The following is a 281,388-nucleotide window of genomic DNA, read 5'->3' on the forward strand; positions in this document are numbered from 1 at the left end:
GTCTTTGGGGGGAGGGGCGTTGAGTTGTAGGAGTTCTAAACAGTCATGCTTTTGATTCAAAAATTTACCCCATAGACGTGGAAGATGGGGACCAACATCAATCTTTGTCTGTGTGTTAGACAATAACAAGACCAGGCAAAAACAATCAAAACACAAGACACCTTACTGTTTGTTTCAGGACATCCTTGGCCCTAGACGAGGAGGCTTAGCAACTGACATCGTGACAGTTTGCTCACCAAGGTTTACCCCAAGTCCTCACCTCGCTGTGTGTCTGCCTGGCAAGACCCCCCCCCCTTAAAATCATCCAGCCCAGCCTTTCAAACCCTATGAATATTCCGCCCCACTTCTGAGACCCCACCGATAGTGTCCGGGGTGGGGAGAGGGGCTCTCCCTTACTGCCGTGAGTCTAGTAACTCAATTTTCTTGACTTACAACTTTCTCGGGGGGTCTTTCTGGAAAGCCAACAGATGGAGCCTAGGAAGATGATACCACACATGCACAGAGATGAGCACACACAAAGATGTGAGTGTGTAGAATGACCAGCAATGGGGAAAGTTGGCACCCACGTGCCCATCAAGGAAGGAGCAGCTAAGGGACTACTCAGCGATCGTTTACAGGATGCAGTGCTAACTCAGCCATAGGTATGGAAACTGAAAACGTTCCACTCATAGAGGCACATTATGTTAAAATCACTATCTTTCAAAATGTTACATTAAAAAATATGTAAGGGGGGCACCTGGGTGGCTCAGTAGGTTAAGCGTCCCACTTCGGCTCAGGTCATGATCTCACGGTTCGTGAGTTTGAACTCTACGTCGGGCTCTGTGCTGACAGCTCGGAGCCTGGAGCCGGCTTTGGATTCTGCGTCTCCCTTTCTCTCTGCCTCTTCCCCGCTTGTTTCTCTCTCTCTCTCTCAAAAATAAATAAACATCGAAAAAAATTAAATGCATTGCAAAACAGACTGGAGAGTTACTCCAACTCATTGCAGTGGTGACCTCGGGGGAGGATCAGGAGAGACTTTTGCTTTATCAATTTGAGTGACTTTCTCTTTAATTATACAGTCATAAAATGTTCTTGCTGGATTGTGCGTGTGTGTGTTTTACAGATTGTCTCTTTTTCCCTCCTGGTCTGACATCTGGTGTGTCCCTAGCTTGTCCTCCCATCCCAGGTGATCCCAAGCGGGAGTTATGACATGGCTGGACACCTACTTTGTGCGTGACCACAAATGAGCATGGCCGTCCACTTAATCCTCATGATAGTCGTAATGAAAGAAGTAGCTGTTCCCACTTCAAGGGGGGGGGGGGAGACTGAAATTCGCAGCTTGAGCTTTTTGAAGGTCACACTATCATTTTTTTTTCTTCCAAAACAAGCACCGTGGAGACAAGTGTGAACCCCCAGCTCCGGCTACGGCTGAGCTCCAGCCTGAGGAGTCCCCCAAGGTCATTCCAAGGTTGCCTCCATCACCTCCCCCACCCAGATGCGTCTGCAAAGAACGCTGTCTCACCAATTGTGGCTCCAGCATCTTGCAGGCTTCTTAGAAATGCAATATAAGGGGCGCCTGGGTGGCTCAGTCAGCTAAGCGTCCGATTTCGGCTCAGGTCATGATCTCGCGGCTTTGTGAGTTCGAGTCCCGCGTCGGGCTCTGTGCTGACAGCTCGGAGCCTGCTTCACATTCTGTGTCTCCCTCTCTCTCTGCCCCTCCCTGCCCTCTCTCGAAAATAAACATTAAAACATATTTTTAAAGAAATGCCATATAATGTCCCCATAGCCCAGCTGAGGGTTTAGCTCAGCCTCTGACCTGATAATGGCTCAGGGCCAGGCAAGGAGGCTGCCAAGTTCTGGTGCCCTGCTGGACAGAGTTCCCAGCCAGGGCTGTAGGGACAGCACCACCTGTCAGGACCATTTCCTGGAACAGCAGTACCTGGAGGGCAGCCTAGGAGGGCTGGGTGGTGAGCCAGCAGAGAGGACCTCAGGTGAATCTCTAGCTGATTTCCTTAAAAAAAAAAAAATTCATTTGGGAGAGAGTACATCCAAGTGGGAGAGAAGGAGGGAAGGGGCGGGGAGAGAATCTCTAGCAGGCTGCACACTCAGGGCAGAGCCCGACGTGGGGCTCAAACCCAGGACTCTGGGGTCATGACCTGAGCTGAAATCAAGAGTCAGACACTCCATCAACTGAGCCACCCAGGCGCCCCTCTAGTTGATTCTTGAGTGGCCAGGCTGGGGGGAGAAAGGCTGAGTCTAGTGACCGCCCCACAAGGGCACACCACAGCTGTCTCCTGCTTCAGCTGAGCAGTGCACAAATCGAGCAACCTGGCCAGGAGTGTTCCCGGCCCTGAGCCACAAATCCCTTGTATGTTTAATTCAGGGACTTTTCCTGGCACAGACTTGGAGCTGCCGGGCTAGAGCCAAAGATACCTTCCGACGGGCTGGGCTAGGTCATCGCTTCCTGGAGATTCAGATCACATGGTTCGCCAACCTCAGAATGGAAGACGTGGTCCCAAGCTCTGGAATTTTCAGCCCAGGTGTCTTCAGTTTGTTATGGGACGAGTGGGGCTTCGTGAATTGGAGGACCAGTAACTTCTAGGGTATATGCCCCCAAAATGAGTGGTTTTGTTTTTTAATTTTTTTTTCAATGTTTATTTTTGAGAGAGAAGAGACAGGCTGTGAGCAGGGGAGGGGCAGAGAGGGAGGGAGATGCAGAATCCGAAGCAGGCTCCGAGCGGTCAACACAGAGCCCGACGCGGGGCTCGAACCCACGGTGAGATGGTGACCTGAGCAGAAGTCGGATGCTTAACGGACTGAGCCACCCCCCAAAATGAGTGTTTTTAAACCATCAGCATCACTAGTGGTTAAGAGCATGGAATCTAGAGCCAGGTGGTCAGGCTTCAAGTCCCAGACCCGCCACTTGTACGTTGTACGACCTCGAGCAAGTTACTGAAGTTCTCGGTGCCTCCGCCCCGACTTTGAAATGGGGGTGGTGACAGTGGCTGTCTCATGCGGTGGTTGCAAAGACGAAGTGAGCAAATACGTCTGAAGTCCTCAGAACACTTCGCATGGGGCCAGACCCGTCTCATCACCTGGGTCACCCCTGTTGACCCTCTGGGTTTACACCCTCTGAGGCTCTTTTTAAGAATATCGGTACGACGGGGAAGGAAATTCAAAGTAAATTTCTCCCTGTTTCCCCACAATGACCAATGTTAGGAGTCCCTTATATTTTTCCGGGGGCGGGGGGGGGGGGGTGGGGATCGAGTCAATAATATGCCATTGTAGAACCGTGGACAATTTACTAGTCCCCGCGGTTTGGAAATGTCAGCGCTTGCAAGGCTGTATGTGGGATAAGCCACGGGTTTATTTCGCATTTCCACTTTACTGGGGCTCTGGGGTTTAAGCACCGGAATGCATCATCTGAGGTCACACAACTATATGGTCCGGTGTCGTGATTGTTCCATTTCACCGATGAGGAAACTGAGGGCTACAGAGGATGAGCGGATTGTACAAGCCTACCCAGCGAGGAGTGAGTGTAACAAGCTCTTTTTTTCAGGCCGCTTTCTGAGCTTTAGGAGGATAAAAGCGAGATGCGTACAGACTCCTAGTTTCCGGATTCGCACCGTCAGATGCCCCTCTGGGGCCGACACCAGCCTCTCTGCGGCAGCCCGTGGGAGTTGGAGATGCCCTTGACCCTCCCGCTGGATGATTGTGAGAGGAACCCGTCCCCCTCAGCAGAACACTCCGGGGGCATTGCCACCCTCACGGGGCCTCACGTCTGCAGACCTTGAGAGGAGACTTGTGTGCCAGGGGTTGATGGAAGGGATGGTCCCCAGGAGAAGCCTAGGAGGAAAGGGGGAAGCAGGAGAGGAAAAGAGATCCGGTAGGGATGCGATTTCAGGCAGGGTCTCATCCAGGTCCTGTGGGTGCTCAGCGCCGAGAATTCTGCCCCTGAATGTGTCTGACTCCAGGCAAAGGGTCTGGGGTCCTCTGCCCCCCTCCCCGCCAATCAGTCACTGCCTAAGGGCTGCCCCAGGAGAACATGAAGTTCCAGATACTTCTACCTCTCTGCCAATGAAGGCAGAACAACTCCAGGGCCCTCCATGCACTGCCCCCCCCACCCGGGGGAGGTGTAGACGCTTGTCATTAGGAGTGGGCCGATGGGGCCACAGGCAGGATAAAGGGATCCAACGGGACCTGGGTGATGAGCCAGTGGGGTCAGCTCCACGTGGCGATTCTCCTTGCTCCCGACCTGGACACCCCAACCTTCTGTTTGGTCGGAAGTTGACTAGAGCCTCCCAGGCTGCTGGCCACAACTGTCCTGGTCCCAGGGACAGGCACTCCCTTCCAGACCTTCAGTCTCCTCTTTTGTGAAATGAGGAGTAGTCCCACTAGAATACCGTGATTTGCATTTATTTATGTTTAATTATTTTTTTAGTATTTATTTTTGGGAGAGTGCAAGCGGGGCAGGAGGCGGCGAGACGGGGACAGAGGGTCCGGCGCAGGCTCTGCACCGAGAGCAGCGAGCCCGAGGTGGGGCTTGAACTCACGAAGAGCAAAGATTGTGACCCGAGCCAAAGTCGGATGTTCAACCGACTGAGCCCCCCAGATGCCCCTCGGATACCACGATTTTTATTTATTTCTCCCTTGCAACAAAGGCAGAGGAAGATTTCCTCCAAGTGCCTGTGACGGAGACGCCTTAACCATAAGCGGGAGAGAAGCTGGTGGTCTTCAGGTACAGATTCCTCCATCCTCGATAGAACACGCAGGCTGCACGGATATGGGCCCCCAACGGACTGTCGGGGGGTAGTATGAATGGCCAGCGATCCAATAAAAATCTACGAAAATCCTAAACTTACATGGCCTCTGTGCCCCCCTTCGGAAACCCTACCCTCGCGAAACCCATAGGCGCCCGAAGTGCTCAAAGAACACGCCAAGGGGTTTGGATCGTGGCGCGTTTTATAACATCCCAGGAGAAAAGGCCCACCCTGGCGTGACCCGCGCGTCCCCCCACGGCGCGGAGTGTTACGCGACTCTCAGAGCGAGGTCGGGCCACGAAGTGTAACTTGAAAAACGCCCAGGACGTGTGTGTGAAAAGCGAGCCGGGCCCACAGTGTGGTGCCATCCAGTTTCTGCACCAGGGGACAGTCCTAGGTGCGTGTGTATGGGTATCCGGAGCGCGGAGAGAGCGGGGAAGCCACGCACCGGCGACTTCCGAGCGCTCGCCCAGGGGGACGGGACGGTCCACCCACCCCTCTGCGTTTCTCCGCTGTCCTTGAAGGCCTAGCGTCACCGCCCGTCCAAATGACAAACTCGAGTAGTAAAACTAAAACCCGGAAGAGCTGCTGGCTAGGGGAGAGGGCGGAGAGGCAGGCTGGGCCTCCCGTTTGCCTCTGCGCTCAGCCTCTTCTCCCGGGGGAGAGGGTGCATGGCAGAGCATCGCCCGCCCCACCCCTCCCTGCCACCCCACCCCACCCCACCGCGTCCCGCCTCGGCAATCCTCCTGGGATGTCTCACGTTGACAGGGTCCATGCTGCCCCGCCAGCTCTCGGCAGGCCTGCTGCCCCGGCCCTGACCCCAGATCTCCGAGAGGTTGAAAGGCCACAGTGAGATAACCCAGCTCTGCGCCCCCACCCTGCGGAAGGTCAGTTAAAAAGCATCGATGTGGAGGAGTCCCCCTGGCTGCCTGTCCATCCCGTGCAAACAGCCCCCAGGTGCTGGGCCCTTCCTGTGTGCCAGGCATGGTGCCAGGCACTTTAGAGCTCAAATTAAGAGCGTGGACTCTGAAACAAGGCACGTGGTATCTCTGGGACTTAGTTTACTCATCTGTGAAATGGGGATAATGATAACAGTACCTGCCTCAAATGGGAAGATTGAAACACTGTGTGTGTGTGTGTGTATTCATATATCGTCTACCTACATAGACACACACATCCTTATCTACATATATTCTCTTTCCTTTAAACATCCCCTTGTCTATCTCTATGTACGTATGTGCTAATTTTATACACATTAGATGGCTAGGTCGATACAAGCATGCGTCGATACGTAGATTAGAGCAGGTATTTACTAAGCACATACTCTTCCTACTAAGTCGTCTTCACATCAGGTGAGAGTTCTGACGCGGGGCTCAGTCCTGCACCTGGTTCCAAATCCAGGCTCCGTAGAGAATCGTGTCCCAAAATGATTGCCAGGGGAGGAGGCTGCGGACGTGTCCCCCATTGCCACCCCTCGGAGAGTTAGTGCCAGAGGGGATGTGTCCCTGCAAAATTCGAGGCCATTTGCACGGATTTCTCGGAGAGAAGATACACGGGCAGGGCTGTTGAGGGGTTTCTGTGCCGGCGGGGGGGAGGGGTCGTCCTTGGTCTGCTGAGGGGATGGGCAAGGATCCAGGTCATTCCGCTGCACAACTGCCCGGGGCGCGTTTGCACTGCACTCGGAGTACCCCACGCGGTGGCCCCACCAGGACGTCCTGGGCAGAGGACAGCAGGAAGTGTGCTGGCCAGGAGGTGGGGGTGGGGCCCCGGGAAGCTCCCTGTCCCCTCTAACCTCCTGTCAAAGGCTTAGCCTAATTTATCTCCTCCCGCCTTCTGTCAAATGGAGACGTTAGCTGACCAGGACCATAGAGTACTAAAAACAACAAAATTATCCATTAATGGTTGCGAAGTTAAAATTCAAGCCCCAAACTCTCGGCTAGGTGAGTGAGGCATGCAGTCAAGCCGGCCCCTGAGCCTCGGGAGCTGGGGACCATTTTAATCTGCATTTTATTTTATTTTAATTTAATGTTTACTTATTTTTGAGAGACAGAGACAGAGCGTCAGTGGGTTAGAGGCAGAGAGAGAGGGAGACACAGAATCCGAAGCAGGCTCCGGGCCCCCGAGCTGTCAGCCCAGAGCCCGACGCGGGGCTCGAACCCACGAACCGCGAGATCATAACCAGAGCCGAAGTCGGAAGCTTAACCTGCGGAGCCCCCCAGGCGCCCCTAATCCCCATTTTTCAGGAAGGAGGCAGGCAGCAGGCTCGAGAACATCCTGAAGACCGGCCACTTACCTAGAGCACCCGCAGGCACCAGGCACACGCTCTGATAACTTGCTAATGGAGTCAAAGGACCACCATCCCCAGTGCTCAGATGGAAATACTGAGGTGCACAGAGGTCGAATCCCCTGTCCAGCACTGGGGAGGGGGGGGGGCGGGGAGGGGGGCGCGGAGAGCCGGTGGCAGAGCTGAGATAACAAACCCAGAGTTTCTCAGGCTCCAAACCCCTTTCTCCTCGGGCAGAGTGTGGGGGACCCCTTGTGGCTAACTTTCGCCTCACTGGAGGACAGTTCCATCCATCACCAGGGGACCTGTTGGTGGGAGGGATTGCGGAAGGGGGGGGGTGGGGAGGGAGGCTCCCGTGAAAGCCACTGAATTATTCCAGCTCGGCCTCATCGGGAAGATCAGCCCAAGTGCTTTCTTTCTCTTCTGGAGGAAAACACGGTCCTATGGAAACGTTGAACCGTTCTTTGTATCGTACTATTCTGGAAGAAAGCCGCGGCTCGGTGGGGGGGCCTCAGTTTACCCGCCTAGAGAATGGGATGACCAGAAGTATTTTCACCGACTCAGTTGTGTCCCATCACGAGACACCACCGCTCATGTTTTGGAATGTCCCGGAAGTCGGGGTACGCCCTACGAGGTCTGCCGGCGGGAGGGATGGAGGGTCGCGGCACCCACGGCTCATTTCAACCCCTTCCCTCCCGAGGATGGAGGGGTGTCCGCTTCTGCCCCCATTTGTCAGCGGGAAGAGTCCCTGGCCGTGTGTGCTTCTGGCTCCCCCCGAGGCCATCGGTGAGCTGCGGCTAAAAAGCCCCCCAAAATGGGGGTTTTGCAGCCCCCCACCGGACACAGGAAGGACATGGGTAGGATAGAATTTCCGGATGAAATCTGGGGAAGGATGGGAAGTTTGAAGACACCTTGTATGCATTTTAGAATGTCCCACCCCACTGCCTGACACTTGACAGGACAAGGGTCCTGCAGGGGCTGCCAGAGGTCACCTCCGTCCCCAGCCCCGTCCCCCGGCTAGCAGCCAGCCCGCCGCTCGGGCCAGCAAGGCCCTCTGGTTCTGGCATCTTCCTCCCTCCTGAAGGACCCGCCTTCCCACATCCCTAGCGGGGCTTCTGGCTACCCCAGCCTGCCAGCTCTTGCCGCAGGAGCATCTGGGCTCAACCCACCCATCAGCATCAGGACTCTCGGGTGCTGTGGCAAAGGTCGCGCGTGGGTGCCGGAAGCCTGGTCCCGAGCCTGTCTCTGCCGCTTGTTCTTTGTGACACGTCGGGCCCTGCCTCTCCCCCGTCTTCCCTGGGAAGCCACGGAGGCTCAGGAGGGGCAGGAATTCACCCGGGGTCACACAGCCGCCACGCCTTTCCTCCCGCCCTGCTGCTTCTGCTCTGTCGTAACGCAGGACCGCACCCTAAATGCAAAAGGCAGGCATCGCAGGTGTCTATCTGCCATCCGGGTGGCAGGGCCCTGGCATCATTTGAGGTTCAGGGCAGTCCAGTCCTACCCCCTCCCCAGTCTCTCTGCTAACGGGTAGCTAGTCCCAGGTTTGGGATGTTGAGTGAGCCCTGGATGCACAAAGGGTGGGGTGTGGACCACGGGGCAAAGCCCCAGACCCCACCTAGCCCTCCTGCGTCCAAATATATATAATCGTCTCTCCCCTCTCCCTCCCTCCCTCCCTCCCCCCCATCATCCCTCCGTCTCTCCCCCCCCACCTCCTCCCTCCCTCCCTCCCTCCCTCCCTCCCTCCCTCCCTCAGCCACCCATCTCTCTCTCCTCTCCCCACCCCAAATGCACCTGTACAAGGCACTGAGCCTCCTCGAGGGTGTGTCTGAGGATTAAAGGACTTAACACTATGTAAAGCACTTAGAACGTGTTCATCCATCATCACAGGCCCTTAGCGGTCCCCGTCACCATCACTACTGTCCCTAAGCACTCAACACTGATGCTGGCAGCCTAGGCCAGAGTCGGACCTCAGACCCCAGTCTTCTGACCCCAAGTAGAACTCTCTGCCCCGGGCTCCACGATTCTTTGTGACATCCTTTCTAGAGGACGGGCATCGGCACAGAGGCGGGCTGCATGCTGGAAAGATTTGGGAGGGGGGATGAAAGGGCTTCCCAGAGGTCTGTGAAGCCCACCCAGCCCGGCCCCCAGCACCCTCCACCTGCCAGGCCCGTCCCCACAGGCCTTTCTCGGCTACTGAAAGCTTCTGCTGCTCGGGTCCAGCCTGAGCAACCCAGATCTTAAACGTGCATCTCTGGCTGTGTGAGCAATGAGCAGGTCGTCTTGGAGGGGGGTGGCTTTTGCCTCGGAGATAACCCCGGAGTGACAGCCAGAGCAGGTGGGAGAGGGGAGGCTCCCCCTTGCAGAGACCATGCCCAGCCCCTGCTCTGTGCATTCGAGGCTCACAGAGGAAGGAGAGGCCGGACTGCTCTCTGCAGAGCCGGCCTCAGGCTCGGCCTTAACCTCCACCCACTGAGGGCCTACCGGCCACACTGCTTCCCAGAAGCGGCTGCCAGCCTCCCTGGCTGGACCCCGAACCCCTGGATCCACCCCAGGAGACCCTGATGGGCCCGCCAGCTACAACCCATCATATCAAGCCCCGGCAGCTGGCTCCCCAAAGAGGGAGAGAGGAGCGAGGGGTGGTCACACGAACAGACTCTCGAAAGTCCACAGGGGCTCAAATCTCTAACTCCGTGGGGAGCCTGGGCCAGCTTGGTTTACCTCTGTGTGCCACCCAAAGGAGAGGAGGGTCTTGGGTTACGAAGGAGGAACAGCAATGTGCTTCCTCTCTGGCTCTGACCTCAGAGAGAGCCTGCGGTCGAAGACGGTGCTTCTTGAAAGAGGGGAGTCTCACCCTTTAGGACCCCAGAGCACAGACGCACTGAATCGGTGTTTCTCATGGGGCGGCCTGGAAATCTGCATTTTCCCAAAGTGTCCCCTTCCCCGGGTGTTTTGAGCTACCACAACGACAGGGGTTCCCAAACTGGGATCCAAATGCCAGCAGCAGCCAGCACCTGAGAACCTGCTAGAAATGCAAATTCTGAAGCCCTGTCCCAGACCCGTTGAGTTAGAGACTCTGGGGGTAGTGGGGTCGGGACTCCCTGCGGCTTCCAAAACACCCCCCCTCCCGGGACGCCTCAGTGGGCTCCCGGTGCTCCCTCTGTTCTGGCACCTGGGAAGAGGTGGGTCCTGTGTCTCTTCCGGGACAGGAGCTCTTTTTTTTTTTTTTTTTTTAACGTTTATTTATTTTTGAGAGAGAGAGACCGAGAACGGGAGGGGAAGAGAGAGAGGGAGACACAGAATCTGAAGCGGGCTCCAGGCACAGAGCCTGACGCGGGGCTCGAACCCACAGACGGCGAGATCATGACCGGAGCCGAAGTGGGACGCTTAACCGACTGAGCCACCCAGGCGCCCCTCTAGGACAGGAGTTGTGAACCTGTGCCTGTGGACCCCGAGGGGGTTCCCTGGCCCCCCTGAAACCGCATGGGAGTGTTTGTGTACATATGCCCACGAGACGCTCATCTGCCGAGAGGCCCCTTACTTTTATTCGACGCCCACAGGGACCCGTGACTCCCTTCACTGCCAACAGATGTTTGAAATCCCTAAAGGACCTCAGCCCTGGAGCCGTGGGCATTGGGAGCTGAGCACCTCTTTGCGGTTGGACGGTCCTGTGGGCAGCGTCCCGGCCTCCACACTCCACAGATGCTCGTGCTACGTGTTTCCTACAGTCCGACACGGGCCTCCCTGGGCCGAGATGGGATGTCAGCAGGGCTGTGCTCCTTTCCGGAGGCTCGAGGACCGTCCGCTGCCTCTCCTTCCCCGGCTTTCAGAGGCCACACACGGTCCTCGGCTCGTGGCCCCTTCCTCCGTCTTCAAAGCCAGCCACACGGCGTCTCTCTAAATTTTGGCCCAAAGTCCCATTTCTGACTGTCTTCCTCCTGCCTCTCTCCTCCCCAACTTAGAAGCTTCCACTTGCCCACCCAGATAATCCAGGATAATTCCCCCATTTTAATGTAAACTCATTAGCAACCTTCATTCCATATGCAACCTCGATCCCCCTCTGCCATGTCACCTAACATAGTCACCAATTTACAGGGATTAGGACACGGAAATCTTTGGGGGGGACCGTTATTCTGCCTACCACACTCGTAGATACCCCCAGCATCGGGACAACCAAACATGGCTCCAGACATTGGCAAATGTCCCCGAGGTTGGGGAGGGGTGATCCCCTCGTTTGAGAACCACTGATTTAAATTTTTTTTAGTGTTTATTTATTTTTGAGAGAGACAGAGCATGAGCAAGGGAGGGGCAGAGAGAGGGAGACACGGAATCCGAAGCAGGCTCCAGGCTCCGAACTGTCAGCACAGAGCCCGACGTGGGGCTCGAACCCGTGAACCTCGAGATCATGACCTGGGCTGAAGGTCGGACGCTTAACCGATCGAGCCCCCCAGGCGCCCCAGGAGAACCACTGATTTAGAGGATTCTCAATCATTGGAAAGCCCTGCCTCGGACAGTCGTGCTCGCTTAGTGAGTCAATTAGAATGCCACAGAGCCGGGGGGTGTGGAGAGATATTGGATGCTGAGGAAGGTTGTCTCAGATAGACAAACAGTACTCACTGTGCTACCTGGGTTCCCCCAAGTCAGAGCCCAAGACCAAGGTGATTTGGGGAGGTGGTCAGGGAGCTGGAGCAGAGACCGATGGGTGAAATGAGGACCAGAGGAAACCGACTCAAAGGTGCGGTATTGATCTGGGTGCTACTAGGGACCCGGGCTCAGTCCCACGTGGGCACCGGTGAGGAACCACGTAGGACGTGCCTCAGATGTTTCCACCCAAGACAGAGGACAAAGGCACGGAGAGCATTCAATCCAGCAGCTTCTGACCCCGTGAGTCGAGGTCGTTGGGCGAATGTTAACTCCTTAATCCCTCCCGGTGTGTGTAGACGTCCAGAGGGCCGGAGGATCTCTTGCGGCGGGCGAAGAAACGCAAGGACGAGAAACGCAGGTAAGGTGAGGGTCCGCGTGTCTGTGTGCCGCTGGTTCCCATGGCCACGGGATGCTGGGGCAGAAAGGAAACTGGAAAGGAAAAGAAGACGGGGCCAGCTAGGAAGTCGTGTCCTTGCCCCGCGCAGGTCAGGGGTTGACCAGGCCTGGCTCCAAATCCCAGCTTCGCCGCTGGCTCGCCTCGTAACTCTGAGTAAGACACGTCGCCTCTTTCCGCCTCAGCTTCCTCATCTGTGAAATGGGGATGTGCCAGTTTCACAGGGCTTTGTCCCGGATGCGACAAAACCACGTGTGTGCCGTGCCTGGCGGTGAGAGTTGCACAAGCGGAAGTCCCTGATACGGAAGCACCTCACGCAGACGCATGGAACCCCACTGCTTGACAAAGCACCCCTGCCCCGCCCGCTTGCGGAAACGTCTGCAAAACAGACCAGGGTGTCCTCGCCTGTAAGATGGAACCAGTCATAAAGCCGAGCTCCTGGAGTCTGGTGAGGAGGAAGTGAGGGAAAGCATGGACACGTGCAAACGGGTCCCCGGCACGTGACAAGTGCCAGTCTCGGCACCAGTAGAAGGAAGACCGTGTCAATGAGTTAGCGCTGGGGGAAGCTGGGGACCCAAGGGGCGCCTACCACAGGGGTCCGCTGTGTATGACAAAGGACATGTGGGGGCCACACAAGGAGGGCTCACTCCCTGATAGACCCCACTCCCCGGCACTGCTCTGCCCTCCCCTTGCTGCGTGACCTTGGGTGAGTCCCCTTCCCTCTCTGATCCAGTGTGCCCATCGGGATAGCGAGACTGTAGACTGCAAACCAGCCATGGGAATCTCCCAGCCAGACCCTCCAGGATCAGTTTTCCTCTGTCTCACCCCTGTCCATCTCTCCCTCTTCCCTGGATTCTCCTCCCATCCCGGGGGTTCCCGTACCCCAGGAGCCTAGGGAGCGTCAGGATTAGCCCTCCAGGGGTTGCCATCCATTCAATGGCACATGGTGCTCTTTGGACCTCTTCTGTCTCCTCCCACTTGACTTCTCTCCTTACCTTATTCCCAGCCCCTGGCTGGTTCTGATCTCTGGGTGATAAGAGCCACCTGGGGGGCCCTGCAGGGACACGCGCAACCTCATGGCCGCTTTTTTTTTTTTTAATTTTTTTTTCAACGTTTTTTATTGATTTTTGGGACAGAGAGAGACAGAGCATGAACGGGGGAGGGGCAGAGAGAGAGAGAGGGAGACACAGAATCGGAAACAGGCTCCAGGCTCCGAGCCATCAGCCCAGAGCCCGACGCGGGGCTCGAACTCACGGACCGCGAGATCGTGACCTGGCTGAAGTCGGACGCTTAACCGCCTGCACCACCCAGGCGCCCCCATGGCTGCTTTTAAGATAGGCAGATGGGGTGGCTCAGTCCTTTAAGCGGTTAAGTGTCCGACTCTCGATTTCGGCTCAGGTCATGATTTCACGGTTTGGGGTTCAGGCCCCACGTTGGGCTCTGTGCCGACAGCATGGAGCCTGCTTGGGATTCTCTCTCTCCCTCTTTCTGTGCCCTTGCCCTGCTCACACACCTTCTCTCTCTCTCTCTCTCTCTCTCTCTCTCTCTCTCTCTCTATCTCTCTCTCTCAAAAGAAATAGATAAACTTAAAAAAAAAAAGATAGGCAGCATTTAAGCAAACCTCTGCCTGGCCTGGGCAGGGAGTCACCTGCCTTCCCTTCCTCTGGAAGTTGCCAAAGGTTGTCTTTTCATTTTCTGTATTTTCTTGATGTTTTGACACCCGGGGTCTTACTGGTCCTGGAGACACTGCTCCTCCAGGGCCGGCTGACTCCTAGACAAAGTCAAAGTCTTGCCTGTAAGTGTCATATGCAAACCAGCCAACCCGGAGCTCCCCACCGACCCCCTCCTTGGGCCCTCCCACTCTGGGCCACTGTGCCCCTGCGCTAATCGGAGGCCAGGTACCAGACCCCCAGGGACAGCCACGATGCTCCAGAATCCTCCCAAATTATGCAAACCAACTCATCTTCAGCCTGCTCCCCCTGCCTTGCCCTTCCTGGAGAAACCACAACAAAGGCTCTCGCCACTCGCCCACCCTGGTGCAACAGCTCCCACTGGCGATCCAGGACAGGACATAGTGCCTGGACGCAGCATTAAATAGCACTGGAAAAGTCGACTCCGCACTCATTCGTCGTTAATTCCCATTCAAGCTTGTGGATTACCCCCAGGTCATTGTACTTTGAACCACAAAGTAGTATTTGGAGAACATGTTACCCTAAAAAACTGTTTTCTCCCCTTTTGGCTGCACGTTGGAATCACCTTGGGGAGCTTTGAGAAGTCCTGATGCTCCGGGGAATCTGCTGTCATCAGGCAGGATTTTTTTTTTTTTAATGTTTCTTTATTTTTGAGAGAGAGAGAGAGAGAGAGAGAGAGAGAGAGAGAGAGAATGTGAGCAGGGGAGGGGCAGAGAGAGAGGGAGACATAGAATCTGAAGCAGGCTCCAGGCTCTGAGCTGTCAGCCCAGAGCCCGGCACGGGGCTCGAACTCACGGACTGTGAGACCATGACTCCAGCTGAGGTCGGATGCTTCACCGACTGAGCCACCCAGGCGCCCCTGAAAAATTTTTTCTTTTAATGTTCAGGGTTTTTTAGAGCTGTCCCGTGAGTCTAAAGTGCATCCAAGTTCAAGGACCACAGGCTGACAACCGCCTCAGTCCCCGTGCACGATGCTCATGGAAGCCAACTGACCCCGGAACCGGTTTATTTACGTGAAGCCCTAAGTCCACCGGGGATTTGGTAACTATTCCCAGGGGGATGGCTTCACCGGCAGGTGCTGGATGCCACAGTCCAGAAGCTGCTTCAACATCACTTAATGAAATGTAAGAAGTATCCCCGGGAGGGGTGTATTCACTCTCTGCGATGCGATCAAACCAAAAACTCAACCCTCCCCATATTATGACAAAAAAGTCTTCTGTGGTTTGCGATACAATCTCCAGGGTCAGTACCTGTTGTGATATTGTGTCTCTCCCCGCCCCCGCCTCAGAATGTGACCGTGTGGGGAGACGGAGTCTTTCAAGAGGTAATAACGTTAAAATGAGGCCATTCAGATGGGCCCTGATCCTGACGGGTGGCCCATGGAAGGTGGGGTCTGGACACCGACGCGCACAGAAGGGAGACGGCGCGAGGACACGCAGAAGGAGACCGCCTACAAGCCAAGGAGAGAGACCTCAGAAGAAACCAGGCCTGCCGACGCCTTCACGTGGGGCTTCCAGGCTCCAAGACAGCGCGAAAATAACATTTCCGTGGAAGCCACGCGCCCGAGCGCACGAATGCAACATTGTGCACCTGTTCAAAGTACGCTGCACTTCAGCTCGGCCTGTTTCTTTAAATTTTTCTAATGTTTACTCATTTTCGAGACAGAGAGAGACAGAGCGCGAGCAGGGGAGGGGCAGAGAGAGAGGGAGACGCAGAATCTTAAACGGGCTCCAGGCTCTGAGCTGTCAGCACAGAGCCCGACGCGGGGCTCGAACTCACGAACCGAGATCATGACCTGAGCCAAAGTCGGACAATTAACCGACTGACCCAGGCACCCCCTCCCCCCCAGACAACTCGGCCTTCTTAAACACAGGGCTGCCCAATCATCAAATCAAGGCTTTTAACCCTGGGAAAGGAGATTAAAAGGCAGGGGTTCGGGGTGCCAGGGTGGCTCCGTCGGTTAAGCGTCCGATTTCAGCTCAGGTCATGATCTCACAGTCATGTGAGATTCGATTCCTTGCCTCAAGGTCCTCTTCTGGGGGAGTCCAACCCAAGACACCTCCCCACCTAGGGACCTGAGTCTTTGATCTGTCCTGAGCTGGAGCTGAGGTCGTTTTCATGTGTGTGAGGTGCTTGGCTGGGCCTGCCTCGGCCACGGCTAATATTAGGAGAGGACGCTTGCCCAGGTTGCATACTCAGCTGCCCGGTACCCGGTGTGGCAACTTTCCTCTTCAGCAGAAAGCAGCCAGCCTTGCTCTTGTCCCCCTGCAAACCGACCACACGCCTGTAGTCCTTGACATCACGGGATTCGTGCCTGGAAAAGAGGTCAGCAGGGGCTCGCGGCCTTAACACCCATTCTCAACATGCTACATATTGTGTGAGAGATTCCTGTTCAAATTCCATTCAAAAAAGAGTGATCATTAGCCCGTAGAGTCTTGACAGAGTCTTATGTAAACCGGGATATCGCCAATATCTCGACACCTGGAGACGACTAAGGTGACACGTTTGGAAAAAAAAAAAAAAATCTTCCCTAGAAGTTGAGAACAGAAAACCACGCTGCCATCGACTTTCTCAAAGCATTAGGCAGAAGGGGGGAAAAGAAAAATCTCTCTTCGTCGGCTTGCCCGTGCATGGGCGGCCCCCAACCAAGATACGTTTCCTTTGGCCGTATGGGCTGTTTTCGGAAAAGAAGTAAAAGGAGGTTTTTGAAAATCGTCATCAGATGCTTCCAAGAAAACTCAGGCCCCTGACCAGAGTGGGAGGTGGTGTGGCCTTGCCTGGGCCTGAGCTGCCAGGGAGCCGGGGCTGGCGGGGGTGGTGGGGGGGAGAGTCTGGCCAGCTCTGGCTGGGGCCGGCGGAGCCCAGGGCAGAGGAGGTCGTGCTCACGGAGATGCCAGTGGACCACCCCGCGCAGGACTGCCCTGTAGGGCTCACAAGGGGCTCATTCTCTCCCAGACAGCTGGGCACCGGGCTTGGGTGGAAAGGTGGAGACTGTGTATCTTGGCAAAGCAGGGGAAGGGTCTGGGAGATAGTCCTTACAGAAGAAGGTCGTCTGCACGTCCCATCCCAGTAGAAGGGGCTGATTCAGGGCAAACTTCGAGAAGGAGCAAAAACTCGAAACACCTTCGGGATCTAAGATGGTCTGCGTCACTTTTTGGAGAGGGAGAGGTTATGGGGTAAAAAGACGTTCGACGCGGCTCAGCTGGGCGCCAGGGTCTCTCTGCCTTCCAGACAGCAGTTAGAAAGCAGATCTGGGACGAAGGGGCCTTCCCCACGTGGCCCATGTGGCCTGGGCACAGGAGAACTAGGCACTAGGTAAGCGTCGCCCCGTCCTCAAAGCTGGGGCTTGGATCAGCCCCCACCAAACTCCCATCTTCTGATATATTAGGAGAGGGATGAGGTTTAGGTAATGTCTGGAAAATGCTTCCTGCTGGTCAGTTTATCACCACATAAATAGTAGAAAAGGACCCTGGGAAGGCACGTCACCTGCAGTCTGTAGGGAAAGCTTCTTTTATTAGGATCCTTGCGCGTTAGGTGGCTTGAACTACCTTCCGCTCACAGGGTGACCGACGGCCCCAGGCAGGTTAGGACAGTCCTGGTTTTAGCACTGAACGTCACACGTCCTGGGAAATCCCTCAGTCCTGGGAAAAGCGACTGGGTGGCTAGTGATCCCAACCACACGTACGTGCGCGTACACACACACACACACACACACACACACACACACACACACTTGCCCATCGCTGACCTCTTCAAGGATATTGGTGATTCAGCTGCAAAAATTCGTCCCACACTCCTTTTGACCAGCTTGGCACTAGGCTGAGCCCTCCGTGGCATAAATGTGCCAGGCGCGTCGACGTGGCTGATGCCCCGCCCACACCGCCTTTAGGCCTGATTCGCGCACAGGTGCAACCGTCCTGGAGAATTGACTTTGACTGAGCCGTGCCACTTCACCCAGACGTGGAGACAACTGACCAAAAAGGGTGGGGGGGGGGCACCTCTATGGTGCAGATTGTGCTCCAGATGCCCCTGAGGGTCAGGCCGAGGCGGCCAGGCTTCACCTGAGACCACACCCTGGCTCGGCCCCCTCTGCGGCCCAATCCTGCTTCCTCGCCCCGCCCCCCCTCTGCCTACCTCCCACCCCCCAACCCTAGGGCCTCCCGCAGTAAATCAACCCCCCCGGGGGCCTCCCTGCCTCCACCCCGCCCCCTGCAGGCCGCTCTCTGAACTGCCAGAGCCAGCTTCGCAAGGTAGGAAAAGTCTGCTCAAGGTACTTACTTCTCCGCCAGTGCTTCCGGGAACTGAACACCCTTTCCTGAAACAAGAACGCTCCAGAACTCGGGGACAGAAGAGCACTCCCTCGACCTGGTAAGAAGAAACCCACAGCAAGCGTCAGACTTGATGACGAAACACCCAAAGCGTTCCCCTGGAGATCAGGACCGGGACCCCGATGGCCATTCTCGCCACGTCTGTTCTCACTGCACCGGAGGCTGCAGCCAGGGAGTCAGGAGGAAGAAGGGGAAGAGGAAGGAAGAGAAGGAAGGAGGGAGGGAGGGAAGGAAGGGAAAGGCGGGCAACCAGATGAGAAAGGCAGAAGCCCAAATTGCCTCTGCTGGGGGATAACATCTCCTGGGCCGCCGGAGGGAGACGTCCTGATCTGTAGTGCTTACTGATTTCCGTAGCCCGCTCAAAGCATCAGTATGATGTCCCTGAATGTGGAGCTGGAAAGCAATGCACAGAAGCGGCCCTAGGAATTAGGAGCGCGTACACAGAAGAGATTCACCACTGATTAAGATTCTTCCTCTGAAGGCCCTTCTCTGATCTTCACTCAGGCCATGTCTGGTACAGAGTAGACATTTACTAGGTATTGAAAGTGGGGGTGTGTGGGGGGGGAGCCAACCCGCTTCTGTGACTCTCCATTCGTGTTAAGTCAAAATTGAAAATCTCTGCGGTGGCCCACGAGGCCCTGCGTGATCTGGCTTCTCCCCATCTCCCCATCTCCCCTCTTGCTTACTGTACTCGGCCACGTCATCCTTCCTTTTCCTCCAGTGACCCACGTTCTTCCTACCTCAGGGCCTTTGCATATGCTCTTTCCGCTCTCAGCATGCTGCCTTCCGCTTGGCTCTTACTGCTCGGGCCTTGGTTTAATGCAATGGTTCTCAACTGGGGGGCATTTGCCAGTGTCTGGAGACCTGTTGAGTGGTCAAGGATTCTACCCAGTGTCCTCCAATGCCCAGGACAGCCCCCACAACAAAGAATCGTCCAGCCCCAAATGTCAATAATGCCAAGATGGAGGGGCGCCTGGGTGGCTCAGTCGGTCAAGCGTCCGACTTCGGCTCAGGTCATGATGTCGTGGTTTGTGAGTTCGAGCCCCGCGTTGGGCTCTGTGCTGACAGCTCGGAGCCTGGAGCCTGCTTCGGATTCTGTGTCTCCCTCTCTTGTCTGCCCCTCCCCCGCTCATGCTCCGTCTCTCTCTCTCTCTCTCTCTCTCTCGCTCAAAAAAAAAAATAAATTTATTGATCACCTTATTAACTGATGCTTTTCCTTTTATTCTCTCTCATGCTACCCCTGGGCTCATCTCTTTTCTTGGACGACTTGACCACATTTGGACCAGACCCACAGCAGACATCCCAGGATATTTCTGGAGATATCCGGGATGCTTCAGAACAGACTGAACAGCCCTGCTTATGTCAGATTCGCAGAAGCAGGAACAGACACCAGAGTCTTACGCGTGATTTATTCAGGAAGCGCTCGGGAGAAATCAAGAGGCCATGCGGGGGAAGCCGAAGGGGGACGGAGAAGCAGCCAAGCCACGGCGAGGTTTCAGCAAAGCCTCGGCTTAGCCTGATCCTGTGGGGAGCTCAGGAGTGTAAATTACGTCTCCGAGCTTGTCCCGACTCCCTTGAGACCCAGAAGGTGAGCTTTCACACCCCTGTAGCGGCCGGTAGTCGGCTGAGGGTCACTCCTGAGTGGTGCCCGGGCTGCGGCCCGTCTCCTGGCACCTCAGCCCTGCTTGCAGGCTGAGCAGTGGTCACCGGAGACAGGTGCAGCCACCGGAAGCAAACGCCCACAGAAGCCAGAGGATGTTCGCAGATCCCCAGGAGAGGGAATCTGGAGGGAGCGCCGATGGCCCAAATCTGCTGGAAGTCTGGACGCCTGGGTTCGGAGGAGTAGCCCCGTGGAATTGTTTCTGGTCTGCAAGCCCCATATCCTGTTTCTAGGTCCACTTTTCCCAGGGACAAGCGTTGGTGAGCGCCCCCCTGCGAGCCGGAAGCTGTGACGTTGGCTCAGCGGGCGTCATTCAGACCCCATCCTCGGCCTTCTGCTACTCATCCCTTTGCATCGTGAACAGTGACAGGTGTCTCTCCCTTCTCGTGATTTATGTTTCCACAAAGGTTGCTCATGAAAAAGACCGTCGGCGCACGAAGCGTTCTTCACTCCCGCGGGAAACTGCGCTGTGTCTCTGAGAGGTTAAACCATCTCCAGAATGGCTCTTGAGCCAGGGACGCTGGGTCTGGGGCCGTGCAAAAACTCCCGGAAGTTGCTTCTCAAATTCTACGTGGATATGAGCTCTTTGTGGACAGGGTCTGTGGTTTCAGTTGATAATTTGGGTGTCCCCCGACCCGAAACAAGTCCGGAGATAGACCTTTCTCTCCCTGGCAGCACTGAATTCTCTCTTTCAGGAGGCTCATCCGTTGGCTGAGGCTGCCGTAATCAAGCGTGGGTGGCTTACACAGCAGAAGTTTATTCTCACGGTTCTGGAGGCTGGAAGTCTGAGGTCAAGGTGTTGGTAGGGATGCTCCCTTCGGGGGCCAATGCTGGCTTCTGGTGGTTTACTGGCAATCTCTGGCGTTCCTTGGTGTATAGATGTTTCCTCCCCCTCCCCGATCTCCGCCATCGTCTTCCTGTGGTGTTCGCCCTGCGTGCATGTCTGTGCCCAAATTTCTCCCTTCTATAAGGACACCAGTCATACTGGATTGGGGGCCCACCCTACTCCAGTATGACCTCATCTTAGCTGACTGTATGCTAGGACTTGAACATGAGAATAGTTGAGAAACACAATTTCAGGATGGCTTCGAGTAAGGCAGGCACCATCTGGTGCTGTCGGTGATGGTGTCAGAGCAAAAGGTAGAAGGACAGTGGTCACCTGAGTAGGGGGTGGGAGGGGGAAGGACCAATGAGGGGGGAGGGTGACCAGTTAGCTGTGGAGAGAAGGAGCCAGCCCCAGCCCAGGGAGCACCCGGTGTCTCAGACTTTTCCATGAACCTCGTCTATCTACTCAAGCCCACCTTTTACCCCTGCCACTGATGTGGAGACCAGGTCACCAACCCACAGCCTAGAAGTGAGTGGGAGTTGACAGTCACAGGGTCACCTTTAGCCAAGGAGGGTGGGGGCCAGTAAAGGATGCTTCCCTCCTTTATGCCCTGAGCAGACACTTCCGAGATGCACCTTGCGAGGCTTTCTAGGTCCTGCGGGATATACACCGGCCGCCCGCAGCCACGGCCAAGTCAGTAACACACCCCCACATTGGCTCTTCCTCCTTCCCTGTCCCTCATTCCCACCCTCTGGGATCACCTCCCAGGTCAAGTGCCTGCACATGAACCCTCGCCTCAAGCTCTGCTTTCAGATGCAGGCTAAGATATTCTAAGGCTAAGACTGTAGGGAAAGGGGGGTGGCCTTCCCCCTGGTGCCATCAGCACCTCCCCTGTAGGGCCTGATGGAGCTCTTGGGATAGAGAATTGGGAGGTAAGAGGAGAGAGGTGTGGGGTCTGTGCTACCCAGTTCCCGAGGGCAAGCCCCGGGCTGCTGCTTATGAAGAGTTCACGGGCATCAGAAGCCCCCCTGGGCCACTGAACAGCTCTGTTTTCCTAAAAGCCCTGCAGTGTTACCGTCTCCCCTCCAAAAACTAAAACTGCTCTCCGCACCAATCCACTCCCAAGAGCATCATCCCTCTCACGGCAAGAGCACACAGTCCTGTGGCCAGGCCTTCGAGGCCTCGAAGCCTTGCCTACCAGTGTGTGGCCCTGGGCAAGTGACTGGGATTCTTCCGTGCCTCGGTTTTCTCATCTGTAAAATGGGGATCACGACAGCGCTGGCCTCGTAGGGTGGCTGCAACGTGTATGTGAGGCCACGCCCGCAGGGTAGTTTCCTGCCTCGCCTGGCTCCTAGCGGGCGGGCGCTAAATAAAAACAAAGCTAAGCAGTCTTGGTGGAGGGGCTAGTGACTGGAAGGGAGCAAGAGGGACTCTCCGAGGGGCTGGGAAGGTCCGTTTCTCCCCCTGGCGGCTGGTTCTATGGGTGCGTTGGGTTTGTGACAACTCAGCGCGTTGACACGTTCACTCTCCTGTGTGCACGTGCCACCTCGATGAGGAGCGGGAAGCCAAGAAAGGTTAAATCAATCACCTGCTGCCGGTGGTGTTTTGGAACCCCACCTGCAGGAGAAGGCGGGAGAATTCTTGGCTTGAGTGAAAAACCCAGTGATTTTGCATTGGGCCCGCTGAGCGGGGAGCTTCTAGGTGGGTAAAAGCAGGTTCCCGGCTACATGAACTTCCCACTTTCAGACCTCCGTTTCTCCAAAGTTCCGGGGAAAGAATTCTTGCCTAATTTCCAAGTCTGGCTGTGGTTCTCCATTTTCCTGAGGGGGGACACAGGCCGCATATGGTTCATTGCGAATTAGGGGAGGCTTTTGGAAAGGTGCAGAGTCTTGGGAGAGAGGCAGGTCTCCCGCAGACCAGCCGCAGAACAGCGGGCTCTCGCCGGGCCCCAAGGCGGTCTAAGCGCTTTTTGTTTCATATCGCATGACCCCATTTTGCAGAGGAGGAAACTGAGGCGCCGAGAGCGAAAGTCACAGAAGCTCAGTCGCAGAGCTCCGTGCGCCTCTGCGCCAGGCCCCTGTGGTTGGGTGGGTGGCTCCCCGCTCCCCACCCACCCCACCCCCGCCCTTCCCCTCCCCCACCCGTGCATTTAGTCGGGCTGGGTCCTCGCCAAGTCTGGGCTGTCACAGCGTTCCCACCTTTGATCACCAGTCAGCGTTCTTGAAGTGCCGAGTCTCCCAGATGTTGGCCTGATCAAAGGCAGCTGTTGCCCGGACCCTCCCCGGAGCACATGATTGTAGACGCACGTAGGAGCAGCGAGAGGGTGGGAGGGACAGACACGTGACAGATGGAGCCGCTCCGCCGGGGCGGGGGCGGGGCCGGGCGCCGGGGACCCCCGGGCTGGGCCCTCGCCCTGTGGCTGTGGGTCTGAAGCCGACGCCCGGACCCCGAGGCAACGGCTTACCTTTGAAAACGCCGGGCGCTAGCTTGCGGGGGCCTCAGCCTCAAAAGGAGATCAGCAAAGTGGGGTCCCGGAGACTCGCGCAGCGCCTGCCTGTAGCTTTGATAACGACAGTAATTCCTTCTGTTACATGACGCGCCCCATTGACTCCGTGTTTTCTTGCAAGTCGTCAGGAGCTGAATGTGATGTTTACAATTCGTTAAATAAAGGAGCAGCCTGCGTAGGAGACTCCTATGGTTTGGGGGCTTTAAAAAAAAAATACCGTAGTAGGAACGGAGGGAAAAATCTGGAAGAGCATATTGCAGAAAATCGACAGTGGCCAGAAGTGGTCTGGGGGAAAACGGCCGTTTTCCTTACAATGTGAGATGGTGCGTGTGTTTGGATATTAATTTTCGGAAAGGTATGATGTGACTCTATAAACGGTAGATGAGAGAAATGGACAAGATATAAGGCTGGAAAAACAAAGGAGCCTGGAATACGCAAGGGGCGCCCCCGGAACCTGCGCCTTGACCGGCAGGTGGCAGACCGCGTCTCCCTCTCTTGTCCCAGTTTCCGTTTCCGGAGGAGAAAGCGAAGTGGAGGGTGTCCCAGAAGACCCTGTGTTCCCGGCTCAGAAACCGCTCAGAAGTCACAGACTCTAATGGGACAGGGATAAGGCGGCTCCCTTCCTTTTGAGTGCGTGATCTGGGGAAAGCCCTTTCTTTGCAGGTATCCTCTCTGACTCTCAAGGCTTACAGCAAGTGGAACCATCTGGTTTTACCAGGACACAGGTGTGAGCTGATGATTCCATTTTCAGGAATTCTGTGAATCTGTTGATGATCATGGCCATTACTAAAAAGTTAATTATGTACACATACAATGAAATAAAGTATATTAAAAACAAGGGAAATGTTCAAAACGCATCCCTTCTTTTTTCAGGTTTATTTCATTTGAGAGAGAGTGAGTGAGAGCAGGGGAGGGGCAGAAAGAGAGAGAGGGAGGGAGGGAGTCCCGTGCTCTGTGTGCTCTCAGCACAGAGCCGGACATGGGGTTTGAACCCATGAACCATGAGATCATGACCTGAGCCGAAATCAAGAGTCAGAGGCTTAACCGACTGAGCCATCCAGGTGCCCCCAAGCTCACGGCTTTCTTTCTTTTTTTTCTTTAATTTTTTTTAATGTTTTTTTATTCTTGAGAGAGAGACAGAATGTGAGTGGGCCAGGGTAGAGAGAGAGAGGAAGACCCAGAATCGGAAGCAGGCTCCAGGCTCTGAGCTGTCCGCCCAGGGCCCGCCGCGGGGCTCGAACCCACGAACTGCGAGATCACGACCTGAGCCCAAGTCGGACGCTCAACCGACTGAACCACCCAGGCGCCCCCCCACACTCACTGCTTCTTAACTGTCTTAAGACATTCTACTGTTGTCTGTGCTCTCGGGGTTACTTCCGGCTGGTGGAAATATTGTTAGGGATATCACGTTTACAGGAATCGGCCACGGTAGGGGCGTGCATGCCAGGGAGACTGGCCAACGTCACATCTCAGCAATGTTTTTCCCAGAGAGCAGTGGTAAACATTCCCCAGCACACATCGTCCTTAGTGGTAAAGTCAGGGTTGGAAACGCACGAGACGGGCACCTGTGCTCTTACCGCCTGCACTGAGGACGCCAAGCTGTCATTGAAGCCGGGCCCCGGAGCCACTGGCTACTGTCTTCCAGCTACGTGAGGAGGTAAAGTAAAAACCCGTCCATGTTCTTCTCTTTCCTGCAGTCAGGGCCCAAGCATCACGCGAGTCATTCGCCTTGGGAGCAGAAGGGCCTAACTGATCCCGCTTCACTAGATGCAGTGTCTGGCCTCGGTCCCCAAATGTGTTGCTTTTGAAGGACATAAGAGCAGCAGCAGCGGAAAGTCACTGGCAGGAGTTTGGAACCGCATCTTCTTCTGTGCGAGCCGCCGACTTCCCACGGTCCTGGGAACTGAGCTCGCTCGAGCGGTTTCGTTAGACCGGCCACATCACCTCCCTGCCCCACATCTTGGCGTGGTGACCCAAAGCTCTTCGGTCAATGGCCAAACTCCTTCTCAAGGTCAAGGTCTGCTGTGGCTGGAATCACGTCCGTGGCTCCGGCCGAGTCTCCCATGGTTCCCTCCGTTGTCCCTTGTGGCCCTAGCAGACCAAGTACCTCAGGTCCCCGGGTGCCAAGCCCACCACACCTCTGCCCTGCACACCCAGGCTGGGCTCCCTCCCTGGACTGGTCTCGTCACTCGTTCCTAGCTACCTGCTTCTCCTCCTTCCAGCCTCGGCCCTGCTGTCCCCCGTTCACTTCCCCTCGGTTTACCTCCGCTGACCACCCCTCCTGTGTGGGCTCCGGGTTCTCATAGAGCATCCTCTCCACTCAGCCCTGCCTTGCCCCTCATCCCGCCAGACCACACGAGTTCCTTTCCCTGTCTTCCCCCCGAAAATGTGCACAAGCGCAAGGTAGGAACGGTGTCCCGCCATCTCGACCCGCCAGTATTTGCTTCGTGCCAGAGGGAATCCGGCTTCCCCGGTTACCAGCTCTGTAGCCTTGTCTGTAAAATGGGTCAATAAAGACACACGTGTTGTGGTTCAGCCTGAAAGAGACAATGCATGGAAAGTGCTTAGCATGATGAGTGTGGTCATTCAATAAATGTAGCTGTGTGTGTGTGTGTGTGTGTGTGTGTGTGTGTGTGTGTGTTGATTTTACACCCTCGTCAGCTGGACGGGGCTTTCCCTCCAGGACGAAGGGAAGACAGATGGGCAGCATGGAGGCCCGAATAGCCCACCGCACTGCCTCAGTGTTCCCAGCGCTGCGTCTCCCCACCCCTCCGTCCTGGCCCCTGAAGAGCATGAGACCAGAGGCGCTGATCAATCACCGGGACTTTAAAGGCCGCCGGCTTCCATCCCCCGTGTCCTCCGATGTTTCTCTTAGCTACATGCTAACACCCGTTTGTTTAGAACTCGCAGCCCATACATCTCAGAGAGGACTTTGATCCCTGGCAGCTGAGTACGTGTGAGTGAGGCAGCGTCCCAGGGGCAGAGAGAGCCGGGAAAGAGGGAAGGCTGGGCTTGCCTCTCTCATGCCCTCTGAGCTTGGCATTTCACCACCAGCCACCCCGCCCCCAGACCCCATCCCCGCACGCTGCCCTTAGAGCCAGAATCAGGAGCAAAAGCTGAAGCTCCAAAGTCAGAACGTCCTGGGTTCAAACGAAAGTATACACTTTCCAGCCATATGACCTTGGGCAAGTCCCTTGACCTCTCTGGGTATCACTTTGCTTATCTGTTCCATGGGCACAGTAATCGCTCTTGAAGCCAGTACGACGTGTAGGAATAAATAAGTTCACGCACTGGGGCGCCTGGGTGGCTCAGTTGGTTGAGCATCTGACTTCGGCTCAGGTCATGATCTCGTGGTCCGTGAGTTCGAGCCCCGCGTCGGGCTCTGTGCTGACAGCTCAGGGCCAGGAGCCAGCTTCAGATTCTGTGTCTCCTTCTCTCTCTGCCCCTTCTCCGCTCATGCTCTGTCTCACTCTGTCTCTCAAAACTAAATAAATGAAAAAAAATTAAGATCACACACAAAAAAGCGCTTGGGATGAGACAGGAGCTTACATGTTTGAATGAGCAGGTATTTGAGCCCTGTTCAAGGAAAAGCACAACACACAACAATTAAAAGCACAGGGTGGCGGGGAGGGCACCTGGGTGGCTCAGTGAGTTAAGCATCTGATTCCTGATTTCGGCTCAGGTCACGATCTCAGGGTTCACGGGCTCGAGCCCCGCGTCGGGCTCTCTGCTGACAGTGCGGAGCCTGCTTGGGATTCTCTCTCTCCCTTTCCGTCTCCCCCCCCTCCCCACTTGAGCTCTCTCACTCTCTCAAAATAAATAATCTTTAAAAAATAGTGAAAGCCCAGGGAAGTCACTTCCCCCCTTTAGAGCCTCATCTCCTCATCTATAAAATGGAAATCAAGTAGTCCCACCTTGCGGGGGGTTAATGTGAGAACTAACTAAGGCAGTAGCTCCAAGCGCTTGGCACCGTTCTCGACACATTGCGATCACTCAACAAACATGACCTCCACCGTCAAAATGATCCGTTGGCTGTCGGCACCGCCGTCGTGGGATGCCGTGTATCCGCCGACACTGCCCCCAACTCTGAGCAGATTCCCGTCGGGAAAGGATAACAGTAACACTGAAGAAAAGCTCACAGAGCTGGGGAGGGCAGTGAGGCGGACCGTGTGGGGAAGAGCCCCGTGCTATGGTGATCCCATGAGCACAGATGATGAGATGGCCATGGGGTCATTTGGCTTAACTTTTACTCCGTTTCCCCGACCTGGAACCTAGGACCCCCCCCCCCCCCACAACCCCACACGCCCAGTGATGCAGACATGGCTTCAGGTGTGGACTTCTACGAGGTGGGTGGAGAAAGCCACATCCTTTCCCAGCCTCACTGAGACGTCCCCGTTTCATGGAGGGAACTTCGTCATGACGGTGTGAGACGGCGGGAGCAGGGAGGTTTTGATTTTATTCCTGTCCCTCTCTTTCCAGCAACCACGCTGGGGGAGGTCTTCTCAGGTGGCTGTGCCCCTCTCCATCCCCAGCATCCCAATCCGAGGTGCCATCACCTCTCACCGAACAGCTGTGGCAGCCTCGTCCGTGGGCTCCTTGTACAGAAAAGACCCCCCCCCCCTTCTTCACTAATAGGACTCTGGGTTCACCTGAAAAGACTATTTCCCAACATCCCTTGCAGCTGGAGAGAGCCATGTGGCTGAGTTCTGACTGATGGTTGGTGGGTGGAAGCTGTTGGCGAGGGGGACTTCTAGGAAGACTTCGGAAGGTACCCGATCCTGTTGGCAAGGATTTTTGCCCTTCCCTCTTTCCTCCTCCTTCCTTCCTGACGTGTTAGCTGGAGCTGCGTGGCCACTTCTTTATCACTGCCCTTCCATTTTCAATAAACGTAGCCTCTACCTCATGGTCCGAAATGGCTTCCCCAGCTCCTGCCTTCATGCCTGCATTCCAACCAGATGGAAGAGGGTTGGGGTGGGGGGAAGGGGAGTCATGGACCACAGACAGGCGACCTACAATCCCAAACCGACCCACGGACTCGATGGATCAATTCATTGATTGATTGGGTTCACAGAATTTGTTTCTTACTTTATCAGTTCCAACATTCAAAGGCCAGGAGAGGTCATGTGAAAAATCTAAAATTTCTGACATTTTTTTGGGGAAATCCGAAGATCTTTCAATAGCGGGGCTGCCTGTCCATGTGTCAACACCTGCAGCAGCCGGGAAGAGCCACCCCCGTTGGGTGACCCACTTAGGCCGGCGAAACTCACCACCTTCACCCTCACACAATTCAGCGCGCAAATGAGCGTGGGGGGCGAAAACGAAAACAAGGATGTCTCCCCCCACCACAGCTCCCTTCCCAGGGAGAGAATTGTGGCTTCACCTCCCGGACACAGACTCCCAAGACAAAGATTTGAACGAAAGTCTTTTATTTGGTAGTGGCTGCCCAGGAGCACTGGCTGGGGAGTGGGGAAGTAAGAGAGAAGAGAGAAAGAGAACAATGCCCGGATGGAAATGAACTGATCCCTGCTGGAAAGGACTTCGCCATTTGGAATGGCAGGTACAGTGCCGGGGGCCCATGACAAGTTCAAGGGCTCACAAAAAGGTTTTAGTGTTAATTTTTTTTTTAATCGGGAGGGGGAAAAAAATGAACGTCATAATAATGAACAGAAAGGAGTGACTGCAGCCTGGATTGTATTTATCTTTTTTTTTTTTTTTTTTTTTTTTTAAATTTTTTTTTTTTCAACGTTTTTAATTTATTTTTGGGACAGAGAGAGACAGAGCATGAACGGGGGAGGGGCAGAGAGAGAGGGAGGCACAGAAGCGGAAACAGGCTCCAGGCTCTGAGCCATCAGCCCAGAGCCTGACGCGGGGCTCGAACTCACGGACCGCGAGATCGTGACCTGGCTGAAGTCGGACGCTTAACCGACTGCGCCACCCAGGCGCCCCTGGATTGTATTTATCTTTATAGCAACACAGTCATAAGACAGGTGTATGATTATTATAAGAGTTACATGACTATGTATCATGTTACACATAGTATAGCATATATAACTATATGGCATGTACTATGTATATATATATATATATATATATATATATATATATATGTTATGTTCTCTGTTATATTATGTATACATAAATATTGCATAAAGCCTATGCAGTTACATTTATATATACACACGTATTATATGTGTAATGTGTGGTTATACATAAAATATATGCATCCTTTACGCACAGGACATATACGTGTGTGTGCACGCACGTGTGTTTTAATGGGGAAAGATGCCTCAAAGACAAATGTGTCCCGATCCTACAGGACTCATGAGGCCTGATGTGGCCCCGTTACTGATGCGGACAGCTGGGGTTCAGTCTAGCTGGAAGTCTGGGGAGACTGTAGAAAACACCTGAGCTGTCCTCTTTCACCGAGGGATGAGGAATGTGGGCTGCTTATCCATTCACATCATCGTGATCCTGAGAGCTTGCCTGGTGCCAGGGTGTTGGTAGGAAGCCCTTGGGGAGGGGGGATCCCAGCTCCACAAGAAGCGGGCAGGGTGTAAGAGCCCAGAGAAGCCTCTCTTGTAGACATCATCGCTGCCAGCTTCCGGAAGTCATCTCTGCATACATAGGCACGTGTGGGTGGACACATCTTTATACAAGTGGTGCTGAATAAATGTATACATGCATGTAGCCATCACCATGAGACTGGTTAGAGCAAAAAATAAAAGAGTGCAGAATGGGTTTTAAACCAAAATAGAATCATGCTCCACATAACGTTTTGAAGACTGCAATGAGTATATATTGGACATCTTCTCATGGCATTATTTTTACGAGTTCAGTGAACTCCATTGTGTAGATACACCATGGTTTAAGAAAATCTTTTTAAGGTTTGAAACAATTCTGGACTGTTGGGCATTTCTATAGCTTTGACTCTTCACTATTATAAACCATACATAATTGAAATTTTCAAATATGTGTTAAAAAGTATTTCCTTGGGGCTCCTGGGTGGCTCAGAGGGTTAAGTGTCTGACTTCGGCTCAGATCATGATCTCACTGTTCTTGAGTTCAAGCCCTGCATTGGGCTCTGTGCTGACGGCTCAAAGCCTGGAGCCTGCCTCGGATTCCGTGTCTCCCCCTCTCTGCCCCTTCCCCACTCATGCTCGATCTCTCACTCAAAAATAAACAAACATTAAAAAAAAATTTAAGTACTTCCTTAAAATAAGCCCCAAGAAACGCAACTGCTGTGAAAAAGTCTCTTGATGTGGTTTCCAAATAACCTTTGCAGAAAATTTTGCACGACCTTTCCCAGACTCTTACAAAATTGTCCATTTCCCAACACCTTCACCAATAAGGATTATTATATTCTTTTGTTTTTGTTTTTGTTTTTGCTGAGTAGGAAACCATAAGCTCATCAGTGAAGGTATCTTCGGGAAAGTTCCTAAAGCACCACAGTGGGGGGCGCCTACGTTGTCTTTGTAGAAGACGGGGAAAACCCACCCAAATAGGGGGCCGTCTTGGAAAAATGGGAGCTCTTGGCCAGTTACAGGCCCGTGCGGGGCATCGAGAGGGGCGCTGGTTATGACCCGCTGTCCTTCAACCCCGACCGAGGCCGACCTGCACGGACCCCATCACGCAGGCCTCCCGCGTCTACCCTTCACCTGTCAGCCGGTTCAGCCAATGGGAGGCACCATCAAGCGCTGGGAGGCAGGCAGGGGACTGGGCACTTAGACCTCCCCCGTGCCCAGCGTGACAGTGCCACCAGACAGTGGCTGTGCCCTCAGCTCCCCTCTGGGCAGCCCTGGGCAGTGACCCTCCCTCCCTCCCTCTACCCCTTTGGGCCTGCAGAAGCAATGGCTCCCTATTAATTTCCTGTGCCTGCTGTAACAAATTGCCACAAATGTGATGATTTATTGTCTCATGACGGTTCCGGAGGCCAGAAATCGGAAATCGGGATCGCTGGGTGGAAACTGAACGTCCATCGGGCCACCCGGCCCCCGTAGGCTCTGGGGGAGGATCCGTGCCTTTTCTCTTCCGGCTTCGCGCCTCTGGCTTCTCTCTTCCGGCTTCCGGTGGCCGCGAGCGGTCCTTGGCTCGTGGCTGCTCGGTGCCGTCTTCGCCACGGTCGCCTTGAAATCGCCCTCTGCTCCGCTTCACATCACCTTCTCCCTTCTGTAAGAGCACGTGTGACTGCATTTCGGGTCCACCTGGAAAGTCCTGGATAATCTCCTCTTAATCTTAATCACGCCTACAAAGGCTTTCTTTCTTTTTTTTTTTTTTGGCCATGCAAGGTAACCTCAAGTTTCTGGGATTATGGTGTGCATCTCTAATGGGGTGCCGCTTCCCAACCTGCCATGGATCCCACTGTCACGGGTCCTGGTCCAGGGTCCTGGTATCCTTGGCATCTCCTGACCCCGCCCAGGACTGTGGAGAAGGCCTCTACATCGAAGTGTCTTCAAGACCACGGTGACATTTTTCCCTGCTTGCTAACCTGACCAACACAGTGTTCTTGCCTTCCTTCCTAGACAGGTAACTCTCTTGTTTGTCTTCATGTAGACACTGTGGGTCTTCTTTAATTTCCCCTGGGGTCAAAGCCATTTACTTACCCAGAAATATTTACAAACCTATAGCCAGAGGCTAAGTTTAGCAGGGTTCTGGGGCAAGGAGGCAGGGTTCTGTCTTCCTAATGGAGTGAAATGAGAACTGATCTCCATCCATTGCGACCAGGCCAGATTAGACCCATATCTCTGCTGCTCTTGCAGGCCTGTGGGCAGCGTCCTACTCCTGGAAACTTCCAGCTTGAAACGTCCCCCTTTTTGCCCTGCTCTGCACGGGTTTATACGTGATCCTCTCGCGCCCCCTGCTGGTCGGTCAGTGGAATTGCAGGCAGCCCTTCTGGCTTGGCCGCACAAAGACCCGCCAAGTGAGGCTAGATACCTCCCCCGCGCTAAGGAAAAGGAAGAAAGCCGGGAAGGGTTGTGGAACACCACCGGCATTTAGCACTGAGAGACAAAAACCTAAAACCAGTAAAGAGGAGGCATCGAGCTTGACCCTGACCCGAGTTCTGGGAGCGGCTTCTACGCCGTGTGCCGCAGTGAATAGGACACAGGCTCGGATTTCTCACCTCCTACTTCCTGAGTGAGCTTGGTTGAGTCACTTCCCCTGTCTATGCCTTAGTTTCCTCATCTGTAAAATGGAATTAATAAATGTACCCACATCACTGGGTTATTGTGAAGTTTAAATGAGCCAGTTTAGGGGCACCTAGGTGGCTCAGTCGGTTAAAGCGTCTGACTTGGGCTCAGGTCATGATGTCACAGTTCTTGAGTTCGAGCCCCGCATCGGGCTCTGTGCTGACAGCTCAGAGCCTGGAGCCTGCTTCGGATTCTGTGTCTGTATGTCTCTGCCCCTCCCCCGCTGCATCTCTCCTTCAAAAATAAATAAAAACATTAAAAAAAAAAAAAAAAGCCTTGAAAATGTCCATACGTGCACTTGCATAAAATATTTGTCTGGAGCAAGTGTTGGCAAACTGTGGCCCATGGGCCACGTATTGCCCACGGCATGCTTTTGTATGACCTGCAAGCTAAGTATGCTTTTTCTGTTTTCGGAGGGTTGACACCTAAGCAGAGGGAACAGAGTGACGGTGCCTTAGAGCCACGAAAGTAAATCGGGGCCAGCAGTTAGCAATCTGGCCCCTTGCCTCGTCATTAACATTTTATTGGAATAAACAGCCACACTCATTCATTTATGTATTGTCTGTGGCTGCTCACGATGGTAAAACTGAGTGGTTGTGACAGAGACTTTCATGGCTCATGAAGCCCAACTAGTTCGGCCTTTACAGAAAAAGTGTGCCACCTGTTGGCTTAGGAGATCGTTACTAGAAAAGGAAGGAAGGAAGGGAGGGTGGATGGATGGAAGGAAGGAAGGAAAGAAAGGGAGGCAGACAAGGGTGACTGGCCTGGGATGCTAAGGGCAGGCACCTGGAGGGGGCGGGAGGACCACAGCAGTTCAAGTTCATTCATTTACCACAAACAACTGGTTTTCCCACGTGCGCCCAGCGTCGGGACATCCTTGTGCATGGGGTTCTCAGGACACCAAGTCTGAGATGGAGTTTAGTACAAGCGGGCTCAGGAGGGGGTGCTCTTGGGATCCGGGGGGAACCCGGGCAAGGACAGGGAAGGAGCAGGAAGGGCTGGAAGGATGAGCCCGGCTGGACTGCAGTGTCAGAAGAGACCTCGCAGACCTCGCAAAGAATTTTGAAGAGCAGCCAAAACTCCGGGGTTGCCCCTAATTAGGGCAAGGAGGCCGAGACTCTACAACCCCCCACACCAAGCAGTCGGTGGATCGAGGCCAAAACGGTAGGGTAGGACCTGGGGCAAGGTCCAGTCCTGGCTCTGCAAATAGTCCTTCAGGGGAGGGGGCTGCCATCATCCACCGCGGTCAGCAAAAGCAGACACAGCCCCGGCCCACTGAGGAGTACCTTCTAGGCGGGGCAAGTGTTAAACCTGTAGGCAAGCAAACGCCTAGGCAGTTACAAGCCGCTGGGGAAGGTGGCGGGTGCCCTCAGAGTCAGTGTCGGCGGGGACCGAATGTAGATGGACGTGTCCTCTCAGGCTGAGGCATTTAAGCTGAGGCCCAAGGGATGAACTGGCCTCGATCAGGTGAAGAGTTGAAAGAAGAATTCGGGGGGCACCTCGGTGGCTCTGTCGGTTAAGCCTCTGGCTCTTGGTTTGGGCTCAGGTCATGATCTCGTGGTTTCATGAGTTTGAACCTCACATCAGGCTCTGTACTGACAGCGTGGAGCCTGCCTGGGATTTTCTCTCTCCCTCTCTTTCTGCCCCACTCATGCTGTCTCTGTCTCTCTCAAAAATGAATAAACATAAAGGAAAAAAAAAAAGAAGAGCTCAGGACATGCAAAGGCCCTGAGATGACATGTTAGTGTCCTTGGGCTCCTGTAATAAATTACCATATATGGGGGGGTGGTTAGAACAACTGAAATGTATCTTCTCACACTTCTGGAGACTAGAGATCCAAAATGAAGGTGTCAGCAGGGCCATGTTCTCTCTGAAGTCTTTAGGGGAGGATCCTTCCTCACCTTTTTCACCTTCTGGTGGTTGCTGGTAATTCTCGGCTGGTGGCTGCCTCCCCCAACCCGTCTCCCCCATCACAGAGTTCTCCCTGTGTGCGCGTGTCTTCACATGGCCTTCTTGTAAGGACACCAAGTCATTGGGGTTACGGCCCACCCTAAATCCAGGATGACCTCATCTCCAGATCCTTAAATTCCATTTGTAAAGACCTAATTTTCAAATAAGATCCCACTCACAGGTCCCAAGGGCTTCTAGATATTTTGGGGAGAGATGCAGTTCAACCCATGAGAGGTGAGGACAAGGTATGCACATTTGAGAAGCAGAAAGTGGCCAGTGTGGCTGCAGCTGAGTGGGGAGCAGTGGTCAGTGGTTGGACCTCACAGGACCTGGAGGCCGGTCAGGAAATGAACTCCCTTCTCAAGCCAGCCTTTTGATCCTCTGTATGTGAGACAGGGCATCTGCCCACAGTACAGCTGAAAAAATAAGAAAAGAAAGGACGATTCTGGTCTTACCCCCAGATCATCCTGTCTCAGGCCTCCAGGCCAGGTTCAACAGGCACTGGAATTTGGAGGCACCAGAGCCTGGGATAAGACCCCCGTGGGCATATCTTCTTAGAATGGGTTCAGTTTCCCCCCAGCCACAGTCTGTGTGACGAATGATTTGTGATTTCCATGTGCCTCCAGGTGAATCTTTACGGTTCACTGCCAAGGGCAAGAAGGGCCCCCCACATCTCCAATGTTGGGCTCCCAGCAGGGCCAAGAGGCAGGGGGATGGGGGGGTCCTCAGCTGCCACCGGTCACAGGTGAGCTACCCGATGTCCACACAGGTGTGGCTCACACCTGGTCTCCTGTCTCAAGTTACCATGGCCTCCGGCATCCATCAAGGTTCCTCTGCAGGTTCCTGGGAATAGGGGGCTGCTTTTCTGGGGAAGGGGATTCTGGGGTGATGGGCAGTGAATGGCCAGGGCCACACTGAAACTGTCAGGTGGTGACATACAGGGTAACGGTCTCCAGCACCTCCCTTGCCGCCCTTACGGGGAATGGCCACCGGTGAGAAGGGGCCAGAGGAGCCCAGCTTGAACCTGACCTTGGTTTCTACCCTGTGATCTTGAGCTAGTGTTTCCTCCTTTGGGGTCCTCAGTTTCCCTGTGTGTCAATGGATAGAAAGGCAGTCGTCCGGGACTCGTGTAACCCTGTACAAACTAAAATCGACTGCCACTAAGCCTTTGTAAATACCGTCAAATTTTCTAGGAACCCCATGGGTGATTTAGAGATGACAAAGGGAAAACCTTTACAGAAGAGGAGCCTGGCAGACGGCCCTTACCCTGCTGACGAGCGTTCCCATTACCCGCTTTGCGACAGATTGACAGCATAACCCCAATTCAGTCGTGGGGAAATGCCAGCTGGACCTCCCCTGAGGGACAGTGTATAACATGACTGGCCTGCAGCCTTCGGAACCATCAGGGGAATGACAGGGGAAGAAACACTGATGAAATCTTGGCAGATTAAAGGAGGCTAAAGAGACGTGACAAGGGATTGCCACGTGTAATCCTGGGCTGAATCACGGACCAGGGGACAAAATGGTGGTTGAGACGCTGGCTAAAATTTGAATACGCGGTGTTAGAAAAAAAAGTATTATATCAATGCTAAACATTTCTGAATTTGATGATTGCACTGCGGTTATGGACTGGATCTGCGGGGAAGAGTCTCAGCGTGAAGGGCCATGATGATTACAACTAGTTTTGTAATAACGATAATATACGGAGAGAGGTAAGTCAAGTGGGCTGAATGTTAATCCTCAGGGAGCCCGGTGAGCACACGTGGCTGTTGACAGCCATTACACAATTTTATAGAAAAGACAACAGGCTCAGGGATCAGCACTTTGCTGGGGGCCACCTAGCCAGTATGTGGCCAGCCGGGATTCTTAGAAGCCCCAGCCTCAATCAAGTCCCCTGGGGAACCACGGGAATTAGGGGAACCCTAATTCTCAGAATGCTCACTGCACTTGGAATTCGTTGTCTGATGTGGGATCCCCCATGAGCACAGGGACGGCGCTTGTCTTGTTAACTACTGTAGCCCCAGTGCCTGTAGGGGAGTCACTCAGATATTTGCTGGGTTGCATTAGACTACGAGGTGTCAGGATCCCCAGAAAAGCTGCTGTTGGAAGAAACAGAGGAACGCTTGGAATGGAAAGAAGAACCTCCGCGGGGGGGGGGGGGGGGGGGGGGAACTGAGGGCATTCAAATAAAGCACGGACTTGAGTTAATAATAATGTATCAATATCCGTTCCATAGTGACAAATGCACCACGCCTACGCGAACGCCCACGCGAACCGCAGGGGAACCCGGGTGCAGGGTGCGTGGGAACTCTTAATATTCTCACAACTTTTCTGTCAATCTAAAATGACCCTAAAATTAAGAGTTTATTAAATTTTTTTAAGGATATTTTGAAAAGTAAAAGGATTTGACAGGTCGGTATTTATAGATGTGGAATAATCGCTAAGGTGTATTAGAAAGGGCTAAAAGCAAGGTGCTCAAAGGAAAAGGCTCTCTACCCATGTTGCCTTCACGTACAGGTCAGCAAACTATGTTCCGGGCCAAATTGGGTCAGCCACCCATTTCTCTATGACCTCACAGGCAAGAATGATTTTCCCATTTTTAAGTGTTTGAAAAAAAAAAAAAATCAAAAGATGAGTACCATTTGGGGACCCATGAAACCGATAGGAAATTCAAATGGCAGCGTCCATCAATAAAGTTTTATTGGAACAGAGCCACACACACATCCACTGATGTGGCTCCTTTCCTGTTGCGACAACCACAAGCTTGGCTGTCCCTGGAGAGACAGATGGATGAGAACTTTGGACAGTGGTTTGCTGTAGGAAGGAGAACAGATTGGATGGGGAAACAGGAGTGATGGTTGCTGGATCTATCCTTAAAAATCTAAGTCATTTACCAAAAGACATTTTGAGAAGGAAGGTGGGTTTTGCAGGGCCCCTGGGAAGGGGGTTGAGACATCTTAAGTAGAAAAGATCATGCCTGAAGGCATTTGAGGCATCCGTTGTTATTTTACTGTATAGAAGCCCTTTCCAAAGGTCGGTCTTCTCATGGTGGGGCAGGTTAGTATCAGGCAAGCAGGCGCAGAGAGACTTCTCTCTTCTGCACCTTGCTTTTTGCCCTTTCTAACACACCTTAGCGATTATTCCACATCTATAAATACCGACCTCTCAAATCCCTTTAATTTTCAAAATATCCTTAAAAAAGATTTAATAAACTCTTTTAGAATCATTTTATTTTATTTATTTATTTATTTATTTTTAAACGTTTTTATTTATTTTTGAGACAGAGAGAGAGACAGAGCATGAACGGGGGAGGGTCACAGAGAGAGGGAGACACAGAATCTGAAACAGGCTCCAGGCTCTGAGCTGTCAGCACAGAGCCCGACGCGGGGCTCGAACTCACGGACTGTGAGATCATGACCTGAGCCGAAGTCGGACACTCAACCGACCAAGCCACCCAGGCGCCCCTAGAATCATTTTAGATTTACAGAAAAGTTGTGAGACTATTAGAGTTCCTACACACTCTGCACCCAGGTTCCCCTGCGGGATAGCATCCCGAAGGTCCATTTGTCACAATGGAACCAAAATCGATACAATATTATTACCTAAAGGGCATGCTTTGTTTGGATGTCCTCAGCCTTTCTCTTTCTCTGTCCCAGGATCCCATGTTACATTTAGTTGTCCTGTCTCCTCAGGCTCCTCCTGGCCGGGACAGTTTCTCAGACTTCTTGACAATTTTGAGGAGTCCTGACCAGGGATTTTGTTTTTGGATGGCCCCCACTTGGGGTTTATCTGATGTCTTCTCATAATTAGACTCTTCATGTGGAGGAAATCAAGACTCCAGTCTCCTGTCCTCTCTCTATCCTGCCTCTACCAAACCCTTCCAAGTCCTTCCTGCAGCCTTTTCCCCCTGGGAAGGTAACTCCCTCACGATCCAGACACAACTTCCCACAGTCCCCAGCGCACTCATGATGGCAGCTTCCGGTAGAGCCGGCTTAGACCTACCTGATTGTTAATCCTTGAGTGTGATCAGAGAGGCCGGTCTGGTGGGGCCCAGGTGCCCCCAGATTATATTTGCTGGGAGAGAAAAGGAGGCAAGAGACAACCTGGCAAGGAAGGAGAACAGGAAGATTAATAATAACGTTACAACGTGGCTGTTTATTAAATGCACGGGGATATGCAATACAACCCAGGAGCAGTCCCTCCGACCCGGACATGTGGCGACCATATTTTCCTGGTCCAGCATTGGGACACACAGATTGGCAAAGAGCATTCGATTTCTTTTAATACCTTTGAAAGACCTTCTGATTTGTGAATTTCTTTAGGGAAGGCTACGTTTAGTTGCACATTTTAATAAAGGCAGTTCATGAAAATAATAAAATAAAAGTACACGAAGCCAGGACTGGTGGGGCAACCCACACTTGCCCTCTCATAAAAGGCTAATATCCTGGAGCTGCCTTATAAAGCCTGCTTCAGCCCCTCCTGACCAGGGTCTCTGTGTGCAGAAAACAACCCCCTAATTGTCATTTAATTAAAGAGCATTTTCACGAATATCAATAAATATCTGCTGAATAAAGTGACCCCTTAAATCATCCACTCTAGGCGTGTGAGGGTACATTTTTACATGTGTATGTGTGCTTTCCTCGGAAGGGACTACAAGAGGCGGAGAGGGCGAAATTCGACCTTCCAAGTAACCCTCTACACAAAGCAAATAAAGCCTCATGAAGGGGGTTGAATAGTGTCCCCCAAAGAGATACACTCCCATGCCCTACACTCTGGAACCTACCAATGTGACCTTAGTTGGAAGAGGGTCCTTGCAGAAAGTTAAGGATCTTGACGTGAGATCATCCTGGATTTGAGATGGGCTCTAAGCCCAGTAAGAGAAAGGAGAGGGGAGTGGATTTGACACAGATGCACAGGGGAGAAGGCACTGTCAACAGGAGGCAGAGACTGGAGGGATGCCGTCACAAGTCACGGGCCACCTGGGGCCACTGGGAGCTGGACCAGGCAAGGAAGGATATTCCCCTAGAGACTACCAGGAGGGTGCAGCCCTGCCCACACCTTGATTTGGGGTCTCCTGCCTCCAGAACTGTGAAGGGATACATTTCTGTTAATTCACCACGTTTCTGGTAATGTTACAGCACCTGTAGGAAACCAACGAACCTCAAAATCCTAGCTCTTAAGACTACTTAATACTACTTAATATGTCACAGCTCTGTGACTTTGAGCAAGCTGCCTTAATCTGGTTCCCAGCGGACTCGCCCGCAAAACAGAGATGTTTATTTCCAATGGACACGTTCTAATACTTACAAGTGACGCTCTCATAGATTCATGGTGTCTGGCAGCCTTTCTGAACCTCAGTTTCCTTATCTCTGAATGGGAGGCAAGCATCCCTAATCCTTACCGCCCCCCCTCCTTCTTCGGGCTGTTTTAGGATTCAATAATAAAAGAAAATACAGAAGGGGGCTAAAACGACTTCCGAGTGTTCCCCAGCACTCAAGCGCCCAACCCGCCACACGCAGACCCCCAGCCAACCAGCGCCCCCGGGCGCCTGCGGGGCCGCGGGGTTTCTACCGGCGAAAACAGCCTGCGCATGCGCAGAATCCAAGCGCTCAGGCCCGCCCCTTGAGGGGTGTGACTTCCTTGGGTCGCTCCGGTTCGGCCACGCCTGCTTCCGGAGAGGGCGGGCTTACGTCTGAAACACGTGATCTTGTTCCGGCTCGCCAAAGATGGCGGCCCCCAGAGCGGGAGCGTGAAAGTTGTTGGTGAAAGACGCTGTCCACCTGCGCTGGCATCGCAACCCAGTGGGGATCGTGCGCCATGTCGCGACTGATCGTGAAGAACCTCCCGAATGGGGTGAGTGCGGGGCCTGGACTTGAGAATCTGAAATTGGGAGCAGCCAGTTGGGGGCTAGGAAGGAGGTGGCTGGGGAGAATTGAGGGGCTTCGGCCCTGGGGCAGGACCCAGGACGTATTCGAAACCCAAAAGGGCAGGATCGGTGGCAAATCCCCCATTTGACAGTTGGGAGAGGGGGACAGCGAGCGCTCAAGGTTCCACAGCCGTTCCGAGGGTACCTGACTTCCATCCCGACAACTTTTCCGGCGGAGATGCCAACACCCCACGTCGGCTGAATGCTCTCTTCCACAACCCCTCTGGTCCGATCACGTTTTTTTGTTCACTTGTGACTGGGTCGGACCCTGCACTGGTATTCATCTCCCACTCGGGAAACTGTTGGAGAGGCAAATGGGGAGTATTAGGTTGAGGACCTGCGTTACAATCCTGACTCCCAACTTTAGGGCCAGTGGGCATCATTGAAGGAGACTGAGTGCGTGTGAAGGGCTTTCAACCGTTTATCCAGTAAGTAGAGAGGGGTGAGCCAGTCACACTTGTCACTGTTTCAAGAGCCCAGCACAGAACCTGGCACGTGGTAGACATTCAGTAAAAACATGTGGAACGAATAAGTGAAGAAATAGCCGGGAAGTAGGTGGTGTCAGATGCCTGGAGGCAGCGTGCCCCAGGGGTTCATCCTTACCTATTTTGCTATAACTTTTGTGGGGATGAAGAGCCCCCACACCACTGGTGTGGCTAGTAAGCTCGTTCCCAAGATACAAAATGTGCCCTTTGGATGGGATGAGACGTCTTCTGGACTCTTAACTCTAATTCCTCAGGAGGTTCTCTCCTTAGGAGTGACAACACAAAGCCATTTCGGCTTTATTGTGTGTGTGTGTGTGTGTGTGTGTGTGTGTGTGTGTAACTCCTCCCCCCCCAGCGGTTGTGGGGGACCTATGACAGGATTTTAAGAATTCAAACACTACAAAAAAAAAATTCAAACAGCGCAATGGTGTATGAAATGAGAAGCAAAATCTTTTGCTCCATCCTGCCTCCGTCTTTCTGTCCAGGAGGAATCATCTTCAGTGGTTTGTTTTTAGGACTCCTCATTGGTGTTTCTTCATGTCTAAATAGCGTGCTCTGTCCTCCATTTCGTGGTCTGTTTACCTCAGTGACTATCTGCTGACCCTCCCCTAAGCAAGATGAGGAATTTTGATCATGTGTTTTTCCCTGTCTGTTATATTATTTTTAATTCTTCCATTGTTTACCCTAAGGAGTAAACCTTCAGAATACACGTTGATGCATCCATCTGCTTTAGGCAGTGTCTCTTGGTGCCTCACGGTGATGGATGAGGACTTTAACATAGCTACCCTCCCAACTTCCGTCTCATTGGGCTTCTTCTCTCGTTGGACTGACTCTCTTACCCTTGCTTGTCTTGTCTGATGAATGAAAGAATTCGCGAAAACCAATGGTAGCAGTAGGTGACATTTTGAGAGCTCGCTGCGTCCCAGGCACTGCACCAGTGGCTTTCGGTAAAGTAACTCATTTATTCCTTAGCAGAGCCCTACAAGGTAACTTTCGTTATTACGCCCATTTTAAAGGTGAAGCGACCGAACTACAGCAAAGGAGAGGGATTTCCCTGAGGTCGCACACAGCTGGTAATTCAAAGAGCAGGGATTGAATTGAGCAGTCTGCTTCTAGAAATGTGCATTCCTGACCCCTTCACCGTACTGTCTCTCTTTGCACGATAGCATACACTTTTCTTAACTCTTTCCCAACACGTATTTAGTAGTGAGTACTTGTTATGTTGCTGACATTGTAGATAGTGGGAGATAAAATTCAGTCCTTCCTCCTCCCCTCCCTTAGAGCACGAGCAGTCTAGCAGAGGAGATCAGGAGCCAGATCACTGTGACATAAGGTCAGGGATCGAAGTAGGACCCCGTGCTGTGTGAGCACAGGCGGCTTGGTTACCTGACCCACCTGAGGAGTCCGGGAGAGGCCTCCTGGGGGAGATGACTGAATTGAGAATGAGGGGTTAGCCGGGGCCTTTTGGGAAGATTGCACCTACAGGAGACGACCAGTAAAACCTCAGGGGTGGGATTCGGGGAGGGCTTCGAGAAGTTTGGCAAGAGGTGGTACTGCAGGGGTGGGTCAGGCCGGGTCGTGGAGAATCGCGTGTTTTACCTTAGCGGCTTCTCCATGAGCCTTTGGCGTCCGAAAGTCGCCAAGAGGTTTTGGACAGAGGAATGGTGGGGTCAGACTTGCGCGTGGCTCTTCCCAGGTAGTGGGGGTGATGAATTTCACTGCCTTTTATGTATCTGAGCTGAGTCACAGACCTCGATCCTGTAGACCTTGGGTAGACCATTGGTCCTCCACGAGCTTCGTTTTCTCCTCTCTAAAAACGTGGATAATAATCCCTAACTCATAGGGTGATACGAGATTTTAATGATTACAGAGTTGTTAAGAACCTGCCTCAGAAAATGTGTTTTTCCTTCGTACTGGGCTGCCAAGGTCTCCAGTCTTTTTAATTTTAGACCTTGTATTGGCTATTTAGGGGGTTTTTGGTGTCCCCAGTACTGCATACACACAGTTCTCCCAGTCACTGCTTAAAAAACACACTGCGGGGCACCTGGGTGGCTCAGTCGGTTAAGCGTCCGACTTCAGCTCAGGTCATGATCTCGCAGTCTGCGGGTTCGAGCCCTGCGTCGGGCTCTGTGCTGACAGCTCGGAGCCTGGAGCCTGCTTCAGATTCTGCCTCCCTCTCTCTCTGCCCCTTCCCTGCTCATGCGTTGTCTCTCTCTCTGTCAAAAATAAATAAACATTAAAATAAATAAATAAATAAATAAATAAATAAATAAATAAATAAAATTTAAAAACTCACTGAATTGGATGGGTAGCCTGGCTGGAGTGAGGATGGGGGCCAGGAGCCAGTTTCCATAGTGTGGGTCCCGTGACCCAATCCTAAGAACATTAATGAATTAGTTTTCTATTGCTATTACAAGAAATTGCCACAGACAAAGTGGCTTAGACAATACACATTGGTAATCTTACAGTTTTGGAGGGCAGAGCACCTTGTTGTTTCTTTTAAATCTTATTAGTTAGTTTTGAGAGAGTGGGTGCATGTGGGGGAGAGGCAGAGAAAGAGGAAGAGAGAGGGAGAGAATCCCAAGCAGGCTCCACGACACCAGTGCAGAGCCTGTCGTGAGGCTCGAACCCGTGAACCGTGAGATCATGGCCTGAGCCAAAGTCGGACACCTAACTGGCTGAGCCACCCCGGTGCTGAAATCCTAAAATCAAGGTGTTGGTAGGGCCGCGTTCCTTTTGGAGACTCCCGGGGAGAATCTGTTTCCTTGCCTTTTTTAAGCTTCTCCAGGCTGCCTGCTCTCCTGGGCTTCTGGCCACCTCCTGAATGGTCAAAGCCAACAGCATGGCATCGTGCAGTCTCTTTCTGTCTCCAACATCCCATCACCTTTTCCGGCCTTGACCCTCCTGTCTCTCTCGTATGGTGGAACATGGACCTCAGATACACCCGGATAATCCAGGAGAACTTCCCCATCTCAGGATCCTTAATGTAATCACATCTGTGAAATGCCTTTGCCATCAACAGTCATATACTCATGGGGCCCAGGGATTAGGATGTGGACATCGACCGTCCACCACAATGAGCAAACACATGTAACCTATACCACGTTCATTTGTTCACGCATTTACCCTGACAGGTCTTTATCAGGTGTTGGCTGTGGAGTGGCCACAGGGCTGACCTCCCGATGTGTTCGCTCTCCTTATCCTAACAGGGAATCCCAGGGCCTCGGGGTTTCCAGCCCGGTTTTGCCCCCTTGGCTCTGAGGACTCCCCTGCTCCTCCCTCACTGCGCCCCTTCCGTCCCAGATGAAGGAGGAGCGTTTCAGGCAGCTGTTTGCCTCCTTTGGCGCCCTGACCGACTGCAGCCTGAAGTTCACCAAAGACGGCAAGTTCCGTAAGTTTGGCTTCATCGGCTTCAAGTCGGAGGAAGAGGCCCGATCGGCACTGAACCATTTCAACAGGAGTTTTATCGACACGTCCCGGGTCGTGGTGAGTCCACTTCTGCCTGCCCGTCGAACCTGACCCCACTTGACCTTCCCCTCTCCGCTCCTGTCCGGAGCCTGGCTGCTTCCAGACCATGCTGCCCCGGTCCACCTCACCGGTGCTCAAACTTCCTGCCTACGAATCCCCTGGAGAGCTTTCTCCGCAGTTTCCGACTCAGCGTGGGGGCGGGGTGGGACTCAGCGTGGGGGCGGGGAGCGCCCACCTGATGCTGGGGGTTTAGAGAAACATCGTGCCCCTGGCCCCGTCCTCATGGGTGAATAGGCCGCTTTCAGTCCGTGTTGTCAGCGCTGTGACGGGGAAGCGCCAGGGGGCCCGGGTCCTGGCCTGGGAAGGGGTCAGGAGAGCTTCCTGGAGGAGGAGGTCCTGCCCGTGTCACTCACGTACATCTAATGAGTTGGTAAAACACCCTTAACGCTCTGGTGAGAAGAGAAAACCAGATGTTGGACAAGTGTGTATCGTGCGATCCCATTCAGACAATTCGTATTTTTCAGTCTACAAGTGTGTGATGTGAAGAGAGCCACGTGGAAGGATTTTTACCAAAACGTTAATTTCTCCCTCCGGGTGATAAGGGTCAGGGTAAAAACGGGTTTTTGTTTGTTTGGTTCTTTTTTTTTTCCACTTGTACTTTCCTCTGTTGATTTAAGTTTCATACGCTGAACACGTGTCATTGCTACAGAAACAGCGGAACTATTTTGAAAATCCCTACAAAGGGGTATGTCAGGATGGTAGTCTGTCCCCAGGGGGCAGAGGTGGCCGCCCGGCACTCCTGAGTGTGGCAGAAAGCGTGGCTCTCGGCTCAGGCTGGACACCAAGCACTTCCGGGCTTCCGAGCGGTCGCCCCCCTGTCTCGTCACCCCAGAGCTGTCCTCTGGGGCCAGCTGAGCTTGCCCCACGGTCATTACAGTGATCCGGGAGGCCGCTAGCTTAGCCTCGACCCCCTGCGTCAGCCCCCCTGGGGGCTGGATGGCTAAGAACTCGGGCTCCAGAGCCGACCCCCTGCACAATTAAAAATCCGTGCAGAACTTTCAACTCCCCCCAAATCTAACTACTAATAGCCTACTGTTGACCAGGAGCCCTACTGATAACAGTCAGCGTGTGTTTTGCATGTTATATGTGTTCTGTGCTGTAATCTTACGATAAAATAAGCTAAAAAAAAAAAAAACACGTTAAGGAAATCATGAGAGAAAAGACATTCACGATGCTGTGCTGTATTTAGCAAAAAAAAAAAAAAAAAAAAAATCTGCATACAAGCGGACCCGCACGGTTCCAACTCGTATCGTCCCAGGGGCATCTGTAGTCCCTGCCGGCCTTTGCCCGTCCTCGCTAAAGTCATCAGAATCGTTGCACTCACCCACAAGTTCCACGCGCCAGGCAGTCTGAGCCCTCTGCAGGTGGGAGCGACCCCCACCCTCCCCACTTTGAACATTGGAAAGGTTAAGTGGCTGCGACCTTCGACCTGGGTGATTGGGACAGGAGTGGAGACAGGAACTCGGGGGTTGTGGTTCAAGGGTCGGTTGTGATTTGCTTCAGCCGACTCAGCCAGCAAGTGACAGCCACCTTTGTAAAAAGGCCCGGCTCCCAGGTGCCGAAGGGGAGCGCCCGTGCTGGGCGGGTGGCAGTGTTCCCATCACCCTCTGTCTCCCACGCAGGTGGAGTTCTGCAAGTCGTTTGGGGACCCGACAAAGCCCCGGGCCTGGAGCAAGCATGCCCAGAAAACAAGCCAGTCTAAGACTCCCTCAAAAGGCCAAGACTCCGTCTCGACGGAACCTAAGAAAGTGCGTAGAAGGTCACTCCCACCCGCATCCCCGATGTCAGCAAGGTGGTGGCCCCTGCATGGGCTGGGCGGTGCGAGCGGGAATGGCCAGACACCCCCCCTCGGGTGGTTCCTGAAGGCGGGTGCTCCACGGGCAATGCGTTCTGTCCCCCCTTCCCCCTCATCTGTGACCCTCACCGTCTGCGACTTCTGTTTGCAGGATGACAAGACGAAAAAGGTAGCGAGTGAGCTGGAGAAGGTGAGTGTGTCCCGTTGGCCGAGAGCGTGGGTGCCCTGGGTGGTGCTGGGAGGGCTGCGGCAGGCTCAGAGGGGGTGAGGCAGCCTGGCAGGCAGAGGTGGGCCTCGTCTTCCTTGACATGTGTCTGTGGCTCCGTAGTCCTCTAGTCTGGTGAAGGGTACCACCAACTGCCCCCAGGGTCCTCAGGAGGCCAGGGACGTGAGCTCGGCGGATGCCCTCATCCTCCGGGGAGGCAGGCGGGCGTGCCCTAGCTGAGCCTTCTCTGCCTGTCCCCCTTTGTCCCCGGCCCTGGTACCACCAGCTGAAGAAAGACGCCGAGTTCCGGGAGTTCCTGTCGGTTCATCAGAAGCGGACGCAGACAGCCACTTGGGCGAACGATGCCCTGGACGCCGAGCCCTCTAAAGGGAAGGGCAGGCCTGCCAGTGACTACCTGAACTTCGACTCCGACTCGGGGCAGGAGAGTGACGAGGAGGGGCCTGGGGAGGACCCGGAAGGTAAGGGCATCCGCGTGCACCCTCCCTGCCGGAGCGTGTGCCCCTGCGTGTGTCCAGACCAGCAGGGGTGTGACCTTGGGCCCCTCAGTGCCAGACACAGGAGACGACTGTGAGAGACGCTGTCCTCAAGTGGGGGTGGTTATCCCACCCAAGATGCCCTGACCGGGCCTGGTCACAGTCAGTCAAATATTTATGGGGCCCCCGCTGAATGCCGGGCATTCAGGACATAGCAGTGAGCAAAAGACAGAAGAATCCTGCTCGCATGGAGCCGCCATTCCAGTGGTGGGGAGAGAAACCACAGGAGATGAAGTTCAGTGTTGACGACGTGCCTAAAGACGGGCGCCACAGAGAGAAAGCAGGAAAGGGGGGAGGAGAGCTCCCGGGGAAGGCCTCTTGAGGAGGGGACCGTAGAGCAGAGGCCTGAAGGCGGTGAGGCAGGGCACCTCTGCCCTCGGCAGGGGCCCACGTCCATGTCGCGGGGCCGGGTGGGGGGAGGGAGGATGCGAGCGGGAGCAGTCGCCATCCAGAGTGGCAGTTGCTGTGGTCATGGGTTGGGCGTCGATTTTGCTTTGAGGCGGGAGAATGACTTCCATGTGAATTTCAGGCCTGGTAAAGCTTCTGGCAACACTGAGTCCAGACGACTCGCTGGGAGCTGGTGGGATACAGCAGGGGAGGCGCGGGAAGCGGGTCGCTGGCAGAGGGAGGAGCGTGGCCAGGGCACAGGGCAGAGGGAAGTGCAGGAGCTCGAGGGGACCCCGCGTGGTTTGGGGTGGCTGCCGGGGAGAAGCCGGGCAGCTCACGTGGGCCCGAGGAAGAGGGTGGGTGTCCCGGGAGCATCTGGAGACCACTGCAGGAGTGACAGTCCTGTCCGTGCTCTCAGAAGAGTCCCGCAGGCCGTAGTCGAAAGAGCAGGTTGACGAGGGCAGGGCCGGCCCGGGGAGTCGCGTGGCTCTCGACCAGCCGTGGCCCGTGAGATACCGGGACTCCCCGCAGTTCGCCCCGGTTAACGTCACGTGTCAGAGGACCCGCCGGGGCTGCCCCCGGTGGCCCTCCGCCGCCCCGGCCCCTGCTCCGCTCACTGCCCCCCCTGCTTTTCGCAGAGGAGGGTGGCCGCGAACCCAGGGCGGCCGTGCAGCAGGAACTGTCCGACATGGACTACCTGAAATCCAAGATGGTCACGTCCGAGTCGCTGTCATCTTCGGAGGAGGAGGGGAGCGGAGACGAAGCTGTCAGCTGTGCGGACGGGAGCGAGGCCGTCCGGCAAGACGGAGGGGGGCGCGCGGCTGGCCCGGAGCAGGACGCGCCGTCCAGGGACAAGAGGCCGGGGGCGGCCGGAGCTGAGGTGTGTGCGTGAGGACGTGCGCGGGTGCTCGGGAGGCAGAGGGAGGACGGGGAGGGGACGTGTGCCCTCGTCCTCGCCCATGCTCGCTGCGGCCCCTTGGCTGGCGGCGGGTATCATAAAGGAAAGACCGCTCTGCGGCTCAGCCCTGCCACTTGCTCGCCGTGGGACCTGGAGCAAGCACTTCTCCCCTCCGAGTTTATTTTCCGTGGCAACGTGGAGAGGCCACCTGCCTTCCGGAGCTGAGGGGTGTTAATGAGCCGGTTGAGAGGCAGGAGCAGGTGATAATTTTATGTTTTGTAGCAGGGTAGGCGGGTGTGAGCCCACGGTCGGCAATACCGATGGGATTAATTGAGTGCTTACTACATGCTGGGTACAATACGCGCTTTGTCGTTTGTCGTGGACTCTTAGGACAGCCTTCTGGGGAGCGGGGGCGTGCAGGGATTCCTGTCCCATTCTGTAGGTGAGGAAACCGAGGCCCAGAGGAGGGAAGTGACTTGGCCAAGGTCATGGCTGGGAAGCCGTAGGGTCACGACTGCTGGGCTCTGAAGTCTACATTATAAACGTGGGTGCGACCTTCAGGGACGGCTGCCTTGTCCCCCACCAGGGCGTTCTCTCTGCTTAGGGACCCGGTGGGTCGTGTTTGGGCTCCATGCCCTCACCTCCCTATACCCCAGCCAGCTCCCTTCAAGGTGCCACATGTCCTCTCTCTTTTTCTTTCTTCATCCTTCTCCGTCCTTCATTTTCAGCCCCTTCCGATTGCACACTCCGTCCTTTTCTCCTAAAAATGTATATTCCGGACTAATGTCGAGTTCCTAGAGTTGTGGGTTCAGATCTCAGCCCCGACACAGAGTAGCCGTGGGACCCGGGGTGAGGGTGCTTCTCCTCGTCTGAGATGACACTCAGCATAGCAGTGGCCTCTGTGTCCGGTTTCCCAAACCCCTGTGCTGGTGCACCTGCTGGCCCTGGAAGTTTCAGAGATCAGGAAGATCCCCCTGGCGGTGTGGCACCCGCAGTGGGGTCCGGTCCGTCATCGCATACTTCTGTTTCTGCAGTGAAACCACAAAGGACCACTCCTGCCCTCAGGGTAAGGGTCGACTGTAGGTTGCCTCGCATCAGCTGAGGGCAGGTTGTCCTGGCAGGTGACTTCAAGTCAGGGCAAGTTTTGTTGCCAAAGAGATTATAGAAAACCTACCTTTTTTCCGGGCGGTTTGGGTTCCGGCATTATAAAGAAGATCCCGAACCCACAATCGTCTAAGGTTGTTTTGAAGATTCAGCAGGCCAGCCGCGTTTGCAAAGTGCCTCGGACAGTGTCGGGCACAGAGCAAGCCCTCAGTCAATGGTAGCAACTGTCGCGGTACCTCAAGGCTCCATCCCGGGCCCTCTGCCCCTCCTTGTGGCCTGGAGCCCCTGTTAGCACGCCCTCACCTCCACGCCAGCCACACGGCACCTCCACGGCCGGCGTGATGCTTGTCAGCGTCCCGCGGCTCGCCCTGGCAGCACGTGCCTCTGAGTCCTTGCCGAGGCGTCTGGAAGGGCCACCTCCTGCAGCTGTGGCAAGGAACTCACTGTGGCCCTTTCTGTTCTTGCCATCGTTCAGGCAGACAAACCAGCAACCCAGAAGGAACCCACCACCCCCCACACCGTGAGGCTGCGGGGAGCCCCGTTCAATGTCACGGAGGTAGGTGCCGACAACGTGACGAGGGGAAGGAGCCCCTGGGAGAGCAGGGGACGGGGGTGAGGATTCCAGGATGCTGTGCTGCATGGGGACTTCAGGACCAGTTGAGGACTTGAACTGGAAGGCATTGGGGTCAAATTGGGAGCTTCCCATCTCGGGTGTTGACAGGGTCAGGAAACAGAGACCGAGAAAGACCGGTTTCATCCCCTGGTTACATGGGAGACTTTCTCTGGTAAAAACGTCTGAAAAGGATGAGCTGGTAAATACTCAGGGCATTGTGATCCATACGGTGCCTGTTGTGACTGCCCAACCCGCTGTGGCAACACAGAGACCGCCCTCGACGATAGGTACGCAAATACGCATGGCTGTGCGCCCGAAAAACTTGACTGACAAAAACGGGCTGCCAGCCGCTTTTGGCCTGCAGGCTGTAATGTTAGATTCTGGGTTTACACAGCAGAGAACTCTTCAGATTCCCTCCTTTATGGAAGTCACAAAAGTTTACAGTAGAAGATTTTTTTTAAGTAGCTAAATAAGGTAAAATTACTTAGAACTAGGATGAACCTATAAAATGTTCTTTTGGGGCGCCTGGGTGGCTCCATCGGTTGAGCGTCCGACTTCGGCTCAGGTCACGATCTCGCGGTCCGTGAGTTCGAGCCCCGCGTCGGGCTCTGGGCTGATGGCTCAGAGCCTGGAGCCTGCTTCAGATTCTGTGTCTCCCTCTCTCTCTGCCCCTCCCCCGTTCATGCTCTGTCTGTCTCTCTCTCTCTCAAAAGCAAAATGAACATTAAAAAAGTTCAAGGGGCGCCTGAGTGGCTCAGTTGGTTAAGCATCTGACTTCAGCTCAGGTCATAATCTTGTGGTTTGTGAGTTCGAGCCCCGCGTCGGGCTCTAGGCTGACAGCTGGGAGCCTGGAGCCTGCTTCGGATTCTGTGTCTCCCTCTCTCTCTGCCCCTCCCCTGCTTATGCTGTGTCTCTGTCTCTCTCTCGCAAAAATAAACATTAAAAAAAAAAAAGGTAAATAAAATGTTCTTTAATCAAGTTGAGGGTGAGAGGAATGCTCACCAGATAGGGAGCCAGGACGCAGGGGTACTTCCTGCGGGTGTACTTCCTGACTGTCCCAGGCAAAGCAGGACAACTTCCTACACACCCACATGCCCCCCCTCCCCCCCACATATCCCTGTATCTCAGTGAGAACCACTAATAAATTCTGAGTTGATCTTAGACAGTTTTTTCTTAGCATATAAACAATGATCACCGTCTTCTAGCTTAAAAAGCATTCCTACAGTAGAAACTATTTTCAAACTTCACGATATGTCAACAATATTTTTGAATGCTGAATATCCTGCAGCGTTTTGTTTTTGGTCCTAGAGAGGAAAAAAAGTGACTGTTTTTTATGTCACTAGATTTGCAAAAAGGCATCTAATGTTTACTTAGTTACTATTTTCAAGTTCTTTTATGTTTATTTACTTTTTGAGTGAAAGAGAGAGCAAGCCAGGGAGGGATTGAAAAGAACACTTACATAAATGGAAAGCCACACGTTTTTAGAAAGTAAAGATACTAATTCTTGTAAAAGAGTAAGTTCATCGGGAGGGGGCGTGGTGTAGAATATTCTGCATCCTACACCACCAGCGTTGTCGTTCACGTTGCACATGACTTACTCTGGACGCATTGTGATATGTACTCCCCCAATCCCCAAAGGTGGGACCTGGGAGTTGTTTCCAGACTTCGCCGTTAATAATAATGCGGTCAGCATTCCTTGAGACCAGAGGTCAGATTTTTTTCCATAGAGGTCACAGAGTTTAGGCTTTGGGGGCCCTAGGGTATCTGGACCACATTTCTTTATTTTAAATGACCCTTCAGAAATGGAAAACCACTCTTAGCTTTCAGGTCACGCAAAAGCAGGCCATGGGCAATATTTGGCCTGCGGGCCACAGTTTGCCAACCCTTGCTTCAGACAGATATCACGCAGGCGCACGCACGGGCACTTTCAAGGCTTTGATACGGAATGTCAGTTGCCCTCGGAAGCATATTGCTGGTTTACACTGTCTTCAGCAACGTATGGAAATGCCCGCTTCTGTGAACCCCGGGTGTTCACCTGTGTCAACGTGACAGGAGAAAATGGCACCTCATCCTAATTTATATTTTAAATCATTGGTGGGGCCAATCACATTTGTAATTCATCTTCTTTTACAAAGTGCCCAACCATATATATCTTTGCCCTTTTTTTTTCTCTCGAAGGGTTCCTCTGTTTTGATAGTCTGTATTTACCGATTCTTTTTTTAAATTTTTTTTTTCAACGTTTTTTATTTATTTTTGGGACAGAGAGAGACAGAGCATGAACGGGGGAGGGGCAGAGAGAGAGGGAGACACAGAATCGGAAGCAGGCTCCAGGCTCCGAGCCATCAGCCCAGAGCCTGACGCGGGGCTCGAACCCGCAGACCGCGAGATCGTGACCTGGCCGAAGTCGGACGCTTAACCGACTGCGCCACCCAGGCGCCCCTGTATTTACCAATTCTTAAAAATTAAGCTCATCCAAGTTCATCTCTGCAGTCAGTATTTGGGTCGCACTAGACTCTCTGAATTATCGGGTAATTTAGAGTCAGAATCCTTTCAATATCAAACATGCAGAGAATCATGCTTTACTTAATAAGTAAACGTGATGGGGCACCTGGGTGGCTCGGTTGGTTAAGAATCCAACTCTCAATTTCGGCTCCCGTCGTGATCTCACAGTTCGTGAGGTTGGGCTCTGTGCTGACAGTGCAGAGCCTACACTTGGGATTCTCTCTCTCCTTCTCTCTGCCCCTCCCCGGCTTGCTCTTTCTCTCTTTCTCTCAAAAAATAAGTAAACCTAAAAAAATTAAAAAATGTAAATAAGTAAACGTTAGATGTCTTTTTGCAAAACTAATGCCATAAAAAATAGTCACTTTTTCCCTCTCTATGAACAAAAACAAAATACAGTGGAAGAAAAGATTTGTGTTTAAGCCAGAAAGAAAACCTGCCTCTAGATATTCTGATGAACATTATGTGTGTGTGTGTGTGTGTGTGTGTGTGTGTGTGTGTGTGTGTGTGAAGGGAGGCTTTATAGATACTCTAATGAAAGTTTTATAGGTTCTGTATAAAGGAAACGTTAAATTCCAGTGAGGGATTCTTAAAAGAATACTTAGCATAAATGGAAAGCCATACATTTTTGGAAAGTAAAGATACCAATTCTTATAGAAGAATAAGTTCATCACGAGAGGGGATGGTGTAACAATGGGGAATATCCTGCAAGAATAGACCTCTGTCTACAAGATACTGAAACCTGATTGAAGCTATAGCATTTAAAACAGTTTGGTTCAAGCAAAGTTGTGGACAGATTGATGGAATACGATAGAATCCAGAAATAAACTCAAATTTATATCAGCATTTACTTTAGTGTCATGGGGGTGGTCCACATCAATGAGAAGAGAGATTTTTCTATACATAATAATGGGACAATCGGTGAGCTTTTCTGCAGAATGAAAGATGGATTCCTGCCTTACTCCTTACAGCAAAATAAATTTCAGATGTACCGAAAGCTTTAAAAAACGAGACTATGAAAGTTACAGGAGGAAGCATGGGGTGAATTTACTTATCATATTAGTATGAAACACTGCCCTCCAAGCTGTTGCAGAACTTGGTGGCCGTAAGGAAGAACATGGATTAATTGACTGCACAGCAGTTAAAACCTTCTGTAGGACGACAGATGTCATAAAGTCAAGAGATGACAGACATTCATCACTAAAGAACAGGCAGGTCTCTTTAACTTACAAATAAATAGGTTGGTATTGGGACCTGTGACCTGAAAGGAAAATGGACAAAAGGTTAGGAGGTCTTTTAAGGAAAAGAACTCATATGAGCCGGTAAAGATACTTGAGTTCACTCAGAGTTGAAGAACTACAGGTCCAATCTGGAAGATTACGTTTTGCAAACATTTTAAAAGTTCGATAATACTTTGGCAGGCTGTCGGAAGAAGTGTGCAATGCAGCCTTTTGGAGGGCAGTTTGGAAGCGTCCGTCAAAATTAAGAAGCCACATGCATTTGGCCCAGCAATTTTTTTTTTTCTTAAATTTACGTCCACATTAGTGTACAGTGCAACAGTGATTTCAGGAGTAGGTTCCTTCGTGCCCCTCCCCCATTGAGCCCATCCCCCCTCCCACAGCCCCTCCAGGAACCCTCTGTTGTTCTCTGTATTTAAGAGGCTCTTCTGTTTTGTACCCCCTCCCTGGTTTTATGTTATTGTTGCTTCCCTTCCCTTGTGTTCATCTGTTTTGTCTCTTTAAGTCCTCATATGAGCGAAGTCTTAGGATTTTTGTCTTTCTCTGACTGACTAATTTCACTTAGCATAATACCCTCCAGTTCCATCCACGTAGTTGCCAATGGCAAGATTTCATTCTTTTTGATTGCCGAGTAATACTCCATTGTGTATATATACCACATCTTTATCCATTCATCCATCGATGGACATTTCGGCTCTTTCCGTCCTTTGGCTATTGTCGATAGTGCTGCTATAAACATGGGGGTGCACGTGTCCCTTCGAAACAGCACACCTGTATCCCTTGGATAAATGCCTAGCAGTGCAATTGCTGGGTCGTAGGGTAGTTCTACTTTTAGTTTTTTGAGGAACCTCCATACTGTTTTCCAGAGTGGCTGCACCAGCTTGCATTGCCACCAACAACGCAGAAGAGATCCTCTCCGCATCCTTGCCAACATCTGTTGTTGCCTGAGTCGTTAATGTTAGCCATTCTGACAGGTGTGAGGTGGTATCTCATTGTGGTTTTGATTTGTATTTCCCTGATGATGAGTGATGTGGAGCATTTTTTCATGTGTCGGTTGGCCATCTGGATGTCTTTGGAGAAGTGTCTATTCATGTCTTTTGCCCATTTCTTCACTGGATTGTTTTTTGGGTGTTGAGTTTGATAAGTTCTTTATAGATTTTGGATACTAACCCTTTATCTGATAGGTCATTTGCAAATATCTTCTCCCAATCTGTCAGTTGCCTTTTAGCTTTGCTGATTGTTTCCTTCGCTGTGCAGAAGCTTTTTATTTTGATGAGGTCCCTATAGTTCATTTTTGCTTTTGTTTCCCTTGCCTCTGGAGACGTGTTGAGTAAGAAGTTGCTGCAGCTGAGGTTAAAGAGATTTTTGCCTGCTTTCTCCTTGAGGATTTTGATGGCTTCCTGTCTTTGAGGTCTTTCATCCATTTTGAGTTTATTTTTGTGTATGGTGTAAGAAAGTTGTCCAGGTTCATTTTTCTGCATGTCGCTGTCCAGTTTTCCCAGCACCACTTGCTGAAGAGACTGTCTTTATTCCATTGGATATTCTTTCCTGCTTTGTCAAAGATTAGTTGGCCATTCGTTTATGGGTCCATTTCTGGGTTCTCTATTCTGTTCCATTGATCTGAGTGTCTGTTTTTGTGCCAGTAACATAGTGTCTTGATGATTACAGCTTGTAATACAGCTTGAAGTCCGTTGGCCAAGCAGTTTTACTGCTAGGAGTTTGCTGTAGGCGAACGGCTCACATACACCAAGATTTCAGTGCAAGAATGTTCACTGCAGCCTTTTCGTGTTACTATTTAATTGCTAACTTAATGCATCAATTTATGTTGTGTTATTTAGAAACGCAAAAAAAAAAAAAAACACCCAAAAACAAAAACCAGTAAACAACCTTTACACTTTGTCCTTAAAGAAGTAGTTAAGTTAGAGGTGCCTGGGTGGCTCAGTCCGAGTTCAGCTCAGGTCATGATCTCACGGTTCGTGGGTTCGAGCCCCATGTCAGGCTCTGTGCGGACAGCTCAGAGCCCGGAGCCTGCTTCGGATTCTGTGTCTCCCTCTCTCTCTGCCCCTCTCCTGCTTGCTCTCTCTCTCTCAAAAATAAACATTAAAAAATAAATTAAAAAAAAGAAGTGGCTAAGTTAGGGGGTCTCAGCTGGGGATGGTGTGCCCCCTCTAGGGGTCACTTAACAATATCTGGAGATGGCTTCAATTGTTGCAGCCGAGGAGGGAGCATCTGGGGGCAGAGGGCAGAGATGCTGCCAGGCATCCTGTAGTGCACAGGACAGATCACCAGGCCTCAAATTTCCGTAGTGCCCGTACTGAAAAACACAAGGTCTCGTTGACTCGCGCGAACTGGAGTTTAGTTAGCTGGAGTTAACTAAGGTGGGGCACATTGAAACAGTAGGATATGATATGTCACTTAAAAGAATGTCCTGGTATGGAAGGTCCCCAGGATGTACCATCAAGTAAAACATGCAACATACAGAAGAGTGTAGATTGATGAATTTTTTTTTTTCCAAGAGATAACACCTTTTTTTTTTTTTTAATTTTAAATGTTTATTTTGTGGGAGGGAGAGTGCAAGCCCGGGAGAGGCAGAGAGAGAGAATCCCAAGGAGGCTGTGCACTGTCAGCACAGAGCCCAGTGCAGGGCTCAAGTCTCTGGAACTGTGAGATCGGGAGCTGAGCTGAAGTCAAAAGAGTCCGACGCTTAACCGACTGAGCCACCCCGGTGCCCCATAAAGAAGACACACCTTCCGTCATATGCTAGATTTCTCAGTAGGCATATGAAAATGAGGAAAAAGGTTTTTGGGGGGGGAGAATTTGGTAATTTGACATTTTTAAAAATGGGGGCAGTAACAGCACACATTCCCAACTTTATTGGACTTCTTCCATTCGTCTTCTGTGCCTTGATTTTTACGGTGGCTTGCACCTTTGAAGCTTCTCTAACAGGCTTAAAAGCCAGTACACAAATGAGAATGGTTCCCCTACTTTCATTTTTAATAAAAAGCCAACAAAAGTGAGCTGGGCATTGGAAACCGGGGCCATTTTTGACTTCTTGTTTTGTACTTTTCGGCATTTGCTAACATTGTGTACATTTGTGTGCATCTTAAGAAAATGTGTTTGGGGTGCCTGGGTGGCTCAGCTGGTTAAGTGTCCGATTTCGACTCAGGTCATGATCTTGTGGTTCATGAGTTCGAACCCCACATCAGGTTCTGTGCTGACAGCTTGGAGCCGGGAGCCTCTTCTGGATTCTCTGTCACCCTCTCTCTCGTTCTCTCTCTCTCTCTCTCAAAGATAAATAAAACATTAAAAAAAAGAAAAAAGAGAAAAAAGAAAGTGTGTTTAAATCACCTTTAGTCCAAAACAGAAAGAGTTCAGAAAATCGGGGACTGTCTACAACAGCCCTTTAAGTTTCTATGTGTCACCTTGAAGAAGTAACATGGACAGATATTCGTGCATTAATGAGAAGTGACAAAAGAGTTAATCCCAAATATGTAAAAAGAAAAAAGATCGGAAACCACGCCTGAAAATGCTGATTGGGACGTTCCTACTCTACAGATATATTTATACTTTTCACTCCCAATTTTTTTTTTTTACGAACCTTTTCTAAGGTAGTTTTACGAAGGGGAAAAGATACGTATTGTTTAGAGGTGCGAGAGATGCTGGAGGGTGAGCCACTGTGGGGACCTCTCTGAATTCAGAAATTTGGCCCCCGTTTCTTGATGGGGTTGCACGTCTGTTACTGGGTCGATAAAGGAGGAAAACCTTTTCTTCTTGTAGAAGAATGTCATGGAATTCCTGGCCCCGCTGAGACCAGTGGCCATTCGAATAGTGAGAAATGCTCACGGGAACAAGACAGGTAAGGCCGGTGCCAGCTTGAGGGGGAGGCAGGCGGTATCGATGGAGGCTCGGGGCAGCTGCTGGGTTTGCGGTTTGCGGGGCCCCGTTCAGTGGACGGGCTGAAGCGCTCAGGACCAGGGCCAGCCTCCCTGGCAGCCTGGCGGGTCGTCTTAACCTGTTCCTCTTCTCTCCCCTCCCCACCTCAGCCCACACTTGCGCTCGTCGGCTCACCTGTTCTGTTTAGACAGATACCCCTGGGCGCTTGGGTGGTTAAGCGTCCGACTTCGGCTCAGGTCATGATCTCACGGTTCGTGGGTTCGAGCCCTGCGTCGGGCTCTGTGCTGACAGCTCAGAGCCTGGAGCCTGCTTTGGGTTCTGTGTCTCCCTCTGTCTCTGCCCCTCCCCTGCTTGCACTCTGTTTCTCTCTCTTTGAAAAAAAAAATAAGTAGACATTAAAAAAAAAGCAGATGTCCTTGGTCCTGGGGTTTTCTGGGCCGGGTCCACGGGCAGCACTGTTGAGTTGCTGAGAATGTGTGGTATTGCCCCTGTGCTGCCCTCTTCTGCGCCCCTTCCCACTCCTGGTGGCCGGCCCCCTCTCTAGGCTTCGGAGGGGTGGGGAGCATGCTGGAAAGAAGGGCCTGAGCTTGGAGAGCCTACCCGCTGGCCAGGCTGGGAGGCTGCAGGATACGGAGGAATGCACTGAGGGCCTCCGGCCATGGGGAGGCCAGCACTGGGCATGCAGGGCATCCTGGGCGAGAAGACTCTGGCATGGGCGGAGGGTTCAGGAACTGTGGCTGATGTCTAGGGACGCAAGGGCTCCTACTTTGGGAGGGTCTTGTCATCTTTCCTCCCCGGTCTCTGAGCATGCAACCTTGCCTCCCAGGCGGGTCCGCTCCACCTGCCAGCCCTCCCTCCTTGCCCAGCTCTCCGAGCGCGGTGGAGGATGGGGTGACGAGCGCCTGCCTGGGCTCAGATCCCAGCTCGGCCGCTCGCGAGCCCTGTGCCCAGGGATGAGGGACTTTGTCTCAGTTTGCTCAACTGTGTAGTAGGGCGTCCTGCCTCATTAAATTGTATTAACTCGTTTAGTGAGTTAGTACACACACAGCATCTAAACAGGGTTGAACGCCTATGCACACTCCCCAAGAGCTGCTATTAAACCCTATTGGAGGCTTGGGAACTGGAGGGAGCAGGCATGTGACCATGACGCTTTTGAGGAGGGGCAGAATGTCCCCTTAGAATAGCCGGTGAGGACCCAGGACCTGGCCCCCAGGCCTGGGGCTTGCTAATGACCGTGGACTTCAGCCTGGGTGCAGGACCCTGCCCCAGGCTTAAAGCATAGGGAGGCCACAGTTGGATATAGAACGGACCCCTGGCTGGTGACAGGAGGGTCCTGGGGCCGTGGGCCGGGTGGGGCTTTGCAGCCCTCCTGGGAAGGATCAGAGCGGTAGGCTGGGCTGCGGTGTGGCAGAGGGGGAGGGAAGGGGGGGAGGATGTTTATGGGGACGGATGAGGAACCTGCCTTTGGGAACACACAGGAAGGATAATCTTAGGAGGGAATAAATAGCCTTGTGATAGAGGCCTCGGACCGTGGGCTTTGGACGAGGTCACAGCCCTGACATCTGTTAGCCCTGACGCTCTGCTTCCTGACAGCACTGAGGCCTTGTGTGAGGTGGAGGTGTGAAGCCTCAGTCCGTCCGGGCTCCAGGAAGGACTCCTGGGTCCTCCTTTGTATGCACGTTGGGGCCTCAGGGGCTCACAGACAGTCGTGGAGATGGCCGTACAGGCGCCAAGCTGGTCGTAACACGGCAGCTTCGGGCACGTCTCCAGGGAAGGCCATGGGGCAGGCCCTGGTTCGGGTGGGGTGAGGCTGGAAGGGAGGTGAGGGCCTCCCGTGTTCCTGACTCCTGTAGGCCCTCCACATGTACAGCCGGGCCACGGTGTCTCCCCGCTGGCTCCCTGCAAAGAGAAGTTTGGCCTGGGGCGGGGAGGGGGAGGGGGCAGGAGAGTCGGCTTGTGTTTTGGAGACTTGGCAGAAATGGGAGTCCCCCCCCCCTCCCCCACTTTCTGCTCGGGCTCCCGCCGGACACCTAGCACAGCACAGGCACTCCTGGGTGACTCCCACCCGTGTCTACAGATTCTGTCTTTGTCATCGTCCCTCAGGGTACATCTTTGTGGATTTCAGCAGCGAGGAGGAAGTGAAAGAAGCTCTCAAATGCAACAGGGAGTACATGGGTAAGGAAGCCCGCCTCTGCCTGCTCGCAGGGCTTCCTTGCCTCCTTCATTTGCCCCGTGAAGTTTTGTGGAGGGCCTGCTGGGGGCCAGACACTGCTCCCGACACGGGGGATACAGCGGTGAGCAGAACGGACCTGTCTCTGCCCTCCTGGAGGTTAAGAGAAAGCTGACACACGGCGGGCAGAGACAGGCAGCCGTCAGATGGGCTGGGATTGGAGGAGCCGCGTTTTGAAACAGGACTTCATCCACTTGGGCCTCACCCAGGTGACATTGGAGCAAAGCCCGGAGGAGTAGGGGAGCCGGCTCTGGCTTCACGGGCAGGCCGTTCAGTGGAGGGGGCAGCAAGCACATGTTCCCACCGTTGGGCGGGGTGGGGGGGGGGTCACCCGAACAATGTCCACGGATGCAGTCTGTGACGCATCCCAGTGCAGACAGGTGATTCAGGGCCAGCCAGTGACCCCCCCTAGTGAGGACACGAGTGCTGTTAGGAAAGGTGGGAAGCCTGAGGAGTCTTGTTAGTAAGTCAGGCGGTAGGTTTTCATTGAGCACCTACTACGTGCACGTGGAGGGGATGATCAGGGTCTAATCAGGCGCACAAGGTGCTGCACAGAGACAGTTCTCCAGCATTGGCTGTCATGTGACACCCTTGCCCGGGCAGAGCTACGAGCCCTGCGGGGGGGCCTGCCCCCAGAGGGGATGTGGCAGAGGGGCCCAGAGTGGCAGGGCAGGCTCCCCCAGGGTTGAAGTCGGATGGGTGAGATTCGGGGAGGGGGCCCTCCGGGTTCAGGCCCGTCACCGGCCCAGACTGCCACCCAGCAGTAGAGCCAGAGCCCGCGCTGTCAGCTTGGCCGTGACACCTGGAAGGCGGCAAGGGAGTGTGGATCGTGACCCAGCAGTCCCGGCAGGTTCCGGGCCTGCTCTGGAGCCCTGACTCCCTCCTCCTGCAGGCGGGCGCTACATCGAGGTGTTCAGGGAAAAGAACGCCCCCACGGCCAAGGGGCCCTTGAAGAACAGCGCCAAACCCTGGCCAGGCCGGACCCTCGGGGAGAACGAAGAGGAGGAGGACCTGGCCGACTCTGGGAGGCTCTTCGTACGGAACCTGCCCTACAGCAGCACCGAGGAAGACCTGGGACAGCTCTTCTCCAGATTCGGTAGGGGCCCCGTCTCCTGCTCACCGCGCACGCCCACGGCACGTAGTGCAAGCACACGGCCTGAGTTCCGGTCCAGTCCGCCTCCCGGGGGGCTCCTGACCACAGGCAAATGGTGTCACCCCTCTAGTCTCCATCTGCTCATCCATAGGTGGGGCTAATGATCCCTGAGCTGGGGTAAGCGTCGACATGTCACCTACACCGGGGGTTAGCAGGGCCCCCAGTGAAAGGTGGCATCACAGGCCTCGCGTGCTGTCGGAACCTGCCCTCTCCTGCCCTCACTGTCTGACCCCAGGACAGACGAGATTCGGAAACGTTTTGCGGAGCTTGCCCATGCCGTCCGGACTGCCTCGCTGCTCAGTGGTTGAAGTCCGCTCACTGGTGGTGTGGATGTGACCGTGCTCTTCGGTCTGAGCTCCACCGTCTGAGGCCTTGCTCTCCAGACCTAGCGTCCCAAGGGCATTTGACGGCAAGGGTCATGTCCACCGTCACGGTCGCTGCTGCTGTTCTCTCTCAGGCGCGAATTGGAAGGCCTGGGATTCCGCTTGGCACGCAGGGCTGTGTGTGTCTGTAAGGCCGTTGGAGGGAAGGAAGTGAGGGTTCGAGGTGGAAGGTGAGGCCTGGAAGCTTTGGGATCCCTCACTTCCGTTTGGAGGACGGCCGTGAGGACCTGAGCTCAGCTGAGTGCCTGTTGTGGGGGTAGGGCGGCCCCGGGCAGGACTCTGTGAGCAGGCACGTTGGTATAACCTCCCAGCCCATGGCCACTGCCCTGGTTTGCACAGCAGGGCTGGGCCGCACGGGCGAGGGGACGGGCAGGTGTCCGTTCAGGAAGATGAAGACAGAGAGGGCAGCCTGATGTTTAGGGTGGAAGCCGGTTCAGACAGGCTTTATTTAGAGCATAATGATCGCGTCACAGCTGGAGCAGTGCCGTTCAGCACACTGCACACATTGACGCCTCTGTGGATGTACTGACTGCCGTCCTGTGAGCTCGGTGCTCTTGGGGTGCCGTGTTATAGACGAGAGACTGAGGCATGTGGAGGCTTGGGGTTTGCCCAAGGCCACACACATCCGTGTGGAGGCAGGATCCAGCCCAGGCACCTGTACTTTGAGGGTAGCCGCATAAAGGACTGTGAATCAAGGACACTCTTGACCCTTGAGGTGGTCTGGTGCCAACCACTTGCCACATTGTTCCTTGGGCCAAGTGGCCGTGACCAACCCAGAACAGCAGCTGTTATGTGTTAAAACCCATCTGCGTGTTGGGCCCAGCCCCGGCCCCCGAGATGCTGACGCCTCTCCTGTCCACAGGTCCCCTGTCTGAGCTTCATTACCCCATTGACAGCCTGACCAAGAAACCCAAGGGCTTTGCCTTCGTCACCTTCATGTTCCCCGAGCACGCCGTGAAGGCCTACGCGGAAGTGGATGGGCAGGTGTTCCAGGTGACTGCTCGAGGCTGGCGGGTGGCGGCTGGGCCCAGGAGGTCGAGAAGGGGTGTGTGTGCCCACGTGCACAGGCACCCACGTTTACAAGAAAACACGCGTGATGGTGTGCAAAGCCACTCCTTTTTACCGGAGCCAGTGGAAGGTGGCTCCATGAGGGCAGGGCCCTTCAGCACCTAGGACAGCGCCCGGCACACAGTACACACTCCCAACTGTTTGTCACACGAACCGATATGCTGTCCGTCCCCAGAAATACCGCTGGGAAGAGAAATAAGGAAAGAGAGTTTGGACCTGGTCATATTAAATGGTCACAATAGGGTGTAAGAAACTCTTCCTTTTTTCCAGTGTTACCATGTAGTGTGCTTAGAAGGCCTGTTCAAGCCCAGGCCACCTCGAGCTCCCTTTCTCCTTTTTGCCCCAGTCATTCGTTCATTCATGATTTATTGATCTCTCCAGCTAGACCTGGCTCCTGCCCATGTGGTGCCCCCACCTCCGTGCGAGAGGACAGGAGGGGGGCTGCTACAGGCATTTTGTTTTTATTTTTTTATTTATTTTTTCTTTTATTTTAATGTTTGGTTTTGAGAGGGAGAGAGAGACAGAGCTCGAAAGGGAAAGGGCCAGAGAAAGAGGGAGACAGAATCCGAAGCAGGCTCCAGGCTCTGAGCTGTCAGCACAGAGCCCGATGCAGGGCTCGAACTCACGAGCCGTGAGATCGTGACCTGAGCCGAAGTCGGACGCTTAACCGACTGAGCCACCCAGGCACCCCTGCAGGCATTTTATAAACTCAGTTTCCCTTGTGAGGCTGTGTCAAAAGGTCCCCACCAGTGTCCCGTCCCTGAGTCACATGGCCAGGCCCCACATTGTGCGTGGGTGGCCACATGGTTCTTCCCGAGACTCTGTCCAGCCTTTCCAGCTGCCGGTGGAGGGACTGGTGTCCTGAGGCAGGATGTGGACGTACCCTTTCCCTTCCTCTCTCTACCCCCTTCTCACCCCCGCCCCCCACAGGGCAGGATGCTACACGTGTTACCGTCCACCATCAAGAAGGAAGCCAGTGAGGACACCGATACCTCAGGATCATCGTCTTATAAGAAGAAGAAAGAATCTAAAGACAAAGCCAACAGCTCCAGGTCCTTACCTGCTACCAGCCTCTGGGCCCCGCCCCTCCAGCTGCCCGGGTGCTCTGGCCCCTTGGGATGGGTTCAGCCTCTCGCCATGACCTTGCCGAGCCCCGCTTTCCTCATCTGCTTAGTGGGGGGGGGATCACAGTGGTGCCTTGCTTTTTTGGTGTTATTAGAATTAGGTGCGTTAATATAAGCAAAGTGCTTAATCTGTGGCACAAAGCAAATGCTGGTCAGATACTAGGGATTGTATTGTCCTTGCTCACGTCTCTGGGCCCTGGGTGAAGGGCGGGCAGTGAGCTTACTTCTCTGAGGCTTTGCACCTGAGAAGACACTCCGCTCGTTCAGCCTTGGTCTGACCTCCCCGTTCTGCCTCTGCCTCTCAGCTCTCACAACTGGAACACGCTGTTCATAGGCCCAAACGCTGTGGCCGATGCCATTGCACAGAAATACAGTGCCACCAAGAGTCAAGTGTTTGACCACGTGAGTGGGCGTCCCATCCGACATGGTGGGCTCCGGGCCCAATGCGGGGGGGAGGGGAGAAGGAGCAGGGGAGGGGCCGTTGTTCGGGGGTCATCTCCAAGCCCCAGGCCTCAGGCTGAAGTTGTGGGCACCCTCGGGGCCTCGTCGAGAAGTGTCCCATCCATGATCCAGGCCTGTGTCTCCCGGGCCCGTGTGGAGCCGAGCCAGAGGCCACAGCTGATGACAAACACCCAGCTGTGTGGTCTCCTGGCCACAGGCCAGTGACTTAGCACTCCTCCTGTCCCACGTTCCAGATGAGGAAACAGGCCTAGGGCCACAAAGCAGCTTGCCCAGGGTCATGTACCTAGAAAAGCCTGAGATGAGATGACACCAGGTCTGCCTGAGTCTGGTGCCCATGCACCGAGCCCGGTCACACGCCTCTTTAGAGGTTGCTGTGCCCGGTCCCTCGGCCCGGGGCAACCCCAGTCTTTGAGACGGGAAAAGAGGAGTCCTCAGTCTCTGCCCCGCTTCCTGTCGAAGTCGAACCTAATTCCAGCTGACTCGTTCCACCCATCTCTCTAGCACCCTCAGATCACAGGCCTTCTTTAAAATGCACGTGTGTGGGTGCGCCTGGGTGGCTCAGTCGGTTGAGCGTCCGACTTCGGCTCAGGTCCTGATCTCACGGTCCGTGAGTTCGAGCCCCGCGTCGGGCTCTGTGCTGACAGCTCAGAGCCTGGAGCCTGCTTCACATTCTGTGTCTCCCTCTCTCTCTGACCCTCCCCCGTTCGTGCTCTGTCTCTCTCTGTCTCAAAAATAAATAAACATTTAAAAAAAACTTAAAAAAATAAATAAATAAAACGCACGTGTGTGTAGTTACACCACGGCAGAGTCCAACTTAGGCAGGACCTCTGCGTGTGTTTTCCAGCCAGTCAGCAAAGGATTACAGGGGTTTCGGCCCATAAGCCCGTTGACCAGCTGTCATTTACTCCTGCCCAATACTCGAGGTCAGCACTGTCCATTAGAATGAGAACGTGTGCCCCACGTGCCCTGGGAAACATCCTGGTGGCCGTGTTTCTTAAAAAGCAAAAAAGAACAGGCAAGGTTCGTGCTCGTAATCTGTTTCATTTAGTTCAGTGGAGCCGAAGCGTAGCCACGATGTCATTTCAGCCTCATACACAGTATAAAAGACAACAAGATAGTTTGCGTTCGAAACCCAGCACGTGTTTTTTTTGCTCAGAGTGCTTCTTGATTCGCACGTGCCACACTGCAAGTGTTCAGTGGCCGGATGGGGCTCGGGGCCACCGTGTGGGACGTAGGACGCGCACGGCCTGTTCAGATTCCACAGGCACCCCACGCAGAGAGTCCTGTTCTTCCAGAGCCTTCCGGAGGAGGAAGACTCTGACAAACAGGCGCAGCCTGTCCGTGATGGCTATGAAGAAGTTAAGCCGAGTAGGGGAGAGGGTGTGCGAGTGAGGGTAGGCTGGTCACCAAAGTGACATCTCAGCAGAAGTTTGATGGAAGGAGGGATTGTGGGGTAAGCGCCGTGCAGGCAGAGGTCAGCAAGTGCGGGAACCCCGAGGTGGGGGTAAGGTCGGCCTGCACAGCCACGGTGGAGGGTGAGGCATGAAGCCAGAGAGGTGGGCGCAGGGTCCTTGATTTACTGTGAAAGGCACAGAAGCCAGAGGCACAAATCGCTGTGGGTATGTGAGGGGCGTCGGCGGGGGGGGGGGGGGGGGGGGGGGGGCCCAGTCCCATCCGGCCGCCTCTTCAGGCTGTTGAGAGATGGGACGGCTGACTTGTCCCTCGCCCACCGGCTGACGGCCTCTTCCTTTCCCCTCTCCCGCAGGAGACCAAGGGCAGCGTGGCCGTGCGTGTGGCCCTAGGGGAGACCCAGCTCGTTCAAGAAGTACGGCGCTTTCTCCTGGACAACGGGGTCAGCCTGGACTCCTTCAGCCAGGTGGGTACCAGCTCGGTGAGTCACCAGCCACCCGGGAGCCGAGGGTGGAGTTTCAGATCCGGGTGAGCTGGCAGGTTTGAGGGTCAGGCCTTTCAAGGATGATCAGTGTTAACCCTTAAATTGTCTCTAAAGAAAAAAGTTTCACGTGGGCTCAGACGAGGGACCCGTTTGACCCGGATGGTGTCTCTTGGGGGCGGTGTGCAGGAGGACTGCCCTGTGACTCAAGGCTTCTCCACCCAGATCGGAGGGGCCCCGAACAGCCCGTCCCCCACCCCCCACCCAGCACCTTACTAAAAGCACCTGTTATCTGGGGGTTTAAACCTTCCTTGGACCAGGTAGGTTATACAGACCAGCACTTAAACATGGCTTATTCTCCACCACATAGGAGATTAGAGTAACGGATGGTCGAGTCTTAGCGGGCCCGCCGAGGCCCCCTCACACCCACCCCTCCGTCACAAGACACTGAGGCCCAGAGAGGGGGGCGGGGGCCTCAGAGGTCACACAGTGAGCCTGTGACAGGAGCTCAAGCTAAATCTCAGCTTCTGACTCCCAAACAGCAGTCTCCTCAGCCGTCCAGGCCCTCAGGTTTACCGTAAGAGGGCAGCTGGGAAGGAAGGCTGCGTGGGTATGTCAAGTAAATACACTAATAGCTGACACGTGGTGGGACTGACCGCGGCGGTCATCTGCGTTTGTGTGTTATTGTTGGGGTCACTCACCTGACAAGCCAGGAAAGCAGCGCTGGTTGCTCCCATCGTGACCCTTAGATGGGGGGGTGGGGGGAGCCACAGGCACAGAGAGGCCAAGCCACGTGTTCCGGGTCACAAAGCAAGTCAGGGTGGAGCCCCAGAGCCCACACCCCTAGCCATCATCCCCTGCGGCCGGAGTTGCACCTGAAGCCCACTGGGGTGCAGCCCTTCCCACCCACAGACGGCTTCCACCTCCCCCGTCTTAGTCCTTCCAGCAGCCTAGAAGATGGGCGTGACCATTAGCTAGTCCATTTTGCAGATGAGAAAACAGAGGCTGGAGGGAAAGCAACTGACCCAAGGTTTCCACTTAGATTTGTGGCCAAGCTGAGACTCATGCTCGGAGATACTCCAAGTGTTTTTCCATTACATCTTGGCTCTTTCCCGCCCTTCCCGTGTCGCTTTTCAGTACAGTAACTGCTGACATTTACAGAGTGCACGTGCTCTATGCACTTGGCTCGTATTAAGGCGCGTAATTAAGTCCGTCCCCGCAAGGGTCCCGCGGAACAGGAGCCGCGTCCTCAACGTTAGGTGAGGGGCTGAAGCGGGGTGCAGTACGTCTCTCGGGCTGGATGGCTTGTGTCTTCGTTTGGCTTCTCCCAAGAGCAGATGCTGACACAGGGTCAAGTTCATGTAGGTTACTGGGCAGTGCAGAAAATACTGGTGAGAAAGGTCAAGGGGAAGGAGGTCAGCGTGGGGGGTGCTTATTACAGTAACTGCTGGTGCAGCGAGGGGGCTGAGCTTTATGGGGAAAGCTGCAGAGCTCATACCTCACACTTGTCCTGCGCAGAGGACGGGGGACGCGTGAACTCCTGAGAGCTGTAGGCTGCTCCCAGGGTGTTAACCCCTCGGCCCTTCCTGCCTGCCCCACGTGTGGTGTCTGGAGTTCCAGGAAAAAAGGCTCTCGGCCCTGAGATGCACATCCTGGCCATTGGCAGTCCGGGCAGGAACGTTCTGGAAGGTCCAGAGAGAGCTGTGGTCAGGCATTGTCAGAATCTGCCACAGCTCAGGAGGGGAAGGGCTGAGATTTGACCCGGGCTCCAGAGCTGGAGCCCTCCTCCCATTCTCTCCAAAAAGCTGCCCCCTGGAGCGGCGTGCCCAAGAGAGTGGGGCCTCGGGGGCCCGCTCCCCAAGCACCTGGTACCTGAGACCACAGAGGGGTACCTGGTGCAGAGCCAGCCACAGATCGGGGCTGGTGTTGGGCTGGGGGATTCTCCCGCCTGTTGCCCGACGTGTGTTCATTCCCTGCCCCACAGGCCGCAGCCGAGCGAAGCAAGACTGTAATTCTGGTGAAGAACCTCCCGGCGGGCACCCTGGCGGCCGAGCTGCAGGAGACCTTTGGCCGATTCGGCAGCCTGGGCCGAGTGCTGCTGCCCGAGGGCGGTGTCACTGCCATCGTGGAGTTCCTGGAGCCCCTGGAGGCCCGCAGGGCCTTCAGGCATCTGGCCTACTCCAAGGTAGGGCTGCCGGGGCCTGCTCAGGAGAGGGCGAGGGGGCCGATGGACCCGCAGGCAGGCTGGTGAGGCGCTGTCTGCAGACCAGCCCTCTCTGACATGATCTGCCAGCTGCCCCAGCCCTGAGAACACCTCAGGGCGGGAGAATGTGAGAGGGGCGCCCTAAACATCCCCCAGAAACCTGGCCATGGCTCCTTGCCTGACTCTGGCTTTCCTTGGTTTTCCATCCCCGGATGAATCGGGGCCATCGTTCCCAGAGCTTCGGGTATCTTGTACTCGCGATAAGGTAGAAGTCACTCCTGTAAGCGGCCTGTCCCCTGTTTTCTGGGTAAAGAGGAAGGAGCATTACATGTGCACACGCTTCTGTCATAGCGTGTTAGTTTCTTGCGGCTTCCGTTACAAATGGCTGCAAACGCAGTGGCTTAAAACAGCAGCACTGTATTGTCTCGCAGTCGTGGAGGCCAGAAGTCTGAATTCCAGTCGTCCTCGGGCCCTGCTCGCTCTGAGAGCACCCTCCGCTGCCTCTGCCAGAGGCTGGTGGCACCACATGTCCCTTCACTCGTGGCCGTGTCCCCCCAGCGTCTGCCTCCCTCTTCACGTGGCCTTCTTTCCCTCTGTCCCGGGTCTCCCTCTGCCTTTCTCTTACGAGGACACTTGTCATTGGGTTGAGGGCCCACCCCGGTAACCCGGATGCTCTCATCTCAAGATCTTCTACTTAAGTGATATCTGCAAAGATCTTTTTTCCAAATAAGGTCTCATTCACAGATTCTGGGGCTTCGGATGCGGACTTACCTTTGTGGGGGTGTCACCCTTCAACCCGCTACGAGTAGCTTCTGTTTATCGGGCACTTTAGCGCCGCACAGACTATCTATCGGTGTCCGGTTCATCCTTTCTTTAAAGGGAAAAACTCTGCGTGCACACACATTGCCCTGTGGTATTGGCAGCTGGAGGCGGGGGGGTGGGGAGAACGTGGGTTTCTGTCGGTCCCGATCCATTGTGCTGTGCTTTATCACCGGTCCCCTTCCCTGGCCCACTCCCCTCCATTGCCCGGCCAGAGAAAACACGAGGAGACACAAACACGTCCGGTGACAGCAGACACTGGGGCCTCTCCCCTGAGCCCCAGGCTGCAGCCAGGGGGCCCCAAGCTGCTCTCAGGGATCAGGCAGCACAGAGGGCTCCAGGCCGTGCCTCTCCCTTTGCTCCGTTCCCCGGGGTGAGTCGTCCTTCCAGTCTGAGCCTCGGGCTCTTCCTCTGCAGAGGGAACTGAGCCCCTCCCCTGCCCCGTCTCTGCAGTGTCGCCACGTGCCCCTGTATCTGGAATGGGCTCCGGTGGGCGTCTTCTCCAGCTCCGCCCCGCAGAAGAAGGAACCCCGAGACCCCCCAGCAGGACCCGCGGAAGAGGGCGCGGCGGACCCAGAAACCTGTAAGAGCTGAGGCCGGGGTGCCCTGGGGTGGCAGGCAAGGGGAGGGGGGGGGTGGGCGCTGCACTAGAGCGTGACAGGTGTCTGGTAAAGTTCTTTGTTCGTCCTGGAAACCGGTGCGTCTCGGAAAACGTTCTTCGACAGGTAGAAGGTAGAATTACAGGCGACGAGAGTAGCCAGCTTTTCCGCTCGTCAGTTAAGGGTTGAAAGAAACTCCCAGAATCTACCAGCAGGGATTTGGAACAGAGCAGGTGAAAACGACCTTGTTGTATGCATCCACCAGGATGCCTGGCCAAGGAGGGCGACTCCAGGGGACATAGATACGTCCTTAGAGTGGCATAGCGCCCCCTGGTCACGGACGGCTGCAAGGGCAGGGACGGCACCACTGGCACAGAGGCAGCACAGTTCTTTGTCGGACCGCTGTGCACCTTGCAAGGCATTTTGTGTCCCCAGACGCCACCCACTAAGTGTCAGGAGTGTCCCCAGTGCTCGTGACTTCCTGAAACACCACCTGCATCCCCTGGGTGTTCCCCAGATGCCCCCTAGGAGGGGAGAAGCACCCATGGGGCCGTGACCGCACCCTAGAATCAAAGACCTTGAGAAAAGTTTTGAAAAGGACCGGGGGTCCTGTTATCCACGTGTTGGGACTTTGCTTACCAGCAGCGTCCGCTTTCATACCTACCCCCTGTAGGGTTACCTGTTTATTAAAATAAGAATTGAAAAAATAAGTCTCCAATCGGCCCTCTCCATCATCCCCAGAAAGGCTGTTTCACAGCAGAAACGGGGCGAGCGGAGTTCTCATTGAAGAACGCTCCTTTATGGGCATCCGGGTGGCTCAGTCGGTTAAGCGTCCGACTTTGGCTCAGGTCACGGTCTCATAGTTCACGCGTTCGAGCCCCGCGTCGGGCTCTGTGCTGACGGCTCAGAGCCTGGAGCCTGCTTCGCATTCTGTGTCTTCCTCTCTCTCTGCCCCTCCCCTGCTCCCACGCTGTCTCTCTCTCCCCCTCAAAATAAACAAACGTTAGAAAAATTTTTTTAAAAATTGCATTTAAAGAGCGGTCCTTTAATTGATTAGAGCTCACAGTCCATACCTGCCACCCCCCAGCCCCCGACGCCAGGCTGGCTGCATTTGTCACGTCCTCGTGAGTCAGCAGAGCCTTCTTCAGGACTAGCCCAGTCAGCACACGGCACTCGGAGCCACTGGGGTGGTGTCTCTGTTCCGATCAGGAAGGGCCATTCTTCAGTCTCTGTGTTTCGAGGCTCCGGGAGCCTGCCTCCCTGGTCAGCAGGGTTACTGATTGTTGGTGTGAACCTTCCAAAGCCCTTCCCTACCCCCTGTTGGTGAGTTCGTTTTGTCCACACATTGGATTAGGGTTCCCTTCAAAACCTGCTTCCGTCTCCATCAGAAACGATTCTTGTAATGTAGTCATGTTTTTTTTTGTTTTATTTATTTTTTTATGTTTATTTTTGAGAGAGAGAGAGAGAGACCCAGAATCTGAAGCAGGTTCCAGACTCTCAGCTATCAGCACAGCTGACGCGGGGCTCGAACCCACGAACCGTGAGATCGTGACCTGAGCCAAAGTCAGATGCTCAACCAACGGAACCACCCAGGCGCCCCAGTGACGTAGTCATGTTTCATACCCAATGAGCCACCACCCTAAAATCATCAGCGGCCTTAGAGTTCACTTGCTAAACCCGAACCTGACTGATATTTTTTGGCCACAGCGAGCCCTCCTTTCAAGCTCACTGATTTGCCGGAAGCAAAGGACCCTTTCCTACCTGCTTGGCAGGACCACCGAGGCTGGTGCCTCCCTCGGTGACCACTGCCACGTGGCCACACTTGTTTGCGTGTTTCCTGGCGTGGCCCTCCGTCCACTCAGCTCTTCTAACGCTCATTTCATTCGTCGGTTTTTCTTGTTGAATGTCCATCTCTGGCACACGGCGAGCCACGAGGGCAAGGCACAGCTGTCTTGCGCCCTGCTGGGGACCCTGCGCCCTGTGAGGCCCCAGGCCTAGACTGGCACCGTTGACCGTGTGTGGATGGAGTGAATGGTGTCCGAAGAAGGGTTTCTGCACCTCTGTCTAGGCCCGTGAAAGGTGGGGGCTGCTCCCCCTGGCCTTTGTGTCCCAAGCCTCTGGCACCCAGTGGGAGCTTGGGGACGGACGGTTTGTCGTCCGGTGACAGCCCCGCGTCAGAGCGGAAAGGGACGGTCACGGCCCCCGCCGTGCGGACCGACTGAAGCCCACCCCGTGAGCTACCCTCTACTGTGTTCTAACCCTCTCCCGCTTCCTGGGGTTGCGCCGTGGACGGGCTCATTTCCTTGCCGTCCATCTGTTTGCCTTCCCCGTTAGCAAGTCCATTCCGCAAGGCAGCTGCCTTGTCCGCTGGCTGCCCGGTGGCACAGCGGTGCGGGTGAGTCCACGGGCGACTGCTCCGTGCCGGGCCCTGCGCTGAGCACTTTGGTGCTTCCGTGCACAGCGCAGAGCTCCTGGGGAATCTCCGTCTTCCTTGTCGGCCCCTCTCAGCCCTGCGGCCGAGCGAGCCGCCGTCCTCTGATGCTCAGTTTCTGCATCTGTAAAATGGGCATGATGACCGTCCCGACCTCGCGGGGCTCTGGGGAGATTATGGTAGATCACCGTCCCTCCGCCTCTGTTGTTCATTCAGCAGCCGAAGCCGGAGCGGATGGCCTGTCATTTCAGCTGCGGGCACCGGCTTCTGCTGAGCGGGGCTGACCCCAGTGGGTGCGACACAGACCCTCTTGCCCAGAAGAGGCCCGAGGGGCACAGACAGGGCTGTTGGGGGGCGGCTGAGGTGTCACACTAGCAGTACTAGCGGGCCCCGTGTGCAGAAGCATTCTGGAGCTCACCGCGCGGGGGCTCCGCCGAGGCGTCGAACCCCAGTCTGCCCCGCTGCACCCCGCTTCCCGGGGCCTGTGTGGCCGTGTGGAGAGCATCCCAGGCAGACTCCGGCCCGGCAGGCCCTGCCTCTCGGGGCTGACGAGACTCACACAAAGGAGGCCACGGAGCCCGGCGGCAGGCCCGATTTCAGATGCGAAGCTGTGCGTGTCTGGACCGATTTCGGGCCCTGCCGCGTCCCCCGTTACTAGGTGAATTCCCACAGAGCTCACCTCCTGTGCCTCCGTTTGCCCTTTCTGTTCCTTTCCTTACACGAATCGCATCCATGACCCTCTTCCCAGCCTCCTGTGCTCTTTTTTCACATGCTCCTCCCCCACACTCGCCCGGGCCTCCACCTTGTTCCTGAAGCTTCCCCGACCCCCGTCCCCGTTGCGTGGGGACTCAGCCAGCCCCCAAGCCCTAGATTTTCTCAGGCTCCAAAGGAAGGGAGCGGGGAGGGGAGTGGACGGAGCTTTTTTTTTTTTTTTTTTTTCCAACCCCTCCTTCCTTTCTGCAAAACCCTCCGTTCTCTGTACCGGTCTCCAGGGAGGGGGACAGTGTGTTTTATCTCCCCACAACCAAGACCCTCACCTCCAGATAAAGGGCTCAGAGTCGGGGGAGGTCCTGAAAAGCTGCTTGCAACTGATAACAGTCTCTGCTGTCAGCCTTCAGCGCCCAGAGCTGGGAAGGGAGGGGGGGAGCCACAGTAAATTCTGCGGCCTGATTATAATAAAGCCCCATGTGGCGATGCGTGACTGCGTTTTATTGTGCTAACTACAGATGGAAGCACATTCTCCCCTGCCTGTCCCAGCCCCCTCCAGCCCACCTTGCTTTTAAATCCTTACCCCCTCCCCCTCCACGCGCACCCCCACCCTCTGGCCCAGCCCTGCTTCCTTTCTTGCTTTCCTCTTTCTCTGGTTCCTGGTGATTTTGTTGGCAAACATCTGTTTGAGTTTCGCAGTATCTCGTTTTTCCTTCTCGTCTTTGTCTCCCCAGTCTGGCCCGGAGCAGAAGTGCTTTTTTCAGAAACGACCTTTGGCTTCTCGGCCATGGCACCCGGCGTCTAGCTGCAGGCACGGGCCCCGGCAGGGCCTGGCCTGGCCACTCGGGGAGCGGGAGCCCTTCTCAGGGACGTGGCCAGCGGGGATGTAGTTCCCCAGACTCCGAACTGTGGCGCAGGCAGCCCGCCCTGCAGGGAGAGAGCTGTGGGGTCCCTGCAGCCACTGTCTTTCTCTCTTGGCTGCAGGCCTCAGGGTTAGGGGCCTAGGACATTTCCCCCCAGCTTTCTCATCAAGGCCTTGCCGGGCAGTGTGTGCAGTGTGGGCGTTTGGGGTGATGTTAAGACCGATGAGACTGTTCTAGATCACCATAGGCCCAAGCACTGTTCCTACAGGCCTCGTGATCATCTTCTGAGTGGGCCTTCTTGTAGTCATTCCCTGCTTTAGATCGCAAGAAGGAAGCACAGAGATGTTTAGTGACTCGCGTGAGGTCGCAGCACCGGAGAGAGCCGGATGCTCCCAGAGCTGCGGCCCCGAGGTCTGTGCCCTGAGCTACCACCCTGCGGTTCCTTTCAGTCATACTAAGTGTCATTTGCAGGGCACCACCTGCGTTCCAGGCACATGCCAAGTGCTGGACATACTCATCATCCGCAGATATTTTTGGAGCATCTGCTCCGGGCCCAGCGTCGGGGACGTAGTGGTGACTGAGTCAGACGTGGTCGCATCCTCAAGGAGCTCCCCTGATAGCCGGGGACATAGAGAAGTACTCAGATAAGGTGATTTCATGATGGAGTAAGGGCTTTGAGTCGAGGAGCCCAGGGGAACATGTTGGCACGTGGCCAGGCCTGGGCTGGAGACCCCTGGAGCTGGAGTGGACAGGAAGTGCTCTGAGGGGAGGACACTGAGCTGAGACCTGACGAGAAGCCAGGCCTGGAGAGACAAGACAGGAGCACGACAGGCCGAGGGGACTGCAAGTGCAAAGGCCCTGTGGCAGGGCTGGGTTTGGCAGGCTTCGCGTCAGAACAGAGGCCAGTGCAGCTGGAGCGGGTGAGAGGGGACAGACAAGGTGGGACATGCTGGGGAGACCATCGAGGAGGCTGCTCAGTCATCCAGACGAGAGGCAACGATGCCTGGGACCAGAGACCCTGTGTGTGGATGGAGTAGTGGCCACTGGTATTTCCAGACGACTCAGCAGAGTGCAGGTGTGTGTGTGTGTGTGTGTGTGTGTGTGTGTGTGTGTGTGTGCACGCGTGTGCACGTTTAACTCCGTGTTCCCGATTGAGGATGCTGAGGGGGTGGTCACGCCAGTCACACAGGGCCACACCCGTAGCGCCTGGCATCACCAGGACTCTGACCTAGGTCACTCATTCCTAAGGCCTGTGTGCTTTTCACAGCTCGGTGCTTCCTGGCTCGCCTGTGGGCCCCCTTCTTGATTTTTCCAGGCCCCCCCATTTTCAGCAGATCTCAAGACTGGTGCCCTTGTCTCGTTAGTTGTCCCAGCATCCCCGGGGCAGTGAGCGGTGCAGGCAGGTGGCTGCCGGAGACACAAAGGTTTAGAGAAGGAACAGACACTTCTGTGCTGTTGGAGAACGGACGGGCCATGTTTAATCACGCCTTTCATCTGAGGCCGGGCGTTCTTCCCGGACGTCGGGGGTCAGGGCTGTTGGTCGGCCCGTGAGCAGCTGGAGGAGCCGGTGAGGCAGGCCGCTGCACGCCCAGGGAGGAAGTAGGTCCTGGCCGCCCCCACGGTCCCCTCGGTCTTCCACTCCCCGTGGCCGGGCTCCGCCTGCTGTTCCTGGGGTGCCCGCCCTAACCGTAAGTGCAGCTCCGCCCTCCCTCAACCCGAGCATCACAGCTCCTGCCCCTGCCCCTTGTCGCCGCTCTTTGACGCCACTGCCACCCCCACCGCTGTTTCCTCTGTAAAGAGAGTGTCCGTAGCCTTCCGTGAGCCTCTCTCCCAGCCTGAGGGTCCCTAAGATTTCGGGTTCAGGTGCAGCAGCCGCCAGCATTTTCACGGGCCGCCCACGGGGCATCGAGCCCAGCGCCTGGTGCGTGGCGGCGGGGGGGGGGGGGGGGGGCGTCTCATCGGCCTGCCTTCGCCCCTGCTTTTATCTCCAAGATGGGGAGTGCAAGGAGAGCCAGCGGGGTGGAGATGTCATTCCCAGCGGAAGGTCGTGGTTTCCGTTCCCATCGAAGCTCTCATGCAGAACCTGAGGGCTCAGCCTCTTTGCATAGCTTTGCCGCCCCATCATTAGCAACACTTTGTCCACCCTGTTCTGCTTTGAACGCGCGGCCACACCACGGAGTCCCCTGCTGGGTAAACTGTGTTCGTTTCCCAGGTAGCGGAGGAGGCTTTGGGTTGACGTCTTCTTTTTTGTCCTGGAGCGAGGGTCTGGGTTCTGGGTTCACCTCTGAGGGAGTGGGAGGGGCAGAGGCTGCCTGTTCAATTGATGTTAAACAGACAACATCATCACCGCCTCCCGTCACCATCGGGGCTTGAAAGGGTTGTTTTATGACGAAGCGGTTGAAGCTTAATTAGGACCCGCGGGCCTTAAGCTCGGCCCAGAAGGGGCAGGGGAGACAGATGGGAGATGGTGTGGGTACTTGGCGTGAGAGAGAGGGGATGGGTTTGAACCCCAAGGAGCTTGGACTGTTTGAGTGCAGGTGTGCAGGAGGAGAGGGCTGTGTCGGTCAGCCTGGAGGCAGCACGCACAGTGGCCTCCCTGGGGCCTGTGCCGGGATTGGCTCTGTGCACAGGGACGGGCCACCTGCTCAGAGCCTCCCGGGAGCGAGGGCGCAGTCTCATGACTGCTCTGAGGGACCTGCGGGATGGGGTTCAGTCTCCCCAGGAAATTGCCCCAAGGAGGAGGTCCAGAAGCTTGTAGGCGGAGGTGGGATGTGGCCCTGTACCCTGATCGCGTGACTCGGGGAGGTTGGACCGACCCGGACACATTTCCTCATAGCAGGACTTCTCAGAGGTCACAGTGCTGTTCTCGGTCTTCTGAGGCTTCTGTCACCCCTGGGTGACCCTGAGCTGCGGCCACACATACCCACCTGCTCATGCACAACCTCGTGTCTGCTCTTCCCTCTTCCTGAAATGCTGTTCCTTCTGAGTAGGCGTGGCAAGAGGGCTGAGGGGATGGAAACGACAGCCCTCTGTGATCCCGGCCTCCAGAAACATCCCGGAGCACATCCTGTGTCCCCTTCCAGCGTCGCCTCCCTGTGCGTGCGCCCCGGAAACTGCGTGGACAGAACGTGATTGGGCTTAGACTGTTTACTGTTTCATATCTTAATCTCTCTCATAATTTTTATATCATAAGCATCGTTCTGTGTCATTACACATTCTTTGCAAACATCATTTTTTTATTATTTTTCTTTAATTTTTTTTTTTAATGTTTATTTATTTTTGAAGGAGAGAGAGACAGAGCGTGAGCAGGGGAGGGGCAGAGAGCGAGGGAGACACAGAGCTGGAAGCAGGCTCCAGGCCCCGAGCTGTCAGCACAGAGCCCGACGCGGGGCTCGAACCCACAAGCTGTGAGATCATGACCTGAGCTGAAGTCGGAGGCTTAACTGACTGAGCCACCCAGGCGCCCCTGCAAACATTATTTTTAATGAGCACGTATCATCCCAGCCTTTGGTAGCACTGTTCCTAGGGTCCTATTTATCAGTACTTAGTAGTTTGTGTCTTTTTTTTTTTTTTTAATTTTTCGATGTTGGGTATAATTCTGAACTTGTTGCACTAGATGAGGCATGGCTCCCCGCAGTTCTGTCTATTGGGAATTTTAATTGAACGTAACATCTCTTAGGTTCATGGGGTATTTAGAGGGTTCTAACTTTTGCTCCCATTCTGTATTCTGTCATTTTTCCGGAAGTTTTGAGTCGTGTTTCAGTTTGAGAACTCGGCCGCGTGTTGTTTTGAGGTTTGTGGTTCAGGGAAACAGCTCACGCAGCAGTTTATTTGGAAGTTTAAATTGACACGGCTTAGTCCAAGGCTCAGGGTTCTGGTCTGTGTCTCGTATTCCTTTTTTCTTTAAATTTGTATTTAAGCGTATCTATTTTGAAAGAGAGAGAGAGAGAGCGCAAACGGGGAAAGGGTAGAGGGAGGGAGAGCGAGCATCCCAAGCAGGCTCCACGCTGCCAGCGCAGAGCAGAGCCCGACGCAGGGCTCGAACTCATGAACTATGTGATCGTGACCTGAGCTGAAGTCAAGAGTCAGACGCACAACTGGCCGAGCATCCGGCCGGGCATCCCAGTGCCCCGCCAGAGGCAGGATGCAGGACAGCCTCACCCCTTCCCTGTCTTCCCCCAGCCCCCTAAGAGTTGCTGGAACCCAGCGCAAGCTAGGAATCGGGGCCCCTTCCTGATACCGCCCAGAGGCAGAACCCCTCTGATCTAGCACGTTCCGTGCTTTCGGCCCCGGGGCTTAGACATTTAAGGGAGTTCACATTTAACGAATTTGTGTTTTTTGCGGGGGGCGGGGGGACCCAGTGCCAGACAACGAGACCCCAGAAGGTGAAAAGCCAACAGAGAGAGGAGCTGAGGAGGCTCCAGCGAAAGAGGAAGAAGAGGAGGAAGAGGAGGAGGAGGAGGAGAGCCCCCCCGGGTGTACCCTGTTTATTAAAAATCTCAACTTCGCCACGACCGAGGAGACCCTGAAGGAAGTGAGTGATGGCTACAAACGGGGCGGGGGTCGTGGGCCCGGGAGGCCGTCCGCCGACGAGCCGCCCAGGTTGATTCCGCCTGTGCGCGTGGCTCGTGCTGGTACGGAGTTGGACAACCAGCAGCCGGCCACTTGACGTGCCTGTGGGGCTGTCCCGTGGACCCCTCACCAGGGGACCTGAGCAGTGGCCAGACCAGCCGAGGGGCCGGGAGGGACACCCCCCTACACGGAAGGGGGTGTCGTCGGTGCTAGCATTGTGCGTGCAGCAAACAGAGCCCCCCGCCCTGGTTTTCTCTGGGGGGCTAACTACCCAGAGGCAAACGTTAGCACCACCTCCTTGCCTGACGGGAGCATGCGGGAGACACAGGAATGAATGAGGGACAGTCCTGCCCGGAACCCCTGGTTGGGGTGTGGGTTCTGCATTCTTGGGAGGGAGGCAGAGGGTGAAAAGATGGGCATCTCCAAGCAGGTGTTTGGGAAACACCAAGCGGGGCCTGCCCTGAATGGGGTTGGGGGGCCTTCGGAAGGAATCGGCCAGAGACAAGCAAGTGGGGCCTCCAGTTCCAAAAGGTTAGGGTCTGCAAGCTCCCCCCCACGGGTCTGAGAACCGCTTACGGGAACACTCTCCGGTTCTGTGACCTGGGTTTGGCTCATTTTTTTTTTTAACTGCATAAATCAGTGATGATCAGCAGTGATTATGATTGATTCTGAAAAAAAAAAAAAAAAAAAAAAAAGATGACCATAAGGATCGAACTAACTGACTTCTAAAAGTTCTTTTGAGTTCCGAGATTCCACAGATACATTCAGGAGGGGGGACGACGGTGTCCACTGAGTCCCAGAGGCAGGAAGGTGGCTGCTGGGTGGAAAGGAGGCCAGCCTGCATCTGGAGGGAGAAACTGGGAGACCAGGAAACTCGTCTCCTCTCTGGGGGAGACGAGGTCAGAGCCTCCACTCCGAGGCCATCTGGCCAAGGCTCTGTGATGTGGCCGTCCTCTTGCCAGTTAGAAGGGTGGCCACGGCAGAGGGCCCCGGGCTAACACAGCAGCGTCTCCAGGGCAAAGATTGACCAGACTGAGCAACTGGGCTCAGTCTGGGCTTTGCACTGGCCGCTCCTGAACCTGTTGTGGTTCGGTGTGAGTTTGCTTTTGTGAAGAGGCACGCACCAGTCGTGACGCTCGCTGCGAATAGGGCAGTGCGGCTTGCCGTCTGTGTTTCGTGCCCGGTCTGCCGGCTCTCCCGGGTCCGGGACGGGAGTGTCATCGGGAATCGATTTTCCCCAGAAGATGCACCCAAGTTTCAGACTTAGGCGCGTCCTCAAGAAGTGAGGACTTCTGGAACGGAAAGTCCCGGCCAAGGCGATGCAGTCCAGGTTCCTCCCGGATAGATGCGAGGACTAGGCTCCAGCCGGTTCACAGTCCCAGGGCCACCAGCCCATTGGAGGCGCTGTCAGAAACAGTATGCAGCCCGCAGGGCTCCCCTCGTGTTGCCCCGAGTTACGGGTCAGAACGCCTGGACGAGGATCCCGGTGTTAACGGTGCAACCCGGGCGAGCCCTTTGGGCTATCTGTGCCTCAGTTTCCCTATCTGTAAAATGGGGATGTCGGGAGAATCTTCCCGCGGAGTTGTTTTAGAGATCTGCTTGGGACAAGCGAGATCATCCGAATGCCTGACGCTTGGATTAAGAGAGTCTGTAAATGTCTCCCCCTTAAGCACAAGCCGGCAGGAATCACAGCCCTCTTGGGGCCCGTGGTCACATACGTGGCCTCCGTCTTTCAAGACGTGCCTGCGCTGGTTGCAGGATTAGCCTGGACATGCTGCTGATAACACGTTGACGTTCCTTTCCAGGTGTTTTCCAGAGTGGGAATGGTGAAGAGCTGCTCTGTTTCCAAGAAGAAGAACAAAACAGGTATTCTTTACGAAACCGCACCCGGAAAGGATGATTCCAGAAGAACCCGACGCTTTGGGTGGAGGGGCAGGGATACCGCCCGCTCTTCTGGTCCGAAGTGTTGCCCCCCTCAGACTCCCAGCGTCCCGCCTAAAATGGGCCCTCCTTCTCTGTCCCGGGAGACTCCAGCGTCCCATGGGGGCAGCCGTGCCCGTCAGGCTCTTTGCCTCCTTGGACTGGCCCGTGGTCTCAAGGCATTTGATTGGCCACCAGGGTTGCCACTGTCCAGTAGCGGAAGCCTCTCCCTCCTCCCAGGACCTCTGGGCTCTGGAAGTTTCATAGAGAATAGCAGGAAGGAGACCAGGCTTGGGCTTTCCCTCTTTGCTTCCAGAAGAAACAACCGAGACGTAGAACCTGTGGACCGTTGACCATGCTCCCCCTCTGGCCTGTGGGTGTCTGTGCCTTGCAGACAACCCTCATCTCCCCGTTAGGCCTCAGCTGTTGGCTCGGGCCCTTGCTCCCCGCTTGTCCCTTCTCCAGCACCGGCTTCCTGCGCGTGATGGACAGGCCACACGTCCTTCCTTTTGCCCAGCCATTCAGTCCCCTCCCTTCCGTCGGGCAAGATTTACAGGGATGCCACCTGAGTCAGTCAGAGCCATGACCTGAGACACAGATGAGCCGGTGGGGCACAGCGTAGGGTGACGAGGGGCCGGGTCCCAGCACTGGCGTCCCAGCACTGGGACGGCGGTGGCCAGCCAGAGCAGGCGCACAGAGGAAGGAGGCCGGAGGGGCTGCTGCCACAGGGCACCGTCCCTGCGTGTCTTAAGGGAGACACAGGAGATGCCCTTAGAAAGGCAGGCCAGCCCCGGGTCGCAGGATGGCTCTTGGGCCCTGCAGAGGCGTCTGGGCTTTTCCCCGGAAGCGGGGGCAAGCCACGGCAGGAAGGTTTGAAGCAGACACGTGGCACAGACGTTCAGGAGGTGCTTGTGTTCGCCTGCCATCACGGAGCGCCACAAACGAGGGGGCTGCAGTGACACGAGTTTGCCGTCCCGCGGTTCTGGAGGCCAGAAGTCCAAGGTCGAGGTTTCGGCGGAGTGGTTCCTCGTGAGGGAAGAGCCTGCTGCGGCCTTCCCCCACGGCTTGTAGGCGGTGGTCTTCATGCTCACGGGGGGCTCCCTTTGCCCGAGCCTGTCCTGTGTCCAGATGCCTCCCCTTTTGAAAGGGTACCAGTCATGCTGGGTGCCCTCACGCCCCCATTTTTCACTTGATCGTCTCCGTAAAAGAGCCTTTCTCCAAATAAGGTCGCATTCTGAGATGCCGGGGCTTAGGCTTTCGACACAGGAATTGAGGGGGGGACCCAGTTCAGACCGTAACAACCCCTTCCCCAGGGACCGCGGGGCTAGTCTGGGATGTAAGAAAGGCAGCTAAGCACCAAGTAAGTGATTCGAAGGCTTGGTTTGCCCCGGCTTTGGGAAAGGAGGCGATCCCTGACTTCCAGGCCGGGAGCGGGGCCAGGAGAGCTGCCCCCCGCTGTGCCTGTGGGTCATGGTGTCGCCGTGCCACTCTCCGCGTCAGCCACGGTGGACCCCGCCTCCACGTTCGCCCCTCAGGAGCACTGTGGAGCGTATGTTGGAAATAGTTACCTGATCCGTCCGTGTTGTGGGCACCTCTCACGACCCGCACTTAAGAGCCCGTGTTGGAGACCCTGCTCAATGGGACTCATCCATCCATCACCGTGTGCGGGAACTCGACCACCTGTGTGCCAGGGAGGGGGCCGCAGGAGGCCGTGGAAAGCACCCTCAGCAGGTTGTCAAGGAGACATTTGTAAGGACGGGGCCAGATGCGATGGTGAGGGCTGAGCAGAAGGGACCCACGGGGGATGTTGAGGCAGAGGGGAGCGTCAAGCGGAAGAACCCCGTGAGCCCCAAGGGCCGCAGGGAGGGAGTGGCGTCACCCGTCACGGAAGCCGCCAGCACGGCCAGAACCACGCCGAGGCGGGGAGGTTGGGGGGCGCGTGGGAGGAAGCCGGACCCCCAACTTTTTCTTCTCCACCTGCCAGTCTCAGATCGGGGCTTCCCGTTGGCTACACCCCACAGGAAACCAGAAGGTCAGGGAGCCCAGGTGGTGCAGCCTGTGGAGGCCAGGCTCCCAGGGTAGGAGCCAGGCAGAGAGTGGGTCCGCTCAGCGTCAGGGATCGGGTGACGGACTTGACTGTTAGTAGTTGCCTTTCACACGCTCCTCCACGCCCTCCAAAATATCCCATGTGCACAGACCCCACAGACCACCCTCGGCCTGGAGTCTCCCAGGGAGAGCTTTCCGGTGTCTGAGGTTGTCACAGGGTGGCCCTGGCTGGCAGCCAACAGCCCGCTGGGGCAGAGACTCCCTTCTGTGGCCCACAGAGCCGTGTTTGGACAACGCACGGGGTTTCCTGCTGCACGGGGGCCCCATTTGATAGCACGTGGCTGTGAATGGAAACACGGGCAAGCAGTGCCCCAGGAGGGGCTCGGGTCTCACAAACCGCACGGTAGATGCGAAGAAGGGACTGTTGTGTGGGTCGAAGGGGACGAATCTCGATCCTCATTTGGACCCGTCAAATTCGAGCCAGTCCTCTGAGCTCCACTGTGAAAAAATGAATATACCTGCATGACATGCAGGGGAGGAGGCACGTGTCCCATTCTGTGACATAGGGCAGGATGTAATTAGACACACGCCCTGTAAAATCTCTCCCCCCCCCCCGCCGTCCACATGATACATAGGTATGTAACGTGCATGCATCTAAAGTCAGGAAGCAAACGTCCCTGATGCTTTTGAGCTCTCCCTCGCTCTCTGAATGCTTGCGCCCCACTACCTAGAAGTGGGGGGCCAGATAGGTTCAAAGAATTCAGCCGCTCTCCCTGTCCGAACTTGGTATCTGAAGCCCAGGACCAGCTGTCGTTGGATGGTCAGAAACACCCGTAAAGACTAAGCCTCTGGTGCCTTTGACTTCCATGCGTATATCCGTCGCGTGCATTGTCTGTGGAAGCAGGGGACTGCCTAGGTAGGGACTGTGCAGCTTGTCACAGCGATGGTCATCCCTGTTCGTTCCTGCTCCCTCCCAAAGGCGGAATTCTATTAGGAAGTTAATTATCATGCCAATCATCTCTTAATTAATAGTCAGCTGGGCCTCAGGTGACGGCTATATAACTTCGTTGGCTGGTTCTTCAAGATGACTGGTAATAAACGGGACACCAGGAGCTAAAATCTTTTGGGGAACGAAATGGGGTATGAGGAAGGGAGCAAAGAGGGGACGTCTAAGGGTCCGCCGGAGCCCCTGCCCTTGGGTTCGCGCTCATTCTTCGCCTTCCTGCTCCCCCTACCTCACCTCTCTTTCTGACTCTCCTTTAGGAGAGCTGCTCTCCATGGGATTTGGGTTCGTGGAATACAGGAAGCCTGAGCAGGCCCAGAAGGCTCTCAAGCAGCTCCAGGTAAGGGTGGGGATTTCAGCTGAGATCCGTGGAGGTGCTTGGTAGGGGGGGGGGGGGAAGGGGGGGTGCGGGGGGTGGGCCGGGGCAGGGAGGGTGGAGGGCGGGGGTCCGGCCTGTCAACACTCCTGAAGTTAGCGGGAATGTGGGTAAGTCCACATTTTCTTGGGTCCCTCGCTTCCTCCAGTTCTCCAGGGCACTGTGGCCCAAGAAAAATTAAGAATCTTCTTCAGCGCTCTGTAGTCATGATAGTGCATTCACGAATCCACAGCTCTGTGCCAGATCTGGAGGCGGCTGGCGGAGTGGATCTCTGAATAAATACGCAAGACCAGGTCACGAGAAGTGCTTGGATGGAAATAAAGCAGGCATCGTGATGGGCAGAGAGGGTTACTTTACATTGTGTGAGAGAGGCCTCTCTGAGGAGGTGACCATTGAGCTGGTCGCTATTGACAAGAAGGAGTCAGCTACACAAAGATCTAGAGGGGAAGCAGTCTAGGAGGAATACACAGCATGTGCAAAGGGTCTGAGGCAGGGACTCTGAGGTAGGAATGAGCTTAGTATGTTTGAGAGGCAGAAAGAGGCCATTGTGGCTGGAGGAGGTGTGGAGTGGACAGTGTGTGGGCCCAGATCTTGTCAGCCTTTTAAGGACCGTGGAGTCCGGTGTAAAGGCAGTGAGATTCTGTCGGAAGGCTTGGAGCACTTTGGGGAAGGGACTGGTTTATGCTTCTGGACGGTCTCCCCCGCTGCTGTGCAGAGAGTGGATGACAGTGGGGCAGGTGAGAAACCACGGAGTCGTCCGGGCAGGAAAGGGTGTTGGCCTGGGTTGGGGCGGAGGCAGGGAAGGTGAGGACAAGGAGACTAGACTCTGAGGTGTTAGGACAGGGACTCCACACAGAACGGGACCTCCTGCTGGGCCCGAAGTGCAGGATCAGATCAGGGCGCCTGGAGCAGGAAGGGAGGTGAGCTGGGACTGCAGGGAGCGGCACGGCCTGGGATGGGCTCCTCCCCTGTGAGGCGGGCCTCTGCCCGAGACTGCGTCCTCCACACTCTTCCCCGATGCCACACATCCCAGACCCTTTGGTGGCTTTGCGGGCAGGGAGCAGTGCCCTCCCTTCTTTCTGCGGACCCACTCGCTCCCTGCCGTCTTTGCTGACCCCTCGTTCTGCAGGCCGAGCGCTCCTGACCCTGCCTGTAAGTCAGGCTTCTAGACCCAAGTCCCTGGAAGAGCTTCAGGGGGCCCAGGGACCCTTTTAAGCCATATTCCGAAAGTCCTATGTCTGTGCGCACCGGACAAAGAGGGCCTGGCCTGAGGCCAGGTGGCGTGAAGGTAAAGGAGAGCTGATTTGGGCCACGTGCATGGGAGCCTGCTCACCTTACCCGGCTCTCGTTCTCTCTCTGGCAGGTGCCCCTGGGCCAGGCATGGCTGGGCTGTTCTCAGGGTGGGAAGGTCGCCCATACGGGGCCCCCGCCCTGTCCCAGCAGAGCTTCTTACACAGGAGAGAGGCCCTGGGGGGTGTAGGAAATGTAACCGGGCGCTTAGTACATCTGATGGTTTTTGTAGGATTTTGATGACCTTGCCCTTGGCTCAGGGCGGCTTCACGAAGGGCCGAGTTGGATTTGGGTAGGATGATGGGGAGGTAACGCCTCCGGGGCCTCCGCTCTCTTGGAAAGCTCTGCTGTCTACCAGGGCTGCATATCCAGACACCCTTGGGGGCCAGTGGGCAGCGTGAGGGGGTGAGGGGGCAGCATCACCCAGAGCAAAAGCTGGACGCCCGTGCCCTGTCGAGAGGGCGGCCACTTCTTAGCTTCAGCCAGTTACGCCTCGTGGGGCACCTCTCTAGCATTTGATTTGTGTGTTGTTTTTCAAAGAGACACTGGCAGTCCAACTTTGTCATCGGGTGCCGCGTAGGCATTTACCTGGCATTGGCTCTGCACGTCCAGTGGTCCATTCTCTGCCACGTAATGCAAGATTCTGTCAAACTCCCACCTTGCACGTGTTGCGTTCTGTACCTCCCCATGTGCGTACATGTGTGCACGTTGCCACAAAGAATCGTTTACACAGAACTACCCGTGCTATATCTTATGGGAGACTTAAGGGATTTTCGAGGGTAATTTTGCTAATATGCCAGTTTTGCCTTAAGGGACCCATGTGAGAGCCTAGCTTTCACTACACCTCCTCTGCGGTTTAGAATTTTTTTTTTTTTAAGCACACAGTCTAGCCTGGACTCTTGCTGCAAGCCGGACCAAAGGGGCTTGCTTTGCCTAAAAATGCTTACAAACGATGGAAAATTCGGTGCGTAAAGGCCAAGGCCCACGCATGGCTCAAGAGGGCATTGGAAGGCTGGGTCTTTGTGACCACCAGCTGCTGTCTGGGCTCGGCCTGAGCCACTTCCAGGAGAAACTCTTCTCTGTCCTTGATTCCAGCTGGCCCCGCTGCCTGGGGATAGTCCCCCCTCTGAAGTTTCCTTTCCTCTCCGCTGACGCCCGCCCTGTTGGAGAGCAGCGTTGTGGGCGAGTGTTGCTGGGGAGACAGGGTGACAAGCTGTGTGGTCTTATCTCTTAGGGTCACATCGTGGACGGCCACAAGCTGGAAGTGAGGATCTCGGAACGAGCCACGAAGTGAGTCTTCATTGCCCCCTCTCTGCTCTCCTCCAGGGGGGTCCTTTCTGCTCTGGGGCTGGGGTATCATCTTCCTGATTAAGGTGACGTCCCATTTGCCAGCTCCGAGGCCCATTTCTGTGATGAACTGGGACCACTCCAGTCCTTTGAATAAATATTTAATGCACATTTGTCGTAATACGAAGAGCAGGAGCGGGAGGAACCAGCACATTCTGCTCATCTTGGTGTTATAAATAAACCAACAAAGAATTGCCAGTTGCTGGTGCTCTGGATGAGCCAGAGAAGCGATAAAACCTTGATGTCCAGCTTTATGGGGCTTTCTTTCCTGGAGCTGGACACCGGAGCCCAGAGACAGCCTCCAGTTAATTTGAAAGAGATTCAGTCAGTGTTAAGAGTTGGAGACTGACCAATCTGCCCGGTGACCAGTTTCCTGAAGTAGTGTTTTAGTTTTTGGGTTTTTTTTAAATATTTTTGGGGGGCAGAGCACAAGCGGGAGAAGGGCAGAGAAAAGGGGGGACGGAGGCTCTGAAGCAGGCTCTGCGCCGACAGGCTGACAGCACAGAGCCCAAGGTGGGGCTCGAACCCACGCACCGTGAGATCATAACCTGAGCCGAAGTCGGACACTTAACCAACTGAGCCACCCAGGCGCCCCGTAAGATTTAGTTTTGTGCCTACGCTTCTACCCGCTTGCGTGTGTAAGTGAGCCGATACGCCTGAGGTGCCCCGAACAGTGCCCAGCACGTGACGTGCCCAGCGCGAGTGTTGTTTTTATTGTCATTGTCATGATCGTCTACCAGCCCCGGGCGATGAAGTAACCGCCTCTAACAGTCCTAGGGCTGGTTTAAGATCTCCCTTTGGTAGTTTTCAGCAAGTTGGGCATTTGTTGTGGTCGTTGAGCAGATTGGCTGTTGCTGCCTGGCCTCCAGCTGCTGCTTTTTCTTCCTTCTCTCTGTTTTCAATGCTACTTGGGAATCCAGCCCTCGGCCACCTCTGGTATTGTTCGCCCACCCGGTCTGTGCCGTGGGAGCATCCTCGGGGAGAAGGCCCGGTACGGGAAGGGCTCCTGAGCTGGGATGGAACAGTGAGCACCAGGCATTGAGCCCCACAGCCTCGGGTTCTAGTCCAAGAGCTGCGTGACCTTGGGTGGCTGACTTTGCCTATGAACTAGTATGTGCTAACTAGAGGTCGTGCATGAAGCCTCTAGAACATGCTTTGCACATGAGTACTTAGCCAACAGTGGCGATCTGTCTTTTCCGTTCCCCGTCTCCAAGGAGTCAAGCTAAAGTCACCTCACGAGCTTTCAGTCACTCGCCAGTGTTGATTTAGTCATCCTTTTATTCAACAAACAAATTACGGAAAGCCCGCTGCGTACCAGATACTCTGCCCAGGTGCCAGGAATGGGGTTTCCTGGTGGTGTTCACGGTCTAGGGCAGCATAATTGATAGAACCTTCTACAATAGTGGGATTCTTCGATCATGTTCCACATCTGTGCTGTCCAATATGGCAGCCACTTGCTCACGTGGCATTTGAACACGTAAAGGTGGGGAGTACAGTTGTGTTAGTCATCTGTTGCGGTGTAACAGAGTATCCCAAACAGCTTAAAACAGCAAACACTTACTATTTCACCGTTTCCGAAGTCAGGAACTTGGGAACAGTTTAGCTGGGTACTTCTGTCTCCAGGTCTCTCAGGAGGTTTTGTTGGTCAGGGCTGCAGTCTCATCTGAAGGCTCCTCTGGGGCTAAAGGATCCGCTTCCAAAATGGCGCCCGCACATGGCTGTTGGCAGGAGACCTCAGTTCCTCACCACGCTGGCCTCTCCCTGGGATTGCATGAGGGTCTTTACAGCACCACAGCCCATTTTCCACGGAGCGAGCGACCCAAAGGACAGCAGGAAGGAAGCGGCAGTGTCTTTTATGACCTGGTCTCAGAAGTCACCATTGCTTCGGTCTTCTACTGGTCATGCAGACCTGCCTGATGGAGCACGGGAGGGGACTCCCCGAGGGCGTGAATACCAAGAGGCAGGGATCTCTGGGGACCATCTTGGAGGCTGGCTATCCCAGCAACTGGGGAGTTGAGTTTTGAATTTTGTTGCTTTAACGTAGACTTAACCGGCCGTATGTGGTTTGAGGCTACCATATTGGACAGCACAGTAAAGGGAAACATGAACAATATGTAATACGCGGTCAGGTGGTGGTGAGTGCCAGAAAGGAAAGCAAAACTGGGGTGGGGGAGGGGGGTGTTGCTGCTTTAATGGGGATACTTAGGGAGGGCCTTCGAGGAGGTGATGTGAAGCAGATCTGAGACAAGTGAGGCAACACGGTCGTCTTTATGACAACAGCTGCCATTTATTGAATGTTTGGCACACGGGGGGCACCACGCAGTGTCTGACAGGCCCTCAGATGGTATGACGAGGCCGGCACTCTTTTTAGGCCCATTCTGCACTTGAGGAGGCTGAGGCCCGGAGAAGCCAAATTACCTGCCCAAGATCACTCAGATCCTATGCAACCCACTTGGCCTCCACACCCTGATCGTTCACTCCCCACTCACGACCCCGCGTCGCTTTGACACAGTGGCAGGTTGCCCAGGGCGAGCAGGGGCCCAGGTGAGGTGGGAGGGCGTTAGAGACGGCCTTGCGCCCCGGGATGAGCTTCCGCTCCCACCCCTGGCCCGTCTTCAGGGCTAGCAACTGCTCCAGGCCTGTGGGCGAGGCTCTTGGGGCGTGTACTGGAGAGTCTCCCATAAGACCTTTGGGCCATCCGGGGTCTTTCCACACCTGGAAGGGGACAGTAGAGACCGGATGGGGTGAGGAGCTGGCCTCACCCTTCTCAGGGTTCCTCTCGCCAGTCCCTGATAGCCCCCGCATCTCTCAGACGACGGGCAGGAGAGACCCAAGGGCGGGTGTGCTGACCGGGTGTCCACAGCCATCTTGGGAGGAAGATGCTATGTTCCGAATCACCCAGGGGAGACCGCCTTCCCCCTTTGCATCTCTGCCTCATCCACCCCAACTCCTTGAATCTCTCACCTGCCAAGAACATCAGCTCTTGGAGGGAGGGTGAGGGGGTTAGCGTAGGCCAGCGGCTGCCCACATCCCAGATAACTCGAACCTTCTCCCCTAATCGTCTAGGCCAGCTCTGACGTCCGCTCGGAAGAAACAAGTGCCCAGAAAGCAGACGACCTCAAAGATCCTGGTGCGCAACATCCCCTTCCAGGCCGACAGCCGGGAGATCCGAGAGCTCTTCAGGTGAGCAGCGCTCCTTCTGTCCACCGGTTGGCATGTGGTGGGGGGAGCCTGCTGGAGCCTTGGCAGGTGGCCTTCGGGTCCTTGATGGCTCCACCGTAGGCCGGCCCAGTGGTCTTTCAAAGGTCATCTCTTGGCCGCCTTTGATTTATCTCTCTTGAACTCATGCGCCGTGAGCACTATGCAGAGAAAACTCGAAACAGCCAGGCCTCCTCCCCCAGAGGGGAGACAGAAAAAGAGGGTGGCTGGTGTTCTCTGTCCCCACCCGCAGCAGGATGGGGCGGGGGCCCTGGTGGCCGAGGCTCAGCATCTGTCTGAAACTCTTCCGGCCAAGTCATTCCTCTGGGTTTAGCCAGCGGCTCTCCACCCCCGGTGGTGTTTTCAAGTCACCCGGTGACTTTCATAAACATACCTTTGCTCAGGCCCCGCCCCCGTGGAGTTGGATTCTGTTGGTCGGGGGTGGGGCCCAGACATTGGTGTTTTGATCAAAGCTCCACTGGGGATTCTACTGTCCAGCCAGAGTTGGCTGTCCAGACAGCTACTGTCCAGACAGAGTAGCACCACTGTCTACATTGCTGTCTACGGAGAGAGACTGTTTTGAAATACGGATGAATCCCGTGAATAAATAGTGCGGTCCGGCAACAGATGCCAGCATAGGGTCAGAAACGCTAGGCACTGGGACCCGGAAGGACAGGCGGCGGGTGAGGTACTGACAGCAGGAAGGCCAGTGGTGATGCTGTGCAGGAAGGCAGATTGAATCAGACCAGTTTCCCTATGTTTTGAAAGAAAAACCGGCATTCCAGATTTTTAGGGGGAGTAAGCTGGCAACTAATTTACTTTCTAAAATACAAACAGTGCAGGACAAAGTCTGGCTGTGGCCAGATGGAGCCCAAGGGCCACCACTTTGCAACAACCGCTGTGCTAACGCGTTACACCGTTCGGCCTTGCAGATTAGTTAGGTACCACCTAGAAGCAAGCCCTGGATCCAACATCTTTACGAACGGGCGTAACAGGAAGACGTTTAAAGCCAAGACCCTCCCCGGGTGTGGGGTGCTGGGTGGCCCAGGGAGAGACAGTCTCGCCCGCGGAGTGTGACGGCAGGTGGACCAGACCGCCGGGGGCTCCCGGGCCTGCAGGACCCGGAGAGCTGTGTCCCTGTTTCAATTATCAGTCGGCATCTTACTGGTTAGATCACCTTACTGAAGTCAACTGTGGATGCAAAATATAAATCCCATATTTGGGGGACTAGACAGAAGTACCTTTGTGTGATGCTACCTCTTCGCCCTCTCACCCGATTTAAAGAGCAGGGAACCATTTACGGGATTTGCTTCAAAACTCCTTCTCACCTCCGCCCTCCTTCTCACCTCCGTTCTAAATTGTACGCTGAACGTGCTGTTCGTTAACAGACGTGGTTTGGCTGGCTCTGGTGCAGACGCCGTTTTCGGAGGAGTGGGGTCTTAGCTGTGATCCCAGGTCCCCTGCGTGGCAGTAACAGCCTGGTGAGGTGGGGTCACGACCTGGGAGGACGTTTTCCATTTCCCTGCACCCAGGGAGAGGAGTACGCATCCTCAGCCTCGCACACCGGCTCGTTTTAACGGGCTCCTGCTTGTGAAAGAGAGTCCAATTTAAGACCTGCCAGATCAAAACAGCATTGCCGCAGACGGCACGTGTTGATCAGGAAATAGCATCCCGCCGAAATGACAGTTCCACTTGGTGCCGCAGCCTGTTTGGGGTGACACTTACCCAGGGAAACAAAAGATCCGCTCGGAGAGGGAAGAGCGCTTTGTTTGATCTCTCGTTTTATATTTATTTTGCGGAGACAGGGAATTAGCGTCCACGGAACGTAATTATGCGCGGTGTCTCTTCCCCCTGCCATTGTTCCGATGGTAGCTTTCTCCAGCCCTTGGAAACGGAAAGCCACCATGGAGGGCTCACCTTGCTTTGTTGTGCTCTGGGGCTGGGGGGGTTGAGGCCGTTCCCGGTGGCGGGCGGCAGGGGGCGCTGTGAGCCTTCTCAGGGGGGACTCTGCTCGTCCTGGAAACCACAGACCTGATTTCAGACAAAGCCAGCGGCCGGCAAAGGTCAGAGCCAGGGGAGGCTTTCGGGCTTTAGGGGAACCAGTCTGGTCCATTTTGCAGGCCGGTTTTGCAGGCTTGTCCTGCCAGGTGCGATCAAGAATCCCAGCTCGCTCCGATGGGGCCCTCGCCGTGTGTTGGGCCCCAGCTGCGTGTCTGCCCCGTGCAGTGTCTCCTTTAAGCTGCGTAGCCGCCGTGTGGAGGAGGGAGGCTGTTACCTGTTTTGCACCCGGAAGGATGCTGGAGACCTGGGCAGATGAAGCGTCCTGCTCAGAACCTGCAGCTGAGCCAGGACTGGGATTTCAGCAGTCTGACCCAAAGCCGTGGCTCGGAACCGCTGCTCTCTGCAGCCTGTCGTCCTCCTCCCGGGTCCAGAAGGACACTGCCCCCTAGATCACATCGGTGGCACCATTGTCCCGCAAATGTGTCGTTCGCACCAGCCATGGGCCTAGGTGTCGGGCCGGTAGCTGTTTCAGGGAGATGGGCCCCTCCCCCCGAGGAGTTCACTGGGGAGGACCAGGGAGCAAAGCGACGGTGGCAGTTGGACAGTGATGCTCCTGTGGCACGCGGGAGTGAGCGTAGGGCCGCGGGAAAGCACGGTCATGTTCTCAAGCGCACCTGCTGGGGGACGGCAGCTCTCCCACTCTCCCCGGCCTCCCGGGGCCCTGCATGTGGCCCCGGGGCAGCACCTGCCCGCGCCCTTCCTGGGGGCCCCCAGCCGTGCAGGGGGGGTCCCCCACACACACCACCCCACAGCCCCTTGAATCCAGTACCCTGAGGCACTGCGGATCCGTATCCCTATGGGATCATCATCTGGGACGGTTCGCGGCTGGCCCTTCAGAAAAGTCAGAGTGGACACAGCAGTGTCCTCCATGCCACCTTTTTGGGCCTCCGCTTCCCCTGGCACCAGGTGACAGCAGCCCTGCTGGTAGCATTTGGGGTAATTTATGACGACGCTACAGCAAGAACGTGTTTGTTACCGTGAAGTATAGTTTCCGAGCCCGACCTCTGTGCCAGGCTCTGCGTTATTACAGGTCCGTTTCCCACAACGGCCCCGCGGAGTGGTGTTGCCTCCATTTCCCAGGGAGGAAATGGGCTCCCCGGCTCCAGATCCCGCCACTGGGCCATCTGCCGGCCCCACCGGCACCCAGCAGCTCCCGCACCACGTGACCGCCTCGTGGGCTGTTGGAAGGGTTAGATGAGCATCTGCTTATGGAGAGCGTAATACAGGGCCTGGGTCGGAGTAGGTGGTTAATAAACATTAGCGCTGGTTGTCAAATAGCACAAAACTGGGGGCGTCAGTCTTTGAACCCAGGGCCGGTCTGACTCTCGACAGAGCTGGTGTCTTCGATGGCCCCGCACACCCTTGACGGACCCCTGTGGCGTTTTCTTCCTGGGTTGCCTCCTTTCCCTGAGTCTGCCTTCCTACCTGGTGATCCTCTCCCCCTCCAGCTGGCCCTGGGCCAGAGAGAGTCAGTACTGGGGGACGGACACTGGCCTCTCCACTCCGTAAGGGACACACGGAAGACAAATGGGGATCCTCCGGACCGTGCAAGCATGTGCTGGCACGCAGGGACCAGACTCCTCACCCCACAGCCAGAGCGGGGGTGAACGCAGCCCCCGGCTCACCCTGTGGTGTGCACAGCCTTAAACTAGCATCCGTTCCGGAAGAGGAAGGGGGTAGACTGGCTTCCCTTCCCGTCTGGGTTTGCTCTGGCGGAGGTAGGTGTGTGTGCACGTGTATGTGTGTGGGCAAAGCCTGGATTTGAAGGTCCCTGGGACAGAGGGTGGTTCCGAGAACAGCCCCACAGATAGGGCCTAAGTCTGAACCCCAATTGAAGCAGGTGCTCAGGGCCCCCCAACCTTACGCATAAGCGCATGTGCGGAGCCATGGGATTTGTCGGACGGGTCGTGTTCCCACCCGAGTTTCAAGCGATGGCCCCGAGTTAGCACCACCCTGGAGAACGAGGTGGTGATGCTCTCAGCACCCAGGAGGCGTGGGGCACCGGGCCGGCCACATCTCAGGCGCCCGTGTCATCGGTGCATCTTCACTGTGGCCCGGTGTGCTGCAGCTCTCGGACCCATTTCCTGGGGCCCAGAGAGGAGCAGGGGCTGTTTCTAGCAGGATCCTGGCTCGCCCGTTTCTTCTGTACCCAATGGGCGGCCTTGGTTTGAGCGTGGGTTCTGGAAGGCAGTGATCCTCTGGGAAGGAGGTCCTACAAACACGGCTGGCTTTGGGAGCACGTGAGCCGTGTGGCCCCGTGTGGGTGTTCAGTGTCCCTTTCCCCCACCCCAGACTGTAATCTTGGACACTGCTGTGGCTACGGGTCCCTGGTACATAGACGGTGCTCAATAAATGTTTGCTAAGCACATAGGTGAGCGTTTGCTAAGCGCACAGGTCCAACTGCGCCAAGCCTTTCTCGTTGGAATGCTGAGGGAAAGGGTATGTGAGGCACAGAGAGGTTAGGGAGTTTGCCCAGGGCCACACAGCTCTGCAGTGGCACCGCCTGGTCTCCCTCACTTTGGAGCCCCTCCTACCCCCTTGAAACTGTCCCCAAGGGCCAGGGATGTTGGGTGGGAGCTGCTGGCAGAAGTGCTGCCTCAGGTGAGCTGGGGCAGCGGCTACGGGCTACAGGTGAAGAGAGCTTTTCGTCTGAGCCTCTTCCCCTCCCACCCCCCGCTTTTCGCTTTTCGGTGATTTTGTACTCAGAGGTGTGAACCACTAGGGGTGTGAATGGGTGAGCTCCCAACAGGTGTCTGGAGGCCTTAATTACACAGCTTGCGTCTCCTGTCCGCGCTGCACCTGTTGCGCCCGCTTTGTGGACGGGGTCCGTCGTCCCTGGCCTCTCTCCTCCTCCTCATTTCCTCTAGCAGTGACCGTGACCGTGGAGGGAGGGCTGCGGAACAGTGCGCCTGCCAAGTTCCCCTGACCTCCTCCCTCACCCGGGCGAGGGATCACTGCCTGATGGGCTCCTGGTTGTCAGCAGTACTTTTCCGAAAGTGGGGAGCCAGGATCCCTGTAGTCTGCTCTTCTCGGAGGTTCTGGACGGCTGGGGCCTCTTCCTGTTCACCAGGCTCCACGGGGGAGGAGCTCTGTTAAGGCAGCCTTGGGGTCGGAGAAAGGGCATGGGGGAGAGAGAAAACCTCCCTTCGGAAAGGGAGGGGGTAAGTAGGCTGTCTCTCCCCACGTAGGTCATCCCCCCCCCCCCCCCCCACACACACACACAGCCCTCCAGGGAGCCCCTAGATGGAGGCCTCCACGTCCCTCATCCAGATCCGGCCACACTCCTTCCTTCTCACACTGTCTGGCTGCTTTCACACCCCGCAGCAGCAGAACTGAGTAGCTGTGTCTCAGACCAAACGACCCGCGAGCCTGTAAAATACTGACCATCCGGCCCTTTATGGGGTAAGTTTGCTGATCCCTAGACTAAGCTAACCACAGGGCTTGCGCAGAGATGGGGCACGCCCTAGAGGTTTGGGGCATTCTCTTCTAGTTTTAATTACCCAGACGTGGTATTTTCTTCTTCCGCTTTTGATAAAACACGGAGACCTTACACGTAGAGCTGTAGCCCCGTTGGCCCCCGTTGAGCTTGAGACGTGAGGCCCCAGAGAGCTGCTGTGTTCACCTCTGCAGCCCATCTCCTCGCTCTGACCTGTTTTCTCATTGGGGCACCCCTGCTCCTCCTGGTCTGCCAAGGTCTTTGTGGTTTAAGAGTACTTTTTAGAGCAGTTTCAGGGTTAGAACCCCACTGAGAGGAAGGGAGAGAGTTTGCATAGGCCTCCTGCCCCCACCCACGTAGCCTCCCCCATCATCAACACCCCCCCACCAGAGTGGCAAATTTCTTATATTCTCTGAACCTCTGTTGACACGTCATTATCACCCCAAGTCTGTGGTTTGCATTAGGGTTCATTCTTGATGGTATATGTTCAGGGCATTTGAACAAATGTGTAATAACGTATATTTGTCATTATAGTGCCATAGACACTGTTTTCACTGCCCTAAAAGTCCTCTGTGGTCTGCCTGTTCATCCCTCCCTTCCCCTTTGCTGAGATTTCGAAGGGTGGTGTGAACGCATTCATTCATTCATTGATTCATGCGTTCTTAACTGAGCTGGGAGCACCAGCCATTAAACTCAGGGCCCACCCAGATCTAGTATGACCTCCCCTTACCTTGATCACATCTGCAAAGACCCTATTTCCAATAAGATCCTATCCACAAGCTCTGGCAGACATGAATTTGGGGGGCACGTTTCTCCCAGTACAGGGTGTCTTAGGGTGGTCAGGAGAGCCTTCTCTGAGGAGGGGACCTTCTCGTGGGGACCTGTGGCTATGAAGGGGTGAGCTGCATGTAGACGTAGGGGCGGCAGGGGCCGTGCCCCCGGTGGGAATGAGCTTGGCCCTGGAGGGGAACGGGCAGGGTGAGCAGAGGGACGATGCTGAGATGAGAAGAGTGGACGGGGCACGATCTTGTGGGCCATGATGAGGGCTGTGGATGGTCGTTCAACTTGTTACTCAAGTGTGACCAGCGGCCAGCTCAAGAAACAGGACAAGAGCGTGCCCGGTGCCCCCTTCCAGTCACCGCCCCACCCACTCGCTGCCCACCACTGTCCTGACTTCTAAAAACATATATTTGTGCTGCCTGTTTTTGGTTTTTTGTGTAAATGGCATCATCACATATCCACTTTTGGTGTCGGTCCTGTCTGCTCAACATCTTTCATTGTGAGATCCTTCTGTGTTTTAATGTTACCATGATTTGTCCATCCTCAGTGTTCTATGGTATTCCATTGTGTGAATACGTTGAAATACGCTTATCCATTTTCCTGATGAGCACTTGGGTAGTGTTCAGGTTTTTGGCTGTTTCCAGTAAAGAACGCTTCCGCGAGCATCCTCGCATATGGCTCTGGTGACCCCGTGCACACGTTCCTGTAGGGCGTCCGTGTGGGAGTAGAATTGCTGGGTCACGGGATGTGCACGTTTCAGCTCTAGTAAATCTCTCTATCGGGTTTCCAAAGAAACTGTCAGTTTGCATAAACTGTCAGTTTGAACGATCCAGTTGCCCCGGGTCCTTGCCAACACTTGGTAGTGTCTTTCTCTCTCGGCCATTCTGGTGGGTGTATAATGGCATCATTGTATCGTGGTTTTAATTTGTACTTCCTTGGTAGCTAAGGAAGTCGGATGTTTTGTCACGTGCTTGTGAGCATGTGGTCTACTCTTGTGGAATGCCTGTTCAAGTCTTCTGCCCATTTTTCTAAAAATCGGGTTGTCTCATTTTTTTTTTTTTTATGTTTCTAATTACTTCTTACATAACTTTTTGAATTTTGGTTTCAAGTCCTGGGGTGGGTATATGGTTGCCAGCCCCTCACTCTCCCGTTCTGTGGGTTTCTTAATGGTGTCCTTTGATGAGCAGAGGGCTCTTAATTTTAACGTTGTCCGCCATTTTCTACCTTCGTGGTTAGAACCTTTCACGTCCTACTAGCAAACCCTCCCTCCTCCAGGCTCGTGAAGATAGTCTCCTGTTTTCTTCCAAAAGCTTTGACCTTTCCCATTTAGGTACGGAGTCCAGCAGGAATCGGTTTTTGCATATGGCGTGAGGTAGAGATCGAGGTACATTCCCTAAGTCGGTTGGCCCAACATCATTTATGGTGAAAACCATTCTTTCCCCTCTGCTGTGCAGTATTGACTTTGCCATAAATCAGATGACCGTGCACGTGAGGGTCTGCTTCTGGACTCTCTCATCCGCTCCTCCGGTCTATTTGTCTATCCCGTGTGCCAATACGCCCCCTCTTAATTACTGTGGCTTTGTGAGTAAGAGCTTGATATCTGGTGTCTTTGTTCTTCCCCGATTGCCTTGACTGTTCCCGGCCCTTTGCACTTCAGGCCTTTGTGTCTGAATAATAAATAAAGAATATTCCACCGCCCCGAGAGCCGGGGGGGAATGGTCGGTGACTTACACTTGTAAAAAGAGCTTGAGAAAAGAGGGTCAGAGCCGGTGTGAGGGGCCAGAGGTGATCGTGGTTTGGACCTGACGTCGGCAGTGGAAGCAGGCGGGGGTGCGTGTGCAAACTCCCGCTGTGGCTTAGTGCGGACGGTGATGGAGACAGGAGTGGAGGACAGCTCCTCGAGGCATCGAGGGTCCTAAGCGACTGGCGGATCACGGGCCGCGTCTGGGGGAGGGGCAGGGCAGCATGAAGGAGGCGTCAGCCCCACTCCCCGCGCCTCCCTTTGCTCGCCCGTGATGGGCCGCACGTAACACTGGCCACGGTGGTGGTGCCAGGGCCACGCTTCTCAGTTGACCCGTGCAAGCACACGTGCGGGCTTGGGGGCTTCCGGTGAGCACTCCCTTCGGGAACAGCTCTGATTCCCCCGCGGATGTCAGCCGCAGCACCGACGTTGCTGCATCGACATTTCCTTACTGGCACTTTCTGTGCCGTGGGAGGGAGGCACTGGTGACGATCCCCCCCCCCGCCCCCAGCCGTTTGCACAGCTCCTTACAGAGGGCGCTGCCAGGGCCTGAAGTGCTCCAGTGCTCACGATTTCGCTCGTTCCTCCCCCGACGAGCCCCGGGAGCCAAAGCTGAGGCGCACGAGGCAGATGGCTGCCCGGCCATAAAACCCCAAGCAAGTCGCAGAGTCGGATTCACACTCCCCGTTCCTCCCTTTCTGTGCAGCCTCTCCCACTACAAGTTCCAGGGACAGAGATGCGCCTTCTTAACCCTTTCCTGTACCCATTTGGCACGTGTGTTAAGTTCTTTCGGTACGCCGGTCTTCGGCCGTCATCGCCGTGAGATTCCCCGCGTCTGCGATGCTCATTAGGGCCAGTGCGCAAATACTTGGCCTGGGCTTTCCGGGAGCCGGGCCGGCTCCTGCCCTCAGGATCGCTGCATTCAGAAAGATGATGCCAGCTACTAGGCGGGGACTAAAAAATGCCAAGGAGTCCATCCTTCCCCCAAGAGAGTGTCCCAAAGACAGATGTAGGAGTCCTTGCCGAACATCTTTTTTTTTTTAATTTTTTTTTTAATGTTTATTTATTTTTGAGACAGAGAGACAGAGCATGAGCGGGGGAGGGGCAGAGAGAGAGGGAGACACAGAATCCGAAGCAGGCTCCAGGCTCTGAGCTGTCAGCACAGAGCCGGACGTGGGGCTCAAACTCACGAACCATGAGATCGTGACCTGAGCTGAAGTCGGACGCTCAACCGACTGAGCCACCCAGGCGCCCCGAACATCTTTTTATTTAGAAAGAAGTTCCGGGGTTCCCAGTGGACCCCAGGGTTCATGTTAGCCAGCTGTGGGGAACAGAGCTCGACAGAGTCACCTGGCCCAAGTCCCGGGTGTCCCAGGTGTCCCACACTCCGTGGCCTGGCCACCTCTTGAACCCAGCTTCCGACGTGGGCCAGCTTGCTTTCGGAGGGGGCATGGGCGAGGCTCTATCCTGTTAGATAGGCCGGCCAGCCTACACAGGTGTGCCCGGGAGGGGACTGCTGATAACCCCCAGCAGATGTTCCCAGGGATCGGACTTGTGCTCAGAGTAGTAACGAGTAAATATATATACACACCCATCAGAACATCTAGACGAGGTTGTGGAGAAACCGGACCATTCCCGCAGTGCTGGCGGGAACATGAAATTGTACAGCCACGCGGGGAGAGTATGGGCACTTTTTTCCCAACTAAACACGCACTTCCCATGCGACCCAGCAGTGACACCTCTGTGCACGTGCACCAGAGAAATGGGAACTGAGGCGCACGTAAAACCCTGCACACGTGCCCATCCACTGATGAGTGGACAACCCATATGCGGCCTGGGCGGTGTTACCCTCCGCCCACACCATGGCTGGACCTTGAAAACCTTGTGCTCGAGAGAAGAAGCCGGTCCCCAGAGACCACGCATGGCATAATTTCGTCTAAGTGAAATGTGCAGAGGAGATAAATAGAGAGAGAAAGAAAGTAGATGAGTGGGTCACTTAGGGTTAGGGAGAGGGGTTGGAGAGTGATGGCTCAAGGATCGGGGGCTTCTTTCTAAGCCAGTGAAAATTTTCTCCGTTATGGTGGTGATTTCACAACTCTGAGAATATGCTAGAAACCATTGAATAGTTGGATTGCCTGGTATGTGAATCGTATCTCAGTAAAGCTACTACAGAAGGAGGGGAGGAAAGAGGAGGGAGGGAGGAAGAAACCCGCATACAGATGCACACAGCACTTCATTCATTATATCCAAAACCCAGAAACCACCCGACCGCCCTTCAGCAGGCAAATGGTTAAATGAACCGTGGTTCATCTGAACCACAGAATACTACGGAGCGAGAGAAAGGGGTAAATTATCAGTGTCCCCAGCAGCCTGGGTGAAAGACATCTCTGGAGCATTATGCCGAGAGGGAAAAGCACATCTCCAAAGGGTATATATGCTGCGGGATTCCATTTATACGACATTCTTAAAACAACAAGATTAGGGAGATGGGACCATTAATTGGAGATTAGGTAGACGGAGAGAGAGAGAGAGAGAGAGGGCGGCTGTGTCTGTAAAAAGGAAGCACAGGGGGTCCCCTTGCGATGAACATTCTGTATCTTGACCGGTCACGAGCCTGCAAGTGGTCAGATTGCATAGAACTAAATACACACACTGAAATGAGTGTGTGTGAAACTGCAGGGATCTGAATAACGTCCGTGACTGTATTACTGTTGATTTTCTGCTTGTGCTGTTGTACTGTTAGGAGATGTTACCACTGGGGGAGACTGGGTGAAGGGTAGTATATAGGATCTCCCTGATTATTTCTTAGAACTGCCTACAAGTCTATAATGATCTCAAAATAAAAAGTTTTCTCAAGGGCACCTGGGTGGCTTGGCCAATTAAGGGTCCGACTTCAGCTCAGGTCATGATCTCACCGTTTGTGAGTTTGTGCACCATGTCGGGCTCTCTGCTATCAGCACACAGCCAGCTTCAGATCCTCTGTCCTCCTCTCTCTTCCCGCCTCCACACGTGCACACATGCTGTCTCTCTCTCAAAAATAAACATTAAAAAAAAGGTTTTTTCATTTCTTTTTTCTTAACATTTTTTTTTGAGACCGAGAGAGACAGAGCATGAACGGGGGAGGGTCAGAGAAAGAGGGAGACACAGATCTGAAACAGGCTCCAGGCTCCAAGCTGTCAGCACAGAGCCCGACGCGGGGCTTGAACGCATGGACCGTGAGGTCATGACCTGAGCTGAAGTCGGACGCTTAACCGACTGAGCCACCCAGGCGCCCCCCCAAAAAAGTTTTTTTAAAACAACAAATACCCTTATCCATAAAGGATTATAGCAAGGCCACACCCTGCCGTAGTGAGTTGCCCATCCCCGGGGGCAAGCAAGTGAAGACTAAGGCAACTCTCTGTTACGGATGCTATAAAAGGGATTTCTGATGAAGCGGCCAGGCCCACTCCCTTCAAGACACTTCGACCCCGAATGTTGTCAGCATGAGCGTCCCTGGGGGTCAGAGAAAGGAGAATCCTCTGGCCTTTGGGTCAGCTGCAGGTAGTCTGATCCTTTGGTCAGAAGGGAATCAACCCTCAACAGACACACAGCAGCCAGGTGAGGGGGCGAGGGAATGAGGAAGAGAAATTGCCCCATTTTTATAAGCTGTGTGAACGGTGTATATACTTTATCACTGAAATGTAGGCTAATTGAACCCAAGAAAATGAAGAGATTGGCCTCGTAGGTGTATTTGACCTCCAGGGATCTACTTCTGTTTAGCAGATTCGTGCATGAACCTCGTGCTATAGAGACTGCAAAAAAAATATTAAGCGTCCATTGTTTGCAGTGTGAGAGAACCGCGGTTCTGGGTTTCTACCCCATTATCACAGAGCTGAGATACCAGCACATAACTTCCTTAGGCTCTTGTCGATTCTCCATCCCTCCAGACACTGGGTCTGGCAGGCTGGGCACAAAGCCACGTTTCTCAGAGCATGCCCTTCCCCATTTAAGATCCCCAGGAGCACAGCCCCAAGGCACTTGACGGGGACGTGCGCTGGGTGATACTGTCTTCATTCGAGACGCCCGCTCTGCAGAAAATCTGTTTCAGACCCTCTGCATCCCCTTTTTTTAATTACCCTGCTCTCTGCCTACCAGTCTGTCCACCAGGGGATGGTCAGAGGCTGTGAAAGTTACTGCTGCTCAGACCAGGATGAAGCAGCCCTCGCTCGGCTGAGATAGTCTGGTTACCCGAGTTCTCCTTTCTTGTGTTGTCCTTGTGCCGTGGCCATCAGAAGTCAGCTGTCAGCTTGGAAAGGAGCCAGTGTGATTTTCCAAGTGAGCAGAACACTGGCCAGCGAGTCAGGAGACCTGATTTCTGGCCCTGCTCTGCCTTGCACCCTTGAGATCACCTTGGGGCGGTGGAGCGACTTCCCAGAGTCTCCTTTGTTGAGTGAATCAGCGAAGGGGTCGGGCGAGGCAGCCCGGGGAAGGCAGCTTCCTCCTTGCAAGCTGACACAGCCCCATGGGCCATGGCTGCCTGGAGTCCTGTACTAGAAGACTGGGAAGCTGGCTGGGCTCCACGGGAAATGGCGTTGTAATTGATTAGTGATGTCTGCCCCGGCCCGTGGGCACAGCAACTGCGATAGGTCCGCAGCCCCAGGTATCTCACCTAAGAACGTGGCATTGATCGCCTGTCACTGGAGCTTTTACGTTTCCATCTGCTAGACTGGCCGGAGGAGCGGTCCCAGACCAGGGGCCGTGGGGAAGCTCACTTACTTTTCCTCTTTCACAAAAATAGTAATAGACTGGGAGTCGAGAAGGGCTTCTCTTTTCATTGTTGTCGTTTTCTTCCTTCGCAATTCCGGGGATCTGGTCTTCCGTGGCCGCTGACGTATTTGTTCCCTCCGCGCCCAGCCCGATTCCGATCCCGGAATAGGTGACAAAGGCCCAGACGGTGGAACGGGGCACCCTGGGGAGAAGGCGCCGGCCCCTGGGGTGGGGAGGGTGGCATTGTGCGCCCTGAGTCCTGCTTTCACACCTCCTCTCTCCCCATTCAGTGCCTTTTCAGTTACAAGGTCCCTGCGCTTTGTCTAGGCTTGTCGGAGAGCCGGCGGGCCGTGGGCTCATTGTTGCAACTGATAATTGTGCTCTGTGTCTCCAGCATCCTGGGTGCTGAAAGGCGGGAGCCCCGGGATATCTCGGGGAGCTCCTGAGCAGGAGCAGCCCCCGCCTGCTCACGTGACTCTTCCCGAGAGAAAGGGAAAAGGGAGGTCTCGACGCACTGCTTTTTAGTTAAGAGATACCTCGGCGGCTTAGCAAATATTTACTGAGCGCCTCTAATGAGGCAGGGGCTGTGCCAGGTGCATAACAGACGTGAACTCCAGGACAGAGAGGGACTGTCTCAGTTTAGGGGGAAGGGGATACACGCTCACATCACTAAAAGCCTCACGGCAGGGGCACCTGGGTGGCTCAGTCGGTTAAGCGTCCGACTTCAGCTCAGGTCACGATCTCGCGGTCCGTGAGTTAGAACCCTGCGTCGGGCTCTGTGCTGACGGCTCGGAGCCTGGAGCCTGTTTCAGATTCTGTGTCTCCCTGTCTCTCTGACCCTCCCCCGTTCATGCCCTGTCTCTCTCTGTCTCAAAAATAAATAAACGTTAAAAAAAATTAAAAAAAAAAAAAAGCCTCACGGCAGAGGCCAGGTCTCACACGCTGTTGGTCTGGTGACCAAGTCTCTAGGACTCAGTGCCTGTCTCTGGAGGGTGGCGAGGTCACCGACGGTGTGTGGTTGGCCGTGAGGACGAGGTCAGCGGTATCGGTAAAGCACTTGGCTTCTCTGCGGCCCAGGCGCGGCTCTGCCGTGTGGCGTCCAGAGATTCGGGAACACCCGGTCCCTCACTTGAGAGCCAGGGGGCTGGGCTCTCACCTCCGGCCCTGCAGGGAAGTTCCTTCATCTCCCCAAGGCCACCCTGGAGCGAGGGGGGCTCAGCTACGAGATGGTCTCCAAAAGGGTTTTCCGCCTAAAGGAACAGTCCGTGAAATGACAGGCCGTGACGGTGTTTCTCGACACTGTCCCACTTCCCGAGTAACGGATGAAGAGCCCTCTTGAAGAAAAATACAGTTCCTGCGGCCCTTCCCCCACAGGGGTGTGGGTGATGCGAAGGTTTCTGTCCTTCGTTAAGTTAGCCACGTGCAAACGCAAAACTCAGAATAAACCGACAACTTAGGCCCGTGGTGCTCTTAGGACTATAAGGCCAACACCCGTTTTCAAATTAAATACAAGCAAAATTTAAAATCAATAGCATTCAAATCAACAACATTATTGTAGCGTGATGGATGATGTTGTTTCGCGGCAACTGAATTCAGAACGTGGGTTTTAATATCCGAAGGATGTAGCCTCGGGTCCAGATCTATAACGCGTCTCGGTACTTTTACGTCAGCAGTGCTAATGCCGAGGGCGCCCGTTTGCCTCGGGAAGTGCGCGCCGAACGGGAGGACCGACCCACAGGCTTTGTTTGCCGGTTCAGCATAATCCGACCTCCGGCTTGTCTAAACTCAGCCAGTCACCAAATGCTGCCTTTAGCGCGGTGTCGCTCAGTGGTTCGGCAAAGCCGTCGTGATCACTTAAAAAATAAAAGTTGGCACTGCGGCGTCCTTGAAATCATCAGTGAGCGGGCAACCAATTGCTTTGGGAACGGGGAACAGCAAAGCGTTTCATTGTTCACCCGGGGGCCAGTCGAGCACCTGTTGCAAGCTGGAATGCGGTAAGACAGGTTCCACATGGTACAGGGGTCCACGGGGGTCCACCGGCACCCTGGGACCATACAGGCTGCTCCAGCCCGGGTCCCTTGAGATCAGTGCGCCCGTACCCCCGGGGGCCGAGTCTCTCCAAGCCCTGTTCTAACACACGACGTACGCATGTGTGTATCTTGAAAATTAGGTTGTCTAAATACACCCCCCAATTTTTTTAATTACCCCCCAAAGTAGTTAAGCCTCCCCACACCCCTGCCTCTGCCCTCGGTACACACATACACATCTGCACGTATTTATTTCGAGACACCTGTTCTATCAAGTAGGCTCTTACGCGGGCACAAATTTTCAGTCCACAGTACCTGCTGGGTCCACATAAGACCTCTAGACATTTTTCCCTGCCAAGCCTACCTGCGGTTGAAATACCCACTGCCCGTTTTTATACACCGCTGGAGCTGATCGTTTTACTGCTTGGTTACCAGGGTTCGGTGAAGCTTCTGGAGTTCTTTAGTATATCCTGCCTGTCTCAATTTGCCAGGGAAAGGATGTGGGCAGAGGCCCTTTAAGGCGATCATAGAAGTGAAATCAAGAGGCTATTCAGTGGAGGGGCTGTTACACCTGGAGGCTTTGTGTCCAATCTAACACCAGCAGCAGGCTTCATGATTTCGAGCGTCAGCATTGTAGTCTGCGGGAGTGGCACTCTGCAGAATTGTGTGGTACGCAACCTGTGCAACAGAACGTGGCAGCCCTGGTTGTCCCAACAGATCTAGATCAGTGTGTAAACGTTGGTTCCTCCATTGCCAGCTAAGAGACTTGGCTAAATCATTTCAATACCCTGAATCTCAGTATCTGCATCTGTAAAATGGGGACCGTAGTACGTATGTGTCAGGGTTATTGGGAAGATTGAATGAGATAATGAAAGTGAAGCAGTTAGCTGGGTATCCTGGTTCCCAGAGTGTGCGCCGAGGCACCTTGGGGTGCCGCAGCGAGCTCACGCGTGCACTGTGGACTGAGCTTTGGGAAAACTACGGCGACCGCTGTCCGAGATGCTGCCACCTGCTACAGTTCGGCCGTCTTTGTCAGGTTGGGCTGTGGACTTGTTAGAGCCAGACTGTTGGGCACCTATTTCTTTATGGCCTACAGATGCCACGGAAACCTAACCGGAGGCACCAAGGGGCACTGTGCACGAACCAAGGAAGTTTGGGAACCGGTGGCCTAGCATTGGGTGCCAGTGTCCACACTCCACAAGCTCTGGGGGTGGTTTTGTTACAATATAGCCAGCAGGGCCGCCGCGGGCCTCAGGATTCCACGCGGCTTCGACTCCCACGTTTCACCGCGGGGCCTGGCGTTGGTGTCCAGGCTTATCAGGCTGTTCTCCTGCCTCCCCTCTCTTCGTCTCTGCTCACTTATAAAATACATTTCAGAACATCGATTTCCCAGCTCAGATTTTGGAAGAACCCCAGGCTGCCTGCAGTCATCTCGAAGGGGTGTCGTGAAGCGTCCCAAACGTAAAAGTCTTAGAAGGAAATTAATTCGCTTGCACGTCACGTCCGTGCCTCACAGCGTTCCTGGCAAGGTCCAACGCCGTTGATCTGGACCCAGGAGTCGGGGGTGGGGGCAGGGAGGGCTCCTCCCAGTCAGGGGGCAGACCCTGGCTGTGGGGCCTGATTTGCACAGAACGAGGCCTTGGCCTTGACTGCCCTGAGCCTTTGAAGCGTACGCGGCCTCCAGCCGAGCGATCCCCCACCACTCCCAAGCCCTCTCAGGAGGCTCCGCACCCTGTGTCCTGGGGCCGCTGCATCTGGAGAAGCCCGCTGTCCCTGCACCTCCCTACGCCTCCCTGCACCTCCCTACGCCTCCCTGCACCAGGGCAAAGCACACAGCCCACGTGCGAACCAGGGCCCAGGGTTTCTCGGTGTGGTTACAGTGCGTTTGTTTTCATTCCCCGCCTCCTCCCAGCCCCCTCTGGCCATCAGGTGAATTGGGGTGCTCTTCAGCCTGCAAATATTAGACTTTGCAAGAATGCCGACCTGGGGCCAACTGTGACCCGCAGACACCGTGCTTTTACTTAGTTTGGCCTCATAGTGACTATTCACCCGTTATTGGTCCCCTGCCAGGTACCTAGTGTGTGCACGCACACACACACACACACACGCACACTCTCTCTCTCTCTCTCTCTCTTTCTCTGTCTCTATGTGTGTGTGTGTGTGTGTGTTATACACACACGTATATGTATTTCGTTTACGTGTGGTTTATACGTACGTATGGTTTTCCGCTTTTAAAAAAATAAAATTTACTGACGCGATTGGCATAGCAACATGTTTTCCTTGTTGAGAGAAAATTCCCTTTCATCGACTGCCACCCCTGGTCAGTGCCCCCTGTCCTCCCCGAAGATGACACATTATCATTATCCTTTGGGTGACTCTCCTTCCAGAGCCTCTCCCTGCACGTCATACAGGCGAACCCGTAGACCACATAGGCAGTTGTGTTGCATCCATTTAGACCAAAACGGTGCCACGTTTTATGTATCGTTGGTTTGTTGTTTTTTTTTTTTTTTTTTTTCCCTAGTCTGAAAGGTGTCTTGGCCATCTTTCTGGTTTAGTCCATGTAGCTCTACGTGGTCCTTCTTAACGCCCGCCGTTATCTCTTCCCTCCACGGGAAACTTGCAGCCCATTGTACAGGTGAGGAAAACGGAACGCAGGAAGCAGGGAAAAAGCCATGCAAGCAGGCACGCGCAAAGCCGCTTCTGACCCCCAGCCCGGGCTGGATTTTCTCCCACCGGCGGCCCTGCCGCTGTCTCCAGAGCTCCAGCAGCCTGCCCTGCCCTCCTTTACAGACTCACGTGTAGCTCAGCCTAACCGAACTGAGGGATGGGGCTTTCTGGCAGACCCACCATTCGGGTTAATGGAGAGTTACCATCGATACCATGGATGGCCAATTTCCAAGGAATTAGAATAGAATAAAATATACTTAACATTGGAACTCGGTGGAGTGTAATTGAATCTTTGACGATCCAGAAGGCGATTCAGGGCCTGCAGGGCCTCAGGCCATCATTACGAGTATCAGTCATCACTGCGCGCACTGGGCAGAAGCCTCGGTTAATGGGGCTTCCTGGCTGCTGGCCTAGGTGGCTCTCATTGTGCGCGGCGTCCCCTGTGACGGGCCTTGTCCTCTGGCCAGAAGAACGGAAGATACTTGTCCAGTATCAGGAAGCTCAGGGCCTTCTGTGGGCACCTGGCTGTCTGAGCTGTGGCTGTGACATCGGCCCAGCAGGGGTGTCCCCCCCCCAGAGCCTGTGTGAGGCACTTTCGGCCGGAGCTCCGGCTCGGCTCGGCGGTCAGGCCGCACCAGCTTTGAGTCCCAGCCCGGGCCCCCTCTCGGTAGAGGGAGCAGGCGACAGCGTCTTCCCTTTCCAGGAAAGCTGGAAGAAAGTGTCTTCCCTTTCCAGGAAGCTCTGATTTTGCCAAAGGAACTTCCAGGCCTCAGCAACTTGTCTAGGAATCTGTAAAGTTTCCTCGTATTTTGTCCTTTGTTTGCAACTCAGTTCCTCACCGACTTCAGCACGGTCAAGACCTCAGTTCAATCAGTGCAGAAATTTAAGAAAAAATATCAGCGGGAAGGAAATTACATTACGACTCCCAGACCGAGGAGTACTTCAGTAAAGGGGCGCCGAACTTAAGTCTGAGCTCCCTAGCAGCCAGAGCAAGAAGGGGGAAAAGCAGGAGTGCCTGCTCATTCTGAATCTGCTACCCAGCGCCCTAAAGAGACAGCACTCTGCGGGAGGGTTCTTGGCAGGCTGAATGAAGCCTCCAGTTCTCACGCTAGAGAGAGCGTACTCGGTCAGCATTCCACTACCTAAAACTACAAGATTAACAGGGATCATTCTCCTGCGATGTGTTTTAGTCACACAGGGAAAAAATCATATCCCTTTGTTTTTGCATAGATATGGCCCTGTTGTACGGTAGAATGCAGAATTTACACGAAGTGTTACAGTAACCACAAGACAACCGTGAGGTACACTCACTGAGTCTTTAGAAGTGGGTATTTATTCTCGTCTGCTATTCGGGATAAGGTGCGTTGCTGGGAAATTTCTCGAAGCCGGGGCTTAGGTCCTAAGTTGGAGAGGATAGGAAAGTTGGGGTGGGGGGAGATGACGCCAGGTCGAGCAAAGAGGGAAGTGCCAGCTGCCAGTGCCACACTCCCCTCGGTGCGCTAGCCCGTGCTGCAAGTGTGTGGTATGTCCTTCTAGAACTTTCTGCAACAATGGTAATATGCCCAGGAGGATAGCCGCTGAGCTCTTGAAACGTGAGTTGCGCAACCGAGGAACCAAATTTCAGTTTTGTGTAATTTAACCTTAAATAGCAAAATAAGCAGTTTTTCCTTTTGGATTTTATGTATCTTTTAAAATTTTTTTAATGTTTTTTTCTCTTGAGAGAGAGAGAGAGACAGAGATAGAGCATGAGTGGGGAAGGGGCAGAGAGAGAGAGAGAGAGACAGAATCCAAAGCAGGCTCCAGGCTCTGAGCTGTCAGCACAGAGCCCAATGCGGGGTTTGAACCCACGAACCGTGAGTCATGACCTGAGCCAAAGTCGGGATCCCAGCTGACCGAGCCACCCAGGGGCGCCCCTCCTTTCAGTTTTACATAATCGTCGCACACAGCAGTGGCTACCTCGTTGGACAGCGCAGTGTGAAAACGGTCATACCCTTTGATCGAGGCTTTCCGTTTATAGAATTTAATCCTAAAGAAATAATTGTAAATTTCAGCCAATTTTCCACATGCAGGGGATCGCCCATGCAGGGTTGCTTATGACAGCAAAAAATTGGAAACTGTGTTAATAATCAATGGGTTTGATAAATCGCGGGTGGGTTCAATAAATCATGGGTGGAATACCAGAAAGACATCAAGAGTGTTCATCGAGAATGTCGCCGAGAGGGGGATTGTTTCTGACCCAGCAGTTAAGCGAAAGGAGCGAGCACAGACTAGCATAGCCTATGATTTCAGAGTAAACACACGTAGGAAAAAAAAAGACTGGAAGGAAAGGCACTAAAGTAACAGCCGTGTCCGTGAGCTCACTGGCACGCCCCGTTTCCTCCTCTGTGTCACCGTGCGCCTCACACGTCGTCTACACCGAGTGTGGAGATTGCTGAGGATTCAGAGGGACAGGTTATGTGTCCAGAAAGCTGCAGGGGAGGAGGGCGTGGGGGGTGGGGTTCCATGGAATATTCTGGGCCAGTCTCGGCCCAGCCCGCCCATAATACGCCTTCTGAATGGCTCAGCATTCTCTTCCCCTCTCTCTGTTCAGTATCGACTCCAAAACCGGCCCCTTGAAACAATCAAACTGCATTCAGTGAAACCTGGACAGTATGGCTTTGCTGGCCGTTTAGCCCAGCACTTTCTGGGATTTCCGAACTCTTCCGTATACAGAAGTCCTTTGAATCTTTGTGTTTTTAGCAAGTCAAAGTTTTACCCTTTTACCAATTCATTCTCAGGGGCATCTGGGTGGCTCAGTCGGTTAAGCAGCTGACTTCAGGTCAGGTCGTGATGTCACGGTTTATGAGTTTGAGCCCCGTGCCAGGCTCTATTCTGACGGCTCGGAGCCCGGAGCCTGCTTCGGATTCTGTGTCTCCCCCTCTCTCTGCCCCTCCCCTGCTCACGCTCTGTCTCCCTCTGTCTCTGTGCCTCTCCCCCACTTGTGCGTGCATGCGTGCACTCTCTCTCTCTCTCTCTCTCAGAAATAAATAAACTTAAAAAAATACTCTTTCCCATTAGAAACGGTAACTTTGCTCTAGAGACGTTGGGAAATGGAGCAGAGGCAGGAGCGCACCGCCCACATCCCCGCCACGCGGCACAGCAGCCCCTTTGACGTGCGCCTCTGCGTCCTTTCATACGGCTGCGCAGGCAGGGCGGGTATGAATATCACCATTTCACAGATGAGGAGACAGCGGGTCAGGGAGGTTAAGTGCCTCGCCTGAGGTCTCGTAGCTGGTTAAGTGGCAGAACTGAGACCCGAGCCTGAGTTCCAGTCTGCCTCCTCTCCCTGGCTCCGTAGGTGAGGTTGGACGTAACCCCCAAATAGGCTTCTCACCTATTCATGGGATGCTGAGAGCCTCTTGTCCTTCCGAGTGTAGCACTTAAAAGCCTTCTACAATGGCTCGGCTCACAGAGTAAGTTACACCGGGGCTGATCCTTTCTTTATGGGAGTTTACAATTTAAAGTAGGCACGGGCGCCACAGACGGGGTTATTCAGGATGGGCATTGTCACACGCAAACGGAATAAGCTAAATGTTTACCCGACACACGGACAGAGGAATAAAGGCTTTCTGCAGGGAAATGAGGGGGAAGAAAGAGAGAGGCATGTGGAAGAGGCGTTAATCCCGGCAGCATGATTGCACTTCCCCGGGACAATTATACTCTGCCTACCTTGAATTCAAATAAAGTCCCTTTAACGGGTTGTTCGCAAAAGCGCTTTTTTTTTTTTTTTTTTTCCCTCCACCCTGCCTGAGTCATCACCTCAGCTTTTCTTACTCTTCTGGGCGTCTCAACCCAGAACAGTGTAGCAAAGAAAAGTCAGTGGGTTTTGAAGGGCCTCTAAACCTCCTGGAGAATGGTATGTGCTCTGGAATTTCCAGAGGCGTCCTCAGGTGGATGGGTGTCGCGGCCCCACCTGGACAGCCCCAGCCCCGCCCAGTGTTCTCAGACCAGAGATCCCAGGCAAGGTCCGACCCCGGCGACGGGGACAGAAGTCTCAGATCTGCCTGCCTCCGCTCCTCCGAGCCCCTCCAATCCCGGGGAACGTGGAGAAGTGCTGACCACACACACTTTGTACTCCCCGGGGCTTGTTTGTGCTTTTCTAAACAAGTTGCGCTAATGTTGACTTCCCCGCGGGAGAAAACAGCCCAAGTTTTCGGGGAAGAGTGGGCTCGATGAATGCAAACCGAAAAGGAGCCCGGCAGCCGGGCTCTGGAGGACAAGAGGGGGCAGGGGATTGGTGCCACGTCTCTCGGGATGAGGCCATGGTTGCCTCTCTGTCTGGGGCTCCTGAGGCCGCCTCCCCAGACTGGTGGACAGATGCCCCCCACCCGACCCCACTCCGAGATGCCATCACCTCCAGCTGTACCTTGGAATGTGCAGCATCCCTTTCGGGGGAGGACTCGGGGCCCCTTCTGGAGCCCTGTGGGCCCCCCCCCCCCCGTAAGAAGGGCACGGGCACGGTGGTCCACACCCAGCAGGTTGTGGTTTGCTGTTTTAACCCGTCCCTGTGCCGTGGCCAGAGCGTTGCTGCAGCCTCCCCGAGCGTTCCCCGCCACGCTGGGGTGGGAGAGAGTGGGGCGATTCACGTCCCCGTCCCCACGCAGGAAGAGTCGCTCATTTGTATCTCATTTTCGAGTCATTATCGAGCCGCCGGTGGTGAGGGTGTTTTGACAGCAGCTGTCAGTAAGGTGCAGGGGGTTGCCATCACCTCCGATCGGCTGAAGGCACCTATGACAGTGCTGGAATAATATTCAGCTCCCCCCCCCCCCCGCCCCACCCCCAGAGCGGGAGCCAAGGGAAGGCAAAGCAGACCGAGGAGGAACAGAGGACGGGAAAACGCCCCGGCCACTCCAGGCCCAGAGCCAGGCCCGGCTCAGCCCAGCGGCCCCGGAATCATTAGCATTTTTCTGACTCCCGCTAGGGAGGGAGGGCGGCCGTAAAAGACTCAGCGTGTGTCTCTTGTTTTATTTAATTTATTTTATTTGCGGTTTGGGGCAGCGAAGGAGTGGGGGGGGGGGGGGTGCTGGTGAAAGCGGATCCATCCAAACAACCATTTAGGCTTGTCAGAGTTCATTCATTCGATCAGTGAGGTTACCACTCCCGGGCTCCCGGCTGCCGGCCCCGCAAGGCCAGGGCGGGGAGCTGGGGAGAGCGGCGCCCATCAGAGAACGGGGTGCTCTGATCAATTACGGTTTCTTCTCCCCGCACCTCCCCGCCCCCCACCTTCTCTGCTTGACTGAAGTGCAGAGGGACGCCTGTGTTTTCCCTCCTTCCTTGAAGGGCCTTCTCGCTCCATAATATAAATTGTTCCACGTGTGTTCCTTTCCAAGCTCTGTGCACCCAGGCGGGGGGAAATAAATGCTTTGTATTCACTGCCTTTTACCCAAGCAGTTTTAAAATTCATTCTTTGCTTCTTTTCTTTAAATAAATAATAAAAAAAAATGTCAGCAACACCAGAAAGCAGGTGTTTTGTGATCAGGAAGCAAGGCTACTTCTGCCTTAAATCGAGGACCCGTGGGGACCGTCCCAGAGGCCTAGCGACTGCAGGAGAGTGGGATCTTCGTGTCCCAGACAAAGGAGACCGTGCATCATTCTTCTTTCCTGCCCAGAGGATTCCCAAGGCAACTCAGACCTCACGGGGGGCTCTCTCACTTCGGGGTTCAGCTGCTGCCATCAGGTGTGGGGGCTTTAATGACTTTCGTGCCACAGATATACACCCACCACGTTCCTACTGATTTCCCTCGCCTTTTGGTGCCAGGGAGACAAAAAGAGCCACGTTCTCTAGGGTCTGTTTATCTATAGCTTTGGGGTTCAGTCAGGGGCACTTGTGCCCATCCGGGGACATTTGGGAATGTCTGGACTCATTGTTGGCTGTCACAACACGGAGGGTGCTCCTGGCATCCAGTGGTCTAGTGGGTGGGGGCAGGGATGCTGGTCGATATCCTAGACGGCACCGAACAGCCCCGACCACAGGGAATCACGCAGCACCCGCGCCCCCCACCACCAGATGTCCATAGCGCTGAGGTCGAGGAACCCTGGACTGTAGGGAGGGGGACCTTGTTTGCAGAGGAAACGGCCGAGGAGCTGGGAGTACCCACCCCAGTGCGTCTGAACAGGGGTGCTCTGGCATCGGGGGGGGCACTGTCCTGTGCCCATGGGGTACTTCGCATGTGTGGCTCCCACCCAATAGAGGCCAGTCGCGGTCCCCGTCATCGTGAAACCCCAAACCGGCTCCCACAGACTCCCAAAGGCCCCCTGGACACCAGTGCCCCCGGGGAACCACTGCCTCTGCCTGGAACGTAAAGGCACGTGAACGGTGAATGGCGGCATTCTTCACGAACCGGCTCCATCCGCTGAGTCCGTGGCCGCTGGAATTCGCACCTAGAACATCAGGTTTAAGGCCAGACGAGGTTTGGGCTGAAATGTACATAGTAGTCGCGAAGCAACGTCAAATACCCTTTGAGTGACGGGACGCTGGCTTCTTCGGGATCGTAATGGGTGTTAGTTATGTCGTTAAATGGAGAGCTTATATAATGGTATTCCAAAGGGCGTGTTTTTACATATTTTTTTAGTGTTTATTTATTTTTGAGTGAGGAGGGAGGGAGAGAGAGAGAACAAGGGACGGAGGGGCAGAGGGGGGCGCGGGGGAGCCACAGAATCCAAAGCAGGTTCCAGGCTCGGAACTGTCAGCACAGAGCCTGATGTGGGGCTCAAACCCACGAACCGCGAGATCGTGACCTGAGCGGAATTCGGACGCTTAACCTACCACGTCACCCAGGCGACCCCCAAAGGGCATGTTTTTAAAGCATTGGGTTTTACAAAAAGCGGCTCGGGCATAGTGGCAAAGGCCCCTGACTCAGAATCCCAGTAGGGCAAATGTTCTGTGCCCACCTCTCGCCAGCTTGGTTTTGGATGACGGTGGGGGGGGGGGGGGGGGTGGGCGAGTCAAAGGAACCAACCACAGGCCATATCCATATCACCTTGGGGGGCTTTCAGAAAGACGGACGGAACCCCAGCCAATCAAATCAGGACCTCTGGGTGTGTTTAAACCCCCTCCCACCCCGCGGTGATCTGGATCACAGCCAGGGGCGAGAATGGCTTGCCTAGATTAGAGGTTGACAACCTTTTTCCGTAAAGGGCCAGACGGGAAGTATTTTCGCCTTTGTGGTCAGCTTGTCTCTGTCTCTGTGACTCCATCCACCTTGTCCCTGTAGTTGGACAGCAGCTGTGGGCAGTAAGTAAACAAGGGGGCAGGGCTGGTGCAATAAATCTTTATTATGGACCCTGAAGTTGAAATTTCACAGCATTTTCTTATGCTATGAAATATTATTCTTTTGATTTTTTTTTTTTTTCTTTCCAACCATTTAAAAACTGGGGCGGGGAGGGAGGGGAGGAGAAAAACGTTCTTAGTACACAGGCTGTACAAAATCTGGCGATGGGCCAGGCTTGGCTAGAGTTTGCCATTGCCGGGTGTAGAGGAACAGTGAACTCTTCCGATGCAGACTTTCTAGAGGTCGCTAAGGAAACAGGCTTGCTTCTCCACATCGAATGTGTTCTCCTGGCCTCCTTTGTCCTTGGGCATGATGGCAGGCTTCCCTGCCCTCACCATCAGTGCTGTCTTCAGCCGCACCGCACTCCTGGCCCACTCAGCACCTTGACTTTGCTCTTCCTGTGCCCGGAACCCTGCTCCTTCACGGTGTTCACGATCTGCCTAGATGTCCCCTCCCCCTAACCCTAACCCTAACCCTCCATCCTGGAGTTTCCTGGGGCACAACCGGGCAGGAAGTGTGGTTTTCCTTCTTTCGGCCCCAGGCCTTGCCCCTCTCTGTCTCGGGCTGGCTTTGTGGGCTGGTCAGTCACTCTGGCCTGTTAGCTGGTGATGTTCCCTCGGAACTTTCTGCAGCAGAGCAGATGGGCCGTGTGGGCGGGACTGGTTGTTTCCCAGTGCGCGATAAGCTGCTTTCTTCTCTCCCGTCACTTCTGCCGACGGCTCGGCTGGTTAGTCTCAGCAGACACCTCGACCCGCGTCTGGCTCACCATCAAAGGGGGCCCTGTCTGCAGTGGACAGTGACCCCTCTCCTGCTGTCCTGCCAGGCCCAGCCTTCTGCAGCTTAGGTCAGTACTGCCCAGAGCGCCCCCTGCAGTCTGTCACCACCCTGCCACTCTCACGGTCGCTTTGGCAGCCACGGGCCCCTTCATGAAAACTCTGGGGGCAGAATGTTCTTAGGGAAGATGGCTTGCCTTTTGCCTTTCCCATTGCCCAAAATCACATGTCTCTGTCTCTCTGTCCTTCTGGCTTTTCCAAAAAGGTGTTCAGGCTCACCGTTTCTTGCAAGGCGACCCAAGAACTTCACGTTACCGCCTGACTCCCTGTCCCGGGAGGAAGAGGGCGGCTTTAATATCGCTGCATAGCTACCCAGGGGGCACACGCTTGGGGTAAGGGCGGAGTCCTGAACCCACAACTCTGGAGAATCTCTCCGGCGGGGGAGCTGGTTCTGCAGGGGCTTTGTCCAAGGCCACCCGTGCACAGTAACAAGCACATGCCTACACTTAGACTATGGGTGGCGTGGGGACTGATGGCAGTCCCTTGGGGTAAGGTGCCCCCGGGCCACAACCCGTCCTCCGCGGGAGCCAGCCCTGGTCACGAGGCAGCCCCCCCTCGGCATTATAGCTGTCCCAGCCCCCGCCCAGCACTGTCATTTGAAACTCACCTGGCTCTGGTGCCTCCGGTCTTCTTGCTGGGGCCCGGCGGGTTTTGCCTAGTGACTCTTTTTGGTGTGACCTTAAATAAAGCGTGCCAGTCCCTGACATCTGAGGAAGAGTGTGGCCAGAACGCAGAATCGGGGCGAATGGGGATGACGCTTTCCAGTCTGTGGACCCCTTCCGGGAGTCCCCTGTGGAGGTGACCAGGCCACTCGGGCCGGTCCACATGCGGGATCGGCGAGTGGCTTAACGTCCTAGACAAGGGCCAGGCGTGCGCTGTCTCCGGACGGCCGGTTAAAATGAACTTCCCTGCCGCAGGCCGCCGTTAGTCTGTCCGTTCCTGGAGGAATGCGGTTTTCTGTCTCGTCAGCCTGAGCAGGAGACCCCGGCACGCAGGCAGGTCCCTGCCACACTGCCTCAGCAGCAGGTGCTCGGGGCGCGGGCCAGGTGCACGGTCAGTGACACGCAGGGGGGCTCACTTCCTGGGGGTGGAGGCCGTGCACGCACCCCCACCTACAGGCTTTGCACAACAGAGGAACCGGCTTTCTAAAGAGCTGCTCCCGGCCCCCGGGTGTCTCAAGGTATTTTCAAGGCCCAAGGAAGTGACAAGTGGCTTGTGGCACCAAGGGGATTCTCTAGCCTGTAGAAGCAGCCTGGTCTCTGGTCAGGGAGACAGGGGTCATGGGCCCAGAGCGGTGGCTCCGTTTCTCATCCACGCCCTCTCCCGTCCCCAGCTCCCTCGTCCTCCGTCCTCTGGGGCAGGAGGCCTGGAGGAGGGAGGAAGCCAGTCAGAGGCTTTGAGGAGCGGTTGCTTTAAAGAAAGACGCTCCAGGCTCTGGGTACAAAAGGAACATAACTGGCGGCCAGGGAAAGACACGGTTCGGAATAGACGTCCCCACGGTTTTTCTAATTCACTTGCTGTTTCCCGCACTCCCCACAAAGGCAGATAGGTAAGGCGTCCCCACCGGGGTCCTGGCAGGAAATGTTGTCACCCTTCCGTCTCCGACCGGGGGCCTTCTCTGGCTACGGGAACTTAGATTATTTTTTGGAGGTGGAGACATCAAGCCACACGACATTGTCCTCCTTCCTCCCCTTTGCATGACCGATCGTGAAATTATTCCAGGGGAGCCGGAGCTCTGAGGCTAAATTACCACGACGGCCGTATCATGGCAACTGTACCTGTCCCCGGTTCTATCACTTGGTCGAGGAAAGTCATTATCGGGGCCAGGCGGAGAATCCTATACAATGAGCCCGCGCGTCTCCACAGAGCCGTAGGGCAGCGCCCCCCCGTTGGGGCAAGCCTTGCCACGTGTCCCGAAGCAGCTTGGGGACGTGGGGGGCACTTAGGTACGTGTGACGTAGGTACCGATGTTGACCGGCAGAGAGGGCTTCCCCTCAAGACCACGGAGAGCCCTGCCCTGGAGCTCCTGTGCACGCGGGGAGATGGCCAGTAAACAGGTGACGTCAGGGACTGACACGCAGTGCTGTCTTGCTGTGGGGTGATGGGTCCGTGGTGCCTGGGAGTTCGGGGCAGGTGGTCAGGGAAGGCTTCCTGGAAGGGGTGGCTCTGATCTGAGATGTCGGGACTGAGGCAGGCGGAGCCCACAGGCCCTGGGGCGGTGTGGAGTCGAAACAACTCACCCCAAGGATTGGAAGCCACTTGACAGAAGACCGTCATCAGGACAAGGCCAACAGAATAAGAGCCTTCATATCTGTCAGGGTGCCCGCCGGAAGCAGAATTCCTGCCTCTGCTTTGAATGCTGCTTCGCAGACGTGGGCAGAGCTGTGGAGCCCACGGGGAACCGGTGGAGGAGGGGGCAGGGGGGGCGCCCAGAGACCCCACAGCAAAAATAGGTCACTACACGGGTGTCACACGTGGCAAATAAAAATACCAAATGCCCAGTTCAGTTTGAATTTCAGATTTTAAAAAGGTTTTAAATACAGCGAGGGGAGGTGATTCGTTTTGTTTCTGTTTTGTTGGTTTTTGGTGTGTGTCACACGCAATATTTGGGACACGCTGACCCTAAACACAGTTCCTTGTTCTTTATCTGAAATTCTCATGTCGCCGCATGCCCTGTGTTTTCTCTGGCAGCCCCCATCACTGCCCCGGGGGGCCAGGGTGACAAGGTGGGGCACCAGACAGCAGTCGGGGACGAAGGAGGGACTTCCTAGGGGAGCTGTTGTTGTAGCGGGCAGGACAGAACTGCTGGCGGGGGCGGGGGCAGGGGCGGGGGTGGTGCCCGAAGGAGAAGGACGCTGGGAAGAAATACCCCACCCCTCTCCGCCCACCTCCTCCCCCCCCCCCCCCCCCCCACCACACACACCCATAAGGGAGGCAGGGCGATGCCCTCCATAGGGCGTCTGGGGAAATAGACCGGAGAGGGGGCAGTTGGAGCTGTGTGCAGGTGAGGGCCATATTTGGGCCAGAAGACTTGGCCTAGGAGGGTTTCTGCAGTGAGATACTGGATGTAGCCTGAGCTCCCTGGCAGCCTAGGGAATAAGGGAAGCAAGTGGTTCTCCTGGGCACCTTGGATACACAGATCAAGAGAGAACATTATTTGCTTAGCACTACACTTTGTAGGAGGGAGGAATGGGCTGCAATCCCCCTGTGGTTGGAAGGACCAGTAATTGAGGTGTCCGTGGGCCTCATTTCTCCCTTTAACGTTTTAAAACGTTTTTAACATAAAAAAATACTTCTCTGGTACACCTGTATATATGTTACGTATACACGTATTGACTGCATTTATACGTCTGATGTTGTTTTGTTTTATAGATTGTTTGATAGAAACAGTTGTTTTATATGTTTTCTAGAAAACACCAGGCAGCGTAAAAGCTGCGAAAAGGCATAGTATAATGTATTAATTTGGTTCTTCCCGAACTGGAAGCCGAGAGACAGTCGGTGCAGACAGTGTGGGGGAGGTGACCCCGGGAGCAGGGAGAGCAGGATGCGGAAGGAGCTGATCCCACAGAGACCCGCAAGCGGTGTACAGAATGCCTTCCAGAACAGTCCTGAGCTCCCGCGGCAGGGTCCTGGCTGAGGCCGGCCCCCGAGGCCAGCGCCGCCCTGCCCCCGGATCGAGCGAGCTGGGGCAGAACCGGTGGCCCCCGGAGGTGGGGCGCTGGCTGGGAGCGGGTAGCTAACTGTCAGGGAGATGGGCCACCCCAGCCTCGGCCCAGCTCCACCCCTGGTAGGACACAAGGGCTGGCCCTTTGTGCCCCCCACAGGCAGCCACCACGGCCAAGGTCCCGTGTTTCACCCCCAAAACAACACAGCGTGTACATGTCCTCCCCCCTCCGCCCTTTTTCCCCCACCCCGGCTCTGGCACCTGGCTCTCTTTTCTTTCTTTCTACTTAATCACGCTTCTTGGTGAGGATTTAGTTTAGGGAGCACTTTCCTAACGTGGAACCCTGGACAGGCGGGCGGACAGGCAACCTCGGGCCGCCTGCCTCCCGTCTCTGAGGTCTCTGTGCTGTGGTGAGTTTGTGGGGGTGAGGATGTGTGTGCGGTGGGGACCGGGGAGGGGGCGGCACCATGTCTTGTCACAAGCCTGGCAGGGTGGTCGCACAGGTGTCCCCCTCTCCCGGGCCTGCGGAGAGGAGTGGAGGTGGGGGAGGGCAGGTTCAAACGTGGCAGGTGGCTCCCCGGCCGCAGCTCCTCACTCGGGCCCTCAGGTAGACGATGCCTGGGGAGGGCGAGGCAGGGAGGCCTGACGGAGCTTGGTGCCTGCCTCCGGAGAGACCAGCTGACCTGGGTTTTCTCACGGCCTCTATTAAGTGCCTCCTGATCTCAGAAGCACCTGATTAAGGGAGACCAGGAACGCAGGAGTGAGGAGGTAAAGACCGTGGCTTTCAGGGTGACAGGATTAGGGCCCAGCAGTACAGGGTGGAGGTCCGGAGCTGGGGGGCCGTGACCGTGACCGCGGACTGGGCTCGGGGCCCCGGGGATGAGATTGCTCTAGAACTGGGGTTGCCAACCTTCCTGGGCAGAGCCCGCAGGAGTTAACTTCTCATGTTCAACTCGACGGGGCCACCCGGTGCCCAGAGAGCTGGTAAAACACTTTTTCCGGTGTGGCCTCTGCGAGGGTGTCGGGGAGGATGTCCGCTGGGGGCTGGTGACGTGTGTAAAGCACGCGGCCCTCCCCGGCGGGGGCGGGCACCGTCCAGGCCGAGGGAGAAGGGCGAATCTGCTCTCCGCTTCCGCTGGGACGTTCCCCTGGACATCGCTGCACCTGGCTCTTGGGCCCCCAGACCAGGGCCAGTACGTCAGGCCCTCCGGGTCTCGGGCCCTTGGATTTGGACCACACCACCAGCCTCCCTGAGCCTCCAGCCTGCGGACGGACGGCAGAGGGCGGAGTTGCTTGGCCCTCCGTGATCGCGCGAGCGTGAGCCAGTCCCGGGTGGTCGAGCTCTTTCTACATCCCGTTCGTATCCCGCTGCCTCTGTTTCCCCGGAGAACGCGAACGCGGAGCCAGAGAGGCCATGTTTTCAGCCTTCTGGGCCGCGTGGTCTGTGCCACAGAGTGGGCATAGCTGTGTTCCAGGTCGGCCTTACGTACCCAGGCAGGTAGAAAGCCAGATTTGGCCCCTGGTCGCTTTCTCCTCATTATCATTTGGAAACGGGGAGAGCCACCCCAGTGCTGAAGGACTTGCGAGACTGGGCAGGCGCGGGGCCTCGCTGTCCCCGCGCCTTCGGCACACCTGGCAAAGTGCCGGGCACGTCGGAGGTGCCACCAGTTTCACGGAGGAACAAACCAGACTTGGATTCTGGAGACGCGTCTCCTGGAGCTCCCGTCCCAGGGGCTGCCGTTCTTGGGTTTCCCTGCTTTGCGTTCGGCTCCTGCTCGGAGGCAGCTCGGTCCCCGCCCCCAAGCGCTTCTGTCCTCGTTCCCGCGTTAGTCAGGATGGGCTCTGCGCTGTGGGAACAACCCCGCGGCTCAGCGTGTGGTTTTCGGGCTTCTCCTTGGCGGGGGAAGAGACAGCCGCACGGCCACGCTCAGGCTTCCTTGTGCTCACGCTTCACGGGCCAGTCTGGACCTCATGGCTCCACCTGCCCGCGGGGGCTGGCAGGCGTGGGAGCCGTGGGTATTTGGAGAGCAGGTGACGGCTCTGCCATAGTAATTGTCCCCACCTCCCACCCCCCCAACCCCCCCCCCCGTCACGCACCTTCAGTAAACGTCCCTGGATCCCAGCCGTGGTCATTGGCGTAGCAGGGAGGGGGGTTCTCCCCCCCAAGGGGAACCTTGTTTCAAGGGAAATCATCCCCCAGAATCCCAGTGTGCAAACCACGCCCAAGGGGCACTTCCCTGGGTCCAGGTGGGGAGGGTGAAACAAGACTGAGCGTCCCTGTGGCCACAGGGACAGCCCCCTGGGAGAGGGACACCGATCCGTGGGCTTCCAGGGCCACCTCTGTGGCTTGGCTCCTTGAAGGTAGGCGGGGCAGGCGCCTCATCTGGAAGACGGAGGAGAGCACACGCACAGTTGTCCGTACTTGCCTGACGTGATGCCCGCATTCGTCACCTCTTTGTGAGCGCTCGCCGTGGGCCCAGCTGCCCGTGAAGTGCCCCAGACGTAGTATCGATAAGTTAATCCTTAGCGCAGCTCCGTGGAGCGCCAGGCCGTTGTCCCCATTTTGCAGGTGAGCGAGCCGAGGCGCCAGCTTGACCCCCCAGCCTGTGCTCGGCACCCCTACGCACCACCTACGCCTCCGGACTCCCGACGTCTCCCAGCTGGGGTCGGGACCACCCCACACACGGGGCGCCGACTCCCCACCGGGAGCGGGAAACCCCGCACGTGATGCAGACGGAATTTCTCTTCTGCTGGGGGCTTGAGTGCAGCCGGAGAAATTTTTTTTTTTTTTAATTTTTTTTTTTTTTTAACGTTTATTTATTTTTGAGACAGAGAGAGACACAGCATGAACGGGGGAGGGGCAGAGAGAGAGGGAGACACAGAATCGGAAGCAGGCTCCAGGCTCTGAGCCATCAGCCAGAGCCTGACGCGGGGCTCGAACTCACAGACCGAGAGATCGTGACCTGAGCTGAAGTCGGACGCTTAACCGACTGAGCCACCCAGGCGCCCCCGGGTCTGCTTTTAATTACCTCCCACTCGGCCCCAAGAGGGCCCAGAAACCTTTGACTGTTTTTGCCCAGCCCAGCGCGTGGCCATCCCCGGGGCCCAGGTCACCGCGGGCCTGCTGCCTCGGGGAAAAGCTGTGGCCGCGCCCCCTCGTCTTGCACATGGGACAAGGAGGGAAGCGAGGAAGGAGAGGCACAGCCCGGATTGGCACACGCAGCCCCTCTCCTGGCTGCTGCGAGGGAGCTGACAAAGCGTGTGGGGGGCTTTGTGCGTCTCCAGAGACACGAGAATTTACGTCTTCCCTCCTCGCGAACTCTGCAAAGGGTGGCTCCTCGACTCACCGTGGGGACCGTGGTCGTTGCAGACGGGGCCTCCTTCCCTCCGGGGAAGGGGTTTTCTCTTTGCCCTGCACCCTCTGCCTGCAGCTCCTCGGTCGTCCCAGCCCCCAGGTCCTGTCTGGCCCTAACGGGCTGTCTCATCAGGGAGGTGCCTCCCCACCCCACACACCCGGATGCTCCACGGCAGGACCCACACTCACGGTCCTCGCGGTCCCTGCCTCTCCTTCGCCCGCAGCCCCCTCCCGGAACCCGCCCTCCGGAGCCCATGGCTCCGTGCCAGACCCCACACCGCGCGTGGCCCGGGTTCGACACCCGTGGCTCTGAGCCTCTGGTGACCACCTGATTCTCCACCTCCCCTCCCCGTTCTCCGACCGAGCGGAGTTCTGCGTGGGTTCGTTCGGCCCCAAACAAATGGTCCCTCTCGCAAATCTCTTTCCTCCTCTCCCTGCATCCGAAAACTCGCCAGCCATCCCGAGCCTGAGTTGTTTTATTGTTGTTTTCTTTCATAGACTTTTAAAAATAATATTTGTCCCAGCCAAGGCGAGCTCCTGTCCTCCCCCTCGGTGCTGGCAGGCTCAGTGGCATGAATCACTGCCCTCGCTCCCTGTCCCCTGTCCCCTGCTGTGCCCCCAGGACGGCCTCCAGCGCCTGCCATCGATTGGCCCGCGCTGTGGATTTGCCGCTCTCGCCTTCCTGCAGACATGTCTCGGCTGTCATCCCCTGTGGCCGCAGCCCTGGCTTTTTCCTGGAAGATCAGATGCTGAGGCTCCTCCGCTCTCGGAGGCACACCCCAGCCTCTGGAATGCCGAGCTCTTTAGAAGCTGCTGTCTGTATCTGTCGTCATCTCCTTGGCCTCTTCTGTGCTTCCTCCGTCGTTTGCCTGATGGCTTCCGGTGGCCAGCGGGCACGGCTAGAACTGAGGAGTTCGCTCAAGGGCAGAAGTGGGCTGCTGTGCCCCCAGGGACAGGGTGGCAGAGCCGGAAGTCAGGGAGCTCCACGGGCCTGGGCGCAAGCCCTCGGACAGACCTCCCCTCACCCCGGGAGGACTGCCGCCCCGTGGGGTTGCTCTGAGCCGTGAAGGTGGCACATCCGGCCTGGCACCAGCCAGCACCGGCCCCCACCCCGCCCTCTGGCTCTTGTGCCCAGTGGTGTCTACGATCTGGGTCACAAGAGCGGCCAGAAGCAGGGGCGCCCGGGCGGCTCAGCCGGTTAAGCACCTGACTCTTGACTTCAGCTCAGGTCGTGATCTCATGGTTCGTGGGATCGAGCCCCACGTCGGGTTCCCAAAAGTGACCAGAAACGGAAAAGCAGAGAATAAGCAAACGTCCGTTCACAACCCGGTCAGCCAGCAGCCATCAGTCTCTCCGACACTTGCAGGCATTGTCGGCCCCGCCCTGGGGGGCTGGGCGCGCTGTAGTCCAGCAGGGGAGACGGACGTCGGTCCTCACCAACAGTCAGAGGTCACATGGCATTGAGGGAGGGGAATGGGGCGGGTGGCCGGCGTCGTCCACGCTGGCGTTCTCTCCCTCGCGCCGTCTAGCAGGGCTTTGTAGGTCTATGCACTTGCTTCTGCGTTGAGTAGGTCTGTCGCAGGTGGCGAGATGCGGGCCTCTGAGCTCCGTGGGGCCGGACCCTCACCGCTGGGCACGCACCACAGGGATGAAGGTCCCCCAGCACGTGGCTTTGCCGCCTTCTGCCTTTGAGCATCAGGCCTCTCTGAAAATGTCGGGGCGCCTGGGTGGCTCAGTCGGTGAAGCGTCCGACTTTGGCTCAGGTCAGGATCTCGCGGTCCGTGGGTTCGAGCCCCGCGTCGGGCTCTGTGCTGATGCCTCAGAGCCCGGAGCCTGCTTCGGATTCTGCATCTCCCTCTCTCCCTGCCCCTCCCCTGCTCACGCTCTGTCTCTCTCTCGTCTCTAAAAAATAAATAAATCTTAAAAAAAAAAAAAAAAATCCTCTCTGAAAATGTTGACCGCTCAGCGGAAGTCTTTCTACAACACAGAGCGTCTTTTCCTTCCTTGTACGCGGGGTGCCCAGCCCAGGCTGCCATTCAGGTGCCGGTCAGAGCCATCCAGGCGTGTTCGCTGTTTGCCCACACGTGACAGGCCCGGACTGCTGCATCTTGGCCAGTAAAGAATCGTGTTTTGGTGGGGTTTCTTCGGCTCATTCAGGGGTTGGCAAAATAAGGCTCGTGTGGCACCAGGGCCCCCCGCCCCTTTACCTGGTTTGGGAAATCGAGTTTTATCGGCACACGGCTGCACCCGTTCATGTACACACTGCCTGTGACCCCTCGCTTTCTGCAGTGTCAGAGCTGAGGAGCTGCAAAGCCAAAAATATTTACTCAGTGGCTCTGGACAGAGAAAGCGTGCGGGGCCCCTGGTCTGATCCGTGCCTGTCGCTTGTCACTTCTTGAGGCCTTTTAGGCGCCCGCCTCTATTAACCGCTTTGCCGTTCTCAGCTGCTCCGGGATGAGAAGTTAGGTGAGCAAGTTTGTAAAGGAAAAAGTAAACAGGCTTTCAGCGGGCAAGGGGCAGGGGCAACGGCTTGCCCGCGAATGGCGGGCAGAAGCTTAGCACGTGGGTGTCGTGGCGTCGTCAGTTCTGGGGGCCCCCTGTCTTCCTTCTGGGTCCTCGGGCTTCCAGGCAAGTGGGCAGACGCTGCGTGGCCTAGACGGCACGCGGCCTGCTTTGCTCCGAGCCCCTGGCTCCCCGAGTCTCTGTTCTCGGCCCCTGAGTCGTGGCATTGGCTCCCATCCCATCTGTGTTCCCAGGAGGGCTCACTGGACCCGGCCAGGGCCCCTGCCCCCGTCCCAGCCCTTTCTAGAGCTGCTGCCGGGACATCACGTGGACTTGCCTGGATGTAGACGTGTGCCACTTTGTGGTCCTCCAGGGAGGTCAGGAGAGGCGGGGCCCAGAGGCCGTGAGTGGGGCATGTGTGTTGGTGCACCCCAAGTCCTGCAGGCTGCGAGGCTGCCCGTCTTCAGTCTCCCCAGAGGCCTTCCTGTCGCTCGCTACGTAGAGGGCGGCATTGGTTACTGAGGACTGCCGTTCGGCGCAAAGAACCGGGGGGTTGGGCGGGGGACCGTCCCCGGGAGCCTTCTAACCCCCAGTGACCGTAACTCCCTTCTGCCCCGCGTGGCCACCTAAGATCTCTACACAACCCCGCGAGCGCAGTGGAAGTTCTCACATCTGTGGGATCCCTTCCCTTCACCTCCTCCTCCTTCTTCTCCACCTGCCATGCGTGTTCCCCAGTTAGGACCCGGGTCACTGGAGACTGGTGCCCTTAGTCTGAGGGGTTAAAACAGTCTAGGACTCTTGGAAGAGAGCGTCAAGCTGATGGGAACCGACTAGAGATGACGGGGATTCGGGGTAGGTGCCGTCCTCCTTAAGGTCCCGAGCCCTGAAATGGATCCAAAGGAAACGCAACTGTCAGGGCCCTTCCGGAGTGTGTGGTGACACGGCAGGGGCAGGAGCCGGCCCCCGGTCAGAGCCATCTGACCCGAGCGTGGGTAGCGGGTGCTCCGAGGTTGAGTGGCTATTTCTCGATTCAGCCTTCCCAGCAGGCCTGGACGTGACCTGGCAGCAGGTGGCATGAGGGGCTGTGGGCCAGTGGGGACGGCGGCCCCGTGCTCGGCCCCCCAGGCCCACCTGAGACAGGGTCCTGCCGGCTGCTCTGTTTTGCCTGGGAGGTCACCCCAGCTTCTCCTGCCCCACTCAGCATCAGAGGCTTCAGAGTTTGGTGGTATCTTGGGGCCGAGGGGGTCACCCCTTCGTGGTCCTTGCCGGAGCAGCAACAGATTTGGGCAGAACGAAAGGTGTGGAGGGGTCCGCGGGTTTACCCACGGCGGGTGACTTCCGGGTTCGTCCCACCCACTTTGATATTCCCTGGGGTTACCGTGGAGATACGGGACTTGGCAGAGATACTAACAACGAGCAAGAGTTAAGCCAACAAGAAGGAGGCTGGGCTTGTCTTTTTCTCCCTTTTTCATTTTTTTCCTTCCTCTTCTCCAGCATTTCCTGCACTGAGGATAATGACACCAAAGGGTGTTAAATTGGTTCTGAATGTCCACCTCTGGCTGGCCACATTCTTGTAACGATTTCATTAGCCTGAATTATCCACTTTATTTCCTTGTAATGGGATTAGCTGTACTTGAGGCAGCTGAAGACTAGAGAGGGAGAAAGTGGGGGAGAGCAGCCGCTGTGGATTCCATTAACTCACCCTGGCAGAGGCGTGGAACTGACCAGAACGTGCGCCCCAGGCCAGGGGTTGCGTCTTGCTCCTCTCCCTCCGAGCACGGGCTGATCGGGGGGACTCGCTCCGCCCGAGGGGACACGGGGGTGCCTGGGTCTGGCTGAGGGATGCCTCCCTGGGGACAGTTTCTTCCAATTATCTTGTAAAACTGGTAGGTCACGTGGGGAAGATGGAGAATTGCTGCCTTTTTCGGGGCACCAAGAATCGCAAGGTCCCATCTGGCTGTCTCACGGCAGCTCTCCGCTAGAAACCCCTGGGGTCCGCCAGGAGGGGCCTGACCGGCCCAGCGGGCTCCTTCTAGCTCCGACCTGAAACGCCGTAGGGCTTGGAAGCCGTCCCTTGCTTGGCACGCCTGCGGATCCTTTTTACGGTCAAGGGCGTTGGCAACACCAGCTTCCGTTTCTTCATTCCCGTTCTACTCCAGGAACCCTGGGTCCAGCAGCCTCGTAGGGCGGGATGATCATTTTTCAGGTGCCGGAGCTGAGCCTCAGAAAGGGGACGTCAGGTGTAGGGCTGGGATCTGAACCCACATCTGACTCCGTGCTTCTGTTCTTTCACTGATGCGGGAACTTGGCCCCTCGCCGTTGAAACCAGACCCCCTGCAGCAGCTCCCCACCGCTCAGAGCCCCTGGCGAGTTAGCGGCTTCACCCCGGTGTGAGTGCTCGGGCCTTCCATGGTTACTACCTGCCTTTCCATCTCCCAAGTTACATTTCCCAGCTGCATTCTGAGACATGCTAATAGGTTTTCCTGTTGGCGGCAGGAGGGGTTCAGTTGCCGGATGAGTTTGAAAAATACCAGGTCTTCCCTCTCACTTCCAGATCCATCTTGCCTGTACCTAGGACCTCCAAGGCACTGACAAGGTCTGCAGCAGAGAAGCTTGCGAAAGTCTCTTGAACCAGACAGCTCTCACATTTATTTAATTCCAGGAGCCTTGTTTACATAAAATACCTATGACTGTCTTTCAGGACTGGTTTGAAAAATCGTTCTTACAAAGTTGCCTCTTACCTTAAAACTATTTTTATGACATTTTCTAAGGACTCTACTCAGGTTTACCAGACAGTATTCAGCCTTCATTTGCTTCTTAAATCCTTCAGCCATGCACAGATGGACCCCCTCTCTTGCAAGGCCACGGTTAAGAGCACAGGCTTTAGAATTTCATTAGGCCTAGGGTTGAGTCCTGGCTCTGCCATTGAATATATAGCCTTGTGAGTTTTCCCTCAAATCCCTTAAGCAGACTGAGCCTTAATTTCTCCATATGTAACATAGGTGCGTAACTCCTGCTTCACGGGTTGCTGAGGACGGCCTCCAGTTACCCGTGGAATAAACTCAACACCGCTGGGCCCATTGTGTGCCTTCAAAAGGTGTGACCCCCCCCCCCCCAAAAAACGTGGCCTATGACAGCAGGTTGGAGGAACAGGAGAAAAACATTAGAATTTCCATTTCTACTTACTTTTTATCTCATCCTTTCAAGTCTTCTAATACTTAAGTATTTAAAGACGTACATATGCAGTGGAACAGTGGTACGTACACGTTTCCGAATCAAAAGTGTATGAGTATCAGTGATGAATGCTCAACGCGTGCTCGTTCAGGGCAGGTGTGGCCACAGACTGTCGGTGCCTGGGGTCGATGGCCGTACAGCAAACCACCCTGGCAACACCTTCTCTGCAGCTCAAGGAGCTTAGAATCTCACACGGGTCACGTTACGTGAACACAAGCCGGCAAGAGGGCCGCTGGGCCGCAGGGCGCCGGGAGGGACCCGGTCCTGGGTAACACGGAGGTGAGGCAATTCTGTCACTTTGGAAGTAGACCGCCCCTTCCCACCTCTTGGAACCAAATCGGGACCGGGACCCAGATGTGGCGGTGATGATCGGGCAAGCCCACAGGTGCGTCTGCTCATTTGATTTGGGGACACAGTGTCTCAAATGTCTTGGCCTTGTTGCCAGTATTTAAAAATCTCATGGGGCGCCTGGGTGGCGCAGTCGGTTAAGCGTCCGACTTCAGCCAGGTCACGATCTCGCGGTCCGTGAGTTCGAGCCCCGCGTCAGGCTCTGGGCTGATGGCTCGGAGCCTGGAGCCTGTTTCCGATTCTGTGTCTCCCTCTCTCTCTGCCCCTCCCCCGTTCATGCTCTGTCTCTCTCTGTCCCAAAAATAAATAAAAAAAAAAAAAAAAAAAAAAACGTTGGAGAAAAAAATCTCATTCCTCAGGGGTGCCTGGGGGGCTCAGTCGGTTGAGCTTCCGACTTTGGCTCAGGTCGTGATCTCGCGGTTCGTGGGTTCGAGCCCCGCGTCAGGCTCTGTGCCGAGAGCTCGGAGCCTGGATCCTGCTTCGGATTCTGTGTCTCCCTCTCTCTCTGCCCCTTTCTGCTCATGCTCTGTGTCTCTCTCTCTCAAAAATAAATAGAACATTAAAAAAAAAAAAAACCCTTTTTTAAAAATCTCATTTCTCAGAAGAATCTCGACTGTAGGCCTGTTTAGAGGAAAGAACAGATCTGCTGTTCCTGGGCCCACGTGTCCAGCTGGCCATCCAGACTGGGGCCAAGTGGCCCCTGCCCCCTCTAGTGGAGCAGCGGCCCTGAACCTAGGGCAGATCAGACTCCGCTCCCCTGTGCCCGTGTGTCCTCTCTCTCTCTCTCCATCTTCCCTTCCTCTCCCCTCCCCTCCTCCCCATTCATCAGTCCGGCCTGGAAACAGCTCAGCCAGGATCACCCAGCTGGTGAAGGCAGAGCCAGGCCAGACCTTCCATTTCCCAGAGCCACGTCCCCTCCTGGCAGGAGCCTCTCGAGAGAGTCCTCGGGCCCCGGCTCTGATTCAGAGATACCATTTAACTGCTCCTCCCCAGGATTCCTCATCTAGAAAACGAGAGGGTCACGCTTGCCTGGAAAGGACCCCGTGAAAGGCTATTGAGAAAAGCTAAATGCTGTTCCCCGTGCTGCTTTTCTCACTTTCTCGGAAACCGGGCCATTTTTCAGCCTCCAAGAGGCAAAAATGAAAGGAAGGCTGGCTCCCGATGGTGAGCAGGTAACCTTTCCGCATCCGGCTCTCACCGTGATGAGTGGTGAGTAATTGGAAAAGTTCAGTCTAACAGCCACCCTTTAACAAGAGAGCGAGCGAGAACAAAAGAGGGAGAAGCTGCACGCCTCAGTCTGCGTCCGCTAAATGTCCCCGAGAGCCCGTGCCCCACGAGGCTCCAGGCCACAGCGTGTCTCCGCTCACCAGGCAGCCTTCGGGGGGGGGAGCGGCGGCCGCGAGCCTGCCTGCCCGTGCCCGCCCCTTGGCCGAGGCCGTCTGCACAGACCCGCGTCCGCCCTTACCCAGCACGGCTCGCTTCTGAACCTCCCAGTCTAGGGACCCGTCCCCTTGGAACTTCTTGAGTCGGCCCCCAACAGACCAACTCAAGCCAGACCAAGCTGGCTGTTGGTCCACCAGATCCTGCTGTTTCTTCGCCGCAGTCGAAGGGGTGGATGTGGGTACCTGGGGAGGGGCGCCGGCCCGGGGGCCAAACGCTCCTTGTCATAAGCTGTGGCTGTGGCCCGTGAAGACACGTCCTGAGGACAGAAGGACTGAGTGTCCTGCCCCACACGTGACTGTGTGGCCACAACAGCACAGGCGCGGGGAGGACAGGGACCTGCAAGTCAGGGAGGGCCCACGGGTGCCGGGTGGGTGCCCGGATGGTGGGCGTGTGTGCGAGGCACGACCTCTGCCGTCTCAGAGTGTTCTTTCTGTTTCTAGAAGAGGGAGGGCAAGGACAAGGAAACGAGCCATTTCCTCGGTGTGCAGGTGGGACAGTGGCCGGCGAGGGGGGCGAGGGGGGGTGGGGAACATTCAGCAGAATGGCCTCTTTGGAAAGGTGGCATCTGAGCAGAAATCGAATGACGGGCAGGAGTTGATTGTGGGAACGTCTGGGGAAGGAGAGGTCCAGGTAACAAGAAGGGTAAGGTCAAAGGTCCTGAGGTAGGCTTGAGTTTGGTGGCTTCAGGAGCAGGAGGAAAGCCAGTGTTGTTGGATCAGCCTTCCTTTCCCCGTTTGTGAGGCTGGAGGTTCGGACAAGGCTGCCTGGATCGGAGGCTTTGGTTTGGACGCCCCGGCTGGGGGGTTGGGGTGATGGGTCCTGTCCCGCAGCCTCACGGTACTGCAGACACCACCTAACGTGGACGGAGGGAGGCGTTTGCCTCGAGGTGGCCCGTCGGCCTGTCTCTCCTTGCCTCGGCAGGGCAGAGAGGGGCCCGCCGCCCGCCTGCCGGCTCTTCCCCGTCAGGCGAGCGTCCCCTGAGACCAAGGCTGGTGTCTGGCCCACTGTTGCCTCCCTCCGAGCACCCGGCACACAGGGAGCGTTTAGCTGGCTGTTGGTCCACCAGACAGCACCCGTAAGCCCTGCGTGATCCAAGGCACGAGGGGACAGGCCGCCCACCTTGAGCCCGGCGCGGCTCATTACCGCCCACGGGACCTGGGGCCAGACCCTTCGCCCCCTGTGGTACGCAACGACTGGCTGAGCGGCCTTGGAGAAATCACATGACTTCTCTGAGCCCCATCTGCTCCGTTTGTCAAACGGGAGCAGCCGTGCCTCGCTCACGCGGCTGCCGTGAGATCCTGTACAGCAGGTGTTTAACATGCCGAGGGGCTCGTAGCCTGGAGTGCTGGGGGAACGGATGGATGTGCTGTGCGTGTTGGAAAAGGGGCTCTATTTGAAAGGCTTTTTTTCTTTTTTCTTTTTTTTTTTTGCCAAGAGATTGAGCCCTTTCTTCTTCCCTCCAGAAGGAAGAGAAGGAAGCTTGGGGCGGATTCTTATCGCAAACCGCCCCTTCGTCCTGTTGCGACCACACTGTTGTCTGACTCTGCGTCCCTCGGGTGATGGCTGATTCTTTTTTTTCCGTCAGCAGTGCGCTGAGCGCAGGTGGAAGAGAAGTCATGCCAACAAAGTTCCCCACGTGACTCAGCACTTGTGCTGGGATTGCCGGTTCCTCCGGCAGAGCTAAATAGGGAGGCGGAAAGGACGCACATCCTGGGGACAGAGGGGCCTGGGCTCTTTGTCAAGGTGTGCCCGACCCCCACTTGGTGTCAGCGTACAGGCCAGAGGGTCGGGCTGCCTCCCAGCCCCCTCATTAAGCCCCGGAACCCAGGCACCAGAGCAGCTGTACGGCTGTCAAGTTGTGCATCTCTGGAGGGTTCTGTCTGCCTCCCCCTCACCTTCCTTTTCTCACTCCTTCCTCCTGATCCCATCACTTCAAACAAGGAGGGAGCGGACGATTCATCCGTTTTCAGTAACACAGCCAGAGGGCCCCAGCAGTCGCCGGCCAGGGCTGTGGTCCGGCCACGGGGTGTGCACCGTGTGCAGAGGGAGGACGTCCTCGCATGCACACACGCACGCGCACACACACACACACACACACACGCACACATATTGTGCCTGCGTTCAGGCCTGTGTGCAGACATGATTTGCATGCCCAGACCTGTTTACGAGGACCGGGCGTAATTGGCTCGCCTCGCTCAACACCTCGCGCCCCCCCCCACCCCTTCCTCCCCTCTCCCCCCTCCCACCCCTACCCGCCTGGGAAGAAATTAGAAACGTGACAACAAACTCCGGTTGTGGCAAACCCACCGACCGATCTGCCGGCAGTCGTGCGCTCTGGGTGCGGCGGGGGGGGGGGGGGGGGGGGGCCGCGTAGGGGAGTAATTGGTGAACCCAAGGTGAATGAAATAATTGGAAAAGTGAGGTGCGAGTTTGTTATGAAGTGTGAGCGGGTGGGGGAGGGAAGGAGGGCCGTGTTTAAAAGCCCGGTATGTCCTCTGTATTCACAGCTTCTGATACAGTAATTGCTATTTTGTGGTTTCTATTATCTACACAGTGGGGAGCGTGCGCGTCTCCTTCCCCGAGCGGCAGGGTCTGGGCTGGGGGGGAGTTCCTGGGTGCCCTGTGATTCTCCTCCCTCTCTGGTCCCTGGCGGCCCTGCCCGGCCTCCCCCAGGCAGCGGCCTCTGCTCCCAGGAGATGGGGGTGGGGGGGAGTGTGCAGAACTCCCTTCAAAAGCCACTCTTAAAAATGGCTCCGTGGACCTTCCTGTCAGATAAGAACCTTAATAATGGCTGGTATTTATATATCGCTTATCTCCAAGGAGCTAAAGGTACTTCATCGATTTCCCCCCCCAACCTTTTTTTTTTTTTTTTCTTTTTAATTCTCTTTCGATATAGCTGTGAGATCATTAGCATCAGCCTTATATTATCCCGCGCGGTGATAGAAGCATCCAGGACCGTCCACCTTCCCCAGCATTGTCCTCCGGCCGGAGGAGCGGCAGCCGTGAGAAAGCGCCCGCCCGGCCGTGGGACGTGGACAGGTCGCTGGGCCTCCCGGCCGCTGGTTTTCTCACCTGGGGAAGCAGAGGCAGCGGACATTACTGCCCTCCAGTCATGACGCCTAGAAACTGTGTTCGAAATTTTTCTTTTAATGTCTATTTATTTTTGAGAGACAGAGAGAGACAGAGCATGAGCCAGGGAGGGGCAGAGAGGGAGGGAGACACGGGATCCGAAGCGGGCTCCGGGCTCCGAGCTGTCGGCACAGAGCCCGACGCGGGGCTCGAACCCACGAACTGCGAGATCACGACCCGAGCCGCAGTCGGACGCTCAACTGAGCCGCCCAGGCGCCCCTGGAGTCTGTCCGTAAAAGGCCGAGCACCTCACAGGCATTCGGGGATCAGCGCCTGGGGCCTCGGCAGCAACCACCGTGTCTTGAAGCCTTGCCTGTTCATCTCAGGGCTTCCCGGACCCCATGGAACCAGCTCTCTCTGGTGCCATTCTCAGAAGGGAGGGAGAAACACGTTCACATAACCGTTTCCCTGAGCCCTGGAAAGGACTAGGGATTTCCGAAAGGACCAGGGCCTTTGGACACAGTATTTCACGTGTGCAGACAGGGGCCGTGACCTCCCCAAGGCCCCCCTTGGATCTCTGCACGTGGTCCCTCGTGGATCCAAGGGCCCCCCTCTGCCGTGCACCCCGCCCCCCACCCCGCACCAAGCTCTCAGTGCCACGTCCTCCCGGCCCCGGAAGCACACCGCCTTCCGCCTCTCCTCATCAGCTTTTCTCTCCACCTTTTAATTATTTTCCTTGCCTTTCTCCAGACCCTCAGCTGCTTGCCATGCACAGAACGTCCCCAGCTTGCAGTGTGCGGCAGAGGGAAGAATTAACCTCAGCCGTTTTCCTCTCCCCCTCCCTCTCTCACACACACGCTCACATGGGCCAACTCGCCAGAAATCAGGGCTACGGGGAGACCTGGGCAGAGGCCACCGGGACCATCGAGGGACAGGATGGTAATCCGTGGGGGCAGAGGCAGGAGGCTGGCACATGGCATGAGTGGGAGGAACCGGGACTCAGTCGCCCTCTCTAGCCCTGGGGTCTGGGGTGAGTCACCGGATCCACGGGAGTCCGAGCAAGCCCTTCCTAGCCACCCCCTTCCAGCTCTACGCCAGACGGGGGGGCCAGACCTCCGAAAGAGGACCCCCCCAACCCCGCGCCCCCGCCACTCCTGAAAGTGGACGGCCCCCGTCCAGACAGTTGAAGGAAAACCGAATGCCGTGCAAAGAGAGCTCCGGCTTAACATCAGACCCGCCCGGATTCACATCCTAACCCTGCCACTTGCTAACAGGAGCTGCTGCCTCCCTGAGCTCAGTCTCCCCATCTGTGAAATGGAGGTGGGGAGACTAATTCACCTCGGTGCTGTTCGTACGTACCCCGTGGCCTGTTTTCACGCAGCCCTCGGCACATCCCCGTGCGTGTCGGCGGCTAGGTACGGGTGGTCGTGTCTGCGGTCCGGGGCTCCTGTGTTCTTGCTTGTTCACCCCACTGAGCCGGGCCCTGGGCTCCTCGCTGCGGAGCCCCTGATAAGCAAGATAGGTGTGGCTTCTGCTGTTGCAGAGCTGAGCTCCATCCAGCCTCAGGGGGAGGCAGAGGGCACCCTGGTGTCCACACCAGTGCCCTGGTTGAGAGGCACGGCGAGCCCGCCAAGGCCAGCAGGAGCCTGGAGCCTGGGGCAGGGAGGAGGGAGGACCCCCACACCCATCGGGGGTCCGCACCCTTGTCGGTACGGCACCCCGCACGGCCTGGGCACATGGGTGCTCACCGAGGCCTTCTCTTACCAGTCTGACTGCTGTCGCAGTCTGGTCCTCGTGCCCTTCAGGCACACCCTCCCTGCAGCCCCCCGTGTCCCTCTGAAGCACCCAGAGCCAAAGGACCGTTTACCCAGCAAGCCTGCGAGCGGGCCGAGGCCCCGGGGCTCCCGCGGAGGAGGAGAGGCCGCGTCTGTCTGTCATGGGCTGTGTCGGCCTTTAGGTGGCACAATAAAGCAGGGTTTGCAGGCTGGAGTCCTCCCTCAGCCCTCCCACCTCACCTTCCTGCTTGTCCCCACCTGCCCAGCCCCTGGGCCCTAGCCCTGCCGCCTGAAGGAGCCAGAGAGCCTCAGCCGGGGCGGACAGACCGACAGGGCCCCACCGCCTGCCCCCTCCAGCCCCTCCCCTCCCCGGGAGGCTGGCCCTCTCCCCAGCCTGGGGGGAGCCGCGGGGGGAGCTCCGGGCAGACGTGCAGATTCATTTTGAGGATTCATAATGCCGCATTTACCCACCATCCTGCCTTCGGAAATTGGGCCGGCCGATGCCTGGTCATGCTGGCAGGGCCGCGGGTTAACGCCTCGGATTTAGCTTATATCGTTTCACGAGGGCTTACGGCCTTTACTGTGTTTTTCACCCAATCGGTCTTTGGCCCTGAAGCATCCTGGGCCGTTGAGCCCGCGTGTGCATGTGTGCCCGGGCGCCCGCAAGTGTGTGGAGATTTTCAAATACAGTAAGAGCTCTTCAGACGCCGCGCACATTAAATATTTATTGGCAGCGATTTGTGCATATATATTTGATAAACGGACGTGAGGGTGGGGTTGGGGCTGGGAAGTGAGACAGGAGGGCCAGGCAGGCCTGATCCTTTTGTCCGGGAATCTCTCACACGCTTATCTGGGAGGAGAGGCCGGTTCCGGGGCTGGGGTGAGGGAGGGCAGGGGATGGTCCGAGCTGTGTTTACCTGTTTGATCCCTGACGGCGGGGGGGTGGGGGTGGGGGGGGCACGACATTTTCTTCCCTAGAGCTTTGCCTGATTTTGGCTTAGCAGATCTCAAAACTAAAGCGCGGAGGTAGGGGAGGTGGGGTTTCGAGGGAGTCGCGGCGCCTGGTTCCCGCGGGGAGCACTGAGGAGACACCCCGCGTCCCGGGGCCGGGAGAAGAGGCTCATCCTGCTTGCTCAATGCAAGCTTGCTGTGTGCTCGGCTCAGCCGTGCAGGCGGATTCAGGTCAGGAGACCCTCCTCCCGCGTCCGGATCCCGGGCCCTGGCCCTGCCTGTGTGGGGCTGCGTTCCCCCAGCCCACACACGCCTCCTGCCAGATCCTCAGCCCCACAGGCGAAGGGAGGCCGAGGGTGCCAGCCTGTCAGAGGAACCGGAAATTCTCCATCCGTGTCTCCAACCCCATCATCCCTCCCTGCCCAGCGGGAAGGCCGGGATCGGAAAGGAGAAGGCCAGGCACGCCCCAAGCGCGAGCCGGCCGGTGGGGGAGGCGACACCAGTTTACGGTGCGTGTGCGTGCACGCACGGGTGCACCTGCGAGCACTTGTCTTTTCTAACCAGAGGGGATGAGTGTGTAAGCTGGTCCTGCCCTCACGCACACACCCCAGCCCCTTTGTGGGCCCCAGTCCTTAGCTCTCCTGTGCTTTGCCCTCTGTCTCTAGCACCTTCGGGGAGCTGAAGACCGTCCGCTTGCCGAAGAAGATGAGCGGGACAGGCTCGCACCGAGGGTTCGGCTTCGTGGACTTCCTCACGAAGCAGGATGCAAAGGTGAGACAGTGCTCCCCCCCCCCCCCCCCACTCTCCCACCTGCCTTCCGGGCCCCTTGTAGAAGCAGCGAAACGCCTTAACGGATGTGGGCATGTCCCTGCCCCGTGGGGTTTTCCTGGTCTTTCCCTGACCCCGCCAATCTGTGCAACTCCCTGGGAAGGCAAGACCCTGGGTTTTGTTTGGAGGAGGGGGCAGACCTGTGTCCCCCTCCCTCCCTCCCTCCCTCGCCCGCTCACGTGACAGAAGCAGGAACCTGGGATACAAAGTGGGGGAGCGAGTGGGTTTCCCAGGCCTCCCCAGGTCAGCCAGAGTTCCCGGCTGCGAGCGCCCCCCCGAAGGCAGGGTCCACGGGGGCGGCCCTGGGAGAGGAGGCTCCCACGGGGACACGTGTCTTGTCCTCATCTTCCCGCTTGTGGCCGGGGCCTGCCGGAAGGTCTGCCCAGGCAGGGGCTGCTGTGCAGAGGCAAAGGTACAGAATTCTCCTAGGAGGCAGAACGCCTCTCGTTTCTGAAGCAAGGCGGCCCGTCACGATGTGGGCCGGGCGCAGCGCGGCCGGGGTGGGTGCCGGGCCCAGCCCGGCAGCAGATGTGGGAGCGCAGGCTGTGTGGTCGGGGGGTCTGGCTGTGTTCGCGGCCACTGAATCCCCAGGGCTCCCTCACGAGCCTGCGCGTTTCCCCCTCTGTCGGCCTCCCCTCTCGTCAAGGGTCCGGGGGAAGCGACGGGCGGGCCTCACCCACACTGGGACCCCCTCTGCTTCTCACGAGACCTCCCTGGGAAAAGCAGAGTTATTTGTTAGAATCACACCCGTCGGCCTTTAGCGAGCTGCCATTGCCAGAGGCCCAGTGGGCGGAGCCGGAGGTGACATCTCGGGGACACAGCTGCGGCCTTTGTGGGCCCTGGGAACACGCACAGGCACGGAGGGCCCTCCCGGGACCTCAGGGAGCCTCGCCAGCCACCTTTGTCTCAGCGTCTTGAACTCAAGTGCCTGTTTTGTCCACACGTGGCCGCGTTTGTCCGGACATCTGCTCTCCTTTCTTCTCGGCTGGCAGCCTTTCCCTTGCCTCCTGTCCACGGCGTCACCCCCTGCGTGCGGCACGCGGGCACCTCTGGGGGGCGGGGGGGGGGACCCGCATGCGCTCAGAGGGGAGCCACGAGGGGAGCCATCCAGAGCACCTTCCTGCCGGCAGCTGGGCTCCCCTAGCCCTGCCCCGTGCCTCAGTTTCCTCATCTGACGGTGCGCATGAAACCCTGGCCCATAGTGCTGGAGACAAGTGAGTTATTTCTTCCCCCTTCCCACCGGCCCTGCTCCGTCGAGAGCCGGGGTGTCTTCACCCCAGACAGAGGGAAGGGAAGTGCAGGGCAGTGTTTCCTCCCCAGCCTGCCTAACCCTAACCCTGTTGGGGGGGGCCTCTGGGGGGTTGGGCGGTGAGGGTACAGAGCTCTGGTCGCCTGTTTGCTCTCAGGGTTCCCGCATGAGATTGTGACCAGGGAAGAAAGAGCAGGGGGTTCACCCCTCACCCCCAAGAGAGGCCTCTGATGAGGGGGCTCGTTGGTGGAGGACAGACTCTGAAGCCAGACGGCCTGAGTCGGGACCCTGGTACTGCCCCTGTCTGCCGAGGGACCTCGGGCAAGCCACTGACACGTTCTGCGTATTTCAGCTTCCGCGACGTTTACAAGACGGCGAGAGGATTTTCCTCCCCAAGCTGTCGTGAGGTTTGGGTGGGGGCGATGTCCTCGGAGTGGCGCTGGCCCCAGGAGGAGGAGGGTGGCGGTGGTGACAAGGGAGATGCTCTCAGAAGGAGGAGGGGTAGGATGGAACCGAGAGAAAAGGCGTCGGAGCCCCCCAGCTGGAGGGCGTGTCCCTTGCACACGGCGGCCTCTCTCCAGGGCTGGGGCTGATGTCACAACCGATGTGGCTCCTGGGGCTGGAGGCTCAGACCCGGCGTGGGCTCCCAGCCTCCAGCGTCAATGGCCGCGTTGCCGGGACGCGGTCGGTGGCAGGGATCTCCGGGGCAGGAGGGGCGCCTCAGAGCCGGGCCGCAGACGTGACTTCCGAAGGCCGGCACGGCGCCCGGGGAGTCACAGAGGTGGCTCCTCTCCCTCCGTCCCTTCCCCGCCTTCCGCTCTGGCCTCCAGGCGGAGAAAGGGCGGCCGAGGACAGCAGGGACCCAGCCCGCGGCCCCTCGGGGGTTGGCCCCTCTGCCCCTCGCCTCCCACAGGCGGCGGCCGGGCTCCTGCGTCCCCGCCGCAGCCCTTCCTCTGGGCGCACGAGGACCGGGACCCCGCGCGCCCGCCAGCGTGCGAGCCGGCCCTCCACACGGCGTGGACCCAGCAGGAGCGCGCCTTCCCCGCATGCCTCCCGTTGCTCTCTTTGCCTCTCGGGGAAGCTGTGCCTCCCTCTCCTTCTCCGTGTCTGTCTGGAGAACTTCATTGTCTTCCGAGTGGCACGGTCAGCACCCGCCACTGACCCAGGGGGCCGCGCGCACTGCAGGCCCACGAACGCGGTTCTGACTGCCGCACGTGTCGAGCCGGCTCGGGGCGGGGGGGGGCGTGAGTCTGAAGACGGGGTGCAAGGCCGCGAGGAGACGCCGAGGAGAGCACCCCGAGACCTTTACTCCCACAGAAGGAATTGGTGGGAGTGCCGGGGGGACGCGCCTCACCCCCATCCGTCTGGCGGGCTCCCCCTAAGTGGCCGTCCTCTTTCGGAAGCACTTGGGGAAGGAGGAGTCCTCCTCCTTCAGAAGCCTTTCCGGAGCTTGACTGATCCCTGCCTGACCCACCTGCAGCCCTCGCGAGGGGGTTCACTCCCACTGCCCGGCAGGACACCCTCCGTGGGGATGGAAGGCGTCACTCTTGGCATCGGCCACCCGGGAAGCTGGCATCAGAGCCTCTCCTGGGGGCCCCGGGCCGTGCTCAGATGGGAGGAAAGGAGGAGGGGAGGGGAGGGTGAAATGGGGGGGTTGGTACCAGGGGAGAAGGGAGAGGGTAACGGACAGTTGGGCGTTCCGTGTTGAGTCTGGGAAGCAGTGGAGAAACTGATAGTCTCTGGCCGGGGGCCGGGACCCAGATACGTTGGCTCCCAGGACAGCGCTCCTTCCCCGGCATCAGCCAGCCCCCTCCACCAGCTGGCCGAGGTGAGAATTAGCCCCGGTCCGCCCCTCGAGGCAGCCCCTCGGCAGCCCGCCCATCTGCGCCGTCCCTGCACCCTGCACCCCTGCACCCTGAGTCCTCTGACCTTCCTCCATGACACTGCCTTCCCCCCCGCCCGTGCATCATCAGGGACTTTGTCATCCGTCAGGCCCCTCTGGGGCAAGCGCACACCCCCAAACCGTGAAGAGAATCCTAGCACGAGGCTCCGCAGAGGCTGTCGTGGCAGAGCTCAGAGTAACCAGGCAACTGATGACAATAGTCAGAGGCCCCTGCGACCGACCGCACCGGCTTTTGTACGTGATATATACACCACACGCGCACTGTCTCATCCCAACCTGCAGCGGCCCCGGGAATCGGGCAGGAGATTTGCAAGAGTCCCTCCCCGTCTCCGCACGGCCGCCGAGCTCTGTCCGTGCAGCCGCTGCAGAGCCCTGTGCACCGATCCCCGCGAAGCCTGGCGCTGGCCCCCGGGGCCAAGGCGCTAAGCTGGAGGAGACCTGTCTACCCTCATCACGGCCTCGGTGAGCTGGCACGTTCCCCCTTCCTAGGTCGTTTGTCAGCCCTCGGAGTCCTAAGCCCTCTGAAAGTGCCCGTGTTCCCTAAAACTCCGGGGGTGGTGAGGCGATGTCTTCCAAAGAACCTACTCCCTCGAGATAGAGGGGGGCAGGACAGAGGCTGACGAGGAAGTCAAGGACGCAAGCCATCCCAAATGCAGTGGTCTTCCCCAGGTGGCCTGGGTCTGCACTTATGTGCACGGCTATCTCCCTGTCTCAGGTGCCCCCGTGGCTCTCTGGGCCCTGATGTTTCCGGAAGGGCAGCATCTTGGCGGTGATCAAAACCGTCAACTTCTAGAAGCCTGTCTTTGGCTGCTGGGCGTTTGCGTTTGTCACGTCTTGTCCTCCCGGGACTCTAGGAGGTGAGTGGTAGGTGGCATTGGAAACTGAGGCTCAGAGCGGTGACGTCGGTCAGCCAGGGTCATGCAGCCAGAACCGGGCAGAGCTGGGCAACTCTGCGTGCTGACCAGCTGCCACAGCCCGTGCGTCCAGGGCGCTCCCCGCCTCGTCTGCTCGTTCGCTTGAGCTGAGTGCCGGCCCCTCCTGTCCCCAGCATGCCTGCCACTGCCCACCCCAGCACCCAGGGGAGAGGACGACTCACCGATTAGAGCCATTTTAGGGGGAGGGGCCGGAGCATCTCTTGGGAGCACGCCCAGAAGAGTGAGCGCCCCGGCATCGGGCCCATGAGCGCACGAGTCCAGCCCTCCCGAGCCCGAAGCAGCCTGGCCCCAGAGAGGCCACCGGTAGCCACCGGGCTTCTGTTTAGCAGCTGCCCCCACCTCCCGCTTTGCGCAGAGCAGGCTGGTCCTGCAGGAGGAAAGGAAGGCCAGCCTGGAAGAGAAGGGATGGGAAGGATAGACTCTCAGCCCGGAAACCGGAATATTAATTTTTTTCCCCATGCAGGCGCCTTTAATTTCCCCTCCCTGAGCCCGCCGCGCCTTTGTACTTTTGCAGTTGTGGCTGTTTTTATTTGCCGCCGCTGCTGTTGTTTTAAAAGGTCTATTTTCACGTGGAATGTTATCCAATTAGCAGAGCAATGTGTTGGCTTAAATAAACACTTGGGGGGAGCCGGCAGTAGGGAGACGTGATGGCGGCTGGCGTTGGCAGGCAGAGCTGTTCTCACCGTGGTAAACAGCCGCAGCTTTAATTGTGGGGTCGCACCGGTTAACGCGTCCCTTCCCGGTTCCCGCTTCTGCACGGTGCTGGGGCGGGGGTGGGGGGGTGCGACATGGACACGGGGCCCGGGCCCGGCCCCGCCCGTGCTGTCTCCTCGAGAGCTCTGCCGAAATCAGACCCGTGGCGGAGAGAGGGGGACCGTGAGGGGGCCAGACGGAGCCTCTCAAGGCAGGGACGCCTCCTTGGCCAGCACCCGGCGGGGCCAGCACAGGGCCGGGCCATCTTGCCCACCCCGTAAACGGTGACCGCCGTCAGATCACCACTGGTGTGAGCTCAACACGCGCTTGCTTCATCGAGGGTAAGAAGGGAGTCGGGCAGTTTCCGTGGGGCCCGTGGGAGCACAGCAGGGTCCGCAGGGGCCAGCGCCCCCTGGGAGCGAGGAGTCCGCGAACACTGAGAAGGGGCGTCACGTCCCCGAAGCCCAGGTTACTCGTCTGTCCCCGTGTCAGAAATGATACTGGCCCTGGAGGCAAGTGTGGAGATCAGGGCTAGGCCCAGGCTGTGGCACACAGCGCCAAAGAAGGGGCGGCCGCCGGGTGTGCCCGGGCCCCGTGGGGTGGGGCTGCTGCGGTCTGAAGCCTGGTAGAGGTTGCTCGTCTCCAGAAACGTTAGGGAGCCGGGCTTTGGTCCCCACCTTTCTGTTCGGGCACGCGTGCTACACGCACATACTCACGCGCACGCGGGTTCTTTCCTGCGTTTCGTTAGCAAGGTTTTCCTAGTTCCCATCGTTGGGGCCCAGGAGTGGGGGGGGGGGGGGGGGGAGTATATTTGAATCCTGAGCCTTGCATTTCAAGGCCGGGATTCAGGCTCAGCCGACACATTTGTGGGCTGAGAAGCCGGGGGGTGGGGGCAAGCCACACTCTCCTCAGACTAGCAGGCGTGCATCCTTCGTCGTCACCAGGGCATAAGCAGTGCCATGCGGTGCCCCTCGGCTCAGCCTGTCCCTCCCTCCGGGCCTCTGCCCACGCGAGAAGACCTAGGGTGCTAGTGTCCTCACGTCAGATTCACCAGGCGCTCGGAACACATTGCCAGGGAAAGGTGACGAGCCCGGCTGAGTGGGACACCTTTCTCCCCTCCAGGAGCTCCTCTGGTGACTTCACTGCCGATGGCAACAGCAGGTGCGAGGACCCAGGCCCTTCCCGTGCCCCGGGCGCTGGCTGTCCTACTTACTCTTCTCGGCAGCCGCGGGAGGTCCAAGTGCCCCCATTTTGCAGCTGAGTAGAGACCCAAAGAAGTTCCTCGTCCGGTCACAAAGCCAGAAAGCAGCAGGGCCCCACCTGGAGCCCAGGGCCGTTACCAGCCCACGCCGCCCCCTCGCCTTATCGTTTCTGACCGTCGGCGACCTGGCAGCATTGGTTCTCTCCCGGTGGCTCTTTCGCCCCTCCAGAGGGCAGAGGTGGTGCCTCACCTCTGGGTCCCCTTGCGTAGCGTTTGTTCCTGGCGGGTCCCCCGGGGACTGTCGACTGGAATTGGGAGGAGCTGAGTGGATGAAGGCAGGAAAGGAAGGAGACACATCTACTTGTCTGAGAGATGGAGGCACAACCGCCCGGAACTGGGGCCCCGGGTGTTTCTCTTAGAAACTCATCCTCAGCTCCATGGTATCTTAAATGGAAATGGCCCGAGGTGCTGAGTGGGGCCCCACGGCCGATCACCCAGTGCTCCTCCCGGGCCCGGCTGCCACCCCACTCCTCCCCCGTGGAGGCCCGAAGCAGTTGGCACGACCTCCTGAGAGCTTGCTTCTGGGATCGTGGGAGCCGTAAGGCAGGGACGGGACGGTTCTGTGCCTCAGAGCACAGGACGCTGCACCGAAAGACAGCGAACATCCCGGCGCGGCAGGCCCTCCTCCCAGAAGCACAGCCCCCGGTTTTCAGCCGTCTCAGCAGACGGGAGGAGCCTGGCCCCCACCAGCCCCAGCCAGGGCCCCGGGCCTCCGTTCCCTCCACTCAGTCCCGTGCCCCTGGGCACACGTGGTCATTCTTGGCTGGCTCAGGTCACGCTTACTCCAGGCATTGGGGGCACAGATGGCCTGGCGCAGGCTGGCGTTGTCCGCGCTCAGGTGGATCTGACGCCTGCTGCAGCCCTCCCCCCTCTGCAAGACACGGGGCAGGAGGGGCTGACGAGTGCCTGGACTTATGAAGACAGAAGTCCCATCCTCAGCCCGGCCCGGGAGCCACCGCCCTTGGGACGGCGCCTCCACCAAGGGCATCGCGTGGACTTTTGTTGCCGCGAAGAGGAGTTGTGTCTCCAGGGAGAGCTGCAGAAAGGTCAGGCCAGCGCCGCGCTGGCAGCCTTCCAGCGTCTTCCCTGTTCTGGAAAGATGGCTGCCAGGCCTGGTCAGTCACTCCCCGCTCCGTCCTCGCAGATGTCCTCCTGGGGGGACGCAGAAGAGGCGGTGGAGGCTAGGGCTCTCGGTGCCCACAGTTGGTGGCTCGGGTCAGAGATCAAAGGGGGGTGATTCTGGGACAGCCGAGCCAGGGACCAGATGATGGCGGGAGCCAGCCCGCACCCCAGCCGGCCCTGCCCGAGCTCTCCTCAGTGGGCCTCAACTCTCCGAGCGGGGCCAGGCCCTGAGACCTGCTGTCTGGAGCGCGAGGCCCGTCTGCCCTGGGTCGAGGCAGAGGCACTTCGGGCAGCCCCCCGGGTTGGCAGACACCACCCCCGATGGTCTGGGGACCGGTGAGAGGGGAGGGGCCGCCGGCAGGAGCTGTAGTCCTGGCGGGAGGGGGCAGGGGAACGGCACCCCCACCCCCTTCCTCCCTCCCTCCAGGACTCCGGGCATCACCTGCGCGGAAGCCAGAGGGCGAGAGCCCGAGTTACACGGTCCGTGGGAGTGGCCTGCAAAAGCACGGAGAGTGGGGGCCGATAGAGGAGTAGGAGCGGCCAGCCCTGTTGCCACAGAGGATGACAGGAAGTGGCTCCGGAGGGCAGAGGTCCCCCCTTCTATGGCATTCTGCTCCCGGACAAGTGAACGCACCCTTAGAGTTGCACAGTGAGCCGAGCGGGTGATCTGCGGTCTCCCGGGTCCTGGTGGCTTGGGCACCTGCTCCTGTCCCCCAGGGCCCCAGAGTCATACACGTCGGGAGCAGGCCTTCCCCTCCCCGTTGCCAGACCCAAGAGCGTGTCCGCACCAGGTCTCGTCCTAACCGCAAGGCGGGCCGTCCCATGCATGTGGCAGCCGGAGACGACACACTCCTCACTCCTGTGTCTTCGTGGTCTATATCGTAGGGACGTGGAGGGACCACGGCGGGTTATTTAAGCCAGCCCGCCGTCTCTAACCAGGACCAACTTGAATACGGCTCTGTGAATACAGCAGCCCCACCCCCGCCCCCCATCCACGGTTTCCCTTCCCGTGGTTCGTTACCCACGATCAACCGTGGCCCGGAAGCAGATGGCCCTCCTCCTCGGGCCGCGTGGCCTCACGCCGCGTCACACGCCTGATTTAGAAGTTAAACTTTACCACAGGTGTGTGGGTGCAGGAAAAGTACAGCGTAGATGGGGTTCGGTACCGTCTGTGGGTTCGGGCACCCACTGGGGTCCTAGAACGTATCCCCTGCGGAGAAGGGGGAGCTACTCGATCTCCTGAGCACACTTTGCCCCGAGCACTGTACTAGAGGCAGCAGGGAGAGAGGCCTTGCCTCTAAGGTTCAAGGCTGAGCCGCGGAGGCCGGCACACGTTAACAGGGCAGGTGCCGCAATGGAAGCCGTGTGTGCAGGGCGTGGGGAGGGTGCCCGGTGGCAGTCTGTGTGAGGCGAGCGGGGCCTGTGCTGGGCCGCCACCGAGGCGGCTCTGATGAGGGAGCTCTTCCGAGGCCAGGGCGGGTGTTGTTACAAAGGCCCAGGGACGGAGTGCACGGAGTCTGAAAGGAAAAACAAGAAGGCGGTTGACGCACACGCAGACCTCGGCCTGTGCCTCTGTGTTCCTTTCGTTGCAACGGGAGAGTAATGTTCGTTCTGATGAGTAGGTTGTGGTCATGGGCTCCGAGTTCTAACCCAGGAGATCCATAATCCATGGGACGAAGGCGGCCCTTTCCTCCCAAGGGAAGGAAACAGGCAGCAGAAAGAAGCTGGATTTGGAGAGAAGCACACGGCCAGGAACATGTAACTCCCCGCTTCCTCCCGAGACACCCTCACCGCACTGACCCCTGGGCGCCCCAGGATGGACAAGGCCCTGAGGTTCAGAACCACAGCCGAGGTTCAGAACTCTCACGGGGAAGGCAGCGTGGGTCTCAGGAGGCACACAGGCCAGGGAGGAAGCTGCTGGCAGGCCCAGGCCAGAGAGGCCAGGGCCGCAGTTCCCTTCTGCTGTGCCTGGAACCTTCCGCGTTCCTCAGCGCCTTCCCCTGCGCTCACCTGAAAACCCCGTGAGGCCTGGACTGACTGTCCAAGGCCGATCTTAGCCTCGAGTCACTGTCACCACCAATGCAGCGGGCACTGAGGAAAGCGGCCTGGTCTCCTATTGACCAGAAGGGACTGGTGGTCCTGCTGTTTTGGGGGAACCACCCACTGCACTCCCGACGCCAAACGCACAAGAGCTTTTGTGTCCCACTGGATGTTATTCCTGCTCTTTGGTGGCCTCAGGGGAACCGAGGGCAGTAATAGGAACGACAGCCCACGGTGGTGTTGTAAGGGCTAGACTTCACAGTCCACGGACTCCTATCCGTTCTTTGCTGCCGCCTCTCGAGGAAATGCGTCCCAGAGACATTAAGCGGCCTGCCCCAGCTCACACAGCTCACTCTGATTTGAACCAAAGTCGCCCAGGCCCAGAGCCCCCCATCTCAGTGGCTGTGCCACCTCCCCTCCTGCCGTCAGAAGCCCTTCTAAAGAGGAGATGAGCATTTGGAAGGGTTGATGTCGGAGGGAGGCCAGGAGAGGGAGTTCTTAGCAACTCCTGTGGTGAGTGGAGACCTCTCCGGGCTCTGTGTGGCACAGGAACGGGGCTCCAGGGGCAGGAAGGAAATGCCAGGCTGATGGCCGCACGGAGAGAGGGAGGCCGGGGTCAGGGCCTCTCACCTGGGCCCGCCTCCCGGGCTCTGCTCCCCTGTCCTCGCCGCGGCTCCCGGCTTCCACCAGATGCTGTCTCGTGGCCGCTCCCTCCCGCCCGTGTCCCCGGGACCGCAGCTCCTCAGGGACCCCGGCGCCGGGCCGGAGTACCCGCCACACCAGACTCCCGACTGACTCCTCTCCCCCGTCTTCAAACCCCCGGCACCCCCAGTCAGGCTGTTTCTCTGCCGCGCCAGCTGAGCACGCGTGTGTTTTAAAGCTCTTGAATGGGCCATTTCGGCTCGGAGTCCAGATGCATTTTTATATCCACATGGAAAAAAACGCAGAGGCTCCGCTGGCAGTCAGAAAGAGTTTTTTTAAATTAAAGTGAAAAAAAAAAGTCGGGGGGGGAGGAAAAGTTGCCTGCACCTGGCCTTTCTCGGAAAGGCGGATCTGAGAACAGTGTTTTTTGCTCAATCCCGCCACGCGTCTCGTTTTAAAAAGATGCGTGTCCCATCCGCCTCCTGCTCACGCTTCTCAAGGTGGGTCGTGCGGGGGTGGTCAGCTGTGTGCCACCCACGGGCTTGCTGCGTGGTAATCCCACACATTCACCCCCCCCCCCCCCCCGTTGTCCAGATGAGGAGACCGAGGCTATCGTGGGGCACTCGGCTCACCCGAGGTCCCCGCGGCTGCCGTCGCAAAGTACCGCGGAAACACAACCGACCGAAATTTCTCGGCTCCCAATTCTCAAGGCCAGGAGTCCCCAGACTCGAGGGGCCAAGAGTGTTTGGTCCCTCTTGAGGGAGGTCTGTTCCCCACCGCTCTCCCCTGGCTTCCGGCGACAGCGGCATTCGGCGGCCTCTGTCCCCGCGGGGCGCTTACCGTGCGTCTCCGTGTCTCCACGCGGCCGTCTCTTCCGAGGACACAGTCAGGGTAGGTTAAAGGGCCCGTCCTCTCCAGCGTGTGCTCGTCTTAACTTGACTACATCTGCAAAGACCCGATCTCCAAACAAGGTCACGACCTGAGGCCCCAGGGGTTTGGATGCTGACCGCTCTCGTCTGGGAGAACGTGGTCCAGCCTGTAAGAGTCGCGCTGCAGCTGAGGGCCCGAGTCCGGACCGGTTCCGGAGCAGAGCCCTCCCGGTCACACGCTGCCTCCCCGCAGCACAGAGGAAGCAAGAGGGACAGGCCCCACGGCCCCTCCTGGTGCCTCGTGGTGCTGCCACAGCCCAGAAGCAGAGACGAAGGTGCCCACCGCTAGCCACCGTGGCTTCCGGGGCTGACGCGCACCCACTGCTGACCCGAGGCCCCTCTGCTGAGAGAAGGCAATTGCAGGTGTGATAAGCCTGCAGTTAACGGCACCCCCACGAGGAGAGCTAGCATCTCTTGAGCACTGACTGTGTGCCCCCACGCCGTTCGAAGTGCCTTCCGTGTTAAAACTCCTCCTCGCCTCCTCTAGAACCCTTAGATTGGCACGCCGTTGACATTCCCGCTTCATGGATTTGAACACCGAGGCCTGTGAGATTCATCAACGCGCCCAGTCTCTGGAAGCGTGCCCACCTGCCCGGGCAAGGTGGCTCCAGAGGCCAAGCGCGTGGCCTCTCGTGTACCATGGGAGTGCTTCAGGAAGAGCACCACCCCCCCCCGGCCCCGCGAGGCTCCACTTAGCTTGGGCCCTGGCGCCATTTAGGACGGAACTCACCAGTACTGCGTGGTTCCATTTGTATGAAATGTCCAGAACAGGCGGATCCAAAGAGCCGGAAAGCAGACTGGTGCTTGCTGCGGGCCGGGGGCCGGGGCGAGGGGTGGTGTGGCCGCTCACGAGGGTGGGGTTTCCTTCGGAAGGCCGAGGGTGGGGAACCTTGTGAGGCTGGCGTGGTGACGGCCGCACAAGTCTGAATCTGCTGAGACCCAGCGCCGTATGCTTCAGATGGGTGACGTGTGGATCGAGTCTCAATAAAGCACGAACACCAGAAGTGGGGGGAAGGCTGGGAGGAGGACGGGGCTGCCGAGCCGGGAGAAGGAGCCGGCGCCCGAGAGGGCGGAGGCCGTCTGAGGGCCCGAGGGCCTGGCCAAGGGCAGCAGAGAGAGGTGGGGGACAGAATCCGCGGGGGTTAACGAAGGACAGAGCCACCAGGCGACGGTGAGGGGCCTGCCTGGCTGTCACCATAGCCAGGCAGGGCTCGGCTGTCTCGGGCGGTGCCCCTGACGGCCTGGTGGGAGGCGAGCCAGCTAATGGGGTGGCCCTCCCCAGGCAGGACACGGCACGGGAAAGAAAAAGGTGCCGGCCCAGGCACCAACTACAGGCCCGGACGGCAGATATATCGACGGCACGGTCACTTGCAGCTCTCTCCCTGGGAACATAACCCACTAATCGAATCAAGTGGCCAAGAGCTCCCGAGCTCCCACACCCTGGCCGGAGAGCAGGTGTCACAAGGGCTAGAACCTGGCCTTCGAGCTTGAGGCGGTGGCGGGCAAGAGGGGGGCAGGATGGGGCGTCTGCAGGTGGGTCTCAGCTAACTCACATTTCCGTTTCCTGCTCTTGTCCCCCCCCCAGAGAGCCTTCCATGCCCTGTGCCACAGCACCCACCTGTACGGCCGGAGGCTGGTGCTGGAGTGGGCCGATGCCGAAGTGAGCCTGCCAGCCCTGAGGCGGAAGACGGCCGAGCGTTTCCACGGTAAGTGTGCCGGGGCTCCCGAGGGGACTGCCCTCGCCCTGGCCGGGACGGGATGGGCTGCGCGCGTCAGGGTACCCCGTCTCCCTCCCAGTGCGTGCTGGGCGCCCCCCCAGCTGTCCCCCGAGCTGCTGCCCGGCCTCCTGTCCTCGTTCCGCACCAGGAGGCCGACCCATGTGGACAGCGTCACTAGTCTCCGTGCCCTTTGGTTTCCGGTTGGGCTGGGTCATCGAGAGGCCTGGCGGGAAATTTGGGAGAGGAAGAGACTGGGGTCAGGGCATTTATCACCTCCCGGTCCCATCATCCCCATCCGCTTTCTCTTTTGCCGGGTTTCTGCGGGCTGACCATCTGGCACTGCCCCCCATCTATAGCCCTCTCTGCCTGGCACTTTCTGTCCGTGTCCCGGCCGCCAGCCTGGGGGGGGTCCCTCCCCTGAAGCCCCTACCCCCTGCCGCCTTTTAGCCCGACTCTGCTCAGTTACTTGGTTTGAGGGCCGTGTACTCTCTGCCAGGGGCCTGATGGTCCCAGGTCGTGACGCCACCGCTCACACACCTTTGTGGCATCACGCGTCCTCGCCGATCGCTCAGTCCGTCCCCCAAAACTACTCACCGGTTGTGTCCTGGGGCTAGTGATGTGGCTGTGGCCTAGCCGGGCCGTGGGTCCGAGCAGAAGAGGCCGGCACCTTGCTTGAACGGGTGGTCTGGAAAGGCCTTCTGCAGAGGTGACATTCGTGCCCACAAAAGGGCTGCCTGAGCAGCGGGGACCTTGAGCTTGGCACATGGAGAAACGGGGAGGGCCAGTGTGTTCGGAACAGATGAAGTGAAGAGCGTGGGGGGCTGGCTCACAAGGGGCCTCACCTTCTCCAGCAGGTTGCTGGGGAGTCAGGAGGGGATGAGGGAAAGCCCCAAGAACCGGGCCATCCCCCGGTCCCCAACCATCCCCCCCACCAGTGCACACCCCCACACTTGGGCAGTCGAAGGACCTTTGAGCCCGCATCCCATCTCCTTCCTCTCCCACCATCTCAGAAGCACGTTCAAGGCCAGGCCGTAAAGGGGCAGCTGCAAGCCTCCTACCTTAGGATCCTGGTGGCTCAGTGACGGGTGTCCAGGAAGCAGCCTCAGCGAGCAGGGAACGTGTCCCTTCCTCCCGCCGGCCTGGGAGAGCTGGGCTTGGCGAAGGGGTTCCGTGGCCTCCCCCGTGGCCCCCGCCCTGGCTGCCGCCAGGTCTCAGGTGGCGGCCTGCCTTCCTCTGCCCAGAGGTCCCAGGGACAACCGGCAGGTTCATGGCTCTCGGGGACTTTCCTGGATGGACCAGTTCGCCCGAGCCCCTGCCACTGCCCCCCTTACCCATCCCCGCTGCCCGGTGGTGTCACCTGGGGGCAGTCTGGGGGGGTGTTGGCTACAAAGCCCACCCTTCCCCCGCTCATCCGTGTAGGGACGGAGCCTGGAGCCAGAACAAAGTCATGCTCAGCTTAGGAGAACCCAGGGAGGAGGTGGCCCATACAGGGCCATGAGTTTTCCGGTTGGGCCTCATCTGTCTTACTCTGCGTTAGCAAGCGGGGCTCCCGAGCAGCGTTTCGGGGATGCGAGACTACAGCCCGGTCAAGTGTGCTAAGAACTCCGAGCTGGGACTGAAGCCCAGGCTGCCAGACCCTTCAGAACATGCCCCTGCCTGCTCCGGTGGCCTTTTCCCAGCCCACCGACCCTCCCCACATGCCACATGGTGTTCTGTGACTTCCCGTGTGTTCTCCCCTCTGCTCACGATGCCTGGCCCTCCAGTGGTTTTGAATCAGGCGGTGCCTATTCAGCCATTAAGGCCCAGCTCAAATGACACCTCCCCCAGGAAGCCCTCCCTCCGCCTGCCTCCTTCTCAGGTATCAGTCATGGGCCCCACCCTCTGCTCTCCTCCCTCTGTTCCTCTCCTTCCCTGCCATGCGATAGTTTCTTTCTTTTGGTTTTTATCCTCACCGGACTGATACCTTCCCTGGCATGCAGACTGGGTCCTCGGGTTCGTGGCTGGGCCCCCCGTTGCCGGGCACGCTGTGTGCCGGGCCCTCAGTCTGAGGCTGGGGACTATACGAGCAGGGGCGAAGGAGCAGCTGGAGGGAATCAGGACTGAGCACACAGTCCCCAGCTTACGACTCAATAAGGCCCCAAATCCTGACGTGCAGAAAGGGAACCCGTCCTTATCGACAGCCATTGACAGGCCCAAATGCACCCGTCGGCAAATGTTTGTGTAAGGGACTCTCCCCGGTCCTCCCCACCGCCCGCCCCCAGGGCCGGCAGAGTGCAGGCTCAGCAGTTCTGCCCTGCGTGGGAGAGAAGCCCCCTTCAATAAATTGAGTTCCGAAGACAGCATTATCGCCTCACCCCAGCGGAAAGCCTCGGCCACAAGCGTTTCTGCAGGGTCTGATGTCTCCGAGTATCGGCTGCCCCCGCAGATTTAACAAATATTTTGTGCCGCACAGGGGCAGGCGCGGTCCTGGCAGCAGTTGGAGGCTGCAGCTGGTTCGTACGATTCTTGCCATCAGTTCCCCAACAACCCCACGAGATGGGCACGATTCGCCCCGTTTTACGGATGGGAGAACTGAGACCAAGCTAGCATCGGGGTGACGTGTGACCCCTGCTGTTTATTAAGGACTCGCTCTGCGCCAGGGGGCCCGCCCTCAGTCTGTGACCTGCGTGGCCTCGTGTTTCCTCCCGGAGCTGCAGCCGCTCGAGGCCTTGCTGGCTCCGTTTTGCAGACAGGGAAACTGAGGCATCGCCCGTGGTCATGCAGCTGGAGAGTGGCCGATTTGAACAGCAGGCCGGCTGTGGAGCCTCCCACCTCACCCGGCTGTCCCGTGCTGCCTGATACTAGCCAATGCCATTTTCCAGAAGCTTGGGGCCTTTATTAGATGTGGGGTGTGTGAGCATTTACTGCACGGCTGCCTTCATCCAGATTCGTCCAGACCCTGAACATAGAATCTCCAGGGTCCCTTCCAGAAATGGAGGGGGTGAGTAATAGATCGTGATGGAAAATGGCATAAGGCCCTTTGGTGTTGACACAGTGCGTCCTCATAGAAAGCCGTGTGGGGTGCGTGGCACGGTGTGCCCACTTACAGGTGAGGGGGCTCAAGCGCAAAGGTGATATGAGGCCCCTGAGGTCAGTTTTGAGGGTCAGCCAAGCTCTGTGTTTAGACCCCCTTTGTTCCTGGAGGAACACTGTCCTCGCAGGTTCCGGAAGGGGTCATCGACTCTGAGCTAACCAAGCATGTGGAAGTCAGTGCTACCAGCCCCCCGCCCAGCACTGAGGGTAGACGGGCAGGGTCCCACCAGGGAACAGAATTTACCCCAAGGACTGGCAGGAAGAGCCTGTAATGCAGAGGTGTGGGCAGGGGCCAGAGGTGAGCAACTCCCCCGACCCCACACACCTGCCACTCCCCCGTCGTCCCGTCCCCAGGGCCTGCAGGGGCAGAGGGAGGAAACGATGCAGACAGCCACCTAGTCCCCTAGTGTAGAGGGACACAGCCAGTGCCAGAGAACAAAGCAGGTGGGGAGCTGGGGTGGGAAATGCCTGCGGCCCCCCCTTCTTCCCACCTCTACTCTCCCCCGGGTCTCCCACTGGCCCATTCCCTTTGTAAAGCCAGAGGGCCAGGTCCCCCAGGGACACCTTCCGGGGGACAGCAGGACAGAGAATGGATCTGGCGACACCAGAGAATACGTGTGGTGCCCACAAACACCAGGGCGTGCGGCTGGGGTGAGGGGCGGGAGTATCCGGTCTGGAAGGGTCTCTCGCGGCCACGTGGCAACCCTCCACACTGGCCTCACCCGTCTGGGTCGTGAAGAGGCGGCAGGAAGGCAGGCTGCGAGTTTGGGGGACAGAGAGCCTGAGAGTAATTCCCAGTCGTGTTTCACAGCACTCTTTCCCAAAGAAACACATGATAATCCTCTTAAAACAAAAGAAAGCTCTCCAGAACACAGCAAGATAAGAGACAGGGATTTGTACCCTAGGATCCATGAAACCTTGTCTTCGTGGATCCTAGTCTGGGGCTGGCCTCAGAGGGGCTGTGAACACCCAGAAACGTCCCCCGGGGGCCGTGCACGTGCGCCCACACCCCTTTGGCAAGAGGATCTGTTGTCCGATTTTCTGTAAGGTCCTGGTCCCTAAAAGGTTGGCTTTAAGGAGAAGGAGCATTGACCTTGTCATCAACGGGACCCAGATCCTGCTGCTTCCCGGCTGGGTGTCCAGGGAGGAGTCCCTGTGCCCTGTGGGCTTCCGTTTCCCCTTTTACAAACAAACAAACCAGGCCGACAAAGACACAAAGACGTCGCTCCTAAAATTGTTGTGAAGATGATGCACAGAATAACAAAAGCAGCGGGAGCTGTCTCTTTGGGTTTCTTCAGCCACACTCCTGGGAGGCAGAGGTCGCTTGTCTGCCCACTTTACAGATTAAGGGACGAGATGAAGTAACTTGCCCGGGGTCACGCAGGCAGCAAACGGGGGAAGCCGGGCTCAAACTCACACAGGCCGAAGCGCCCCAAACCCGGGCTGACGGCTCCGTCAGTCCTTCCTGTGCTAGCTGGACCCTGGGGAAGGGGAGTACAGGTGCTCTGGAGTCGTGCGTCCCTCTCACCCGCCCACCCCATTGTCCGCCCGATCTCTTCAGGAACCCCCTGAGCGTTGAGAATAGGGCTGCTGGCCTCCTGCTCTCCTGGCTGGACCCTGTTCCCCACTCTGCCCCTTCCCTGTGGCGAAAAGTACCCAGCTCATTATGTCGAAATCTGCCTTGTTCGGCTCTTCTAGGGCCCTGGCAGACTCCAAGGGCTGGTGGCACCCATGCCCAGTTTCCTCCCTCCGCGCCGAGCTCTGCCAGGAAGGCACACAGACCTCAGATGGAGGCCCCGGCCCCGTTTGCCCAGCCCGAGCCCCGAGGCTGCGACAAAGGACTCCCTGCGGAATATGGGCCAGGGAACGACAGGCAGGCGTCTCAGCCATTCAGCCGGGCCAGGCACACAGCCTGCTGGCGAACCGAGAGCTTCCCAGCCCTTGCAGCCGGCCCCCTCTCCAGCCATGAGTCCCCGATGAGCCTAGGTCAAGGTGGACAGCTCCATGCGCGGTTCGGGTTAGATGGCACTCATGATTATTATTACCGCGGTAACAACTTTCATCTGTTAAGTCTTACTCCCTGCCAGGAGCTGCCTGCGGGATTATTCACAGGTATTAATCCTGCCGAATCCTGGGAGCTCAATACCGTCGTTACCTTTTGTTTTGCACATGAGGAAACTGAGGCACGGAGATAACTTGCCCGAGGGGCACCCCGTTGCTAGCGGCCGAGTCGGGCATCTTCCCGTCAGCAGGTGTGCACCCTTCCGTTTACTCCGGGCCGCGTCCCCATCCCTGCTCTGGGAGCTCAGGCGAGACCCTCGGGCCTCAGCTTTCTCATCTGTACAGTGGGACTAGGGTGCCCACCTCATTTGGGCCGAGGGAGTTGACGCCTGTAACGTGCCTGGAGGGGCCCCTGGCACAGGTGAGCGTGTGACAAATGTCTCCCCTCTCTGCGCCGCCAGGAGCACCTCGTTGACCTTACGCTGCAGTCAGGCCCGGCCACGGGAGGAGAGAATAGAGAAGAGCCCCGGTTTATATAAGCCTGGGCGATACCGAGCATGTGCGCGTGGGCACATGTGTGTGACAGAGAGAGAGAGTATGCCCAAGACGTGGGCAGCATTCAGGACAGGGCATTTGCACAGTAGCATCGAGGAGGAGGAGGGAGGGGAGGAGGAGAGAGGGGAGAAGGGGAAGGGAGGGGGGAGGAAGCAGAGGAGGAGGAGGGAGGAGGATGAGGGAGGCAAGGAGGGAGAGGAGGAAGAAGGAGGGGGAGGGAGGCGAGGAGGAGGAGGGAAGGGAGGAGGGAGAAGAGGAGAGAGGGAGGAGGGAGGAGGAGGAGGGAGGCAAGGAGGGAGAGGAGGAGGGGGGAAGGAGGAAGCAGAGGAGGAGGGGGGAGGAGGGAGAGGAGGAGAAGAGAGGGGAGAAGAAGGAGGAGGAGAGAGAGGAGGAGGAGAGAGGGGAGAAGGGGTGGAGGAGGAAGAGGAGGGAGGAGGATGAGGGAGAGGAGGAGGAGGGGGAGAAGGGAGAGGAGGGGGAGAAGGGAGAGGAGGAGGGGGAGGAGGGGAGAGGCAGAAGAGGAGGAGGGAGAGGAGGATGATGAGGGAGGCGAGGGAGAGGAGGAGGAGGGAGGGGAGAAGAGGAGGGGAGGAGGAAGAGGAGGGAGGAGGATGAGGGAGGCAAGGAGGGAGAGGAGGAGGAGCGAGAGGAGGAGGAGGGCTCCTCGCCGGGGGAAAGGGTGTTCGTAACGCCTTGCCTTCCACTGCAGCTGTGGGAACTGAACGTGCTCGGTGCCCGGTCTGGTGCTCGCCGCTTGCCTAGGCCCCTGTATGGGCAGCTGGTTTTAAACCCCCAGCTTCCCCACCACGTGGAAGCCTGCGTCCTCTCCGAGGTCCCTGTAAGACAGCCGGGTATCCTGTTTTCAGTGCCCAAGTGGCACCTACCAAATACCCATCGGATTGAGCAGCGAAGGGCAGGTCTTTGAAAGGCCTCGGAAAAGTTGCCCTGAGTCTTCAAAGGCCTTGACGCCAGACGGAGGTGCTTTGGGAGGGAATAGCGAGACGGCCCTTCTGCACAGAGCCGCCCTCCCCCTCGCCCCTGCCCTGCCTCCCCTCCCGGCCCAGAACCAGCTCTCCCCTCTCCACCTCGCAGCAGCCCCCACCACCCCCCAGCAGGTGAAGTGCCATTCTTCCGCGCCTTGCTTGTGGGAGGGTGAAAAGAGAGCGCGAGGAGGGAAGGAGGAGGAAAGTCGGCCACTGGCTGTGCCCTTTTCTTCCCGAGCGTGTTACAAACCAGCAGGGTCCAGGCATCGAGAAGCTTTCAGGGCCTCGGCAGGCCGCGGTACCCGCGAGCGGTACCGAGAGAATATAATGGTAGAGAAGCAATCCGCCCGCAGAACCCTCTGTTTCGGAGCCCGCGCAGCCAGGGAGGCCCGGGCAAACAGGCTTTTATTGGGCCGGGAGCGCGGCTCCTCTTCCCGCCGTTGCCTTATTCCAGCTGGGAGGACTGATGGGCTGTGGTTAGCGGCTGCACCTTTCACCTCCGGCTGGCAGCCGTGCCTCCCCCCGCCCGCCCGAGCCCGGCCCGGCCGGGGTGGGAGATCTGCTCTCTCCGGGTGCAGACGGGTGCCTGTCCGGGTGGGTCACTAGCCCTTAGCACATGCTGCCCCCACCCCCCCTGCAGCCGGGGGACCAGGCAGGGAAGGAGCCTGACTGCTGGTGCCCTCGTCCTGGCAGCCTGACCCCCACCCCGCGTCGCCCTCAGGTCTCCGCCAGAGCGTCTGAAATTCCCCCTGGACGCGATGCCCCTTATCTTCTCAATTCCCCCACCCTGCCCCTCACCTCGCCTTCCTGCCGCTTTGTGTTCACGTGTGCAATTGTCCGATGTGTTTTCTCCCCGAGAGGCTCCATCCCCAGGCTCAGGGCCCTCTCCGCATCCCCTGCCTTGGCCCTGCATCTGGCACGGAGGGGGCGCTCCGTAACTGTCCGTGGGGTGCATGAATGAGCAGCGGACAGCCCCTCCTAACCGAGCATCTAGTAGGCACTCGGCCCTGTGCAGGAGGCCACTCGGTTCCTCCTCACTGTCACCCCGTGGGAGGGAAGCCCGGGCACAGGAAGGCTGGACGGACGGTGGCCAGGTGTGCAGCCAGCACCCGAGCCCCACTTGGCCTGAAGCCAGCTCTTCCCCACCTTGAACCTCGACACCCCACTGCTCTGAAGGAGGCAGCCATGCGGCTTCTTAGTAACGACCAAGTCAGGTGCAAGAGAAGAGGAGGGGAGAGAGCCAGCGGAGGACTCACTCCGGGCGGGGAGCACTGCTAAGGGGTTTCAGGCGCGCAGTCCCCTTTGGGCCTCCCGCCTCCCTGGAGGGAAGTGCTGTTCTCATCTTTCGGAGGTGCAGACTGCGACTCAGAGAGGTCTAGTGAACTGCCGGAGGGCACACAGCTTTGCACACTGCAGAACAGATAAGCCTATTTCACCACGCCCTGTAGCCACAGAAGCCCCTAATAAATCCCAAGTTATCCCCGCTTTATCGGAGCTGGTCTCCCAGTCCGGGTAGGGCAGCGGCTGCAAACTACAGCCCCCTTCCAGCCTGCGGCCTTTGTCGCCAATAAAGCGTTTTTGCTACACGGCCGCGTCCATTTGTTCCCAGGGTACTTATGGCTGCATCGTCACACTGCAAAGGAGGAGCAGAGTGGCTGCAACAGAGACCAGAACTGTTTACGTGTCCCCGCTTGCAGAAGAAGTTCATAGGCCTTGGGGTTTGTGACATGGCTGCCCTTAATTTACCTAAAAGCCACGGATGGCTAATTCCACCACGACCCCTCTTTTCTCGGGAGGGCTCCTCGCCAGGGAAAGGGTGTTCGTGATGCCTTGCCTTCCAGAAGTTCCAGAAGCATCACAGCCACACCCTCATCCCCCACCCCCAGCTGGAGTGCTCTGCCTAAGAACTCCAGCTTCCCCTGGAAAGGAAGCCCCATTGCTCTGCTCCCCACTTACTCCATTCATTCATTCACTCACTCAATTCCGCGTTGACCATCTAATGCTCAAGCCCCTACTCAGCGCTGAGGACAAAGCAGTGAACAAAAGAGAAGGCCCCTGCCCTCATGGAGCTGATATTTGAGGGGGGAGAGACAGATGACAGAAAGGAGAAAGTAAATACCGACGACGTTGGGATGACAGCAAGCCCTACGGAGGAAATTAGAAAGGGTAACAATACACTCCTCAGGGGTGGGGAGGAGTGGAGCGATTTCAAGTACTGTGGTTGGAAAGAGTGTTTCCAAGGAGTCAGTGCTTTTGAGATGGGAAGAAGGAAGCCAGTCAGCCGAAAATGCGAAGGAAATGCGAGGAAAAAACATTCCAGGCACGGGGACCCACAGGTGCAAAGGCCCTGAGGTAGGAGCATGGTCATAGTAGGCCACTGTGGCTAGAGGACGGTTCCAGGTTGCAGAATGCTAGGAAACAAAGCTGGAGAGGGACCAGCAGGGCTCCTTGTGGGCCTGGCAGGGAACCTGGCTTTTCATTCAACGTAAAGCAGGAAGTCTCTCAGAGGTTTAAGAAGAGAGGAGTGCTGCGGCCCGATTTATGCCGTCAGACCTCTTCCGTGCTGTTACACGAGGCATGCATTATAGAAGGGCAAGAATGGAGGTAGGGGCAAGTGGGGCAGGGGCCTGGGTGGGGACAGAGACCGTAGGGATGGAGAGATGCAGGTGAATTGAGCCTATGTGATAAAGGTAGAGCCAGCCTAATTTGCTTCTGGAAGGCATGAGGGAAATTAAGGCCAGCGTGCACTCAGAGGGTGGTGTTGCCTCATGGTGATGAGGCCCAGGAAGCCGGGAAAAGCAGGTGGGGGCTTATGGGAGGGGGCACATGGGGTTTGAGACACCTATTAGGACTCCCCGTGGGATGTCAAGCAGATAGATCTATGAGTTCGGGGCTCAGGGGCAAAGTCTGGGCCGAGATATAAATTTGGAAGTCATCAGCATACAGATGATATTTAAAGCCTGCGACAGTTCACCACCACCCCCCTTCCATAACTTAATCATTCACAGGACGGCACATTTTCAAAAGACCGGGGACCAGGAGAGCCCGTTATCCCCACACCAGCCCTCGCAAATAGGCCTTCTTGATCTTGGCCGTGAAAACATAATCATCAGGCTTTAAAAACCACAGTCGGGAAAGTTCAAGCAAGTATGTGAAGTCACAGAATTTATTATTCAAAATATCCCTTTGCGGTGTGGCTCTTTCCAGCTCCCCAGAGACCGAGGGTTCCCGTAAGCTCCCCTGGCCTCCTTTCCATTCCTCCATTCGGGTGCCTCTCGTTCCCTCCCCAAGGCTTCGCTTCCACGGCCCTTCCTCCAGAGGCATCGAAGGCCCGTCCCGGTCGCCCCAGAGGGAAGGCCGCCGCTCCCAATTCCGCCTCTGGGAAGCACGTGGCGTGTCCTATTCTTGCTCTGGCTCCCAGCCATGGCAGGGTGGGTGGCACCAGGAGAGAAGGCGAAATCAGCCGGGCCCCCAGCTCTTCGGACACACGCCCCCAGCCATCCCAGCTGGCGCACACCGAGAATCTAGAGAAGCGGGAACTGATTGGTCAGGTGGCTCGAAGGGGCGGCTGCTCCCAAGGGTGCAAATGACAGTGGGGGGCGGGGAGGGGGATCAACGTTCAGCAAGCCGAAAGCTTCTCCCTGCGGAGGTGCTGGGGAGGCTGGAGGGGCCCCGGAGTGGGCGTCTGTAGGTCACCTCCTCCTCCTCCGCCCCTTCCCTCCTTCCTTGCCCCACGCCCCGAGCCTCTTTGCGCGGTGTTTTGGAAATATTTCCAAGTGCTTCAGCAATATCGTGCACACTCTCTTTCCCTTCCCCCGGGAGCGGCTGTCCGTGCGGGGAAGGTACTTGCTCCCAATCCAGCTAAATTGTTATTGACTTGTGTTCTCTGCGCTCCGCAAACATTTCACTCAGCCGTCGCCGGCGAGGCCAGGAATCCCTGCTAGGGCTAACGGGGAAACCAGCTGTGCCGGGCCATTTCTCCTGCTCTTCCTCATCGATCACAGAATTAAACTGACAGAAGGAGAATTTCAGAGCGACTTGGGAGGGGAAGGAGCCGGGCCCGGATTGGACAGGGGTTCAGGGACCTGGGGACCGGAGTGCTGGAAGTGGGGGCAGGACGAGGGTGGACAGCCCTCCGGGGTTGTAGCTGGCGGCAGGGGGTGGCCGATTTTGTTTCTGAATTGTAGGTTGGCCCAGGCCAGAGAAACCCAAGACGAACAGACAGACGGGGAGGTTTTTGCTACACACAAGTAAAGCTGACAGGGTTCTGGAGACCGAGAGGGGAGGGACAGTAAGTCAGAGGCCACACAGGTGAGCCAGCCCCGGACCTCCCCCACAGATCTGTCCATAAAATATGGACAGGTGGGGTTTGTGTCTTTGTTTTTGTTTTTTCAACGAATTGCCACTATTTTGCTATCAGAAATTGGACCTGAAGATCGAGATCCTGGCCTCTGGAAAGATCGGGTGTGACCACCCTGGGTCTGCGTGCCCATGGACGGCTGGGCCGAGTTGCCACAGTCCGCGGCCCTCCCTATAGTCCCCCCGCCGTTCCTTCCTGGCCACTTAAGGTGCCAGGTGCGGACTCCCTTCCGCCCTGGCCCCCCGAGGAGACGATAACACTTCCTCCCTTCCGGTCTCTACTCCCAGCCCAGGGCTGCGCCAAGAGGAAGGGACAGGAGGCTAATGCCCATCAAACTGCTGGAAATGGGAAGATCCCTCCAGGCCTGAGACGGGGGCAGACGATGACCTCCAACTAGTCCCCTTTCTCTTCCTTTGTTCCAGTGGCAGGAGTCACCCTCGCCTGGCCACTCCCGGGCCTCCCCAGCCTGCGCTGGCCTCCCCAGCCTCTGTAACTAATGCAAACACATGCAGGCCTGGGCCCGAAAGCACCCCCCCCCCCCCCGGGCTTGGCCTGGCCCCCCAGCCCTACCCCGGGCTAAATCCACAATAATCCAGGCCTTGTGCGTGGGGAGCCGCCAGGCCAGCTGCCTGGAACTGCACAGGGCGTGGGCCACCCACCAAGCTGCACGGAGCCCCGAGTACCGAGGTGATTCGTAGGGGCCGTGACCAGCAGTCTCGATAACCAGCACCCTTCCCAGGCCGTTCACATCACAACCTCTGGGGGTGGGGTCGCGTCTTGAGTAGATTCTAGATCATTCTCTCGGGCAGCTGGGTCGAGAACCACTGGCCTCGCGCAGGCTGCTGCCGCACGTGGGTGGGGACTGTGGGGGCCCCGTCTGTTTCTCGCCTTCCCTGTCGCGAGCTCTTCCCTAAGGAGGGCTGTGCCGGCCTCTCCACTGCAGGGCGGCCACTGAGCCACGGGCCCCTAGGCACCACTGGTGTGATGGGGCGAGGGGAGAGTATGGTCGGGTGACTTCCCTAGCTCGTGGGATTTCTCCCACCGCTCACTCACCCAGCCTGCCGCCCAGAGCCCGCAGGTGCTTGGGAGCCGTCCTGCCCTTCCCTGCAGACCCGTCCTGCCCTTCCCTGCAGAGCTCCGACGGTGTGAGGCCCAAGGAGTGCAGAGATCCTCGGTCTCGCAGCCCACCGCTCGCTCTCAGGTGCCTGGGCTCTGCCCACCCTGGAGCTCCGACACGGCCACCGTGGCTGATGGTTCAGAGTATCCTTGAGAGTTGTCTTCACGGCTGGATCCGCAGCGCCAGGCCTGGCACACGGTATTTTAGGTGGGGACACAGGTCAGCCAATTCCCAGAAAAACTGGAAATGGAGATTCTCGTGGAGCGCACCTACCCCCCGCCCCCCCGCTTTTTCGCACGTTAGTCACTAGCTGTTTAAGTCTTTGAATCACGTCCGCAACTTCAGATGCTCTGTGGGGGCCTGGGGCCTGAGGCTCCCTCCCATTTGGTCACCTGTGGACATGGTGTCCTGGCATGGGTTCCCCAGAGGCCGACCCGGAGACGTGGGTTTAGGTCCAGAGCAGATCACGGAGGAGGTGAGGGATGGGGTGGAAGGGAGGGAACCCGTCCAGGGGCCGCAGTGAGCCAGCAGTGGGCAGATCGGCGTGGAACACCTCAGAGCTGTCCCCCAGGAGTCGAGGGAGCTGGGACACGTGTCCCCCAAGTCCCCATTAACACACCTCGCCGGTGGAGGGTTTCTCTGGAGGCTTATGCCCCCCAACACTCCCAGCCTGTCCCGGGCCAGGGTTGCACATTCCCCCGTGGCCACGGAAAGCCACTAACGTGTACATCACGGAGCCGCCCGCTAATGCTGTGGGTGGCCACCAGGATGGGACACCCACGGTGGCCACTGCATTTGTCCGGGGCTGGTATTGCTGCCCCCATTTTCAAGTGGAGGGAAGTGGCCTGCCTGCCTTCGTTAATGCCCAGCGACTGCGTCCACCGATGAGCCATAAGATCAGCCAACCTCTCCTGGGCGCTCACGCCGTGCCTGGTGCTGCCGTAAAGACTTCAGCACATTGGCCCGTCTAAGACCCCTAGGCTCTGCCCGAGCAGGGTACTGTTCAGTCGGTGCAGGGACCCAGCACAGAGAGGTGAGGCTCCCTGCCCCAGGCGGCCCAGCCAGGGGCGGCGGGCTCGGATCCCGGCAGCCTGGCTCCAGCCTCCCCCCGCTGCCGTCACCTGCTCCTCTCCCATCCCTTTCAGAATTCCCTTCTGCCCCGCTCCGCTCGCCCTTCCTTAGCGCTCTGCCTCTGGAACAAAACCCCACGAAGCGCTTTCTCTTGTCCTCCCGGCAGTGCAACCCCCCCCCCGCCCCCACCCCGGCCACCCGCTCGCGCCTCTCTGTCTCTGCCTGCCTGTGCCTTCCACGCAGGGCGACAGCGCCAGCCAGGGACGGGAGAGAGACGCGGGCTGGCATTCTGTCAAGGAATTAATTGAAAAATAAAATCATTAGATGGGAACTCCAGAAATGCAAAATGGTGGTTGGAGGAGGGGGGGCGGGGAGGGGGGCAGGACTGGGGGGTTGTTGGGGGACGGCTGAGTTTTTTGTCAAGTTAATTTCTCGGGTATTGATGTTTGGTGACATTCTCTTGTTTATCTTCGGGTGCAGCTGTAATGCTGAAAGAAAATGCACAGCTTGTTTTGTTTATTTATTTTACACCTTTCTCCGGTTCTGCATTATGTTTGTTTGGTGAAAACCCACTGAGGCTTTTGATGTCGGGGAAGTGGGATTTCAGCAGCTGTTCCCGGCAAGCAGGGTGCTCCGCGTGCAGGCAGGGCCGGCGGGGGGTCGCTGGGTGTCGTTCGGTGGGAACGCGTGACCTCTCAGGGGGGGCGGGGGGGGCGCTCGGGGGCTGACCTGAGCCAGATGCACCAGGGCCCACGAGAGCAGTCGTGGCCCCCGAGCACCGTGCGGGGCTTCGCGCACAGACTCGCTAATGCGCACAGCCGCCCCGCGAGTCGGGTTCCGTTCTCATCCCGGGCAAGGAAGCCGAGACCCGGAGAGCTGAGGTGACTTACCCGAGGTCACCGGGACATTAGGCGGCAGAGCCGGGACCTCCGGTCACGTGACCTCCAAGGCCGTGGGGTTAACCAGTCTCCGACCCGCTTTGTACGCCCCTCCCTCGCCCCGCTGGGGTCGGCGGATCCCCTGGGCCGTTTTCCAACGTGGGGTGGGGAGTGGATACTGTACCTGCCACGTCATTCCGTGCGTTTGCCTAACAGCTCTCCGTGGATCGCCCACCGTGTGCTGGCCGCCCGATGACGGCCCCCGCCCCGTCGGCGCCCACTGGCCTAATGGCAAAGCGAGACGTTAAATCAGCACATGTGACGTGAGTTTCGGTAGCAGAGATGTCGGTCTCCACGCCATCGGCTGGGTTCTAGCCAGGTGCCGATCGCTGCTCTTTTCCCTCCGTCAGTCCTCCCCACGACCCCGTGAGGTCGATGTTGGTAGCACCCCCCCGTCACAGGTAGGGAGACTGTGGCACAGACAGGCTAGTCGTTGGTGGGAGAGAGGTGTCCACGCGTGCGTCCCTGAGCATGCAAGGAAGCGTTGAGGGCACGGAGGGGTGCCCTGAGAGGCTTGCGCAGGAAGGGGGAGCCTGCACCTGCTCCTTACCTCGGAGCCTTCAGGTCAGCAGAGGTGGCTCTAGAGAGACGGGGAGTGGTGGGGAACTGCCCTGCCCCCCCAATTCTGTACACGAGGGCGTGAACCTCAGGGTACGTGCCCTGCCCGAGGGCACACAACGGGGGACGTGCCAAAGCCAGTGCGTGTGATCCTAGAGCCGGACGTGGTAACCGCGGGCCCCGTGTCGGTGTCACGGGCTCCCGTGCGACCTTGGCGGGGCCCCCCCACCCCGAGGCAGGGCCCCCGAAACTCCACCGAGGCACGGCTTGTCCTGCACCCCGCCTGTGTGCGCTCCTCTGCCGGCCGCGTCCCCCGCCCTCTGGGCCTCGGTTTCCCCGGCCAGATGCCATCTCGCCCCCGCCCGCCCCCGTTATGTTGTAATGCTGTCCCGTCAACATCAGTGCGGTTTTTCAGAGACGACCCACCTCGGTGCCCTGGGACTCGATCGTTCATTTGCTCGTTCGTTCATTCGTTCTTACGTTCAGCACGTGATCGCAGAGCGCCTACTCTGTGCTGGGCACTGGGGACAAGGCAGACCGGCTCCCGGAGCTCGCAGCTGGGGCCAGGGCAGGCCTAAGGCCGGTCAGACGGCAGAGGCCCTCCGAACTGCCACTCTGTGCTGAGAGGTGCGGGAGTGGCAGTAGCCTATCATGTGGCCATTCGGGCACCTGTCCCGGGACGGGGAGCTGAGGCTCTGAGGGGTGAGAGCCCCGCTGCCGGGGAGGGGAAACATAGGATCAGAGGCCAGCGCGGGGTGCCGTGGGTTCTTTTCATTCTGTTACCGCTGCATCACGGATGCTTGGCTCTTAGACGCTCGTCAAGTGGCCGCAGGGGAGGAGAGGGTCTCTGGGGCCAGGTGACTCCGAGGAAGGCGTAGGGTGACCGAGGGCAGGGCCGGCATTCCAGGCAAAGGCGTGGAAGAACTGGTTTGCTCCCCAGCAGACTGAGCGTGGCTGGTGTCCGGGAGGCCGGGCTGAGCTTGGGAGGGGCCTGCTGGCTCAGGGGGTTGGAGAGGCCATGAAGCCGTGAGCACAGCCGCCAGCGGGGGGTGAGACTAGCACGGTGGCGGGAGAGGGCCAGAGCTGGGAGTCAGCACCGGCCATGCTTACATTGTCGCCTCCTCCAGGAAGCCGCCCTGATAGCCCACACTGGAGCAGGGCCTCCCCGTCCCGGCACTAATCCCGCCCTGGGTTGTAGCTGTCTGGCTCCGTCGCGATCTCCCCTCCGTGGGCCAGGAACACACTGGACGGGGCCTGTCCCGTTCACTCCCACGCCCGGCCCAGGGCAGCACTGCCCCGGTCTGTGTCGTCAGGGGACCAAAACGTGAATGAAGGTGGTTCAAGGCCACTTTCGGTTCCCGACCCTGCTTGGGTTTGTCCTTCAGCAGCCTGCCCTCTTCGCCCTCGTCTGTCCCTGCCACCCGTCCGTTTAGGCACTCAGCAAGTACTCTCCGAGCGTCCGCTGCGTGTCCCACACTGTTGGAGGCACTAAGGGGCACAGAGTGACGATGCAGACAAAACCCCAGCCTCCCGGAGACAGCATTCCTGTGAGAGAGGCAGAGAGCGAGCTGAACAGTAAAACACAGGGCTGAATGCCGTGGTGGCAAGCGAACAGGGAGGTAGGGCAGGGGCACCGGGGGGACTTGTGACTTCAGACAGCATCAGGGAGACCCCAGCCCCCAAGAGGTGAGGTTCCTCCTCCCCCCGGTGGCTCCCTGGGAGAAGAGGACTCCAGGCAGAGGGGACAGCAGGTGCAGAGTCCGGACATGGGAGAGGGGGGCGACGGGGGGGTGCCAGGAACCGGGAAGGGGTCCCCCGGTGGCTGTCTCCGTGCGAGTGAGGGGGAGAGTGTGACCGGAAGTTCACAGAGGCGACAGGGGCCACTCGGGTGGCTTAGAGGCTGTCCTGACAGCTTTGCCCCAGGTGGGGTGGCACCACGGAGGGTTAGACAAAGGAGCGACATGTTCTGACTCCCCTGGGAGCCTGGGCTGGGGAGGGAGGGCGGAAGAGGCTCCCGCCATCCTGCGGACTAGAGACGCGGCGACACGTTGGGGGGGGGGGGGGGCGGCGCGTGGGGCGCAGAACTGGTTGAGAGCTTGAGCCATAGGACGTGTAGGCAGAAGCCTGCTCCCTTGGCCCGTGTCGGGCTGCGGCGAAGGCCAGAACGATCCCCGAAGGGGAGGACCGTGGCTCCACCGCCACGGCCGCCCCTCGGGAGCCCGGGAGAGCGGGGACCGCCATCCCGGGAGCTCACACCCCCCGCTGTTAGTAGCGAGCAGGGGGCGTCAGTGACAGGCCCACAGGCCCTATTTTCCTGCCCTTCTATTTTCCGGCTCCCATTACCTGCCCACAAATTCAATTTCCAGAGGCCATTGTGCACCTCCGGAGCCTGGCGATTATAAGGAAACCGAGAGCGTCAAGCAGGCAGCGGGGAGAAGAAGCGTGTGTCTGAGCCCGGGGGCTGCCGCCCCTACCCCCAGCCCGTCCTGCCCCCTCTCCCTTTCCATGACTAACAATGACGGATACAGCTGCCAGGCCTGGGGGCTCCTGCGGCGGGGGGAGTGGGGGGCAGGCAGCCTCCCACCACTTCCTCAAGCCTCGCTCGGTCCCCCCTTCCCGCTCAACGTGCTCATCCCCTCACTGGGCAAACATCAATGAGCACACACTGGGTTCCAGGCTGTGTGCTGAGCCAGGGGACATAGCAACCCACAGGACAGCTCTGTTCCCAGACAAAGAAACGTGCGCCATGGTGTCGGTGGTGAGAAGGGTCACGCGGCAGGGCTGGGGGTCCTCTGAGAAGGGGGCATGGGAGGTGGGGCTTGAACACAGGCGACCTGGGTCGTGCGGGGGCAGGGGTCTCCCGGAGGGCCCAGCTCGAGTAACGCCACCCAGGGGACGCAAGAGTTCCCGCTCCCTGCCGGGCAAAGCCGTGGGAGCTCTGAGACCCCCGGGGCTAGCACCTGTTCTAGAAGGATCCCTCGGGCTGCTGTGGGCAGGGCAGACCCCACGGTGTGGGGCGGCGGGAACAGGGATTCGGGTGAAAGTGCTTGGATCAGGCAGGTAGCCGTGGAGAGGACCAGAAGGGGTCGGTGCCCCCGGTCACCTGGGGAGGAACACGGTGAAGAAATAGGCTCAGGGACGCCAAGTCACTGGCCCAGAACATTCTACAAGAGGCCCAGGACTCTTCACGTCTGGGCCAAGGGCCAGACCGGGCTCTGCAGACCCGGAGGCGAAGGGTTTGTCCCCGCAGAAGACTTCGCGGAGGAGGTGTTTGAGGGCCGGGGGATCGGGACGGCTCGTCCGCAGCCGCCTCTGCACGAGCCCGCATTCTCCTTCCTTGACTGAGGCTGACCGTTAGCGAGTGGTTAGACCAGAAGAGGGACTGCCAGCAGGCCTGGCCTGAGCCCAGCCTTCTCCCTCCCCACAACCCCGTCCCTCCCAAGAGGGCCAAGGGGACCAGCTCACCTTCCCCAAGCCGCCCTCTGTCTCCCTGGCATTCTCTGGCCAGCACCGGAGACTCCCGTGAAAAGTGGGAAGGCTGTGGCTGTGGTGTTGCTTGGGTTCGAGTCCTGCCTCCACCCCTTGTCTGAGGGACCTGAGACTTACCTGCCTGTGGTTCTGTCCCCTCACCTGCAAGAGGCAATAATAACACCTGCCTATGGGCTTGTTAAGAGGAGTGGAGCTGAGGCACCCAGTGGGCGCTCAGTAGCGTCTGAGGCCCAGGGGGAATAGGTATTGCTGAGCCCGCCGTCCCGTTGTTCATGCTGTGCACCTGCACCCCCTTCCCCTGTCGTCACAGAAACCTCCTCTGTGTCCTTCAAAGCCCAAGTCAGAACGCCCCTCCTCTCTAAAGCTGCCTCTCGCTGTTCTTCCCTCCACGCCTCCTCTGCCGTCTTTGAGCATGATTTCACCCGACATTAATTGAGCACCTGCTGGATGCCAGCCGCCTCCCATGCCATTAAGAGCCTGCAGTCTCCAAGAAAGCCTGCGCGGCTCCTGTTTGTTTCCCCAGCGATTGCCCTCACTTGACCCATCCTCTCCGAAGGTTTCCTGCTCCCTGAAAGCCGGACAGAGATCCGCTAACCTCGGAGCTGCTGGGAGGGGGCCTTCTCTTCTCCCTTCCCTTCTCTTCCCCTCCCTTCTCCTCTGCGGGTGGGAGACAGGGAGGGGGGTGGCGGGCAGAACAGGGGAGTGGCTGGGGTTGGGGGGAAGGCAGCCCCGTGGTGAAGCGGGAGACTAACCCTCACTGTTTCTCTCTCCCGTGCTTTCTGTTCCCCGTTGGCTTCCCGTCCTTCGTGCCCCCTCCCTCTCCGTGCCTTCTCTCCCCTCTCGCCTCCCCACCCTCCATTTTGCTCACCCCTTTCCCTCTCCCTTCCTGCCGGCTCTCTCTTCCCACCTCCCAACCCTCTCGGTTGTTCTTTCCTCCTCTCTTGCCATCTGGGCTCCCACAGAGCCCCCGAAGAAAAAGCGGTCTGTGATGTTGGACGAGATCCTGGAGCAGCTGGAAGACAGTGAAAATGACAGTGAGGAGCAAACCCTTCAGCTGCGAGCTGGCACCGAGAGGGTACGTGGCTCCAGGGCCCTGGGGACTGGGGACAGCCGCTCTGGCTTCTGTGCTCCTGCCACATGGGCTGGGGAGGGGGCGGGCAGCACCGCGCGGGTGGGCGGGGAAAGAGAGCCCCCACCCTGCCCCGGCCCAAGGTCAGAGGGGACAGTGGCCTCAGGCCGCTGCCAGGGCAGCCTGGGCCCCAGTCGGCCTCCAGGGTGATAGGTTCCCGTGGCCACTGTGTGCCCACTCTATGCCCGGCACCCAAGGGCCGCGGGCAGATGAGGCGCGGCCGTGTTAGGGAGCCTCTTGTGCCAGCACAGGACCCGGGAGCAGCAAAAACGAACCGCCCCCCACCAAGCCTGGCAGTCCGCTGCTCCCAGACGGGGAGACAGGGCCCCACCTTGCTGGTTGGAGGGTCGGGGCACAGAGGGACTCGGGGTTGCTCCGGGGCGCATGGCTGCAGGGGAACGCGTGTGGCACCGGGGGTGAGGGCAGCTCCCTGCAGCTGGGCCGTCTGGGCACGAGGCCCCCGCTCCAGGCTGCAGAGGCTGGGGACCCCGGCCCAGTTACCTAACCTCCCTGGTCCCAACCTCTGCCTTGAAAACGGGTTCCCACCTCGTACAGGTTTAGTGAGAAAAATTGCCGCCTTAATCCACGAAGAACGCCCGGGCGCGGGGCTGAGCACGTGAGACCAGCCCAGAAACTCCTGTTCTCGCCTTCCCCTGCGGGGCTGTTAGCGGGGGGTTCCCACCCACGGCCCTCCGCGGGAGTGCTCCCGGCTGGGGACTTGGCCTCCGTCCTGCTCCAAGGTCACGTGGGACCGCCAGCGACGGAGCACGGGGCTGGGGAGCCTCTGAGCTGCTCACGAAGCCCAGCCACCAGCCTCACCAGTTGCACCTAAGCCGTGTCTCTGATGGCGGACGCCCTCCGCGCACAGGCAGGGGACCCCGTGAGACGTGCCCCGGCCCCGGCAGGCAGTGTCGAGAGGCTTATCCTGGGCTTGGGGCGCCCGTGCACACACACCTGCTCCAGCCTGGAAATACGCCCTCCCCCGTGGGGAGGAAAGAGCCACAGCTGGTCTGCTGTGGGTCTGAATCCCAGCCTCGCCCTCCCCAGCCCCGGCTGCAGACCAGGGAGGTCCCCTCTGACCCCCGGCTTCCCTCTCTGTACGAGGGAGGTGACATTGTGCCAGCCTGGTGTTTGACTGCCCCCGTCAACCCAAGTAAAGCCCAGAGAAAATGCCCATCAGCACTTCTGTTCTTAATTTGGGACCTCTGGCCAGGGCTCCAGGTGCGCGTCCAGGAACCTTCCGAACTTTGCGGAAAACCGGGTCTGTGCGTTTCCGGAGGCGGGAGGTTCCCGTCTCCATCCGGTCGCCTGAGCCGTCTGGAACCCCAGCGAAGCTCCACGGCGCTGGTCGCTCTGTGAGGCTCAGCCCGTGGGGCAGGTGCCCAGCCCTGGGAGACGATGGAGGCAAAAGGCACAAACCCGGAGTGGCTTGGTCGCCAGCCTTTATGCCGGAGTGTCCCGCAGAGAGCAGGTGCGGCCACAGTGTGCAGGTGGGGCCGTACGGCAGGGTCAGTGTTAAGCCTCACCCGGCCAGGCCCTCGGGTGGCCAGTCCCCCCGGGTGCCGTGGGTCTCGGGGGTGACGGGCCCGCCCCATTCCCCCGCCACTGCCTGTCCCGTTGAGCGGCACGTGGGTCCCCCTGGCGGAACACACGATTTGTGCTCCCACTGCCAGAGCCAGGCCGATGGTGGGGGGTAGTCCGTGTCACCAAATAGGAGGCCACCGGACCCCCTGGGCCTGGCACACGGGAGGCGTCGCTGGCACAGACTTAACTGACTCGGATGAAGGTACCAGGACGTCCCCAGGGCAGGATCGGCCAAGTCCTGCAGCCTGGGGCTGCGTGCCGAGCATAGGCTATGCATTCACACCAGCCTGGGACGCTGGGTCCCCTTCCCTCTCGCTGCCCTGCCTGGCCTCTCTGCCCCCCCCCACCCCCCCCCCCCAGAGGCTCACTGTCTAGACAGGGAGCCGCCACATAAGCAAATGAGAGCAGTGGATTCGGCGCCCCTGGAGATCGCAGGGGGCCCCATCACCCCTCCTTCATGCCACACCTGGCCCATCTCCCCCCTTCCCCTTCCCCTTCCCCTTCCCCAGGGGCACTGCATTCCCCACAGGCAGCCAGAGGGGTCCAGCTGGATCCGCGAACCGGATCGTGCAAGTCATAGCTTAAAACCCGTCAGGGCCCGCCACACACTTGGAACGAAGTCACGTTCCTCGCCCGGCGAGAAGGCCCTGCCTCTTGTCCCTCACTTCCTGCGTGCTGGCCTTTCCAGCATGCTCCCACCCCAGGGCCTTTGCACTTGCTCTTCCCCCTGCCCAGACACCCTTCCCCCGCATCTTTCCTGTCTCTCCTTATTTCCCTTTGAGATCTTAGTTTAAATTCTCCTTCCTCACTCAGAGAGTGGCCACACTCCACCCCTCCCACGTGCGGACGTCCCTGTCCCTTTCAGTGGCAGCAGTTAGTGCAGGGAACGGCCTGAGCCCTGTCCCTTCCCCACTGAAAGTGACTGCAGCCCTGAGCAGTCAGGAGCTACTAACGCTGTGTAACTTATATCGGAACTGCCGTGTCTATTACGATTCTGGAAGGAGGCGGAGCATGGCCAGGTGACCGTCCAGCAAAGCTGGGTCAAGTTTGCCCGGCACAGGGGCGGGGCCGCCGGGAGCACCTGGGAGAAACGCATCCATCCAGAGTGTGCCGGGTGAACTGCGGGGACTCCTGACTGTGGGGCCCAGACATCCGGCGGACGGGCACTGTTGTCACCAGGAACATGGGGCACAGGGGAGCTTATGAGGAGGATTTAGAAGTGACAGTGGGCCATCATTCGGCCCAGAAAAGAAATGCCAGGAATAAACCACGGAGGTGGCCACTGAGGAAGGGGTGCGGCCCCGGCGAGCCTCCCGATGTATGTGCAGACTCACCCGTTTCTCAAGGGGGGTCTTTGACCCCCGGATGGTCAGGGGGAGCCAGGAAGAGGGCCGTGCTGGAGGCTGGACCGGAGCAGGCACCCGGAGAGGGGAGGTGATTTGGGGCCGGGGGCCGCAGGGTCAGAGGGGGATCCTGACCTCAAGGCCTGTGCAGACGGCCGTTTGCAGAGTCAGGAGCTAGAGCCCTGCCTGTGTGCCCCACGTCTACACACGACACACCCACCGCACGCCTGCTGGGACTCTCGGGGCCCGAGCCCCGCAGGTCATGTTTCCCAGGCTCCCCTGGCAACAGCCTGCCAGCAGGGTTTGGTCGGGGGGTGGGTGCCTTCAGGCTCTGGGGGCTCATAGGAGAGAGAAGCCAGGGTATTCCTCCCAGTCCCTGGGGCCCTCCACGTGGAGGCATTGTCACCCGTTGGCCTCTGGCTCTGCCCGAAGTCCCCCTCGGTGGACCCGCCCTACAGGCACGGCAAGGAGACAGGGAGCTGCCAGAGGCAGGGAGGGGGCCCAGAGGGAAGCCGGGGTGGGAGGGCAGGAGTTGTGCAGGAGCCGTGGGGGGTCAGCAAGGGCATGAGGCCCCGGGGAACCCTGGAGGGTAGGACCGAGTGTTGGAATGTGGGGCCTGGCTCGGGGTGGGGGCGGGGGGGGCGGGGAGGGGCCGTAAAGACAGCTCTGGAGGGGTGAGGAGGGGCCCGGCACCCTCCTGCGGGGGGAGGGTGGGAGTTAGACGGGGGTCTCCCAGAGGGGAGTGAGAGCAGGACCCACAGGCCCTGGTCCCAGGAAGGCCTGGGCAGGACCCCGCTGCACCCCTGCCGCCATGCAGCCATCTCCTCCTTCCACGTCCGTGCCTTTAAAACGGGTAGGAGAAGACTTCTTGCCTCGTAGAAGCGTTTTGAACATTGAAAGACCCCGGGTGGGGAGCACTTAGACCGTTGCATGCCGCAGGGGTGCTAGATATGGGGTAGTCCTCACGATTGCTGTCCGAATTTCACAACGAGGGAAGCTTGGGGCGCTCTGCCCACGAATGCCCAAGGAAGCCAGGCCCCAGCGCGTGCCCAGCAGGTGTGCTGGGCCCACATCAGAGGCATGGGGCAGGATGGGGAGTCCATACGCGCGGGAAGGTGGCCCGGAGAGGGTGCCCTCTGCCCACAGGCCCCAAAGCGGGCCGAGCAAGCACATGGTTCAGCTGCTGGCACACAGCCAGACCCCAGATGAGCCAGTGGTTGCCTGGGTGTGCGGTTGGAAAACAGGTGGACCCCTCCCCAGGCCGTGGTATGGCTGGGTTTGCTCCTAACGCTTGTGATCCCGGACCCACCCGCGGGCAGGGATGCCACTGTCACAGTAGAACCGGCCGTTCTGAGAGCCGGATTCGGGCCCCTGGGCCAGCACTCCTAGACCCGTCCACCCACTTGGCTGCGTAAGGAAAGGGTCCTGTCGGTGCCCACCCGGCAAAGGTCGCTGGGCAAGCCCTCAGGTCTGCCTCCCTCCCGGGAAACTCGAGCCGGTTTGCACGCCGGTCAGGGGCTGGCGTAGAGGGTCACAGGACCCGAGTGAACCCGGGATCCCACGGAAGCATCTGGACTCTGGGAGGGGGCCGGGCAGCCACCATCACTCCACATGGGGCGGGAAGGGGCACCAGCCAGAGGCAGAGGCTGCCACGGAGTCAGCCAGTTCGCCTCACCTGTTTGTCCGTTCGTTCGTTCATTCATTCATTCATTCATTCATTCATCAGACACTTAGCAGGGGCCCCATGTGCTGGGCACCCGGGATTCAAGGCCAGAACGGCCACATGAGCTTCTGTCTCCTGGGCTTGAAGACCCACGTGTCAGGCCGAAGACAGTTTCCAGCGGCCCTCGCCCGCCTGTGTTTCCTCCCTCTTTTGCTGCCTCCTCGGCTTGTCTTTTGTGGCCGGGCCGGTGTGCCTGTGCTCCGCGGCGTCTAGGAAGGATTAGCGCAAACCGAGCATGCAGGCTTTGGTGAACAGAACCGAGCTCGGCTTCAACATCTAATTCAATTTGTTCTGCCGAGATTGAAATATGAAATGGTTGCCAGTCAAACGTTCAAAGGATGGGGAAGGGAGAGTGAACGCCTGCTGAAATTTAAATTTTAATGAAAATGACTTTAACCCTTTGGTGCACCTTGCAGAAATGGAACACGGTCTCCCCCTCCTGTGCGACAGCCGCTCCTGGGTCCCTCCCCCCTGCCGCCCCCGCCCCACTTCTGTTTCCCCCGAGCCTCACTAAGACTAGGTGGCACGCTTTTTTTTTTTTCCCCGGAAATACTAATAAAAGATTAGTGGAATACTTGCTTAATAACAATCTCCCATATTGCCCCAGCCATTGAAACGGGCATCTTGCCAGCAGTGACTTGTGCGAGCCCAGCCCCCCCCACCCCACCCCGAAGGTCCAGCCACACCCAAATGTCACAGGTCGTCTGTGTTGTGGTTTCCTGTGTGCCCCCCCACCACCCCCCCTGGAGGGTAGGAGCCATGTTTTTGCACCCTGCTTCCCCTGCCTGGTGCGGGCAGGGGTGGGGGGTGGCGATAGTTGACGGACCGAATGCTCCCCGCTTGAACCTCCCGGTGGCTGTGGGAGGTGGGCTCACTTTCCCCAGGTGACATCATGCGGAGGGCTCATGCCCAGCGCCATGCCGCGCAGGAAGCGTGAGAGAGAGCCTCTCTCCCCCTCTCAGGCGTAGGGCGGTTGGCCACAGTGTCCCCAGTTTACAGGCGAGTCTGGGGCTGCGGAGGGAAGGCCCCCTGTGTGCTGGGTCTGGATCTCTGACTCAGCGCAGCTGCAACGAAAGGCATCCTGTCTTTTTCCCCCCGATCAGGCTTTTCCCGTCCAGCACCTACTTGCCACGAATCCCTAGTGTGCTTTTCGGTGTGCGCGTGTTTGCAGTATCCTCAGATGCCGTCAGTCCCGGGCACATGTGGCTCAGAAGGGCTGTGGCCAGCGCCAGGCGCCATCCTAGGGCTCCTGGGCGGAGAGGGGGGGGGTGACAGAAGCGGCCCCGAGGCTCCCCGGAGGGTGGTCTGAGCCCTTGTCCTCATCCCCGGGAGCTAATAGAGCTACGCAGCCGAAGCTGGGGTTTGAAGGCAAAACCCCTTGCTGTGTGTGTCCAACACGTTTGTGGAGCCTCCTGTGCACGAGGCCGGGCCGTGGGCACCGGACCAGTGAGCTCGGCAGATGACACTCCCGGTCCCGGGGAGCTGACGGCAGGAGGTGGGGAGCCAGCCAGCCAGCAGTCGGCTCCTTGTAGGGCCACTGGGGCCGCCGTCTGTACAGGGTGTCGGGAAGGGCCAACGGGGGAGCTCCCTGAGGGCGAGGCATGTGGACGGAGCCCAGGGAGGGGGGAGGGCGTGACATGCGTTATCTAGGGGGGGGGGGGGTGATGACTGAGACCCTCAGAGGAGGTGACAGGCGGCCAGGTCCTAGATGTGCTGAAGGTGCAGCCCGTGGGACACACTCTGAGGTGTGCAAGGCCAAGGTTCGGGCCTGCACGGTGGGAAGAAAGAAGCTGGCATGTGCTGAGGCCGGTTGCTGCCGGAGCTGGCAGGGGGGACACCAGGAGTTGGGGGTTTAAATGCACATTACGTTGGAGATGACCATTAGCCGTCAGGTGGAGACAAAGAGCTTCTTGGCAGACATGTGTCAAGTTCACAGGAGAGGGCCGGACCAAAGGCATAATGGGAAACCATCGGCGTTTCTTGAAGAAATCTAAGAAGCAGCGTGGGGGACTCACGGGCCCCTGAAGGGAGAGCCAGTAAATCCTCGCTTGAAGCTCAGAACTTCCGAGTTCATTTCTAAGCCAGCCCTAGACAGCTCCAAACTCTCTTGGCCGCGGGACCCTCTTTCCCAAACAAAAGTGTCCTGCGGATCCCCCGTGTAGAAAACAGAGCAGAACCACTCTGTTCAAAGTCGGGGTGTGAGGCTGGGTCCCCCCACCCCCCACATAGTCTTCCTTTGCCTCGACACCCCAGCGGTGCAGGACTCAACATGTAAACATGTAAACATGTAAACAGGACTCAACAAAGCATCGCGTGCAGGCTGCAGCCGGGGCAGACTCTTAACGTGTGTGTTTATTTTCACATGTATGTTGCAAATACAAATGCACAGATAGCTCGTCGAACCTATGATTTCACCGAGCTCCAGGAGGAGGTTAAAAAAAAAAACAAAACAAAACTCTCCGTCTGAAGGGAATTATTAAGACCGTGAAGACAGTAAAACGGAAGTGGTAACGAAGGGAGCCGTGAATGGTGGGAAGCGGGGGTTAGCAAACTGCTGCCTGGGGGCCAGATCCCGCCCCTGCCTGTTTGCATAAAGTTTTATTGGCACACAGCCACGCCCGTGGTTTTACATACGGTCGTTGAATAATTGCAACAGAGGCAGTATCGCCTGCCAAGCCGAAAATATTCCCCGTCTGACCCTTCGCATCAAGGTTGCCGAGTTCCGATCGAAAGCCAGCCCCTGTAATTTTGCAGCCCAGAGAGGGCCAGTGGCTGCTACAAGGCCACACCTGAAGGACTCCCCATCCCGTGCGCTGCCCACTACACCACGCGGCCCGGGCACAGACCAGAGCCAGGCCGTCTGGGCCCAGATCCCGGCTCTGCCCCTCACCCGCAGCATGACCTTGGGCCGGCTCTTTGGCCTCTCTCCGCCTCAGTGTCCTCACCTGTGACCCGAGAGCAACGGCGGAACCGACTCACTGGGGCCGTGACGGTTTCACGAGCACAGACGCGCTGAGGGCGGAGACCGGCGCCCCCCACGCGCTGAGCACCGCGGAAGCAATCGCTGCCGTCACCCATCCCCCCAGCGTCAAGGAGAGTCCCCTGTGTCACCCCACCACCCACCACCCAGGAGGCCGAGCGCTCCGGCTCAGCGGCGAAATAAGAGGGGCTCTGCGATCTAATTAGAGCCTCGCCAGAAGCCAGGGCTCCGTCCCCTCCAGCTTCCTTAATAAACCCCACTTCCCCTTAATTGCAGCTTTCATGAAAACGATCCGCTGGGGCCTCAGCGCCCCGTCCTTGGGCTCAGGCCAACAGCAGGCATTTTTCTGCAGATTTCCGGGCGGCAGCTGCTTCCGCCTTCCCCAGGAGCTGTCAGGAGCCCTCCCGTCTCCCGGTCCCCGAGAAGATTCCAGGCGATGATACCGCTGCCTCCTCTGATGCCCGCGTGCCACCCTGCAGTGGGCAAAGCCCTCGCAGCCACCAGCTCGGCCGAGTCACAAGGCGGAGACTTGTCGCCTTCGTTGCACCAGTGGGGAAACTGAGGCTTGGGGAAGCGAAGTGGCGAGTATTCCGGGAAGGTGCCAGATGGAGGCAGGCCGCTTGCCAGGCGCGTGCCGTGGCGGCCGTGGCACCGTCTGGGCCGTCGTCTCGTCGTCCCCTTGGCTTTGCGGAAGAAGGGCGGAAGCTGGATACGCCGGGAGCCACGTGCACAGTAGCCGACATCACTGCTTCAGTTCGAGGTTCTCAGGGCTGGGACGTGGTGCTGAACAGGTTGGGGCCAGAGCCCATAACCCCCTCCGGCTCCTGGCGTGTCACTTCCCAGTATGGCAGGACCAGGCTGCAGGACCGAGGGCCAGGGAGAGGCCAGCCCAGACAGCGTCCACAGCCCGGACGGTCTCACAGCGCTTCTGGCCAGAGCAGGGCCACGTGGGAGCCAGATGCCCCACGAAGGCGCGGGGTCCTCGTGCTCCAGGAGCAGGGGAGCGAGTGCGGGAAGCCCGTACGTTCTCAGACCCAAGCACCAGTTGTCAGCGCAGATCCCCAGAGAGACCCATGGGTGTCGCTTCCGCGTGAAGACGTGTTTGCTGCTGCCCCACTGGCCACAGTAAGTCACGTGGCAGAGCCCTCAAGGGAGGGGACTCCCAAGAGGCATGGACGTGGGGTAGGGAGGCAGGCGGTAGAAAGTCGGGGCTTGGATGCAGTCCTTCCCCCCCACACCCTTCCTTGGACACCGTCTACCACCTAGATGAGTGGGGCGGCCTCCCTCCTTTTTTCACCCCCATCCCGGCTCTGGGGCTCTCCCCGGGGGGCCTCCGTGGGTTTGTCACTGCTCCACACTTCCCTCACTGCCTAGTCTGTCACCACCCAGACGCCCTTTCAGGGCAGGGACCTGGCCTTGTACCCAGTAGTGGCCAGCAGGAGAGGCACCTGCTAAGGATTCCCAGGGATCCAAGCCGGCCCTGGTCTGGCCTCTTGAACAGGCCGTTCAGAGTCTCCGTGGCCAAAACCAGGGAAATCCCGGTCACGCAGGAGCCTGTCTTCTCACGTTTGAAGCTTTCACGTCGCTGGGGGACCCAGATGGCACTCACCAAACCCCCGGGTGAGTGGACCATCGAGTTCCTCCGCTCCTGCTGGAAGGTTCTGTGTTCCTTACCTTCCCTGCACGCTCTGGTCTATCCTGCTTCGTCATCACAGCCAGGCGGGCCACCAGCAGGTGCCCTCCAGTCAGGCAGCCTCAACCCTGATCCTCCTCAAAGCCCGCCAGCCCCCTCCCCTCCGTGCAGGGCTTGGCCCGGAGACAGTCCTCAGCCTCCCTTCAGAAGGTACTCCGGGGGTTCTTGGGAGCCCGATCTGGTCCATTCTGGTTCCCAAGACTCCCGTCGTTCCGAACCCCACTTTCTCTGGAAGCGTTAGGATGCAGAAACCGGAGATTGGGAGTTAGCCTCGTTTCTCTGCCACCCCCAGCCCCCTGCTCTGGCCGCGTGGCCCCAAATCAGGGACAACAGCACCTCCCGCCTCTCCGCCCCGGGTGGTGTGGCCGCGCTTCTGGGCGGACTGGAAAGCGGGTCCTCCTGGGTCCTGCTTGGAGCCCGTGCTTGGACTCGTTAGCATCCGAAAAGCGGTCCCAGCCCCATCCGTTCAGCCTCCACTCAGCAAAGCTGTTTCCAGAACGAGGGAGGAGAGGACCGTCGGCATTTTTACCCTCTCTGAGTTGACTGTCAAGTATTTATTTTCAACTGCGTCTTGCCTGGGAGTCTTGGCTTCTGGAGCGAAAGCCACTGGACCCTCCAGAGGAGGGTACTTGCCAGAAACCCAAGCCCTTGGGGGGTGAGAGGTGAAGGGCCCAGAAGCACAGGCTGGAGAGTCACCCAGCCCGGATTCTGCTTTCCCAGCATCTGCTTCCTCTGAAAATAGAAAAGGGCCCCGGAGGGTGGGTGCCAAGCCGCAGCCCAAGGCCTGTTCCCTGGGAAACGCACTGCGGCTCTGCCCCCAGCTCCAGAAACGCCATGTAGTCTGGGGTGCTTTGCAGTGTGTGTGCGGGGACTGTTGGGTGCACCGTGAGGACAGTAACGGGGGTCTCGTGCAGATGTGGGTGCTGGGAAGGGGCTTCTGAGAAGTGGGGTCCCACTCGCGGGGGGGGGCGGGAGGCAGCCAAGCAAAGGGGAAGAGGGGAGTGGGGCACGGCCTGTGCGAGGCTGCTGTGGTGGGGGCTTGGAGCCTGGCCGCCGGCCCCCTCCCACCCCAGCCCCCAGAACCCGTCCAGACTGGAAAGCCCTGCTGGCACCTTCCGGGCCCGGCCACCGCTGTCGGAGGCGGGGGGGGGGGGGGGGGGGGGGGGGGGGGGGACCTCTGTCAGCCAAGGGCCGCTCCCAGGGCACCGTGCTGTCCCCGGCTGGGGGCCACCGCCGCGTGTCAGGGCTGCTCAGGTCCCCGCGGCCCCCAAGGCGGGGAGTCACGTGACAGCCGGCTGAGGTTTCAGATGCATCCACTCATGAATATCAATCAGGCCTGGTAATTCACAGTAAGTGGGATCCAGATTGACTAATAAGGAAGGCTTTCACCCCAAACTGGGTCCGGGAAAGGAGAGTGGCAGCGGCAGGCAGGTGTGGGCGCGATGTGACCGGAATTGGAAAGCCTGACATTGGAGCCGCGGGCGGCAGGGTGGCCCGAGGCCCCTAGCGCTCTCGGGGAGCAGGCGTCCCGCACGGGCAGCAGCCAGCGCCCCCGGGGGCGCGGGGAGCAGGCTCTGGGGAAGCGGGGGGAGGCGAGGCCGCCTTTCAGGGATGCCACAGCCCACCTGCGTGTCGCCGGCATCTGGGGTGTGGGGCCCCCGCAGGTTCCCATCCATCCCGCTGGGTACCGGGCAGCCGTGGGGTCCAGCCGGCACCCCCAGCCGAGACAGGAGGCCGAGACAGAGCATCCCAGGGGCACCACGGCCCTCCTGGTCCTGGAGAGCAGCACCCGGAGTCCCGGGTGGAGCCCAGTCCCCTTCTGAGCACTTGCGTGGGTGCCCGTCTCCTGCGTGCGCCCCACAGCCCGAGGTCGGGGAATCGGGGTTAAGGACAGCCACGGGAACAGGCCGCACTCCGGCGTGAGATCCAGCTGTACTCTTACAAGCTCTGTGGCCCTGGGACCGAGTCACCTGGCCTTTCTGTGCCTCAGTCTCCTTTAAATGGGACGAGAACACCCACCTCAGAGGATCCGCTAAGCTGTGGCCCCACTGCAGCAGGGCCTGTGGACCAAAAGGGATGTGTAAAGCCCCTGGCACACCGTGGACGTCCAGCGAGGGTCACCTCCCTCCCTCGGCCTCCCTCGTCCCGGTTTTCTCCACCGTCCCGATAAGAGGCCGTCATCATTGCTGCCCTAAGCACAGATGGCTCAGTTCACCCACCAGCCCGCTAGACGGGCACCGCTTCTGCTGTCCCGATCTGCAGTGAGGAAGCGGAAACTCAGAGAGGTTAGGTGCTTCGCCCGAGACCACACAGCCCCGCGGCCAAGCCGGAGTCGGCGTGTGCTCTTCACCTCTCCACCTCCAGACTGTGCGCCACGCAGCCTGCCTGCCAGGTCTCCGTCTGCCCGTCGTCGTCTCCCAAATGCGGAGACACGGCCCTGCGTCGACCGCAAAAGGCTCTGAGCCCGTTCCTGCTGCCCCTCTCCCTCACGCACCAGGGGGAGCGTTTGGATTGTTAATGGGGCTTGTGGGGGCCTGCACGGTGCACCTGCCCCGCGTCCTTGCCTGGCCTGGTGAGCCGCCGTGGTGCCACGGCCCCCCTTGCTGGGACAGCCGAGTCCGCCCTCCCAGCCCCGTCCTCAGTCGGTGCAGAAGTAACACCAGTCCCCTGAGTCCCGGCAGGAACGGTGTTCTGTCTCCAGAGGGAAAGGCGGTTCTGTCGGGGACTGTGGTCGACCCGGACCCGGGGCTTGAGAAGTTCGGGGCCCACATTAGAAGCCCCTGCAGGCCTCCGGACACACCGTCGACAGATTCTCGGGGCTCCGCTCTGAGTCCTAGTGCCTCGGCCATCTTCCTTTGAGAGCTAAGTCCTCGGCCCCGGGGATTTCACGATAAAAAAGCTGAATGATCAGTTACAGAGTCCTCACTGCAGCCCAGCGACCCCTGCAATCTGCGGTTTCTCCCCATTCTGCGGTTGAGCAAATAGAGGCTCAGGGACCCCCCCTCCCCCGCCCCCCAAAGTCACTCAGCTTGGAAGAAAGAAGACCGTCTGGTCTCCGTGCCTTTGAGCCCAGCGCATTTGTTCATTCATAAGACACGAGCACCTTCCCTGGGCCAGGCCCTGGGGTCCGCGGGGAGGAGGGCAGACCCAGCCCCTGCCCTGCAGAGCCCACAGGCGAGGCGGGGAGCAGACGGGCCAGCCGTGGCAGACAGAACACTGACGTGCCCGTGCGTCCTGGGAGCGAGAGGTTAGGTGCTTTGCCCTGGCGTCTGAGGGGACGCGGGTGCGTGTCCCCATGGTCGTGTGTGTGGACGGACGGGACAGCCGTGGACACGGGGCTCTGTGGTCGTCGGGAGCTCGGCCTCAGCCCTGGGAGGGCAGTGTGGCGGTCGCCAGCGCTGCATCTGTGCACCCGGCAGCGGCCAGGACACGTCCTCCCGGCCGTCGTCCCCAGCACACCGGCTCGCGCCCAGCGCCTCGCACGTAGTAAGTGCTCAGTAAACAACAGCCACAGTGATTCTGGGTGTCGCTCCTGCTCTCGTTCATCCTTCAGGAGAATCACATGCCCCCGTGGGGAATGGATGAGCCGCCTTGCCACCAACTGATGACCGTCGTTCGTGCCTTAAGGGCCCCGCCATGCCTCTGAGATTGGGGGGGGGGGGGGGGCGGGGCGGGGCAGTGAGGGTTGGCCGGCGCGGCCCTCCGCCTCCCCCGAAACGCCGCGGAGTTTCTCATTTTCCCCTTGAGCGGTTTCACCTGCAGCGAAGGCTGGCTGGCTGGAGACCCAGGCCCGGGGAGGGAGGCGGCTGAGGGGACCCAACACCGTGCCCTTCCCCCTACCCCCCCCCCCCCCCCCACCGAATACCCAGAAAGAGCCCGAGAGAGAAAGTGAGTGAGAAATGCGAGCCCCGGACCCGGCGGGAGTCTTTACCAAATACATAAATAGGCCCAGCATTTAGATCCCGCCCCGTTTGCATCTGGACGTTGGCAAACCGGGCAGCAGACTGCACGGAGACAACCTGTTCTGGCTCCTCATCTTTGGAAGCAGAGGTTGGCCTTCGGTTCGTCTCCCTAAAACGGGGGTCGGCCGCTTTCGCTGTGTAGGATCCTCGGACACGGCCCCCCGGAGTCCGATCATCTTTCACTGATAGGCGCTGTGTGCCTTAGAAATGCTTCTATGGAGAACTTCCCCGGAGCCGGATGCTTCTTACCAAAGGCCCTCCCTGACCGTGTGAGCGAGGGCTCATGTGCAGAAACTAAGGCTCAGAGAGGTGTGGCGGCTTGTCCACGGTTGTGCGGTCCGGAAACAGAGTGAGGCTTCGAGGCCCGGGGTCTGAGTGCAAAGCCAACGCTTTCTGCAGAAGCCACCCAGACGGGCCGAGGCAGCGAGAGACAAGACCTCCTCGTGCCCGTTCTCTCGGAAGCCTATCCGGCCTGGGCTCCAAGCAGCCACTGGCCCGCCTGGCCCCTCGCTCTAATTCAGCGCGGGCAGGTGGAATGAGGCCGTCTGGCGGCTGTAGGCCCAGCCTCGCAGGCCCTCCCATGGCTTCCCCCCCCCCTCCCCCGTTAGGACTCGGGTCAGATCTGAGGCGCGGCCTTCCAGGCCGGGCCGCCCGGAGTCCCGTCTCGTGGGGCCTCAAAGCATCCAAGGCCTCAAGGGCCAAGCCCCACCGGACCCCTGTCCACCATTGTCCAACCGTCTCCAGCCTCTGTGAGAATCCCCTCCGGCTCAGGGCTCATCCTTACCCGTCCCCTATTGTTATCTCCTGGTTTCTCCTCAGATGTGACCTCATCTAATGTGACCCTCCCCCTGGGTACAAAATACTTTACCCCCCAACTCTGTTTCATTTTCTTCCGCGCATTTGCCCCTCTCTGACATAGTTGCTGTTCCTTTGTTGTCTGTTCCTCCTGCTGCCCCCAGCCAGAAATTTCCACGAGGGCAGGCGTGTTATTGGTCCCTGCTGAGTCCTCTGAGCCCAGAACAGCTCCGGGGGCAAGGGCGCGTCGACCCTGAGCTACTGACTCTCTCAGGTCGGCAGAGAGCTTCCTGGTTCAGTCAGAATGCCCCTGCGAGGTGAGTCTTCTTTCCCCTATGACAGAGGAGAAAACTGAGGCCCCGGGGCTGGGTGTCCCCCCCCCCCCCCCCCCACCAATGCCCCAGCGCAGAGCTCTCGACCTCCAGAGGCTCTGGCCACAGGACATTTTCTCCGCCTCGAAGGAGGGACGTCCGAGGAGGATAAAGGGGAATAAAATCAAATGAGAACTTGGAGAGTTGGGTTGGCCGGCGTGGCTCCGGGGCCCCAGGCGGGGTGGCGGCCGCGGGGTCTGGGGGTTTGCTGGCGGATGGCCGGCTGAAGGCTCGTCTCGCCTTAGTTAGAATGCAGCCGTTAGATCCTGCCTGCTCTCTGATGGCTGGGAGTGATTGACACTTACAAATTACCCAGCCGAAAGTGTCGAGTCTTTGACCCCTGAGTAACATCTTTGGCAAGCCTGAGATTTGCCAGCATTTTGTCATCTAATTACTACAAATCCCTTGAAAATTCACTGGCTGGTGAATTTTTAATGCGGGGCAATTTCAATGTGATGCATTGCCCAGATGGGTTCTTGCATTTCTCACCCCTCTCTCCCCCTCGCTTCCCTCTTCTCTCCTCTCCCTGTCTCCATCCGTCTCCGTGTTAACTTTGCTGACCTCACAAACTTTCGGGTGAGCTGCGGCCAGAGGGTGTGCCGTCCACGTTCTGTTCCTCGGAGAGGCGCGCACGGGCCGGTCTCCGGACAACATGGGGGTCTTCCTTCTCCCCACCCCCCTGCCCAGACCTCCCCGCCTGGCACGACAGAGCCTCCTTCACCACACCTTGCGGGCGGGCGCTTTCCCCGGGCAAGAGGGCCGGTGGGTGTTGGCGAGGTTGGTCGCTTTCACGCCCGGTCCTGGGCAAAGCAGGTGTCTCGCCCTACGATTATTGTTATTATTATTTTTAACCTCATTCTTTAGATCCTCGGATGACGGAGCTCACCAGGGCAGGGAAGAGACGGCTGCCTTTTTCGGAGCAGAGGACAGACCGCGCCTTCCACTCGGCATACCTGGATAGACCGGAGGGGGAAGCCGGATTCTCTCTGTCCCAGCGCCACATGGACACAGCCTCCCCCCCGACCCCATGCTGCAGGCTGATCCCAGAAATGCAATGCACGGGAAGCCGGGACTTAGGACCCGTTGCCCACAGAAGCAAAACTGTCTTCGAACCACAACTGGAAGGTGGCCCGTGAGCGAGAAATCTGGCTCGTTCCTGCACGGTTCTCAAATACTTCCTACTCCTTTTCTCCCTTCACCTTTTATATGTATATTGGATTCCTATTTCTAAATGCGAAAACAAGATGCCTTTTGAACTTCGTCCCCAGAACAGCCCTCCGCGTGGACATTTTCCTCGTTGACAACTCGGAGGGCGAGAACCATGGCCACAGCCGTGTTCTCGCCGTTGACCTCGTAGAGATAAGTCCCTTCCGGCAGCCCCTCTCCACCCCTCCTCCCTTCCCCCTATTCAGGGAAACGAGGTTTTGCTTTTCAGCCCCATTTCTGGTTACATATGTACATGGCTGATAAAATATTCCGCCTCACCCCTTCTCCCCGTGGGACCCGCCGTCTTCCGGGGAAAGGGTTTGTATGACAACGGCCACGACAGCCTGTGTGTCGCCTGGAAACCGCGGTGGGGGCCGGATCGCTCTCTCTCCGGCTCGTCTTTATTCAGATCCCCTCTCCGGGTTCTGATAACGGCATCGCTGGAGAGGAGAGGCCTGGACCTCCTCTGCGGGTTCCGCCCGAGGCCCAGACGGTGGCCCTCCCTCCCCTGACAGAGTAGAGGCTACTGAGGTCCCTGGTGTTTGTTGCCTGGTATCTTCCCTCCCCCCCCCCACCCCCACATCCTCCACCTGGGGCCACCCACGCACGCAGAGTGGGCAGATGTCCCGGCTGTGGATGCCCAGTGCGTGAGCTCACCCTCCCCGGACGCCTTCGAAAGTTGGGGCCAGAGCCGAATTTGGGTGGGGGGAGGTCTCGAAGAAGCAACCTCGGCTGGATGGATAGACCCCAGCAGTCGGAGAAAGCACTGGGCCCCTTGCAGGGGGAGGGGATGTCATGGCTGCTCGAGATTGTCCAGGAGGGAAGAGGGTGAAGAATGGTCTGAGGCTCCACCCAGAGGGTTCTGGAAGTATTTGGACACCGATTCCCATGTCTCTGTCCGTCCACCCACTTGGTTGTCTTAACGTCTCCTTGCACGAGTCACCGATGTTCTGAGATCCAGAGTATTCCGGAGGCAGAAGGCAAGGGAAGAGGGAGGTGTCCTTAAACGTCTTCCCGACCTCCTTTTACAAAACACAGCAGCTCACTTTGCTCTGAGTTCCCAGTGGCAGGGCCATCACACGAGCGTTGGGAAAGCCGCGCCCGCGGTGGCCCCCCTCTTCCAGAGGCTTCCAGAGGGCCTCGCCTCGGGGGAGCAGGTGTTTGCAGAGCTCCGTGATGGGCCGGGCCCGGGGCTGCGCCCTGAGAGGCAAGGCCACCGCCCTTGTGCTGAAAAGAGCTTCCAGTCGGGTGTGGGGTTAATAGGACCAGAATGAATTGAATAAACTTCACACGGGAGGTACAGCGTCTTCTGGAAGATGGGAGGAGAGTGTGGTTCAGACATGAGAGCATCAAGCATTTAATAAGCGCCCACTGGGTGCTCGGCACTGGGGTGGTAAAGGCGAGGGACCGGGCCCTGCCCTGGGAGGGTCAGCGTTCAACAAAAACGACCTTTGCACAGGGATGACGCTTAGGAGGGGGCAGCAAGGTGGGAGGCGGCCGGGGCGTTGAACAGGCAACCGCAGCGGCGTTCGTGCCAAGTACCCACGCGCCCCCTGTGACCCCCGGGCGGGGGCTGGGTGCTCCCCCAAGAAAGGTGTGCAGGTGCCCTGCGTGTGAAATGCAGCCCGGTCCCCCCGTGCCGTGGCCCCATCCTCATGAGCCTGCGACACTGCGCCCACATGGAAAGAAATGCATCTGGGCCTATAAATGAGTCACGGCAAATGACTCGTTCCGTCCTCCGACCCCCGGTGCTGCCCGTCCAGCCTCATGGTCCGGGAAGGAAGCCCAAAGGCCGGTGAGAAGCCATGAAAGCGCCCTTACCACGCCTCAGAATTCCTCGGCTCTTCTCTCCTTGTCCCGTTTTACTGTGCAGCGTGTGGATGTGTGAGCGCGCACACACGCACATTCTGTTCCTAACGACGGTGCCGTTCGGGCCATTTCAGGTCCCGTATTTGAGCCGTAGCCCCCGCCTGCCGATTGGTACCTGCCGGCAGACTTTCAACGTTCCTTTCCTTCCACTTACTCATTCAGCAAATACTTGCTGAGACCCTGGCACCGTGCTTCGCACGGGGACGTTACCTGCTGAAGCCTCGTGGGAGCACAGACGCTAAACCCGGAACGAAGGGATAATACAATTTCAAGCAGCGGTGAGAGCCAGTGGGCAAAGGGCCGGCTCGGCTGGCGGTGGTGGCCTGGGAGGCCTTGCCCCGGGGAAGTGACTTTTAAGCCAAGAGCCGAGGCCAGAAAGGAAGCCGACACCGGAGGCGGACTGCAGCATCTTGGGCGGAGACCAGCAAGTTCAAAGGTCCGGAGGCAGACGGACCATGTGGTTAAGGACTGAAAGCTGGATGACGGAGGGCCGGAGTGGACAGGTGCCCGGCCACGCAGAGGCCACTGTAGAGGGCTTGCTGTTCATTTAGACAAGAAAGGTAAAGGGTGCAACAGTGAAGCATGGGAGACGGGGTGAAAACAGGATGTGGCAGACGCCGCGGGAAAACCGGTGGTTCCCAGCCCGTCCGTCCGTGTTGCCTACCGGGCACCGTGGCAGCTAGAGGCGTGGGAGACACAGTTGTAGCCAATCAGACCCAAGCCGAAATCTGGTAGCTTTCCAGCAGAAGGTTTTGTTCTCCTGATAAAAGGGGTAGGGAAACTGCAGGCCCTCCCTCGATCCTCCCCACTTCTTATTGCCTTTGATTTAGATGTGATGCCCGGAGCTGCCGCAGCTATTTTGCCACCTTGAGGGAAAGGCCGTGAGAATTGCAGAGACAGGCAGGCCGTTGAAAATCCGCACCAGCAACCTCCAGATTCTTCGGTACGTTGGAAGAATAGTCCCCGTCCGTCTTTAAGATACAATTAGTTGGTTTTTGTGTTATTTGCCAAAAGAATGCCCAGGCTGGTACACAGGGTAAGGAACCGGGGCCAGAGAGAAGTGAGTGGGTGTGTCTGGTTTCGAAAGCCACAGCCTTGAGATTCTGAAATGGAGCGCCCTGTGTGGAAGAACCATCTTTGACGACATGATGAACCTGCTGTTTACTTGAGTGCGGAATGTTCACTGTACGAAACCAAGAACTGCTTCAAGTCCCCTCCTTACTGGGAAGGGCTAAAAGGAAGCGAGTCCAGCTAGACACGGATCCTTGTTCTCCGTGCAGCCCTCAGTTCACCCAAGAGCAAGTTGGGTGGGCAGACGTCGCCGTGTGAAAAAGACTGCTTTCTGGGGTTCAATTCATGTGATCGTTGAATGGAGGTGGGGAAGGAGCCAAGGGTGGTGGAAAACAAACAGGAGGGAGAGAGAGGCGAGAATGTTCCGGCACAAGCCCTGACAGGGCCCACGTGCTATCCCCCTGGGTCTCCAGAGTTGGGAGGCACATCGTGACAAACGTTCTGTGCAATAGGAGAGAAAAATGGCGAGAATGTGCAAATTCTTGATGCAGAAGAAGACAAAAAAAAAAGGACATGTATTCCGTGTTTTTTTGTTCTCTCAAGAGGCCCATTCTTAAGCAGAAAGGTGCATTGAAATGGAAATCGTACAACGACCACCGACTCCAGATACCCTGGCATGGAGGGAGGCCTCAGTGGCGTTGCACGAGAGGCGATGAGTGTGTGAGCCCTGGTTCCCAGTACCCAGCAGCAGGCCAGTCCCAGTCCCGACCCCTTAATCCACTCCCTGACCTGAGGTCGAGGGCCAGCGGGGCCAAGAGAAACCGTCACATGGCTCTCTGCCTAAGCTCTGCGGCACAATGGCAGGCAGTCGGCAAACATTTGTTGAAGACCCACGGTGTGCCTGCTGCCCCGCGGGCCGGCCGGTCTACGCCCGGAAAGTTCCAGGCGTGGCGTCCATGGGGACGCCGATGTCTTCTCAGCAGCAGGATGGGTGACTAGACCGTGGCGTGGACGAATCTCACCGACGGTGCCCAGTGGGTGGAAGACGCCAGGCACAAAGTTGCTGCGCGACTCCACTGCCCTTGAGGGGAGCCCGCCGACGGGCTGCAGACGTCCCCGCGCCTTGATCTGGGTGGCGGTCGCGCAGGGGTTTACACGGGTAGAAATGCGGTGAGATGTGCCTTTTGTCTAAGCTGTAGCTCCAAAAACAAATAAAAAGGCCACAGATACCCACGTGCGTATGTAATCCAATAGTCAAGTCTGTTGTGTGATTTATCCTGTTTTACCTGGATGCGCGTTAGAGTCCCCTGGGGAGTTTTTGAAAGACATACACCTGACCCCACCCCAAGAGATTCTGTAATGGCTCATCCGGGACAGTGGGGGCATCTCAGAACTCCCGGCTAAGTTTCTGGTTGTTGGGTGTTTTGGGTTTTTTTTGGTGTTGGGTTTTTTTTTGCTTTTTATGGTGTCTGTTTTGTTTTTGGGGTGTGTGTGTGTGTGTGTGTGTGTGTGTGTTTAACAAGCATTGCAGGTGTCCCCCGGTCATTTTGATGGGTAGCAACCCTGGGCTCTGGGACTTCTGTCTCAAGGGTGACCCTAGCCCCCCTCTCTCCAGGTGTTCACTGTCTATTAGAGGAGACAAGATCCCAGAAATAATCAAAAGTTGGGATTGTCTCTGCTCCAAGACATCTCAGGAAAGAAGCTGGCATAGACCTTGTGTCAGAGGAGATGAGGCTTTCTGGATAAGACGGACACGTCCAGTTGGACAGGTCACACCTAAGCAGACGGAGAGGGCACGGACAAGCATTCCAGGGTGGAATGGCACGAATAGGGGCACAGAGGCAGACCAGCCTCGGGAGCATGAAGAGCTCTACCTGTCTCTTCAGGGTCCAGTCCAACTGGAATCCTCTTCTGGATTCTTCACCTCCCATGACCTTTGTACATCTCTGCAGAGGAACTGCCCTGTCTGCAAGTCTAACTCCCTATTAAACCGTAAGCATCACCCCCCCCCCCCCCAGATACCATGATGGCCATACTTTTGAACCACCCAGCTTCTGACCCAATTTCTTGCCTGGAGAGGGAGAGAGAGGGATATCGTTTCCAACAGAGAGCTGGGAAGTCAGGCCGAAACTTGTGCCAGATAGACCTTCCCCCAAAGCCACGCCGCTCGTAAGGGCTACTCAGGATCAGGTGCCGGACATCATCCGTTTGCATCTGGCCCCGGATCTGGTCTCCACCGTTCACCCCGCTCCGTGCCCAGGAGGCTGGCCCAGGTGGAAGGTGTCAAGGGACTCCCTTTCAAGGGTCAAATTGTGTTTGGCCCCGGGGGAGGCCCTGACAGAAGATGGGAGGCCGGAGGGGAAAGAGGTTGGGCCTTTAATTTGCCAGACCCCCGGCTGCCGGGTCACCCGGGGTTGACTGGTCCCCCCGCCCCCCCATCAGAGGCCCCAGTGTCTGACTGGCAGTGGGCACCATCAGCGACAGCAATGCTTTGTTCTCTATTCATCACCATCCCCCTACGGAGACCCCTTCGACTCCTTCCTGATGACTCCCCCACCGCTGAAATCGCAACACCGCAGACCTACTGGGTGTCTGTTTAGGTATGCATGTTTATGCTTCAGACATCAAAAGGTAAGTTCGTTTCATCTCCCAGGCACCCATTTTTTGCCCCTTTGGGGGTGATGTGGACCCCAGTGAGAAGGCACGAGCTCTCTGGGTGCCCTACCTCCGGCAGCCGACTTGTAATGGCTCCCCACTGTCGCCAGTCCCGAGGCACTTCACCCCTCTTCGTGGTGCCTCTTAGCCTCGCCCACACCTCTGTTCCTTTATTAAGCCCTCCTTAATTACCATTTCCTGCCTGCCCCCCGCCCCCGCTGGAGGGAGATTCGGTGACTGAGCCCACAGCCCACCCCATGTTCCAGAATGTTCTAGAACATTCTGGAAGCAGGGTGTGAGAGTAGACAGTCACCCCCCCCACACGCACACCCAGATCCTATTCATCCCCAGACCACCACCCCTCCCGTCTGGAGGCTGGCATGGCTTGTCCCTCTCACGGCTCACCCCCCCCACCCCGAGACCCTGGGACTTGCAGGTGGAGGGAACGCCCCAGCCGCACAGCACAGCTGTGCTTCAGCACCTCGTTGCTTCCCAAGAGCATTCAGCGTTTCCTCAGGTGCACAGAAAGCACGCCCCTTTCTCAGGAAGTGTCGGGAACATAGGGGAACAGAGCCGTTTAGCCTCTTTCCAAGGCCGATGGACCCCCTCGCTATCAGCCTCCAGCCCACAAACACAGTGGAGTCTCACGTGTCGACCCGCAGCCCTCCGAACGTGTTCTGTTAAGAAAAAGATTTCCTATATTACACAATCCATGCTGGTTGGCCAAGGAACTTTCCTTCCTATCCCCAGCTGCCTTCGAGGTCCTGCTTGGGGTTCACACCTAACCTGTCGCCCCTGAGGATGCTTCTTGGCAAGCATCTCTTCCTGATGGGAGAGCCAGTGTCTGCACTTTGGACCCTGAGTCTTGTAATGTCGTAAGCCCACCCTGACAGGCACGGGAGCCCTTTCCTCCCCCGGAATCCTCAACTGCCTCTTTCCTGGATCCACCTGCGTCTCCATTTCTGCCCTCCTGGTAATCAACCCAAATGTTCTTTCTGCCCAGCAGAGCTAATGATTTGGTGCCCCTTCAGGCTGAGAGCCACTGAAGAGATTTGCTCAGCATCGTTTTAAGGAGCAGCAGAGAGCTTCCTGGGGAGACGGTAAGAATGAGTGCCCCCTGGTGGAAGAAAGAGCTCGGCCTCTCCTACAGGAACCACTGCAATTCCGCTCCGGCTCTGAACTTGCATATCGTCCTCAGCAAAGCAGTGGCTTTGCCATTAGTTACTAGACACATGGTCGTACGAAGGCAGTTTAGCAAACATCTTTGTTATGTGAAAAAACTCCTTGGGGATCACCCTCCCTACTCCAAGAGCCTTACAGTGTCCAGAGCTATTTGAGTCTCCCCCAACAAGAGTTCTAGAAAACACTGTTTTCTCCTTATTATTACATGTCTATCGCTGATTGTATGACCTCTAGGGATGGCTGTCCCTGGCTAGGGTCCAGTTGGCCTGATCCTTTTTTTTTTTTTTTTTTTTAGAGACAGAGATAGAGAATCCCATGAGGGGCAGAGAGAGAGAGAGGGAGGGAGGGAGAGAGAGAAACAGGGCTCACCTGAAGCGGGGCTCAAGCTCACCCGATGTGGGACTTGAACTCTTGAATTGTGAGATAATGACCTGAGCTGAAGTCAGATTAATGACTGAGCCCCCGGGCACCCTGGCCTGATCCTTGATCTGCCCCTTTTGCCTGACCCTGGCCTGCTTTGCCCGCCACACGCCCCAGGATGCTCCTTCGCCAAAGCCGCCATCATTCCCTGGGTTAGAGTCAGAATCTTCTCGGCCCCTTCTCTCTCACCCAGTTAAGTTGGTAGAGCAGCAGTTCTCAAATTTTTGAGTCTCAAGACCCCTTTCCACTCTTTTTAAAAAAAAAAAATTTTAATGTTTTTTATTTATTTTTGAGAGAGAGAGTGAGAGAGACCGCCAGCAGGGGAGGGGCAAAGAGAGAGGGAGACACAGAGTCCGAAGCGGGCTCCAGGCTCCGAGCTGTCAGCGCAGAGCCCGACGCGGGGCTCGAACCCACAGACCATGAGATCATGACCTGAGCCGAAGTCGGACGCTCAACTGACTGAGCCACCCGGGCGCCCCAATTCCTTTCCACTCTTAAAACAGTAAGGACCTCAAAGAGATGTCATTTATGTGGGTGCCATCCATTAATAGGTACTGTTTGTTCAGCAGTTAAAACTGAGACATGTAAAGATACTTAGTTCATTTAGCAATACTACCAATAAACTCAATTACATATTAACGTAACGTATTTCGTGGAAAGCTCATAATATTTTCCAAGCACTACACTGAACGTGGGGACGGGGGCAGCACGGCTTCTCCTTTCCGCAGACCTGGGGTGCCTGACTCTCCGTTCTCACACCCGCTTCCGCAATCTGATGCAGTCCGTTGTTGGGGTTGAGGTATGTGAGGACATTGTGGTCCCACATAGGGCAAGGTAGAAAAGGAGGGGCCTGCAAAGGGTCCCTGGGACTCCCAGCCTCCTCAGAACGCTGCCTGAGAGCGTTCAGATCCCAGTCCCCAGGACCACCCTGTGTATCTGATAAGAATGGAAGTTCTCTGCCAGGAAGGAACACTGTTTTCAGTGGTCGCAAAAGGGGTGGGCACGTGCGTCATTTCAGGGGCCACGCCAACCCCGCGAGGCTCACCTCTGACCTCCAAGTTGCAGCCACAGGTTGGGGGAGAGGGTACAGGAGAGTTGCTTTGCCGCAAAGCCCCACGGTTGCTTCCAGAACAAAAACACAGCCTCCTCCAGTCCATTCAGTGCAAAGCCACATCCAGAGCTAATAATAATTACGGCAGCTGTTACCTGGGGGGATATTATCTGCCACGCCAGACGCTATACGTGATTAACACACACCATCCCAGTTTGTCCTCCCAGGAGCCCTTAATGCTGTTACTGTGTCCATTTTACAGATGGTGAAAGTGAGGCCCAGAGAGGCAAGGTCACATAGCAGAGCCAAATTAGCCCAGCATATGCTGGTCACTACACCCTTCAAGTCCAGTGCTAGTGGCTTTACAACTGGCGTGTGTGTGTGTGTGCACGCACATCTGCGTTTTTATAATCATGGTGTTTGCACAGAGAAGTCTGGAAAAAAATGGACACCAAATCATTAGCGATGGTTACTCACAAGGTTGAGGAAACAGATGGGCCTTCCCTTGCTCAGCGTTTGCTTGTAACGTTTGAAGCTTCAAATCAGAAAAATTAAACAGAGATTTTTTTGGAAAGTCAAAAATACTCTCCTTGCTGATGCGTGGGGCATGTGGCCGTGTGTGTGTGCGCGTTGGGTGCTGGGGCAGGGAGAGAAACTTCCAGAAAGCCGCAAGCTGGGTGGACAGTTGCCCGGGTCCTGGGCACCGTGAGGCTGGCCTGTCAGATGACGCGGGGGCACTCACGGTGACCCACAACCAAGCTGTTTCGCCCCGAAGTCCTCAAGGTGGGCACCCACGTGTGGGTGGGCATTGAGGTGCACCCAGAAAAACCGCCAGTACCCCATCCACCAAAGACAGCTGGACACTTCTGGGGCCACAAGCCTTGCCTTCTGGGATGCCCGCCGTCATCTCGCGAGTACGAACCCCCCTCGAAGTCCCCGGGGCTCACAGGACAGGAGATTTTCATTTTCACCCGGGAGACAGCCTGTCTGTCGGATAGCTAGGAGACTCCTTCTATTTTTTTTTTTCTGAATGATAATTTTCCCCCTTTTTTTGTAGCTAAAAATCACCCAGGCTTGTCCAGACGAGAGGGCAGAAAATTATGCCGTGAAAGAGAAGGGAAGATAATTTCTCCGGGTCACAGACGTCCTCACTTGTCATCGGTCTGCAGCAGGAGAAGTGGAGAAGGAATGAAAATGAAGGCTGGCCCAGATCCATCACTGTCCTCCCTGGCTCTCCCTGGGGGGGACCGACCTGGGGAGGGAGGGAGGGAGGGATGGGGGCTGTGGGCTCCAATCAAGGGACTGGGCAAAGGGGGGAGTCTGCCGACCTGACCTGCTGTCCTAGCCGGACGGCCCCACTCTCCCCCTCGGGCCTCAGTTTCCCCATTGAGCAAACAGGGGTAATCGCTCCCTCCTCGCTTGCCGCCTGCACCCCTCCCCCACACAGCAGATCCCAGACGGGAACATTCTGGAGACCCCGGACCACGAAAACACAAGGTGTGGGAGGCGACAACCCTGGGGTCCGCCAGAGGCCGATGAAAGCTACCGGCCGAGGGGGCCGAGGGCGTGGGATCAAGTTCCAGCACCATCCTGACCACAGCTTGGGCACATCGCCACCCTGCCTGGGCCTCAGTTTCCCCATCTGTAAACTGGGGGGGGGGGGGGGAATAACATGACCTAATCCATAATCGTGCGGACGAAGTGGACGTTGTGCATGATGTGTCTCACATATGGCAGTCGCTCACTTGTAATAAGAATAGAAACAGAAAAGTACAGGGAAACTACCCGTGGGTCACCCACATCAACCGCGGGCGATGCCTCAGGGTCTCACTTTCTCGTGTGTAAAAGGGACACACGCTCATAAGGGGGCAGGTGGTAGAAAAACCACAGAATCTGGTCAAACTGGTTCGGGCCGTAACCCTACCACCCACCCGCATGGGCCGGGGCAAGTCACTTTCACTTCCGTGGGCCTCAGTTTCCCCATCTGCAAGAGGGGGCTGTGATACCTCAGCGGGTGGCCAGGAGGCTCAGAAATACCGCGTGGGCCGTGTCTAGAGTGAGGATGATCACAGGTCTCCCAAAAGGCCAACTCCCCGTCCGCCGGTCGTCCTCCTTCCTCCCCACACCCGTCCTCTGCTGGGACGCAGCCACTCCGCAGAAGGCAGGGTCTGGCCTTCCCTGCCTCCTGAGTCACAGCAGGGGGAGGAAGCCCGCGGGAAGGGCCAGCAGCCTCTGGACGGCTGGGAGTGAGTCTCTCGGCTTGCCAGCACGGTGCGTTGTTCCCTCGGCAGAAGGTCATCGACATTCTTTGTTTGTCCGGTGCAGGGGCCGGGCAGGCTCTTTCTGTAAAGGGGCTGATGGTAAATATTTTCAGCTGCGGAGGCCTGCGGTGACCCCCACACCCCTGCGGCCGTTGCAGAGAAGAGCGGAGTTGCCATAAACAACGTGGACACAAACGGTGTCGCTGGGCCCCAGTATCACTGATGGACCGAAATGCGCTGCAGCCCAGGGTTGACTCACGGGCCGCCATCGGTCTATACAGTGGTTTGTTCCATTGCCCGGGTCTAGCGCTAGTTCCCGTCGCGGCCCAGGGAGGTTCTGAGGTCCGAGACCTAAGACGAAGTGCCCCCCTCATCCCTTTGAGCTTATCATGCTCCCTCCAGCGTCAGTGGCTTGGCACCTGCTGTTCCCTCTGCCTGACATGCCCTTCCGTGCCCTCTTCACCTGATCGGTACCCACTCGTCCTTCAGGTCTCAGCTCAGACATCGCTTCCTCCGGGAAGCCTTTCTTGACAGACTGCTCCTCCCACCCCTGACCTCCCTGAGAGCGTGCAGCGTTTGGGATTTGGCAACATCATCTCTGCCACTCAGCAGTTAAGTCCCCTATGTGCAAGGAGCGCTGTGTTCACTCATTCATTCATCAAGTCAGTCATTCTGCAGACATTGACTGGGGACCTGCCCGGGGCCAGATTGAATGGCTGGGGGCAGATAAAAAGCAAGACTTGCAAGGAAATACGGGCAAGAAGGCAAACATGGCTGGAGGAAAGGGAGCGAGGGGAGGGAGCGAGGGAGGGGACGTGTGGGAAGAGGCGAGGTGCACGGGGAGGCTGGATTTAATACAGAGGCGAGGGGGAGGTGTATCAGTCAGCTATTGCTACGATGATGCTGCGAGACAAATAACGCCAACACTCAGAGGCCTAAAACAATACCATAAAGTATTGCTTTGTGTGTCCGTGGGTCACAGTTTGGCTCTGCCTGGGCTCTCTCACACATCAGCGGTCAGCTGTGTGTCAGGTGGCACCTGCAATCGAGGCGTCAGCTGGTTGACGGTTGGCCCAGAACGGCCTCTGCTGGGAGGACCCGGCTCTCCTCCACATGGTCGCTCATCCCCCAGGCTTGCCCAGAGCTACAAGGGGGAGCAGAAGCTGCAAGGTCTCTCGAGGTCTAGACACGGAGCTGGCACGGCATGACTTCTAGGACATTCTACCGGCCAAACCAATGTTGGAAGCCACTTAGGTACACCACTTATCTCTCCCTGCGATAATACGGTGCCGGGCACGGGTGAGGATCTCAGTCAGTACTTGTGGGATGGACGTTCAGGTGGAGGGATGACGGATGGATGTTCTCTGCCTTTGTCTGAGCCAGAATTGACCACGGGCAGGGGTGGGGGGTAGGGGTGGGGGTGGGGGTGAAATCCCTCAGGCTGCCCAATTAGGAGCCCCCACTCCCCTTTCCCGGAGCCGCGACCAGGAAAGAAGACAGTGTTCCTCCTCCCAAAGTTTAATTAAGTGATCTGCCTCCACGGGGTTAATCCTGTTATCACTGCCCAAAGCTGACCGCAGGGGCAGTGTAAAATGTCAGCTGTCTGGAGGGCCTGGTGGGGCGCTGAAAGCCACTGGAATTTGGGGACAGGCAGGGGGTAGAGCAGAAGCAGAGCCCCCATGGGGGCAGGACGTCCGCTTTCCAGACGGAACACAAAAGAGCTAAAGTCAGTTTCAATCCCGTCCCAGGAGGAGGTGAGGAGGAGGAGGAAAAGGAGGTCTACTAAGAAGCTTCTGGCTCAGATGGCCTTTGCTCTGGCCATTACCCATCCCGGGCGCCACATTCCAGAGGGAAGCCCTCCAGCCCCACGTCACCCCGCTCTTCCGAAGAGGCAGACACTCCCTCATCCTGGACCCACAGTTCTGGACCAGACCAGCGTGGGTTTGAATCCTTCATCCACCATTTCCTGTGTGGCTCCGGGAAGATTCTTTTCATCCCCCTGAGCTTCCGTTTCCTCCTCTGTGTGGTGGTGGCAGTGACCTCCACCTTCCGGGCCTCGCGAGAGGCGGCAACAAACACCCACAGTCGCACGTTCCGTTCTCGGAAAATGTTGCCACAGAGGCTTCCTCGTACGATTATGACCGCACTTCCCACATGGCTGATTTCCTCCGTTCCCCCCCCCCCCCCGCCCATCCACGGACTCCTTGGGAATACAGACAGTGTCTCAGACGTAGGGCCACCACCTTGCACATCATAGGGGTGCCTACGACCTCGTGGCTCATGACAACTCTCCCCTGCAGGTGTGCAGAATGCAGGCTAAGTGACCTTACCAGGCGGCAATGCTCATTGCTAAATCCCAGCGCCTAGCCTGGGACTTGGCAGGTGCTGCCTCTGTGTTTCACAGGTGACTCTTCATCCATCTATGCATCCATCCATCCATCCATCCATCCATCAATCCATCCATCTATCCACCCATCCATCCATCCGTCCATCTGTCCATCCATCCATCCATCCATCCATCCATCCACCTATCCATCTGTGTATCCATCCATCCACCTATCCATCCATCCATCCATCTATCCATCTATCCATCCATCCATCTGTCCATCCATCCATCCATCCACCAATCCATCCATCCATCCATCCGTCCATCTGTCCATCCATCCATCCATCCATCCGTCCACCTATCCATCCGCATATCCATCCATCCATCTATCCATCCATCCATCCATCCACCTATCCATCCGCGTATCCATCCATCCACCTATCCATCCATCCATCCATCCATCCATCTATCCACCCATCCATCCGTCCATCCATCCATCCATATGTCCATCCATCCATCCACCAATCCATCCATCCATCATCCATCCATCCATCCATCCATCCACCTATCCATCCATCCATCCATCCATCCATCCGTCCATATGTCCATCCATCCATCCATCCACCAATCCATCCATCCATCATCCATCCATCCATCCATCCACCTATCCATCCATCCATCTATCCATCTGTCCATCCATCCATCCATCCATCCACACATGTTTGTTGATACCTTATCAGTTTCCCCACCTACAAAGTGGGGAGTGGGGGGAGGGGGGTCCTTCTTGCTCTGCTGTAATGGTTTGGGGGAGACTGAGAAAAGTTCCCCCCTTTCCCTGAAAGAGATTTTCTTATCTGGTGCCTGGTATTCCTCCTGAACGCAGAAACCGTGGCCGGTGCCAGTCACGATGACCGGGGCACTTGCCGGGGTGGGGGAGTTCCTGTAGAGCACTGGCTGTCGGGGGAGAGGAGCCAAGCCCCCCGGGGCTGTGGGTGGGGCGGAGGGACACACAGCAGTGCCCCCAAACTGACCCTGGAGTCACCTTTATAATAATGACCAGTAGGTGCGCCACACGCTGTCCTCAACACTTAAAATTCATCCTCCTGACCAGCCTAGGGGGCGGGTACTATTATTACCCCCATCTTACGGATGAGGAAACTGAGGCCCAGAGAGGTGCCCAAAGCTGGTTCGTGGGGAGCCGGGCCACCAACCCAGAGACCCCCTAGGGCACGATGGAACGTGCTTTTAACCTCTTTGCTGTACGGCTTCCTGCCTCGGTTTCCCCACCGGTCGAGCGGGGCTCTCATTACCCTCCCTGCAGCCCTAACAAGGGGGGCGAGAGAAGCGTGGGGCTCCTCTGGGTGCTGAGAGCTGTTGACGGGGGTGCCGAGGCCGCGAGCACAGCGGAAAGGCTCCGGCTGTGGCGCCAGACTTCCCAGCTGGCGGACAGGGGCAGCGGGTCGCCCTCCGGGAACTTGGGTTTTCTCATCCGCCAAACGGGGTCACTCGTACCGCCCGGGGTGCTTGGGGGCACGGGGGAGCCGTGCGCGCGGGGGGCCAGCGCCGTGGCCAGCAACCGGGGCTGAGTCAGGTGGCAAGAGGCCCGGCGGCCTCCAGAAGTCGGGCGGAAGTGGCAACTCCAAAGAACTCCATAAAACCCAAGTGGTAGTTAAGTCGGACTCGTGAGCGAGCAGGAGTAATTAAGCGCACTTCCCACAGAAAGTAAAACCCAAATGTCAGACAATGCCAAGGCCGTTAAAACCGTCCTCTGCTCCGGCTCCCGCCCACCGCCGGCTGGGTCTGCACCTCGCCGCCGCTGACCTTCTCGAAGGCCGCAGACGGCCGGCGTGGGGGGTGGGGTAGGGGGGTGGGGTGGGGGGGCGAGGACGGGCCTGGGGAGACACAGGGTGGGTTTCACGTTGTGCTCGGCTCGGGTCCCGAGAGAGCCTCGTCTTTCTCATCGGTCAGATGGGTTGTACCTGCTCCAGAGGCTGCAGGGAGAGTTCGGCCTGGTCACGGGTCTAGCGTGTCAGGCACAGGAGAGTCACGCTCCGCGAAGCCGGTGCCGGTACCCCACCCGAGTCACTCTTGCCCGCTGCACCCACCCCCGCTCTGGGCTGGCCGCTCAAGCCCTTCCCACTCCAGAGGCGTGTCCCCCGCCAACGGGGGCTGCCCCCTGGCGGGGGCTTTGCCGCAGCACCCCACAGCCGATGCCTGGTTGATTCAGGGTAAGAGTCGCCCCCTGTTTCAAGAGTGGGGGCGTGGGATCGGGCTGAGGCCACACCCCAGTTGCAACCTCGCCTCTGTCCAGCTCCTTCCGCCGCCGTATCCGGCTTCCCTCACCTCCCGCTGGCGTCTCCTGCCCACCCTCCTGCCGCAAAACACGTCCTGTGAGGCCGCGTCCCTGGCTCCGCCTGGAAAGGAGGTCACTTAAGGTCATAGGTGTCCAATAGAGACTTGCTGAATCAATAAATACATTGTCTGGGGGCGCCTGGGTGTGGCTCAGCCAGTGAAGCGCCGACCTCAGCTCAGATCATGATCTCGCGGTTCGTGGGTTCGAGCCCCGCGTGGGGCTGTGTGCTGACAGTTCGGAGTCTGGAGTCTGCTTCGGATTCTGTGTCTCCCTCTTTCTCTGCCCCTCCCCCACTTATTCTCTCTCTCTCTCTCTCAAAAATTAATAAACATTTAAAATGAATAAATAAGCAAATACACTGTTATTAAAAAAAAAAAAAAAATCAGGAACAGGACTAGCATGGGGCAGGGGCAGGGCGCCCAGGACGTAAACTGTAGGCACCCGCTCTTAGGGTCATGCGGACTCCCAGTGCTGCTAAAACACTGAAAACCAGCCACAGTGATCCATCCCGAGACAGGGTAAAGTGTCAAGGTTATGAAACTGTTGACTCAGACGGAGACGGCCGGAGTTCAAATCCTGGCTCTGTCGCATCATCACGGTGACTTCGGGCAGGTCACCACACCTCCCTGAACCTGGGTTCCCTCTTCTCAAACACGGGCGTGATGATACCTCCCCCCCCAAGGGCTGCGGGAGGATAAGACGAGACTCTGAACGGCCTTCGCACACGGTACGTGTTCGAGAGACAGAAGCCGTGGGGATAACCTGTGCCGGCACTGAAGAGCAGAGACATCCCGTCTCCTTCCCCGCCTGCCCCGGACTCTGGGGGTGAAACGGGGTGAAGGAATGGTGGAAGATTAGGCCGGAACACCCCGGGAGCTTAGCGGGTGCCCTGAAGGTCTGCGATGCTGGCCCCACCAGGGGGTGCGAGGGGCAAACCGATGATCTCTCGGAGCGTGCCCTGTGTGAAGCAAAATGCAGCGGAGACGAAGGCCTTCTCTGTTTCCGTCTCTCTGGGGGTCCAGCGGCGTTTGTACCGTTCACATTCCTTCTTCTCCCCTCAATGCATGATCACTTCCGGCCCCTCTGGGGCCCTAAGAGCTTGGGTGAGGCCCACCCACCTCCGAGGGCAGGGGTGATCACCTGACTCAGCACTGGCCGAAGCACTCCCGCCCCCGGCCTCACTGATTGGCCCAGGATGAGCATGTGACCCAGATTTGGCCAATCAGGACATTCCAGCCTCCCCCCCCCCCACCCCGCCCCCGACCACACTGAGTGGTCGGGGATGGGCACCTTGGTCCAGTTGGAGCTAATCCGGGGATGTCTCGTTATTTTCTGGAGTCTCTCATCATTCCTGGACCGCTAACAGTGAGGAAGAGGTAAGCAAGGGGCTTCTAGGGACTGTCACAAACGAAGCCAACACCCAGGATGCAGGATCAGGGAAAGAGACACACACCAAGCTCTGATGATATTGTTGGAGCCTCTGGATCCTACTGAGCCTGAAGCCATACATCCAGCCCTGGATTTTCGTTGTATGAGACAATAAATTTCCTTCTTTGCTGAAGTCAGCGTGAGTCGGGTTTTTACCATCGCAGTCTAAAGAGCTCTGTCTGACACAAATATCAGGCCCATTTGCAGTATTTTTCCCCCCAGGGGAAGATTTCCTTCTATCACCATATGATGTCATGTCTAAGCAACGGTGTGGGGGCACGGGGGGGAGCATCAGACTTGGCATCAGACACACTTGGATCAAGATCAAGGCCCTGCACCGGAGGCAAGGCTCCCATTGTTCTGAGCCTCAGTTACTTCCTCTATAAAATGCGCGTATTAATACTCCCCTCCGGGTGCAGATTCAACGGGAAAGCGCATGTTAAACCTTTGCCTGTGCCATTCCTTCCGCCCAGGATGCCCTTCCTTTCCCTCTTTGCTGACTTGGCATCTGGTCATCTTTCAGATCCTCACTCCAAGGATCTACCTCTCCTGAGCTTGCTGGCCAAGTCTGGTGGCGCCATGAAATTGTCCTCAGCTCAGTAGCGCTTGGCACAGTATCGACGTGTCATTGCAGGCCCGACCGTGCGATCGACGGGTACCCCCTCCCCTGGAAGGTGAGTTGCAAGCGGGCAGGGAAACGTCCGGTGCCCAGCACCCGGCACATAGCAGACGCTCGAGAGACATGTGTTGTATTGATTGCTGTTGAAGCCCCACCTTCCACTCAGAACATTCCAGGCAAAGTGCTTCTGTGCTCCCTAAATGGAGTGTCTGACGGGTCCCGGGATGCCATGATTCCAGCACGTGTCCGTATGGGTCCACTGTGGCCTCCGGAGGGGTTGTCACTCAGCTGTGCCACTGACAGGTTGTGTGGCCTTGGACAAGCTCGAGCCCTCTCTGAGCCTCGCTTTCCTCCTCAGGAGAATGGGGACGGTCATCCTTGACCGCAACATCCAAGTACCCGTCCCCCATTCAAGCTCTCTGGCCCTGGACCCCAGACTCGCCCATGTCAGGCCCCGATCTTCTTGGTTGTAGGATGAGGTACCTAATTCACACGCAGGCTGGAGGGATGAGACGGTCTAATTCATCATCGGGAACCGAGCCTGAATTTAATAGGCACTCAATATATGTGGTCACCACTCTCCTGCAACTTCTGTATTAGTAATATCGGTAAGAATATTAACGTCATGAACGAGCCGCCTTGGGTCAAGCACCCAACACAGCGCCTGGGGGGCCATCGGTCCCCTTCCCTTCTCCCGGCGAGCGTCCTGGCTGTGTCCGGTGGCTGACCCACCCCAATTAGGTGACTCTCACGTGAATATTGACACACAAAGGAACCAGCTGGTGGCCTCTGAACTCACCTCACTTGGGATCACAGGCTGATTTCAGCCCCAGTCCTCAGCGCTGAGAGCCAGACTCCTAATCTCCTTTGACACCAAAGGGACCTGGCCTCACCCCAACCTTTGCTCCCCGTCTCCCCGGTTCCCAGAGTCCCCTGGGCCTGGCGGGAGTCACTGCCCACAGCAGGGATGCGGCCTGGACCGAGAGCCGGAAGGCCTTCCCCCGGGCCGACGTCTGCGGCTCGCAGCAGGGGGAGATGGAGGCGTAGCAAGTGGAAGCCTTTGGCCTCTGGCTTCTGGATAGAACAGGGGTGTGTGCAGGCGGGTTTCCAGCCAGAGAGTTCAGGCAGGAAGCAGTTCTGTCGCCCAGGACGGAGATGCCAATGGCCGACTTTGCACACTGGTGCAAAATGGGGCGGGGACAGGGGAGGGACCGGGAAGGCAGAATTTTAGGGCGTGCTGACCGTATCGGGAGGGGACAGTCTAGGAGGGAGGCCCCCTCCCAAACGTACACAGCACAGAGTTTCGTCCCGCGTGGCTCTGGGCTCACAAGGAGAGGAGTCCAGGCGCCTCCTGCCTCTGCAGGACTGTCCGGGGAGGTGACTTCTGTGTTAGCCCAGAGGGGTCAGGACCAAACTGGACACGAGTCTCAGGACATGCGTCTACACCAGGACATCAGGCTAAAACCGCACGGGACTGAACATACGGGCACTGGAGGCAAAGAGGCCTGGGCTCTAAGTCCAGCTCTGCCCGCTCCCTAGCTGGGCAGCCCCAGACTGATTAGTTAACGTCTCTGGGCGTCAGGTCCCTCATGTCAGGCCTCTGAGTGGTCACACAGGCTCCGGCCTTGATCTTGGTGGACACCAGGAGAGGAAACTAACACTTCGTGGGGGCCTGCCGTGGACTGGAATGCACGTCATCTGAACACAGCCTTGTAAAGTGGGTAATATTCTTATCCCCACATTACAGATGAGGAAACCGAGGCACAGAGGGAAGGACCCCGAGCTGGACCACCAAAGGGTGCACATCTGGGTGACGGCTTACACCCAGGTGTTTGGGAACCTACAGGCCGGGATCTGGAGCCCCCCCCCCAACTCTCCCACTCCTTAGGGAAAATGAAATGCACATCCCCCAAATGCAGGCGGCCTCCGATGTAGTGTAACCCAAATGTGTGCAGCCCCGGCCCCTGGATTTCGAATCCCAGCCCCCCGCAGATGCCTCCCTCCCACCACACCCCTCTTCCTCCGGCCGGGAGCCCCCCTCCCTGCCGCAGGACAGAGTCTGGCCTCGGCCACCTTGCTTCCGGGACTGGGGCCGAGAGTTACCGTCGGAGCACAGCCCGGAGAGCGTGGGAGCAAAGGACATGTCAAATCAATCATATTTAAACAAAAGCCTCTCCCGCCCAAGGGCCCTTTTAAAAGCTGCTTATTTAATTAAAAGTCCCATTTTCCATATTTATGGCCCTTATTCAGTTAAATATTAACCGCTGGGGCCAGGGCTGGTGTGTGCTTTGAGAGCGCTGTGTGGGGAGGTTCATTACCGCGGCCGGGATTTACCCGATGGCGGCGCGGGCAGGAGGATCAATGCGCCTCGCCTTGGACAAACACGCCCGAGCCCTCCTCCTGCCGCCTGCTCGCTCGCTCTCCGCCCGGGACAGAGACCAGACATGGAGAGGCAGGGGGGAGACGGAGAGCCCCAGAGAGACTGGGAGCCAGAGAGAGTGAGACAGTGAGACAGAGACAGAGAGAGACTCAGAGAGGCGGGGAGACAGTGAGGACCCAGAGAGACAGAGACAGAGAGAGACACAGAGAGGCGGGGAGACAGTGAGGACCCAGAGAGACAGAGAGAGGCCCAGAGAGACGGTGTGCTTCTCCATGTCTAGCTGTGTCCTGCTCAGGATCAGATGCACGCTTGGAGGGGCTCAATGAGAAATGAAAATTCGGGGCCACTTGTCCATTAAGAATTTCAAGCTGCCAGGGGCACCCGGGTGGCTCAGTCCGTCCAACTGAGCGTCCATCTTCGGCTCAGGTCACCTGAGTGGCAGGCCCTGGCCTCTGTCAACAGCTCTACATGTGACTGGGCCCCCAGGGGGCGGGAGGGGGGGGTGGGAGGGGGGTAGAGGTGCCAGGTGTGGGGGTGCGAGCCGGCCCCTGCTGCCCCCACTCAGTGCTGTCCCGGGCTCCTGCTCCGTGGGGAGGCTGCCCCCAAAGCTCAGGGGCAGGAGGGCCCCAGTTTCAAGAACTCCTCGAGGGGTGACGGTCCCTGGCCGAATGCAGGGTTACCAAGAAAGGAATCAGCGGGTAAAGACGAGTGGATCCGAGCGGGGCGCTCCTGTCTGCAGAGCCCCCACCGCACCCTGGTGCTGTCCTCGGGCTTCCCGTGTCCTGCAGGCACCCCTCTAAGCGCCGACCAAGGGTTCGCTCAAGGGGTCCCCACCTCCGTCGCATCAGGTAGGTATTATTCGATCTCCATTTTACGGCGGGGAAACTGAGGGTCCAGGAGGTCGAGTAACAAGCCCAGGGTCACACAGCCAGTGAGGGCTGGGGCTGCTGTGATTTGACCCCAGTCCTCCGGCTCCTAACCCCTTAGTAGAAATGGCCAGGGTCGCTGAGACTGGGCTGATGGGCCACCTCTGCCCTTTAGAAGCTGTGTGACCTCATGCAGCTTCCTGCCCCTCCCTGAGCCTCAGTTTCCCCGTCTACAAAACGGGGATAATGATAGAATCTCCTTAGAGTTGTTACGAGGATTAAATGACGTCATTCTTGTGAAGGGCTTAGCCGTGCCTGACACCTCGTGAGCGTCATGCCAGCGCTGGGGGACCCGGTGGGGCTGTCACAGCCCCCGCCCCCCCCCCCGCATTACAGCACAGTCTTCTCCGAAAGGCAGAGGGGCCCTGGTTTCCGCTTACGCTTTGCCAGCCTCCCAGGGGCCTGGCAGGGGGGAGACATGAGCCCCAGTGCCACCTCTGACCCCACTGTGACCTCAACTCTGGAGCACGCCATTGTTCTTCCCGGGGACTCAGTTTACCCATCTGTGGAATGGGGGATCGTTGGGTTTAGAACATCCTCTGGGCCATTTGCAGGAATAATGTGTCTCTCTCGACTGCAGACAAGGTGAAGAATTGGACCGGCTGTGAGAGTCTTGGCAAAACGTGCCCACCTATGTTCTGGAAGGACTGGGTGGAAACAGAGGCAGGTGCCCGGGTCCTTAGGTGCCAAATCCGGGCCGGGGAAGGCATCGTCTACATCGCAAACACACGCACGCATGCACCACAGAGCACCTTTTGCCCCGTGCTCCACCCCTCCGTGTGGATCCTGTTGGGAGCTTGGTGGCTTCCACCGCTATCCCCTTCCCCGCAAAAGAAAGAAAAAAAAAATTCTGAAAAGCCAGATTAGAACTTCACACACGCATCGCCGGGAAAAATCTATGTCTCATTTTCATATCTAGCAAAATAAAATGACACCAGAACGCTCCAGCAAACCCCTAGAGGGGGAGCGTGTCTGCAGAAGATGAGGGGTGGGGTGGGGAGACACCTTTCCCAAAGAGGGGAGGCCCCAGGGCCGGGAAGACGGGAGGGGCGGCGGCGGCTGGCCAGGGGCTGAAATCGATCAGGCCATTTTCTCCCCGGGGTCCCAGGAAGGCTGGGGTGGGGGGGAGGGGGTCCTGGGAAGAGACTGGGGGGGGCAGGTGTTGAATGGAGGGTAGGGGGGAGAGTGAGAGAGGAGGAAGAAAATCCTAAGGATGGTGGTGTGAGAGAGAAAGAGAGAGAGAGAGAGACACTAGGTTATCAGAGAAGTGTGAAGGCAATAATACAATCTGACATTTCTGAAACAAGACCCCCCGGTTGCCATGGCAACGTCTCATGTGGGAGCAGCTCCCGGGAGACGGCTCCGAGATGTACTATAAATGATGTTTGATTAGAATTTAAATCATTTAGGCAGAGAGAAGATAGGCCTTTTGTCAGCAAGGGGACCTGGGGGTGGGGAGGGAGGGGGCCGGGCCGGGCCGGGCGGGGGAGGGGGCGCAGCCAGGGACCCGGCACTCCGGCTCAGGCTCCACCAGCCTGGGCGCGGGGAGCGGGCTCCACCAGCCTGGGCGCGGGGAGCGGGATCGGAGGTCAGCCCGGGGGTTGATTACTTTTGCCCTCGGCTTCATTCCCGTTTACAGTAACCTTTCGGAGGTGGCCGGAGGGACTGGGAGGGCAGGAGGGGAGAGGCCTGGGGGAGACGGGGGGCATGGGAGGGGAGGGCAGGAGAGTGGCCGAGTTGGGGAGAGACGGAGACAGCGGAAGAGAGACGGGCAGAGAGGGACAGAGAGGCACACACAGAGGGGTGGAGATTTCGAGAAAGAATATAGACCAAGAAATAGCCAGAGAGACGCAGAAAGGAGGTACAGACGGAAGGAAAAGAAGCTGCCGGAAGGGAAATGAAGAGAGACACACCAAGAAGTGGGGAAAAAGAGACACAGAGAGAGAGAGAGACCGAAGCAGTCAAAGCCAGGGCATCTGTTGCTAAAAGAAAGGCAGACGCACAGAGAGACAGGGACCAGAGTGACACAGAGGGTCCCGGATCCCCACACTCAGAATCACCGTCCAGCCTCTGAAAAATGCATCCGGATGCGGGAGCCTGGGATGAGCCAGTCACTTAGGAAACTCTCAGCCTCCCCCTCCTCCTCTGCTTTCCTCTACATGGGGATTCCCTGGGCCTGGAGGCGAGACAGCTCGGGCTTCTGGTTCTAATGAAAATGGGCCGAGCTGGCCCTCCCTGTGACATTTTAGGCAAATCTCCCTGAGCCTCAGTCTCCCCAGCTATAACATGAGAAGTCTTAAGTCAGACCAGCCTGCAGACAGGGGTTCCGTCTGCCTCCTTTGGTTATTTTTAGTTACATTGGTCGCCACCATTTAAAAATTGCGATAATTCATGTAAGTATTTGGATTTCTGGGTTCTTTAAAAAGAATTTAGGAAAATCTATCCATGCTGCTGGGCCTGCACTTTTGTGTGACAGTCACCTGCTGGAGAGGAGCGGCAGTCACCCCTTTTAGGCCGACCAGGAGCCTCTGTCTGCTACAGTCCTTGCCATCCCTTTTGTCTTGTACCCAACCCCCATTCTGTGGGTTTCTGCTTCCTGCCTGGAACGTTCAAACCCTGAAAATAACCTCCAGGATCTTTATGGCCATCCACACAACATGGTAGGTGCTCCATGAATGTTTCATTAAGGCAGGAAGGAAGAGCTACAGTTCAGCTAATGACTAGGGAGCCTGAGTAGGGGGACACCGATGGGGTGGGAGACACAGGCAGCTATTGGAAAAAATGGACCTGGCACCATTGGGCACTGAGGATAAAATGATCTGCTGGGGCACAGCCCAGGAGGCGGGTGGGAGGGAAACGTACTCGTCAAGAGGCAACGTTGCAATTCCCTGGCTCGACCCCTTCCTCACGCCCTTCAGGACGCTTATCACAGTCGGTATGTTTGTTGTTTGTTTACTTGTATGTGTGTTTGGTCTGCCTTCCCCCAAACCTGTGAATTCCATGGGAATGGAGGCTACACCTGGTGCGAGTATACACCTGCAGTGGCACATAGTAGGTGCTCAGACAATTCTTGATGAATAAATGGAGAGATGAGACCCCCTTTCTCGCGTGCTCCTTACATCTCCTGATTTTGCGCTGGGTATTTGAGGCTACGTGAGCCCTGTTCTCATACCGTATTTGTATGATCAAATCCAAGCGGTTTGATCTTGTTTTGTGCGTGTAGAAGGTGATGGTGATGTGTGACCCTATGCAAGTAAGAGGCACTTAATGTCTCTGAGCTCCAGTTTTCTCACAAAGTAGAGCTAATTACCTTCATCATGGGGATGTTCAGGAATGTTCTACAGAAGTATCTGACACATTGTAGGTGCTCAATAAATTGAAGCAATTCTTTCTTATTTTTATGTTTATTTATTTTATTACATTTATTTATTTTGAGAGAGAGGCAAAGAGCAAGCAGGGGAGGGGAGAGAGAGAGGGAGACACAGAATCAGAAGCAGGCTCCAGGCTCCGAGCTATCAATGCAGAGCCCAACGTGGGGCTTGAACCCACAAGCCATGAGATCATGACCTGAGCTGAAGTCGGACACTTAAGCAACTGAGCCACGCAGGTACCCCCTTATTTTTTTAAAGTTTATTTATTTTGAGAGAGAGAGACAGAGACAGAGACAGAGCAGAGGATGGGCAGAGAGAGAGGAGATAGAGAATTCCAAGCAGGCTCTGTGCTGTCAGTGCAGAGCCTGATGCAGGGCTCCAACTCACAAACCATGAGATCATGACCTGAGTGGAAACCAAGAGTCAGATGCTTAACTGACTGAGCCACCCAGTCGCCCCTGGAAGCAATTCTAATTGTTGCAGATTCTACCACGAATAAGAAGAGCTATGGAAAGAAGCAAAACTTAAGGCTGATGGGAAGACAGGGAAGAATTTGGGACCCCTTCAGCAGCCTTTCCCTTGGACACAGATGTTTGCCCAAGAGCATTTTCCTTTCTTGATTTTAGGAGTTTGAAGCTTCACTATTGAACGGGATGTCAGATTCAATATGAGAGGTAACCAACAGTGACCACGGATGCTCTTGACCCTTCCAAGTCCAGTTACATTGGTAGTGCCGTCCAGAGTGCTGTGTTGAGAAACACATTAGGAGCACATCTGGACTCAGTAATCCAGAGTGCCGGGATCGGTTAGTAATGTCTGCTTGGGGCAAGGTAGCATTTCCTCATCTGCTATCCGGGTTGGGATGTTTCCAGGTGCCAAGGAAAGAATGATCCCTTGCCCTTCCCTTGCCTCACTGTTACTGGGTATTTTTACCACTGGAAGGTTGGATGGTGACTCCGGGAAAAGCCAGAGGCAGGCAGAGCCAACGCCCAGGCCAATGAGAGGCAGGAAGGGGTCACGTGATCGTCTGCAAGAGTTGGTGGGGTATTCGCCATTGCTGTGCCAATGAACCGCACACCAGAAGGGTCCCTCGGACTCGAACCCCCAAAGGTGATAGGGGGTTTGCATAAGGAAAGGAGAGAAGCTCTCATGCCTCGAGTGGAGACAGAGACAGGATACTGCATGTGGCACATTTGGCTCGGTGCCTGGCATGTGGGGACAGCTGGTGGCAGCTGCTTCCGGTCCATCAACCCACCTTGAATTCAGTGCACGTATTGTGCCAGCAAGCTGAGGCGCACATCTGTGGTGACAGCGTCCTACCCCAAGGATGAGGTGTCATTCCTCCTTCTGTCCCAGGCCCTGTCTGATGCCGTGGGGACCCACTCCACTGGACACAGTGCAGCCTGGGGCTCTGCTTGCATGTGTGTCCATGGCTGTTATCAAATCATCACCAGGTCAGTGGCTGGAAACTACACAGATTTGTTACCTCATGTTTCTGGAGGTCGGAAGTCCAACGTGGGTCTCACCGGACTAAAATCAAGGGCTGCATTCCTTTTGGAGGCTCTAGAGGAGAATCACCCCCTTGCCTTTTCCAGCTTTTAGAAGCCGCCCATATTCCTTGGCTTTTGGCCCCGTCCTTCATCTTCAAGGTCAGCGACATTGGGCCGAGTCTTTCTCCCACTGCCAGCTCTCCGGTTGTCCGTCTTCTGCCCCTTCTTCCACGTATAAGGACTCTTGCAATGACAGCAGGGCCACCCAGACATGCCAGGACAGTCTAGGGAGACTTATTTTATGGTCAACTGATTAGCAACCTTAATTTCACCCACAACCTTCATCCCTCTTTGCCATGTAACCTAACAGATTCACAAGTTCTGGGGATTAGGACATGGACGTCCGTAGGGGGCTATGATTCTGGCTTCCACCTCGCCCCCGGGATGGCCCTTCTAACATCGAAGGACAGCAGCCAGTGGGTCATCTGTCAGCCTCCTGGTCTTTCATAGCCAATTCTGGAAGGCATCCAGTATACCCCTTAGGAGGCTCCGGAGATAACCGAGTCCCTGAGGTAGCAACCTCAGCAATTCACCTATTAACTCTCCTGCTGCCCTGAATCCCTCTCCCTTTTCCCTCACCCCTGCTTCCAGAGGTCACCTGCCAGACAAATAGTCTGCCCCCAAGTCCACCTCTCAAGCGGTTTTCAGGAGAACCCAAACTAAGACATTAGTTCTTACATTAAATAAATAATAGCTCTCAATAAACGTTAGCTATTACATTGGCTGGACAGGGGGGTGATAGACACCCAGTTCAAAGAGGCTCAAGCAAAGCCAACTTATCTTCTCACGGTCTGAAAAGTTCATACTTAAGTCTAGGACTTCAGGCACAGCCGGATCCAGGTCCCCCAACAATGTCATCAAGAATTTGTATCATTTCCAACTTGAAAGTTGTGCTTTCCTCTGAGCTGGCTTCCCCACCAACCCCCCACCCCCCACCCAGGCAGACTTTCTTCAAACATTGGCAAAGATGGTCTCCCTGCTCTAGGCATCAGCCACAGCAGAAAGGGGAATGACTTTTATGTCACAGGGCCAGCAAAAGTCAGGTACCTTTGGTCCTTAGCTCTGATTGGTTTATCTTGGGTCATAGGCCTGTGCCTGAACCAATGCCTATGGGCAGAGGGGATGTGGTGCTCTCAGTGGCCTACCTGGGATCACTTGCCTGTCCCCGAGCCTGACCGTAGGGTCAGCCCCATCAAGGCTGCCTGGCCTGACAGGCAGTAAGCTGTGGTTCCCCTAAGAAAATTAGGGTGCCTTTAACATCGTAAGAGATAAAGGAAAGAGCACAGAGGTCCTCTACAAGTATGACCATCACATAATGTTGATTTTAGGTACACCTCTCCCAAGGATGGGAGGCAAGACGCTGTCCAGCAGGGGGGGGCCTGGAGCTGGGAGGAAGGGCGAAGCCAGGCATGGTGCCAGTCAGCCATGCCAACCCACCCTGGCTGGAGGGAACTCTGGGGATCAAATATCTGCAGTCTGAGGATGTGTCTATATTTTTTGGCAATCTCTATTTTCTTCACTGCAAAGCTGAGGGAAAGCCAAAAAAGGAAAGAGAGTCCCTTTCAGAACCACCAGCCTGTCTGTGGTGTAGGAAACGGTGTATGAAAAGAGAACGCGCCTTTTGCGGAGGCTTGGGGAGGTGCGGGAGGGGTGGGGGCCAAGGGGGGTGCGTGGGAAGACACCCCCCACCCCGGGGAGCAGGGGGAAGAGGCCAGCAGGGTGGGGAGGGGGGCACGGGCTCTTCCTGTAGGAGCGAGCGGAGTCCAGGGAAGTGTCGCTGATCGTCGCTGGATGTGAATCCCAGTCTTGCCACTTCCTTGGGGGGCCGTTTCCTAACCTTTCCGAGCTCAGTTTTCCCATCTGCGAAGTGGGGTTGATCCTAACAGTCCCTCCTCCTCTGCCTCTCCTGACGCTTAAATGAAATGATACCTACGAACGAAGCCATTAGCCTGATGTGCCTGACACCCGATAAGGGCTCCGGAAATATTAGCCGTTATTATTAGGAGTGTCATTACTCCTTGTCGGCTGCCGTGGTCACCCGTCACGAGGAAGATGAACTCCTAGCATGCTCCTCTGCCGGAGGGTGGGAGACACAGAAGGTACCGAGGCCTCCTACGCTGTGTTACTGTCTTCTTGCTGCTTTAACACGTTACCCCAAACTGGGGGCTTGAAATAGCACACATCTGTTCTTTTACGGGGCTGGAGGTCAGAATTCCTAAAAGCAAGGTGTTGGCAGAGCTCTGTCCCTTCCGGAGGCTCTAGAGGAGAATGCATTTCCTTGCCTTCTCTAGAAGTCTAAATTCTAGAAGCCTCTCTGCCCCCCCCACCCCACCCCCACGATCCTTGGCGTGAGGCCCTGCCTCCAGCGTCCAAGCCAGCATCAGAGCATCTCTGGTTTCCTATTTCTGCCACCACACCTCCCTCTCTGTAACCGAGCCTCCCACCTCTCTGTCCAAGGACCCTAGAGGTCACGCCGGGCCCACCGTCTGGATGACCCAGGACAGTCGCCTCGTCTCAAGATCCGTAACCGAATCCCCTCCGCGAAGCCCCCTTGGCCCCGTCGGGTCACAGATTCACAGGTTCCGGGGATTAGGAGGTGGACGTTCTGGGGGGCCACTGGTCTGCCGGCCACATATGCTAAGTTTGAAGGGGGAGGCGCATCACCTGGGCGGTGTGGGGGCCACTTAGCTTTTATTGCACAACAAACGACCCCAGAATTTGCGGCTCCCAACACCCGTTGGTTTTGTCCATGCCTCCGAGCTGGCTAGGCGACCGCTGTGGTTTGGGCTGGATCGGCTGACCTTGGCCGGGCCTGCCCTGCACCCCCCCTCCCCGTCCCTGCCCCCTCCACCCCCCACCCCGTGTCTGCGGGCAGCTGGGGCATCCGAGAGGGTGGCTGGGTGATGTAGGCCTGGTCCACGTGTCTGGCGGCTGGCTGGCTCTCAGCGGGGATCCAGGGGTGACAGGGTCATGCCACCGGCTGGCTCAGGCTTCTTCAGGCGTGGGCACAGGTGTTCCCACAGCACAGCCTTCAAGGCCGCTTAGGGCTTGGGCTCAGAACTGGCAGGACTTTACTGCCACTGCATTCTGCAAGGCACCGCAAGCCCCACGGCCAGGCCAGATTCAAGCGTGTGCGCCGCGGGGGAACAGACGCCACCCTTTGATGGCCCCAACTGCTAAATATCGTGGCCTTTTCTGCAACCCACTGCAGGGCCAGGGGCTGAGCGAGCGTTTCCGGAAACCTGCTGTGGGCAGGCACCGTGATCCGTCCTTCAATGACATCACCTCACCTCATCTTCTGAGTAACCCCTCTGAGATAAGCACATGTGGGTCCCCAACTTGGAGGTGAAAATACTGAAGCTACTGAGGGGCTCCGAGGCCTGCCCACGGTCACACAGCTAGTGACGGGCAGAGCTGGGACTCCGTGCCTCTCGCACGAGCCACCTACGGCCCTTGGCTTCACGCAGACTCTTCTAGCAAAGGCAGTGCGCTGTGAGACCCACGGCTGAGGCTGCGGGCCAGAGGAGCGCACGCGCGCACGCGCACAGGGGGCCCGGCCTCCGGGCCCCTACACCGAACGCGCCAGCCTCTGCCTCTAACCTTGGCCGGGCCTCCCGGGGCCCGGGGCCCCGGAGGCTCCTGGCGTCTTGCTTGAGGGGTCGGGAGCCGTTTCGTCACCCACCCGGGGATCTGGGAAATGGGCCCATCGCTCACCCTGGCTTTCCCGCCTGAGAACGAAAGGGAGGAAAAGACCACCGGCTGGGCTGGAGGCGCTCCCGGTGGGTCACCTTCCTCCTCCCCCTTCTCCCCACGGCCCCTGCCCCCACCCGGGACTGGATGATGACACGGCAGCGTCCTCACGGTCTCCCGGGCCCCAGAGTCTGTGTCCCACACGTTGGCCAGGATAAAAGTGAGTCCCCAGCTCACATCCCGCTGTGGCTCAAAGTCCCCACCAGACGCCACCCTGTGACCTCTCCGACCTCCCACCGCACCCCGCCCCGCCCCGCCCCTGCTCGGACATCCCACCGCCAGGTGCCCCTTCGGTCTCAAACGTCCCTCCGCGGGGGTGGGGGTGGGGGTGGGGGTGGGGCTCTCTGTCCGCGAGGTCGAAGCTCGTGACCCTTCTCGACCGTGTCTCGTCCCTTCATCTGCTTGCACCCGCCCCCCTCGTGCCCGCCACCCCGCCTACTGTGTGTGCATCTATTTCTTTACTTTCATTTTTCAAATTTTATTTATTTACTTATGCATTTATTTAGAGACAGCACGAGTGAGCGAAGGGCAGAGAGAGAGAGAGAGGAGGAGAGAGAATCCCACAAGGCGCAGAGAGAGAGGGAGAGTGTGGAGCGCGCGGAGCCGGGGCTTGAATTCACCACCCAAAGCAGGGCTGGGGCTCACCCGACGCGGGGCTCGAACTCGCGAACCACGAGATCGTCACCTGAGCCGAAGTTGGACGCCTAACGGACTGAGCCACCCAGGCGCCCTCATCTATTTCTCTGTTGCCATCTGTCGCTTCCAATGGAACGTTTCCGTCTGGGTCACTGCTGTGCTGCCGGCACCTGGGACAGCGCCTGCCATTGGCTCATAGTAGCTGCTCAGTAAATCCGCCCCTGGACCCTCCCTGCTCCCCAGGGGCTGAGGAGAGAGGAACCTGGTGGCCCAGGGAGCTCTCACCTGGGTTCTGCGATTCTGCCGGGGGCTGGGCTCTGCCGGTCCGTCCGGCTACAGCGCTTCTCCGCCTCCTTGGATGTTTATTCTCCTATCAGGCGGCTCACTATTAATTACACAGGATCTGCTCTGTGTCTTGAATCTTCTCTCAAAACGGGTTCTCTGGGCTTGCAGGAGGAAAACCTTGCAGGGGTGACATCCTCAAAGGCAAGCTCTATCCTGGGGCAGGGCTCTGTCCTGAGACCCTCGCCGAAGGACCATGGAACCGCATAGTGCGCACAGGTGTCCGTGGCCTCTACCAAACCTACGGGAGCCTTTTTCCGACGGGCACACCTCCTGTCACCCTCCACTGAGAAGCAGGAGCCCCAGTGCTCAGTCGTGACTCGATGGGAACATCGCTCAGCTTCTTGATCAGAATTGGGAATTGCAGCCAGAGTGTCATGACTTCACCTGCTCACCAGATATTACCAGAGCACCGCCTCTGTGCCAGGAGCCATGCCGGGCAGTTCCCAAGCGGACGGTGACACACGGTTGGGGAAGAGGCGGGACAGGGCCGAGGTTCGCGCCCCGGGCTCCTGAGCCGGCCTGAGCTGGGATCCTGGCCCTGTCACTCCCTGACTGTGTGACCTTGGACAAGTTACTCACCCCTTCTGTGCTTCTGTTCCCTCACCTCCTGTCCCTGGGGACAAAAATCGCACCTCCTTCAGAGGCTGAGATGAGAAAATTGGGAAAGGACTGAGCGCAGTGCCTGGAACAGAGCAGGCAGGACTCAAGGTGGTGGGTGACGAGGAAGGGCAGGGTGGGTAGGCAGGAGCATTCTGGGCAGAGGAACAGCAAGAACAGAGGCCTGGGGAGGGCGGGACACAAGTGGCACGTTTGAGCAGGAAAGCGCAGAGGACAGTGGGTCTCAGCTCAGTCCGGGGCACAGCCCAAGTTGGGTTGAGTCACCTATGATCAGAAACATGAACATATTCATGGATTTCAACCCAACTGGACCAGGGTGTCTCAGTCATGACACTTGACATTTGGGGTCAGATAAGTCCTTAGGGGTGGGGGGCTGTCCTGTGTACCAGAGGGCGCGTAGCCGCGTCTCTGGCCTCTACCCGCCAGACCCCAGTTGTGACCACCGAATGTGACAGTGCCTGATGTCCCCTGGGGGCACAGCTGCACTCAGCCGAGAACCAGTGCCCTAAACCCTCTCTTTCGGACACCACGTGATGGTGAGGCCTGGGCCGTGGTCTCTTCCCCATCCCTCCTGAAGGGTGGCCGCTCGATGCGGCATGGGTGTTGACCTCGTGTGAGCTGGTCTGGGAGAAGAGTCCTGGCTGCCTGGCTGACCCACTGGGAGAACGCGCTAAAGCCGAGAGTCTCATGTCCCTCCGGGGGGTGGGGGGGGGGCACGAAATCAGGCAGGGCCGTGGCCATGGCAATGCACTGCATCCCCTTCAAGAAAAGCCTCTCCCGCAGGCTGCAGGGGCTGTGGCCGGTGGGTGCCCTCTAGCTGCTTGCTCCCTCCAAGGTCATGCTTTTCTCAGGCTAACCTCCAGCCAGTGGTGGGGCAAGGCAGTGGGAGCCGAGGGCTCGCTAGGCTTAGGGCGGCCCCTAGGGTGGGGTCATGACCACTCAGCTCAGGACTCCCCACCCCCTGGCCAGTCCCGATTTCTCCCTTTTCCTCCCCGGTCCACCTCTGCGCCCATGACTCTCAGCCTCTGCTGCTTCCTGGGGTGTTTCAGACTAAACAACCCCCAGGTCCCTGCCAGCTCTGACATTTTAGGGTTTATGACTTGGGAGAAACCTAAAAGACGTGAGCCAAGACCAAGAGTCAGACGCTCAGCCAACTGAGCCACCCAGGCACCCCAGAATCTCAAACTTTCAAATGAAGACGGGATCCACCCCTGCAGTGGCCTCGCCCAAACGCTGGCCTGTCTGGTGTCAGGCTGTGGGCCACGGGTTGGCGTTCTCTGTGCCACCACATGTGGGCACAACACTCTCCAGAGTCTGAGAATACAAACTTCCAAGCTGGCCTTCCGGTTTGTTACGATGACATATTTGCTCAGGCAGGAGGATAAGAACGTATTTTATTTAAGAGTTTGTTAGCTCCATTTATAACTTCTAAATACTCGGACATAGGGTGTGCGGGCCTCCATCTATCTTGTCACCTCCGCTAATGTTAGCAGCCGGCTGCCCTCCTCTGGGCCAGACCTGCACTGGGGAGGAGCTCCCACAGGAAGCAGGACCCCGTGCCTGCCCGGAGGGGCTCGAGAGCTGCTAGTAAAGGGGCAGAAACATCCAGGGCCAGGGGGCTGGGGGTAAGTGCTGGGAGAGGAGGGGAGGGAAGGGGAAGCAGGGAGTTTGCTAAGAGGAGGAAGGAAGTGTAGTGGGTTGGACTGTGGCCTCCCAGCATTCTTGTCCCCCTGGAACCGCAGAGTGTGACCTTATTGGGAAAAGGGTCTTTGCCGATGTAACTGGTTGAGGCTCTCAAAATGAGACCATCCTGGATTCAGGACGGGCCTGACAGTCAATGACCAGTGTCCATGTAAGGGCATCTAAGTAGACACCCAGAAGGGAACGTTGTGACAACGGACGCAGAGAGTGAAGCGATGCACCCACAACCAAGCAGCACCGAGGACTGTCAGCAGATTGTCACTCCGAGCCTCTAGAAGGAACCACCCCGAGGGAACCACCTCGACTTTGGACTTCTGGCCTCCTGACCTGTGAGATTAAGTTTCTGTTGTTTTGTTTTGTTTTGTTTTGTTTTGTTTTGTTTTAAAGTTTTTAATTTATTTTTGACACAGAGAGAGAGAGAGAGCGAGCGCAAGCTGGGGAGGGGCAGAGAGAGAGGGAGACATAGAATCCAAAGCAGACTCCAGGCTCTGAGCTGTCAGCACAGAGCTCGATGCAGGGCTTGAACTCACGAACCGTGAGATCATGACCTGAGCCGAAGTTGGACGCTTAACCGACTGAGCCACCCAAGCGCCCCTAAATTTCTGTTGTTTTAAGCACCCCCGCCTTCCAGTTTGGGGTAATTCGTGGTGGCAGCCCCAGGAGCCTAATAGTGGGAGAAAAGCAATGCCAGGCAGGGGACCAGCCAGCTCTCTGGTCTTAGACGAAGCTGGAGATGTCTGTCGGAGATGCTCAGCCCCGTGTGCCTGTGTTGTACGTGGGCACGACATCTGTGATGTGTATTTGTTTCCTAATACGTCATAACACTAGACCGTGAACCTCCGGAGGACAGCGAGGTCATAGGCTCTGATTATTCCAATGCAAGCTTTGGATTAGCGGAAACAGATGAAACCTTTGTTAATTACTAACAGTGTATTGTATGCCCGCTCAGCACCAAGCTGCATATACATTAGCTCTTTCAAGCCCCACCTTGAAGGTGGGTCCTGTTATTTTCCCCATTTTGCAAGTCAACACTCAAGCCTTCCAAGAACTGCTGCATCTGGGAAAATAAAACCAATAGCTCCCCTGTCACAAAATCGGCCCATGCTTCCGCGATGCTCAGACGTGCCCGACGGCAGTCCAAGAGCTTTGCATACATGTCCTCTCCTTTTGCCCTGACAGCAACCCAGGGAGGGACTCCCTGGGAATCGACCCATGTTACAAGCGAGGAAACGGAAGTAAAAACGGAAGTAAAAAGGTATTCAGAGCCGGAACGCGCACCCGGATGGAACCACTCCAGCTAAGCCGCTTCCTGGTTACTGTCCAGCAGCGTGATGGGAGCATGCATTCTATTATTTACTCCTCCCGGCTGCCCAGGGGCAAGTGCAGAGATAGTTATGACCATCCCATACATATTTCACAGTGCATTTGAACGTGCACGTGATAGTAGCAGGCAGCGGGGTGGCTGCTCTGTTCCACCCCACCCTCCGTTCTTGTCTTTGTACACACCCTTGTCTTTTCCACTAGACTCCTGGCCAGGGGGCAGGGTGGGGGGGGCACGGAATGTGCCTGACACATAATAGGTGCCTGGCACATAGTCGGTGGGCATGTTTCCTGAATTGCCCCACTGCCCACGTGCTCTCCTGCATCTGGCATGGCCCAGCGGCTCAGAGAAGCCACTGGAAGATACCCTCCTCTCAATGAATGCTGCAGCCAAGCTCACCCTCCCAGGTCCCAGGCACTGGGAGGCAGAAGGCTAGTGAAGCTATTTGGCTGAATTTATGCCCTCCCTTCCTGCCTTGCAAGTGGCTCAGGTGAGGAGGAGGAGGAGGAGCAGGAGGAGGACGAAGAGGAGGAAGAGACAGGATCCACTCCACTGCAGCGTTGATGGACACATACATCACCCAGTATAAATGGATCCACTCCAAGAAGTATCGAGCGGAGGGAGGCAGACAGTGTGAGGGTAGGACCTACTCGGCCATCAGTGCTGCTGGCCCCTCTGCCCCGGGTGGGGGTCCCTCGGGTGCTCCAACAGGGCCCCCTGCCCCTAGTTACCCCCCCTTGGAAGATGAGTGAGGCGGGGGGCGACTGATGCTTACAGATGGGACCTGATTGTGCAAGCCTGCTCCTGGGCCCCAGCTGTCCTGGACCCAAGCTGGAGGGGTGGTGGGCAGACACAAGGTAATGGCAGGACATTTATAGTTCTGCTGGGCATGGGGCGCCTGGGTGGCTCAGTCAGCTGAGCATCTGGCTTTGGCTCAGGTCATGATCTCATGGTTTGTGGGTTCAAACCCTGCATCGGGCTCTGTGCTGACAGCTCAGAGCCTGGACCCCCTCCTTTGGATTCTGTGTCTCCCTGTCTCTCTGCCCCCCCCCTTAAAAATAAATAAAACATTTAAAAAATTATAGTTCTGTGGGGCAGAGGCAGGTGGGGGTAGGAGACAGGTCCGTGCAGTTGATGATACTTATGGCCGATAGGATCTAGATGGGTCTGAGACAGATGCCTGCAGAGAGAGCCAGCCCCCATGATGGAAAGCCCAGTCTGTGCATAGGGGACCGCCAGCCTGGTCTGGATGGTGGGAGGTGTGGCTTTGCAGAGATGGGTGGGGGATATGGGTAAGAAGGTAGCAATGGGAACAGCTTGGGCAATGATGCAGCAGAGGACAGAGATCCCCTGGGTGCACACAGTTCCTCTCTCACTCGCTCTCTCTCTCCTTGCCTCTTTCTGCCCCCTTATCTCTGCCTCTTTCTCCTTTTTCTCATCCTCTAGTCTCTGCCTCAGCTTGATCTGCCTCTCTCTTCCCTTCCTTTTCTCTTCTTCCTCTTCCTCTCCCCCCCCCCCCCCAGCCTCTCTCTCCTCCTGTACGAGTGTGCCCTGTGCATTTACCGGGCACAGGGTGTATTCACGACACTGTTTAAGCTCTTTCGCTGTATTTGCATACATCTTGCAGCCCCACCCTCACAGAGATATTGCCTGTGGATCCTGAAGGGACTTGCTCGCATCCAGATCCAGGGTTGCCCGTGTGGGGGTTTCCTGGAATTCCAGCATGTCCGGGTCTGCTAACAGTAATGACAGTGATGGTGATAAAAATCATTGTGCTAGGTGCTTCGTGTATGTTACCTCCAGAAATCCTCAGAGCACCCCTGGGAAGTACACATTATTAGCCCCACTTTGCAGATGAGGAAACTGAGGCTCAGAGAGGTTACACTGCTTGGTCAAGGTCGCACAGTTGGTAAGACAGGGCACAGGGCTGGAAACAAGGTCTTTCTGAACGTAGCTTCTCTGAGCTTCTACGGGAAGGAGCCTGGAGACTCAGGGCTGACTCTGGTCCACGAAACACCCTCCTTGGGGGCCGGGCCTCAGAGGCCAGCTCCGTGGCCATGTCAGTCTCTGTCATTTCTCTACATCTCTCTCTCCAGCTCTCTCGCTGGTTCTGAAAATCTCTCTGCGTGTTTTCTCTCTTACCTCTGAATCTCTCGTCTTCCTTCTCTCAGTTCTCCTCTTCATCGCCAATCTTCTCCCCCTCCCCCATCTCTGGCCTGTCTGCAACCCCAATGGACACTATCCGGTCCTTTCAGAGATCCTCTCAGACCCAAAGATGATGCCCTCTCCCCCTACTATGGGCAATCATGTCTTTCAGCAAAGACACTCCCACCCTGAACCAACATCTATAAAAAACAGAAAGGTGTCATTCCTGGAAACCAAAATGGCTTGTAGACATTCTTGAAAGTTCAGAAATTAAAAGTTCATTTCTGAAGCAGGAAACCCTATAAAAGCAGGATTGGTGACATGTTTCAATAAGAAAATGGACACGTGGAGAAGTGCACTGTCCCCGTTTTCCCTCTTACCTCCCAGGAGGGCATCCAGGCAAGAAAGTATTGAAGTGGAGAGGTACCAGAAACCACCGGTCATCTCATCCAGGTCGTTCACCAGTGAAGAGGGTCTGAGATCATATCAGTGCCCAGCAAAAGGCCGAGAATTACAGCTGAGTTTTCCATCAAGACAGTGACTCTTGATTCAGAGTCGATCAGAAATAAAAATGGCAAAAGCAAGATTATAATACTTTGATCATCACCCACACATAATTTCTTCTTTAATAAAATACCTAATGTGGGAAGTCTATATTTTTGAGATGTCCCTTCTCTTCTGAGAACCACTCATTCATTCCCTTATCCTGTAAGAGGAAAGCCCCTAGCAGCCATGTTGGGGTCATGTGACTCTGCCTTCTGTGCTGATTGGGCCAGAGGTGACCACCTGACCCAAAATGCACCAATCGGATCCTGTCCCAGGAGTTTAGAATACAGAATCTAAATTTTTCTTCACTTTTAGTTTTTTAAAACATAATTTGTTACATAAAACAGCTTTGTTATTTTTTAAAATTATGTGAAGGATCACATGCTGACTGAAAAAGAGAAAGTTAGGTTGTACATAAAAATAGAAGGAAGACAATAAAAATGATCTAGAATTCCATTATCCTGAGTGTTAGCCAGGGTTTGGTGTCCATCCCTTTATACATCACTTTGTGTATACACTCACACACATATATCTAATTTTATATAAATCTAATTTTAAATGTATGAGCTCATATCATGCATGCATGTTTTAACATGGGCAATTTTTTTCTTATAATCGTTTTTTCCTTCCTTCCTCCCTCTTTCCTCACTTCCTTCCTGCCTTTTGCTTGCTTCCCACTCCCTTATCCCCACCCAGATCTAACCTCGGGGAACAGTTCCTAATCTGTTGTGTTTTATCCTTCTGTGGGAAAGCTGCAGACTGGTCCCAAAAGATATCCTCATGAAATCTGTATTACCTTAAATGGCAGAAGGGACTTGCAGGTGTACTGAAGGTAGGGGCCTTGATTTGAGGAGATTATTTTGGATTATCAGGGTCAGCCACATGTAATCACAGGGGTCATTATGAAAGGGAAACAGGAGTGTCAGAGGTAGGGGAGAAGGCAAAGATGTAAGGAGAGATCCGGGTGGTGCAGCTATGTGTGAGCAAATGCCAAGGCAGCCTCTAGAACCTGGAAGAGACAAGGAATAGACCCCTCTGTGGCCTCCAGAGGGGCCAGCCTTGCTGACACCTTGATTTCAGCCCTGTGGGACTGATGTTAGGCTTCTGGCCTCCAGAACTATAGGAGAATAAACTTGTGTTGTTTTCCGTCACATCATTTGTGGTAATTTTCTTGCAGCAATAACAGGGAAGTCATACAGATGTTGGTACCAGGAGTGGGGTGCTGCTCTAAAAACATACCTAAAACTGTGGAGGTAACTTTAAAATTGGGTGTTGTATAGAGGCTGGACGAATTTTGAGGTGGGTGATAGAAAAAACCTAGATGGCCTTTGACAGGCCATTGGTAGAAATAAAAGAAATGGGCTTCTGGGGGACTCTGAAGGAAACGAGGAACATGTTTTTGGAAAGCGGGAGAGAAGGAATCCTTGTGACATGGTGGCAGAAAGTTTAGCTGAAGTGTGTCCTATGGTCACGTGGGAAGTAGAGTCTGCAGGTGATGAACTTGAATATGAAGCTGCCTCCACAGGGTGTTGGAAATGCAACATGGTTTCCTTCTTGCCGTCATAGTAAAATTGGAGACGAAAGAGGTAAATTCAGCACCGATAAGGTAATTTACCGAAAGAGGTAAATTCAGCACCGATAAACAAAAAAGGAACCAGGACTTAACAGTTTGGGAAATCCTCAGCCTATCCAGATTGCAAACAATGAAAAGATCTGAAGAGTCACTGTCAGGAAAGCATACTTTGGAGAGAAAACCAAGGGTGTGGCTCATCATTGTTTTGCTCGTGCTTTAGAAGGAACAAAGGCTCACAGAGGACAGTCACACAAAGGGCTCTTTCAAGGGATTAGACATGCGGCTTGTTGATCCCTTTGGCCATTTAGGCAGAAGCCAGTGACGGAGGTGAGATTGCCTGGGAGGGACCTGTGGAGAAGCTTCTCGTCTAATGGAGAGAGTCTCTGTAACATACATGGGAAACCCACAAGATTTTTGAGAATGTTCTATCAATAGAAACCCTGCCAGCTTGGACTGAACAGGACAGAGAGGACAAAATGAAAGGAGGCTGTCAGACCCTCAGCATTCTCCAGGAAAAAACAGGAGGATAAAATTACTCAGTTGGAAACATGTGCCACCCTTCATAAAAATTAAAAAAAAAAAAAAAAAAAAAAAGGGAAGGATGATTCACAGAACAAAGCTGAGGGTCCAGAAGGCAGCAATTGGAAATCAAGACACCTTCCAGACCCCGTCCATGCTCTCACCACCACATTAAATTATCTGTCATCAACTAAGGGCGTGTAAACTCAGCATATAACTGAGTTTGTTGTTGTCTATCTGAAATTCTAATTTAATTGGCCATCTTGCATTTTTATTTGCTAAACTCTCATAACTATATATATACCCAGAGGATTCTGCTACCCAGTGAGATAGGGAAACCCTGGGGTGGATGATGTCCTTTTCATTTGGAAAAATCTGAAGCTCTAACTTTCACACACAGTAAACTGGGGGCTGGGGTGTCAATGGCCACACTGCAGTCTGGGTTGATTTTTCTCATCACTTTTATGGGTAAATCAAGGCACAACATGCTCAGAGACACCCAGGAGGAGTGAGGGTCTAGTATCTGCAAATGTCTGGGCTCTGATACACTGATTAGGGTCTCTGCAGCCGCCACTCTGTACTGTACATCCTTCCGCTAAATGTAATGTGCTTCTGCGAGCTACAAGCATGACCATTGCTTTTGCAATTTGTAGATGCTTAATTTATTTGCTTTTGGTCTCAACTCCACCAGGCCAGGGAGCAGGCCAATCTTGTATCTCAATGCAACGCCTGGGAGATGAGAAATGCCCAATACTTACGCACAGAATAAATACATGATGCAGTTCTGGGGTAGCAGCAGGTCAATTTCTTGGTTTGCGTCTCTGAAGTGTATAAGCCGATACATCTTTGCTCCTCCAAGGGTGGTCCACGGACCAGCCCCACTGACATCACCTGGGAGCCTGTTAGAAATACGGAGTCTCAGCCCCACCACCACCCCCACCCCTCCCCCCCCCCCCCCCCCCCCCCCCGCCCTGGAGCATCCACTGAATCCAGTTCACCACCTCCTAGTGGGTAATTTCATCCAAGCCTCTAAGGTGCAGTTTCCTCAGCTGAAAAATAAAAGGTAATAAAACCCTTTACTGCCTCTTTCTAGTATCGCTGCCCATACTGGGCAGAGAATGGACTGGAAGATACGAACCTGAATACGCTGCTTGCAGGGCAGCATCCTTCTTAAATGAGCCGTGAGGGCATGATAAACTAGCACCCTGTTTCCCTGCGTCCCAGCTCACCCTCTTCCTCTCTGTTTCTTTGCTCCCGAGTTCCGGTTCCTAAATATAACCCAGCTTCCCCTTCCGCTTCTCCCTCCCCTCCACCCCGCACTCTTTGCATTTCTAATAGCAGGCAGATCTGCCCAGGTGCTTGTCAGTTTTTGTGACTCGAGACAAGCATTTGCACGTATCTGAAGGAGGTCGCGGTGGGGGACGGCTGGGAGGTGAGGGGGACCAATTCAAACAGGCTCACGTCCCCCGCGCGCTCGGGTTTTGTCGTGTTGCAAACGCGGCGTTTGATGCAGGCCTGATCAAACACATGCCCCCGAGCTGGGGATGCAGGGACAGCGAGAGGAATTAACATTTTTCTCTCTACAGAGTGGGCCAGTGTCCCACCCCCTCTGCACTGGGGCCTCATGGGGATCGCACGCAATTATGGATGGACCTCCTCGTCCAGCGCCCGCCTTCGCAGCCCACGCCGGCACTCGAGGTGTGCGAGGGAGCGAGCTAACATCTATTATTGTTTTCAACATGCCAGGCTGTGGGCTGGGTGCTTTACCAACATTTTTATGGGGTGACTGGGAAGGGGGATAAAATGAAACATGGGGTTAATGCATTTCCTGAAATCGAAAATCCCACCAAGTGTAGCTTTGTCCCTCTTGATATCCTCACAGCCAGGTTAAATGGATCCGTCAACTGCTTCCCGACTACTCAGGAGGTGGGCAGAGGGCTAGCGGCAGCCACTGTCCCCGGAGAACTTGGTAGAAATGCCAGCCCCACCCCAGACCTACCGAATCAGAATCTGCGGTTGAAAAGGATCCCCGGTTGGGGCGCCTGGGTGGCGCAGTCGGTTAAGCGTCCGACTTCAGCCAGGTCACGATCTCGCGGTCCGTGAGTTCGAGCCCCGCGTCAGGCTCTGGGCTGATGGCTCGGAGCCTGGAGCCTGTTTCCGATTCTGTGTCTCCCTCTCTCTCTGCCCCTCCCCCGTTCATGCTCTGTCTCTCTCTGTCCCAAAAAAATAAATAAAAAACATTAAAAAAAAAAAAATTTTAAAAAAAGAAAAGGATCCCCGGGCGCTGTGTGCACATTGCAAAACCAATCTTGATCTCGGAATCATTCAAATGTGGGTGCAGATACATGTTCAGGATCAAGGACCTAGGGAGTTTCCCATTCCAGATGAGGCAACAGGGGCTCAGAGAGGCAAAGTTACTTGCCCAAGGTCACACAGCTTGTAGATGACGGGGCAGAATTACAGCTCGGATCTCTAAGGGCCGTGCTGTCAGCAGCTCGAAACGAGACGATCGGAACCGCCAGCCGCAGAAGACATGGTGACCTCAGCTCCATCGCCCTCCCGCTGCCCTGCAACTCTACTCTGCCCCTCAAATGACGGATGTCATTGTCACCAGGGGTAATCAATACTTGGTTTTTGATGTCAGCTCAAGATAGTTACCAAAGACCAAGTGTGTTTTTCCTGTCACTTTGAGAGACTGACCTTGACCATGATAGGCCTGGCTGCGAATATTTCCAGGCTCAAAAAAAGTTCTGGAGGGTTTAATGTTGAGGATATCGATGGACCGTATTGTAATGATCAAGTACTGGGTGACTGTGCATGCAAGGGCTTTCTGTTTGCCATCCAGGTCTCATATCCGTGTCGCCCCCTCAGGCCTCCCCAGACCCGTCCCAGCACACTGACATGTCTTCGTTCTAAGTCACTTGTCGTTGGTTAAGATGCTCTTGCTTATCTGTCGCCTAGTTTATGACCTTGTGTCCTCTGGCCTGTCAGACCCATAAGGGATCCTGTCTGCATGGTTCAATGCTGGATCCTTCTAGAGAGCGCCTGGCACACAGAGGTGCTCATAGGTGTTTTTTAAGTCAGTGAATGAATGAAGGAATGAACGCACACGTTGCTTAGATGGATGGGTGGCTGGCTGCATAAGTGGATATTAGTGGGAGGGTTTGGGAAGGGCTTGCTTTTCTTTTTTTTTTTAATTTTTTTTTTAACATTTATTTATTTTTGAGACAGAGAGAGACAGAGCATGAACAGGGGAGGGTCAGAGAAAGAGGGAGACACAGAATCTGAAACAGGCTCCAGGCTCTGAGCTGTCAGCACAGAGCCCGACGCGGGGCTCGAACTCACCGCGAGATCATGACCTGAGCTGAAGTCAGACGCTTAACCGACTGAGCCACACAGGCGCCCCTGCTTTTCTTTTTTAAGTTTATTTATTTTTGAGAGAGAGAGAGAGAGAGAGAGAGCATGAGCAGAGGAGGGGCAGAGACAGAGAGGGAGACACAGAATCCGAAGCAGGCTCCAGGCTCTGAGCCGTCAGCACAGAGCCTGACGTGGGGCTTGAACTCACTGACCGCAAGATCATGACCCGAGCTGAAGTCAGATGCTCAATTGACTGAGCCCCCCACGTGCCCCAAGGACTTGCTTTTCTTTTCTACGCTTTGAGCCTTCAAAGGATGGTCTCCAATGAAAACCACTTTAAAGCAGCATTCCCATCAGAACTGAAAGAAGGTCCAATTCATTATGAAAGAAGAAAATTTTTTACGAGAGAGAGAGAAGAAGCATTTACCTGGCCACAATGGCTCTCATCTTCAAGCAGATGCGGATGTGTAGGAAGCCAAAACAAAATGATTATCAACCCCCCCTTCCCTTTCCTTGTTCTTTTGTTTCTCTCCCGTATCATTCAGTGGGGCTGAAATGGAGCCTTCTAGATTCTTGATGGCCTGGAGACAGCACCTGGCGAATGGCCATGAGGTTCTCTCCCTCTGAACTCACTGGCCCATATGGTGCCTTTGTGGGATCGGGGGAAAGGCTCACCTCCTTCCAGGCGGGCATGGCCTTGGGCCATGGGACCCCCAGGCATCTCCTTGGCTGGGACCTTTGCACAGGAACCAATCTGCCCGGCTCCGTATGGTGGCCTCGTCTGACACCCCATGACTTGTTTGTTTCAGTCGCAGAGGCTCTGAGCTGCCTGTGGCTTTATCACATGTCACGAGCCCCAACCCCATCTCCTTAGGTTATGCTTGGGCCATTCCCTGAACACAAGCCCAGCAGGCTGGGGGGCGTCGGCTTAGTCTCCCCCACCGCCAACGGAGGAACCTGGCAAAGGGCTCCCCCAGCCCAGGTCTCTCCCCCTCCTCCCTTCTCCCCACCCCTCTCTCCGCAATCACTTGCTATAGTCCTCCGCGATGACAACACCCCAAAGTCCCCGTGATGTGGGCTCCACCAGGTGGCGGTCTGAATGATAAGACGCAGCCCCCTTCCCTCTGCTCTGGAGACAGGTGAGGCCGGAGGGGCCTGCGAGCATCCCTGATCACCTGCACGTCCTTCTAGGGACGGTGACCAGGATCCAGGCCTTCTGGGACAGGGCAGAGACCTCCACCCGGCGGTGAGGAGCACCAGCGTAGCAACTAGAAGGATCTGGATTCGTATCTGCCCCGTCCGATTAGCAGCTGGGAGTTCAGGCAAGCGACGAGACCCCCTGGCATGTCTGTGTCTTCTGTGAATCAGGTGTAACAGGCCTAATGCTGCAGGCCTGTGGGGATAAGACGGAAAGGGTGGGAGTGCTTTGAAAAGCGGAAGGAGAGAGGTCAGGTGGGGGCCGGGATGGGCAGCTGGCCTCATCCAGTGACCGGGACACGAGTGGCCGCAAGAACCAGGAACCGGAGAATTCCAGGAGGGGGGGCAGGCGCGGCAAGATGAGCCCACGGGCTGGGGCATTTTTCCTGTCTGCGGGCAGCGGGGTTGGGCTGGTCGTTGGAGGCTGGAGGCGCCTCTGGGCAACGTGTCACCTCCACGGTCCCCTGACGGGAAGGAGCCGCGAATTCGGAACTGGGATGAAGGGCACACGTGCTCCTGTCTCGGCAAAGGCACTGCCAAATGCCCCTGAGAAGCCCCTTCGGGAGCAGCGGTGGGGTGAAATCAAAACGTGGGCAAATGCTTTACAAACTGTAGGGTGCTTTACAAACGGGAAGGTCCATTGTCACGTTTAAAGCTGTTGGTTCCGGTCCCTGCCTGGCCCCAGTCACCTGAAGGCCCTCCCTTCTGGGTGGCGTGGATAACGCCGAGGCTGGAGCATAAAGACCAGGGCCAGGGGGAGACCGGAGGCCCGGAAGGGCAGGGAAAGGCCCCCGAGGCCAAGGGCTGCCGAGCTCCGGCCCTCACGCCGTGGTGCAGCCCAGCCTCGTCCCCGGGGCCCCGTGCGCCCTCTGCCCCGGCCCGAGTCTGTCCTGGCCTCTGAATCGATATTTCTCAAAATCTTTGCGGGGAGGAACCCCTGTGCCCGAACGGCCTGCAGGGTTTTTCTACAGGCAGGTTCCCGGCCCTCTCCCGAACCTCACCCACCGAATCACCACCTCTGGGGATGAGGCCCAAGAACCTGCGTTTCCACAAGTTCTCTGAAGGATCCTGATGCCCTGTGATGAGTAAGAAATAGTGGGTGAAGGGGAAGGAAAGCAAAAAAAAAAAGACCCTTCCCTTTGGAGGAGTCGTAAATGCCGAGAAAACGAACCGAGGGTTGCTGGAGGGGAGGTGGGGGCGGGGAGGGGCTGAGTGGGTGCCAGGCAGCAAGGAGGGCACTTGCTGGGATGAGCGCTGGGTGTTGTCTGTAAGTGATGCATCGCTGGGTTCCACCCCTGAAATCGATACCACACTGTGTGTTAACTAACTTGACTTTAAATACATCCGTTCAAAAGCCAAAGAAAGAACCACCGGCTGAGCCCCTGAGCCCCTAACCCCGGGTCCAGAGCCGAGCAGGGACCCAGCAGATGCTTGTAGTAAAACCTTTAGAGCCTCAGTGGGCTCGCCTGTGAAATGGGAGGGCTGATCCTCCCTGCCTCTCCCGTTATCCTTTGAGGCAATTCAGCCAACAGCCGTCCTGAGGACGAAGTGAGGCAAAGGGGTACGAAGTCTAAACCCAGAACGACACCAGAGGCGGAAGGCGCATCCCCGACCGCCGAAAGATGACTGTCTACCCTCAGGAAGGAAGCCCCCTGCCTCAGTGTGGAGTCTCCCCCAAAGCAGACCAGAGACCAAGACTTGGGGGCAGGTGGTTTATCCGGAAGTAGGAGGAGATGGGGGAACGGGCCAGAAAGTGAGGAAAACAGCGACGTCTGTGCTCAAGAGCAGGTTCCTGCCGTGAGCCGCTGAGGGGTCCCGGGGGGACCTCGGAGGAGCCAGGTAGCACCCGCCCCAGAACCGAGCCACCGGGGCGGGGTGGGGGCACCGAAGCCGGGGTCTTTCTCTGCTGGACACCTGCCCCCGGAGCTAGATCCCAGCACCTCCCAGCTGCCCTGTGCGCCCTGGGGAGAGCCCGCGGGCAGCAGGGCATGGGTCCTGGGTACCTGGCAGCTCCCGGCCTGACCGCTGCCACCACACAGGTGAGCTGAGGCCAGCTGTCCTTCAAGACCACCCAGCCCACAAACCTCCATCCGCCCTGGCCTTCCTTCCCCTTCTTGCCTTTAAAGAGAGGCAATGATTTGAATCCTGATGGCTTTAGACGACCTGGGCTGAACAAAACCGTAGGGAGGGACGGAGGAAGGAGGGGAGGGAGGGACAAACATTATTAAGTACCTCCTGTGCCTGAGATGCTTTCTTTGACCTTCTCTTGCTCCGCAGGTAAATATCCCCAGTCGTCAACTAGACCAGCAGTGTCGCGTCTCCAGCTCGTTAGAAATGCGGTCTTGGGGCTCCTGGGAGGCTCAGTCGGTTCAGCATCCGACTCTGGGTTTCAGCTCGGGTCATGATCGCAGGGTCCGTGAGATCGACCCCTGCATCAGGCTCTGTGCTGTCAGCACAGAGCCTGCTTCGGAGTCTCTCCCTCTCCGACCCTCTCCGCCATCCCCCCCCCCCCGCCGTCTCTATCTTTCTCAAAATAAATAAAACGTTTACCAAAATGCAGAGTCTTAGGGCCCCAGGTGTGCAGAATCAGAATCTGCATTTTCGGGCGCTCTCCCTGGGCACTCGTGTGCCTGTTAAAGGTTCCAAGCAAGGTCCTAAATAATCCTTGAGGACCAGGAGGGCCCTTTTGTTTTCCTTATGTTCCAGGAGAGCATTTTCTTAGGCCGTCGTGGGAGCTCTCTGGATGGCCGGCAACCAGAGAAGTCGGTGTGCCTGGACGCAGCCGGCGGGGACCATGCCCTGGACTTGGTCGCATCATCGGCTGTCTAGTGAGCATCGGTGCTGTGCAACGCTTTGCACAGGGCATAGATGTGTGAGTCTGACGGGCAGTGACCCGCACTCAGAGCTGGGTGGAGTGCCGAGCGCATCGCGGAGATCGATAAGCAATTATAATTATTATTTCCATTAATAATAAATGCTACACGGTTCAGACAAGGAGGCCGTGACGGAGCGGGCGGCTGCCCCGGAGCCCGGGGCTGGCGAGCCGGCCCGCGGTGGCCTCGCTTCAGCCCCGTGCGACTGCAGAAGAGGCCAGGCTGAGGCTCTCCCGGTGGCCTCCGCCCCGGTGTGCCTGTTCACGGCCTCCCTGGGTGGCTGAGGGGCAGCTGGGGACCCATAAGAAAAGCAGGTGTTTCTGGGGTTGAAAGGAGGCCCGGAGAGATCCCCGGGGGTTGGTCGGTTACGAGGTGACTCTAGAAGATTCTGTCAGATGGTCCAGCTCAGCGGACCCCACTCCCACCTTGCCCTGGGCAGAGCCGGTTGCCCCCTCCGCACCCTGCGCACGCCCTCTAGAGGGCACGGGTCGCCTTGAACGCATGTGATGGCGAAGCGGCCGTGCCGTCCAGCAGTGAGGTACACAGCTCAGCGGCCCGATGGCCTAGCTTCACCGCCAGCGAGCTGTGTGTCCTCAGACGAGCCTCTCAACCTCTCTGTCCACTCGTTTGTGGGATGGTGGAAACGGTGGGGCTTCTGAGATTAAAACGCGTGCAAAGTGCGTTGCACACAGTGACCATGCGCCCACGTTCTTGGTTGCGATTTACGCCCCCGTGTCTGGGTCACCGCTGAAAGCCCGGTGTCCGACCCAGGGCGGGGCGCTGGACACGTGGGCGGAGCCAGTGGCTTTACGCATAATCACAGCCGCCGTCGAGTGACCGCTCACTCTTGCCCAGTAATACTCGAAGCATCCATCTGCATCGATTAACTCGTTCATCCTTGCACCGATTCTGGGAGGGAAGGACTATGATTGCTTCCATTTAACCGAAGCAGAAGCCAGGCCAGAGAGGTTAATTAACTGGCCCGGGGTCATTCAGTCGGTGAGGGATCGAGCTGGAATTTGAACCCAGCCAGCCTGAGGCCAGAGCCCACGCTCCTGACCACTGCACTGGACTGCCTCTTGAATGAATGAGGCAAGAAGGAAGGAAGGGAGGAAGGGAGGGAGGGGGAGGAGGGAAGGGGGAAGAGGAGAGGGAAGGAAGGAAAGGAGGGAGGGGGCCGGGAGGGGCGTCCTTAGATGGAGCGTCAGTAAACTCGCTCACGGATAGAAGGCGGATTGAGAACTGGCCCCAGACTGTGAAGACGGACATGAGAAAAGGCACCGGGCTGGGTACATAGTAAGTGCTCATGAAACATCAGAGATGATGACACCATGGCGATGATGACGGGGAAGACAGAGTGGTTAGATGGAATACACGAACGCCCGCGGGTGGGACCAGGGGGCTCACATGTGGAGGATCTGACCCACCAGATCTCTCGAGAAGCCAGGAATTGAGACCCACGTACCGGGGGCTCGGATTTCTCCCTCTGCCCATTCCACAGATGGGATAATGTGAGGCACCAAGAGTCGAGAGACCCTTCAGTGTCACACTGCTGATGCGGGAGGCAGGATCCGATGCCAGAACAACTCCCTGGGCACAGGCTTTGGGGCCCCGACCTGGCATCTGACTGTATGAGGATGACGATTCCCGTTTTTGGTTCTATAAGCATTTATTGAGCACCTCTGTGTGCCTGGCCCCATGGGGGTTCCTGCCGATCAATGGTCTATTCACCTTCCCTCTGGCTTCCGGATCCTGGGCCCTTCTGTAGGGTAAGGTCGTGGTGATTAGGAACGGACAGAATGCAGAGGGACACCTGCACTGCAGGGGAAAAGAGAGAAGCTTCTGGCTCCACGGCCAGAGCAGGGCACATGCCCATGCCTAACGTGAAGGGGGTGGGGAAGGCAGGCCTGCCAAGGGCCAAGAGGAAGTGAAGCAGAATTTCAGCGAACCCCCCCAGGGACCGCTGCACAGACCCACAGGGTCAGACCCACAGGGACTGCAGCATAGACCCATAGGCCGTGGCTGTGAGCGGTCTACCTGGGGCTTGTGTCCATGAGAGACGACTCTGGAGGTGGCAGGCCCGGGTGAGGAGTGGTCCGAGGCTGGGGCTGGGGCTCAGCCTTTGCTTGGGATCGGGATTCGGGATGAAATCAGTGTTGGGACTCAGAGGTGGGGATTAGTCTAGGATTAAGGTCGGGGCTCAGTCTGTGACTGGAGTCAGGGTTGTCTGCGACCAAGATCAGGATTCGGGTTGTGACTGGGTCGGGGCTCCGTCTGAGCCTAGGATCAAGGTTCAGTCTGTGGCTAGCATCAGGACTCCGTCCGAAACTGGGATCAAGGCTCAGTGTGCAACTGGAGTCAGGACTTGGTCCAAAGCTGGGATCGAGGCTCAGCATGCAACTGGAGTCAGGACTCGGTCTGTAACTGGGATCAAGGCTCAGCGTGCAACTAGAGTCAGGACTCGGTCCGAAGCTGGGATCGAGGCTCAGCGTGCAACTAGAGTCAGGACTCGGTCTGAAGCTGGGATCGAGGCTCAGTGTGCAACTAGAGTCAGGACTCGGTCTGAAGCTGGGATCCAGGCTCGGCGTGGAACTAGAGTCAGGACTCGGTCTGTAACTGGGATCGAGGCTCAACGTGCAACTGGAGTCAGGACTCGGTCTGTAACTGGGATCCAGGCTCGATGTGCAACTAGAGTCAGGACTCGGTCCGAAGCTGGGATCCAGGCTCGATGTGCAACTGGAGTTAGGACTCGGTCTGAAGCTGGGATCGAGGCTCAGTGTGCAACTGGAGTCAGGACTCGGTCCGAAGCTGGGATCGAGGCTCAGCGTGCAACTGGAGTCGGGACTCAGTCTGGAGCAAGGGCTCACTCCGGGGCCAGGATGAGGGTCCAGCCCCTGAGCAGGGTCGTTAGAACTCCCCTGTGGCCCATCAGTAGCCACTTGCCGGACCGTTCTAAGCCCGGAGCCTCACGCTCAGCACCACTGACGCGAGCATCGATCTCAGCCCCACTCCTCAGACCCCGGGACCCCGCCCTGCCTGCACTTCCCCAGGACGGGTAAAGCGGAGACCCCCTCCCTCCCGTGCCCGGCAGCCCCCCTCCCCCGTTCAGCCCGGCGTGGCAGCGGCCGTGGGCTCCGTGGGAGCCTCTTCTGAGCCCGCCCTCGGCGCGCCTCCCCCTGCCTCCCTCCCTCTGCCACCAGCTGCCGGCTCCGTCTGCTTGCTCGCTCTCCCTCTCCCCCTCTCTGCCTTAGAGATAGCTATAAGTCTCCCGTGAAATATATACAGTGTAAATATATAAAAAGCTTGTGCCTGCCTGCTGCTTATGTATTCATGAAATAGTAAATAAATTTTATGGGATAATTTCAAGGCTGCCAGGAAGCCAGGAGATGAAAACGAAGACCTAATGAGATGAAGTATCCGGGCGGCACACGCGCAATCGATCTGCGGCTGCCGGGCGAGCGGGGGCCCAGCCCACCTCCTGCGGCCCCGGCCTGGCTGACGAGAGGCTTCGGAGCGGCTCCCGGGGGTCATATGTCACGGGTGGGGGGTGGGGGGGAGGCTGCGGCCCCCGGGCAGCGGGAGGCGTGGGCGGAGTTCTTTCTCCAGCTCTGCCGGGGACTTGCTGTGTGACCTTGAACCAGTCACGGCCCCTCTGCGTGCCTCAGTTTCCCCAGTGCGCACGATGAGGAGCTGGAACGGGGAGGCCCCCGGTGTGGGGGGAGGGGGGGCAGGCCACCGTGACAGCCAGGCTCCTAGGGTCCTGCTCGGCTCCTTCCTGTGACTGACTGCAGGGGGTAATGCTATGTTTACTTTCCGCTTATTGGATTAACGTCTCTCTCTCTGCTGACCCTCCCCTCCGTTTGGGCAGGCACCTAGGCCTGTTTTGCTCAGTGGTTAGTCCCCCCAGCATCGGGCAGAGAGGAGGTTCTCAGTATATATTCACTGGTAGGATGGGTAACGGAATGGACGAGGTAGGGAGGGGAATGAATGAATGGGTGTGCGAGTGAAACATCCAGAACAGATCCAATCCTGCCGGCCGCTCTCCGCTTCAAGTCTGAGCCTCTACCGTCTCAGGCTTGGACTGGTGCAGTAGCCTCTTCTCTGGTCTCCCTGTGTCCACCCTGCCTCCCTACAGTCTGTTCTCCCCACGGCCACCAGAGGTACCCTGCTGAACTTAACAAGTCAGACCATGTCTCTCCTCTGCTCAAAATCTTCCCATGTCTCCCGTCTCACTCAGAGAAGCAGCCGGAGTCCTGCTCGTGGCCACAAGGGGATGTGTGACCTACCATTGGCCCCTCTGCCCACCCCCCTACTACCCACCACCAGCTTCCCTCCCTCACTTCACCCCAGCCACTGGCTGCCCCTGCTCCTGAATCCTGCCTCAGGGCCTTTGCACGGGCTGTTTCCCCTCTCCCCGGAATAGTCTCACCCTGGACATCCCCATAGCAAACGCTCTCCCCTTTTTCAAGTCTTTGCTGACATCTAGTCCCTCTCTGAGGCCGCTCTGACCACCTTACGTAAAAATGCTTCCTAAGCTTCTCCTGGGACCCCCTGGCCCCTCATCCGGCACTATCCCCCTACAAAGCTCTTATTGTCTAGACATACTACCTGATGTACTCGCTGTTTATTTGTTTGTTCTCTACTGCCCCCCTCCCACCACCCCGTGAGACTGTGAGCTTCGTGGGGGCAGACTTTTGTCTGGTGTGTTCACCGCCCAATCCCAGCACCCAGAATGCCGTCTGGTACACAGGAGGTGCTCGGTGAATACTGGCTGGCTGAACGAGTGAATATCTAAGGGGCCACCCAAAGCTGATTTCATTCACTGCCTTAAAAATGCTTCTTATCGCGCGCCTTCTCTGAGCCAGGCCTTGGCTTGGGCATCAGGAGTGTTCTGAAGGGCGGGGTGGGCAGTGCACTGGGAGAGGGAGGAGAGAGGAGGACGCAGAAGGAAAGGACCTGTCCTGGCTCGGATGGGCACAGAAAGAAGTGTGGCCTCGGGAAAGGGCAGCAGGGAGGGTGGAGGCCGGCCTGGAGCGGGGGGCCGGGAGGGAAGCAGGACGGTGAACGGAGCTCTGTTTCGCGCTGAACTGTGTCCCCCGCCCCCCCCCCCCAGCATTCATATGTTGGAGTCCAAACGCCCAGAACCTCAGAATGTGATCTTATCTGGAAATCGGGTTGTCGTAGATGTAACTGGTCAAGGTGAGGTCATTAGGGGGGGCCCTAGTCCAGTGTGGCTGGTATCCTCATAAAAAGGGGAAACTGGGGCATAGCCGTGCACGCAAGGAACACGCCGCGAGAACACAGGGGCCAGGAAGGCCAAAGACCGCCTGCAAACCCCCAGAAGGCAGGGGAGAAACAAGGAAAAAAATTCCCTTGGGAAAGGACCCAGCGGAAGAAGGGAGCAGCCCTGCTGGGACCTTGACCTTGGACTTGCAGCCTCCAGACTGCCAGACTCTACCCCTCTGTCGTTTTCAGCACACCCCAGCCCCGCCCTCCATACGTGGCACTCAGGCACAGAGCCCTGCAAACTCATACAAGCTCTGAGAGGCAAAGGCGGAGACAGGACCCTGCCAAGTGCAGTCCAGGCTGGAAATGAACTTCAAGAGACCACGGGGACCATCCCCCCGCCTCCAAGCCGGAGCGGAGGGGACAGCCCGACTCTTCCGGGGACACTGCCGCAACTCAGGGCCTGTGAGATCGCTGGGAAGCCCTTCCTAGAGCTGGCCCAAGTCCTGCATGCTGCAGGTGCTGTTCTCCCACCTCCTGTTCTCAGGGGGAACCTACACGGTCCTCCCAAATCCGGACACGACACATGACGTTCGAGATCTTCCCTCACGCAAGGGAGTCGGACATGCCTGGGTTCCAGCCCGGGTTCTGCCACTTGCCGGGTGAGTGGCCTTGGGCAGGCCGGTCCGCTCCCGAACTTGGGTTTTCTCATCTGCAGGGATGAGGAAGGGCAGAGCCCCCGGGACCTCGTGGCATTTACCGGAAGACTTAGATGACGTCAGTGGTGTGAACGCACCTCGCACGATGCCAGGCGGGCAGCGAGAGTACCGACGTGGCGGTCATTATTATTGCTACGGGCTTGCTATTGGGGTTTAATGCGATAACACGGGTTATCTGCTGGGGGTTACTCGGCGGGGGGGGGACACATGCGCTGACAGGAGCTTCCCCAGCAGGTAAAGGACAGATCCACGTGCCCGAGACAAACGAGACACACAAGGGCCTATAAAGAAATTGACGTAGGTGGGGCACTGGGTGGCTCCGTCGCCTGGGAATCCAGCTCTTGATTTCGGCTCAGGGCATGATGTCACAGGTGGTGAGTTTGAGCCCCGCATCGGGCTCTGTGCTGACAGCGCAGAGCCTGCTTAAGCTTGTCTCCCTCTCTCTCTCCCTCTCTCTCTCTCTCTCTCTCTCCCTCCCCTTCCCCCACTCGCTCTCTATCTCTCTCAAAAGAAATAAAAATAAACTTTAAAAAAACAAAAGCCAAAAGAAAGAAATCGGTGTAGATGAACAGGGCCATACCTCAAAAAACAGAAGACTGTCCATCAAGAGGTGTCACCTTTGGAAGATAAAGCGTCAAGGCCTGGCTTGTAGTAGGTGCTCAATTAACCGGAGCCAGAACTCCATCCTAAGACTATGGACTTACCTCTTCCCCATCTCTGTCCTCAGCCTGCACCTCTGTAAAGCGAAGCGGGGGGGGGGGGGGGCCGCATCCGTGGTGTCGAACTCGGTGTCGCGGGGCCGCAGGTGGCGCGGGGTCTTCGAGAAGTTTCTGTTGGACGGGAATATGGTTCTGTCTGCGTGTACCCCGTGCCCAGCGTCCGTCCCTCCTGGACACCAGTCCACCCTGGAGACCCAACATTTGCCACTGAGGGGCAAGGTCTCCTCTCCACCCACCCCGACCCCTCTTTCCTCCCCTCTCCCCGCTCCCCCCGACCAGACTCCATTCCTGCCCGTGGCCTCAGTCGCACCTTGGCCTTCTGAGCCGCACTCATCACCCTGGCAAAATGGTTCCCAGCAAAGCCCTTAATCCCCTTGCTCCTGATAAGCTGGAGGAGAAACAACCAGCAGCCTGGGGTCAGAACCTCAGGCTCTGCTCCCCTCCCTTCCCCTCCCCTCCCCTCCTCCGGGTGCCGGATGGGAGCTGGAAGGCTGGAGGGGACGGGCCCGGAGTCCCTCCTGTCTCGGCTCTGTCCCCGCGCAGACGGGACCGGAGACGAACCCGGAGGGGGCGAGCAAGCCTGGAGTCTGCATCCAAAGGCCCTCCACTCAGGCAACGACGCAACGTCCACACTAATGCTCACGACGGCTAGCAGCGTTAGGATGTTCCCACCCTCAGCGCCCCCCACGGCTTGTTGAGAACTGTGCACCCGGTACAGCACCAGAGAACTTACGAGTGTCCCCTCGTTGGGTCCTCAGGACACACGGCCAGGGGGCAGAGGCGGGCGGGGGGCTCACTGTTCGGCTTCTGAAGCATAGGCCTCGGGGTTCCTCACTTGCATGGGCCCCTTTTCAATAAATACGCACTTCTGTATCTAATGCTTTATTCATAACTAGACAGATTTTTTTATTTTTAAATTTTTTTAACGTTTATTTATCTTTGAGAGACAGAGAGAGAAAGAGAGAGCGTGAGTGAGGGAGGGCCAGAGAGAGGGAGACCCGGAATCCGAAGCGGGCTCCAGGCTCCGAGCTGTCAGCACAGAGCCCGACGCGGGGCTCGAACTCACGAACCGCGAGATCGTGACCTGGGCCGAAGTCGGACGCTCAACCGACCTGAGCCACCCAGGCGCCCCAGACAGATTTTGTCTTCTTAACGGGATCCTCCAAAATTATATAAGCGTCGGGCCCCCCCAAAGCTGGATCCACCTTGGAAGGAGCCGGTCTTATTATGCCCATTCTACAGAGGAGGGCTTTGGGGCCCAGAGAAGTTCCCTTAGTTGCCCAAGGACACATGGGTTCGAAGAGCCAGGGTGGGGACTTGAAGCCAGACCCCTTGGTCACCACGTCGTGCAGCCTTTCTGTGGAAAAAAAAAGCTCCCAACCCATCCGGCTTCCAAATCTCCAGCTCCGCAGCGGCAAGGCTGGGGGCTCCCGGCGCTCGGTGGGGTGGGGCGCAAATCTGAGAAGCAGCGATCGAGCATGAAACACCGTGGCTCGGCTGGAGAGGCCCGGGTGGCCTGGTTGGGGAGCCCGTGTGGACGGTCGCCAGCTCTGAGGAAGATGAGGTTAAGGTTCGCAAAAGACGGCGGGACAGGAGGTCCTCCTTGGAGTTTTTCGGCCCCCAGCTTATTATTTTTCTAAGATGTTTTCGGCCAACTGGACGGTGTCTAGACCAAAGGGTCTGGGATGAATTAATGAATGAGCGTCAACCCCACCTATCGCTATGACCCTGGTCCAAGCCACCGACACAGCCACCTTCTAACGGGCCTCCCCAGTCCTGCCCTTGCTGTTCCCTTCAGCCAGCAGCATGGAATTACCGCGTAATTCCCACCTCAATCAGAACGTGTCAACAGTTACAATGGAAACTCCCAGTCACCTCTCTGACCCCATTTCTCGCTAATCTCCCCCCCCCCCCCACTTACACCAACAATGCCAGGCCCCTCGCTATGCTCACGTTCTCCAAGTATCTTCCTACCTCAGGGCCTTTGCACTGGCTCCCTCTTCCCGGCACTCTCCCTCTCCGGGTAACCACACGCCTTGCTCCTTTGCCGCGCGTCAACGTGCCACACTGCAACCCCACGCCCGACGTCTCTCACCCTGCTCCTGACGCGTTCTCCTCTCCGGCAGTTACGGCCACCAAAGTCCCTGAGCATTTTACCACTGTGTCTTGTTCGTGCTCTGCCTTTGTCTCTTGAGCGTCAGTGCCACGACGGCAGGGATTTCTGTCTGTCTGCTGTGTCGCCACATCCCCAGCACCCCACACGCTGGCATCAGACCCGCGGCGCCTTCCTGCCTGTGATCAATGCCTACGCTCCGAGCAGAGAAAATGCGGTCTGGGAGGCGCTTTCAGGGCGTAGAGGCCGGGCCGAGCGTGCCCGTGAGCGAGGCCTGGGGAGGGGAATCTACGCCGATGGCTCCGGGAGCGAGAATGCAGAGGTCGGTGAGCGTTTCACGCGACACCGGTCAGCCCCGCCACCTGTGTGCTCTGTGGCTGCCTCCTCGATGAGGTGGAGAAGGCCCTTTCTTCTTTTCCTTTCCTCCAAAGCCAATCTTTATATTGATTTCCCCACCTCCAGCCGCAGTCAGTGGGCGCTGGGAGAGGCTGAGTATGTCGGGTTTGCTGGAGATCTTCAGTCCCCAGGGGCCCGCACAGCCTCTCGCTGCCGCATTGGGCTGCAGGGACCCTGATTGCCTGGCGCGGGCCCCCCCCCCGGGGGCTCTGGAGAGAAACACCCCGGCACCCACTCGGGCTTAGTCACTGGTGCCCTAATCGGTGTCTGGGTGGGTGGCTGGGCCCACGCTAAGGCGGAATCACCGAGTGAGTCATTCAGCTAATAATTAATGAGCGCCTACTATGTGCCAGGCACTCCTCCGGGTGCTGGGGTACAGCTTGGAGCAAACAGGGGTGAAAATTCCCTCTCGCAGCAGAGCGGGAAACAAGGGAAAAAAACACACAAACAAAACAGGAAAACCACGTACGTCAGATGGTGACGCACGCTAAAGAAAAAAAAATAATGTAGGCTAAGGGAGGTAGCGAATGTGCGGGTAGGAAGGGCTACAATTTCAAGTGGGGCGTCGGGGTAACATTTGAAGCACAGGTAATCTTTGAGCACAGCCCTGGAGGAGGTGAGGGAACTAGGCGGGCTGCCTGGAGGAGGTGAGGGAGGCAGCCACTGGCAATCGGAGAGGTTCTGAGTTCTGAGCTCCGGGGGGAAATCCTGGCGGGCCTTCCGTGCCCCGGCGAGGACTTTGGCTTTTTCTCTGCAATGAGCTGGAAGATTTTGAACAGGAAGTAACAGCATCTGCCCTGACCCGTAGTAGCCGGTGTATCCGGGCTGCTGTAGGGAGAACAGACTGAAGGAAGGAGAGGGAGGGGGCAAGGCTACCTTTCGTTCATTCTGCTCCCTTATTGGTTGATTATTCTGCCTTGCTTTCTAGCCGTCAGAATTGTCCTGCCATGAAATGGGCTGCCTGCCGAGAGAGTGAGTTCCTCAGGGATGAAGTCAGCAATGTCCTGGGAAGGAGCAAGTCTCAGAACCAGGTGACCCTAAAGTTCCCTCTCAGCTCCCTCCTCCCTACCCTGAAATTGGTAAAGATAGAGCTTAGGTTTTCTGGCTTTCTTATCCTTCCTCCCCACCCCACACCCCTCCGCCGGCACCCAGACTGCTTAAGTCAGAACCCTCTTTGGTTGCAAGTGACAGGAACCCACACCAGATTGGTTTAAGCACATAAGGGAATTGATTGGGCGACAAAAGTGAAAATGGCCTGCTTCAGGCACAGCGGGATCCAGGATCCCGATGGCTCTCATTTGCAGTCTGTCTCTCTCTACCTCTGGGCTGTGCCTTCCTCGGCGCTGGCCTTATTCTCGGGCAGGCTGTCTTCACCCGGTGTTAAGAACGGCCACTAAAAACCTCAGGCAGACATCCCTCCAGCTTAGCAACCCAAGAGAGAGACACCACCTCTTTACGGGCCAAAGTACCAGCATGGAATGTCATTGGCCCACTTGGGTTCTGTGCGCATCCTTTAGCCAATCATTGCTGGCAAGAGGTATGACGTGCTCTGATTGGCTGGGACTGCTCCCAAGCTTGCCTGGGGACCTGGGGGTACGGTTGAGGGTACATGCCTGAGTCTTGAGCGTCCTCTTCAAGGAAGATGGACAGGGGACCATCAGAGAAGTGGGAGTGGTGGGCTCCAGGCCACCTCCGACCAATGGCGGGGCCTCGGGGCCAGTTCGACATACCCCACTTAGTTTCTGCAATCACTACTTTTCCCAAGTCAGAACCCGAGCGCTCACAAAACACGGTCAAGGGCAAAAAACACTTGGGAGCGCAGTTATAGTTGTTTGCAAACGAAGTCTGGACCATAAACATAAAGCTTTCCAGTGTGTGTGCTCAGCCATCAGCCCCAAGGCCACCTGGGCCCCTGCCAAGTCTGAACTCAGGGAAATGACACAAAAACAATAGCGAGGGGAAGCTTAGCAGGGAAGGGTGATCTGAATTCCGCAAAGCCAACGGTGTCTGGCAAAATACCACCTTTGCCCTGCCAAGAGGGGCTCGAGAGGTCCTTGGACCCGTCTTCCTGCCTCCAAGTGGGGCTGAAGACAATCCTCCAATCGTATGAACCAATCATGGACAGATGTGACTCGGAAACATCAGGTGCAATTGTCCTCGCGGAACTGGGTTTCCGACAACAAAACCCACTTCTGTATCTGCTGTAAACACGCCATGGAGAATAATTGGTTCCATCAAATATGCAAGGCTTCTTCTGCATGCAGAATTCTTTCCTTCCTCCCCCCACCCCACCCAATGCCTTCCGGTGGTTGATATCCTGGCTGCCAGGGAGCTCAGAGCCTAACATTTACATTCAAGTTATTCTGTGAGTCTGGATGCCTGTGTGCTCTTTCTTTTTTTTTTTTTTCTTTTGGTTCTAATTCCGTTTAATTTTTTTTTAATTCTAACTATCATGTTATGAATGCCCTTAAACTCTTTTTGGGAAAAGCGGGAATGTGCATTAAGTCTATGAGCACAAAGGAGAGAGAAGAACACTGGAGAGGTGCCCCGTGGTTAGAGATTCAGTGGGGAATTCCCCCAGAAGACGCATCCAACAGTTTTGTAGTTGGGAGCTGCCGTTTTAAAGTCGAGAGAAGTGGGTGCGAACCCTGATTCTTCACTCTGTGCAGCCTTGAGCAAACTGCTTAACCTCTCTGAGCCTCTATTTTCTTTTTAATCTTTACAGTGGAGTTAGACACCACCACCAGGCATCAGGGAAAATGCAAATTCAAATAACAACGAGATACCGTGTCGTGTGCACTAGACCGACATCATCAAACGTTGGCAAGAACGCAGAGCACGGGTTCTTCCGTGATCGGACCGCGCAGTGACATGTAATTCTTCTTCAGTTACCACATCAAGGCTGGTGGGAATGTATAGTGGTGTTTGGAAGTACATGTGGCAGTTTCTTATGAAACTAAGCCTACAATGATTACATGATCCAGCAATTCCACTGTTTGGTATTTATCCAAGATAAATGAAGCCACGCGTCCGCAAACATATTTGTATGAAATATTTACGGCAGCTTTTTTCCATAATAGCCCCAAGCTGGAAACAGCTCAAATATCCACCAACAGGTGAACAGACACATATATTGTGGTATGTCTATGCAGTGGAATACTACACAGCAATAAAAAAGAACAGCCTGCTAATATACATGACAACACGGAAGGATCTCCAAAATGTACACTTAATGAAAGAAGGCTTATACCAGAATACACAGCACAGATTCCGTTTCCATGAACCAAACCGATAACCAAGCTGATCTCCGGTAGGAAGAAATTGGAACGATTGTTGCCTCTGGAAGCTGAGAATTAATTGGGAAAGGAAATGAAGGCATTTTTTTCTGGGTAGATGAAAATGTTCTATAATGTTATAGGGGGTTGTAATACTCAAGTGTAGGTATGTGTCAAAACTCAGAAAATGGTATACTTAAGGTTAGTGTTCTCCACTGCCAATTTTTTTTTTTTTAAAGGTACCTAACCAAATATTGCATCCCAGTTCATCGTGGACATGCTGAACCAGTTAAGGGGAAATATATAGATGTCTGCAATGTTACTCGAATTGCATAAAAAGATTGAGATGCGCTAAGGGATGGGGAGACAGATAAACGAAGCAGACTGTGATACAGCAAGTCTAGTAAAACATTAAAGGTAGAATTTAGGTGGCGGATATATGGACGCTCACTGAAAAATTATTTCAGCCTTATGCTTAAGCTTTTTGTAATGAAATATCGGAGGCACAGGGGTTACAAGGTTGATGTAAGGACCGAGGGGGACGAAGTCTCCATGGTGACCAGTCCAGGGAGGACGCCCCACACAATTATCGCAATGATCAAAGGATATTCTACACTATATACATAATTACTCATATAGTTTTCCTTTTGCCAGAACGGCATGTTCTAACAGTTTATTTATTTATTTTTTATTTAAAAAAATTTTTTTAACGTTTATTTATTTTTGACAGGGAGAGACAGAGCAAGAGTGGGGGAGGGGCAGAGAGAGAGAGGGAGACACAGAATCTGAAACGGGCTCCAGGCTCCGAGCTGTCAGCACAGAGCCCGACGCGGGGCTCGAACTCACAGACCGCGAGATCATGACCTGAGCCGAAGTCGGCCGCTCAACCGACTTGAGCCACCCAAGCGCCCCATGTTCTAATATTTTAAAAAACCGTCTTGGGGGTTCTTCCACATGGATTCATAAACTCCATCCTTACTCTTGTATATAACTGCGTAGTATTCCATCAGAGGGAGAGACCAGCGTTGAGTTGCTCAGTCCCGTATTGACGGACACAGGGGTTGTTTCCACGGTTCGCTAAACCCTTTGAAGGGTGCTACTGTTTTAAAGCCTTTGAAACCAAACCTCGCACCTCTTGATAAATGAGTCAAACAATAGGGGGCTTCTCTGATCAAAACCCACAGCGCATCATTAAGTCTTTGGGCTTCTTCACCCCGGCTTTTATTAAATTATCCCAATTTGTCCTTGCAAATAGATGTCTTTTCTTAAGTAGTGATTTACCACAATTAAGCCCCCCAAAATTAAATTAAATGAATTACGTCTCTCAGGTTGGGCGTCTGCAAGAACCGAGGTTGGGCGCAGTAATGGTCCAGATGCTATTAAAAGCAGAGGCAGGAGAATGTGTGCTGGGTTGGAAGGGAAAATTCATAGCTCCACTGATACGCCATGATAAATAATTATGAGTTATTAATTTTAAATTACATCTTTAATGCGTTGCATGATTTTAATTCCCCCTACAGTATTAATATCGGACTGGCTTTGATTAATTTAAAGCAGAACAGAAAGGTGCCAATTAAGGGGACTCACTGGGAACTTTGAGGTGTTTATATCTGTCTCTTGATAGCCCCCATGGTGGGGGGCAAGGTCATTGCTCAAGGGAAGCTGGTGATTATCCACAGGAACCCAGGGTGGGGTGTGTCAAGAAAAGTGGGAGACTGGATGTTAACCCTTTTTGTGTCTTTGAGTGCCAGGGAGGAGAGAAACAAGGATGGAAAAGCAAAGGGATGGAATAAGTGCTTCTTACGAGCCGAAAGACAGGTCGGAATAAGGCTAGGGCTCCAAGGACCAGGGCTTCTGGGTTCTGGGGTTTGCCGTGTCGCCCCAGACAAGAGCCTTGACCTCCCCGTGCCTTTATGGACCTCAAGACTTGGGGAAAAAGCCAGGGTAACACTCAATACATATGGGGCCATAAATCAGAGGAGTCTCCTAACTAGCAGAATGGTCAGAGGGTAACGCTTGGGAACAGCAGCCCATTGTTACAATATGGCACCCACGAAGATGCTTCTGGATGGCCGATGAGCACTTAATTTTATTTAATAGCGAAGTGTCAGCTTTGACGTACGCTAGAAAGAAATGCATAACCAGCCCGCTGAGCTTATGATTTCAAAGACAGCCTTGCTTATGTTGAAGCTAAATTTAAGTTAAAAAAAAAAAAAAAGAGGGAAAGAGAGCAACCCCAAACAAAATGTCGAGTAATAGTCGTATTTGGCATGCGGCTACGGAAAGAAAGAATAATCATGATGATTACGATGTGATACACAAGTAACCAAAGTTAGTGCGATCAAATTAATGCCATTACAGCCACATGTGACAGCAAGCCCTGGGCTTGGGAAAGGAAGATAGGAGGTGATAAATATGAACCAATGAATCAAAGCGAACCTAGTTGGCTGGATGGCGGGAGGGCGATGCCTGGTTGGGCAGCCCACTGTCAGGATATGGCACCAAAGATGGTGACTTGGGCTGGGGTTAGTGGGGCGGCAGGGAGTGGCATTTTTTTTAATGTTTATTTATTCTTTTTTTCTTTTTTTTTATGTTTATTTATTTCTGAGACAGAGCATGAGTGGGGCAGGGGCAGAGAGAGAGGGAGACACAGAATCTGAAATGGGCTCCAGGCTCCGAGCTGTCAGCACAGGGCCCGACGCGGGGCTCGAACTCACACACCATGAGATCGTGACCTGAGCCGAAGTTGGACGCCCAACCGACTGAGCCACCCAGGCGCCCTGACATTTTTTTCTTTCACTTAATAGCTAAATGTTTGACGTGTGCCTGTCCAACTTTTGGTTTCCTGGACAGTGGTGCTCAGGTTGAGGTTAAATTTAAGCGTTAAAAAATGGGCGATGCAAAACACAATATCAAATAAAGCCTAGACGTCTGTGGTACGAGGCTACGGCAAATAATAATAATTACGCTGGTCATAGGCAAGTCACTGAGGTGAGTGAATAGCAGATGAACGTCACCACAGCCCCAGATGAAAGAAATCCCAGTCAAGGCTCTAAATTAATGCCCCTAGATGAGACGAGGCTGAAAAAGGAATCACCCCAAGCCTCAGTGTGAAGTGATCACCCCTCCTCCTCCGCGGTGGAGCAGACCTAAGGCTGTCAGCCTCATCTCCCGTTGGGTACCTGTGCTTCTTAAAAATGGTTCTGGAGGTGGGCAGTGCCTAGAAAAGTGCCCGGCCCACGGCAGATGCCCAATATAGGGCCGTGGAGGTGGGATAGGAGGAGGCAGGAGAGGAGGAAACCAGGAAGGAGACAAGGAAGAGACATGAGCAGGTGTTCCCCAACGCTGACGTGAGGGCTCCGGGGAGCAAGGCATCCCGCTGGGGGTCATCCGGATGGTAGGTAACAGAGCCCCAGCTCTTCCCACACCCGGACGCACTGCCTCGCACGAGAGACGTGCAGTTTGGAGACGGGAGACACTGAGACCTGACGTGTGTCAGTCCTCAGGGCAACAGCCCCGAGCGGACTGAACTCAGGTATCAGGACTCCCTGCTCCGGACTCTTATCATCACAGGTGGCTCTGTCTACGCGGCCCATCGACACTGAGAAAGGGTCTCTTGGTGGACAGAGTCTTGCCAAGCGCGTAGCAGGTGCTCACGTCACGCCCCACCCCCCACCCCAGCCTGGCTCTGCTCCTTCCAGCCTTGGATCCTTGGTCCGCTGCGTGCCCCCTTGTGCCTCCCCCTGGCTCTGGGGGCCTCAGCTCAGGCTTCCCAGCAGAGCTGCAGAAGCGAGACAATCGCATTAGGGTCCCCGGGGCGGATTTGGCAGCCTCGTCACGCCTTTGAAAGGCAAGGATTGGCCGGTGGACAGCGGGAGCGGCTGGAGCTGTTTCCTGTTCAAAGCTCCTTCCTCCAGCCGCATTAAAGATGGATTATCATTCAGGGGGTTAGAGAAGGGTGAGTGGAGCCAGCCCTCTTCCCAGATAAGATGGCCGCGCAGGTGGGAACTCGGTGGCCAAGGGGCAGCCGGGGTCTGGCGACAACGAGGAGGACAAGAATAACGACAGTGGAGACACCTGCTGTCCTGAGCGCCTACCAGGCACCGGGTTCCGTGCTGAGCGCTTCGGGTCGACGTCTCGTTTTAACGCGCACCGTCTCCCGATGAGGAAACTGAGACGCAGAGATGTTGGCCAACTCACCCGGGGCAGCCCAGCTAGTGAGTGGGCTCAGCTCAGACTCCCACTCAGTCCGACGCACCTCCTGCTCTTTGCCTGACTGTCCCCCAACCGCCGTGCGTTAAACATTCGTACCATTAGTGGGGTGCTGCTTCGCGAGATTGAGGCCACCGTCCACATCCGTTCATCCGTTCCGCTCTCGTTAGGTCTCCAGAGTCAAGCGGAGCGCCTGGCATGGAGTGAGCGCGTGGTGCGTGTTGGCCGAATCAATTTTGGAAGGAAGGAGTAAGCGAGAAGAAGGGGTGATGCTGGGCGAGGACAGGGGGCTTGAAATGTGGGTGCACGGACGGAGCTCACGCTGTAGGGTTGTGACTGCCAAACCCTGGGCCCCGAGAGCAGAGACCCCCGCGCTAGCCCTCACTCAGGGCCTGACTCGCCACATGACCGGAGACACATCAGTTTATTTGTTGAAGGTGGTCCTCAGTTCCCCCCGTTTCCCTGCCTCAGGGAGCTGAGGACTGGTGCCGTTCACACCCAGGCGGATCCAATGGGAGCGTTAGGTTCCTCTGTCAAAGCAGACGGAACAAAAGCACGGTTTCCTCCAGCTTGGAGAGGAGAGAGCCAACAGGGCAGGTGGACGAATCTTAGCTGGGGAATCCACTTGCCCTCTGGGTCTCGGTCTGCGGTCTGTAATTTGGGGCTAAAGGAACGAGCACCTACCTTACAGTGTCCAATGATGATTCCACGAGATGGGGCCTGTCGCATGTTTCGTGCGGTCCCTGGCTGTGGTCAGCCCTGAATGTACAGTAGCTGGTCATACTATCACACTTTAGAAAAGTCATGCTGGGGCGCCTGGGTGGCTCAGTCGCTTGAGCGTCCGACTTCGGCTCAGGTCCTGACCTCGCGGTTCGTGAGTTCGAGCCCCGTGTCGGGCTCTGTGCTGACGGCTCGGAGCCCGGAGCCTGCTTCGGATTCTGTGTCTCCCTCTCTTTCTCTCTGCCCCCCCCCTGCTCACCCTCTCTCTCTCTCTCTCTCTCAAAAATAAATAAAGATTAAATAAATAAAAGTCAGCCATGTCAGGGACTGTGGGGGTAAGGAAGGGTTCCTTGGAGGAACAGTTGAGTGAACTGAATTTTGACGAAATAGCTTCAATAGAAGCATTGAAGTCAGAATGGAAAAAATCGTTTCAGGGGAGCAGAAGACATTGTTCAGGGTCTCCTGGAGAGCAGAAGCTACCTAACACATTTGAACGTTAAGTCATGGGGTGTGTTTGTTTGTTTGTTTTCATCTTGGAAGAGGCAATGCCTCCCCCATGCGTATCAGCTATCAATGGCCACCGTCATGCTGCGTAACAATCACCAAACCTTAGCAGTGTGGTCAGCGGCCAGGCAGCTCTGCTGACCTTGACTGGGCTCACTGACGTGTGGCTGGCCGTCACACCTCGATCTAGACGACCAGGGTGGCTGAGCCCTGCCCCGCGTGGCCCGCATCCTCCGGTGAGGGAGCCTAGGCCTGCGTTCGTGGCCGTGCAAGAGGGCAATGCTCAGAGCGAGCCCAATTGTGCAAATGACTAGCAGGCCTCTGCTTGTGTCCTATTTTCTCTCCTCCCACCAGCCAAAGTAGGTTACGTGAACGCACCCAAAATCAGAGGGGGCGAGGACCACAAACTCACACGGCAGAAGGTGTGCGCGGGGAAAGGGATGCGTGGTGGGGGGGGGCCAATGTTGTGATCTCCACATTCAACATAGCTTCGGTTCTCATTCCTGCTCTGCCAGCGTGACCTGGGGCACATCATTTCCACTCCCTGAGCCTTTCTTTTCTCATCTGTGAAGTGGGAATAATAGTGTGTCCTTTGCAGGGGGTAGGAGGAGGCTTACGCAGCATCATGCGTGCGGAGTCCCCGGAGACGGGAGCTGCGAAATAAACGGCCTGTCATTACTTTATTGTTCTTATGAACTCACAAAGGCTCAGTTTGCTCCACTGGTTTCAAGGCTTCTTGGATTCCCGGTAGGCCAGGGCTTTCCTTCCCAAGGCTGGGCCCAGGGAGCCAGCTGACCATCTGCCAGGAGGGATTTCTGTTTAACAAGCTCTTGTAATCTTTGCTGTGATCACGACTCCCTTCCCGTCCAGGTCCCCCCTGGGGGCTTGCGGCCTCTTAGGCTAAGCCTCTGCCAGAGCTATGAATATCTGAGCACCTGACCCCGCATTTCAATGTACCCAGCCCGTCCCTGGGCCTGTGCACTTCCTGGAGATCTGCCCCCGGAAGGCTGAGGCATGCTCTCCAACCTTCCAGAAACCCCCACCTCCCCGGCACGAGAAACGCTTCATCGTTCAGGCCTTCCGCTCAGCAAGCATCGATTGGACACCCCCCGCGGCATACCGGGCCCCGCCCTAGACCTGACACCATTGTCACACTGCCGCTCCAGAATCTTCAAGATGTCAGGTGTCAGGTGTCAGGGCTTCTGGAGAAGAAAGTTCAAACGCTTGGCCAAAACCCAGGGTGGGTAGACCCAGCTGATGGTGAAAACAATCAACCAGGCCTCAAGAGTTTGTCTCACGCCCCCATGTCAGGGCCTCGAAGGCAACTTGGGGCTTCCCTCCCCGCCCCCCACCTCCCCAGGGCAGCTCTGGAGCGTAGACAACACCGCAGAGTGGGTCTGTCCCACCTCAAGGCAAGGGGAAGGGGAGTTTTGTATCCCGACGCCACCCTGGGGGGCTCAGGGAGGCCGAGGTAACTCCGGGGCACCTCTGGGAGGGCGGCTCCGGTCACCCGAGGGCAATCCCGCAGGGAAAGCTGCAAGTGTGGACCTGCCACAGCCGGAGGGAGGGAACACTAAGCCACAAAAGAAATCCCGTGGAAATGGGCAGACACCCTCTCTGCTCCCAGCATCTCCTCTTGGTCCGATCCCGGGCGGTCACATTATCGTTGATGACTATCCCCGAGCAGTAGGGAGGCGGCCGAAAGTGCAGCCTGGGCCTCAGATCAACCTAGTTTCTAACGCTTGCCTCCTCCGCTGTCTTGCCGTGCGGCCTTGGGAAAGTCACTCTGCCTCTCTGAGCTTCGATCTCTCCACGAAAAATGGAGATGATACCCATCTCAGAGAGGTGATGTGGGGATTCACGATTTGGCCAGTGCCCGACTCCCATCAAACACTCGGGAATGACGTGCCAAGGGCAGAGTGTGGATTCGAACCCATGATTCCTTGGATCCTAGCCCGGTGCTTAGGAATAACCATAAAACTTTGGGGGAAACTTCACAGCATCTCTGAACCTCAGTTTTCTCATCCACAACACGGGGCGGATGGCTCTCCTGCCTGTTTCTCTGGGACTCCGAGAAGGTGTAAATGCAGCTGTGAAACACTCAGATCTTCGAAGCTGGAAAAGCACTGACCTCATTCTACCTCTGCTGTTTCGAGCCATTTTGCCGGTGAGTAAACCGAAGCCCCGAGAAGTTAAACCACTTCCCTGCTGTCCCCCAGCCTGTGTCAGAGCTAGGAGGGGAACTCGGGCTTCCTACCTCCCGGTTCCAGGTTCTTCCTTAGAGCAGGTGCGCCAGCCCCCCCCCCCCACCGCCACCCCGGGTGACCTGAGCAAAGCACAGTCTGACTCTTCTGGCCTCCGCTTCCCCATCTAGAAATCAAAGCGGCAGACCAGATACTCCCCCAAGTTCCCTCTGAATTGGGACATGTCTCGTCTCCCTCCGGGTACACTGGGTGCTCTGAAAACCCAACATGCATTAGACACCGCCTTCCGCTGCAAGCCAGCAGCAGAGTGTGGGGGGTAGTGAGCCAGTGCGTCCCTTCCACAGGTGACGAAACGGAGGCCTGCAGGGACTTGCCTGTAGGAGAAAAGGACCCCCTGTGCCCGTACACCTGCAGTGCCACCCGAAGGGGTGAGGAAGCCCAGGCAAAGAGACGAGCGGACCCAAGAAGTCTATTTCCCACACGAACACGTTACCTTAATCCCTTAACTCACAGCCAAGTCCTTACCTCGTGAGCACTGGAAACTCCCCACGGATGTGCCACTCCCGACTTATTACCAGCTGAAGGTAGCCCATCTCAGGCACTGGTGTCAGCAGGGAACTAAGGGGTCCAGGGTGGCCGTGGGAGTGAGGCTCCCTCCGCACGGCTGTGAGGAACAAGCGTCACGGGCCAAGGCAAAGGGGTGAATACAGAGTGGCCTGGAGGGGGTGCAGGGCCACGGGGCTGTCCCTACCCCATCCTATCAGCTAGAACGCCAGAACACCCCAGCGAGTGCCCCTGAGGACACAGGGCCTAGACCCCGCAGATCACGGGCTCGTCTCGGGGCCCCAGTGGGATGGGGAGAAGGGTGAGGGATGTGGCCGGAGACGGAAGGACGGTATCACCTGAGGGCCTGGTGTCTTTCCGGGCAGAAGGCAAAGGCCTCTTTGCGAGCACACACCATTGCCGCGAGTGATGACCCCACCACGGTGCCCTTGGGAGGCCCGGCCGCTTCTCGGTGCTGCACAGCCATCCCACACCCTCTCGGCGGTGGGCATGCTGTTGGCGCACTCGGTCCCCAGCGGCCACCAGCACGGCCCCGCCTCAGAGACCCGCGCCCAGCTGACCAGGGCTGACTCCTGCGCGGCCGTGCCCCCGGCCTCCCTGGGGGCAGCCGACGGCCATCTGACGCAGGCGTATGGAAGCCTGGGCGCCCTCCTCAAGGACGGACAACTTTACGGTCCAGTTGATGCCCCAGAAGCCCTACGGGATCGGGCCGCCGCCTCGGCCAACCTCCCCTGTCTGCTCCTGCGTCCCCCTTCCCTGTCATACTGCGACACCTCCTTTGGCAGATGAGAGGTGAGGTCACTTGCCCAGAGGCAAGGCACAGCACAGGTGGCCAGGCAGGTCTGTCTCAGGAACCCACGGTGGCCTGGCTGATGTGTGGAAGGTCGGAGCTGGATGAGGCCCGGGTCGCCAAGCCCTCCGGCAAGAACGTAGGACCTGTCCTTTGGGAAGAGGCAACGAGGCAAGGGGGGCGGGGGGCCGGGGGGCCGGGGGGCCGGGGGAGGGGGTTGCGCAGGAAGCAAGAGATGGCCGGTGGGGGCGGCAAGGAGAGGAGTGAACTGGGGAAGCCTCCTTTGTCCCCCAGCAGCACCACCCACACTCCCGAGGGGCCAGGCGGGGTCTTAGGTGGCCGAGTTAGCCAGCCCCGAGCCAGCGGGGTCCAGCAGCTTCCGCTTCAGGGGCACTTGACCTTCCACCAACGGCAGACGACCTGGAGACCCGCCCTCCCGGCTGGGGGCGGCCGCCGCTGAGGTGGCCGGGCTGAGCCAAGGACGTCTGCAAACACCAGAGAACGCCCCAGACGCTATCAGGGGCCGCTGGCTTTAAAGGTCACATCCAGATAGAAAGGCCCTTCCGCACGGCCTCATCTCCCAAACACAGATGCTCTGGATTGAAGGGAAAAACGCCCAAGGCCATTCTGCTCATGCCTGCCTCTCAAAAGGTCTGGGTCCCCAGACCCGCAGGAGGGAATAGGTATTTCTCACGCTCGCCCGCCCCCCACCCCCTAGACAAAGCATCCAACCCCGGCTCGCCCTGGGGGCTGGGAGATCATTTTCTTTGATCACATCGCTTCCCAGTCTGGAGACATCCGGTGGGTGGGTTCTTCTTGCTCGCACGCTAAGTGAACTGAGCACCTACGAGGTGCCAGGCTCTGCGGGCTATCAGGCAGACAGGCTCTAAGGCAGACAGGTCCCCGAGTGCGACCGGGAGCGGAGGGAGACAGACCCTAAGGGTCCATACACAGCCGACGTGTGTCCGGAGGCCGCTAACAGGATGAACCCTGGAGGGGCAGGGCACTTAGCTAACTTTTGGGACGAGAGCCGCGAAAGAAAGACCTGGTTCTTAGAGGGACAGGCCGAAGGGTCTCCCCGCCCCCCCGTGATCCATCAGCATTCAGCCAAGGACGCAGACTCTCTCATTCGGCGGCTACTGATTCAGCACGATGCCAGGGGCACCGGCTGGCGCTGGGCATGCAGGGAGGACCGCACGAAGATCCCTGCCCACGTGGAGCGCTTGCGGGGCAGACGGACAAACGCCCCACAGGCACACCAACGGGTGCATGTTATCAACAATAGCTGCCGACGTGCGTCAGGGCTCAGCCGGTGCCACGAAGAATCAGGGGCAGTCAAGCGGCAGGTCGGGGAACGGCGAGGGTCCCTGCTCTCCCCTGGCAACGAAGCGGGCGAGTTCAAGGTGTTCAGGGAGACTGGGGCTGGGAGGGCACGAGCCCCAGTCTTCTCTTCCGGTAAATGGGGGGCGGGGGGGAGAGCAGATCCTCTCTGATACGGTTAGAATTGGTCCGATACCGTATCCGGAGAGTGCACAGAACAGTAGCAAGCACCTGGCAGGAACCGAGTAACTCTAAGCCCGCATTCTTAGCGAAAATCAAGAGAACTCAGCTCCACCCGGCCAAGCCTCCCGGCCTCCGTTTCCTCTACCTGCAGAACAAAAGAGGAATGTCCCCTCCTCCTGTCCTCCTGCCTGCCTTCACACCACAGAGCATCCCAGAGGCGGTTTCCATAGCAACTCCAAAGCCCCATCCCCCCCCCCTCCAGTCTCACAGCCGACCTGCCCCCCCCCCCCAAAGCCTGGCGTTAACCACAGCATTCCCACGTGCGGGTTGTCACCGTCCTTCCAATGGCTCCGAGAGGCAGGGTGGAGCGTGGACGTATGCCCATTTTCTAGATGAAGAAACTGAGGTTCTCCCAGAGGGAGTTAGTAACGGAGCTGGAACTTGAACCTCCCAGGGAAAGTTAGGGACTCTCTGCCCCACGGCCTTTGTTCTTGCTCGTCAGTCTCCACAGAGAAGGGTCTATTCACCTCCAGGTCTTCATGCCCTGTTCCGTCCCACCCTTCAGGTCTTGGTTTTACTATCATCTCCTCCAAGAGTCCCCCCTGCCCCGAGAACCCCGGACACAGCAGCTCTCGTGGACTTCTGCCGAGGTGCCCCCGTAGCACCTAGGGTTCTGACCCTGTCCGTCTCTCCCGGCAACTAGAGTATCATTTCCGTGAGGGCAGCAAACTTCTGTCTTCGTCATTCTCGGGCATCTACTGTTGAATGGAGTTCGATGAATGTTTGTCGGGTGAATGAAGGAGATCAAGACACATGCACTTGACACGTTCTCCTTTTCCCCTTTTGACCAGCTCGTTCGGGGGGCCGGCTGTGGTCACGGGGCTGGTGGCGCAGCAGGTGGGAGGGGTCCCCTGCCTTGTAGAAAGTAGTTTCGAGGTTCCCCAAAGAGTTAAACATGGAAACACCATTTGAGGGGCGCCTGGGTGGCTCAGTCGCCTGGGCATCCGGCTTCGGCTCAGGTCGCGATCTCACGGTTCGTGAGTTCGAGCCCCGCATCGGGCTCTCTGCTGACAGTTCAGAACCTGCTTCGGATTCTGCGTCTCCCTCTCTCTCTGTTCATGCCCTTCCCCTGTTCATGCTCTGTCTCTCTCAAAAATAAATAAACATTAAAAAAAAAAATACCATGTTCACAGCGGCACTATTCATAACAGCTGAAAGGCAGAAATCACCCACATGTCCATCAGTGGATAGAAGGATAAGCAAAATGTGGCCTATCCATACAACAGATTATTTTCAGCCTTAAAAAAGAATCTAGTACCAATGTATGTCGTGACCTGGGTGAGCCTCAAAAACACGACGCTGCGTGAAAGAAGCAAGACCTGAAAGGTCACGTATCGTAAGAGTCCGTTTACGTGGACTGTCCGGAAGAGGTAAATCTACGGAGACGGAAAGCAGACCAATGGCTGCCAGGAGCCGTGGGGAGTCGACAGGTACAGGTGTCCCTCTTGGAGGGACGAAGGTATTTGGAGCTGGATAAAGGTGGCAGGTGCCAGCCCCGTGAATGCACCAAGTGACAGCGAACTGCTCGCTTTAATGTGGTCACCTCTGTATCACGTGACTCTCACCTCCATGAAAAACAACCGAAAGAATTCCTTGCCGTCCACGTATCTTCTCCAGGCCCATTGGAGGCCCAATGGGGATGATCAACCCCAGCCTTCACCACCTCACAGGCTCCTCCGATGGCTCCGACGTGGAGGGACCTGATGGAATAAAGCTAAAACACAAAAAGTGCCAGGCACGCCAGGCGGTGAACAGAAAAGCCATGCCGAAGAGCACCCACCCTTCTTTCCTCAGAAAGGACACAGTAAAATAGCAATCGTCTCACTGCACTCCGCATGGAGGGTGCCTGCTTCGGTCATCTGTTGTCACACACCAAACATCTATGGGTTAAATGCAGGGGCTTGAAGCAATGACAGCACCGAGTTTCCACGTGAGCTTGCAGTTTGAGCGGGGTTCGGTGCAGGCTGCTCTTCTCCGTGGCCCTCGGCATCAGAGAGAAGGCTCCAGGGCTGAGGCTGGAATCATCTGAAGTCCGTGCCGGCCGCTCTCACGGAAGAGCACAGAGCAGGTAGCTCACAAGCCAGAGGAATGTGTCCCTCGCGGTTCTTGAGGCGAGGAAGCCCGAAATCTGGCGAGAACCCACTTTCTGGTGGGTAGACGGCTGCCTTCTCGCCGTGTCCTCACGGGGCAGAAGGAGGAAGAGAGTTCCGTGGGGTTTCTTTTCTAAGGGCACTAATCTCATTCGTGAGGGTGCCACCCTCGTGACCTAATCGTCTCTCAAAGTCCCCGCCTCCGAACACCATCGCCTTGGGAGTTGCGTTTGGATGCATGAACTTGGAGGGGACTTGGAGATTTCAACTGTGACGATGCCGGCCGTTGGCTGGGACTTCAGCTGGGACTGTCAACCAGAACGCCTTACGCGGCCTCTCCCTGTGGCCTGGGCTTCCTTACAACATGGCTTCTGCTCCCAGGGTGAGTGTCCTGAGAGAAAGAGGGAGTCAAGTGGACCTAGTCTTAGACGTCATGCAATGTCATTTCTGCCTCACCCTATTCGTTGAGGCTATCGCAAAGTCACACAAAGTCCTTAGGGGAAGGAAAACAGACTCTGCCTCTTGACTGGGCCACTGGTGAGGTCTGGAAGAATATGTAGTGTCAGAAGTATGGCCATGGCCATTTTTGGAAACTACAGGGCACCACAGTACCCATCAGAGAAGGTTCTAGCAGGTGGTTAAGGCACAGTGTTTTGCAGTCTAGAGGACAGGATTGGTTGGTAGCAGGAGGCCCTTTTCACTAACTTCCCCTCCTGAATCTTTCCCGCCACCAAAGCTCCCTCCCCCGTTTCTTCCTCGGACGCTTAGCAGCCTCAGACCCTCCTTGCCTATCTTAAGGAGAGAGCAGAATTCTCTGCCTCAAAATAACAGTCTGAGTTCAGTTCCATTCCGTTCTCCTCTTTGGTCGATTTCTGTTCTCGGGGAGAAAGAAGGGTGGGCATTTTCTCTTTGCAGGGTAGGGGAAAAGATTCCACCCCTTTCCAGGTGAGATACTTCCCAGCCATTGCCAGATGGTTCCACACTGAAATAAAAGATTGTCAGGAAATCATCCTCTTAGCAGCTCCAACTAAGACTGTAGACTTGATCTGTCTTCCATGCCCTTCTTGCCAAGACATCAATACCTAAGTTCCTCATGGACATATATTAGGTATCTAGACTCTCTTGATTACAATTGGCAAAAACAGCTCGAAAGCTCATAAATAATGAAATAGGGGCGCCTGGGTGGCTCAGTCAATTAAGCTTATGACTCTTGGTTTCAGCTCAGGTCACGATCTCGCGGTTTCATGAGTTCAAGCCCCGCGTCAGGCTCTGCGCTGAAAGCACAGAACCCGCTTGGGATTCTCTCTCTCCCTCTCTGCCCCTCCCCCACTCGTGCTGTCTCTCTCAAAATAAATAAACAAAAAAATTAAAAAAAAATAATTAGTGGGAGCATTTAGTGACTTGTATAACTGAAAAGGAGGATGAAGCCAGGTGATCGAGAGGACTACCTCCAACGCTCAGATATGGCCGAGAACTCATCTCTTCCCACCTCAATAGACTCCATTCTCACACAGGCTAACTCAACAGGGTGCCCAGGCGCTTGCTGGTTCATAACCCCCCAACCTCCCTCAAGTCCACCCAAAAGCTCCTGGTGATTTCAAACGAGTTCAGCGGCTGCATCTCATTGGCTTGGCTCATGTGGTCATGTGGTTGCCACCGAACCAATCAATGTTCTAGGGATGGAGTGCTGTGATTGGTCGAAACCGACCAACTGTGATTGGTCAAAACCTGGGCCACATGACCCATCTTGGCGCCCAGAACCAAGCTCCATTGAAATCATGTGACCTGAGTGTGGGGGGAAGGGAGAGCTCCAAAAAAGGTCAAGCTGTTGTTTCCTCGGGAGGAGCCAGTGTTGCTGGGCAGATGAAAACAAGAGGGGGTGATGTTCTGTGCTGTGATGGGTAGAAAGGGGCAGAAGGACACAGCCCCTCCGATCAAGGATTTTACCCTTTGGTTGGAGCGAGAAGTGCTCAGGAGACAGTTCAGGGGCAGGAGACTAACAGGACAGGAAAAGGTGATGATGTATTGGTTAAAACCATACATCTGAAATGAGGTACTTCATAAATAGCCCTCAGACAGGCCAAGATCAATGCCGTCCGGTGGAAAGATGTGAGCCACGTATGTGATTCTAAATTTTCCACTGGCCTTATTCAAGAGCAAAAGTAAGAAGAAACAGGTGAAATTAATTTTTAAATATATTTTATTCAACCCCATAGATCTAGGCTATGATTCAACATATTATCAATAAAAAAAAAAAGTATTTGAGATGGCGGGGGGGACCACTAAGTCTTTGAAATCCAGCGCCCGGTTCACATTTGCCATACATCTGGATTTGAACATATGGCAGGTTGAAGGCACCACGACCATATGTGGTTAACCACCACTGTACTGGGCAGGCCGGCTCTAGAGCCTCACTACTCAAAGCGTGGCCCCCAGACTTTGGGAGACAGAAAGGCAGCGTCTCAGGCTGCACTGCCGACCGCCTGAGCCTGAGTCTGCATTTTAACCCTCTTTATCCCAGCTAAGTCTTGTGCACTGGATCTGAGACATGCTGGTTGAAAGCCACGGGGTCCAAAAGAACTTTGCGGTGATGGAAAATTCTATATCAGCTCTGTCCAGCGTGGTTGTCCAACGTGGCGACGACCCTCAGGTGGTTATTGAGCATTTGAAATGTGGCTGTGCCACAGGGAGCTGAATTTTTCATTTTTTCCCTCTGAATTGAATTAGCCAGTGGCTACCTCTTGGATGGCACAGGCTTAAGTCAATGTAAGTGCTCCCAAATCTTAGCTGTTGTTATTATTATTACCTTGTTACTTGTGCAAGAATGAGGGTGGGGGGTTAAAATGAAAACGTATTAAAAACCATTTTTTTAATGTTTTTTTTTTTATCTTTGAGAGAGAGAGAGAGAGAGACAGAACGTGAGCCGGGGAGGGGCAGAGAGGAACAGAACCCCAAGCAGGCTCCAGGCCCTGAGCCATCAGCACAGAGCCCAATGCGGGGCTCGGACCCACGAACCATGAGATCGTGACCTGAGCCGAAGTCGGACGCTTCACCGACCGAGCCACCCAGGGGCCCCGAGATGAGAGTGTATTTAGCCACATGGATTCCTCGCTTCCTTTGGGGTCGGTATGTAGTTATGCTCATCGGGCAGATTTGGAAAGTGAGGTCCCGTATTTTGGTTCAGAATCACGTAGCGAATAATAATGGCCGTGCTAACGTACATCCGTGGGCAAGCCCATCTGTGTGTCGGAAACTCTACATACTTGACGGTTATCTGTCATAACTACCCAATGTGTAGATACTGTTACGCTTGCCATTTTACAAATAGGGAGGTTTGGGAGGCCCAGAGAGGTGAGGGGACTTATCCAGGGACACACAGCATCTGGGGGGCCGAGTTGGGTGTGGCCCCAGGCCTGTCCGTCTCCCATCCCAGGTGTCTCCCAAGGCTGTACCCGTGATTACTCCCAGGAGTGGCGAAGCCATCCCCGTGCCCCGGGTCTATGCGGCCTGAGGCACACAGTGGCTACCCTTCAGCCCAGAAATGCTGCTCAGAAGCGGGGGACCGCCACGATGGCCTCTGGAGGCCCCTCGCCGCCCTCCAGTGGGGCAGCGGCGGGTGCCAGGCAAACACCGCAGCCCGCACAGCCTTCCAGTTGCTGTCTGGAGCGGTGCTAGGTCAGCCCGGGCTGCGGGCAGCAGGCACCGGGGAACGTGAGCCGCTTCTTGAGTGGCCGTCGCTGGCGGCCGCAGCCAGCTAGGTCCAAGGAAGCCCACGGAAGCCGGTCCTCTGCCTCGGTCTCTGCTGTCTGCTTGTATTTAAAGCCTTGCTCCATTTCCAAGCAAGCGTGGGTGCTGTGTGTGTGTCTGTGTAGTGACAGAAGGCGGCCTCCCAGGGAAAGGCGCCCCCCCACTTCCTCCCCCTGCGTGCTCACACACCGGCCTGATGCTTCGTGGTGGCGACAGCCAGATGATTAGAAAGCAGGCTGAGGGGGAAAAGCAGCCTCTGCTGCCCTGGCCTTCCCCCAAAGGGGCTCATCTCCCAGCCACCCGAACCAGCCCAAGATGCACAATGTCAAAAGGCAGGAGCATGCCATTCCCACACGGGGGGTGGTGGCCCGAGCTGGGAACTCAGAGATGACGGGGTCCAGTCCCCACAGGTGGAGGAATAACGTGACGGTCACCACGATGAAAATAATAGACGCCAGTGGGGGACACCGCACCCTTAACACACGTCTACTTTAATCCACACAGGAACTCAGTGGGGCACGTTCTTCTCTTGTCCCCATTCTACAGAGAAAGGACCGCGTCCCAGAGAGTAATTTGGCCAAGGTCACGCAGCAAGGGCGTGGCAGGGTCGGGGTGTGAAGGCAGGTCCGCCTGGACAACCGCGATGTAGACGGGCAGGTGTGGGTCTGGAAGTTGCAACCCCAGTTCTTCGGCGTCCTCATTGTATGACCTTGGGGAGGCAAGTGGCTTGACCTTCTGAGCCTCTGTTTCCCCATATGTACGGTGGGGGTATAAAGCTAACTCAGCATGAACAGTGCAGGAATTAAATGCGCTGGGCCACCTGATGTTCAGAAAGCAATCGGTGAAGGTGTATGTGTCACCAGTGGAGCACAGTGCGGGTACACAGTAAGCCCTTCATAAATGATGTGAGTCCACACCACGGAAGGTGAATGAATCTCCTTGCCTCTTAAACCTCTGGGACGCCCCTCCCGGGAGCAACAAGGTCCCGTTCTCAGTAAGTGTTTTGCTTATATTATCCCAGTCCGAACCACAACCCTCTGAGCATGATTGACCCCATTTTATAGACCTGAAAACCGAGGCTCGGGAAAGTTCGATTGTCTGCGGTGGGGCTCAAAGCTGCTAAGCGTTTGGGCTGGGAGAGGAGTCGGGCTCCGTGGACTCAGCGGTGCACACCCGACGCCCTGTGGCAGACCAGAGCCCAGGCCTCCAGCTGGGCTGTCTCTGAACGTCAAGGGTGGTAGCTCTGGGTGGCTGAGATGTCTGCGCCTCACAGATGGAAAGCCGGAGGGAGCCGGTACCGACCATCTTTCTCTCTCACACTCACACGCACCTGCCGTTGCTGCTGCAACGTCCTTGCCCAACTGCTGGGGACGGCCATCACCATGGCAACCGCCAGAAGCCAGCTGGCCTCAGGTGCAAGGAGGCACCGTGGCCACCTTGAGCCCCGGCCCTGGTGCCCTTTGGCCACTTGATGATGCGTCTGGCCTGGAGGCCTCTGGAAGTCACCAGCCCTGACGGCTGGGTGCAGGGGGAGCCCTCACAAATGCCCCAATGACCCCTCCCCGGCCCCTGCGTCCAGGGTCCTTCCCCTGCCCCGAGGCTGCTTCTGCCCCGAGGTCCGGGGTCCTTGGCCCAAGAAGGGCTAGAGGCCCCAGCTCTGTGGGTGGGAGGAGCTCAGCAGTCACAGCTCGGTGCTGCAAATATTAATTATCTCCTAACGACTCCCCAGGCAGTCATTACATCTCAGCTGCTGGCAGCTGTTCCTAAAAACCTACCCAAGGCATCTCCGTGCAGCAGGAACCTGCCCCGGTGGCTGGAAGGGTGACACAGCCCCTGCGCGCATGTGGGGCAGGACGAGGGTGAGGGAAACGTAGGAGAGAAGTGGGGGGGGGGGGGGGGGGAGGGTTCTGCTGCCCTTCGGGGAGCAGGGGAGGGGGGCCGGGTGAGTGGCACAGACTGGAGAGACAAAAATCTAAGGCTGCAGGGACGCCCCGCCGTTACTGAAAACCGCTCGTATTTATCGAGCACTTTCGCGCTCGCTACTCAGTGTGGTCCGCAGACGTGCAGCCTCAGCATCATCGCCCGTGAGCTGTTTAGAAATGCATGATCTATTGAATCAGAAGCTGTGTTTAAAAAAAAAAAAAAAAAGTCCCCGGGGGATTCATGCAGGGGTTGTAGCTTGAGAAGCGTAGCTCTAAAGCATTATCCCATTTAAGCCTCCCGGGGGGGGGGGGGGGGGTGACGGGGGAGGCACCGTTAAGAGGGACTAAGGCTCAGTGTGGAGAGGGACTGCCCCAAGGTCGCACAGCTAGGTCCATCAAACCCTCTCCGGGCACCAGCAGCACACCAGATACTATCCTGGGCATGGAGTCAGGTCTTTCTTCGATTCTCGGGGTCTTAACACCACGCTGGCGTTTTGCTGGTGCAACGAAAACAGTGTCGACTCACCGGGACACGACTTCTCAGTTGACGTGCCTCGCCTCACGTCGATCAGTGAGAAAGCTGGCCCCATAACCCCCCCGCTTTCCAGATAGGGGGTTTCCTGGGGCTCGGAAAGGGGAAGTGATGTCTTCCAACCAAAGGGCTCGTGACCATGTAAAGATTCGTCTTGCCTCTTCTTGAACTCCGGCCAAAGGGAATCGTAGAGGGTGTGCCTTCCAAAAAAACTTATTGAGGTATAATTCACACACCATACAGTTCACCCATTTCGGGTGTAAAATTCGATGGTTTTTACTATATCCACAGTGTTGTAAAACCGTCACCGCAATCGATTTTAGAATATTTTATCACCTTAAAAAGAAACCTCATATCCTTCAGCCGTCACCCCTAATCTGCCTTCCGTCTCGATGGATCTGCCTCGTCTGGACATTTTGTATAAATGGAGTCACACGGCATGTGACCTTTTGTGTCAAGCTTTGCCCACTTAGCGTCCTATTTCCAAAGTTTACCCGTGTCGTAGCAGGTGTTGGCACTCTGTTTCTTTTCATGGCCGGATCATATTCCATTGCATGGATGGGCCACGTGTTATGTGGCCATTCATCAGCGGAGGAACGATTTCATACCCTCTTGAGTCTGCTTCTTTCACTCAACATCATGTCCAAGAAATCCATCCGCTCTGTAGCGTGCTCACGGTTCTCCCTTTTCATTGCTGTGTAATATTCCATCGCGTGACCACGACGGTGTTTGTTACCCAGCATCCCGTTGCGGGACATGTGGGTAGTTTCCAGTCTGGCACTGTTACGAGTAGAGCCCCCGTGAATATTCTTGCACGTGCCTTTTGGTGACCTTATTTCAGCTGGGATACGTAAGTGTGCAGTTGCTGGCCATTGGGTAGGTTTGCTTAGCGTCTTTTTCAACAAAGAGAGAACAGGTCTCATGTTTGGCTGCCAGTTAGAAGGAAATAAAGGGCACGTGGGTGGCTCAGCTGGTTAAGTGTCTGACTTTAGCTCAGGTCATGATCTCCTGGTCCGTGAGTTCAAGCCCCACATCGGGGTCTCTGCTGTCAGTATGGAGCCCGCTTCAGATCCTCTGTCCCTCTCTCTCTGCCCCTACCCCGCTCATGCTCTCTCTCTCTCTCTCTCTCAAAAAAAAAAAAAATTTAAAAAGAAGACGATAGTATGGCTTTGGTTTCACCGTATTTCATTTGTTACCTTTTCTCTATGGCAAAGTGATATTCCATGTATAGCGCTGTTCCTCAGTTTCCTTTTAAAATAATGTGTTGGAGTTTTGTTTTGTTTTTTTAAGGAACTGGTTTAAAGCCGAGGTTTCAGAAATAACGGCACGTGTCGTGTTCGGACAGAGCAAAATCATGAAGAAGATACTAAATGAATGGTTTGGGGAGCGCTCGGAGTTTGCCGGGGGGCACGGTGGGAGTCAGGCCTCCTAGCAGGGGAGGGGTGGAGGCTGGACCCAGGAGGATGGGGGCCACAAGGGACGTGGGAGGACAGTAAAGAAAGGCTCCCTGGTGGGCCTGGTCCAAGGCCAATGGGTGGTCTCGATGCCGGCCGAAGGTCACTGGGTTCTAGATTCAGGGTCCGCCTCTCCAATCCCATGAATCCCGTGTGGTCCTGGCGACATCCCACCCGCCCCCGGCCCTCAGCCATCCCACCTGTAAGATGCAGACACCGGGCTGGACTTCGATGCCACGAACAGGGTTGCACAGAAGCTGGAGCCAAGATGTATTTTCCTTTGCAGTGTCTTCTAACAAGCTGACCTCACCAATGAGAAGGGGAATTCCTTATGAAACCAGCATCCTTGAACAACTTGACGTTGTGGCAACAGCGGGTCCACGTTTCAGGGGCCAGCAACTGGCCAGGGCCGATATGCCCTGCAGGATGCCACGGTCCCCACCACGCCCCACTGGCTCCCCACGGCCGGAGGCGGGTGTTAGTGACCCCCCCACCACCGCCTTGCCACTCCTGGATGAAAGTTACCTATTTCCCATGCCCGTGTCTCTAACCAAAGTGAAAAGCAAAAGAAAGCCAGGGCAAGGGGCCAGCCGATTTTCCCTGCACGCGGCCCTCTCAGACTTCTGTCATCGGCTGACTCCCCGAGAGGCATCTGAGTTTGAGACCCCTGACTTCTGTGATTTATCAGGTCCCACTCGGGTTGGAGAGCCTGAATGGGGTGATGAGTTTGTGCGCGGGACCCCCAGACAAGTTCGGATGGCTCCGTAAGCATTCGCTGGGAAACAACGAGGACCAAAAGTCCAGAGCGGATTATCAACGTAGGCCACGGGCGAAGCCTGGGATCTGGATTCTCCCCCGGCTGTGTGGCCCTGAACAAGTCACTTCTCCTCTCTGTGCCTCAGTTTCCTCGTGGGCACCAGGAAGTGCCTCATACAGCCCGACTGCTAGTTCCCAAGAGAGATCCTTCGAACACAAGACACAGGGGAGGCCTTCAGCCCAGGAAAGTGGTCCCTGCGTTCCTTATCCCGCCCCTGCCCCCACCAGCCCTGTACGCAGACGCCCCCAGCGGCCACCCAGGCCTCTCTCTGTCTCTTCCATCGGAGAGCGGCTGGGAGGACGCGCCAATAAGGAGCTAGTTAACTAAATAAATGAACGAGGCAGGTCTATGCCGATATAAATCTCTGGAAGAGAACATTTAGACACTCCATATTCGAGCTGGATATCATTTAAATTACCAGACTGCCTCCTCGGCCCGTATCCCCTTATTACCATGTTTTTAAAGCTCAGAGCTTAATTGCACACCGCCACAGCCTTTACCCACGGCACTTGTGGAAATTACAGGCGCCTGCCTGCCCACTCATTTGCAGCCCGTCACCCCCCGGCCGGCGGGCGGCCTGGGGTTTGGGCACTGGAGGGACGCGTGTGTGGGAAGCAGGGGTCCGGCGGGATGGGGAGGGGTGTAGGCCAAGAAGCGGGCGCATCAGTCGCCTCCCTGACTCCGCCCCTGATGGACCATCCTCCATACAGAGGCCAGAGTGATCTTCCAGTAAAAATCAGATGACGCCGTCCACCCCAGCTTTCACTCACGGCTGCCAGTTCACCCGGGTTAAAAGCCAAACTCCTCATACGGGTCCTCAGTGCTCGGTGGGATTTAAATCCCCATGACCTCTCCAATTTCTGCTCCTATCACCTCCCACACCTCCTTGCCCACTTGTCCTAGCTATCTGGCCTCCTTGCTCTACCTTGAACAAGTCACTGTGCCTCAGGACCTTTGCACCTGCCATTGTTGCCGCCCCGCTCGCTCTTCCCCAATGTTTGCATGGTGGGCTCTTCCACCCGCTTCGAGCCTCTGCTCCCAGAGGCCTTAACTAAAATGTGTTTTCTCTCCCACACTGCACATTCTTCTTTATTTTCCTTCATAAAAATGCATCACTGCATTTGTGTTATTTTGCAAAAACGTGTATATTTGTTTCTTTAACACTCGCCTCCATTAGGATGTCACTCAGTGAGGACAAAGGCTTTGGAGAAAAAGCAGGGAGCAACACAGGGCCTTCATGGTGCCTCGAGGGAAGGAACACGACCAGCGGCCATTGAAGGCATCCGCGTACCGTGATTATTGGGTGACATTCCCAGGTCGCCTCTCCCACTTTGAACCTCTAAGTTCTCAGACTCCGTTCTGCAGAAGTAATGCAAGGGAGCAGGTAGGTGGCTTTGGACCATTTGACAGGTGGGGAAATTGAGGCTCAGGGATGCGACGTGACTTTGCGGATGCCACACAGTAAACTGAAGGGCACGGGTCCCCTTCACTCTCCGACAAAAATGTACCAGGCTCCTGCCTCTGGCCCTTTGCACGGGCTGTTCCTCTCGCCTGGGATGTCCTTTCCCCCACCCCCTGCAAAGCCCTACCTTTCCTCCGGATTTCGATTCAACATCTCCATAGGGGAACCACCCCCACCCCAAGACCAGGCAGATCTACTTTCTAGAAGTCCTCCACACCCCTGTATTTCTTCACCGTGCTGATCAGAGTCGTGAACGTAAAAATGTGAGAAGATATTTTTTTGCTAACAGGTGAACTCAGGAGCATCAGTGGAATGCAGAGGTCGGCTGCCTGCCCAGGCCGGGTCGCCCGCAGAGCAGACCCTGCGACAAGGACGGGAGTTTCTGTGGGAGGTGGTCCCAAGAAGCATATGGGAGGGAGGGAGACAGCCAGGCAGGGAGGAGAAAGAAGAGTACAGCACGGGGTGCAGCAGTGAGCAGGGGACCGCTGTGGGCGACGGGGGGCGACAGGGGGCTCAGGCCCCCAGGGGACGCCCAGAAGGCCGTGCAGAACGTGCTTCTGAGCGGCCAGGAAGCAGGGACATTTGTCCACTCACTCCCATCACTCACTGATGGAGGATTGCTCCTGGGGTCACCACCTTCCTGGCACTCCTGACCCACCCTGTGTGGGGACTGAGTTCACCCCCGCCGCCACCAGAAGGGCTCAGGCAGAGAAAGGAAAGATCCCAACGTCACATCCGAGAGCCGTCCCTCGAACCGTCTAGAGGAGACCACGCGACTTGCGTGCCACTGACGGCCTCCGCCACGGCTTCTGGCGGTAATTACTATTTGCATATTTACAAGTCATTCGACAAACACTCTATTCACTCACCCTGATCATGAGGCCAGCCCTGAGCCCCGAGGGAGGCAGAGAAGCCCAAGGCCTCGGCCCTGCTCTCCTGGAACAGAAAGCCCAGCTGAGGAGCTCACACTCGAACACCCCGAGCAGCCCAGTGGGGCAGGTACATTTCACAGATGAGGTGCAGAGGCACAGAGAGGTGAAGCGATGTCCCCAAGGTCACACAGCTTAGTAAGTGGCGGTGCTGGGAGTTGAACCCCGGGGCCGCCCCCTTAACGCTCATCTACAGATTCCTGGCCTGTGCACCCTGAGTGGCCGCTGTCTGTGTTATTGCCTGCCAGTGACCCTCCCATCACACAGTCTCTACATCTACCCTAACCATCCCGTTTTACAGATGAGGAGATTGAGGCCCGGGGGATGCATGACCACAGGGCCCAGGATTCGAATCCAGAATCTAAGCCACCTTCGTGCCCCAGGTAGGCCTTCCTTCTAGGACATCTGAACTTGATTGCCTCCGGTCGACGGGGGGCTCCGCACCTTGCAAAGCACGCCGGTCCGCGGCAGGGCGGCCCTAGCGATGTCCCCCCTGCCCCCACCTGAGGGTTCCAAGCCTCACGCCCGGGTCCCACCCAGAACTGTCGGGGCCCGACTGGCGGCCGGCCTCCACGGATGGGATCCTTCTGAGCCATGGTCTCGATCTTTGAAAATCGCACACCTTAACTCCTCATCTGCCCGGCGAGGCACAAAAAAACCCCAAGCTAATCTTCCGGGGGACGGGGTGGAGAGGCAAGGAAGGAAATAAGCTGAAATCACCTAAAAGGGCACATGGAAAGTACAGAACAGAATCGCCAGCACACACCCCCCAAAAAAGGGAAGCAGATATTATTATATTATCATTGGTATCATTACTATCAGCGAGAGCGGCAGGAACATTGGAGCCGTGTAAGAACTCCGGGAGCCCTAAGCACGCTCACAATGGGAAGCCCACCCCACAGCATATCCAACACATTAAAAGGCACCCACGTCCCCCATTAAAGACAATTTTCTGTGGCAAATAATTTGGAAAGAAATCTGCAATCTTGCTTTGGATATTACTACCAATTTGGGGGCTGCAAGTTCCTCTTTGTATATCAGAGCTAATAATTTTTTTTTTCCTTTCAGGTGTCAAGGACTCCTGTTTGAGGAATTGGCCGGAGAAACTGAGGCACCAGGGGACAAATTTAGGGGTAGCGGCTGTGTTCAAACCCCACCTGTCCAACTCCAGGCTCTGAGATAGGAGTGGCTGGCCGGTGGGGGGTGGGGGGTGGGGCGCCTGGGTGGTTCAGTCAGTTGGGCGGCCTGACTCCGGCTCAGGTCATGATCTCCCAGTTCATGGGTTCGAGCCCGGCCTCCGGCTCGGGGCTGACAGCTCAGAGCCTTGAACGTGCTTTGGATTCTGTGTCTCCCTCTCTCTCTGCCCCTGCCCCCCCCCCCCCCCCCGCCTCTCAACAATAAAATAAACATTAAAAGAATTTAAAAAGCAAAAGAAATGGCTGGTGGGAAGGGCGTGAGTCGGGCGGGGTGGTGGCGGGACCGCATCTGGCTGGGGAAGGGGAAGATGGGGAGGGAGCCCCTCGCCTCTCGCCCCCTCGCCCCTGCCTGCTTAATTGCTCCCGCTAACGGTTCAGGGCCAAAGCTTCACAGCGGTCTTATCTTTGTCTTCACCATTTTTCTTTCTGGGCAATGAAGTTAAAAATCCCTTCCCAGCGCTCCAGTGGGGTTTTGTAAATGTGGCCTCCATATCACTATTTAACATGCACTGCTAAAAACCCGATAAATAGCGACCGTTATGTGCAGATTAGCTCTTCACATGACGAAATGATTTATTTAGGAGATGCCCCTCTCTCTCCCTCTCTCCCCCTCTCTCCTCGTTCCTTGGCTAAGAACATACCCATCAGAAATTAAGGCAGAGCGGGGGTGGGGGTGAGGGGCACGGAGGGAGGTGAGCGGGAGGGACTGGGGGCAGGTGGCCCCCCGCGGAGGCAGGGGGAGGGGCCGAGTCCCCAGGGAGAGCCCATTGGGTGCTGTCTCGCCCCGCCCCACCCACCGGCCCGGCTGCAGGGGGCGCTCACCACCCCCTGCCCCAGCCCCTGCGCGCCCCCAGCTGCAGCCGCTAGAAACTTCTCTTGTGGCGGGTCGTGGCGGCCAGCTGCGGCAGGGCTCCCTCGCAGGGGAGAGGAAGAAAGAGCTCTGCTTCTTGCCTGGCGTCTGTCTCCCTTTTATTATTTCATGCATAGATATATATTTATATAAATTTCTATGAAACATAAATATATATGTATAAATCTCTCTCTTTCTCTCTTTTGCAAGCCCGCGAGATAACCAGGCCTGGAGCAGGGGCTACAACGATAAGAAGATTAGGGAGGATTGGTTCATTTGTTGTAAGATACTCCAGGAGGGATATTTTGCTCTCAGAAGACCCACCGGAAGGTTATCTAAATAGGCTAGGCCTGAACTCACCAGAGGCGCTCCCCACTGGGGCATTAATGGTACAAAGAGCGAAAGACAGGAGGGGCGAAGATGAGTTATAATGATTATTTGATTATCTTGGGCTTTAACAAACCCAGCCAGTTCGTCTGGGTGTGAAAAATTAGCTGTTCTCACAGCGGCAAATTTCACAGCGTTTGGCGTTATATATCTTTTTCTCCAGAGAGGAGACAGGCTCTGTGCTCCGGCTCAGGGGTGACAAGGAAAACCCCAGTTTCTCTGGACTGTGGCCCAGCGGCCCGATCCTCTGGACAAGAAAATCGGCCAACAAATTCAGGGTCAGATCAAAGAATGTGCTGGTGTAACAGCTTTATAATATATATGTATACACACACACACACACACACACACACACGCACACATAATTTCTCTGTATATAATTTCTGTATATATAGAATTTCTATAGATGTATATATACTCTCCACATATGTATGTAAGAGAGAGATCTATATACAGAATTTTTTAAGGAAGCAATATATGTGTAAACACATATGAAATATGTGTATAGATATGAAATATCTATAGATATTTGAAATATGAAAAAAAGAAATATGAAAAAAAAACCCCACTTAGTTGATGGTCCAGTGGGAAAAGCATATCCGTGTTCTCGAACTGTGTTGCCCAGTGTGGTGGCTCCCGTGCCCCATGTGGCTGCCCAGCCCTTGACACGAGGTGACCCTGAGTTGAGATGTGTCGTACATGTAAAACGCAGCCTGGGTTTTGAAGACTTAGCCGGGGGAGGAAGGCGGGAAGGAATATCAAATATCACGTTCAGAATATCTCTATATTGATCGCAGGTTAAAAATCACTGTATTTTGGATATATTAAGTCAAGCATTTAAGAAAAATTTTTTATGTTTATTTATATTTGTGGAGCAGAGAGCAAGAGAGACACAGAATCCGAAGCAGGCTCCAGGCTCTGAGCTGTCGACACAGAGCCCGACGCGGGGCTCGAACCCACAAACTGTGAGATCGCGCCATGAGCCGAAGTCACGTGCTTAACCTACTGAGCCACCCAGGGGCCCCTGAGTCAAGCGTATCATTAAAGCAATGGCACCTGTTCCCTTTTCCTTTGTAAAACCTGGGCGCTGGAACATTTGCAAGCACAGCTTATCTCCCATCCTATTACTGCCTTAGACCCCGCGTCCTGCGCGCTAGGTGCTTGGACAGCCGCTGCCCGCACTTGTTTGGTTAAAAGGGCAGCAAATTAGTGGGATTTGTCTGAGTGCCCGCCCGCCTGGCGCAAAGGTGAGCGAAAGGCCAGCGCGGTGCAGCCTGGACGCGGAGGTGACGTTCCGCGGACTGTGGCTTTTCCACGCAGACCCAAATCTGGAACAGGCCTCAGAGCTCCGCAGAGGGAGGGTGTGGCCGCCGGGCCTCTCAGAAGCACGGGTTACTGCTCTGGCTGCAGATTTAGCGAGATTTTGCCGGCCAAACACTCGGGGGAATGTACTCTTCCACCTCCGCGGCCCCCCCCCCCCCCGCCCCCTTGCCAGCGTCTTTCTACTGCTCGGGCCTCCCCAGGGATGTGACACTTGGTCCAGGGTAGGAAGGTTTTAGGCAGCAGCGGTTCAAAAGAGGAGGGCTTACGGGTAAGGTCAGAGGGCGCGGCGGATTAGAGATATGATGTATTAAGAGGCCAAGACTGCCAGGAATACTTTCCGTTTCCAGGCTGTGCTCTGAGCACATTATTCGGGAGGCCTCCTTCGTTTAGCCACACGGCTCCCTGAGGGGTCTGGTGACCTTGTCCCCCTGTTGCCGCAGAGGTGGCGTTTACTGAGCACTTACTAGGTGCCAGCTCTGGGCTGCGCTCGGCACTGGTTCCCTGACCTCATCCTCAGAAGCACGGTCACCGGCGCCTCTGCCCTCAGTCCGTGCCCTTCCCCTTCTCCCTCCTTCGATCATAAAACCCATTTTCTTGCCCCGCTCTGCCCCAGCCCTGAATATTAAGGTGGTGGCCTCGTTTGGAGCCTCTCTGGGTGAAGGAAGAGAAATCCAGCAGAAATCTGGACCAGGCGGCGTTCATGGGAGTGAACTCGGCCGTGGGGCGGCCCTGGGTTTGAGTGCTGCTTCTGTGTGTGGCCTCCAGCTGTCACTCCCGCTCTCCAAACCTCAGTTGTCCCATCTGCAGAATGGATGATCGCGCGGCCTCTTTTCCAGGTGAGGCATTGCCCAGGCTGCGAGTCAAGGGGTATATAATAGGTGCTCAGTAAATGCTCGTCATGAAGCATGTGTGACAGAAAGAGCTGGTTGCCTACCCAGCACCCGTGTCCCCCACCCTCCTTGCTAAAGAGCCTGGGTTTTATCTGGGGCGGCGCTGGCCCAGCCAAAGGTTCGCATCTGGGGGCTTTGTTTGCGGCCCAGGAGATGTCCCCCCAAGTCACAGGGTTGGCAGGGGGGGTGGTCTTAGGAAGGTCTCAACAGGAGCTGCCCTGGCTGAACGCATGCCCCTTTTCCGCCTCCATCCCTCTACCTGCTCCGGGCCTAGACTCAGGATGGCACGCGGAAACCGGACCTCTCGGTGGGGTGGACCCTTGTGGTCACCCCACCCCCACCCCCGCCACCACCTCCGGAGGCCCCAGGAGAGCAGCCGGGCCCCCGGCTCCTCACGCGCAAGGACAGGGAGGAGAAGGATCTCGCCCGGGCTGCCGGGGCGCTTTCCACGGACACCACGAGCTCGCGGCACATTATCCTCATTACTATTATCGCCATCATTATCGTCATTATTGTTGGACAAAGGCAGCCCTCCAGGTTGCCTTCCCCAGCCTGAGCGCCCCCCACCCTTCTCTCCCCGAGACATCTTGGCTTCTGTCCCTCGGTTCTCTCCCCCTCGCTCCCTCCGTCTTCCTTTTATGTTTCTGCCCCCCGCCGCCGTCTCCTCTCCCCTCTCTCCTTCCTCTTTATTTTATCTCAACTTGCCACAAATCTGTTCCCCTACAAAGCAGCTGCCATCTTTGTTCTGGGCCATTATCGGTGGCAGCGCGGCCCGAGCGGGCCCGCCGGGCAGACAATCACCGGGTAATAGAGTGTCTGCGAGCTATTGTGGAGTGTGTCCGAGCCGATCCATCACCGGCCGCCTGACACCGCGCGGGCGGCAGCCGGAAAGCCCGCCGGGCCCCTCGGAATCTCTGCCCTGTCCCTCCACGCCCTGTCCCTTCCACGGGGACCGGCCCCGGGAAGAGGCGACCCGCAGCCTCCAGCCGGGAGGGCAGGGCTGCTGCTGGCCGCCCGGTCGCGGCTGTGGCTCACGGAATCTACGCTCCAGCTCTATCTAGGAGGGCGGCTGAGTCTCCCCCCCACCCCCCCCCCCCGCCCCGCTTTGCCAGTGTGATACAGGCTCAGAGAGGGGAAGTCATTGGCCCGAGGTCACACAGCACAGTAGAGGCGTACCCGGGACGCGACCCCCGGTCTGTCTGCTGCGGAGCCTGGGGTCTCAAACACCGGGTGATGCTGTCTCCCGGAACCCGCTTGGGCAGGACGGCGAGGCGCCAGGCCCGTTTGGGACACGGGACGGCGGTCCGATGTGCAGGGAGGGCCGTGTTCTAGACCCTGGGCACGCAGAGTTATCCTAAGAGGTATACGCCAGGTGTACATCCCCCCACCCCCACTCCACCCTGCAGTTGATGGGCTGATGTGAAGACATGGGGCAGGAGAAAGGACGAGAGGGTATGGCTGGCTTGGTTTACCCCCCAGCTCTGCCACTCAAGCTGTGTGACTTTGGTTGGGGAGCTCCACCTCTCTGTGCCACGGTTTTCTCATCCACCGCAATGATTGCTCGTCCCTCCTGGGATCGCTGGCAGGATTCGGTGCATAATCCGAGGGCCTGGCACTGAGGAAGTATCATACACGTATTAGACCTTTCTGTCCATCCTGGTCCTGCTGGGGGCGGATGTTTCATTGACCCTACCCCGTACACCCCAACCACAAGCCCAACCGAGGCGGGTCTAATCCTATTCCCATTTTGCTGATGCAGACGCTGAGGCTCAGAACCTTGCCCAGGTTCCTGGGCAGCTGTCAAAGTAACGCATTCCTTGGGCACTCGATGAGCGCCTACCATAGGCTCGGCTTTGTCCCAAGTGCTCTAAGGAGTGGCTTTAGGCAGCAACTGGCTTCCTGAGGAGCTGTCTGTCTGCTCACCCGTTAAAGGCGTGAACCCGGTTAATCCCCCGGGGGATTCCTCAGAGGTGGGTGCCATTATCGTCATCTTACAGGTGAGAACACTGAGGCACTGAGACGTTAAGTACCCGGTGGAAGGTTCCAGAGGCCATAAATAGGGCATCCAGGGCTGTGCCCTGGCAGTCTGCCTCCAGAAACCACTGAGAGGCACAAAATCACTCCTGCCTGAGAGCGCTTTTGCCCGAACTCACTCACGGCAGGGGGAGGTGAGCCGTGGAGGCCCCTGATTAGGGTGTGAACCGCCCAAAGGCAAAGGCCATCCCATCCCAACGGGCTCTGGCAGATCAGAGAAGTCGAGCACACGCCACCAGAGAGTTATCAGGGAAGGCTTCCTGGAGGTGGGGGAGCCCTGACTGGGGGCCCCTGGAGACGATGCCTAAGTCGGGGAGGGCGCTCTGGTGGATGTTATTTAGCTGGATGGGACTCAGAGGAAGAGAGAACCCAGCCGTTTTGGCCCCTTACTCTGAAGTCACCCTGAGGGCTCTGCAGGAGGTGGCCCAGAAATGTCCCCCAGGGGTCAGCTGTGCGGCTGGATGGTTTCTTCTTGAGCACCTACTGCGTGCCAGACCCCTGCTGTGGGCTCCCTGGTCGCGCACGCTCACAGGCAAGCAGGGCATGGTGACCACACTGAGTACCGGGGCTTGGTGAAGAGCACAGGGAACCGCAGGGGCTCCCGGGAGGGGCTCAGACTCTCTTCGCTTGCAGAGCCCGGACCAGAGAGAGAGGAGGGGGGTCGGCGTTCCTGGCAGGGGCAACAGCGTGTGCACGGGCTGGGGGTGGGGAGAGGACGGAGCTCACCAGGCGGAGAGCGGAAGGAGACGGGGACCCTGAGCCAGGAGAGGGAGGGGCCAGCTCCTCGTGATGATGTCAACGCGATAAGCTCGGGGGGCAGGGGGGTCGCCGGTCGGTTTCAAAGTTACGGTGCCCACCCTTCTCGGCCCGGGTCCTGGCTTCAGACGCTGCGCTTCATGCTTTACGGGTACAATTTCCATCCGTCTCTTTCCATGGACCCCCCCCCTAAGAGAGATCGCATCGTCACCCCCATTTCACAGATGAGGAAACTGAGGCTCACAGTGGTAAAATCACCGGCCGGCCGGCCGGCTGGCTGACGTTAGAGCCCAAATTCTCAGCAGCTGTGAAAAGCAGAGGCCCTTCTTGCCTAGGGGGCTTCCCTAGGGAGCGGGTGCAGGTTCTTCCTCCCCAGCCACGGGGGAAGCTCCTCCCACTTGCCCAGGGGCCTCACCCTGTCCTGCCTCAGTCACACACAGCAGCGGGGGCCCCCTGCCTCTTTTGGCCAGCCGGCCCCTACTCATCCCGCAGGCTCCAGCAGGGATGTGCCCATCCCCGGGAAGCTTTTGCCGGGTCAGAACTGCCCCCCTCTCTGAGTCGCTTCTCACTGTGTGGAGCGCGCTGGAGCTGGGACCATTTGTTAAGCACCTAGTGTATTCCAGGCGTCGGAATATACCAGAAGCGGTCACGTAGCGGCGTAGACTAGTAACTGTAACACTGGCAGCCACAAAAGCAAGCACCCTCGATTTTTAAGCCCCTGCTGGATGCCGGGCGTTGCGGTAACAATGCTTCCAATCGCCGCGGTTTACTGAGCACTTACTACATTCCAGACTGCGACCTCTACCTCCCCAGTTCGCCGAGTGTGCCCACAGCACCAGCCACTTGCCCTGCTTGCTTGCTCTCTCGAGCCTCACGTCAATCCCCAGGGGAGGTCCCGGCCTCGGCCCATTTCTCAGACGACGTAAGTGGTGCTCAGACGGATGCAGGAGCCTCTGGAGCCAGCTGTCAGCTGCACTCCAGTCCCTGGATCAAGCCTGAGCTCCGCAGGAGGCCAGGTGGGTGACCTGAAGCCTCATCCACTGTGAGGGGGGCCAACCCCAAATACCCAAACGCCGGAGCCTCGCCGTCCTTTGTTTCCACTTCCGTCTCCGTCTGGGCCTCTCTGTCCCTCCCGGAAGCTCTTTCCAGGGATATTTGGGGCTACTTCTTGAGCCTTCTTCCCTTATCTCTCCTGCTTTTCCCAATGACCCCATTCGCTCTCTCTTCTCTCAGCTTCCTGGGCACTTGAACCCTCCTGATCCTGCGTTTGGTGGTGGGGCCCTGGGTGAGGTGGCCCTGGGGAAGGTGAAGAGCGGTGAGAAGTGCCACCTCTGCTGTCCCGGGCTCGGTTCTCCCCCGGGGAGCTTCACCCGGTCAAGGAGGGGGGCCTGGGGAGGCCTCCGGCTCAGAGGGAGTGGGAGGGGCGCACAGGTGCAGGGAGCCTTGGGGACAGCAGGGGGGGCTGCGAGCCCAGGCCGCAGGCAGTGGGGGCCCTGCTGACCGCAGACGCCTTTGGGGACCAGAGTCCTGGGAGGATTCCAGGGCCGGTAGAGGCCAGGGGCCACAGGGAAGGGGGAGGTGGGAGACCTCTCCGTCAAAGGGGTGTTTGCATTGACTGGGGAGGGCTGGAGGGGAGGGGCAGACCATGTGTGAGTGTGTGTGTGTGTGTGTGTGTGTGCGCGCGCGCGCGCGCGCCCGTGCCCGTGCGGATAGCATGGAGGTGGGCTTGTAGGGGATGAGACGGGGTGGATCCCTGAGTGTAGGGGGTGGAGTGTAGGTGGGGATGGGGGTGGGCGGGCGCTACGTCTGTGCGCGTGTAAGGGAGGCAGCTAGAAGACCGGACTCCTCCTGGTTGTTCAATTCCAGACAAACACAAATGCGTAAACCTTATTGCGCAATGCTGCTTAAAAGCAAATGTTGTGTGTGTGTGTGTGTGTGTGTGTGTGTATGGGAGTTTCCCCCCCCCCTTGAAAATCAAGAGTCGCGGGTCGTGTCAGGGGAAGCGGCCCCTGCGCGACAGGGCCCGATGCGGTAATTAACAAAGGAACCTCGATTTCCCCGTGCCTCTGTATTTACTGATCTATGCATGCACACACAAGGTGAGATAGGATGAATGGCTAATTTCCCAGCGGCTTTTGCTCCGGCTTGCTGCAAAGTTGTGAACAAAATGACTGGCCATGCATTGAACTGGCTTACACAGCTCTCCATATGGAAATTAAGATAATCCAGGGCCCAGCTTTGTGTCTCAGCGACGGCAGGGGAGCAAGAAGGGAAGGGGAGGGGGCTGGGGAGGCTCCAAAGAGACGGGGTGAGGCTCCTGAGCCTTTCAGAAGAACAGTTTACTGCGCGGGCTGGGGAATTTAGCGAGATTTTGTTGGTCAAACACTCGGGAGAATGTATTCTTCCAGCTCCCCCGCCCCCACCCGCTCCCTGCCACCGGGGCTTTCTTCTGCTCGGCCTCACCAGGGATGTAACACTGGGTCCGGGGTAGGAAGGTTTTAGGCAGCGGTACAAAAGAGGAGGGATTATGGGTAAGGTCAGAGGCCGTCGCGGATTAGAGATATGATGTATTAAGAGGCCAAGACTGCCAGGAATACTTTCCGTTTCTATGAAGCCTGTGTTAATTGATGGGAAAAATCTCTCCCTCCCACAATCCGCTCTCCATGCTCCAAACTGGGCTCTCTCGCTCTCGCTCGCTCTCTCGCTCGCTCTCTCCCCCCCATCCTCACTGATTCTCTCTTGTGCCTTTCTGTCTTTCTGCCTCGCCCCCCGTCCCTTGCTACCCGTAGCTTTTCTGACGTGTTAGGGACATAAGGTCAAGGCAGAATGTTCTAGGTGAGGCGGTCCTGTATGAGAGTTGCAGTTTGGACGCTCACTTGAGACCCCTCACAGGTCCACAGCCCACCGCCTGCAACCCACACGCTATATATGTGTGATTAGGGAGATTCCTTGACCTTGCTGAACCTCGACTTTCTAACCTGTAAAATGCGAACCAGAAATAGCAACGGGGACTTCATTCTTTTTCGTTGTTTTTTAAAATATAATTTATCGTCAAATTGGTTTCCACACAACACCCCGTGCTCAGGACTTCCTTCTTTTCTGTTGTTGTTGTTGTTGTTGTTTTTTCATTACCTGCTATGGGCCAAGCTCTGTGCTGGGCACCAGGGATGGACCCTCTCTCCCCTCTCAGAACTCTCAGGCTGGTGGGGACACGGAACATCAACCGATGAACAGAACGGTGGCCGATGGTAGGACCAAGATAAGGGACATCAAGGGGGCAAAGTGACGGAGGCTAACAAGAGGTAAAGACTGGGGAGGGGGGTTTGCAGTGATGGAGCAGTCAGGGCAGGCTTCCCGAGGAAGTGTCCCCAAAGTGTAAGCCAAAGGCTGAGAAGGAGCCAAGCTGGGGAAGAGCGGGGCATGGGGAGGGCTCTCCCGGCGGAGGGCCAGGCAACGGCGGAGATGCCCCCAGGAGGAAAGCGGCTGGTGTGTTTGAAGAGTAGAGGGGAACCGGATGCAAAGGGCGAGCTCGGGAGGTCAGGTTGGAGAGCGGACTGTAGTAAGAGCTTTATTAAATCTCAAGTGCAGAAGTAGCCACTGGCGGGGGTGGGGGGGGGGAGGTTTCTGCAGGGAAGAGACAGAAACGGGACACATTGGCATTTTTACAGGATCACTGGTGCTGGGCGGAGGACGGGTCGCAAAGAGGCCACACTGGAGGCTGGGAGAACCCAAGAGCTTGGTGTGATGCCAAAGAGCTCAGATTCTGGAGCCAGAGGACCCGGGTCTGAAGACCTCGCTACTTCCCCATCACGGGGCCTGGGGTGAGCTCGGGGCCTCAGTTTCTTCATCTGTAAAATGGACGTGAGGACAATAATGCCCACCTGGCAGAGTTAGTTTTGAGGCTTAGGAGAGTCCGCATATGCAAACAACTAGGTCGCCACCCCGCCCGTGTTTTCAGGGCTCCGGGCTCATTCTCTCTTAGCATTTTTCTAGCGATTCGAGTCAGGGATCGCGGTGCTTGTGTCAGGGTAAGTGACGGGGCAGAGGGAGCAGAGCGCACGGACGCTTTTGGAGAGTCTCTTGGCCCACGGCCTCTCTTCTGCCTTGGTTTGCTCTGCTTTGGGGTTAGGCCAGCTGTTTCATAGACCTGGGCTGTAGGAGAAAAAGCTCAAAAGGTTTTCGGCTGACAGAATACTTGCCCCAAATGACAGAGCCCGACTACAAGACTGATGCCGGGGCGCCTGGGGCGCTCAGTCGGTTAAGCATCTGACTTCAGCTCAGGTCAGGATCTCGCAGTTTGTGAGTTCGAGCCCCGCATCGGGCTCCGTGCCGACAGCTCAGAGCGCGAGCCTGCTTCGGATTCTGGGTCTCCCTCTCTCTCCGTCCTTTCCCCACTGGCTCTCTGTCTCTCTCCCTCTGTCTCTCTCTCTCTCTCTCTCAGAAATGAATATATGTTAAAAAATTTTTTAAAAAGACTAATGTCATCTAATGCCACGTGAGGCTGCATGGACAGTAACATACGAGAGGGCTCTCAACTCCAGGATCTCCCAATCACGGCACAGTTGGCATTTGGGGTGGGATGATCCTTGGTGGCGGGGGCATGCCCTGGTTATCGTGGGCTGTTTTGGCGTCATCCTTGGCCTCTACCTGCCAGCCGCATGCACTCGTGCGCACACACGCACCCATTGTGACCGGCGGAAATGTCCCCAGACGTTGCCAAATGTCCCCCAGGGGCAAAATTACCCCCGGCTTAGAACCACTATACTCTGAACTGGTTAGCCCCACATCCAGAATATTCCTTTTCCTTCTGGATTGCAAACTTCAGGAGGAGTAGACAATGGAAAAAGCTTTTCTTCCAAGAGCGGCCATGAGACAAAGATACTTAAACTTAGGGAAAGAAAGGCTTTTGGAGAACGCATTATGGCCTTGAAAGATTAAGAGACTATCACTTGGAAGAAAGCCGATGAGCAAATGACACAGAGAGAGACAGAACCCTGTGAATCCGGGGCGCCTGGGTGGCGCAGTCGGTTAAGCGTCCGACTTCAGCCAGGTCACGATCTCGCGGTCCGTGAGTTCGAGCCCCGCGTCAGGCTCTGGGCTGATGGCTCGGAGCCTGGAGCCTGTTTCCGATTCTGTGTCTCCCTCTCTCTCTGCCCCTCCCCCGTTCATGCTCTGTCTCTCTCTATCCAAAAATAAATTAAAAAAAAAAACGTTGAAAAAAAAAAATTTAAAAAAAAAAAAAAAAAAAAAAAAAAAAAAGAACCCTGTGAATCCAATTCATAGCTGTCCAAAGATGAGAGGAGTTGTCTTGAAAGGGAGTGATCTCCCCATTACTGGTGGCATGCAAGCAGAAATTGATGATGACCATGTGGTGGTGATGAAATACTGCATTAAATGGAGACTTCCGTCACAGGACCCTCCCTCACCGCCAGGGAAAGCCCTGTCAGCTTTCCCTTCTAGCCCAGAACCTACGGACTCTCAAGGCACAGCTCGCTCCCCCAAGGGGCTTCTTGGCTCATCTTTTGCACGCTGAGCTCTCCTGCACTAAGATCAAAAAACTCCTGGGGGTCCCCTTAGAGTGTTTACACTGAACCCACCAAAGTGGGAGGAAAGAGGGATAAATGCCAAGTCCTGTTCTTAGAGCCGACAAAACACATGACTCCCCAAACAGAAGGAAAAGCAAACCAAACCAACAGCCCTGGTCCAAATGGGGCCGGTAAGGCGATAGGCCACCACCTGTGGGGAAGGAACAGTCAAAATGTTGCCATTTGCAGGCTTGAGCGTGGTGAACGCCTGCTGTAGCATGAAATCCTCAGGGGTGGCGCGGGAGGAATTTGGGGGGAAGCATCCAGACCTCGAGTGGATCCAAAGAGACTGGCTTAGTTAGATGCAGTGTGAGACCCCAGACTGGACCCTGGAGCAGAAAAGGTGCATGAGTGGGAAAGCTGGTGAAATCCAAGAAGACGTCTAGAGTTTAGTTAATGGCATTCACCAACGTGCATTGCTTCAGCTTCAACAACGACGACGTGGTTCCATAACATATTAACATCCGGGGGAGCAGGGTGAAGAGTCTTTGGGAACTGTCTCTACTGCCTTGGCGGCTTTTCTGTGGATCAGAAATCACTACAAAATTAAGCAGCTCGTTTTAAAAAGCACTGACTTAGGAAGAAACCTGCCCCTTAACGCACTCCATCATAATCTTCTTCGTATCTCTATCCTGCGTGTTTGCTTTTCCACGGACTTCATATTTTTATTGAAGTGAACGCATTTCAAATAAGAAATCTCTGTTTATGCGCACCAAATATAAATGGAACAGATGAGAATATATCGTACATAGGTGCACAGGTGTTTTTTTTTTTTTAATTTTTTGTAATGTTTATTTTTGAGAGAGAGGGAGAGACAGAGCGGGAGCGGGGGAGGGGCAGGAAAGAAGGAGACACAGAATCGGAGGCGGGTTCCAGGCTCCGAGCTGTCAGCACGGAGCCCGACGCGGGGCTTGAACTCCCAAACCGCGAGATCGTGACCTGAGCTGAAGTCAGACGCTCAACCGGCTGAGCCACCCGGGCACCCCATCTATGCACAGTTTTTTAAAGTCTTCATATAATGTACCTTCCCCGCCAACTCCCATCAATAAACGTAATATTGAGCACGAACGGATCTGAAGAACTTCTTTATCCTTCTTATACCCATACCCCCTGCTTCTACCCCCGTAGACGTACCGCCACGCTTCGAAAACTTTCCCTTACTTGTCCTGATATCGTGACCATGCGCGTCACCCACGGTGCGTGGAGAACAGACGCAATTTGCCTACTTTCGACGCTTCCGTGAGGGAAATCCTTCTGAGTGCGTTTTAGGTCCCTAGCCGTTTCCTTTGGTTTAGGATTAAATGGTTGAGATCCCTTCAGGTGGGTGGGTGCTGGAATACATTGAGTCTCAATACCGTATATAGAATTTAAATGTCCGAATGTCGTTTGTTTCCCCGTTTTGCAGTTTGTTTCGTCTCTTCTGCACGCGGCTGACAGGTAACGTCGTGCAGGGTGTAAGGTGCCATGGGGTGGCTCCATACGGGGGTGTATGGCGAAGCGTTCACCCCAATAAGGTTAGTTGCCACATCTTTCACCCCCAGCTAATGACCATTTTGTGACTGCTGGTGTGGAGAGAACATTTAAGGGTCTACTCTCGTGCCGATTTTTAAGCATGCGATACAATATTATTTAACTCTAGTCATCATGCTGTTCAACTCGTTTTCCTTTTCTTTGTAAATCGTTCTTTTAAAATGAAACCATCCGTCGTAAGCATGAATGAAAACCCAGTGTCTCTTGCCGTGCACTGATGGCCACCCTACAAAGAAACACGAACAACAACAACAACAACAAAAGAGCCTATTAGGTTAAGCCAAAGGCTCTCTCGCCTGCCGAAGGTTCCAGAAGGTTCCAGACCCATCTCTGCTCTCTCTGTGAAAACGGGAGGTGTGCCTCCTCACTGTGGGATTCAGGGTTACTTAAACCTGTGTCTGGAAATGACTTCAAGGCGTGTCCTGCCCTTTAGAAGGCACTGTCCCCACGCTTCGTTCTTCAGTCAATGCATGTGGCTGTTTGCCTTTAAATCTAACAACACGCAGGATCCCTTTCTTAAATCTCACTACCCGTGTTCCAAGTGCTCTATAGCCCCACGTGGCCGGTGGCTGCCGTCCTGGACCGTGCGGAGCACGGCCATCATTTCGGAAAGTTCTATGGAACAACGCTGCTCGCGCGCATTGCCCTCTGATTCAGGGGTTTGGGGGGGCTCCGTGACACAAGCATGTTTCAAAACTGCTTCCTCTAAGCGCTGGTGAAAGGGGTCAGGTCAGCAGTCTCTGGAGGCCGCAGAGAAACAGATGGGGCCCGAGGTTGCAATGAGGCAGGCGGGGCGCGACCTCCGGCCTTGAGGTGCTCGCCCCTCCCGCCTCGGGATCCTGGGAGAGGGGACCTGCCCCCCCGGGGCCAGGGCGGGACACCCACCCTGACCCTGCTCTGTCTACGAACGCTGGTCCCGGAGACAAATCGAGACACCCCCGTGGGAAAAGGAAACAGGTAAATGGTTTCAGAAATTAGGATTTTTTCCCAGAGTGGTCACTGAGTCCGCTTGATGATCAAATCAGGGGTTTTCCAGCTGACTTTGGGGTCCGCTTTCACATAATCAGCCCTATCCGTGTCCTCTGGACATTCCTTTTTCCCCCTCCTGAAGAGAAAGGCATGGCCAGAGTTGGAAGCATGGCCATGTATTACCCTGGTTCAAATCCGCTTGGTGCCTGGGCAGCTCGGGCCAAGTCACTTGGCCTCGCTGAGCCTCAGTTGTGCTGCCCGCAAAATGGGCATTCATCTACTCTAACGCTTATAGGCTTCGGTGAGGCAATTTATGGAAAGTACCTGGTACATGGCTAAATGTAAAATACACATATCCATTCATCTTACTGAAAAGATTACGGGGTGCTTGGTTAGCTCAGTCGGTTGAGGGTCCAACTTTGGCTCAGGCCGTGATCTCGGGGTTCACGAGTTCGACGCCCGCATCAGGCTTGCTGCCGTCCGTGTGGAGCCCGCTTCGGATCCTCGGTCCCCCTCTCTCTGCCCCTCCCTCGCTCACGCTCTCTGTCTTTCTCAAAAATAAACAAACATGAAAAAAGAAAAATAAGAAAGAAAGGTTAAGCGAGATATTTGTGGATACCCTTTAAAAACTATAAACAGTAAGGACGGGGGTGGGAAAGTTGCGACCCACAATCACTGATGAATTTAATATTCTGGGAGAAACAACCCCCAAATCTCGG

The 281,388-nt window shown here is 56.7% G+C and overlaps 1 protein-coding gene and 2 long non-coding RNA genes across 7 annotated transcripts; 1 reads left to right on the top strand and 2 right to left on the bottom strand.

Moving 5' to 3' along the window:
- Positions 1-11,145: 11,145 nt before the first annotated feature.
- Positions 11,146-23,617, bottom strand: LOC131489307 (uncharacterized). The gene is made up of 3 exons (XR_009250480.1): positions 23,028-23,617; positions 18,028-18,114; positions 11,146-12,076 (listed from the first exon to the last, which is right to left on the bottom strand). It is a non-coding gene; the product is annotated as an uncharacterized LOC131489307 (long non-coding RNA).
- Positions 23,618-30,942: 7,325 nt separating this feature from the next.
- On the bottom strand, positions 30,943-39,787 carry LOC131489308 (uncharacterized). 3 transcript variants are annotated; one of them, XR_009250483.1, is made up of 3 exons: positions 39,512-39,787; positions 38,207-38,307; positions 30,943-31,235 (listed from the first exon to the last, which is right to left on the bottom strand). It is a non-coding gene; the product is annotated as an uncharacterized LOC131489308 (long non-coding RNA). The 3 variants fall into 3 exon arrangements; XR_009250481.1 differs by lacking the exon at positions 30,943-31,235 and adding an exon at positions 34,389-34,620 and having other exon boundaries at positions 39,512-39,785; XR_009250482.1 differs by lacking the exon at positions 30,943-31,235 and adding an exon at positions 36,880-37,018.
- A 104-nt stretch (positions 39,788-39,891) lies between these two features.
- RBM19 (RNA binding motif protein 19) lies at positions 39,892-192,600 on the top strand. 3 transcript variants are annotated; one of them, XM_058691188.1, is made up of 25 exons: positions 39,892-40,057; positions 43,919-44,101; positions 45,766-45,891; positions 46,090-46,128; positions 46,430-46,622; positions 47,723-47,964; positions 49,562-49,642; positions 57,214-57,292; positions 59,434-59,505; positions 60,453-60,656; positions 61,959-62,089; positions 63,095-63,216; positions 63,594-63,690; positions 65,516-65,626; positions 67,626-67,826; positions 69,117-69,246; positions 77,626-77,798; positions 79,642-79,702; positions 83,066-83,145; positions 85,706-85,761; positions 88,885-89,001; positions 135,624-135,729; positions 148,146-148,266; positions 167,385-167,497; positions 192,454-192,600. In XM_058691188.1, exons 1-25 carry the CDS (start codon positions 40,022-40,024, stop codon positions 192,520-192,522), a joined length of 2,943 nt encoding a protein of 980 aa, XP_058547171.1. In that variant the 5' UTR covers positions 39,892-40,021; the 3' UTR covers positions 192,523-192,600. The 3 variants fall into 3 exon arrangements, with proteins under 3 accessions (XP_058547171.1, XP_058547172.1, XP_058547173.1); XM_058691189.1 differs by lacking the exon at positions 192,454-192,600 and adding an exon at positions 182,867-187,329; XM_058691190.1 differs by lacking the exon at positions 192,454-192,600 and adding an exon at positions 168,107-168,725.
- The last annotated feature ends 88,788 nt before the right edge of the window (positions 192,601-281,388 follow it).

This window comes from Neofelis nebulosa, chromosome 11, assembly GCF_028018385.1.
Source record: "Neofelis nebulosa isolate mNeoNeb1 chromosome 11, mNeoNeb1.pri, whole genome shotgun sequence".
In the NCBI taxonomy this organism is placed as follows: domain Eukaryota; kingdom Metazoa; phylum Chordata; class Mammalia; order Carnivora; family Felidae; genus Neofelis; species Neofelis nebulosa.

Bases quoted from the DNA above. Each gene is read 5' to 3' on its own strand.
- RBM19 (XM_058691188.1), top strand. From the start codon at position 40,022: ATGTCGCGACTGATCGTGAAGAACCTCCCGAATGGG. The intron at 57,293-59,433 runs GTAAGGCCGGTG...ATCGTCCCTCAG, and splicing joins TGCTCACGGGAACAAGACAG to GGTACATCTTTGTGGATTTC. The intron at 135,730-148,145 runs GTGAGACAGTGC...TCCCCCCCCCAG, and splicing joins TCACGAAGCAGGATGCAAAG to AGAGCCTTCCATGCCCTGTG.